This window comes from Lissotriton vulgaris, chromosome 1_2 (assembly GCF_964263255.1).
Source record: "Lissotriton vulgaris chromosome 1_2, aLisVul1.2, whole genome shotgun sequence".
Classification (NCBI taxonomy): domain Eukaryota; kingdom Metazoa; phylum Chordata; class Amphibia; order Caudata; family Salamandridae; genus Lissotriton; species Lissotriton vulgaris.
The window spans coordinates 290,615,390-290,903,747 of NC_141686.1; the positions used below are offsets into that span (position 1 = coordinate 290,615,390).

Genomic DNA, 288,358 nt, shown 5'->3' on the forward strand with positions numbered 1-288,358 from the left:
AACAGCAGATATCTTACAATTATGATGTCAACCTAAAGTGGCATTTATTGGGCACCGTTGCAGATGAAGCGTGGCAGGGTTTAGATTTGTTACCATTGCCCACACTTCTGGGAGCATTGTAGCCGATTTCACATACATATAGTCACTATATAGACATGCTAACAGCGATAGAATGATGGCGAGTCTCTTTTTGGTGTCCCTCACGCATGTAATTGCTCATACATCTGAGGGTATCATAGCCCTTTGTTTAAAATGTGCCATGGATATGTCATAAAGTGGATAGCACCCTTTAATTTAAATGTGTCATGCATATATCATTAAGTGAACACAAATTATTATCAGAAGGTGTTTCCAGCATTTACCACAATGTAAAAAGATTAAGGGTATCAGGTTCGTTTAATAAGGCTGGAGTGCCCGCTAAACTCAGATAAATGAATGAGCAGGTATAAAAGCGTCAGCTTTTTTGCAAGAGTTGAAATAGATGCAGCACAAACCCCAGTAACCTAGGAAACGCTTGGAAGCTCACGCGCACATGTGCGTCAACCATGTAACAGGCCACGCCCACACACAAGACGGGAAGGGCATGCATGATAAGGCAGCCTGACCGCGATCCCGCGGTACAAGCAAACAGCCTACGCGTTTCGTCCCTATTCACATGGGACTTCTTCAGGGCTGTCAGACAAAGAAAAAACATACATATGGACATAACATTAGAACACCAACCCAGTAGACTACATTTAACATTAACTAATATTCATTAATGAAAAAGTAGTAATTCCTTACATGACTAATATACTATAAGTTAATTTTGTTCATTCTTCATATTAAAATATCAATAGGCAGGAATTATGAGATTTTTAATATGAAGACTGAACAACAAAAATTTATGTTTTTTCTTTGTCTGACATCCATGAAGCAGTCCAATATGAATAGGGACGAAACGCGTAGGCTGTTTATTTGGACATGTCACTCTATTTTATACAATCACTTTGCAGACTTTTTTGAATAAAGAAAACAGAAAAACAATCAGAATGTGAAAAGAAATTCTCTGCTCTCTATCGACCTAGTTAGTGGGAAGCGTTCCTCTCTGGGTAGGTTGGCAATAATACCCAGCCCCGTTGCACAAGCCCCGAGTAGCAGTCTACATTTAGTTACAGCAGAGGTGGTTGTGCACCGCGAGGGGGAAGGGGAGGGCATCCCACCCTCCGTGGGGGAAACTGATTCGTATCTGAATGATACCCAAGATAGCAGGGGAAAAGAAAATGAAAACGAAAGTGTGCTCTTGGCCAGCAATTCTGAGTCGAACTCACCAGGTGACGAGGACCCATTGAGAATTGCACCTCGCAAAAGGAAAAGGCGCTTGGGCCACCAGGGGGGGGGGAGCTTACAAGATACCAAAGGCGATTGATCTGGCCCACACTAGTGCCCCAAACCCCGAGGCCCTTCCTACCCTTTGTCCTGCCCTGGTACCAATAGATCCATTACGCCCCTCTCATATCCCCTTTGGTTCCTCTGACCCATGACCAACCTGTTTTAGTAGCGATGAAAGCTTATTGGTAAAAATGGAGGCCATGATTAAAACTCTTTTACTTCCTGTACTTGAGAGAACAAGGCTGATGACCTCTAAATTGGATGTACTTGAGTCCATTGTAAATATTAATACTGGTTTACTACATAGGTTTACTAGCCCCAAAAATGTCATGGGGAATCCTTGTTCCTCTACGATCAACACAAAGGGCCAGAAAATTGCATTAACTGGTAAAACAGTAACTTCCGTGACCACTGGTTTAGCATTAAATTATCCTGACCCTAAAACAAATAAAGATTCAGTGGCGGGGGGGATCCTCTAGGGTTAAGGATTGTACTCCGGTTGTAGGCTCTTTGTTGCAGGTGCCAAAGAAGGCCACCTCCAAATCTAATCCCCAACGAACACCAGCGTTACGGCCGCAAGACCGTGCAAAGCGTGCTCCTAGTACATCGTCTCAGTCTACCCCAGAGCAGGCAGCTAAAGGGAGCATGAACTCTTCCACCCCCTTAGGGAAACCTAACAAGCGGGTTCACCCTCGCACAGACCTACCCCCTGAAGCAACCAGGCACACAATAGTTTTAACTGGTGTAGCACAACTTAGGGAGGGTGCCAACGAACCCTCCCTAAGGGACCTTCGTAACAAAGTGGTATTCTGGTTAAACAAAAATCGCCCCCTTCCCCCATCATCCTCGACTGAAATTCTGTTTGTGAGGAGAGTTGAATGGGTGGGTCACGGCAGTAAGGACTTAGAGGGGGATTGTATTATTATATCTTTTAAAGATCCCTGGGTGGTAGATTTCTTACGTAGGGAAGCAAGGTTTGCAAGATTGGGGGATGTGCAGGCCTTAGGTCTTGGCTATTTTTATCCAAGACGATTCTGTGAGTTTCCCCTGAGACATCTACCCTCAAGATTGCCAGTCAGGAGGTACCAAGTTGATAGAACACCCTACCTCCCGCAGTACCCATTATTGTTTAACCGCTTTAAGCCCCTCTCTGGCCTGGAGGCCATTGATTGACTCTACCCGGTTGCAGGGAACGAAAAGGTTATGAGGAATCGGATGAGCGAGACAGACGGAGCTAGTTTGGAGATGCCTCAGGGGGTTGTTGGGAAAGAGACAATGGAGGTGCTGGATTCAGGGGAGAGTTCTGAAATACCCACAGGGGATGTGATAGAAGGTGCTGGTGGGGTGGGGGTCGAGCAGGGGGACACAAGCAAGGTGGTAATGGCTCGAGATGCGACTAGGGTGGAGAGTCATCAAGTGAGCTTAGCTGCACCAATGGCAGTGGACCGGAGTGGCCCACGTAGCATAACAACAATACAGGAAACACTCAAATTAGCCTCTTGGAATGTGGCAGTGATTAAGGGGCGGATGGATTCTGAGGATTGGTTAAAATACATTGACACATTTGATGTTTTATTATTTCAAGAAACCTGGGCACCGGATCCAATTCATAGGGCCGGGTTTTTAAATTTTTACAAACCAGCTATAAGGGGCAGCAAGGGCCGGGCATCAGGAGGGCTAGTGACATGGGTTAAGCAGGCAATAGGATACCATCCAACTGAAATACTTGCGGATCACCCAGACCTCTTGGGTATTAAATTAAGCAAGGACGGCTACCAGGATCTCATAGTCATTAATATCTATGCACGAGGCCAACCGGGTGGCCGCTGCCCTAGCATTGTAGACTTTGTGGACACATATCTTGAAGGGATAGGGAGAGACAAGATACTTGTTCTAGCTGGGGATCTTAACTGTACCTTTGAGCCCCTCTATGCTATAGGGGATAATTGGGGGTTAGCAGAGGATGTGGTTTGGAAGATACCGGAACTGTCCGTTGATAAAATCACAAAAGGGACTGAGGCAGCTCTACATTGGATGGGCTTGTGCCTGAATTGGGGGCTAAGAGCTACAAATGGCCGTACTGCCTCTGATCAGGGAGGCAATTCCACCTTTGATAATGGGCTAAGGAAAAGCCGTATAGATTATATCTTGTTGAAGATGGAATATTGGCCACTTCTGTTAGACATGGAGGTAGTACCCCGCCCTGAAAGCGATCATAATCCTTTGTCACTTAGCCTGAGACTTCCGGGTGCATGTGGAAGGATTCCACCAGTTGTTCACTCGACAGGGGACACTATCCTGACCAACGATAGAAGAAGGCTTAAATGGACAAGGATTGTGGGGGATGAGACTATTCTGGATAGCATTACGAATGTGGTTTCCAAGACTGCTAACGACATTTCGACCCTTGTCACCACTAGGGGTGATATTGATAATATTTGTGAACTTCATGAACAATGCTTCGCCCAGCTCAAGGTCCTTCTAACGCTGCCGCCAACCAAAGGCATCCCAAAGGTGCATGCCCCCCGGCATAAATGGTATAACAAGCAATGTAGGGAGGCCCATAGCAGATTAGTGAAAGCAGTTAAGTCCAGGATTTTGAGTGACATAAAGGAAACCAGGGCACAGTATAAAAAAATCCAGTGGGAAGCAAAAAGAGAGTGGGAAGATAATTATTGGTCTGACCTTCTGGACGCCTGCACTTCCAATAACCAGATTAAGTTCTGGGAAATTGTAAAGTGGGGCAGAAACCCCGACTCCCAAACACCTACTAACCATGTATCCGCAGAAGCCTGGGTGGAGTTCTACTCCGGTCAATTCAAGGATTTTAATTTAGAATCCACTACAGGCCTACCCAGGTTACAAACTATGTTTGTCCATACAGAAGATCTGACTTTAACAGAACAGGAGACCGAGATTGCACTTGGCCTGACCCAGCGGGGGAAAGCACCGGGGATGGATCTAATCCCAGCTGATCTATATAAAAACAATCCCCAACTTTAGGTTCCCTACATAACCAGGATCGCAAATACTATTGCTAAGGGGGCCAGGATCCCGTGTCATGGAAAGGGGCTGAGATTCTCCCAATTTTTAAAAAAGGTGATCGCTCGAACCCAGGGAATTACCGCCCAATTAGCCTTATAGACTCATTCCAAAAGGTTATAGCAAGGATGGTCCTTGCAAGAGTTCAGGGCTGGATGGAGCTAGAGGGTATTTTGTCCCCAATGCAGGCCGGCTTCAGATCTGGTACAAGTACCATCGATCAGGTTTTCAGATTTTGTCTGATCTACTGGAAGGTGGTGCTGCTGGGCGGTGGAACTATCTATGCCGCGTTCATCGATCTGAAGTCGGCCTTCGACTTGGTGCCAAAGGCTAAACTTTGGTCCGTTCTTAGAGACCTGGGATTGCCAATAGAATTATTAGATCTGATTGTCAGATTACACGAGGGCAATTTTGCAAGGGTTAGGTGGAGAGGCCAAGGACAGGTGACGGACTGCTTCCCCGTAACACGGGGCGTCCGTCAGGGGTGCGTACTGGTGCCCACGCTCTTTCTATTGTTCATCGAGCAAGTGGTTACGTTTTTTGCTAGTACCCCCATTGATGCACCCACTCTGGGGGGGACCAGGTTTCTTATGCTCATCTTCGCTGATGACACATTACTCCTCTCTAAGACCCGTAGCGGTTTACAGTCAGCACTGGACCGCTTTGAGGAGTTCGGTCGCATCAATGATCTTAAGATTAATGTGAGCAAAACAAAATGTATGGTGCTCACTAAGATTCATCCCCGAAGGAGTGCAGTGACTATGAATGGAGAGAGTTTGGAACAAGTTGAGGTTATGACCTATTTGGGAGTAACCTTCGACTATCGTCTTCGTTGGAAAGCGCAGGTGGATACATTACATTTAAAATGTGCGCGTCTCACGGGTTGTCTCCTACAAGAGCAAAAAAGGTCCCTTACTAAACGAGTTAAACCTGCACTTCGGATCAATACCACCAAGGTTAACGCTGCAATTTTGTATGGGGCAGATCTTTGGGGACATATGGACCTCTCTACCCTGTTGAAAACGCAGTGCAAGTTCATGCGGAAACTTGTAGGTCTACCCCAATCCTCTCCATCTAAACCACTTTGTCTGGATATGGGTTGTAACCCAATAAACGAAATGGCAAGGTACAGACTGGTGGCTTTTTGGAGGCGTATTTGGACCTCTCCTGACCTTAGCCTTTTTTCTAATGAGCTTGCAGAAGTAAGATCAATTTGGGGGTCCGGTAGCATTCCATGACTGCGTGCAGTAAAATCGATCCTGGTTGAAATGGGCCTTGAACAGTTGTGGGTTTCCCCGGGATCTAATATTTTTCCATCAAAACAGGAGTACAAGGCACTTTATTGGGCCTCTGTTCGTCAAGCTTTGGTCACTGCTTCTGGCTCCGCTAGCTTAACAGGAAGGTTCCTGACTCACAAGTTGGATCCCTTCCTAGAGAACTATTGGGACATTATCACTAGGCCACTTGACAAGAAACTTTACCACCAGTTTCGTGTGGGATCCTTGCCCTTGAATTCGTTCACTAAAAACTGGTCTAATGGAGTGAGTGAATATTGCCCTTGGTGCCCGGGACACAAGGAGAGTATGGGTCATCTTCTATTTGCCCGTTCGATTTATCAAGCCCCTAGAAGTAAATGGATAAAACCCCTTTGCCAGCGACTTAAATACAAAGGGTGTGCTGAGGCTATTTGGGCACTTAGAACTAACACCTCTGATGTGATTGTTGTGAGCGTAGCCAAATTCTTGGGGTGGGCATGGGTGATCAGAACGAGAAGTAAGCAGAAATGATTAAGATCCTGTCTCTTTTTTAATTCCAACTTTTTCAATTTTCAATTCCAACCTTTTTAATCTTCTTTAATTTTTAGGTCAGGTCTGTCTTTGTATTGTCAGACTGTTAAATTGTAATTTAAAAAAAATTGTTATATTCTATATGTATGAATTTCATGAAGTTCGAATTTGTATACAGTAATTGAAACTATAATTGTGTTTGCTGTAATACCAACTCTTATAATAATCTGTATGTCCAAAACTTTACGTTTTAAAAATGTCTTTTATGATTTTATTATCGAAATAAAGACTTTAAAACCTGAACCTGAAAAGAAATTCTTCATTCTATTCTAAAGTATTGGTTTTTCTGTAACGTGCATGTTTTGAATATTATATACATTTCGGAAGTTAAATTCTCAAGTTTATGAATTTTGTGCTCCTCAACTTGTGTGATTATATATATTGGGAAAATCGAGTTTCTGAACGGTTGACCTGATGAGTGAGCACAATTTAGACACTTAGGACCAACAGTGTGCAGGTGAATCTTAAGCCACCAGAGAATGTTACAATGTCAAAATGCTAAAATTCAGTCCGCTCGTTCCATCAGGCACGAACACGCAGGGAAAGCAGCTTATCACATTAACTACGCATTAATTAGAGCTTAATTACACATATTGCATCGTAAATAAAACAACACTGAAGAGCACTTATCTCAGCCGTGAGCAGCAAAAAAAGAGGCTCCGAGAAAGGAAATGGTGAATCATATGATCTATGGAGACATGTGCAGTGGTTGGTGGTAAAGCATCATGGGAAATTTTGTTTTATGTAAAGTTAAAAAAATTTATTGGTTGCTGTATTATAGCAATAAAGAAAGAGAAGCAATAATTGGAGCCTCAGGTCCTGAAATAGAATCTAAAATTCTTGCCACAAATGCTAGAAAGCTTTCTGTAGCACTATGGCAGCTCAGTTTTTCCAGATTTTGAGACCCATCCCAAGCCCAAAGCCGCTCAAATATAAGCCCAAATCCATCCCAACGCAGACCAGTTTCAGCCCAAAAACCAGCCCAAAGTAGCAAGTCTCAAATTATGCAGGAATAGTCATCAGAACCAATTTTAAGGGCAAATATACATTCTATTCAATATACAGATTGTAGAACCGGGGGTCTTAGAAGCAGATCACCCAGCGGTGCAGGAAACACCCAAGTCCACAACTTCCTCCAAGTACGTTCAAAAATGGGAGACCACATCACTGGGAGTGAAGAAACACAGGTTTATTCATCTGACACAGAAATCTCTAGAGATTAAAAAGTGTCCGTGACCTACTGGAGGTAGGCAATGGGAGACTGTTCGAATAGCAATGAGCACACAGCATCCTTTATAGGACGTGGACACTGCCTTCGCAGAGAAAGAATACAGAAAGTTCATATAGCTTGTGGGATGGAGATACAGATCACCTGCCCTTTGTCACGGAGCTTGATGCTGGAATGGGGCAGTCTAAGACTTAGGCACATCACCTGCCTCTTGCCGTGTAGTTTGAACAGGAATGGAACCCTCGGGCGAGGTCATATGCAATCTCAACATTCCTGAAACATTTTTGCATGGGTGCAGGGAAAAGGTCAGCTTGAGTGCAGGTCGGCCTGTACGTGGTCAGTGGGACAGAGGTGAAATGGACGCTGTAGTCACAAAGATGGTGGGGCACATGGCAACTTAGCAGATTCAGGTTTCACAGTCCCTCCTTTTGCCATGGGCAACACCTCAGTCAATATCGATCTGCATATGCTCGTCTACAGCTTGTTGATACAGTATTTTACTATCTTTGGTCCGCTGAGGCCGCGTGGTAGGTTGTGTACATCCGATAGCACAGATAGAACAGAGTGCGGGCCACAGTGGATGCACAGAAAGCAGAAGAATAGGAGAGCTAGCGGAATCAGTAAGATTGTTATCATTTTCCAAACCCACCCGACGAGTAGTTGCCAGAATCCAGCGCTTCAAGACCAGGGAGTTTCAGTTTCTTGGTGGATTTCGGAGGCAATTTGGTGAAGTTTGGAGATAGCATCAGATCATATACTGACAGTGACAAATCAGGAATATACACACAACAGCTTGCGCCGATGATGCGGCAGGCTCCTCCCCTATCCGCTAAGATGATGTCTAGCACCATACGATTTTGGAGGGCAACCATGCGGGTGGCATCAAGTTCGGCAGAGTAGTTGGTCAGTATTCCTGCAGTCACATTAAGTGTTGCTTCATGTACTCTGGTTAGCCTTCTGATTTGGAGTCTTTTGGACATAGGAACCCAGAACAGCAACAGTCCTTTCATAGCATCATAGAACTGTTGACCTGTGGTGTCTGTCTGGTCCACATCTGGCAATTGTCTTCTTTGGCGGTGGTACATATTGTCTCTGTGGAAAGCGGGTGGTAAGAGGAAAGCTATGTAGCATGTACCACTCCAGTCGGGAGGTAACCACGTGTAAGCTTTGTTTCCACACACAAAATGCAATCCTGTAGGAAGGCAGAGATATGGGGTGAAATTGTCATAAGTCTTATAGTATTGCATAGGCTGACTCCTACCGGTGTTTTTCCACGGCCTTGCAGACATAATGTGCCAGGGCGTGGCGTGACAGAAATCGCAACTGTTTTAGCTTGAATGGTAATAAAAGTGTAACCCCACGTACCTCGCATAGGGGTAGACATGATGGTACGAATTGGTGCTGAGTCAGAGGTATTACAGATGGTATTGTTGTGGGCATGGAATGTCCAAAGAAAGGGCTGGAATGTGGTAAGGTTGCCACGTGAGGGAAAGACGTTGCCACGTGAGGGAAAGACGTTTGTCAGGTTGTCCATCAGAGTGCAAGTATAAGCAGACGAGGCAGGGAACAATAGGAACTGCACAGTATGGTGAGTTGCATTAGGTAGAGGTACACAAACATACTAGTCAGTTGCACCCACAACTTGATTAAACTCGTACAGCATTTGGATCGAAGTATTATTACTGAATTCAGAATGTCTGTTGAAGTGGGAATCAGGCCACGGAACATACGAATGTTCAGGAACTTCAGATGGTTGTGGGGTGTGAGACAGGACAGTGTGGTGGGCTGGAGCTGTTTCTTCAATAATCCAGAACACTAGACTGAACAGAACAGCTAACGCAGTCAGGACAATCAGTACTATTGTCCAGGTACTATAAACTCTCTAGCTTTCTTTAGCGTGGGGGTAGTACCACGGGTGTATGTGGCCTCTGGGTTCATACACTTCCCGTGTTGTTGACTGTTTTCTTCATCGGGGGGAACATTGGCAGACCTGGATGATGGCCCTGGTTGGTAATCATTGTTCAAGGGGGTGCATAGTCTTTGGTACTCATGAATAGGACGGATCGTGACATTTCAGGGTTTTGGGGACATTGGTCACACATTATCGTAACCTCCAGCCATGATAGCTCTACAAGTGTCCCGAGAGTACTGCAATGTCCCTAATAGCCGCCGATAGTTAATGCTTGACTGGCCAATATTTGTAATGGTAACCCACTGCTAGGGGTACCCAGGACCCTCAGTCAGGTTTTACTACCACCCTGCAGCAATGGACAATGGAGTACTAACGGCCCTTGGAGCTGGGTTGGTTCTTCAGCTTAGCCTTGGATTGGAGGTAGTATCCGTCTGTTCCCTCGTCACAAAATTCTAGTTCAGGTTCAGAATCTGAGTCACAGTCTATTGGTCTGTTGTGGGTCAGAACTTCTTTGTGTACTTTCAAGTTGTCTTCAGTTATGGGATCCACTTTTCTGCATTTGGAGGCATGCACCCAGGATTTCTTTCCCTCTACTCGTAAGGCCGTTCTGGTATCCAGCAGCACCTGCAAGGGACCTTTCAAGCGAGGCTGTAGAGACTGGGTGTGTGCAAAGTTCTTCACCAGGACGAAGTCTCCGGGTTTGATATAATGGCCAGGACCCTGAGATCTGTCTGTGACAGAGGCCCGGACCTGTTCATGGAGTAAAGACATTGTTTTAGTTGGTTCATACAGATAATCAGTCAATACTTCCTGGGGAAGGTCAGTCAGGGATTTCGGAGATGGGGCTTCCAAATATTCATAGGTCTACCAAAAACTGTCTCGAAGGGCGTAAGGTGTGACATAGAATGTGGGATGATCGTATAGACAGCAGAGCTAGATTTAGAGCATTTACCCAATTCAATCCTGTCTCAGTTGTTATCTTAGCTAATTTCTCCTTCAAGATTCCATTATAATGTTCCACTAATCCTTCTGCCTGGGGGTGATATGCAGCGTGGAATTTTTGTTTGACCCCCAGTCCCTCTAAGATATGCTTGACTGTCTGGCTGATAACATGTGATCCTCGATCACTTTGCATCAATCTACAAAGGCCATACCGGAGAAAGAATTCCTTCAGGAGTACTTTAGCTGTAGTAATGGCAGTATTATCCTTGGTGGGGTATGCTTCCACCCATTTACTGAATGCACAGACCACCAACAAGACATACTTGTAGCTGTTAACTCTGTTCATTTGGATATAATCCATCTGGAGAACTTCGAAAGGGGCAGAGGGCAGTGCAAATCCTGCTATCGGAACCTTTGTTCCCTTTCCCACATTGTATCTTAAACAGGTCAGACAGTGCTTGACAAATCGCTCGGCCAGGGGTCTCATAGTATACATGGGTTGGGACCCAATGTGTGCAGGTAAGTGTGTCATCGTAAGTAAGGGAATAACATATGCTGTTGGTAGTTTCCACCTAAGAGTATCCTGAGATTCCAACATCCCTCCTCATCTAACATACCATCTGTTTTCCACTGTTCTTTTTCTTCTATGGCAGCCGATTCTTGTATATCAATAAGCCGTTGTCTGGCATCATGCCATTTCTCAGCTTGTGATTTTAGGATGTACATTGGTGCAGGTATTATTCCTGAGGCTGTGTTCCTGGCTGTGCTGTCATCCAGAGCGTTCCCCTGCCTTACTTCGTGAATAACTTTCTTGTGTGCCGCACATTTGATCACTGCTAACTTAGCAGGGAGAGTGATGGCTTCCAAAAGGGCATTAACCAATTCACCATGTTGTATAGGCGTCCCATGAGAAGTGAAAAACGCTCTTTCTTTCCAAAGTAGTGCAAAATTGTGTACTACCCCAAAAGCATACTGACTGTCGGTGTAGATGTTTACAGTCATACCTGTACTGAGGATGCAGGCGCGCATAAGTGCTGTTATCTCTGCCACTTGGGCTGATTTCTGTAATATTCGGGCAGTCTCAATTACTGTAAGTGCTGTTGTGACAGAATAGGCTGCAGATGTGGTGCCATTCGGGAGTTTCAGGCAAGAACCGTCTACCCACAGGTGGCCTTCTGCATCTGGTAAGGCTGTGTCTTTAAGATCCACCCTTCCCTTGGTTTCTGCTTCTGTTCGGAATACGCAATCATGATGGGGTGGCTGAGTGAGGGGGTCGGTATCAGGTAGGGGTAAGAGTGTAGCGGGATTCAGAGTGGTACAGCTTTGAAAAGTTATGTGCGCATTTAACAGGGTGAGTTCGTATCCATACAGTCGGGCACTAGTAAGGTGTTGGGTTTTGGTTTTATTCAACAGAATATCAACGGCATGTGGTACCAGAAATGTTAATGGGGACCCTAGAACTATACCCTCTGTCTGGCGCACTGCCACAGCAGCTGCTGCTACAACGCGCAGACAGGTAGGCAAAGCTCGGGCAACTGAATCCAAAACAGCAGAAAAATAGGCACAGGGGCGTTTGTGTGTACCATGCATTTGACAGAGAAGTGAGAGGGCACAACCTGACCATTTGTGTAAAAAGAGAACAAATGGCTTTTGATAATCAGGTGTACCTAAGACTGGGGCTGAACACAGAGCCTGTCTTAGGGTCATGAATGCTTCTGCATGCTGTGATGTCCAGGGAATAGGATCAGAAACATCTTTAGTCATCAGGGAAAGAAGTGGCTTGATAATGAGTGAAGAATTTGGGACCCACTGTCTACAGAAGGAGGTGAGACCTATTAGTGCTCTCACGTCTCTTTGGGTGGTTGGAGTAGGGAAGTTCAAAATAGTCTGAATCCTGTCTGGTGTAAGAGTGCGTCCCTCCTTAGACAACAGGTGACCTAAGTAAGTCACCTGTTTTCTCCAATATTGCAATTTGTCTTTGGATACCTTGTGGCCATGTTCAGCAAGGAATTTGAGAGTCAGTAATGATGCCTGTCGAGCCAATTGGGTAGTATTTGCTGTTAACAAAATTTCATCTAAATATTGAATAAGAGCCACTCCCTATGGGAGATTGACCTGGTCAAGTTTTTTTTCTATCCTTGGCTGTAAATGCTTGGATTTTCTGTATAGCCCCGAGCGGCGCGACAGAATCTATACGATCTGTTCATTAGGGTGAAGCCAAAAAGAAAACGTGAGTCTTCATGAATGGGGATGGAAAAGAATGCGTTTTTCAAATCGATTACTGTAAAGGCTTTACCTGTAGGTGGGATCATGGTGAGGATAGTAGTTATGTCTGAAACTACCGGAAATTGTGGTATTACTATCTTATTATTGGCCCGCAAGTCAATCACAAATCTGTACACCTTTTGGTGTATAGCTGATCGTTTTAATACCGGCAAAATGGGAGTGTTGCAGATGTTGGAAGGAACCTGTTCTACCACGCCAGCCTGAATGAGGTCTGTTACAATTTTCTGTAGTGCGAGCTCTCCCTCTTTAGATATTTTATACTGTGGTAATCTAGGCAAGTGTGCACCTTCCCTGACCATGATGTGAACTGGTGGCATCTGGATAGTACCAACCTCAGTATCAGAAGTTGCCCATAAGGTGTTTGGTATGGTAGCTAAATCTTCCTGAATGTCGGAAAGTTGGAGTAGCTGTACAGACAGTTGGCACGGGAAAACATTGTCATACAGAATGACTCTAACATTATCTGAGGAACATCTGATAGTGGCACAGTAATGTTTTAACAGATCCAATCCCATGAGATTCTCAGGACAATCTGGTGATAGCAAGAATGTTGCAGAAGTGTCAGCACTGTTGATAGAGAATGACGTAGGTTTGGAAACGGGGTTCACAGAGGTCTTACCATCAAACCCAGTCGATGTAATTAGTTTGCCGGATGGAGGAGCCCTCAGAATCAGTGGGGTGGTCAAGGTGCTGCGGTATGCTTCTGTATCCACAAGAAAACATCCTTTAGCGCCAGCCACCGATGCTGTAACATAGGGTCCTTGTTGATCTACAGGTACCTCCATTGTTTCCTTTCCCCATCCTTGACCTCCCCAGGCTGACCAATAAACTGGGCTCATCTCAGCATCGTCTTCAGCATAATCCTGAAGGGTAGCCTGGTGTTCTGAATTATTATCAAACCGGTTGCCTCTATATTGATATTGGGGGCGGGAGGGGGTGTTGAACTGTCGCGGTTTGCGTTTTCCCAGCGGCAATGTTGGCTGCTAATATTGTACAATCTTTCTTCCAATGTCCTGGTTTTTTACAGTAAGAGCAAATATCAGAGGGTTGGGGGCCCGGCCTATAGAGTTGCTGGTTTGGTGCTGGAGGGCTCTTGGGTTGCTGGAAAAACCTGACAGTGTGCTGACGGGCATTGTTTTGATCATGGGGGTGGATGCGGGTGTCTAACTGACTGAGCAATACTTGCTCCTTCAACTTATTTGTCTTGATTTCCTTTTCTTCTTCTATGTTCTTGTATTGGCTCATAGTATTATGCCATAGTCAGTATTGTTGCTGGTGTTGCTGCTGGCCAGCTACTTTCACTGGCTAAAAGCCTGTTCCCCACTGCCTGTAAGAGCCCTTTAACAAAAGTTTGGATGAGCAGGTGGCGACCAGTTTCAGTCGCGACATCCTGACCACTGAAATCGGTATATGCCTTTCCAAGTCTAGCAAAATAATTAGAGACTGCTTCATCAGTATTCTGTTTGCAAGCATTGAGAATGGTCCAGTCTATCTGTCTCTCTGGGGCCAAAGTTTTTTGTTTAGCTAACAGCCTTTGAGGCAGTGCTAGGATATCGTCATGGGGTTTTTCTCCAGGTTTTCTGTCCATATCCCTTTTCTCCAGTTCTTCCCATGTACCCTGGAAGGCTGGCTGGTCGTCAACATATCTGAGTGGTTTCCAGAGCTTGGCTGGTAATATTAAGCCAAAGAACTCAGTGACAGCCATTAAATTTAAGGTATAAGTGTTCAGTAGTTGCTGGACATTCTCGTAGAACCCAGTAGGATTCTTTCTGATGTCTGGTATATCTTTCCGTAACTGCAACATTTCAGCTTTTGTCTAGGGAGTGTACACGAAATTGAACAGCAGTCTGGAACAAGCATTCGGGTCATTGGGGTTATTGAGGACTGACTCATCACCCCTTGGAGGGGCATAGATTGGGGCAAATTCTTTAACCGGCATCTGTTTTCTTCTTTCTGTCTGAATGTTCTTAACTAGCTCAGCCTTAATCATTGATAATAAATTATCCCTATCAGCCCACGTTGACTCTCCACTATGTACACTTTTATACAATTTTCGAAAGCCAGTGGTACTTCTGAACCTGTCCCCTCTCTGTTAACCATGAGGTGGTAGGCCATCCGTTCTAAAAGGTAGCGGTGTGTTGGCGAATGCATCTGATCTTTAGCCGCCGCATGAATATCGGAGGGGGCAGCGCAGTCAGCAATCAACTGATAAGCGGTACGATCTAACTTTCTTTTCTCTGTCTCACTGAGTCTTGGGGGGTGTGACCTCCTATACTCGCTTTGATCAGAAACATAATTGGTGTCTGAATCACTACCCTCCTTTCCAATCCTACTCCTTATCCTACCCCCTTGTCGTACTGGTCTTGGAACTACAACGGGGACTAGGGGTTTGATTTCGTCCTCCAGTATTGCTATCAAAATGGGCGGGGTTGAGCGTTGAACAGGGGGGCATCTGTGACAGGTGCAAGGTTGGACTGTGTCAGTTGTTGCATCTCGTGGTAAGCAGGTGGTCTAGACAATAGCATGGCATCTTCTTCGTCAAGTTTGGATAGTAATAAAGTATATTGTCCTGTAACGTTTAACCTGGCTTCTCGGTCGCATCGCTCTATATTTCTTTCTATCTCTCATCCTCTAAGGGCTGCACTTTCTTGCTGAGCAAGTTTTCTGTGTGTCTCATTTTCTCTAGCTTGAGCTCTTCTCTTTCTTTCATTAATTTCTTTCCGCCATAGACCAAAGGAATCAAACATACTCTTCGCACGTTCCGTCTATGCAACTGCTCTTCCAAATATGTAACTTTAGGTACCTCAAAAGAACTGAATTCTGGCCACTGTAACTCAGCATTATTTGTTGTGTATTTCCGCCATAATTTAGTATAAATTATACCGGAAATACCATATTTGATGTACATCTCTTTATTAGGGGTCCCCTCTGTTGGGGCTGGCTGACTTTCTTCTAACACATCCTGACTGTTCGAGCAACAACAACAGAGTTTACAAAACTTACTAAAAACAGGCATGTTCACTGTACTTAAATAATATTTCCCTCAGAAACCGACAGTTCCCATCAGGAACACATTACCTGTCCTTCGGTCTTTGCAAAGATCGAATCAGAAACCATAAAACAGAAAAACAGACACATGCGTAACTGAATCAGTATATAAGAATTCTTTTTATGTTGCTTGAAGCGACCCTACCAGAATACCCAATGTGTTTCTCCGCTCCGGGGTGGTTCTCCTCCTTATTCTCCAGACAGGCTAGACGGACTAGAAAGGATTCCAGTCAGGGACTGGGGCCACTGTAGTCATGGACACCGTCGAGGGAAGAAAATCCAAGCAACGTTGGCTGTGGAGACTCAAGTCTGCTTTCCGCAGGTGCACTCCTCAGTTACCGATCTTCGTTTCCTCTCCGGGTCGTCAAGCTGAGACCACTGAGTCTCTGATGGAGCCCCGCGTTGATTCGCCAATTGTAGAACCGGGGGGTCTTAAAAGCAGAACACCCAGCGGTGCAGGAAACACCCAAGTTCACAGCTTCTTCCAAGTATGTTCAAAAATGGGAGACCACACCACTTGGAGTGAAGAAACACAGGTTTATTAATCTGACACAGGAATCTCTAGAGATGGAAAAGTATCCGAGACCCACTGGAGGTAGGTAATAGGAGACTGTTCTAATTTCAAGGAGCACGCAGCATCCTTTATAGGACGTGGATACTCCCTTCGCAGAGAAGGAACGCAGAAGGTTCATATAGCTTGCGGGATGGAGAGACAGATCACCTACCCTTTGTCACGGAGCTGATGCTGGAATGGGGCAGTCTAAGCCTTAGGCACATCACCTGCCACTTGCCGTGTAGTTTGAACAGGAATGGAAACCCCGGACGCGGTCATCTGCCATCTCAACATTCCTGAAACATTTTAGCATGGGTGAGGGGAAAAGGTCAGCTCGAGTGCAGGTCGACCTGTACGTGGTTAGTGGGACAGAGGTGAAATGGAAGCTGTAGTCACAAAGATGACATGGCAACTCAGCAGATTCAGGTTTCACAAGATAGTGGGAGAGAGTTAACCGGGCACCTGCCTTAATGCTACTCATTTTTAAGACCAGTCCTCACTGTGACTTTGTCATGTGAACCTTAGACCCATCTTAGGTTCTACTAATTTGATTTTGTCATTTCATTAATTCAAATGTGCTCCATTTTGTAAATTGATTTGGAATTGGAATTGTGTTTCACTTTATTACTGCTGGAGTGCTGCATAACTATTTTACACATTGCTTTCAAGTTAAGCCTGATGGCTTTTGTGCCGATCTACCAGTGGCATAATCACAAATTTATTTGTGCCTTTTGTGGCTCACCCTGACAAGGATTGTGTTTATTATTTGAGTGGGGCTTTCACTGCTCTCAACTAATAACCCAATTTCTTACACTTTATAATATTATTTATGAAGTTTCTATGCCCCTCGAGATAGTAGTGTATGTTTACCAAAACATATAAATATACATACTCTGGATATGTAAGAAGAAACTGATAATCATTTTAAACATATTTTGACACTGGTCCAGAAAAATATGCATCTCTACCAAAATCTGGTGGTTAACTGACATTAAACAATATCATAGAGCTTAATGTGTTCAGTTTGTCCAACTGCTGGTGTGAGTGATTCGGACAACAGATTCTATTAGTACTGAACTTTTAAGTTGCCATTTTGATCTTGTAACATTACAAAAACTGTATACCTAAGAGCAAACAACACATAGATTGTCCACCACCATATTGCCCCTTGCAAGTGGACAGAAGCCGTAAAAACAAGAAAAATGAAAATAGCACACCTTGGCATACTGTAAGCACAGCAGTGCCAGACATAGGCATACATAAACCTGCCACTTATGTGTATGGAACAATAAATTAACAGTAAATCACAAGACTTTCAATATTTGCTAACTTAAAGGTGTGATGCTCATCCCAGGCTCACTCGAACCAAGCAAAACCTGGCTGAATTGCCCTAACTAGGCTGAGACTCCTCCTATGTTGCTTGGGTTACGGTTCAGTGAGGACCTGACCAGACAGTTTGGGCTGGACTGTTCCCATGAGGACCAGTGTGAAACATGAATTGCATATGGTCGGGTCAAAACTGAGGTGGCACGGTGAGCAAAAAAATGAGTGACTGGATTAATTCAAGCATTTCATTCATCACTATGTGGACCATTTCAAGCATGGATCAACACTAGAACTAACAAACAGGAGGAGACGTTGGCAGAGGATGAGGACTCTTGGAGAAAGGAATCTAGCAATGACAGAGTGCTAGGAAGAGAGACGCTTAAGTAAGGGTCTCTTTGGCAGGGATATGAGAGGCATCCAACAGGGTATCTATGGAAAGGGATGAGGACGTACCATGCACAGCACCGCCCGGCGTTGTGATGGTGAGCTCTTACCTGCATCAAACAATTGTGCTCTTCCAGACTGAAGCCTCGCTCCTCCGATACACGCTCCAACTGAACATCCACTGGTTCAGCATTGGGGTTGTTGATGACCAGCAGTGTGGTGCGTGAGGTGCCCAGATGCACAGTCAAAGGACACGAAAGGAGGCTGTGCGAAGAGTCCGAGCTCTAGCACGGGACACTGCTCATCTTGCCCGATCTGCCCCTCAGCCAGGCACTGCCCTATGTCCAGATGCACAGGTTGGGAAGCCTGGTTTTCCATGGCCATCTTGTGCCTCATTGCATTCGTCTAGCGTTGTTGTCTCGACACACGCCGAAACTCCAAAAGAGAGAGCGCGTGCATATCACCCCCAGCATTTTCAGGAACAGCGCAGGGCTGTCAATCATTGGTAGCGCTTTCGCGCGCTACAAGATTGACAGCCCTGGGGACTCACATCGGCCGGCACACACTACTACCAAGTTAGTTGGTGGTGGTGATCTGGTGCAGCGCTGCGCATGTGCAAGTGTAACAGGTGTGCTTAGCTGCACTTCACAATTTCACGTGCAGGCTGCACTCGTGTCAGGGGAGGGTGGGTGGGGTCATGTGAGCACAGGCAAACCCTGGTGGGTCCTTGTAATAAGTATAGATGTAGCCGAGGTATGATGATTAAGTAGGTATATTAGATCTTCGGTACAGGATTACAGAAGGATCAGGTCTTAAGTACTGGAATATAGAAAGCCCCACTAGGAGCAGCTCCCTTGCTGCTTAGCCCAATCTCTCAACTGTCATCCATCCACCAGGCATCCTCCACATTCTATCATTACATCACACATACCAACATTCCACCATTCATCCACACTGGCTGAGCAGCAAGACAGGTAAGCGGAGAAGATACATAGCACCTAAACCAAGTTACCACACACATTCCCCCTTAAAGGAAAGCAAACAAATGAATAATACAAGCATAGAGAATAGTCATGGTAAAAATTGAAAGTTACAATAAATACATAAATGAATCCAATACAAATAAACAAAGAATGAAATAATACATGACCACCTCTTCTCCCTTTACAAATCAAATAAAGAAATGCAATTGTCAAACTATTGTTTCAATACATAAATCTTGCACTAATTTTTTTTTTTTTTAACGAATACAAGAAATGTATTTCTTTTTCACCAACAGAACATACTAGTTGGCCAGACCAGCATGGTAATGGTAACAGAGAAAATGAAAAGCACAAGAAGGTACTCTCATTAAAATAAATCCATAGGTGTACGTAAACAGGTGAGAAGTCACTCACAAATACCATGTGAAAGTGAAAAAACACCTATAGAAAATTATAACTAACACACATACTTAACTTACTAACAATTTCTACGAGGAAACTAGAGAATCAAGTACTGTAAGTTAAATACATGTAGGAATCATGTAGGTGACTAATTCACGGACAGTAATTTAAGCAAAAGTGGAAAGTCACATGCAAAATACTAGAGAAAAATAACATGTACAAAACAAGAGTGTGACAAATCCACGGGCACTAAATTGAAGAAAGGTGGAAGGTCACATGCTCATATGCTAACGCATAGCACTGTAAATTAAATTAAATTAATATCATGCACTAAAGGTCAGAAAGCCAGTAGGCAATATCTTAATTTAAAAAAAAGTTCACCTACTGAGAACAGTGTGAACAAAGATATCACGCAGTTAAGTAATTTTCAGTAAAATGTAGTTGGGTTATTCATTCCGAAAATGGAAGAACACAGGCTAACAAACGTATACTTCAATTAATGAAATTCCCAAAATTAACCATATTGATAGAAATGGATTCAACCACTAAAACAGTAGAACTGTTACCTTTAGCATACTCAAATAACATAACATTTTAACTGTAGGTTTTAAATATGCAAAGAAGTAAAGACTCCCATACTACCGATAATTGATAAATTATTCTTAACCCCATGTACAATTAGGCATAAAAGCAATTAGGCTTCTTATAGAATGATGTACAATACATAGGAAAGTCTAACTACAGTCCCCCAGAAAACAATAAATTAAAATAAACAAAGTAGACACTGTTGTCAGGGAACAGATGAAGTCAGGAAGAGGAGGCTGACTTAACTCCTTGCAAAATAACGCAACTGTTTAATTGGAATGGAATTAATCCTTGAACTGCTGCAAAAAGTGCACAACCATGCGTAGAAGAACTTACATGGAAAGACTGCAGACTCCAACTGCTGGAAAATAAGCATATAAATATATTGTGCGCATCGCTGAAATTAGATGTGCTGTACTTAAATAAGTATCTGATTAGCGTGCATGTCTCTGAAATGATACGCACTGGTTGGTTGGTTGTTTACTTTATTCGGTTTCAATTTATAGAAAACCATAAAAGTACATACATAGCATATTAAAACATTTATCAATAAAAAGAAAATAATGAATTATGTCTTAAAATACAATTGAGTTAAAATGCACAGCAAGAGATTAAAAGCGCCAAACTTCCGTTATAGGTTCATTTTGTGGCGAATACAAAATTTTAAAAACCTTGCTATGTTTAGTGCTAGAAAATCAGACTCAAGAAGTTGAAGAACCAGGAAAGCGGGACGACATTGGCGTAGCCCGAAACTTTTTAAAATTGGAGCAAGATATCTCTTCCTCGGTTCTAAATAACATTTTCAAAAAAGGGTCAAAAGTAAAAGAGATTGGGGAGAGATGTGGTCACAAGGACATTGACAGAGCGACTGTGACCAGTCATTAACAATGGGGAATGTGACAAGCCGATGAAAGGTGTTGAGCCTAAACCGGGTCAGCAAATATCTATTGTAGCTACTTAGGTTCCAGGTTAAGTATGGCTGAATCAGCATGGAAGTTTGAATCAATAAAGAATGCTGTACCGAGGTTTTATTGGCTTCAACAGTCAGACGGAGTTCCGCTAGATGGGTTAAGCAATGATTTTTTAACGTTTTCCTAGAGATCAGTTCCAGTTCTAGCGGGTTAAGATAGAGTTTCTCTAGGTCCAAATCATAGAGGAACTTTTTAACGTATCAGAGCCAACCAATCTTGTTAACATTTTCAAGCAGAAGACAGTCCTTCAAGATGCTTTGTGCAAAAACCAGCTTATTTGTGGTCCAAAGATGGTGCCATAAGAGAATAGGCTGAATCTTTATGATGTCAGTGATGTAGGACAGGCCTAACTCTAAATGGCAGCTAAATGTTGATGTACCCTGGGGAAAAGCAAGAAGGAACCTCAGAAAGCTGTTTTCCACTTTTTGAAGGGCTTCTGCCTGAACGTAGCCCCACACCCCAGCCCCATAGATAGCAGTACTAATGCATTTGGCCTGGTAAATGCAAATCAACTCCTCGGGCGCTCTTCTTCCCAATCTCTCTGTGAATTTTACTAGGGCCATGGTTGATTTTATGAACTGCAGTTTTCTTGCCTCAATAGCTTTCCTCCAAGTGCCCTTTTCATCGATTAGGACTCCAAGACACGGGTAGGTAGGGGTGTACTCTACACTGGAATTATTTATATAAATTGCTCTCCCTTTTCTTTGTTTTAGGCCACTATTCATAATAATAGTTTTTTATTGTTTATTTTTAAATCTAGATTTGACATAAATAAGTTATATCGGGTCAGTGAACGCTGAAGTTCAAGGGGGGTGCGAGCAATAATCACTGCGTCATCCTTGTAGAGGAGAGTGGGGATCGGACGGTGTTGAATTAAGGGTAGGTCCTGGGCCCCCTCCAACATGGCTTCTTCTAGGCCATTTGTGTAAAGGGTAAAAAGGAAGGGGGCTAGGACACAGCCCTGTCTGACTCCCCGCTCAACCCTAAAAGGTGCTGTCAGCTCACCCCTCAAGCCAAATCTCACTCTAGCTGTGGCGTTGGAGTACATTTCGCGTAGAAAATTAACTAACAATGGGTCGACTCCCTTTTCTGTTAAGATAGCCCATAAGTTAGAATGACCCATGCAGTCGAACACTGCAGTAAGATCAACATAGGCCAAGTGAATACTCCCACCTTTCGCGTCCACATATTTACCCTGGAGTAAATACAGGTTTAAAACCTGCTCAATGGTGCCCAGCCTTTCCCTAAATCCATACTGAATGTCGGATATGATCTTGTTGTCTTCGGTCCAGGACTGTAGGCGTTCTAAGATGATGCGCCCCACGACTTTTCCGAAAGAGTCCAGTAGTAAAATAGGACAATAACAAGTTGGACTAAGTTGATCGCCCTTTTTAAAAACTGGAATCAAGATGGATTCTGACCATGAGTCCAACAGTCCAATTTTGCAGGTTGCGTCTAATACCCTGAGTAAAATTGGGGCCCAGAGGGCTGTTTTAAATTTATAGAAGTCAACCGGAACCCCATCGGGCCCGGAGCCTTTCCCCCTTTACTAGCACTTAGAGCTTGCTCGACTTCAACTAAAGTAAAATCCAGAGCAAGTGGAAAAGAAGAGGGGCTAGTACTATTGGTATTCGTCCCTGAGTGGCCCTGATCTGGAGGCGAGTTAGCTATTGCCCCAAATATTTTGGAAAAATGGACAATCCAGGATGGTTCGTCTATTGTAACTTCTATTTTATTAGAATCTCTGGGACCAGACAGGAATGGAGAGTTTATCACCTCCCAGAAAGCAGCACTGTCATTCAATCGACAGCTTTTATGTAGTTCTGCCCAAAGATCCTCTTTCAATTCTAATTTTCTTAATCGTATGGCTTTATTGTAGGTTTTCCTGAGTAGGGCAATCTCTTTCCTGTCTCTGAGGGGTGCGTTAAGGGCTTTTTTCAGGTTAGAGTACGCTTTGATGCAGGTGGAGTTAAACCAGCCGACCTTGTCATTTCTTGCCCCTTTAGATTTGGTGTTTAAAGCTTCTTGTACAGAATTGGTCACTAACAAAAAGTTGTCAATGATCTCCTGCGGGGACGAAAACTCTGCCAAACAGTTGCCGATTTTAATCATGGTGTTCTTGACAACTTTTTCAGTGACCTTTACCGGGTCGACCTTGGCCCACTTAAGGGTGTAGCCATTTAATATAACCATAAACAAGTTTTCCTCCCAATAAAGATTCATCTGCTTGTTCTGTCCTCCTGTCAACGGGAGGGAGGGAGTGACTGAGATGGGGAAGTTGTCACTAAATACAGAGTCGTGGGTGGTAAAGTTAGAGATGAAAGAAAAAGCCGTACTTGTTAAAAGAATAAAGTCGATACAACTAGAGGCACCTCTACTGTTAAAAGTTGGAGTCAAAGGAACTATGGGTGATACCAATTTGTTTGCCAAGATTGGTTGGAGGCTCAAGATCGTCTCATTCAAACAGGCCCTACTTTGGGAACGATTAAAGTGAGTAATGCTATTGTCATTCTCGTCTAAAAGGCCACATGTAATATTGTCATTATGTGGGCAAAGTGACAGATTAAAGTCGCCTCCCCAGATAATAATGGGGATTTTCCCTAGGTCTTTGGTGTTAAAATCTAACAGAAAAGTGCGGATTTCCTTCAAAGTGACAATCAACTGAAGCTGAGGTAAGTTATTATAGAAGTTAACTATCACAAGGAGATCCAATTTGTTTAAATCGATTAAGATTATCTGATAGTTAGCCTCGAGTTTTAGGGCAGTCATTTCCTGCACTTGAATTAAGTTGGTGATATACACCACTAAGCCTCCTTTTGCGCGTCTCGATGGAGATGGTGTTGCAGGGGATAAATAGGTTTTGTAACCATTTAAATGGATGGGTAAAACAGCCCATGGCTCTTGTAGAAAAATAATGCCATAGGTCCGGGTGAAGATAAGCCACTCACCTTGGTTAACCTTTGAGTAAAGGCCAGCAATGTTCCAAAAGATAAAGGTTCATTGGGAAGTATGGCTACCGGGGAAATCTGCTCCTGTTCAGATGGAACCCGTGTAGATTCGAAAATTATAGGCATGAAATTTACCGCCCTATCTACTACCACAAAAGATTTAGAAGTGGGGGTAAGGAGATGAACCCAGCTGTGTGCCTCGTTCAAACACAGAATGGACCAAAGAACGTCAGTCTATTTCCTCTAAGGGGTATAGCTGCTCGAACCTGTTAAAAGTTATAACAGAACCGTTCCCTTCTCCTCTGGGACTTACTGTGGGTTTATAAAAGAAACCCAAGGGGAGGGCCATGATACTTGGGTGAAGAGAGGGGGGGTACCTCTTTGTAATTTAGAAGAGAACAAACCATTTGTGGAGACCTAAAGTTTACAACAATACAATTGCCCTGAATAGATTTAGGTGAGGTACCAAGCCAGCCCACCCCACGAACCATAAGTATTTCATTTATATGGTCAGGGTTAAAGCGCTTATTTTTCGTCAGCCAGTCAACTTTATTACGGAGAGATGGCCAGGATTTGATCCGTCCCTGTTTTAATATTGGAACCCCGTTAGAATTAGGACATATGGACAGAATGTTGGTGGTAGTTCTAAGTTGACTGTATTAGGTTGGGTTGTGGAATTGAATTGATTTTTCCTGATAAACTGCCCTTATCTACTTTTGTGCTTCACCCTAGAGGTGGCTGTTAACTTGGGGTCCATTGATTTGTGTCTTGTTGGAATTTCTAATTGGGGTTCCCTTGAGGGACCTGGCATGATCTCCTGGGAAGTCTGCCTAGGGCCTTCTTTTTGCATGGAGACGCAATCCCTGCTGGAGTGAGTGGGGTTTGGATTCTCTAGAGAAGTTCTGAATGTCTCTAGTTCCTCTTTTAATAGGTCGATCTTCCTCTCTATGCTGCCAAATCTTTCCTTGATAAGTGTGCTCATTTGAGTCATCATGGCCTTGGTATGTTCTTCTAAGAGTCCTCTGATAAGGTCTTCAATAAGGACACTGGAAACATTGGGACATTGTTGGATGCCATTAGTATTTGAGGTGGGTACTTCTAGGTGCAGTTCATGGTGACTATGAGTTACCTCTGTTCGGGTTACTACTGATTGTGTTCCTATAGAGTTTGAACTATAGTGCTCCTTTTTCCTTCCATCCTTGACCCCCTTGGGTCCCATCTGTTTTGAACTTATTACACGCCCTTTCTTCAGTTTTGTTTGTTTCCAGGTTTGTGGCCCTAACCCTACTGGTAAAGGATGTTCAATCTCACTGTTATAAGTTGTAGGGGGTTGAAGTTGAGGGGACAAAGGGTCGTGGTTAATGATATTATAGTTTCTTCCTCTCTAGATAACAGGAACATTATGGGATCAAGTGAGAGCCTTCGCTCGGTTAGTTGGATCTCATGTGTGAGAAGAGATTCAGCTCTAACCAGGAAAGCATGTAAAGTACCCAAAGTGCTCTTTCGTTTCTCCATCGTTCTTTAAACTAATATCAGGGATCACACAATGTAAACACCTAGGGTAGCGCTAGAATGGTATTACCATTACCTGAGGGGACCGCGTGATACAAAGGAAGAATTCAATGTTCTTACCAAGCCACTCACAGCCAAGTCCTCAAAAAACTCAAACCAAGGGGGGTGGCCCTGCCCTGTCCCTTTCTGGCCCTGACGGGCACAGACGTGCCCGCCCTTGGCCCGTGCTTCGCCCGCGTGTGCCCCACAGGGCGAGATGTAGGAAGTGCTTAAATTCCCCCGATGCTGTTAAGGGAGGGGCTGCGGGTCGTCTTCCTGGCCCGTTGGTTCCTGGGCTTAGAAGTCCTTCTCAGAGTCCCCAGCTGTTGCGCGATGAGTCTCCCGCGAAGCGGGAGGCCCGAGAGGTGTTTGTAGCCCCGGTGCTGGCAAGGGAGGGGCTGCGGGTCGTCTTCCTGGCCCATTGGTTCCTGGGCTTAGAGGTCCTTCTCAGAGTCCCCAGCTGTTGCGGGAGGCGCGAGAGGTGTTTGTAGCCCCGGTGCTGGCAAGGGAGGGGCTGTGGGTCATCTTCCTGGCCCGTTGGTTCCTGGGCATAGAAGTCCTTCTCAGAGTCCCCAGCTATTTTGTGATGCGTCTCCCACGAAGCGGGAGGCGCGAGAGGTGTTTGTAGCCCCGGTGCTGGCAAGGGAGGGGCTGCGGGTTGCACTGGATTTAGCGTGAGCGCCTTTGAAATGAGGACTGGAAATAAATAAATAAATATCCGGTGCAATGCCCGCAAAATGGCGCTACGTTATTTACGGTGCGCCGGGAGGCTCCCGGCAGAGAGATGCTCCCAAGAATGCTGAAGCTAAGTGACGCTATGAAGCATGTCACAAAAGGAATGGAGAGGCATCGCAGGAGCGTGGACGAAAGGTAAAGCTGCACGCGCTGAGAGATGGGATTCAAATAAAAGTAGCGGATCAACTGCCGAAGCGTAGACACATCAGAGTGCCATTGAGCATGAAATAAAGTGTATAAGAAAAACTCACCGTCCCAGTCAATAAACTTAAATAGACGCATAAGTTCACCGGAAGATACATTTTCACAGTTGGTAGGTGCCGGTGAGCCATTGCAGTACAGGAGGGATGAAAAACATTATTATGCTCACACTGATGCCATGTTGATAAAATAACGATCGTATGTGTCGATGACTTCAATAACTCTGTGGTGCTCATAAAATAACATCTAGTATGTGGCAGCAAACAACCACTTGTTTCCGCTGGGTCTCTTCCTATTGTTTCGTCTCTCTGACGCAGATCAAGGATCAGGTAGGTATTTCTTCTTCCTGTTCTGATTTTCTTCCCTTCTTCTGGCTCTTTGAAGGCTGAAGGAAGGCAGCAAAGTATCAAGGCAGATCCAACAGAATTTTTCTGATATGAAAATCGTAAACTAAAAGAGTGCAGGTCGGGTAGGCAAGAGGATCTGCGAGCAGATAGAAATTGCAGTAGTCCCTGACGCTCATCTGCACTGAACAGGTAGTGCCCACAATGGCAAGAAAAGGCAGGCAGGAAGAAGCGTGACGCTGTGAACAGGCAGGGACTGGCATACTTAAGTTGTATGCAGGCAGTAACTGGCCCATCCAGAGTTGAGGGCGACTGGTGGCAGGTCACTGATGGGGCTTGGTCTGGGTGCCAGTAAGCTTGAGTTGCTTTTGAAAAATTATTTTACCTTGCTTGTAGATCTTAATCTTGAAGTTTCGTCAGGTTTCTTGAAGAGTAGGTTCAATCCAATCGTCGCCAAATGTAATAAGTATAGATGTAGCCGAGGTATGATGATTAAGTAGGTTTATTAGATCTTCAGTACAGGATTACAGAAGGATCAGGTCGTAAGTACTGGAATATAGAAAGCCCCACTAGGAGCAGCTCCCTTGCTGCTCAGCCCAATCTCTCAACTGACATCCATCCACCAGGCATCCTCCACATTCTATCATTACATCACACATACCAACATTCCACCATTCATCTACACTGGCTGAGCAGCAAGACAGGTAAGCGGGGAAGATACATAGCACCTAAACCAAGATACCACAGTCCTCCGCAAATGATTTGCACTGTGCTGCACTGATGTTAGCGCGCGCTGCACGCTCATTTGCCATGGACCTTCTGCGCCATTTTGATAGGCGCACGCCATGGACTCATCGTGGTCGGCGCCCGCCCCAGCCAGTAATTTCTGCTAAAGGCTTAATAGAAGCCCAAAAAGTAGGCCCCCTCCAGGCATGGGTTTTCCCCGCACAATTGGGAAAAATGTCACCCAGTTGTGCCGGAAATAGCCCAATCTGACAACACTGTGGCATCTACAGGCGGCTTGCACACGTGCTCTCCTGTGGCTGCAGTACCAGGTTTATAACATCAGCTGTGCAGCCAACAGCAGAGCATCTTCTTCCGTTGCCCACTGGCCTCAGCACCGCCACCTCGCCAGCAGAAGTCGCTGCGGCGCTCCTTTCCGTGTCCAGTGCCTGCAGTATTTCCTCCTCCAGGACGTCAGGTGGCGCTGCTGGTCACGCTGGTGGCGCTCCTCCTGCCGCTCGTTGTCCATCACGTGCAGCAGTGCTTCCTCTAGCACGTCAGGAGGCGCTGCCAGCCACGCTGGTGGCGCTCCTCATGCCGCTCGTTGTCCATCGCGTGCAGCAGTGCTTCCTCCAGGACGTCAGGTGGCGCTGCCTTCCGGTCTCGCGACGCTCCTTGTACTTCCTTTTCCGGATCCCAAGTGGGAGGAGGGAGATAAAGGGAGGGAGCGACCGCCCGCCCCCACCCCCCGCCTCCCTCCCAGACTTTGCAAACTCCCTCTTCCTGTCGCCGAAGCCCTGAGAGCCGCGGGAGGGAGGGCATCAGATACCCCCGCCCTACACCTCTGCCCCCTCATACCTACATCAGAGTGCCGGAAACTAGGCCGGTGGGGATCTGCTGCACAGAGCCCCTCGGAGAGGCTGCTCGTTCACTCCCGCCCCAGTGTTAAACTACCCCACCCACAGCGACCTACCCATCATGGGCGACGGCGAGAAACTCAACATCGACTCCATCATCAGCCGGCTGCTGGAAGGTAACCTGACCCCTGCCCTCTCGGAAGGGTGCCTCTGACCCTTCCACCCTCACCTCTCCTGGGAGGAACACTCATCCCCCCCTCCAACCAGAGGGTGGGCTGGAGAGAGCTGTGGTGCGGATGGGATGTTAAGGAAATGCGTACGGCCGGCCTCGGCGGTTTGGTGCTGCCGTCCCTTTTTATCTAGTTGCACCCCCAGTATACGTTCAGGGCCAAGATATGGGGGAGGGGGGTACGGAAAATGACAGGAAGATAGAAATGGCGTCATGGAGGCGGGAAAAGAGCACTTGGAGGGTGGGAGTGTAAGGGAACAGGAGAAGGAATGTTTAAGTCAAGAGCGACAGGAAGACGCAGAAGAGTGCCAGGGAAATGACAGTAGGAACTGGAAAGGGAACGAATAACTACAGAGATATAAGAGAAGGGTGATCCGACTTTTGAAATGGGCAGAGAGGGGGAATAGGGAAAGAATATCAGTGTTGCTTGGAATGGGGATGCCTCAGTCGGCAGAAAGAGGGACGAGGGTTGGAGAGGCCACGTGACATTGAAAGGACATGGTGGCGGAGTGACAGGAGCGAACTGGTGCAACAGCTGTAGGGCAAGGATAACAAGGGCTAATGGGATAGCGTGACCCACGAATGTGGTAGCAAGCGTTAAAAGGCCTCTTAGTTATAGGACAATAACGTGAGGGCTCTAATGGAAAGTTAGTCGGAAGCGAGGGGTACCTGGAATGAGAGGGGTCAGGTGCGAAGATAGGTGACACTAAAAGGCTATATTTAAAACTGACCGGAGCAGCAGTGCAGAGAATATTGGAATGAAATATTGAAGGGGTGCTAGGGTAACCGGACAAGCAATCGGTGATCTGGTTGGAAAACCTCCACTTGAAGAGCAGTGAAAGGAACTGCGCATTCTTGACAAAAGTACTCTGGGAAGTAAAGTTGGAATCCGACAGAGTGGTTGATGTTTAGATGGTAGATGTTTTATTCCCTATCAGAAGATGGGGCGGAGGAAGCCAATGCCTTATTCCTTTATTTGATGTATCAGCTACCATGCATCTAGTGTTGTGTGTCGCTCTAGCTGTCCCATTGAATATAGACTGACTTTTAAAGTGTTTCTCGTATGTTCTATGTGAGACGGGCTAGTCTGTGGGGTAAGTATAGAGGAAAACTGAAGAATAGTGCCCTCACGATTTGTCAACAAAAGTTCAGAAAGAAAATTCAAGCATTCTTTTAAAGTTTCACGTGCGTTGGTTTTATTTTTCGTCGCATCTGCGGAAAAGGGTACAGCAGACACGTGTTGTGCCCTATTGGCCGTGGGCTTCAAGGCAAAAATCAGTTTTGCAGGCTGGTTGCATTCATGATGCTCTCAATACCTGGTATCTAGTATCTGCGGTCCACCGCAGATACTAGATCAAGCATGATCAATGTATTTGCAGCAGATGTTGAAGTGACTCCCCTGCATGATGCTCTCAATACCTGGTATCTAGTATCTGCGGTCCACCGCAGATACTAGATCAAGCATGATCAATGTATTTGCAGCAGATGTTGAAGTGACTCCCCTGCAGGCTGTTTAATTTTATTGGAATTATGGTTTTAATTAACTTAAATAATAAAGATTCTTCGATCATTCTTCATTCCTCTTGTGCTACAGGCATCTCCTTTTTGCTGTCAAATGTATTTTTTTTCCTTTATAGATTTGGAGTAGTGTTCTGAAACGGTGGCAGCTCATAAAGGTGTGGTGGTTCTTTTTTTGTCGCCACTTTTTTCTAGCCCAGTGGGTTACGTCTGCCGTGGAGTTTCTGCTGGGGCTTGACATTTCACGCACACCGAAAGCTCCAAGACAGTGAGTCATGGGTCACCTTTGTTTGATGGTTTTGATTCGGTCTCCCAACACTTTTGTGTTGGGGTCAGGAAGGATGGGTAATTTTTGCCTTTTTAGTCCCTCCAACAAACTCTGTACATTCTTTTTTTTTTTTTGTGGAGGTAGTGAGACTCTAAAACACACTGACAGTTCGTTGCAGTCATGGTTTGCTTACGTCGCCTTTGTAGTTCAGGTGCACATACAGCCCTCCCAACCCAGTAATGCCTGTAGCTGATTGGTTGTACCACCTTAAGCAGTCCCTGACCATTTAGGCAACATAACTTGGCGTTCTGTTACAGGCAGAGTTTCATTCTTGGAATGAGAAGCACGGCCTAGCGTATCTCTCTTCACCCGATATCTGGTTGCACAGCGTGAATTTAACTCGTCCCATTTTCGTATTAAATACAATGAAACAACAATGCAATACTATGTTAATTCTGTTGTCAATTGCTCTTCGGTTTAATGTCCTGAAACATTTTTTTTCCACAATATCGATTAATTGGTTATTAAATTGCTAATCAATCTATTTGCTACAATATATACAACATCAACAGAACAATATTCCAGATTCCTAAGTAATTTAACATCCAAAAATCAATGTCGTCCAATGCATTATGAATCCCTCCTTCAGGGGCCTCTCTGGAAAAAAAAGTGAGGTATTTTTAATCAAACCTGTTATATTACGGTATTGATATACAGAGATGGCTGCCACATTACAAAAATTGCACACAAAGATGGCAAAGCTGAAACTGAGCCCATGAAAATTCATGATAGTGAAATCACTGCATTCTGTGTAGCATGATCTGAGCAAGCCAGACCAGAAGTAGTGCGTTGTACCATCCTAAGTCGACTTGACTATTGTAACGCACTACTTCTGGAGGCCCCGGTAACACTTCTGGGCAAGTTGCAAAGGGTGCAAAATATTGCTGCCAAACTCGCCCTCTCTCGCCCCTACCATAGCTCTTCTACGGCAGCGCTGCGAGAACTTCATTGGCTGCCGGTCCATCTGCGGGTGCGCTACAAAGCAGCGTGTATTGTGTTCAGGGCTATTCATGGCCTGGGCCCCATCCCTTTGCGGCGAATGTTTGCCTGGTATCGTCCATCTCGAGCTCTACGCTCCTCGTCGTCCAGGCTACTGGTAGTCCCGCGATTCCAGAGAGTGAGGATGGGCGGCCGCTCGTTCAGAGTAGCGGCAGCCAAACTCTGGAACTCTCTGCCAATATCCTTGAGAAGCCTTGAAGATCTCCTAGCTTTTAGAAAGGCTCTGAAAACTTACCTTTTTCCCAGGATAGGCTGAGCTACTGTTTTCGCTGGATTATGGGTCAAAGCGCCAGGATGCCCTTGGTGGTGACAGGTCGCGCTATACAAGTATGCCACAAAAAAAAAAAATATATAGCGCTGTGACCAAATTAAAAACAGACAAAAGCCCATAAACTCCCAACATGCAAAAGTTAATAGAGTGCAGAAAAAACTGATCAGTCATGTGCCCACAAATTTCCAAGCCCCTTTATTGTCGCCAAGACTCGATGTATGGAGAAATCACAAACTTACTGGATGTCTGTAAACCACTGACAATCACGATAAAGAAACGTTTATGATGTGTCTTGAAACACTGCAGAGAACAAGATAGCAAGCCAACATGAATACTAATCCATAATACCCACAGGAATAAGTAGGATTGCTATCTTGTTCTCTACAGTGTTTCAAGGCACATTACAAACGTTTCTTTATCATGATTGTCAGTGGTTTACAGGCATCCAGTAAGTTTGCGATTTCTCCAACCATTGAGTCTTGGCTTGGTGAAACAATAAAGGGGTTTGGAAATTTGTGGTCACGTGATTTTCTTTCTTCACTCGTTGATTCATTTTTGCTTTTGCATGGTGGGTGTTTATGGGCTTTGGTCTGTTTTCAACCTCTACCGTTCTCGTGACGGAACCACGCTGTCATGAGACACGGGCAGCGTGTGCTCATGATGGCATGGTTGTCATGCTGCGGCTGCTCCACCCACGCGGCACTGATGAGGACGAATTGATGTGCGGGCGTGGTTATAACGGAACCACGCCGCCATGAGCACACACACCACCTGTGGCTCATGATGGTGCGGTTCAGTAACGAGCACAGAAGCGCCTGCACACCAACTCTCTGCATCAGAATTCCTGCCACGTAGAAGGGGTTAATTTGATCACTGCGCTATATTTTGATCATAGTTTGCTACACAGCATGCAGTGATTTCACCATCATGAGTTTTCATGGGCTCCGTTTCAGCTTTGCAATGTTTGTGCGCTATTTTGGCGATGTGGTAGCTATCCCTATATCTTAGTACAGTAATATATTATGTTTGATTAAAAATATCTCACAATTCTTTTCAGAGGCCCCAGAAGAAGGGATTGATCCCGAAATGCATTGGGTCACATTTATTTTTGGATGTTGAATTCATTTGGAATCCAGAATATTGTTCTGTTGATGTTGTATATTGAAACAAACAGATTGAGTAGCAATTTCATAACTAATCACTATTGTGGATAGCAAAATAAATGTTTCAGGACATTAAACCAGTAATAGACAACAGTATTAACAGTGTTGCATTGTTTCGTTGTATAATAAAATGGGATGAGTTAAATTCACGCTGTTCAACCAGACTTCGGGTGAAGTCACTTGCTCATATTTTTCAATTGTGAAGGGGAAGGTAACCTCTTTCTGGAGTGCACGCATACAAGTTAAGTTTGTTATAAAGTTTGTAGTTTTCAATTTAAAGAAAAGGTGTGCGCAGCAACATTTATTTAGTCTAGCGTATCTCTGCCATGCAAGGAGACAAGGCTATTTGACAGCTGTGACTACACCAGCCCCAGTTCACCATGACACGTCCATTTGGAGAAAAGCATCACCTGCCACCTGTTGTACACCAGTTATACACTGGAAGCCTCCGAGTATTCTACTACACCACCCACTATAATTAGCTGTCACCCCTCATTCCGCCTCTTTCCAAATACAATTGCACGGGTCGTTTGTCAAAGTTTAAAACTCCGTCTAACTGAAAAACAATTTGGGTGTGACAATCATTTAATTTTACAGCATCATTGAAACCAACTACGATGAGGCTCACACTGAGTGAGGCTTGGTGTTGATTTTCTTTGTATACGTATGGTAGGCGCAAGTAGAGAGTGCAAACGAATTGAAAATGGTCTTGGCCTGGTTTCATGATTCCTTTCTGCTGCTCTGTTTGTATAGTGTCCTGTAATTAGTTTTATTTGTTTAATAGGTACAAAGACAGTTTTGTTTAAAGTACAGCATTTGTTTAATGTGAAACTTGGTAAACTTGTACGTCCCACACCTTTTTATAGAAACTAATTAGCGTGTTCAACTCCCAGACCTCTTCTGTTACTCTGTCTAGAACTCTCCTATGGTGTTCTAGCTAAAGGTTTCTTTTAGATAAATCTGAAGGCAGCGCGCGCGCACTTTCCTCTTTAAACCATTTTGAGATTTGACTTCAGCTTTGGTCCTTCGTTAATGGGGTATTACCAGTTTGGGCTATCTGAACACGCTGCGCGTCCGTGTTTTTTATTATTTTTTTAAGTGTACTTGCCATCCGTTAATTTTTTGGCTGAAGTCTGCCAGACAGCACAGCTGTTTGGTCTGCTAAAGACATCTAGAGAACATTTCGAAATCTTCCTGAGAGTGCATTCCGCCCGTTGCCTACCATTTGGATTTGTGGTTTGTAAACCAAATTTCTGGCTTTCTGTTTGCTGCCTTGATTTGTCTTAGGCTGTCCAGCGTGAGTTGGTCCCTCCCAAGGAGCAAAGCCTTTTCACTCCAACTCCCTTGGTATTCTTCAACTGGTGCTCCTTTCTGTAAAAAGGCCTGGGAATCTTGATCTGATCTAGTCACATTTTCTGTGCATTCAAAGACCAATGTCCGATGTCACCCTCTGTCTTCGAGGGAGCTTGACGTTACTTTGCTTTTTTACTTCAAAGTGAGAGGATTTATGTGACAATCTAGCCTGATGCTGGAGGAAGGAAAGGGTAATTTCTAGCACACCAACAGTTGAATGAACTGTGCAAGTATTTCTGAATATATTAGAATTGGGACCATAAATGAAACACATTTTATCAAATTCTCGAGTGTTGGAATTGAATACTTTAATGGCGATCAAAACAACTTATTACACTAGGTGATGCCACTTCCCCATGTTATCGTTTGTGCTCTGTATATTTTTGAGTAAAGCTTGGTCTGTGCAAATGTAATTGGTCATTTCAATTGACATTGTGTCGTCTGTAAAGGCATACTCCACTCTATGTAACTGCACTCTGACACTTCACTCTGTGCCAATACACTCTACTCCACATCACCGCACTCTTCTCCACTGCGCTCTAAACCACTCCAGACTAGGCCATTCAAACGTTCTCTGCACTACTCCACTCTATGTCACTCTGCGAATGTACACTTTACTCTGTAAAACTCAATTCTACGCCCCAGCACTACACCAATCCACTGTAAGCCTCAATAATATATTCTGCCACTGCTTGCACTCTATGAAATTACAATCTATGCCACTCTACCCTAAGCCACTTCACTCTACTCTGAAACAATCTACTCTACGCTACTGCACTCTATGCCCCTCTGCTCCTCTCTGCCACAGCACTCTACGCCACTCTCCTCTGTGCGAATGCACTCTACCCGGTGCCACTCTATGCCACTGTGCTCTGGCCTGCTGTGCTCTATTCTGACCTGATTCACCTCTACACCTATACCACTGTGCCTGTCTTTTCCACTCCACTCTACAACAGGGCTAGCTAAAACACATTGGCAAACCAAATAGCTCTTGCATAGGCAAGACCGTTTGCCTTTGCAAAGGCTTGTTCCACTTGGGAGATGTGGCACGTTGATTAAAAAAGCTCAGTGGATTAATGGTTCTATAGCTTTTTGTTTAGCCTTTAAGGCAGTTTCCAATCGTGACCTGTTGCCTTGGCCTCATGAGGTCAATCCATTTATTTTGACTTTAGTTTATTATAACAATATACCATGACCCTGCAGGGCAGGCAGTAAGATCCGTATCAACAGTGGTGTTGATTGACAGAACATCTTAACTAACAATCAGCCAGCCCAATGTGAAAGACTCAAAGTGATTGATAGTGTATAGATGTCATTATAATAGTGCTCCTTAATAAAGCATATGATCTGGAGACCTTTGCTTCCTGCATGTTTTGCGGACTTACATCGCCTTGTAAAGCCATCTTCAGTGGAAGCAATATATTTCTGAAAAGTGATTGATATATTGAGTTAGAAATGGATTGCTGGGGCCACTTCCCGAATTTGGAGATACCCATGTGAAAGATGAAGGGTTTTAACGTTGACTTCTGCTCTGCAGTGAAATAAAGTGCAGACAAGATATGCCTTTGGCATTCAGCGGATGTTTGGGTGGGCTCATGCAGGGCGTGCGACAGGCAAATGGATCGTGGTTGCTGATAACTGTATATTTTGGCGTAAATGTACTGAATTGGCTCTAGTTGCATGTTTTGACTCTGGGGAATCCAGAAGTGGAAAACCTAGCAACACTCGGAGGTAGCAGCCTTGTGGAAACCATGGAGCAGCCTTGTGGAAACCATGGAGCAGTCTCTTGAGGTATCCCACATCTGAGCTACCAATAGCGCTAAAAAAATCTGAATTGGAATAGCCTTTTGGAGATCAGTCCAACAGTAAATGCCCTGCTCCCTACATGTCCATGTCCTCCCTTTAATACCATGCACTTGGATTTATCGAAAAGCTGTAGCTATAACCTTGTAGGAAGCCTGCAGAGGATTTGTGGCAAATACTGTTGTATGGCTTTCCACTAAGAACGCAACACAGAAGGGTCGTCTTAAGCAGCGGGTGCTAGTTTCAAACCTTCTACATTGAGGAAAAATACTCCCTCTGGGGCATTGCCAAATGATCACAGAAGGGTACTTGTACAAAGAAAAGCTACTAGTTGCATGATTTCCTTCGATGCAAATATTCATGTATGGGTATAGTCTCATGAACGTAAAGCGGATGCTTCTTAGGAGGTGGATAGCTACTATTTATGATCCTCCATTGAGGAACATAATCATCAGTGGGAATAAAGTCTAATAAATGCTACACAGGCGTTTCTCTGCAGGAAGCATCATTCTCATTAGTTCTACTGCTGTTTGGGCTATAGAAATACCATGTACTTACATGCACTACTTGTTCCTGTAAGTTTATCCTCTTTTTTTAAATGCAACTGGTGGCCTTGTAGTAAGCAAAGTGCTAATATGACTGACTTCCACTGAGAGTATATCTTCCTGTGACAGTGTTAACTATTGAGTACCCCCGACGCTCCTCCACCTGGGAGGGAATGTGCTGGAATACACGACTGTCATGAAGAAGAATCATTGTCTTTCAAATTTGCTCAGATGCTTCATATTTGTTTTTTAAAATTCTAATAGTTGAACCTGTGAAACGTGTAAAATGAAGTCCCTCTACAGCCCCACACACTGCCCTAGAAGTGTGATTTGATGCTACTCGATTGTGTTACTAAAACCTGGCCGAATGTAGCTTCTTACATTGTCCTGCAAGGGGTGTCCAGAGTGGTTCCAGTAAAGCCAGCTCTCTACCTTTTTGATAATTCCTCCTGTCTGAGTTTAATTTATTTTAACTAAATGTAATTTAAGTGGGAATCTTGCCTGCAGTGATTCTGGCCCTCTTGGACCTTTAAACACACCTGGCTGAGGGGCGCCTTCTCCTCGTAGAGCAGAGGTCTACAATCTGTGGAGTCCTAGGAAGGTTGCTTAACATTCCACAGCCTCATCTGTGCCTGGAATCCAAAATGTTTGCTTTCGTTTTGGAAAAAGACAACCGTCCCGGGACGGCTAATTTTGATCTTTAAAATGCTTCAGCTGAAGTTTCAATGAGTCTCCTGTGCTGTGAAAAGCTTTTGCACCAGTGTGCCTGATGAAATACAAATGTGCACTACTAGTTACTCTGCAAATGTATAGGGTGCTTGGGAGCGATTCTGGCTTTAATTGATGGAATCACTCCAAGATTTGTGATACATTTTTAGGTCGAGCCTGTCAGTGCGCTTGCGCATTGAGCTTGCGAGATATTGGGGCTTAACCAGAGCTTAACCATCTGGCGATTTGATGCTGAGCCCGCGAAAAGCAAGCTCAATGCGCCAGGGCATTGACCTAAAAAGCGCGTGCACATCAAATCCACTAGCCTCCCTCCTACAGGCATGCCCCAGCGTGTGCTGTGCCTCAGGCATTTCTCCTCCCCAAATTTATTCACTGCCCACGGCTTTCACTTTGACGCCCGCCAGGCCGTCTCTCGCCTCACGCTTATCACGCTCCCCTTCTCTCTAGTTTTTTCTTTTGAGTTTTTTGCCATACAGCTTTCCTCAGTGTTGTCACCACCCACCCCTTGCTCCTTGTTTTAAAAAGTTGCATTATGGCTGTTGCTGCTTCCACCCTCCGACACGAACGCAGCCATTTTCACAAGCAGACTGTGAATGTGCATGTACTTTGCTCCTAGCCTCTCGTCTTACAATGTGGCATTTATGTAAGTGGAGCTTAATTTTGATTTTTTAAGTTTTATTTAGCGCAAACTCGACTTGCCTGAGAGAGCTTTACATGGGCACCTGTTGAAGTACAGACACATATTAATTGGACACGGTGAATTTGGGATTTGCCAAGGATCACAGTATGCTTGAGTATATCTGCCGTTAGGCTGGATGCAAACACTGGTAAGGGAGGAGGATTAAGCCATGAACGTCCCGGGGAGTGAGTGGGTTAAGCAATCATCCAAATCACTTTAGACAGGGGAAGCACACACCGAGGAGGTAATCCGTGCATATTGTCGCCCACTCCAGCTCTACCCCACATCCATATAACTTCACGGAAAGAGGGCTATGCTGTGCAGCAAGGTCACTGTGTCGAGCAGAGGCAGCCTCAGGTTCTTGTCAGCATTCTGGTTTTGCTGTACTTGTTTTTCTTGCAGTAAACCTTGCTGCATTAGCAGTGATTCATTTTGAGTGCAAATCGTCCCAAAGTCCTATTTTAGAGGGGCAACACCGGCTTTTGGAGATTAACTGGGGAGTCTGTATATATTAATGAACCTGGGAGATATACTAACGTTTTGGTTACTTAGTTATGTGTGTCTCAAAGTCTTTGTTATTTTCTGTTAGACCCCGCGGTTGTTATACATTGATTAAAAAAAAAAAGCGCATCCCAGGCATCATTTTTCCTGTTGTAGGGGCGACTAAACAGCATTTAATGTGAAAAACAAATGTTGACTTCTTTCTTGGAGGAGGGGTGCTTGCCTGCAACTCTTTCCAAGTTGCTGAAGGTCAGCCGTTTGCAGTATGAGGCATTTCTATAGGCATGCAAAACCATTTCTAACGCGAAACATGCAAAATGTTTACACTGGATTCATCATCATATGCAATTGCCGGTCCATTTTATCATAAGTAAACGCGATACCACAAATGTGTGAACTAGCTAATGCAAATCGCAAGCTTGACCTGCGCACTTTAGTCAAAGCTTTGAGCCACCTACCTTGTGTATAACCTCGAAGTCAGAAGCTTAGGAATGGGGCTAAGGTGCACTTGCTGTTGGTTTTCTCTGGGAGCCGGGCTAACTCATCCTTTCATCATTCTGAGGTCAGTAAATTGTAACGACCGAGTCTGACCACATCTTAAATTAAAACACCAGAGGGCACTGTGTGCGGTATATGAATGGTGACCGTTAAAAACTGCTGTTATCAGATATTCTTCACAATGGCATTGTGTGGGTAGCTTAAAACGGACCTTATGTACGTGAAGTATTTCACTTGACAAATTTGCAAAGACAGTCCCAGGACTATTCTGGTTACAGATGTAGATTTGTTTGTACTTTTCAAACTTGCATACACATTATTCAGAGTCAAAAGTAATATTGTGCTTGGAAAACAAATGTTTATGGCAGTTCGTTTGTGTTACTTTATGACATCAAAAAAGGAAAACTGTTAAAATGCAAGTTTAGTGCTCTTGACCAGACATCCGTTTGATAATGCTTATAATAAAAAAAACGTAAGACTCACTTGAGCGTGCAAGTGAGTGGATAAGAAATCTGGTTTAAAATGCAACTTTATCAGAAAATGCAGAGCACATTTTTGCAATCTGTTTAAAATCTTTTTTTGCTATTTACATTCAACACCTTGCATTGAATTTTCTAAAATGTTAAAATATTTTTTTTCTTTCCTTTACAAGACCTACTTTATAAGTCAATTTGTGTGTGGCTTATATTTAGGGTAAATTGAGTTATTTTCGAGTTCACTTACAAACTAGCTTCCAAAATATCAGGAAATCATAAAAACCTCTAATCTCGGCAGTGACAAGATGGCACATGAAGGGCCTGCAAAGGCTAATGGTGGTACAGAAGGAGACTGCATGTATGGCTGCAGAATACAGTTTGAGACTCTACACTTTTTATGCACAGAGCACAGACTGCATGTACTGCACATGGGGTGGTGTCCTGTGTTACTTGTACACATTAACGTCCCCGATTAAGACTTCCTGATGTTTTGCAAGGTCACAAGTGCAATGGGCTGAAGTTGTAGGTTCACTTGTTACCATACCAGCAGAATTTCAGCAGTCTTGAATTGCAAACTTAACTTCCATTGCACTAAAGTTTTTCAAGGAACATACATCCAACTACGGCTTCTCCAACAAGTAGCTTGTTTCAGTTTTGAGTTTCGTTTGTGTTCACACTAGGGCTTTAAAAGCACCACTTTCTATTAAGAGGTCAATAGAACAGTGTTGTACATTACTAGGTACAATGTCAGCGTCTTCCTAGAAGGCGCTCTCACATCAAGGCATCAGACCTCAAAAAGATAAGTCAAATGTTTGGCATCTTGCTGTACTCCGAGCACCCTCTTGAAGTACCGGATGAATTGTCTCCGGTGTAACATGACTTTGCACGTATAACGAAGTACATTTAACCAGTGAGGCTCCAAAGTATTATTTTCTTCCTGATTGATCATAAATGTACGAATTGGAGAGTCTTTACCAAAGACCATCTCCGTCGGTTTTAGCATTGATCATTCATTATTGCTATATGCAAACCCTCGAATAAAGCACTGATTGTAATCTAGTATCGGTAAGAGATAAGGAACAATATTTCATTAAATCGCATACAAACTGCAAAAATACCAAAACCAAGCCATATAAATACATTGCAATTTGTGCTCTTTGACCTGAATGTGAACATCTTTTCTCTGAGGTTTTCACTTGGCTCTCTGCTGGCGAGTGGGTCTATGAACCAAACGCTCTTGCTTTACTGAAAATCATTTCTATGTCCAGATTCACTCGGATGGACACGTAACCCCACACACACACACAACCCCACACACACACCCCCCCACACACACCCCCCCACACACACAACCCCCCACACACACAACCCCCCACACACACAACCCCCCACACACACACCCCCCCACACACCCCCCCCCCCACACCCCCCCCCCCACACACCCCCCCCCCCACACACACACCCCCCACACACACACCCCCCCCACACACACCCCCCCCACACACACACCCCCCCCACACACACACACCCCCCACACAGACACACCCCCCACACACCCCCCCACACACACAACCCCACACACACACAACCACCCCCCCCCCCCCACACACACAACCCCACACACACACAACCCCACACACACACAACCCCACACACACACACACCCACACACACACACCCCCCCACACCCCCCCCACACACACCCCCCCTACACACACCCCCCCTACACACACCCCCCCACACACACCCCCCCTACACACACACCCCCACACACACACCCCCCCACACACACACCCCCCCACACACCCCCCCACACACACCCCCACACACACACACCCCCACACACACAACCCCCCACACACAACCCCCACACACACAACCCCCACACACACAACCCCCACACACACAACCCCCACACACACAACCCCCCACACACACAACCCCCCCACACACACAACCCCCCACACACACAACCCCCCACACACACAACCCCCCACACACACAACCCCCCCACACACACAACCCCCCACACACACAACCCCCCCCACACACACAACCCCCCCCCACACACACAACCCCCCCCACACACACAACCCCCCCCACACACACAACCCCCCCACACACACAACCCCCCCACACACAACCCCCCCCACACACAACCCCCCCCACACACAACCCCCCCCACACACACCCCCCCCACACACAACCCCCCCCCACACACAACCCCCCCCACACACAACCCCCCCCACACACAACCCCCCCACACACAACCCCCCCCACACACTAACCCCCACACACAACCCCCCCCACACACGACCCCCCCCCACACACGACCCCCCCACACACACGACCCCCCCACACACACGACCCCCCCCACACACACGACCCCCCCCACACACACGACCCCCCCCACACACACGACCCCCCCCACACACACGACCCCCCCACACACTACCCCCCACACACACTACCCCCCACACACACTACCCCCCACACACAACCCCCCCACACACACGACCCCCCCACACACAACCCCCCACACTCCCAACCCCCCCCACACTTAACCACACACAACCCGAAACACAATACACACAACCCCACACACAACCCCACACACAACTATCTATCGCATCACCACAGCATCACTCAGCACCACCACCGCATCACTCGGGGGCACCACAACATCACTATGCGCTACCACAGCATCACTGAACGCCACAGTATCACTCGTCGCCGCCACAACATCACTCATCGCCACCACAGCATCAATCTGTGCAACCATTCAACAACTGGTTCAAATGTTATCTCAATGTTTCAAGCTTTATTACAAATGCCACAAAGATGTTAATATTTCACTTCTGTTCTTGGATTTTCGTCCCAATAAAATACACTGAACATAATCTTCACAAAAGTTATTTACAAATGTTTAAGCAATTGCCATTATAAATTACAATAACTTTTATTTAAGTATTAATTATTCTAAAAAATAATAAAAGCAATTATTTGCAATATCAATACATCTAAGTCACGTAAATACAACACGCTTTGCATTACAAATGCTATAGGTGTCACATTTGAGAAAGTTAGAACTATTGCAATTGTGAATGACGAAACTATTAATTTCGCTATTTTCAAAACCAACACATCAATAAAAAAATGGTCATTTACAATACCAATAGCTCAAACTTTCCTAATGCGAGACCTGTTGCATTGCAAAGGCTTGTTTTGTTTAGTGGTAATGCAAAGGGTTAACTGTGCTCTGAAGTGCATGCTTTTAATCGTAACTGTATTTACACTGCCGTTAGTACCCATAAGAAGGTGTTGAGGGACAGTTATGTAAAAAATAAAAATGCACTACATATGTAAATGTAAATGTGTAGGCATTTATATAGCGCACTGCTACCCGTAGGCGTCCTGGCGCTTAGACCGCTGCGAAACCCTTCCTGGCTTCCCTGAGAGATGGTCCCTTACTGGGTATCTCCAGGGTGAGACCAGGCATCCCCGGCGGTCTGGTGGGGCCGTTAGTGAAGATGAGGCAAGCTAATGCCCAGAGTTGCCGAGTGTGATCGCTGCTCAGAGTGGGCACCGAGGCGAGAGAATTATCGAGTCCGCTGACCCTGGTCCAAAAACCTGCCGCGCCGGGAATCGAACCCTGGTCCCGGGCCGTCCTCTGCTCTCGGGTCTGCCGCCTCTAACCAGTGAGCCACACTACTTCACTACTATATGCTTTGGTATTACTAAAATCTACACCTTGGAAGCTCCATTTTATAGTAAAACTATCTACACATTTTGTATCCTATCTTATACTGTTTAATGCACATATAAAATATTCAGTGCTTTCTGTCACAAGCGGACCTCGTAGCACTAGAAATACACATGTCACTATTCTCTACTGCACCAACCAAGATTTAATTCTGTGGCTCTCTGGTTACACACAGACCTCTGCAGTGCGTTAACTAATATAGGTTTCATAATGTGCTACAGTGCATTTCCCACGGAGTAATAATAATTTTTTTCTAAATTTGTTGCCCATTTTATATGTAGGTAACTGATTGTGAAAGACTTAAAAAACATACAGAATATTTTGGGGCTTATTTGAGTCGCTGCCAGAGCATCACTTTTTTTTTATATATATATTCTGGCATCAAAAGCATCTCAACCATACCTATGAGGCAGGTCAAAGTCTCTCTGCATGGCTTTGCATGGCCTCATAAGTATGGAATAAGACAAAGCAGCACAAGTCATTGCGTTGCCTTATTCTGCGTCAAGGAGGTGTTACATGGGCTTTGCATGAGAGTTCCATGCAGTACCTAAGATTTTGATGCTGCCCCAGATCTACCAAATCACAAACCTGGGCAGTGCCAACACATACACCTCTCCAGTGGAGGCTTAACCGGGGAGAAGGTTTTTAATTTCTCCTCGTTTCTTTCCTCTTTCAATTTGTGCTGCATTCTGCAGCTCACACAAAAAGAGGAACACTTCTCTGAATTGATTTTGTGAAGGAAGGTGCCCCTTCTTGCACAAAAACAATGTTGGTGCTAGGTAGCAATTTGTGCTCCAACACAAGGGGAAAGGACAGGAATGCACTGAATTTCATAAATATGGTGCATTCCTGCCTTTTCACAATGGCATGAGGCGACACAGCAAGAGGACTTGCGGCGCTGTCCTACACCAATTCCGCATAAATGAGTCCCTTTATTTTTAGCTACACCTCTGACCATGCTCACCACGCTCCTGGACCTTTAATATTTCCCAACCGTAAAAATGATTTGCTGTGGGAATTGGGGGCATTTATGGCTGTCAGTGAGGAGTACCAGGGTCTAGAAATTTGTCAGGAGGGGGTACTTATGCCTACAAACCTTTGAGAAGCGTATGGGCATGAAAATGTTTGAAGACCTATGTTGTAGAGCGATGGTCTTAATTTGGTTTCCGGAGTCAAAGTATTTCAGCTTTGCTAGCACTTTCACTAATTTGCACGACATCCCGCCAGTCCATTTACACTTTGATCCTTTAAAATGATTAACAGGAGGTTGGGTCTCATTTTTTCAACCCATGGCTGTGGGATTTGAGCTGTTTAAAATCTTTCAGTGAGCACTGATGTGTTCATAGGCTAATACTGTTTAGTCAGGAATGTCAAAGTTCATGCCGTTGACCTACATACAGTTCGTGCTTCCACTATGAATTACTGGTTATTTAATTGTTTTTAATCCCCAAGTAACACCTCGTTCAAGATGAGAATATGCACTGTTCAATTCAGAAGATACTATCCACTGAATAATTTCCTTTCAGCACAGCACATTCCGTTTTTAAACTTTAAAAAAGCAATTGAAATCTGCAGACTTTACCAGAGCCAACTTTAGTAGTCTCTCCTTGTATGTGTAATTCTAAAGACACTAATAGTTCACTTGAATAACCAAAGGATTGGTTTGAGCTAATCCTAAAAATGTGGCCTTGCTTGATGATAAACTATATTAAATACGGATGTTGGGATTGTGAAGCTTTCCTTTACAGCCAAACCAAAGCCAATCAAACAGTCTAAACCATGGGTACTCGCAAAAGGCAGTTTGGGATGTACCAGAAGGCCAAATCAATGCACTGACACTCCCCATCACAGTCCATCGTGTCCTTAAAAATAAAAAATAAAAATATATATATATATTTATATATATCACAAAAGAGTTGCCCCCTTAGAGAAGCCACACAAAGGTAGGTATTCTTATTCTGTTTATTCCAGGAAGTCACAGCATAGTATAGCACCTTGCATGAAAATAGTTCCCAAATCGCCGACGCGTTTCGTGCTTCCTAGCACTTTTTCATAGGCATGGATTGTCAAAACAACGCAAGGCAACGTTGTGCACTTTTATTTCAACCTGACTCCCGCCCCTGTGGGCGTTGGCTCCTCGCAGAGCTTTATGGTCCCAGTAGTGCACACAGGTATTCCTCTCGTGAGTTTGCTCATTGCGTTGTCAAATGAAGACTTGTTAAACCCCAGTGGGTATGCAAACTGTTCAACTCCTGCTGCGCTGTTCTTATGAACCTTCCAAAACGCAATGAGCAAACAGGTCCTAGTCCAATTCACCAATCGCCACGAACCTAACCCAACAAATGTGAGACATTGTCTTGCTGCCTTTCTTTGCGAAACGCTTCTTTAGTCCACATGAACATAAAACTCCCTAACTCAGCCCAGCGTTGTAGTCTTTAAAACAGTTCATAAACCAGAAACCAGGCAATTGAGGAACAGTTTGCAGGAACACTGACGGCTCTTTGCGGTGTGACCTCTGGGGTTCCTGCAAAGCCGCCTCCCTAATCATTCTTGTTTGTTATTTTCCTAAAATGGAAACCTCAGAAGTAACCACTGTCGCAGTCTAATTGAGCAACACTAATACATTCATGGTAAATATATGTATCTCGTACATGTATGACCTTAATCAATGGATGGGATAATTATCCTTTGTTTTGTATCCCTCCTGATTCTACTGTAAAGCGCTCTGATACCCTCACAGGTCTGGTTCGCGCTCTATAAAACTCTAAATAAATAAATCACCTTCGCTTTAATTGAATTGAAAAATTGAGGAGTGGTCATGATTTTTTTTTTTTCATTTCGCGGCCGGACTGGAGGCTCAGATTATGCTTGTTAAAAGCTTAAAACCACATAAGCAACATTCACAATAAGCCTGCAATAAATCACATAAGCAACATTCACAAGAAGCCTGCAATAAAATGTTTTAAGCATTTATTCAGAAGACCAGTTATCATCCCTCATGCTGTCTTACCTAAACCCCAATGAATCACCTTTTGAAGCTGAAGCGAGTCTCACTGAATGTGCTCTAAATTTGGAAACAGTCCCTTGACAGAACCAATTATACCTATCTGGACAGAGTTGAGGTCACTGTCCTTTAAGACCTTTGGAGACCAATAGGTAATTGCCCTGTAGAATCCAGTGTACATTTTCTTGGTGCAATCCTTGTATGCCCTTAAACACATTATTTAAGAATTGGAAATGCTGGCATGCTGCATTGCTCACAGATCAATACCGGCCTGGCTGAATTCCATTCAGAAAATTGCTTACAATTCCACTAAGAGGACACCTGATAAGTCACTGTCCTTTAAATGCTGATCACAATTTGCGAGAAACGGAGAGACTTGTTCGGGCACACGACACACGGCGATAGTTCTGTGGAGGGCAATTACCTTAGAAAACATTATTCAGTGTGCTTTTAGCTTGATAACTTTGTCCGCTTCCGAAACATTTTATATGTCATGTAATGCGAAAAAATAACGATAGAAAAAAATAATTTTCTCATCTACATAACGCGAACAACGTAACAATTCCACATCGGCATACATGGGTGCAAAGCAGGGAGGTAGGAAACCCAGGTGGTTTGAGGAAGAGACTGGTTGCAGGGGTGAAGGATATTAAGCACTTAGGTGATGGAGCTGGAGGGGGGGTATGTTCTCTCCTCCCACCCAGATTGTTTTCTGGCCTGCAGTGGCACTTTTCTCCACATCAGTGACTGCTTACCACAGAGCAGAGATTTAGTTGGATGAAGGGAGTAGCCCCGTCTGGCAGGACAAGCGCTGCCTGCCCCTGCTTCTTGGCGCTACATTTGCAGTTTTCTATAGCGCGACCTCGACCCGAACTTATCAGAGCACTTTACATGAGCACCAGCTGTGTTACAAATGGGCACATTCATTGTTGCTATGCAGGGGGAAGAGTAGGTGATTTGCCCAGAATATAAATCAACAAAGGAGAGAGAGTATTTCACCATGTAGGTGTGGAAGGAACTCCTGGTCCCCTGACCTGAATATAACACAACAAATAAGAGGTTCGTTACAACCTGTTTTATAAGGTGCATAGATTATACCCCAGATTTGGGACAACCTTTGTCCTTAGACACCTCACTCACCAACCTAGTTGGTGACATGCTTCATCATCGGGATCCCACCCAGACAGCAGAGTGCCATCTGGGTGTGCTGCGACACCTGACTACAGTGGAGCTGGTTTTTTGGAGATTAGATGACCATCTTTTGAGGTCTAACCTATCCTTCCAATTTTGTTCCTTACATGGACCGCAGACCCCGTTGACCAATTGGCATGAGGCTTACTGACCTCATCCAGCCAAAGTATCCGGCTCAATGGTTAAACTGGACTCTTAAGCTTCATACACTAATTCACGTTTTTTGTCTAGGGAACAAACATGTTTGCCTGAACCTTTCAATACCTTTGTTCAGGTCCCTGGATAACGTTTTCATAAAGAGAACCGTGTTTGCATCTACATCTGGTGTCTTGGCTGCCTTTCCTGGCAAGCCTGGCCTAGGGAATTCCACCTTAAGGTGGTTATACATCTTTCAAAACTTAGTGGGCATGAATATATTCTGCCATAGCTACAGTTGGGACCTAGTCTGTTGATCTTAGACGAATAATATCTGGGTCAAATTAAGCACGCTTGCCTGCCCTCTAGGTATGGCTAGATTTTCTTGGACACCCTTCTTACTCTTTTCTCCAGTGTATTCTGTTCAGACCAAATAAGACCACTAATGAGTTGGCTTTACTTCTGCTGTGACTAATTGCTTTCAAAGAGGCTAGAAATGGTATGAATCTAGGTACATATTTTGGATTAAGCAGCCATGTACTCAGTGCTTCAGTGCACAATTGCATATGAAACTGCCAGCATGACTTTTATTTTGGGTCTGCTGTGACTCTAACTATGTGTGGTCTAGAGGCCTGTCCCTCATAATGTGAGGTTCTGGATTGTTCCTTTGATGTGGAGTGGCATAACGGCTTGCCGCCTTAGTAGGCAGTGGGCTACTGTGCATGACCTGCATGTATCCCTTTGAGCAGTGGAAGCAGCACACTGTTGTATCAATTGGTATTGTAACCAGACATTTTAATGTCAAAGCTCGATTTACTGATCCCTTGTGTAAAGTTATGCTATTGCGTGAAACCCAGAACTTGTGCTAACATAACCTGTCAAGTGTTTGTGCAATGTGTCCTCCACATATGGTAGTAAGATACAGGGCTTTAGTACATGGGGCCAAATGCACTCTATTTTAGATGCCCCTGGTTAAGACTGGCACAATATGGATCGCTTCCCCAGAAAGTATAAGTGTTCTTGCTACATTCCTGTAGCCGGAGGGTGGTGAGCCAGGCAGAGTTGGGACAGAGACAGGACTATCTTAAGATATTCCATGAGCATTTTGTTTGCAAAGGACTGCTTTTTAATTCATCCTGAGCATTGCCATTTGATGGATGAGTGGTGGATAGGGGCCTGCTGGTTAGCTCGAAGTGAAGGAGTTTCTAGGCAGTGCTTGCCATTTTGTCTGTCCCCAATTAATAGAATGGCAGCCAGGTGCAGAGAACTCTCACTTCAATATGCATTTCTGGATACTCCTGATTGGAGCTTGCGCCATTGCTTTGTGCTGATGGCCATCAACTTGCACAAAGACTGTCTGCACTTCAGCCAGAAAATGAAATTTGACTGCAAAAAACTCAAACTGGTTCCAGAAAGCTAGGTAGTGGAACCACATCCACGGTCTGGAAAATAAGTATAACAGTGCGACTCAAACAACTAGTCTTGTTCCTGTTCCAAGCTTTTTATGACCAAAGGAGTGCTCTTCAAAGTGCTTGAAGCGCTCATGTGTACCTGCATGACCGCAGTTTTCCCAGTGGTGAGGGGAGATTTTACTTGGGCTACAGAACTTTCTTTGAGTCTGACTGGCATCAAGAACCAAGCCCACGTGATCAGAGGGGTGGATGCTGCTTGGCCCTGCAAGAGGAGTCTGTGCTGGGTAAGAAGCCCACTTTGTTTATGGTATGAGCCACTAAGTAGCAGACTCCTGTGAAGGCGCAAATCTAGTTTTGATTGGAAGTCTTCAGGGTTCCCTGGTTGCCATTGCTTGTCCTACTGTATGCACCAATCTCAGTGTGACTTGGTGTTCTGGCCCTTAAAGCCTCAAAGCCTAGTGCTGCCTCTGTCGTCTGAGGTGCCCCTTCCAGGACTGCAGCTGATGTATGTCTACCTGCAACTGATCAAGACAAACGCCCTCCTGTGTTGTCCTATAGGCTGTGATCACTGACCAGGTCTGAGCTTGTTGGTCAGCACCTATGATCCTGAAGTGGACTGTGCTATCTTCTGTGATCTTCCAGTGCTGAAGCTCCTGAGTGACTATGCTGGTTTCTCCTTCCTGAGCCTGGGGCTCACAGCATTACTGAGTGGGAACAAAGTACAGTGGGTATGAACAGAGGCTGTGTCTGAACAAGAGCAGAGGTGAACCGTTGCTGTGAACACTAACCTTCCCTGGCGTGTTGGGTGAAAAAAATGCAACGGACCTTTGAGCCAATCTTTTCGGTAATCAGCTTGTTTTTGGAATACAGGGTGTGATGCACCATAGTCTTATTATCCAGTTTGCTCTCCTAGGCAATGATTGTAGATGTCATTTATAGTGGGTCACCTAAACTGTTTCAGTAGTCTGCTGGATTGGATGGAAGATACTGGGCTGTGGGTATTGCTTTATTTTTCAGCTGTTGTGCAGGAGCCATGGGATGTTGGTTGGTCTTCACCAGTTGTGCCAGCCCTTCCTAAACATGCTGCTTTAGGGGTAGACATTTACAGTCCATGATGCCCGTAAGATGGGTTATTTGAGTGGCTGACATCTCTTCTGGCTTGTCTTGGCCTCAGGATGGAGAGTATTGGGACGCAGCCAGCTGCTTTTGTGCAGCGCCCACAAGTGTTTGGGCACCTACAAGTACTGTATCAGACACCAGGGTGGTGCATGCCTGGCTCACACCTATGAGTACGTCCTAGTCTAAATACATTTAATTAATGCTCTGAACAGTTGCGCTCAGGAACACAAATCTGTTTGTGCCTTTTGGCCATTTTTAGGTGGAGCCTGAGCAGCGCCTGCGCTGCTCTGCGTGGCATGCTGTATTAGAGTAGGGACTTGAAGCCCCGCCCACTCTCCACTCCTATTTGTCACTGGCTTGTCATTGTCCTTCCTAAATGCTGGCTTCTGATTTAATAGGCTTGTTAGTCCCTCCATAGTGCTGCCTTGTCTTCATTTATAACCTCCCATGAGGACTGGCCCCTTTACTTCTGTTAAACTGTATGTCTTATTCAGTCTCTAAGCACTATTTTCTTTAATGTTTCTCCTTCTGCAGGCACGACCTGTGTGCTTTCACTTTCCAAACTGCCTGGGACAATGGTGGCCACTTCTTTGAAATGCAATAGGTCTAGCATATACAAGAGTTTGAGCTATTGGCATTTGTAAATGACCATGCCTTTTATTTGAGTTTAATTTATCAAAACAGATAAATAAGACCTTTTCATTTACAATGCCAATAGTTAACTCTTGCAAATGTTAGACATATTGCATTGCAAATGCTTGTTCACAGAAAATGACAAGTATTTCTGTTGCCAGGTGAATTGTAGATTATGTTCTTCCCTAAGGCCTTAATGTCAATCCAATGGTGTATTCTACTAGAAAGAAAGCTGTAACTGGTTTTCTTTGGTAACCTATCTGTGCACGGTTTGTGTAAAGTGGCCACGTGGTGTCCAGTGCTTGATTTCACTTGCTTATTTTGTTATACAAATATTGACTGCACAGACATGGTCCAGATATATCCTATACACTGGCTCCACTCTGCAATGGCCGCTCCACCCGCATATGCCTTCATGTGACCTTCGGGTTTCCGGATGGGAACACCGCCACCCCCACTTTCCCTTTATCTCAATGGCTGTCTCACCGGTTCTTTACTATCCGGGCTCGGCGGTGAGGGGTAGGCTACTCGGTGCGGACACGGGTGGATGAAGTAAGTGCCACTGTACTGTTTGGCAGGGAATATGCTGTGCGCGCCCCTGGGCTCATTAAACTTTTTAATTTGCTAAACAACTACCGGCGCATACCAACGCGCCTTGGCTGAAGTGTGTTTGGCGGGGAATGTGCTCTGCGCGCCCCTAGGCTCACTAAACTTTTCAATTTGCTTAACAACCACCGGCGCATACCAACGCTCCTTGGCTATAATTATTTATTTCTGAATACTTTTATTGGTACTTCTTACACCCTATTGGCATTTTAACCCGGAGGGGCCACCACTGCCATCCTCCTCGTGATAGGGTTGATCCAAAACCACTGACCTGATCGGGAGACCGGCCATCTCACCCGGTGAAGCGCGCCGATAACTCTTAATTTTCAAATGGTACAGAGTGATTTAATACCGAATGCATACTGACTTTAACCCCTTCGATGCTCATGACGAGCTGAGCTCGTCATGTAACGCGGGTTTTTCAAAACGTCAGCGCACAGCGGGAAAAGCCGCAGCGCGCATGGCGTTAACCCATACCTATGAGCTCGGCAACACTTGTGCTTCTTCAGTGGCACCGACTGAACACATACTAAAAATGTACTGACAGTCTGACTTATTTCTTAGAGTACCTGATTCTGTGTACGATCTCTGGGGACAACCAGTGAGGTGTTTACAGTTTTCACAATGCTCAGTTACTCAGGTTACCGTCTCTGATGGCAGACGTAACCCTTGTCAGGAAACATAATTTGAGTTTTGCAATACTTTTCTACCTCTCCCTAGCCTAAGCTACATTGGCTTCAACCCTGATGTCTGACCCGCTGAGCACTGTTGACACATATAAACTCTTGACTGTTAGGCGAGTTTAATCGCACTTTGACCTCGCTGGATGGTTTATGATTTTGTCCTGTTCGAATGTTGCTGCGCATTAATGGTTTTAATACATTAATTTTAATGGTTCTCTAGATACTCATGCAAGGAGTATCCACCATTGGTTTTATTCACCTACTAGCTGCACATTCACTAGTATGTCACCTTGTCACTATGTATTCAGTCACTTTGAGTAATGCATTTTGTCACTTACCTGCAGTAACGGCCTCTTTTGTCTCCCATCTCAGGCATGAGCGGTTGTTCAACAGGTAGTACAATGTCTGTGCTTTTGGTAAACTGACACTTATATAGGTCATGTTTTGTAGACCGTAGTACTGCTTCCTTTTAGGTCCTGAAGAATCGCTTGCCAATGAGCGTTTAGCGAGAAACATGTTGACCATATCTTTCACATCTTAGTGCTGTCTCGTACGTGGAAACTTAAGTTCCAGCGAGAACAGACTATTCTTGTTTTTAATTGAGGCTAAGGACCACCTGAATAAAGTAGTTTTCTGGTACCTTTTGCTTCATTTTACCTTCATCTACACTGTCTACACTTTACTGGCCCCACACCCCCACTTCACCCATAGGCAGTTGGATTAAAAGATCTCTGCCAAAGAGCCCCTCTTTGAGATGTTGCCCGTTGGGAATTGCACCGCCTACCCAACGAGGAGCATTGCCCATGACACCCGCAAGGGTGTGTGAGGCCTCTATATCCAACAAAATGGATACCCTGGGGTAGTTCTCCAATGAGCACTCTTCCCCCCCGCACCCTAGTGACCAGTTGACCGTCTGGGAACAGCCTAGTCTTATTTTGTCTTGCCGATATACAAATATTACCAGAAGTAGTTGTGAAGACTGTAGTGCAAAAAGACTGTTACTGCTTCACTTACATCGCTCTGTCCATATTACAAAGGTTATTGCTGTGATGAAATGAAAGCTTCCTGATTCAAAAGAAAACCTTCCTGTAACTTTGGTTCAGAAGCGTTTAGCAATGAAAGTTTTGTGCGCTGCCCAACCGCCTCCCTAGCAACATCGAGGAGCATGAGAATTACTCTCGCGGAGTTCACCTAAAACACATGTAGCACTCCCTACTCTTCACTCTTGCATAAACAATGGTTGAAAAAATGCAATGGATTCTGGAGGCTTTTGGATCAGTTTACGCTCCGGGTGCACTGCCCGTTTATACGCACACAATACAGAAATGCTATTTATTAAGGTGCAAACCGGCGAGTGGAGAAACCCTTAACCACTCAATTAGAATAGAAAAAACTACCCCTTATTCAACAAACTTGGTTGCCGATGCACTCAATACGGTACACATATTGTTAAGTAACAATACACAAGCATTATAGTAACAAAATGACAGAAGTGTTTCAACAAAAACTCTCATGAAGGGTAAATCTTGGAGTCTTTAATGCAGTATACAGCCAGCCGACACGTTTTTCATCGCACTCGCGATTCCTCAGGGCTAGATGGCTGTGTCCAGGTCAAAAGGTCGCTCAGCTGGTGATAATTCCGACCCAGCCGGGCCCCTTGACCGAAGATACTCGGTATGAGTATATGCGATGAGAAGTAAGATTCTGTAAATGCACTGGTATTGAATTGGTAGTCTCGGGCTCGGAGGTCACAATCTATCGCAAATTCAAAGATGCTGCCCACGTCGAACAGGGTGTTCTATTTGGCGGTGAAAATCTCGTTATATGCCGGGTATGGCTCTGACTGTACGCCCCAAGCTGGATCAAGCTGAAGAGCGGCGTGTAGCGCGTCCGGACCCCCGAGCTGTGTTCACAGGAACACAGCTCGGGGGTCCGGACGCGCTACACGCCGCTCTTCAGCTTGATCCAGCTTGGGGCGTACAGTCAGAGCCATACCCGGCATATAACGAGATTTTCACCGCCAAATAGAACACCCTGTTCGTGGGCAGCATCTTTGAATTTGCGATAGATTGTGACCTCCGAGCCTGAGACTACCAATTCAATACCAGGGCATTTACAGAATCTTACTTCTCATCGCATATACTCATACCGAGTATCTTCGGTCAAGGGCCCGGCTGGGTCGGATTTATCACCAGCTGAGCGACCTTTTGACCTGGACACAGCCATCTAGACCTGAGGAATCGCGAGTGCGATGAAACACGTGTCGGCTGGCTGTACACTGCATTAAAGACTCCAAGATTTACCCTTCATGAGAGTTTTTGTTGAAACACTTCTGTCATTTTGTTACTATAGTGCTTGTGTATTGTTACTTAACAATATGTGTACCGTATTGAGTGCATCGGCAACCAAGTTTGTTGAAAAAATGCAACCTGGAAAATGTGCAGCGAAAAGTGACAATTTATTCAGGTCGTTGATGGTGGTCCTTCTGAAAACGCACTTCTGACCTGATTCTTCCTTTGAAAATAATATTGCAAGTAAGACCACTGAACGGTGAAGTTACGTTGACAGACAGTAGTTTTGGTCATTGTTTTTAGTTGTATTTCCTTGATTGTTTGAACCTGGCTGACTAGACATCCCAGGTCCTGAATGGAGATTAAACTGTCTTGACTTGATGACTTGACAAAGCTTGTCCTTTTTCAAAAAGAAGCTATTTCGTCTTGGGAGACTGGCAGTTTTAGGCGCAATGAATATATAGTATACCATGTTATTATTGTCTACTACCAGAAACCATCATTGGCAGAACCTATAGGTCTCGCCTATGCAAGAACTATTGGCTTTGACAGTAGGTTTTATCCATGTTGCACACCAGCTCAAATGTGGTGGGGTAAAGGATTGTCATGGTGTAGAAGAGTGGCATTTTATAGAGTGGCGTACAGGGTGTTGCGTAGAGTGGCACAGCTTAGATTGTCATGGAGTGCCATAAAGTGGAGTTGTGTAGGCGAGTGGAGAGGCGTAGAGTTCTCAAGTTGAGTGACATAGGAGTAGACTAGTGGAGTGGAATATGCATAGCACGGTACCACGCTGCCACTACAAACAGCACATCTTCAGGTGAAATTACCATTATATTTGCACATCGTTTTACTGCTAAAAGTATACAGAGCACAAACGACAAGTGTGAATGTCTTCACCCAGTGTATTGATTTGTGTTCTTGTTAAAATGTTTCCACCACACTTAAATTATCAAAACGTGCTTCATTTGTGCTTTCCTAATGCTGAGAGATTCTGAAATATCTGCAGTTTAGTCTCTCAAATTGTTTTGAGCTAAAAAAAAAATAGTACAGCACACCCTGACTAGCCTGCATGATTGTCGCATAAAAGTAAGCACCAAGCTTCCTTTGGAAGACGCAGCCTGGCATTTTACCTCCTGTCTTTGAATGCACAGCAAATGTGGAAAGATACGAACAAGATTTAAAGGTCGGTTTACAGAAATTCAGTACGGGTGGAAGAATACAGTGATGGGGTTAGGACATGGGTAAGGACTAACTCAAGCTGGACAGCCTAAAACAAAGCATACAAATAAAAAGCAAGGAGATGCGAGTTACAAACCACAGAGCCAATGGTATGCAATGGGTGGAATGCATTTCTAGGGAAGCTTTCTTGTATGCTATGACCTAAATAAAAAGACTGCTGAGATCCTTGACCGAAGTCTGTTAGTTTAAATGCTGTGCACATGTAGGTTATTTCACATTTGCCACCTAGTAGAGTACAGCAACCTTTCCAGTTAGGTGCACCGTGGTAAAGAGTACAATCCATGGCCTGTTGCAGGTGCAAGCACTTGTCTGTTGGTAAAATGATTTTTGGAAAAAACAACCTAGCGTTCCGGAGCACCGTGCTGCTCTGCGTAAAGCGCTTCTGTGCCTGTCAGAAGAAAGTGCCGTATGAAAGCATCTGAAATAAAATACAATATATTTCCGCCTGGCCCACTTACACTGTTGTGCAGTTGACTGTAATACATACATGCGAGTAATTCTTACACTGCTGCTCACTTGCATAAGAGAACACTGCTATGGGTCGAGTCCGTTATCCAGAACTGTGGCAGTCCACAGCAATTATCCACCCAGCACCAACTAAACAGGCATGGAATAACTGAAGAGAAACGGTCACATGCAACTGGAGAAAGGACTTTAGCTTAGTCTACCACTGCATTTGCATACAGACTACATACTACGACCGCTTAATGACCCTTCAGTGACCATCAGATATGGGATGGTCCTAAAGTCCATCCACACACCTCTTCCTCAACCCTCTCCCTGCTCAGAACCATAAACATTAAACAAAATATCTCCATGAACCCCAGTGACGTATTAAGTGGTCTATCCTATGAAATACCATATAGAGACCTGCAGATCGGTTTAGATTGATCGGCTTACTGGAAAAATATAAATTGCATGCTTCACACCTTCATTTGTCATGCGACTTGCTGCTTCCCATAACACTAACACACCTGACAATCATGGACGGCGTTGAAACACTTCTGTCATAGGATAGGATCAAAACAAATACCACACCCTTCCAGCCACATAGCAAGCTACCCATATCGGCAAGTGCTTCAGCTCCCCAAAGTGAGTCCTAGATCAATGTTTCAATGCCATACTCTTCCTTCTCGGCTGCCCCATCACTTGTTAAGTAACCTGAATGTACTCTTTCCCAAGAATGCGATCTGGGGGACCGCTGACCTAGGTTAGCCACATTGATGGGTTGTGCTGCTCCCACCTGGTGTCTAATTTCTTGGGGTGCTCCTCTGTGGCTCTGGAACATGAGTTTGTCAGTTCCTATAAGGTTTTACCAGCAGCTCTTGTGGACTCAGCAGATACTGTGGCTGGTTATTGCATGGCCTTTCCTAAAGATCACTTTGTTTCTGCCTGGTGGACTCTGCGCATTCAGCATGGGCTGGTTGAGTAATGCCTATTCCCGAGCCTTTGCCTGCAGCTCCTGTGTGGACGCCTTGGTGGATAGTATTTGGTTGGTTGCTTAACTCATTGTACATTCCCCTTAATAAAATTAATCTCTGAACAGGGGCGTGGCCAGCTAAGATGGCCATGTAGTCTCACCAGAGCAGAGATCTGTCTTGTGAAAAAGGGAATCCTGGAGGAATCGGCAGCGCGCACTCATAATTGCTGCAGCTCACCTGGAGCCAAAAGCTAAGAAAAACAGCGACTCCTCGCCAAGAGACAATTGAAATATACCTCCTGAGAGCTGATGGATTGCGGAGAGCCTGACCATGCAATGGCGGTGCCTGATCTTGGAGAAGAGTAGGGCGTCAGAAAAAGACAGTGCCCTGGCCAGACACTCTAGGGTGGTGGCAGGGGGGGGTTAGGGCAGTACATCCGATGGTCCCAAACCCTCCCACCCCCACCCCCTTCCAACCCATCCCCGAAGTAAAGTATTGTGGCCCAAAGCGGGCCTGGTGGAGGGCTCGTGCGTCACGCGCTGGAGGGCCAAAGACTAGGTAGGCCTGCCGGGAGTGGCTGGAAGCTGCTCCTAATGCCTGATTAGGCCCGCAGACCCTGGAGATGTCGCAGTGGCAGAGGAGTAGTTGCAGCAGTGCCGAGGAGCCTGGGTGTGCCGCAGAAGACTGACTGGCCTTCGTGGAGGTCTCAGGGCGGACAAGGCACAAGTAAGAGTGGGGGGAGCAGGATTGGTGGTGTGGGCCCCAGCCTCCCCATGGAGCAGAGACCTGTAAAGTGGAACCTACTGCAAGATGATTATCCGAGAAAACGATTGCTAGATGCAGGCCCAGACTGCACAGCACCCGAAGCAGGCAATCCTGTCGACTGTATAGAACATGGGCACATAGACTGCCACTCAGATGTGTGGCCCAGCAAACAGAGAAAAATACAGAGGTGGCCAACAGGGTACTTATCTGGGTGCAAGCAAAGCCAACAATAAATGGGGCCTTCACATCCAGGTAGCAACCGAAACAAGGTAGAAACCCTGAAGATTGCGAAGGGCCGGTGAGAGCTGGCGACATTAATTGTTAAGGGGGCTCACCCCTCTTCCCGCCCCCCTGACAGACACCTGGAGAGTGATCCGGCCATACGAGTGGGACAAGCCCAAAACAATATTGGGCAGCAGATAGATCCCTTCACCCTCTTACTAAGCCAACCCAAGGTGGGCAATCCAACAATATTGTACAGTACAGTTTCGGGCCCTGGCTCAACTGAACAGCCCAGACGGGATTCTGACTTCTCTACCAGAGAAGATGCAATGGCGCAGACATTTTGGACGCCATCCTAGATTTCCAGGTGGCATTAGAAGCAAAGATGAACACAATGGTGATAGACATTAATAATGCACGCCTAGATCTTCGGAAGGTGGCGGAAAGTCACGAACACAGAAGTAGTAACATTGCGGGAAGAGGTCAAGCAGCTCTATATGACAGTCTCCACACTACAAACTCAGTCCAATCGTATGGAAGACTGAGTGGAAGATGCGGATGGGCGTCCGAGGAGAAACAACCTTAAGTTCTTGGGTTTTTCCGAAAAGGCATAAGGACTGGCAGCAGATGTCTTCCTGGAGGGCTGGATCACCACAGTCCTTGATAATATCGGACTCCATTTTTTCCCCCATTAAAAGAGCACACCGTTCCCTCTGGCCCCCACCAAGCCTGGGATCTCTGGCTAGAGCTCTAATAGCGTGCCTGTTTAACTACAGAGACTAATATAATTTTGCGGTATATTCGTGCCCACGGCCCACCGAAATACGAAGATCAAGCCATCCGAACCTATCCCGATTAGTACCAGGAAAGTACAGGAGCTCCGGAACAGCTTTCTATGAATCAAACTGTTCCTACGGGGAAAAAAACATGAAATATAGCCTGCTCTTTCCTGAGACGGCATGTACAGTATAAGTCTAGGGTCCATATTTATTACACGCCTCAAGATGCAGTGGACTGGATGGCGTCTGTAGGACTGGCAGGACCAGAACCAGGATGACTAGAGCAGTTGACACAGACCGCTGCGAGGTCAGCGCCCAGATGCCATAGAACAAAGACACACCCCACAAGAGGCACCAGAGACTGGATGCATCTTGGTTGACGCGGATGGAACTTTACGGTCCGAATCAGTAGCCATACAGTTCCAGAATCTGTACTCCCCTCTCTGCCTAGTGCAAGAAACTCAATCGCATGCAGATGGAACCCCCAGTAGGACAAGGGGTGATCGGAGAGTGTACCCTGGCTGCAATTGGGGGTTCAAGAAGAGCAAAGACAATAAGTAACTGTGTAAATGATGCCGGGGTAGATGGTGCTCAGAAGTGAAAGGGTACTCTGCTAGTGCCTTGATCGATGGAGGGTACAGGGTGGGTACACATTGGGAAAGAATACATAAGAGGATGTTAAGCTGCATGGCTCCACTACAAGAATTTAATAGGACTACCCAGCTGCTGTCACGTGTGCTGCTTAGGAGGGCTGAATGGTCCTGCGGGGTATCATGGGGTCCGGAAATCTGACCACACAAGTTACCTAAGCAGACCATATTTATATAGTTTCTTGTTTTCTGTTCAAATTTAGTTAGATGTTTAATTGACATGGCTAGGGGTGGGTGAGGGGGGGGGAAGCTTGGGGCGGAGACCCCGGTCCTTAGGCCATTGTTGGAGATATGGGGATGTGTAGCTACTCCCTGTGGGTGGGGGGAGGAGGAGGAAGTTGGGGAAATTGTTATTGGGGGCGGGGGGGGTGTTATGTTAAAAACCAGCATTGGCATAGCCAATAGGTCTCACTTTTGGGACCTTTATAAGTATTTATTTATGCTGCACAATATCCTTGGTGCAACATCAACTGTTACATGGGTGAAACACTTATAATGTCCCAATGGCGAGACCAATTGGCTATGCCAGTGCTTGAATGCAAAGGAGCCAATGGCTCTTTTGTGTGTAACATTTTGCGGGATTATACCAGTGTTTATGAAAGGTGAGCGGTAGCTCTACTGTCCGAAACAGGCAGGAGGTAGGTTTGCTATCTGTGAGTGTGATCAGCCAGCAGAGCAAGACATCGATCTGCCAATAGGGAGGTGTTTTGGGCAAGTGAGGGGCAGCCCCGCTGAGTGCTGCAAGTGAGGAGTACATCTGTCTCAACACGCGAGATAGATGTGCGGTCTGCACTGAAGAATAAGTCTGGTGAGCAAGAGACAGCATTGCTCTTGGTGGCAGGTAAAAATGTGGGCTATTGCCCAAGTCTCCGACAAGTGCTGGTCTGTTCCTAAACCGGTGTTTGTCTGACCTCAAATCTCTGCTAGGACTGCAGGAACAGGCTCCCTTTCAATAATTAAGACATTTAGCTGCAGGTAAAGGCAGGCCTCCTTGCCCTCTTGCTGCTGGATCCATTTTTGTGTAGGAGAAATGGAAAGCTGGAGAGTTGCGGGGGGGTGAAGCTGGAAAAACAGGAGGCTCAACATCCTTCGATTCTGGGCAAATCCACTTAATCTCTCGTGCCCGCCCCCTCCAAAAAAAAACAGAATAAGTCTATCCTCCATGCAACTGGTGCTCATATACAGGGCCTGACACCTTTAAGTTGAGTTTGCGCTATATAAATCTGCAATAAAGACATGTGAGCAATGAGGTAGAATGTATTTGTTTCACTTGAGTTTAGACTTGTGAAAGGAGATCACTTTACCCCTTAAGTCAGAGGGATATAAGATGGCAGCTGGCATAGGAAGGGTGTAGAACAGATGGGAGGTGGGTACATGACAAAAGTGTGTAATTGCACAGTCCTTAAATGCCCCAAAGTTGTGTTAAAGCACTACAGAGGGGCAGAAAGGAAATGAGTGCTGAGTGAGGATGGGAGAAAGCCAAGGTGACATGTGAAAGTAGATCACAGTAAACCAGAGATTGAGATGCTTTGGTAATACTGTACCCTGGTCACCATTTGTCACTTGTTATCAACACTATGGAAAGGAGATTGCTGCACACTGAATGTTGTCGAAGGATGCCAGCTAAACCTCTTCTGCGATGTTCAGGCACACTGGGAAAATTCGGCAAGCGGCACCCGTGGAATGCACAGCTGTCACTGTTCATAAGCAAGGACCGAACCGCTCAGGTTTTCCAGGCAGAGAAGCACCAGGTTCGCTGAGGGGCCCGGGCCCGCACCTCCCTTTGAAGCAGGCCCTGGTACCTGCAGCAGACCGTAGAGGACCCCATCCAAATCTGATAAAAGCTGCAAAGGCATCTAGGGGCCCTAGGATTTTTGAAAGTGTAGGGTTTAAAAGCAGGGAAGGAGCGGGGAAGCTGAATGTACACGCGGTGTGATTCACCTGGGGAATGCCCAGCGCATGGCAAAGGATTACGTGTGAAAGCACGTACGAGAGGGTTGTGCTCGCTGCCATAAAGTTAATCTTTCCCGCAAGAAATTTCAAGGTTCCCCTCTGTGTTGTAAACACTTTTTACATGCAAACAAGGCAGCTCTTACAAATCACCCAGCAAATAAAACTTTACATTTACAACTGAACAGAAAATGTTTTCATTCGTACAAGGGGCTTCCGTGTTTCCCCCTCCTTCCCTTCCGCATGCCATGCAAACACCTGGGAGGCCAATCATTCCAGCTCCGCTTAAACTGTCTGGTGCAGCTACTGCTCAACCGAGATCCCGGGGCTCTGCGGCTCATTACCTTCCCTGACACGGCATGGCCTGCAGCCAAAGCCCAGCCTTCAGAGCACCGCCGGGCGGGGGAAACAGCAAGGCACTGGCGACGGAGAAGAAACATCCTGCGGCAGCCGTGTATCTCTGCAGCCAACGCAGGCGGACGGAGCACAGGCATGGAAATGGGTAGAGGACTGTGGGCTCTCAAGACGTCCGGACAATCATAAGCCGCCATTTTAGGAAGACTCCACGCAAGGTAGAATAGAACGAGTGGTGCGCGCGCCGCACCTAGACATGTGTTTTGAATTATCGTGCGCACAACAGTGCACGATAATTCAACACATGGCGCCTGTGGGGGGGAACCGCAACCAATAGGCCATGGGCGGAGCAATGCGTCCGCCTTTGCCCAATTGCGTGCTGTCTTTGTTCAAAAGATGCACGCAAAGGCCAATAGCCTGGGACAAAACAAAAAGCACACGCATGAGCGTGTGAGAGCGTGAGGTGAGATTTCAAAAGCCCTTACATAAAGTCTTTGCCAGAACAGCGCAAGTGCTGTTACAGGCTCGACCTAACAAGCAGACAAAGCAGGTGCCTCTGGCAAGCAGAGGAAGAAATGTAGGGATGTATCATTCATGTGGTGCTAGGCAAGAACCCTATTTGGGAGTCAGATAACTCAGGACAATGCAGTGACCTGATGGATAAGAGGTAAATACAAGCTTATAACCTGGAATGTCCGGGGGACTGAATAACTTTAAGCGCAACCGTATAAAAGCCCATCTTAAACTATACAGGAGTCTCAATAGCATTTCTGCAAGAAACACACCTATACGGTGACAGTCTTAAATATGTTGAAAGACATTGGAGGGGTCAGATATATGCAACGTCCTATTCAGTGTTTTCTAGGGGTACACTGGTGTATGGGTGGCTCCTGGGGTCCGTTTTAAAATGAGGATCAAACTGGACACAAATTGGAGATAAGTACTGATAGAAGGTACTTTGGATGGATATATGCCTGATCAACACATATGCTTTTAACAGTGATGATGGGGATTTCCTAGGGTCGACACTTACAGCCCCTGCTTAACCCTGACATGGAACTGTTGCTATCCGGGACTATAACTGTGCTTTCGATGGCACACTAATTAGGCTCCTGCCGAGGCCAGACCTTAAACCCAAGGTGAGGGAGGCCATGAGGAAAATGCCAACTAACTATGACCTCATAGATGTGTCGTCCACACCAAAAAGCCTATTCCTGTCCTACACCGGCGGCGAAAACAGTCTGTTGGATTACTACTTCATGCAGGCAGAGACCATACATAGAGTAGTCGAAGCGCAATACATGGCCCGATACTTTTCCGATCATTTCTCCTTGCTGATAGAATACACATTGTGCAGACCCCGCTCCAAAATATCATTATGGAGGATAAATGTCGAAGCACTCTTATCTGGTTTCTAAGACTGCAATAGACACGGAATTGAGAGTAGAATTTGTTACAAATTGAAGACCACCAGTAGCAGGGCGACAGAATTGGACACGATGAAGGTGGTACTTAAAGGGGCATGTATGGCAACAGAGGCAGGAGTCAAGATCTTGCTAGAACAAGACCTACAAGAACGCAACTTGGACTCCCTAGATGCAGCATTTCCCACTGATGTAGAGGGTCCCAAAGATGAACAGAGCCACGACAAAGGGTAGGAGAACTGTGGGACGGTCTGGACAAATGGGACCGAAATAAAGGCAGAAAGCGCTGGTATACAGAAGGGGACAAATCTGAACGTTTGCTAGCGCACCTTATTAAAATGGAAACACAACCTAAACCAATATTAGCAATAAGACGGTGAAAACATAAAATGGTACAGGAAGCCCTAGACGCCCAAGTGACTATAAAATAGAGCTAGTAAACGCGATTCAACCTATGAAAACATCAGTCACCGGGCACGGATGGCCTTACGGCTGAATTCTATAAGCAGCTTTCCTGATGCACTAGTAGATAGACTGCTCGAGATTCTAGCTGAGGTGCAAGAGAAGAAAACTACGGAGTTTTGTGCGGGAAGCCCTTATGGTGCTGGTCCCTAAGGCGGAAAAGACCCTGTGCTACCGAATCCCTATAGGCCCAGATCTATATTGAATGTGGATCTGAAACTAATCAGCCACATTCCAGCCTCTAGATTACTCCTGTATCTCTCAGCTTACACATGAGGACCAATCTGGATTTATTCCCCGTGGGAATACTCTACGGCAGGCAGGTGTCTCCAATCTTTTCTGTACTGAGAGCTACTAATGTTCAATCATACACATTAGCAGCTACCAATATTAGTGCAGTGTAATTTCAATGTCTTTATATGTATATTGATTCAACCAAGCAAAATCTTTCTAATTTAATAAGCTGGGCTGCACACTGGTGAGCTACTCCGTTAGCTCAAGAGCTACAGTAGTTCACGAGCTACTGGTTGGAGACCCCTGCTCTATAGAATATGCACCGCCTCACGCATGTTATGCAGACCTTGAAGGGGAAATCTGAGAATAGTTCTCTGGCCTGTTTAGACATAATGCAAGTGTTCTACTGTTAGATGGGACTATAATTGGGTATTGGAAAAATGGGTTTAGGTCAGCAGTACATCGAATGGGTAAAGTTGCTACACAAGAAGCCAACTGCTTTGGTCTGTTCAGTAACGGTCTGAAAATATATGGCTCCAGAGGGAGACGCGGCATGGGTGCGATTTAATGGCCAAACTATGGGATGGGATGGTAAAACCAGTAATTAAGAGGGGGCCCTTCGCACTGGAGGAAGATGTCTGGGGTGTTCCACAGCTCGCCCAGATAGAACTGGCAGTGACAGTTGCAAAATGGAAGGACAGAGGCTGCCTGATGGCTGATCTATACCCAGAAGATAGGTTTATAACCTAGCCAGATGCGGTAGAAACATTTGAGTGACGAGCAATTGCAATATGCAAAAATAGCAGCCACAGCTAGAGAGCTTAATTCACTGTCTGAATCCACAGGGGCCCATCCATAGACAAATGGAAGACAGACCTTAAGGAATGTGCGACTGCAGAGGAGGACCACATGAGGAAAACTAGATGAGAAGCTCCCAGAGGTGCTACTAGCCTGGGGATGATCCATGAGATCGCTGTGATGCCCCTGTCCACACAACTAGACCCAAGTGAAGGAGAGCAACATGATAGAGGAAACCAGAAAATCAAATACCCGTGAGCACCATGACTGAGTTTTACCTGTTGAAGACCCCTCCAATATGGATGGACAGTCTCCCAGTCCTGTGCCATGCCGAGGATGTCGTCCAGATAAATGACCAACCCAACTCCTAGCTCCCGAAGGTACCGTACGGCCGGAAAAGAGCTTGGTGAAACACCAAGGGGTTGGCTTGGTGAAACACCAAGGGGTTGAAGAGGGACATAATGGCATGGCTGTGAACTTGTACCACCGATGGCGCCTTTGGAACTGTAAATCTTCGGTGAGGGGCGAAGATGGGCACTACCAAGTACTCATCTTTAAGATCCTAGCGAACCAGCCAGTCTCTTTGTAGAAGGTCCTGTAATAAGTGTATGCCCTTCATCTTGAAGTGGTGATAAACAATCCAGGAATTGAACTCCTTTAGATTGAGAACCAGTCAAACCCTGGTCTTTCTTGGGAACCAAAAAGTCTGTACTGTCAAAGCCCCTGGGGGTATAGTTGTCTGAGTCACCGCCCCTTTGGTTAAGAGGGACTGAACCCATTTGCCTATGAAAGACATCTGTGTGGGGAAAAATGGATAGGGAACCGCTGACTCGCCTGACAAGGAGTGGAATTAAACTCCAGATGAAACCCTATTATGGCCAATAGTAACAAAGGATAACAAAGGGTCCTGTGAAATCATCTACCAATTGTGATAAAATAACTGAATCCGCCCCACCATTACTTCTGACTGAGGAAGTAAGCTCACCTGCTTAGGGGTTATCCACAGAGTAACGTTGAGGGGCATCCCCCTCTGGGTGCGTATCAGTGTGCGGCCTATTGAAAGCCACAGTCTGGTGCTTAGCCATGATGGTGTCCGGCCCCAACAAAAAGGCATGTGTTAAAGACCTTCAGTGATGTCTGAGCTTTTTCTACAGCTTAAAATGTCGATGCATATTTTCCCAAATCTTTGACGAACTTGTTGCCAAGCAATAAACTGTTGGCCAATGTGCTAGCCTCAGTGGAGGGCAAATATGCAAGTCGATACGCATAAGAACTGACTTGAGCCTTTCGTTGGACAATGCGCAATTGCCGTTCCCTAGGAGACAGAGCTTTCTGTGCCTTTTTCAGGACCTTGCTGGGATCCAACTGGGATTGATGGTCTTTGGCATGCACCGTCTGGTCAAGAATTTGTGTGATGAAGACGTAAATATCTAATACTTTGTCCTGGTATTCCCTACAGGCTCTGTCTAGACACTTCTTGGGGACTTAGGAGATCTTCTTTAGGAACATGGCCTTGTTGGCCTCAAGTTCTGGCGTATTCGTCACTTCCCCCGTAGGGATGGGCGTGGGCACTCTGAAAGGGAAAGCCTTGATGCAAATTAGCTTGCACATAGTGTGACATCTCCCTACAGGGGACCTATTCCATAGACCGAGGGTGGATAATCTGAGGCTAAACAATAGGTTCTTGTTGGGTGGTACATCCGGGCTTGCATGTCACACCTTGAGTTTACATTAGGCAGCTGGTTCAGAATCTTCTGTAAGCGTCTCCTTATCTGAAGGGGAATCTGAGGACCTTGAGGGGTCCGCCATTACTATGGAGCTCCTGGAGAAACCGGATGGTTCATAATCATCAGTACTTCCATATTCATGGTCCCGTAGGACTGATTGCACCAACTGTTAGTACCTCCGCTGAGGACCCTTTGAAAGAGGTACTGCAGGCAGAGCCCTCTTCAGGCCAAGCCAGATCACGTTTAGCCGTGCCCCTTGCTGTGCCAATTTGTTCACAGCAACCATAACAAGTCAGGGGTTGGGCAAATGGTTGGAAGGCTTTAAGGCTCGGTTCACCTAGCTCTGCACTGGAGTATAAAGTGCTTCAACTAGACGCTCCTCCATATCGTGTTCAAAATGGACTTCTGCTTATTCTAGATCGTCCTCACCCTCGTGATAGGCCATTGTCCACATTCTTGAGGGTCAGGAGGAGGTTCAAGGGGAGAGATGGCCCTAATCCGGTGCAATCCCAGTTCAAAGAACTAGTTGTCTGGTCAGGCAGTCCTAAAAGTTACCACAAGTCAATGTGGAGGGAGGCACCTGGCTCTCCTTTGTTTCTCGCTTATTGTGCCCAGTTGGGCGTTCATCGGGACTTAACTGGCCAAGCAGCTCTGTGGCTGCGCGGTGAATAGATTGGTAACTTTCCCCGATTTCAGTCTCAAGGTGTATGCGCGAACAACCGCAGTGATTGGAAAGTATTTACCTGCTCCACAGCAACCAGAACGGGCATCCCCCTCCCCCCCCCCCCCCCCCCCCCCCCCCCCACCCCTTATGAATATGCATTCCATTGGACTCCAGTCCTCCCAGCCTCTTCTGTTTAGGTGGCGAGCCCCCTCCCTCCCGAGCTCCACAGATTTCTGACATCTTCGGATGCGTTCTCCCTGCCTTCCAGTATGCGAGACGTGCTTCCTCGACTCGTTCCCAGGGAGGATACAAATAAACTTAGCAAAACTTTCCAGGATAGAGGGGGCGGATGTGGCCGGGGCTCTTGTCCCCGCTCCGGGCTCTGCAGGCCCCCGGGGTCTCCCAACACGGCCCTTCCTTACTCACGAGGTACTGTCGGGCAAAGATGTCGGGCCTCTTGCTCTGCTCCGGGGATTCACAGCTTGCAGCACATCTGTGAGTGTGCTCATTAACAGCATGACGTCACATAACCAGGTGCTCACTGGCAACAGCACGACATCTGACTGTATACACTGGTAACAGCATGCCATCTCTGACCGTGTGTTAATTCCAACAGCATGCCATCTCTGACCGTGTGCTCACTCTGTCCGTGTGGTTACTCCAACAGCATGACCTCTCTGACCAGGTGTTCCCAGCAACAGCATGCCATCTCTGACCGTATGCTCACTCTGTCCGTGTGCTCACTCCAACAGCATGACCTCTCTGACCAGCAGTTCCCAGCAACAGCATGCCATCTCTGACCAGGTGTTCACTGCAACAGCATGACCTCTCAGACCAGGTGTTCACTGCAGCAGCATGCGATCTCTGACCGTGTGCTCACTCCAACAGCATGCCATCTGACTGCGTTCGCTGGCAACAGCATGACCTCTCGGACCAGATGTTCACTGCAACAGCACGACCTCTCGGGACCGTGTGTTCACTGCAACAGCACGACCTCTCGGGACCGTGTGTTCACTGCAACAGCACGACCTCTCGGGACCGTGTGTTCACTGCAACAGCACGACCTCTCGGGACCGTGTGTTCACTGCAACAGCACGACCTCTCGGGACCGTGTGTTCACTGCAACAGCAGGACCTCTCTGGACCGTGTGTTCACTGCAACAGCAGGATCTCTCAGACCAGGTGTTCACTCCAACAGCATGCCATTTCTGACCAGGTGCTCACTCCAACAGCATGCCATCTGACTGCGTTCGCTGGTAACAGCACGACCTCTCTGACCGTGTGTTCACTGCAACAGCACGACCTCTGACCGTGTGTTCACTGCAACATGCCCTCTTTAACCGTGTTCACTGCAACATGCCCTCTTTAACCGTGTTCACTGCAACAGCACGACCTCTCTGACCGTGTGTTCACTGCAACAGCACGACCTCTCTGACCGTGTGTTCACTGCAACAGCACGACCTCTCTGACCGTGTGTTCACTGCAACAGCATGCCCTCTCTGACCGTGTGTTCACAGCAACAGCATGCCCTCTCTGACCGTGTGTTCACTCCAACAGCATTCAGGTAACAACAAAAGAGTGATGTGAACAGAGTGTGAACAACTTCCCTCTCTTACAATGCCAAATGGGGAATCATTAGAAAAAGGACAGCAAGCCACTAAGCCAAGTGAAAGTTACATCACAAGTTAGTCATAAAAAGAAACCTCTCACCACCTGGTGGTGACATGCTTCATCATGGGGTTCCCACTGGAAGGACCGAATGCCCTCCCAGTGTGCTACTACGCCTGTTTACAGCGGAGCTGGTTCTTTTGTGTGTCGAGATAGTGAAAAACCAAAAAGTGTTAAATGTGTGCAAAATTTAAAAAATGCATAGTTGTGACTATCAACCACTTTATTAAGAGTCCAACTTGCATTGGTTAAAAACAAGTGAAAATTGGTACTTTAGAGAAGGTTTTGTAACTGAAAACCCCTAGTCCTCTGAAAAGTCGGTCAACATGTTTCTGCTTATGAGCCAAAGTTGCTCGGCATTAGTCAGGACCTTGATGTTAATCTTCCGGCGGTGTGCACGCGCTAAGGTGCACCCAACCGTGAAGATATTAGTGTGAAAATTTTATAAAAATCATTGGGTAATTACTCACGGCTTTACACGTGGGGGCACACAGTATTTACTGGGGCCCATTATCTGTAAAGGAAAAGAGAACAAGGTGGTAATTTGAAGAACTTGTTTGCATTATATTTATCCATATACCTGAGAATTATCACAAAGTGGTACTATCCTTCACCAGATTTCACCTGTTTAGTGACAAATGACTCTTCTAATCATATATTTTCAATTATAAGTAAAAAGATTTACTCATATTTTCACCAATTCTCGGTGTCGGTTCATAATAAACTCAACTGTTAAGGAGTGGAATGTTAACGACTATCATTGTCGTATCTATTCAGACGACGGCTGAGTGGAAATCCAACCTCCGCCTACAGATAAGCGAAAACGCTTATTGTCAGCAGTGCGGGCTATTTAAACAAAGTAATTTAACCCAAGGTTACGGTTACTTAATAAAAACCATGGAAGAGAATTAGGACCTCTTAAAAACTCACGTCATTATTATTTCTGCATTTCATGGGCGAACACGGCAGGGCTTTACTTCACGCTGTGCAACCTGCAAATGGAATGGAGACTATCAGCAAAGCCCGAAGGTGTCAAACTCTTGCAAACTACCCCTCTTTGATACCAGACTTAATTTCTAGCCGGCGGCTCCCTGTGGGCAACCTATCTTGTTGCACTTCCGTGGCCCAAATGCGCAGCAGTCAATGGTGCCGCAATACAAAATAACGTAACCCGAGAGGTCACGTGATTAAAGAATCATGACGTTTTTTTCTCTTATCTTTAAAGGGCCAGAAGATAAATTGTATTTGTAAAAGAGTATCAAGCCAAAAGCTTTATTGTTCACACAGGAATGGTGCAAACAACAATGTTTGAGGCTAGTAGCCTTGTTTTCTTTTCAAAAATACACCATTACGAAGTGTAACTGTCAAACTTTGTAACGGAATCTACGTATCCTTCAATGAGATCCTATTAGTGTTAGGTATACATAAGCCTGAGAGTGTTCATAAATATCTGTTTTCTTATTTGGCTTGTATATATTCATCTATACAAGAGGGACACTCGGTGATCTCTGTATTCTGAAATGTGAGATGGAAGATAAATAGACTCAGCCGTCATTATAGAGAAAAAAGCAAGTGTATTTACTGATTGATCTGTTATCGTCGTAACACTGATCCCCATGGGATCTCATCGTTAAATCCTGACCGATGACTCGACAGACGGTATATTCATCTGTTTCTTGTACAGACTCCTTTCATTACCACCACTGATGTGTTCAATAATGGTCCATCGCATGTCATGTGGTGTATGATTTCTCTCAATGAAGTGGTTTAGTGACTTGGTTGTATTTCTCTTACATCGGATATTACTCCGATGTTCACAAATCCTCAGTTTGACACGTCTAGTTGTCATTCCCACGTATTTGTGGGCACAGGGGAAAGTTATTAAATACACAACGTTGCAATTTGTATGACTGCATTGTTCCCACTGCTTTCCATGTTCAATACTTAGCAACTTGGTATGTGAGGTTAAATGACAAACACTACAGTTCCCACATGGGAAATGGCCCGTCACAGTTGGGAGCCCCCGGGCATTAAGTACAGTTGTTTCTTGTCTTTTTGGATGTTGTACTGGGCGAGTGTGCACTAGTGAATCTTTTAGACTTGTGGCTCTTTTGTACGAAAAAAGGGTTTGACCCAGTCACGTTGGTTACTCGTTATGATCTTCCAATGTTTTTGGATGCAGCGACTTACAGCATTTGATATTGGATTATAAGTGGTTACACAAGTCAATGGTATCTCCGTTGTTACTTCTTTTGAGTAAGTCTAGCAAGGCATCTCTATACTGATTGGTAGCTCTCTTCCTACTTTTGTACAAGATCTTCTTTGGGTATTCATGTAATTCCAACTTTTTTCAGTTCATCTGTTTGAGTTTTGAAATCCGTTTTCTCGCTGCAGTTTCTCCTGATGCGGAGATATTGTCCATAGGGGAGGTCCTCCCTCAAAGGACATGGGTGGAAGCTGGAAAAATGCAACAAACTGTTTTTAGATGTCGGCTTATAAAAGTTTTTGTTTGAATCAGATTTTCTCGTTTCATGATTGACACATCCAGGAAAGTAATACTCTTTAGTGTATTCATGAGTATACTTCAGATGAGGATCGCAGGTGTTGATCCAATCCAAAAAAAGGGAGAAGCGTAGCCTCTTCACCTTTCCATATCATGAGAACGTCATCTATATATCATTGCCATAAAACGATATTAAATGCAAAAGGGTTTTGAGGAACCAAAATGAGTTTCTTCTCAAAGCTGTACACATACAAACCAGCCACTGTAGGGGCAAAAGTACTGCCCATCGATGTTCCCGTTACTTGAAGATAGATTTTGTCTTCATATTGGAAAAAACCAACAGCATGCCCTCTCTGACCGCGTGTTCACTCCAACAGCATGCCATCTTTGACTGCGTTCGCTGGTAACAAGCATGCCATATTTGACTGCGTTCGCTGATAACATGACCTCTCTGACCAGGTGTTCACTGCAACAGCATGACCTCTCGGACCAGGTGTTCACTGCAACAGCATGCCATCTCTGACCGTGTGCTCACTGACTACAGCTGGACATCTGAATGTGTTCACTGCAACAGCATGCCATCTCTGACCAGGTGTTCATTCCAACAGCATGCCATCTGACCGTGTTCTCACTCCAACAGGATGATCTCTGACCAGGTGTTCACTGCAACAGAATGACCTCTCTCTGCCCGTGTGCTCCCTGACCACAGCATGACATCTGTGCCCGTGTGCTCACTGACCACAGCATGGCATCTGTGCCCGTGTGCTCACTGACATCAGCATGTTATGTTATAGGGAAGTTCTAACGAGCACGTTCACCAAAATGTTCACATCGCTAGGAGCACCAGCTGCGGGCCTGAGATGTGCCTTCATCATAGGCTGGCTCGTCTGCTCTATCCTTTTGGGTCCTATCTTTTCTGTTCCTCCTCTGTTAATGTTTTAGTCGGTGTGTCTCAGTACTTGATTTTGAATGTACTTGTGTGTTTCCGGGTGTTTTTGTGTGTGACTGTGCGTGTCTGTGTGCTTTTAAGTTTAACCGTATTTGTGTGCGTGTCTGTCTGCGCTTCTATGTGATGAAAGTAAGTATACATCAGTTTTTTGGGATGGGATTCCGTAAGGTCGCCTCGTTGTAATAAGCAACGAACACAACAAACAGTTCCATGTGCATCGTAAACCGTAGACTCTACAAACCCCGAAGTTCAGGACTACCTGCGGGTTTTTCACACACTTGTGTGTTGATGTCGGTGTGAAAGTTCCCGCCTGTTTGAAACTGCTCCTTCAATGTGCAAGTGAGGTGCAAAGTTATAACGCACACAGAAACACGCGCTCTTTACCAGCAGCAAATATTATTTAAATTCACCAACCAGTCCAAGCAGGGCAGCATTTGCATTCCTCTTTTGGCTCGCCCCTTTTACTCCCACTCAGTTCTCACATCTCCACAGTCCCCGATTCATCTTTCCTTTGCCATTTACGGTCCCCTCTCGCCTCCCATTCGCCGCCTTTCCATGTCTCCTTTTCACTTCACTGCCTGAGCACCGATCCTCGAGCCGTCCTGTACCGTCACTTTCTCCCCATCTTCCGCTCCCTAATTTGTCTCGCCCCACCCCGACCTTCGCTCTCTTCCATTCACCATCTGTCCCCCGTCCTTTCCCCTCCTTCTTTCACCCCAGTCATTCCATTCTTACCCCTCTTCTTTCACCACTGCCTCTCACCCTTCTGTTATTTTCTTTCCTACTCTCGCCTCTATCAGTTCTCTTCTCCAGACATTTCCCTCTTTGATATCTCACCCCTCGCTACTCTCCTGTCCTCTCCTCCATTCTCTTTATCCGTTCTTCCTCCAATGTCCCCTCTCAGTGCCAGTAGTTGGTATTTGCCCACGTCATTGGTCTGCATATGTACCTGGGTGCTTTGTGAGCAAGATGTACACTTCACAGCCTCTTACAAAATTACTTTTCTGTTCCTCCACATATGTAGTTAGGGTTTCAGTGCCATTCGTCCGATAGTGAAATGTATAAAATAATTTAAGAACAGTAGATGTTGTAGCACCCAGGATAACGTACGTGCTTCATGGCTAAATACTTATAAGGTCCCAAAGTCCAATGCTTGTTTTAGTTTATCATGTGGAAGTGCCCTCATTCACTGCTCTTTCATTGCAATTCTTCAGAACGTTCACTTCCTCTCCTTGCCATATCATTGCGATTCTCCAACATGCTCTGTTGCCACCCAGACACGGCGAGTCTTCGGCGCAGCCCTCTGTCGCTGTGAATCTCCGACGCACCCTTCATCCTCTCCATGGTCCTCTTGGACACGCACTCAGTTGCTGCCCTCTGCATTTCAGAACTCCCTAAGCCACTACCTCTTAATCACATGTTTCAGAACCTGCTTCAGTCTGTTCCGGTCATTGCAAATCTTCTGCACACCACCCTGAACACTTAGAGCTGCAGGACTTATGGTGTTCTTGAATCGTATTTAGTTTTTAGTTGAGCCAAAATGCTACTCCATGTCCCTGGTCGTAGAGTGAGAACAAAGGTCTCGGGTCCTAAAAACTCCTGGACTGGTCCACTCATACAAGAGAAAAGTGTGTCCAGAAGGACTAGTTTGCACCCTTTAAAGTGAATACCCCAGACAATCAATTCTAGGATTCTTATTGCTTTATTTCGCTTATTTTAAATTATTTAGATTAGCAAAGCAAATAAATATTTTTTCATGTATTAGAAAAGAAACCTTCCATTTACAGAACGCATTTACAAAAACACATTTATACACAATGTTATATTCCGCTTAAAATCGAAAAAATTGAAAGACAAAAATGACAAGTGAAGCAAACTTAGACAATCGTGTGAAATAACATTAACATTGAAAGTACAACACCAGTCCTAGTTTTTTTTTTTTACTTAAGGCACCAAGCAGACATTAGATTCTTAACTAGATATTATTAATTGTCCAGCCTAGGCCAAGAGACTAGGGGTTATGTCTTCAAACCAATGTTGCCTAGACAAGAGCAAACCCTTATTACCAAGTTAAGGCACAATATATACACAATCCCCCGAGCCAACGCATTTCAAATCCACTCAATTCACGGATTCTCCTCAGGACTTGAACATGGTTGATATCTATAAAAAACAACAAAACCATAAGTGAATATTTTGTTTCCTAAACCGCGACCCAAAGAATATTTACAACATATACTGCATTTAATTGAGTACCTTAAAAGAGGTGCGATGTGCGTCCGCACTGTGTGTAGAGGAATAGTTGAAACTTCTATTAAGTGCCTGATGGTTCAATTTGCCATGAGATGTGACGAAAAATTTAGGGAGCAAAGTAATTACCAAAACATTACGTGACGTGCACATATGGCTGTATTTATACAATGCGCTGGTTTAAACAAGCTATAGGGATTAGTAAAGAGTGACCTTTACCTTTAGTTAGAAATCCCATTTGCCACAGAGTCTTTACAAAGTTGTACTGACTGCTTGACTGTAGTCAGTAATTGGCACCTCACTGTTGGAAAACAATGCTCCATTAGTGGTGTTTTTGTCTAAAGCCTCTCAAAATCGACATAAGTACTCTAAATTTGTTTACCTGCTAGGGAAATCAATTTCACTCAATGAGCCGGCTCAGGCGACGCCCATCCCGATTCCACACTTCTTTAATCTTAGTCTGAAGTGGAAATGGTAAAAGTTACTAAAACACTTGACCTAAATGTACTTTCCGATTTATAAAGGCGGTGCCTCATGCCGCTTACCTGGATTAAATTGTTTTAGAGCATTCGCTACACACCCGATGTCTGCTACAATTCAGCAAACATTTGAGTAAAGCAAGGCAGTTCCTTTTAACCCAGCAGAGATTCCCCAGGAAGTTAGAGTCCCCGAGAATTCTGGTACTTGTAGTTCTCAAATGAGTAAAGCACTCACTCAGATAAACTTTATTCGACAATTAAGTCATAAAAGTAAGACATAAAATCACATTTTCCATTAATTTAGAAGACCATTAAAAGGATTATACAATAAATAGATTTAAAAAAGAATTAAACTCCAAGAGACAGTTGTCGAATATCACATAACTAAAAACACATCCTTAAAATGTATAAAACTCATCAGTTGTATGGGTCATGCTATATAGCAAAGCTCATGTCCCAACTACATCCCAACATTTACAATGAAAATAAACAGTTCAGGTGGTATTCTCAGTCTAATTTAGTAGAGCTCTTACCCGGATTATCCATGCCCATTTTAAAAATTTTGCCACTGCTATGGCAATTGGGGGATTGGGGTCTGTACACAAGATTCGTAGCGCCTCATGTCGGCGGATTCCTATTAATTTACAAATTGGTTTGATCCACAACTTTCTAGGGGCCACATAGAGAGGACAGAGAAAGAGGAGATGACTTATCGTCTCTAGTTCTTCTATACACCTCGGGCATTTGCCATGATGATTTTCACCTGCCCAATTGGCTGTGAATGACCTTGTTGGAAGGGAGCCTACTCTAGTTTGAAAATATAATTTACGGTCCAGCTGCTTTTCAATGGCATCCCAATACAATTCCAGCTTGGGGTATCCCTTGAAATCAAGGAAGCGACCTGTAAGATGCAGGGAAAGGCCCTTCGTTCTTGCATTTGCTGTAGTCATCTCCCAATATTTTGACTTTAAATCTTTTTTAGAGGGGAAAACCGCATTAGACGGGTCATCCCAAAGTTCCCTCATCCCTAAACTAATTAGCAGTGACTTTATGGCTTTTAGCCAACTAATTTTTTGGGAGTAGTCTTTAGCTATTATTTCTTTTAGGCCCTCTGCATAGTGCTGAAGCTCTTCTGTGGTCCATATCCTGCGCCCGCTCCTGTATCGGCGCAGGAAAGCAAGATCTTGGACAGATTTTTTCCCTAGATCCCACATTAAAGGTAGCAACGGGGTACTTATCGGGACGCTAATCGCTTTTCTTATAAATTTGTTTTCTACTTGGGTCAGGCTCCCTAGTTTTTTAAAGCCCCATAGTTCAGCTCCATAAAGAGCCGAACTAAGTACCTTCATCCCATATATTTCTAACAGTGGACTAATGGGTTTTGTTACAGAAGATTTAAATCTTTTGAGAAGGATACCTGCCTGTTGGCGATGCTTAAGGACTGTTAGTTCTAATTGGCTAGTCCAACCCAGATCTTTCTGAAGGGTAACCCCCAGGTAGGTGAATGCTTCGACCTGTTCAAGCGGGGAATTGTTCATGTATATCCTCCCTCTATAAGGTTTAGTGCGGCCAGTAGATTTACGGTTAGTAAGGACCATATACTTGGTTTTGGCTATATTTATTTCCAAACCCCTTTCTAGACAGAAGTCCTCAAAGTCCTCAAAGCGCTTAAGAGCACGCTGCAGGCCACTAGGAGTTTTCGAAATTAATAAGGTGTCGTCCGCGAACATAAGGATCGGGACTCGCTCACCACACATCACAGGGGCATCGGTCGGGACCAGGGAGAGAACTCGCTACCCCGTTCACAAAGAGCGAGAACAGAGTAGGTGCCAAGACGCAACCCTGCCTCACCCCTCGCCCAACGGGGAAGGGTTCCGTAACATCTCCCTGGCCTCCCCACTGTACCCGAGCAAACGTACCCTCATGTAACCGGACGACCAAACTCAGCAGCTCAGGGGGCATCCCTAGTTCCTCTAGCACTTGCCACAATTTATTGCGGGGCACCAAGTCAAAAGCCGCCCTTAAGTCTACAAAGACGGCGTAAAGAGTACCTTTGTCCAAAACCACAGTGCGCCAAAATAAAATAATGAATCGAAAGACCTGATCTATAGTGCTGGTCTTGGGTCTAAACCCAGCCTGGAGGTGACTCCAGATGTTATTGTCATCCATCCACGTCTGGATTTTTCCCAAAACCAGCCGTCCCATGATTTTTTGGACAGTCGATCAGGCTGATGGGCCTGTAATTACCTGCTAGCGACTTGTCCCCTTTCTTAAACACCGGAACGATTTCCGCGCATTTCCATGAAAATGGGACTTCCATCCCCTGGGCGATGGCATTTGCCAAATGCAAGATATACAGTCGCCATCTTCCCTTATTATATAAAAACAAATCGGCGGAGACGCAATCCATTCCAGGTGCGCGGCCCGTGGTCACCAGATCTAACGCTCTGTCCACATCTCTTACTGTAAATACTACTTCAGTATAGAAAATGTGGACCCGTGCTCCCTCTATGCCTCCCGATTCATTAGCGGCGTATTGCGGTTTAAAGTACTCAACCGAGGCGCTTTGGGCTACATTATTTTGGGGTGACTCAAGTTGCCCTTCCCTACCCCATTTAAAAAAGTCCCAAAAAGCTTTTGTGTTTTTGGCTTTACAAGCTTTTTTAAGGTCCTGCCAACTAGACTCTTCCCATGCTTTTTTAGCAACAAACTGTTTGTTCCTATAGTTGGCTCTAGCCGCCCTTACTTCACTTGGGTCCTTTGATTTTAGAGCTTTAGATAGCTCCCCCCTGGCTTTACGACAGGAGCCGTCATACCAACTCTCAGATCTTCGAATTTGCACACTTTTTCCTTTACGGGTCTTACAGAAATAGCTTTTCAGACTAGTAAAATAAATATTGAGCCTCCATGAAAGCTCTATACGAGAGCCCATCATTAGGTTCAGCCTCCATAGTTGCCAGGGCACCTTCCAAACCCTCCTCAATTTCTATAATGATATCCTGGTGTTCAACCACCTGACACCACTTTAAGCGGCGCTCCTCATTAGCTAAAACTAGGTTCGACTTAAAGGGGCCCCTAGTCGTTTTATCCACCATCTTCCAAATTAAACACGGCGGAAATGGGATTGTGGTCACTCTCGATGCGGTCCACTACCTCCATATCAAGAAGGGTGTACCACAGCTTGAGTGGAACAAGTAGATAGTCTATACGGCTTGCTCTAATGCCATTATCAAACGTTACTTTACTCGTTCTATCCGAGGGTGTGCGGCCATTGGCTGCCCTCAACTGATGCCCCAAACAAAGGCCTTTCTGTTGAATTGCAGCCTCGGTCCACTTATTTATAGGGTTGGTGTCTAGCTGGGGGACTCCCCATCTGCTATCCTCTTCATCCGTCGGGTGCGTATCCTCGGGCCCAATGGCTCAAAAGTAGTATTAAAATCACCTGCTATTATTGGTAGTACATTTCCAGGGGTTTCCTGAAGCATTATATCCAGGGCAACTACTACCACCTGATTTTTTTTTCCCTCCTGGGAGACCCCTAGCATAGACATTATAAATATCAATTTTCAAATTCAGAGGGAAGGTAAGCCTTACAGTCAGTATATCGCAATTTGACCCGGGGAGTAAGTGACTATGGCAGTTAAGACTTTGTCTAACCCAAATAATTAGCCCCCCCTTAGGGCGACCGGGGTGGCTTTTAACCGCAGGGACATAACAATTTAAGTAACCCTGTTTACACACAGGATCAATCGCCCAAGTCTCCTGGAGCAGACAAATGTCAAAGTTATCGATAAATTCCATCCAGGCAGGTGAGTTTATTTTGGACCCCACACCCGCCACATTCCATGAGATGAATGATGTCCGACATAACACCCCAGCATGATCAGACTAAATTTCCGGATACAGGAGAACTCACGGTTACTTGGAATTCCCTATTCTGCATAGACAATCCATCCACTCCTAAAGTCTCGACTATATTTCCAGTACCTGTCATGACAAAGCTGCAGGTACCTTTCTCTATACATCTACCTTCATTGGCAGTCACTTCAGCTGCCCGCTTTCCACGCCCATCCTCACCTATACCTGGGGACACATCACTTAAAGCAATATTTTGAGGCACATAGCGTCAGTCACACTCACTCAACCCCGACAAAGCCTCAAACCTATTAAACAGCCTTAAGTTGCCCAATGGGTGTATATTAATTTGCTCTACTGATCTAACATTCCTTCCAGTGGGTACCCTGGGGCCATAGAAATATGATAAGGGGAAAGTTTGTATCTCAAGTGACTGATCAGATCGTGGCCAGCTACAAATGTAGTTTACACTTCTCCAGTTTTTAAAATTAATAATGACACAGTCCCCTTCACAAGACTTAGGGCTCCTTCCCAGCCAGTTCACTCTCCTTGCAAACAGAATTTCCGAAAAAATGTTCGGTGGTAATGGGCGATGCTTATTGAGCCAAAAGAGACACTTATTTTTCAACTCCCAATAAGATTCGCGTTTGCCCTGAGCTACTGGAGGTACTCCCACTAATATTACCACATACGGTGCTGATTCAGGTGGGAAATCAATAGTCGGTAGGGTAGCCACAGATCTTGGTACAGGCCCCACGGTACTTGCTGTGGGACCCAGAGATGGATTTGACAGAGGTGCTGTTGGTCTAATCTCTGTAGCATGAGGCCCTTGCACCGTCCTCACTATGCTCCCAGTATCAGGCAGTGTAGGTGGCAATGGAGTCAACACGTTAGCTGCCTCAGGGGCTCTGGCTCCCTCAGTGGTTTCCCCAGATTTGGGAGGAGCTGGAGGGTTTTGGGCTATTGGGGATTTCCCTTGCAGGTTTGGAACACTACGCCGTGATCCAACCTGTTTCTGGACTGTTGATAGTGAAAGTTCCAGACACACCAGTCTATTTTCGATAGACTCCAACCGATCGTATATTGGGTTGCATAGCTTTTTTATGGTTCCCTCCAGTTTTTTCCAGAATGGTTGGCCTAGATCAAAAAGTGGCTCATTCCTTACAGGTACCTGTGGCCCTCCATGGCCTTCAATAATAGGTGGTACAGTCTGAGTTAGGCTACCAGATAACATTACTACTGGCGTTACTACTTCCACCTCCTTTAGGGTAGACTTCTTCTGGCACTTTGCTTTCCTACCCTCAGCTTGTGTGGATGGACCAGGACGTTTTCTTTTAGCTGACAAAGCCCCCTCTATCCGTGCTGGACCTGATTTTACATTACAAGCTGAGCGGGTTTTGATGTTGGGTGAGGGGACTCTTCGAGCACCAGGATGGGGGAGTAATGACATAGATGAAGATGTGCTTAGCTCTTCCATAAGATCTGGGTGGGGTGAAGAATTAACATTCACCACCCCCGAGGGAGGAAGTGTGGCCTGGGTATCTTCCTGCCGAGGTAACGGTGATCTAGCTGTTGCCAAATTCCCCAAAGAAGAACGTTTATCAAGCAGGGTGTCCAAGGATAGCCTTTTTTCCGTGAGTTCTATGTCCTTGGCAAGGGCTGTCGAGACCCTAATCAGGAAATTGTCCAGTGTTCCCAATAGGGAGCCTCCTGTAGACCTTCTACCATTAAGGGCTGCCTCTGGTGGCGTTACCATGATCACTGATGTACGATTACTAGACCTCCCAACCATATGGGCCACACAAAAAAGTCTGAATTGACACTAACCTTATATCTGTACTGGAGATGTTAGTGGTCTGGCCCGTCCCGTCCTTGAACGGGCATAAACGGGCCCACCCTTGGCCCAGGCTTCACCCAGCGTCCCGCTCGCGTCCCGCGGAGCGGACCTCAGCGCCGATTTAAAGCGCCTCCGGGCGCTGGCGCGAGGTCAGAGGTGCGCGCCGCCGCTGAGGCTTCCGGGAGTTGTGGTCCCGGGGCGGCGGTGCGATGTAATGCAGGGAATGACTCGGGCGGTGGCGGCGTTCGTGGACCCTTGTATGGCTCACTCCAGGTAAGTTTCTCTGTCTCCCCCAGGCTCCGCCGACCTCCGCGCCGATTTAAAGCGCCTCCGGGCGCTGGCGCGAGGTCAGAGGTGCGCGCCGCCGCTGAGGCTTCCGGGAGTTGTGGTCCCGGGGCGGCGGCGCGATGTAATGCAGGGAATGACTCTCGGGCGGTGGCGGCGTTCGTGGACCCTTGTATGGCTCACTCCAGGTAAGTTTCTCTGTCTCACTTTGGCTGCTGTAAAATCCTAAATGGATCATTAACTGATGAGCTCAAATATCGACGTTGGTAAAATAGCCTGATTTAAGTGTAATGTATGTGCCCAGGATATAAATTTATCTTGAAACATGAAATGTTTCGAGCCCTAAACAAAGCAAATCGCCCAGCAAAAATACTGAAATTAGGGGTAATGTCTAAAGTTGTAATTACAGTTTTGATCTCAGACAATTCATTAAGCCCATGCAGGGCTGAGTCAAATTTCATAATGAGAAAAGCTTCCCTCTGTGCCAACCGGACTTCAGGGTCACCTCCAATCTGGTTGTTTTTTCTTTATTTGGGACCAAACCATCCAGGTAACATCAGTGTATGTGTTTTGAGAACAGTTTTCCACCATGGGGGCAGTGAGTATCTTATTTTTCAGGCGAGACTGATGTTGGACAACGTGGTGACGTACCTCCTGAGTTGTTTTGCCAATGTAAATCAGTTTACATGTAATGTAGTATACCACGTTTTTAGATTTACAATTCGTAAATTCATTATGGCGCCAAAATGTGCAAACTAGCTCTTCTGGGCACCCTTTTCTCTTGTATCGGTCGTAGAGTAGCAGGCCTCTCCAAACTTTATCACACATAGATAAGACTCCTCGTTTCCAGACCATCCTTCCCAGTCGAATGATTACTGCTGGTCCCTGGTCTGTACTCCTGATTGCTGCTGGTACCTGGTCTGTACTCCTGAAGAAACCTACCTGACCGTCTGCATTGAGCACCTCGTTGCCTACAGTGGAATGAGTGGTACCATGCATTCAGAGCCACAGCAGCCATCCATATAACATCCAAACCAGTGGATCACTAGCTCACCCCAGCACATAGATTATGCCCTTACTGTCTCCTGTTGTCCCGCTTGGGTCAAGGGCACTGCTACTTCTAGTAGGGTCTCGCACCGTGTTTTTTGTTTGTGTTTTTTAGGAGCTGCCTCAATCCAAGCAAAAAATAAAGATGACTCCAAATTCATTATTTCTGGCCTCTGCTTCAGAGACATATGGCAAATGTCAGGCTATGTCATCTGTCATACTTCTGCTAATTTTTATGGCATTTGGATTGCGTTAACCAACTCCTCTCACTTTGCAGTCAGAGGAAGTAAAGTGAATCTTGTCCCAATCTTGCTGTGATGCATGGAGTGTGAAAGGTACTGGATTTCATTTTTCTCTGCAAACTTAGTGGTAATTTCAATGGAAAATTGGAGGTTTTGAAATGGCAGTGAGCTACCTCAAAAACTTAGCTAGGTCACAAAAGTTTGTTGTGGAAAGTTTAAGAAGCACTCTTTGGGCGTTGTCTCGCTCTTATTGCAACAGGACCTTTACCCAAAGTACGAAGGGTCCACTATTCCATGTCCTGTTATGGTACACCAGTGATGTGGCAGTACTCATCCCTACCCCCTCTCGCTGGGATGTATAGACTAATCTGTTCTAAGCAAGGGTCCGTTCCTGTACAAGGAGGAGGGAAGCTTCCACTAGTAGAAGTTTCAAGTGGCTGTGAAAAGTGTGATCTTAAGCATAGTATGACCTGCCCCCCTTGCGTTTTGGGATTTTTTTTTGGGGTACAATATGTTTAGTCTGTAGGGTTGCTTACAGCAGTATTGCCCGTACAAGTGTTCGTATTTTTGCACAGATCACTGCCAGGACATTTCCCTCTGTCGAGTATTTGATTTGCTACAGAGTGATTTTGTCTCAATTTCCCTGTGCTTTTCCTAGTTGGATGAATGTGCATCTCTGAACTGAGGCCCTTTAATCCCTACGCTACGCTGTCCCAGCTCAATTTTAAAGCTGTGCGTCGTTTTGGCTGTTTATAAATGGGCCAACTCCTTGTAAAAGTATGGCGTTGTGGACGTCATTTTGGGATTGGACTTTAAAACCTGATCAGGTTTATTCCAACTCTGTGCTAGTTTACCCAGTTGAGTAGGATTTGTTTAAACACCCTTTTAAACTTCAGAAGCAAAACTTCTTTTGAACAGCCGCCTTAATCTTATGTGACAACGAACACACCTTTTAAAGCCTGCAGAGACTTGTCAGCGCTGTTTAACACATGCTTACGCGGAATAATGTATGGAGACCAAACGCGTGTTTTGCTTTGTGCAGTATGGAATGCTTCCAGAAGCCCTGGAGGACAGGACATGTTGCACGTGTAGGTCAGTGGCTATTGTACTGTATTGCAACATTTCTATAGCGCTTACTACCCCTGTGTGGGCTTCTGATGCTCTTGCTGACCAGGGTAGCATGCGACACCTTGTAGGTTGTGTGGTCGAAAATGTTTTTATTTAGATCCTGTATTTGAAGTGTTTCAATGTTGTGCATGATGACAATCTAGTTGAAGTTACGTTCTAGGACACAGCACTTAGCAGTGTGATGAATTAAGTGTGAGGCGCACAGTTTATGGTTTCAGTAAGCTGGCAGCTTGTAGCAATTTTAAAGCAACAAATTACCCTTTCCCTCCTAAAAAAAAAAATATATATATATACACACACATTTTATAATAAAAGGGGCAGAAAAAACGAACAAATCACCAATCCTTTTATCTGTTCGAAAACAAGTGAACCTAAATATGCAGCAATGTAAATCAAGAATTTTGAACATGAAACCAAATTATGTGTATGTATTTGTGTGTATGTATGTGTATATATGTAGTTTTTATGTCCATAAAAAATATAATTTAAAACACAATGTTAATTCTATTGGTCACAATATCACAGCTCAGAAAAATACACAAGTGCATAAAAATTGTTAATATCATACACCTAAATAAATTATAACGTGCATATTTATATTGTAAATATTCATTGATTATAACTTTGACCATCAGATCTAGTTATCAGTTTATATAGAAAATCCACATTTCAACATTTAAAACTTCATTCAAAACTGACAGTTGAATATATTTTTCTGAGTTGTGATATTGTGACCAATAGGAATTAACTGACATAAAAATTTAATATAAATATCGATATATAATTTGGCTTCATGTTCAGTTTTCTTGATTTACATTGCTGCATATTTATGTTCACTTGTTTTTGAACAGATAACGGGATTGGTTATTCTGTTTTCTGCATATTGGAATTTTTTTTTTATAAATTATATTTTTAGGAGGGTAAAGGGAATTTCTGTTAGATTTGGTACTACCCTGCCCCTTTTCTCTTGATAAGGGTGACTCTTGTGCTTTTAGCAATTCTGCATGTTCCTTCGTGGCCTTTCTTATAGTCCACTTTGCTAGAGTGGTCTTTTTTGAGATGCTTTGTTTAAAGTGTATAATCCTGAGCAGGCAGAGCCTGAAGAGATGGAGAGATCTGCTCAGATAGACTGGTAATATCCTCCCATCATTCTAAGGTGTTGAGACTTAGACCTAGTATGTTGCTAGTTGGCGTTTCCAGTGGTGGATTAATTTAAAGCCCTCCGTTGGCCAGCGTAATTTGACATATCTCTTCAGTTATTCCACGCCTGTTCAGCTGGCGATGGGTGGTTTAATGCTGTGGACTGGTACAGTACTGGGCGATGGATGGGACCGTAGCAACTTAGTCTTCTGTCAGTGTAAATATCAAGTAGAAGGGAGTTATTATGCAGCTTGTATGAATTACAATCGACTGCCCAATCGCTGAGTTTCATGGTATTAGTGTGGGCATGGAGGTTTCTATATTTTGTAATGGCATTTAAATAGGACCTACTCTGAGACATTAAAGCGCTCTATACTGGGCAACCTGCTGCTGCAAAACCCAAGTGTTGCGCTTTTTTTCACCTCAAATCATTGTTAGTAGCACTTAATGTGTGAGGTTAGTATTGTGAAAGGAATATGGAAGCGGTTAGAATAGTCCATTGAGGATGGTTGGAAATGTGATATCTTTCATGGACAGCCAAGCCCAAGCTGGATTTCTTGTGCATAGGGTTAACGCACTTTTGAAATGTTTTTGTCTGATGTAAAGGATTTTGGGAGAGACTTAAATGTGTATCATTTTCACCAGCAGAGGTTGAAATCTGAGATGTGCCCACACAAAGAAAGCGGTTGATCTATTTAGTTGAATTTTTTATCGAGATACTTTTTATCGCCAGGTAGGTGATATTTGCTGCTTAACCTCAGCTTTTTTGTGGTGTGTATTTCCACCATGAGGCGATAGTTAATTAGTTAAATGAGCTAGTGTTGCATTTGAGTTCATTTGATTGAATGGATGACTTTCTGTGGCTTGGCGAACGTTGAGCTGGCCATTGCATCCTCTGTTCTGATTGAGTTGTTTTCAGTAGCTGTGAGGCTTTCCCTCCATCTTCACGTAGTGTGGTGAAGATTTCGAAGATGACAATCGGGAGTCTCCTATTGCCCTTCCTAGTCTTGGTTACCACGTTTAGTCCATAACCATCTGCAGGGATCTTGGTATCCTCTGAAGCTCTCGAGGAAAAGACTCTACTTAGTGGTGGTGACTCTGTTTCCATGGTGTTGCTGGGTGTGAAACTGGGGCACTTATTCATTGCAGCGTCTGGGCGAGTAGTCGAGGTCCTTAAGTATGCGAGGGCATTTTGTGTAAGATCCGTGAGGATGAAGAGGACGTGGATACCTACATTATGGGCTGCGGTCTGGTAAAGTCTTTGAGATCTGATGACCGTGGCTCATGTCTGGAAACTTGTTAGGAGAGCAGAATATCAAGGTGACATTCTAATTTTGTGAGGGAGTTTACCATTTCACAACATTATACCGTTCTGTTTTCTAAGCAGCTCTGTGCCCATTCACTCCTTGGCTTGAGTGCCGTGATGACGTGCTGCACACCTCCTAGACCTGGGTCTGTGCTCAATCCTTGGCCTTAGTGCGGTGGCTCCTTCTCTGTGGCACGTCATGCTGCGCACACCTAGACTTGGGTCTGTGCTCCCTCCTCGGCGCCTGAGTGCTGTGATGTGCCTTGTCTGCTGCACGTCATGCTGCGCACACCTAGACCTTGGTCTGTTCTCCCTCCTTGCCCTGAGTGTGGTGGCTCCTTCTCTGCTGCACGTCGTGCTGCGCACACCTAGACTTGGGTATGTGCTCCCTCCTTGCCCCGAGTGCTGTGGCTCCTTCTCTGTTGCGCACACCTAGACTTGGGTCTGTGCTCCCTCCTTGCCCTGAGTGCGGTGGCTCCTTCTCTGCTGCGCACACCTAGACTTGGGTCTATGATCCCTCCTTGCCCCGAGTGCTGTGGCCCCTTCTCTGCTGCACGTTGTGCTGCACACGCCTAGACTTGGGGTCTGTGCTCCCTCCTTGGCTGAGTGCGGTGGCTCCTTCTGCACGTCGTGCTGCGCACACCTAGACTTGGGTCTGTGCTCCCTCCTTGCCCTGAGTGCTGTGGCCCCTTCTCTGCTGCAAGTCTTGCTGCACACACCTAGACTTGGGTCTTTGCTCCCTCCTCGGCGCCTGAGTGCTGTGATGTGCCTTCTCTGCTGCACATCGTGCTGCACACAGACCTGGGTCTGTGCTCCCCCCTCAGCGCCAGAGTGCGGTGGCTCCTTCTCTGCTGCACGTCTTGCTGCAAACACCTATACTTGGGTCTGTGCTCACTCCTTGCCCTGAGTGCTGTGGCTCCTTCTCTGCTGCACGTTGTGCTGCACACACCTAGACTTGGGTCTGTGCTCCCTCCGTGGCCTGAGTGCGGTGGCTCCTTCTCCGCTGCATGTCATGCTGCACGTCATGCTGCAAACACCTATACTTGGGTCTGTGCTCACTCCTTGCTGCAAACACCTATACTTGGGTCTGTGCTCACTCCTTGCCCTGAGTGTTGTGGCTCCTTCTCTACTGCATGTCATGCTGCACACACCTAGACTTGGGTTTGTGCTCCCTCCTTGGCCCGAGTGCTGTGGCTCCTTCTCTGCCGCATGTCGTGCTGCACACACCTAGACTTGGGGCTGTGCTCCCTCCGTGGCCTGAGTGCGGTGGCTCCTTCTCTGCTGCACGTCATGCTGCACACACCTAGACTTGGGTCTGTGCTCCCTCCTTGCCCTGAGTGCTGTTGCTCTTTCTCTGCTGCACACACCTAGACTTGGGTCTGTGATCCCTCCTTAGCCTGAGTGCTGTGGCTCTTTCTCTGCTGCACATCGTGCTGCACACACCTAGACTTGGGTCTGTGATCCCTCCTTAGCCTGAGTGCTGTGGCTCTTTCTCTGCTGCACATCGTGCTGCACACACCTAGACTTGGGGTCTGTGCTCCCTCGGCCTGAGTTCAGTGGCTCCTTCTGCATGTCGTGCTGCACACACCTAGACTTGGGTCTGTGATCCCTCCTTGCCCTGAGTGCTGTTGCTCCTTCTCTGCTGCACGTCATGCTGCACACACCTAGACTTGGGTCTGTGATCCCTCCTTGGCCCGAGTGCTGTGGCTCCTTCTCTGCTGCATGTCGTGCTGCACACACCTAGACATGGGGTCTGTGCTCCCTCCTTGCCCTGAGTGCTGTGGCTTCTCCGCTGCACGTCGTGCTGCACACACCTAGACTTAGGTCTGTGCTCCCTCCTTGCCCTGAGTGTGATGGCTCCTTCTCTGCTGCATGTCATGCTGCACACACAGACCTAGGTCTGTGATCCCTCCTTGCCCCGAGTGCTGTGGCTCCTCCTCTGCTGCACGTCGTGCTGCACACACCTAGACTTAGGTCTGTGCTCCCTCCTTGCCCTGAGTGTGATGGCTCCTTCTCTGCTGCATGTCATGCTGCACACACAGACCTAGGTCTGTGCTCCCTTCTTGCCCTGAGTGCTGTTGCTCCTTCTCTGCTGCACACACCTAGACTTGGGTCTGTGATCCCTCCTTAGCCTGAGTGCTGTGGCTCCTTCTCTGCTGCACGTCATGCTGCACACACCTAGACTTGGGTCTGTGATCCCTCCTTGCCCCGAGTGCTGTGGCTCCTCTGCTGCACGTCATGCTGCACACACCTAGACTTGGGTCTGTGATCCCTCCTTGCCCCGAGTGCTGTGGCTCCTCCTCTGCTGCACGTCATGCTGCACACACCTAGACTTGGGTCTGTGATCCCTCCTTGCCCCGAGTGCTGTGGCTCCTTCTCTGCTGCACGTCGTGCTGCACACACCTAGACTTGGGTCTGTGATCCCTCCTTGCCCCGAGTGCTGTGGCTCCTCCTCTGCTGCACGTCATGCTGCACACACCTAGACTTGGGTCTGTGATCCCTCCTTGCCCCGAGTGCTGTGGCTCCTCCTCTGCTGCACGTCATGCTGCACACACCTAGACTTGGGTCTGTGATCCCTCCTTGCCCCGAGTGCTGTGGCTCCTTCTCTGCTGCACGTCGTGCTGCAGCTGCACACATCCGAGCTCTGGGTCTGTGCTCCCTTCCTCTTGGCGCATAGGATGTTTCTTCGTGTCAATCCTGGGCTGTGCACCCTTCCCTGTGGCATTGGGATATGAATGTCCTTTCTGCGTTTCACGTGGTTAAGGAGCGGCTGGAAGGGGCAGTGCGCGCCGCCTGGGCTGGACACGCCGAGGGGAGGGCGCTCCTTTCCAGGGCAGGTGCTGCGCCCTGGGCCCGGGCAGATCCTGGCACGTCTGGTATCGACGAGGCGAGTCTGGCTGACACAGGAAGCCTCCGGTCCCTGCAGCAGGACTCGCTTCCTTCTGTCTGGAGGCGTCTCCTCCCTTCGGGGGGCGGCTATCAGGTCCCTATTTGTTGCATGCACTCTTCACTGGTGCCTTGCGCGCCCCCAGCAGTGTAGCACATCAGACACTAATCCTCGGAGGGAGAGGATTTCGCAGGTGGCTAAATGGCTCACTTGGTTTGGGGTCCTCGTTCCCAGATGTTCTGCTGCGGCACTGGATTTTCCATGCAGAAATGGATCGGTTTTGCCTCCAGTGCGGGCAGTTTCTGATCATTCTGGGGTTTCTAGTGACTCGACCATCACGTGAAAGTTCAATGCTGGTTAATGATTTCCTAGATTCAAACTGGTGCTTTCGAGTTTCTTCTTCAGCCCTTCGACTTGGGCCCCGACATTCAAGCCCCAGTGCGGCTCCCAGACCCCTGCCACAGGCGATCAGACAGACGTCCGTGATGGAGACTTTTACAAACGGTAACCATCTGCTCTGGAGATCTCGAGGCCCAGCATTGGTGGCTGTGCTATCCAGAAACCTCGCCAGGTCCTTACGGATGCACGTCAGTGCACGCTCCGGATGTGACGCACAAGGCAGCAGCCTGCTGCGGAGCACGCTTCAGTAAGGCTTGCCAGATGGGACAATGCATTTTAATTTTCCTGAAAGTACAGCGGTTTGGGGAGTGTCTGTTTAGCCCAACCTATTGACAGTTGTGCTGGCAATGCAGACATTGCAGAAAGCGTACTTTTGTGTAGTGCGTGCATAGCACCGCGGTTCACGAAGTCAAACCTTTAGGTATAAGGTTGTAAGAGCCGTGGGTGTTCAGGCAGGTGCAGCCTTGCCGTGCTCACCGCTGGGTTCATGCTGAGCTCCAGTCTGCTGCACAAACTCGGGCCCCTTTACCACAAATAACTGCAAAGACTGTTTATTGCCAATGGAACTCGGGGTGGGCGCGGAGCACAACACACCGACGTGCCACGTAATGCTTCTCGTAGCCCTACAGAAGATGCCCATCTCACTTCTGAATAATCGACAGCACAACACGTGGGCACACAGTACCTCAGTCAGGGGACTTTGCGGAGTGCATGGGTTTTAAGCATCCGAACTGATGTATTCCATGGATTCTACTGTAGTCTGTTTTGCTCTTTTTTTCTCATTGAAAATCGAATCTTTTAAACTAATAGGGTTATAAACCTTGTCGTTTGACCGGGCTTGTGTTTTATTAAGTTATGTTCAAAGTGAAATGTTTCTTTTTACAAATCTGTCGGTGTCCGCTTCTCTGGCCCCAGCCAGGGCCCATCCAAGCAGCTTGAGTGGGGGGACGTGTTCTGACCTCCTGCCCATTCATTGCTTGGCCTTTAAGTGCCAGCTTTCAGACCGCTTTAGTTGGCTTCCTCTTTGAAAGGAGGGCACTCGGACTTAGTGAGCGGTGTCCTAGCGACCCCAGGCCTGCCGATGACTCCAGAACCTTCATGGGCTGGAAGAGTAGAGTTCATGATCCATTTCATGGTCTTGGATGACACAAAGTTGACACTGGGTAGTCTGGGATGGACTCCTACACATGTAGGATGAAAGGGGAGCCAGCCTTACGTCCAGTATCTGGAGAAAACTGGGATGGGTTATTGTAGGGTCCTGTTGAAAGTGCAACCCTGTAGGCAGAGGTATATGATCTTGTGGTAGCCTGTCCATGTCAAGAGCGGTCTTCCAACTGCTTCCAGCGCTACATGCGACAGGTCAAGCTTGCTTACTCCGATATGGGCTGCTGTGGGAATAGGCCAGTGTTTATGCTGGCCAATCCAAATTAGTTTCTACGAAGTGCAAATGTGATCCAACTGAAACATAATTTGTTGCTCTTCCAGAGCAGGATGTGGCTTTGCTTCCTACTGTCCAAGAAACTCTTGTCCATTTCCAGTACACGGTGAGTGACCTTTAACCTCCCAACCAGGATAGCTGGACTGTGCTTCAGTTTATTTAAGCCGAATTAGACTTGTTTTGTAATCGCGGTTCACCTGCCATCTGGGCCCCTTTGACTGTAGCAGGTAAATGCATCTGCTGGAGGATTGTAGTGTAACCTTTGGCAATAGGTCTGAAACCCCGGCAGAGAACTCTGCAGTAAAACTGTAGCAGCCTGCAGCTTGCTGAATATCCTTGGACATTTATTTTTTTATTTTAGCTGTTTTATAACGCGCTCTGTTACTACCAGAGTATCCTGGCGCGAAAAAGAAAAACAAGCAGGTGGCGTCAGAAACAAAAGAGAAACTAATAGGCAATTCTAAAAAGATAAGTTTTTAATGCTTTCTTGAAAGACTAAGTTTTCAATTGATCTCAAAGGAAGGGGTAAAGTGTTCCATGTCCGAGCTGCGACAACCATAAGCGAGTGGCCTCCCAGGCGTACTCGCTGAAAGCGGGGCACCCTCAGTAAATTGCAATCCGATGAGCGCAATGTCCGAGTGGGTACATAGCGGCTAAATCTTTTTCTCAGATAAGAAGGCCCCATGTCATTGACTGCTTTGAAGGTTAATGTAAGGATTTTAAAAGTTATTCGTTGCGCAATCGGCAACCAATGAAGTTCCTTCAAATGTGCTTGCACGCTTTCTCTACTTGGAATTTTGCACAGCAAGCGTGCCGTCGCATTTTGGATAATCTGCAGTCGGGCCACTAGGAAAGCTGGAGTACCGCTAAAAAGAGTTGGCGTAGTCGAGCCGTGATAAAATAAAAGCCCTCGCAACCGACTCTCTTGCAGAAGATGGCAAATAAGGAAAAAGCTTTCTCATGGCTTTAAGGGATCTGAAGCACACCCCTGTGTTTTTTTTTTTGTGTGCCTCGAATCTCAGATCCTTTCCAAACCAGACTCCCAAATTCTTTGCCGAGATAGTAACTGAGCCTGGCTGGGGAAAATCAGGTGGCCACAGGAGTTCTCTAAAATTGGGCGGGAATTGGCCATACAGCAAAATTTCAGTCTTGTCTTCGTTGCACTTCAGCTGTGCCATTGCTAACCAGTTAAACACAGCAGAAAGGCACGAACGGACAATCTCTGTATTAGTTGCTGAATCCTGCCAGGTAAATAGAAGCTGCGTATCATCTGCATACGCTATGATTTTTGCTCCCATTCGTTCGGCCAACACAATAAGAGGGGTAAGGTATATATTAAAAAGCAGGGGGCTCAATGTAGAACCTTGAGGAACTCCAGTGGAGAGTGGCCTAATTGAGGATGAAAAAGGAGGGATGCAGACCTGCTGAGATCTGACATGTTCTGTCCTGTGTTTAACCCCCACACCCTCTCCATACCGCAGTCCATGTTCTTAACCAATCAATCTGTTGGACTGGTTTATCTGTCAAGGCTGAATGGAGCCAGTGTCTTGCTGCGTTAATATGCTTTAGAGGTCCTATATGGCTTCCTGAATTGTAACCTAATCAGTGTGACAGTAGGAGCACCGTCCTGTTTACCATCTCATGTGGGCTGGACATTGTTGTTTATGCACTGCTAATATTGGATGTCCTGTCAGTCTCTTTGAGACAGGGCAACCAATCCCTGCACACCAGCGTTGGTATTGGATACCTGGCGACTCGGAAGGCTCTTCTAGTAGATTGTGCTGCCTCACACCACAGGCGCCGCCTTAATCTTCATAAGCCACTAAATGTTGGGAATCCGTCAGAGTGGGGAGTCTAACTTCAATGCATGATTAAAAACCTAAACAGTAGGACCTAAAACGAGCTACTATATGCATACATGGCAAACATTACTTCAAAATACTCCAAGTAAAACGAGGAGCAGCAAACAAAATGAAGTAGCTTTGCTGTGCTCGGGTAAGCCACATTTCCTAGAAGTGTTGGGATAAACTGCTTGGAACCAGTGAGATGGCTGGTTCGAATTTGGAAAAACAGACCTGTACTTTGAGAATACCAGGGTCGCAAAACATTGTGAAGGTTCAACAGTCCAATGTTTTTCACATTGGAGTTTGAACTCCGCCAGTGTGATTTAACAGGGTCGTCAACTGGACTGGGTCAAAGACCTTCATTATTGCAACCGTCCTGAGGATTGTACAAAACAAGAGGCTACTCCTGGAAAAAAGTGTGGGTAATTTTCCACAAATCCCTCGAAGTTGTCTTTTTTTCTTTAAGTGTATTTAGCTGTAATTAGCAAGCTGGGGTGTAAAATGTCTACCGATTTGTGAAGTGGGGAAGTCCAGCCTTTGGGCCAATAACAGTTTCTGCAGGCGCTTCGTGAATTAGGCTGTATTTAGAGAGAGCATCTGTTTACACTAGAGACATTACAACAGATTTCTATTGTGACGCTAAGGCAACATGACCTTTGAGTCACATTGAATGTTTGGTAATGAGTGCTCAGATTACGTAAGACCCTACCCTGGGGGTGCTCTGAAACCAAGACGCTGCCATGGCTCTAGGAATAGTTTAGAGGTGCCACTAGTAGATCTCAGTTGCAAAAAAACTGCCTCGAACTTCTGTTTAAATAGGAACCTAGCTTCAAATATCAGACATGGGATCATACTTCCCAAGTGGGATGCATGCACATTGGGTATGCTCCAGGCCAGCCCCAAAGCTTGAATATCGCTAGCAGCATGTGCAGTTAACTGGTCATCCTAGACCCCTCTTCAAACATTTACTTTTGACGACCACCTGGTGCAGACTATTTTCCTGTTCAGTTGCTTTACCCTTTTGTTTGCTTTTCCTTACAAATTGTATTCCATTCCCTGTTAGCCAATATTACATTATAGAATTTTAGTACTGAACGGTTTTCTGTTTTTGCCTCTTCCTGTTCCTTTTACATTCTTGTATATGATTTGTGGGTTTTCCATATACATGTATATTTCATCAAATGTCTTAGTTTACACAAGGCACACGTCAAGTACCTAAAATATAGGACGATCCGACATGCTTGTTTTTCCGGGTGTTTACGTAGAGCTTCCTGACTGGGTTAGTTTTGTTTACAGTAGTCTTCTGAAATATTAATTTCCTCTACTGTCTGCTAACATTTCCTTAGTTTAGCTAAGCGCCCGTCATTTGACCATTTCAAAGCTGGTTTGCATCTTCTGTCCAAAGGTCCTGTTTGTTTCTAGGACCTGTTGCAGGTTGGTTTGTAGCTGGGTGGGCTTCTGGTTGTGCAGTTTTCCAAAGGCCATGCAAGTGTAGTCTGGGGTAACTGCTCTGTTCCTTGATTCCTGGCTGACTGCCCACATCACAGTCCAGCAGACCACTTTAGTAGGTAGATTGCGTATAGCCCTGCATTCTGCCTCATTGGATTAAAGCAGGTCTGCCCAACATTTGTCCTCCAACTTCATTCTGCACCCTCCTCCCAGCTTGAAGTTTGGGTGCGGATGGGGAAGTGGGAAGACTAGCATAGACCTGTTCTTCTGGATGAACTGTATATTTGAGAAATCCAGTCCCATGACCCTTTGTTAATTACTGGGTTCAACAGCACCACTCCTAAGACTTGTGGGACATCTGGGCTTTTTGGCTCATTCCCAGATATGGATTAGGTTGGTTGACCATTTTGGTTGTCCATTACATAAACGTTCTGCATCTGTGGAGTTGTCAGGCCTCGCCGATCGCAGCATAGTAGACTAGATAGATTGTTCTACGCCTCACAATTTTAGATGGTGACTCCTGAACCTATTCCCCTGGACCATCCTTTCACGCTACAGCCCCATTCACCCCCAGCATTTAACTTACCCATTGGGCTCCACATTAACAGATTATCCCCTCCAGACACCATGGTCTGGATCTTTGTAGCTCATCGCAGTACAACAGCTAGAAGCAACAGCCATCCAAACATCCTAACAAATGTTTGGTTGTAAGATTACGACTAGTCCAATTGTTCAGGACCCCAGCGCCGTTCATGGTGGTTTATCCTGCAGGTCTTGATCCTCATTGGTATAACCTCTTGCCTAGCCTGCAATTCTCAATCCCTTACTATTGGCGTGCACCTCTTGCCTGTTCCTCCGTTCTGAATCCCCCTGTATCCACAGCTCCCTTGTCTATTCCTTAGTCTGCCCACAACTCTTGCTTATCCATCTGTATTGGCCTGCACCTCTTGCCTATACCTCAGTTGTGGATCCCCCAGCATTGGTTTGCACATCTTGTCCGCACCTTTTGCTTATCCCTTAGTATTATCCTGCACATCTTGCCCATCCCACAGTTGTGGACCCACAACTCCCTTGTCGATTTCTTAGTCTATCCGCACCACTTGCCTGTCCCTCAGTTGTGGATCTCTCAGCATTGGTGTGCACATCCTGCCAGCCCTCCCTTGTTGATTCCATAGTCTGTCCACACCTCTTGCTTATCCCTCGGTATTGACAGGCACCTCTCGCCTATCCCTCAGTTGTGGATCCCCCGCATTGGTCTGCACATCCTGTCCACACCTCTTGCTTATCCATCAGTATTGGACTGCACCTCTTGCCTATCCCACACTTCTCAATTCTCCAGTTTTGATCTGCCTATCCTGCTGTTAATCCCTCCGTATTGGTCTGCGCCTCCTGCATATCCTGGAGTTCTCGATTTTCCCTTAATATTTTTCTACCTCCTTCCTAATCCCACAGTTGTCAACTCTCTCAATATTTATCTGCACATCCTGGTTGTCCTGCAGCTCCCAGTCTCCTAGTATCGGTCTGCATTCCTTCAAGAGTCTCAGCTTTTCTGAGCCAGAGATACGTCAAGCCTGCCAACCTTTGCTTTACTGGTAGTTTATAATACCACAACCTTTGTGGGATACTTCAAGTGGCCCAGGCAAACCACTTGAAGTACAGAGTCTCTAGCGTTGAGAGATGCTTGCCCCATCTTTAAATTGCCTTGCGACCTCATGATGGCTGTTTCATCACCCACCCTCATTCTGCCTTTCCCTTAATCTTGTTGCCCTCCCATCCATTAGGCAGAAGTAGATAGGGCTAAGGCAAATGGGGGGGGCAAGTTGGCAGATCGCTGTACATTGTAAGAGGAAAACCTAGCCAATAAGTACTTGGAGAGGAAGCTGGTTTGTGGAAGGCTAGTGCATTGTGAGGTAGTTTTTAAAAGGTGGGTTGTCAACTCTTCCGTAATTTAGAGCAGCATTGGCTTCATCTTGTTCCAGATTCTGGATGCATAGACTGAAAAGGCTTGCTGTTTTGTGGGTTTTTTCAATTTTTAGTCCGCAGTCTGATTTCCTGGCTGCGGATGTGCTGAGAACCACCACATATGGTGAGTTTGTGTTCTAGATAACAGTGGGTGCTGGTTGTGAGGGCTTTGTAAATAATGCAGCTTATTACAAAGATGGTGTGCGGCCAGCAAGGGGAACCGTTTGAATACCATCCAGAATGGGAGGGAGGGGGAGCAGAAGGCATCCCAGATGAGACATGCAGCAGTGTGTAGGGTGCTACGAAGGGGGTGCCAGTGTGTAATCTGGTAGGCAGTGGAGAAAGCACTGCCACCATTCAGAGGCAAGAGTATGGGGCCTTGACCAGCAGGCCTGAAGTAACTTTCTAAAAAAGTATCTCTTGAGTAGAGCTGGTACCTGGCACTCTGTCTTTTGGCAGTGCATTCCTTGAGGGTAAGGTTGGTGTGCAGGATTTATCCTTTACTTTGTAATTGGTGCAAGTCTGGGTTCAAAGCAGTCAAGGCTCATGTCATTGAGCCAGGTTTGTACTGCATCTTTGTTCTTGGCAAATAACAGTATTTCTGTCTTAGTTTGGTTGAGCTTTAGGTAGGAACTAGACATCCATGTTGGTTGATGGGCCTTTGAGGTGTTTGGTGCCTGAAGTGGAGGAGACTTTAAAGTAGGAGGTTCTAGCCTGTTTTGAGAGCCTCTATGACTGTACCTTGTGAGGCATTAGAAATGGTAAGTAGGGTGTAGAAGCTTCCTAGAGAGCTTTGAATGACTATGCGAAGACCTCTTCATAGATTGGCTCTGAAGGAATTTAGGTCCACCAGATCGAATTGAGTGCTTTGAAGGCTATTGCAGGGTTATTTGGATAGTGGTGGGTCTAAGATGAAGTAGGTTCTGTGGTGTAGATGTGCTTTTGGATCGTCAGTATTTTTTACTGAAGAACTGAGTCTTCTGATTAGCTCTGAAATCCCCACCCCCTTCTCCAGGTTGTTTACTAACCAACACCTGCAAAGAATGCATATAAACCTTGAACTGAACCTGAAATGAAATGAAATTAAATGAAGATGGTTCTTAATAAAGCGCACTGCGACCAAGCGGCTTCCTGGCGCTGAAGTAGAAGGCTAAGGCAGAGAAGTAATTCAGCCGGAGTACGCTACGGAGAACAGATGTGTCTTGAGGGCTTTACGGAATTGGGGGTAGGTTGGGATAGACCTGATTGACAGAGGGAGGCTATTCCAGAAATGGGGAGCCAGTACCGAGAATCTGGTGCCTCCTGTTTTAGATTTGCGAAACCGCGGGACATTGAGGAATTGGTTGGAGGAGCGGAGAGCACGGGTGTGAGTGTAAGGGATGATGAGTGAATTGATGAAGGCTGGGGCCATATGAATGCGGGCCATGAAAGCCAGGCAGCCCATCTTAAAAAGAGAACTTTGGCAGATGGGAAGCCAGTGAAGGGATTTCAGGACAGGCGTGATGTGAGATTTAGGCAGGCGATGAATGATTTGAGCAGCTTGGTTCCGGATGGCCTGCAATCGGCGCAGTTCGTAAGCCGGGATGCCCGCGTAGAGACTATTCCCGTAATCAAGACGGGAAAGAATCATTGCTAGCATAAGTTTGAGGGTATCGGTGGAGAAGAAGCGGGACACTTTCCGGATAATACAGAGGGAGAGAAAATAAGAAGAAACAACGGAGCTAATCTGGGCATGCATGGAGAGGTCCCCACCGACTTTAATGCCCAGGGTCTTTGCAGAGGCTGATGGTATGGGCAAATGGCCAAAGATGGGGGGCCAAAAAGCAGACGACCAAGGGGAGATGGAATGGCCAGTCAGGACTAACTGTCTTGTCCAGATTGAGCTTAAGTTGGTTACAATTCATCCACTCCGAGATGAAGACAAGAGTGGAGTGAAATTTAGGTAGGGAGTGCAAAGGAGAGGTCAAAAACAAGCTGGAGGTCATCCGCATAGTTATATACGGAGACCCCCATGTCAAGGAGAGAAAGAATAAGGGGACGAATGTAAAGATAGAAGAGGGGACAGGGAGGAACCTTGGGGGACTCTGCAGGGGACCAAGCGGGTAGGGGCAATGTGGCCAGACAGATGGACTGCCTGAGTCCGTCCATTAAGAAAGGAGGCGAGCCAAGAGCGTGGTACCCTGAACGCCCGCTGTGCTGACCCGGTCGAGAAGGATGGAATGGTCGACCGTGTCAAACGCAGCGGACAGATCAAGCAGCACCAAAGCTTGAGGCAAGTTGGAATCCGCCTTGCTCTTGAGCTCGTCTAGGACGGAGAGGACCACTGACTCAGAGTGAACTGGGCGAAAGCCCGCTTGGTGGGAGGCCAAGATGGTGATCCTCAATGAAGGAGAGACAGGAGGTAATGTGGCTCCAATATCTTCCCATGGTAGGGAAGAAGGGAAATAGGTCTAAAATTGGAAAGAAGGGAGGGGTCTGCACTAGGCTTTTTTAAAATGGGGCGAACTATTGCGGATTTGAGAAATTTCGGAACTAGGCCTGAAGAAATAGTTAGGAAGCGAAAGAAGGGGATCAGGACAGTGAGTGAAGAGCTCTCAGAATGTGAGCAGGAGCACAGTCAGCTGGGGAACCTGACTTCACTTTCTGAAGTAGTGCCAAAAAGGGGTTTAGAGCGATGAGTGGAAACTGGTCAAGGGGCGAAGAGGGCGGGGGAAGTGAGAGGGAGAGGAAACAAGCGGTGAGTTAGTTGAGGGAATGTTGGTAGGGGACAGGGTTGCAGTTAGCTCTGTCCGAGGCGACTAAGTTGCGGACGATGGAAAAGATTTCCTTCGGTTTGTTAGCCGATTGCGATATCTTTTCCGAAAAATACCGGGTATTGGCCCAGCAGTGTGGAACACCACACACTATACCCTAGGAGGCCAGAAATGTCTGCTTTTAACTTGAGGTACAAAAGGGGGTGGTGATGGACGGAGCATCTGAATCAATCAAACACTCACACCCAGTCAAAAGATCTGGGTTTAATCCATCACCGTTCATTAGCCCACTCTGTCACCCCAGTTCAGACATGGATTCAGATGCTCCGTCCATCACCACCCCTTTTGTACCGCTTTTGGCCGCCATAAGTGTGGCAGGGTATGCTCAGACGTGAGTCCCTTGCTCACTTTGCCACTGGATTCAAGCAAGCCGGGCTGAAGACTGCTGGAATGCCAGAAAAAGGTCCTCGGAAGCTTGTTTCCGGTCCAGGGAAGACGTGGCTTGGCAGTTCGGGCTGGACTGTTCCCATGAGGCACAGGGTCAGACTGATTTGCATATAGCCATGTCTGAACTGGGGTGGCAGAGGGGGCTAAAGAACAGTGATGGATTAAACCCAGATCTTTTGACTGGGTGTGAGTGTTCGATTCAGATGCTCCGTCCATCACCACCTCCTTTTGTACCGCTTTTAACTTGATGGCACTGCTTTTGATGTCACAAGCGCTCTGCATGTTGTACGGAGGGACTTCAGTACCATGAGGTACTCAGGAGTTCTGTTTTTCTTCCATTTTCTTTACAGTCTGCTGATGAATTGTCCGCATAGTCTTTAGAATACCAGGTTACTGACTGCTTTGGCATACACTTGTGTTGTAATTGCGATGTGGGTGTTACCATAGCTTTCCCCCAAAAATATATTTAAGTTGTTTAGGAGATTGATGGTGGCTAATGTGGCGCTGGTAGCATGAGGTAAGTTTAAGCGTTAGGTTGTCTATTGAAAAGTCTTTGAAGGATGTGAAGGTTGTTATGTTATGGTCTTCTGTTTGTGTTTACCTTGGTTTGTTGGTAGGATACGGAGTAGGTAGATGGGGATGGCAGTGTTCGGTCCAGTCTAGGGGAATGGTTTTTTAATTGGTTTGTTGGTGATTAGAAAACATGGTTGAGGATGTGGCCTTTGGAGTGTGTATGCGACATGCTGCACCACGTTGAGAGTATTGATGAGATTGTAGCTTTTTTTTTTTTAAGCTTGTGTTGAAGTTTAGTCACCCAAGTAGTGCAGGACCAGGAGGACGAATGGATGAAAGCCCAGCTTCCTCCCTTATCTACAAGGTTCACACAATGAAGTCTGTAGTCTGTGAGAAGGACATGTAGGAAATGAGAGGAATGTGAACCATGTTTCTGTGATGAAGAGCACATCAAGCCTGTGATGGATGACTAGGGCTGTGATGTTTGGTACATGAAGCAGTACTGCAGAGCGTGGGTTAATTAGTAGTACGTTGGAATGTGTGATCTGTAGCTGGAGTCTGTTGTAGGTAGTTTTGTCCAATGTTGGTCTGTGTTGAGAGTACTAGAAGTGTCTGAGTTATCTGCATGTGCATGATTGTGGGGTTGGCAGTCCGGGATGCTGGGTAATGCATGTCATTTTATCTTGTATTGTACATTTCACTGAAACTGTGGTTCTGGTCGTAGGTCTGTCCCGGCCCAAACGGGTGATGCCCTTGTCTGCCTACCCTTTGCATGAGGGACACAGACAATGGATTCTGCTCTGATGAATTAATTGAAGTAGTCGACAATGCACAAGTGATGATACTTCCTCTGCAGATGGAAGATGGGTCATCCAGTGACCATGTCCTGTACAAATGGATTAGAAATGGTCTTCTTGCTTGGCTTCTTTTAATGTCTGTTTTTGTGGGGACCGGTGATCATCTGCAGAAGGATGATGGGAAACTCCTTGCTCATGCCATCAAGTCAAATATATTTCTGACTAGATTGGTCTATTCACAGCTTTGGTATCCTCTAGGCAGTGTATCTCCTAACTAAAAAGAAAGGTTTAGATCTTTAGCAGAAGGAAAGACACAGCCTCCTGCTTTCCATGTCCTCCAGTCAGCCAACGGAATGTAAATGGAATCCCAGTGATGCAATAAAATCTGAAATCAGTCTGATCCATTTTAAATATCCTGCTTATAGGGCTGCTGAAGAAATTTTCATGTGGGAGTGAATTTGAAATCTTGTGCCTAACAGCAAGTTTTCAGCGTCAAACGGACAGCGCCACTAGCAGGCCGGTTTGGTGCGTACCTTGGTTTAAAACCAAAGACTAATGTTGATTTGGAGATTGTATGGTGCCTCCTTTCAAGTAAGTATCTTAACTAGACCAGACTTTAAATCTGTGATCCTGCACCAGAAGAAACCACTTCGAGACTCCAAGAAATAACTGGACGTGATGAACAGTCCCTCTCAGACACCCATCCATGGACTAACTCCCTATTCATCCATTCACCAAGATACTCTTAGTCTTGTTCTGCTAACCTCTCACCAGCCCATTTACTTAAATGCGCAGTGAACTACTTCACATTCATGCTTGTAGACAACCCACCCATATATACTCCCATTCATGCACATTCAGTGGTGAACATGTGTAGACCGACTTAGTCAGACACCCAGATTCACATAACTAACCTATCAGCAGACCCTTCTCCACAGGGACCCTTGTGGCTGGCCCAATCACTGAGGTGGCCCCAGAATCTGGTCACTATGTGTTACATTGAAGAAAGTACTTTGGGAGGTAAGCAAATCCAGTAGTCGTAGGTGTACTTAAGTAGGTTTATTAGTCATAGGTTAGATAGTAAAGAAGGCCCCACCGGGGGCAGCACCCAGCTGCTCAGCCCCACTCACTCAAACTGACCACACATTCAAACCATGCATACACGAACATTCTGATGACATCACACACAGTCTGAGCAGCAGGGAAGGAGAAGACCAGAATATAAAACAATGCTTCCGATGAGGACTCTGGAACTAGAATGGGCTCCAGACCTGGAAGGAGAACACCAAGGCATCTAAAATGAGTGTTCATACTCCTGTGAGGCATCGGACTGCATGTATGTTTTCAGATTGTGCTTTCGGCGCTTGAGACTGGATACTATGCTGCGTTAATCACTTGTGCTGCCCAGTCTGTGGTATGAAAACGACCTTCCTCTCCGATCACACTATGCGAACTGAATGCAGTGCACCAGATTTGGGCCGGCAGTGAACACATAGTCCCTTTCGCTCTGTGCCCTGACATGCCTCCTGCTCCAAGATCTTGCCATGGTGCACCATCTCGGACTGCATTTTATGCAACGTTAGCACATGTGATAGTCCTGCTATGCTCCTGCCTGTTTGGGGGTATGTAGTCCTTCATACCAATTGCTATAGCCTCCACTCTCCAATCTGTCTGTTTTGCGAGTGAGAATAGTTTGTTCAGGATCACACTGATCTGCGAGCTACCCAGTTAACTAATTAGCTGCCGTGGGGGGATGGGAGGGTTTGTTGGCTTTTATCCTTTGGCACAAAAGGGAAAATGTGGCTGAGCAAGAAGGATTTGTAGAAGCAAGCAGCAAGACCTTTGCTCCAACTGGCACAACATGGGTATAGCCAAGACAGTAATTCAGTGTAACGCGGGCGATCAGTGCTTGGTGTAGGCTGGCAGAACCCAGACCTTCCTTCTCGTTCAATTCTTCATGTGCAGGTTCAATTTTGATTTGTTCTCTGGCTCTGATTAATGGAAAATCAATCCAAAGATGATGGACGTAATGCTAAATATTGTCAAATGTTCACCCCCAGTACAGCGATGCCATCCCCAGTTTGGACCCTGCTCCCCATGGGAGCAGTCTAGCTCAATCTGCAAGGCCAAGTCCTCCATGGAGTGGAAACAATCATCCTGGGACGGGTTTGGGGTATTTCCCCAGATCAGCCAGGATAGCTTGAATCCAGTGAAATGTCTTTTTGCTGATAAAGGCAAGCCAGTTTATGGGGCCTATTTTCAGACTTCACAGTCCGGCTCTTCCGAGACCGGTTTTTATGGTGGTGGGAGTGTGGGTTGAGGGCTTGCTGGATTGAATTCCAATACTTGAGTGGCTTTGAAGAATGCCTAATGGATTATTTGTAATCCAGTATTGGGACCAGTCAGTCAGTCCCCACAAACCGAAGCACATCCAGTTAGTTTCTGTAACAAAATATTTAAATCTATAACCATACAGGGCATTGTTCTGCGACTGTGGTCCTCCAGCTACTTAGCTCTTGTAACAGAAGTGGTTGACTTAACCGAATTTCATTCAGATGTTGTCCTACTGACTGCTTTTGGAGAGGGAGGGTTTCTGAAGGAAAAAATCTGTCTTTTCTTTCATTCACCAAGTTCTCATTTGGGCTAGCCTTGGAATGTATTAGTTTACTTTATATCTTAGTATCATGTTTGATTTATTTTTTGCTGGCTTCCTGTGCTCCAAAAACATACCCATGGCTTTCAAGCTTTAAGGTCTCTGAAGTAACCTTGAGATCTTCAGTGACTGCCACTCTTCCCATATGAATTCCTGTGGCCCTTGGAATCTATTCCTTCCCAAACAAATTTACTCCAAACTACGTCTCCCGTGGTGCAACCTAAGTTGCCTAATGTCCTCTGCACTGGACTGGTGGAACTGGTTCTCCATGTTTAGTTGTGTTTGTGGATGCACAATTGCGCCAGAGGTTGTTATGGCCTAAGGCGCACCCTGGGGTTTGGGGTGTTTGAAGCCTTTGCCGTAACAAACCTGTGTGACATCGGGCTTGTTCTGCTGGCCCCACCTCACACCCTGTCAAGAGAACTTCAGTTAGTGTGCACCCAGACAACTGTCTGGTTTATAGACTGTGCCTGCCTTCTGAGACACCCAATTACACTTAGTAGTCTGGCCCGCGCTGGGAAAGCATGCATGTGTGGTTAAAGAGGGGGTGTTCTTCGTAGATACCCTGTTCTCGTAGTATGGGACGACTTCATAAGGGAGCACCATGGACTGATTAGTCTTAATGCTGGGGGTAATTCCACCACAGAGGGTCAGTCACTTGGAAGAATCTTCCGCGTCAGATGCTCTTGAGGGGTCTAGAACTTGTCCATCCAAACCAGACTGACGTTGACCTTTAGAAACCAGGCTGGGCCAATGCTCAAGACCGACCTGAAGAATGTCCTTAAGCATGTGTACCAGACCCTGACCATCTGATTTAATGAGGGCTAGTAGAGCGAACACAAGGACAGGAGAATATTGTGTAACTGGCAATACCAGCTACTGCGGACTATTGTATCTTGTCTGATTTCTGACCATATGTGCGGTGGTCTACGTGAACTAGCTCCTGGAAAAAACTGAGCCAATAATGGCTGATGCAGTTTTCCCCCTGTCTGTTCTTTGAGACACTAGTGGAGTTTCCTGTGTTGATGAGTCAAATAGGTATTGGTTCAAACACTAACTTGATCCTCGAATAGGACCGGTCAAACAAAACTCAATATCTTGACTTCATCCGCCAATGGAATAAGTGCACCCAGCTAACTGGCTGCGTGCAGCGTTCATCTTTATGCCCTAGCTTGATTTCATGAGCAGAAGTTTATTTTTGGAGTTATTAAAGGTTCATCAATTCCCCTGGGTCTACAGTGTCTACTAAGCGATTGAGCTGCTCTTCACAACAGTCTGTAATGTGGACGAGCGGGTATCCTCTGTGTATCTCCGAAAGCACCCACCCCCTCCCAGGCTGCTCAGTGTGTAACACACAAAGAATGCATATAAACCTTGACGGGGACTAGGGAGAACTTGTGGAACACAGCACAAGCCAGCAGATCACTGCATTGAACTTGACACCCGTCAGCCAAAAAGACCTGAGCCACCAGCCTCCTGCTCCTCCAACCAGTCTGTCAAAGATGCTGCTGGAATCCACCATGTCATGGAAGATATCTAAAGGCACCAGATGTCGCTAAGGTCCCATCTGCCTACACGAGTAGCTGCTCCCTGGCCCCCGGGGCACAGATTCTGTACCGCTGTCGGGCATGAAGCCTAACTGTCAAGCTTCCTGTAAATGATGTAGGCTATTGAGCTGTGAGTTCGCAACTTTATCATTAATTTGGGCAGTATATGTTCCCTAGGGATAGGTGTGGTGCAGCGGTCCGAGTGGCTGACTCCGGAGCACGGGGCTCATGGTACGCTCGCTGGTCGCAGCTTGGCACTCCGACTCTGGGCAATAGCTCACTTAATCTCCCCATTGGCCCCCAGCTCCTTGCTACCCCTAAAAGTGATTAGCGCGCACTCTACAAATACTTGATACATACAGCAATGGAGGCTCTTACTAGCTGGTCTAACAAAGGCTGTTTTAAGTGGGGTGTTTCAGTCATGCGAATCTTAAAGCTTTGGTTGACGGTGCATAGGGTGTGTATCACCTACGCATGGAATTATCTTAATACTTCTAAAGTGCCTTAGTTGAAAAGGAGATGTTGATGTGGATAACTAGGGGCCTAGACCAGCTGGGAGGGGGGTGCTACTTCTCAAGGTGAGCTCAGATCCGTTGACTCAAAGTGGCAGTCTGGTTGTCGCAGCAATTTAAATCTTAATCCAGATAAGTTTCTTAACCCCTTCCATACTGATGACAGTGCTCGTGTGCTGATGACAGCTCCCGGCCGTCATGACCACCCACGATCGGAATGTGCTGCTCAGGCGCAGAATCACGGCCGCGCCCAACAGGTTAAGGTACAATGTTTTGGGACAGCGAGTTTAGTTTTTTCCTAGTTTTTCTGTCCTCTATTTGAAAGCACTGTTGCTTCGATTACCTGCTTCAGGGGATATCACCCTCTATTGCAGGTGCCTAATAAAACTGCATGTATGAAGGTTTGGGGCCCACCTGGTAGGCATAGTGGGCCGTTGGCTTGCTACTGTACCACCACTTCCGATGCTATAAAAAGTAGTAAAAGTCTAGCAAAAAAACTTTATTTAGTTAAGTTTTAAATCCGATTTAGCAAGACTCGCTTGTTCATGTTGGTTTTTAGTACATCCATGTTAAATTATATCTTTTTGTTTTTCATATGCATACTTAAGACCTTTATCAGTGTAAATGCCCTGGAAGATGCAGGTAACAGTAGCAAGCAACAAAAACACCAACCTAAATTAGCAGGAAATTAAAAGGCAGTTTTACTACCCAGATGCATGTTTGTCTCAGACCACGTGAAACCTTGCTATGCTAGATGTTCACTTGTTAGTGGTGCAGAGCAAGGTGTTTTGGAAAGGGATCCTGGAATGTAATGGTCTGGGATGCGAACGGTGTGGGTGAGACTCAAAGTACTCCTGTGCTAAACTTGGGAGGCTAGCCGGGATTGTCATCCTAAGGAAAGACTAGGGTACACACCGCAATACATTTTAGCAGTGTCTTCTGCACTCCAGGCCACAGACGGAACTTGTGGCGTCTGATGTGTAATGGTGCCTTAAACTCAGTTGTTGACATAGTAAATATAAGAGGCAGAGTTTGGTCAATCTCTATTTGTGACCTGCATGTTTCACTTCGATCCCTGCAGTAATTCTCTCTACCTACGGAGCCATGCTACCTGCTTAGCATGGAGAGCCTGCTCCAGTAGGATGCCTGTGGAACAGTCCTGTATGCATGGATTTGCTTATCCAGATCCGATTCCAGATGGGAGTATCTGGTCTATATTGGCCCCCTTGCTACTGTCACAACCCTGGTTTGTTCATGTACTGAATCCTCTCTCCTATAGCTTTAATGGCAGGCCTAGACCTTTGGTCGAGAGATCAGATATAGCAGTCACCTTTCCTAATTCTTATTTTAGTGTTAAAGGACAAGGTAAAGCGGCAGTGAGGCATTAGATCCTTGTAGTAGAAATGATACAGGAGTAGTGTAGCTTAGAGTGTTGTAAAACCGCAGGTATCTGCTGGATTTTGAGACATGTAGACCAGAGGAGCCTAATACCAAATATGGGTGTGTAAAGGTTATACTTTGACGACACAACTTAAGTGTGGAGGCAACTCTATAGGCCCGTCTCAGAGTGCTGTCTATAAAGATTTGACAAATGTGTACCTCCTATGGAGATGTTTCTGCTGGCTCTGGTGCATCTGTCGGAGTGGGGGACAGCCTTCTTGAATGTTCTCTTCTCTTTACAGTACAAGGTTCCCGGCCAGGGAAGAACGTCCAGCTGTCCGAGAATGAAATCCGAGGCCTGTGCTTGAAGTCCAGAGAGATCTTCCTGAGCCAACCCATTCTGCTGGAACTGGAGGCGCCACTCAAGATCTGTGGTGAGTTCAAGAGTGATGAAGGATTTGATTTGCTGGTGCCTGAGAGGACGGGTGGTCGAGTGACCAAGATTTTGACTGTAAAGGCTGTTCTCCTAATTACTTAAGCATGTTTAAATTGAATCTGTGCAGTGGCTGGTCCTTCTCGGCTCTAAGACTACTCTTTTGCTGCTGAGGCATTTCTGAATTCCCCTGACGTCCACCAAAGCAGTGTTATTTTCGTGGTCTGAATGGTTCTGGTCTAGAGGCGAATGTTAGTAGTGCACAAGCTTCAAGGGGCGCAGTACTGGCAGTCTTGAGCTATGCTAGGAAATCCCTGGTGAGGTAGGAACACGCTGAGAACTAGAGATCTCGAGGGGCTGATTGAACAAATGTGGTGGCCCTGGCAGGTGTAAGCTTGCCGTCGGTGTGCAGCCTCCTCAGCAGGCAGAACTCCGACAATGGCCAATAAACATTGTTAAGAGCTGAATAACAGCTGTTCTTGGATCTTGACTGAATATACTGGTCCAGTTTTTTTTGTGTCCAACTACCACTGATAACACCTCATAGTATGCGCTACAGAAGTGGTGAGCATGTCCAGGTAATGATGAAGGCAGGATTTTTTTTTGGGCATCTGCAGGGGACCTCATGCAGAAGCAAAAGCAGTTTGAGGTGGGAAACATCCTGAACGACTCCAGAACAAGTTCCGGAGTCACGCAAGCCGAACGACTTGCATGAACAACGACTAAGCCTGAACCATGCTCATGCATGTTTCAGGGTAAGACCGTCTAGTGTCCGTACAGGGTTGAGTTCAGAGAAGCGTTGGACAGGATCAGGTAAAAGGTTTTGGGGCTCGTTGTAAGGGTTGGGGGATTCGGTTTTTAGGGGCTTGGAGGGATTGTGTAAAATTTTTGGGGGGTGGTAGTGTATTGAGTTAGTTTTTAGGGGGTTGGGGAGAATAGTTAGTTTTAGGGAGTAAGAGGGGTTCGTGTTAGTATTTGGGGGCTTGGAGGGATTGTGTAAGGTTTTAGGGGGTGGGAGGGGCTCAAGTTAGTATTTAGGGGTGGGGATTCAGTTTTTTTATGGCGCTTAGAGGGATCATGTTAGTTTTTAGGGGGTGGGAGGAGATCGTGATTGTTTTTATGGGGTGGGAGTGGGGAGTCGTGTTCGTTTTCAGGGGGTGAGAGGGGATAGTTAATTTTAGTGGGTTAGGGAGAATAGTTCGTTTTAGAGGGGTAGGAGAGGATAGAGTTAGTACTTGGAGGTGGGAGGAATTTGTGGTTCAGTATGTCGTGGTTCTTTACATAGTGGTTAAGATTGGGTGGTTGTTTAGAATTCTTGGGTCAGGCACTTGTGATTAAGGAGGCTGTGGTTTAAACATACAACTGTTTTAGCTGGCAACTGAGCTCATCGCTGTCGGGTCTTCAAGACCTACAACCTTACCACTCTCTCACTGCTAAGACTTTGATCTTTGAGACTTAATTCCTCAATGGCAAAATGCAGGCCTTGGAACAAGAGCTGGGGAAAGTGGCATTGACTGAAGGGTCAATCAGCGAAGGTCAATACGACTGCAAGAGCAGGTGTCCTTTAAAGGCAATGCATGGATGGGAGCCTATTGCTGGACTCAGACTGTACTGTTGCATTATATGCAGGTGGGCAGGGCAGAAGGGGAAGTGGGATCGTCCCTCTTGTGGATACTGGATTGTGAAGAGGACTCTTGAAATTGAGTTAAGATTGGTGTGTTGAGTTCCCTCCAGGAGAAGAGAATAATTCAGAGGGGGGTGATCTTCGTCTTGGAAGCACCAGGCAAGCATACGGTGGTGTAGATGAGGGACAACAGTCTCCTATCTCTTCCTGGCATCTCTTTGGGCACTCTAAAAGAGCTTGGTAGACACACAGAACTATTGATGGCCCTGATAGCCTCGGTGGATCATGCTACATGTTTGAGTTAAGACTGAGGGAAGCATTTCACCGGCTCCTATGCGGACTGTATTGCAACTAACCCTGGGCGTAGTTTGCGTAGTAGCACTACACGTAACTGCACGTAGTATACTCTGAACTTTGCGTAGTACACAAAGTGCATAGCTGATGGCACTGTGTACTTGTCTGTACTGTACAATAATTGCAAACGGCATCTTGCACAGTGCCAGTTATGATGAATTAAGTATCTCTATCTGTAGGAACTGGAATCACCATTTCCCCGGGGTAGCCTGGCACGAGCAGGTAGGCACCCGAAAGCTCAGGTGTTAAGTGACTACGCAGCACACGCATCCACTTAGTTGTGGCAGTGTGGCTGGCTGTTCCTGGGCCTTCGATAACTCCCACGGCCCAGGACCCAATAAGGGGCTTAAGAGGAGGGCCTGGCCACAGCGGCCAATCGCGGGGCCTGACTTGGGGGCGGGTCAACCCCGACCAATGGCTGTGAAGCAGAGGGGCAGGGGTGCTGCCAATGACGTGGCCAGGCACCCCCGTCACGTGAGGCGAATTGGCAGCCTCCGGGCCTAGCGCGGCCTTCTGGTGCAATAGGCGGCCTACCTCACACTCCGGGGGCCGCCGTGGGGATTCTCCACTCACTGGCCGAGCGCGGCCCTCAGCACACGGCTGCGGCCCTCTCCTGACACCAGGGGCCGCCGAGGGGACTCTTCACTCTTGGGGCCGGGCGGCGGTGAGTACCCCAATCCGGGCTCTGGGGTCGTTGCGCTTCGGTGAGGCAGCGCTCTGGGGCACTCAAGTCTCTGATGGGCCAGCGCTGTAGGGGATCTTAGGCGAGAGCGCTCTGTGGGATGACAGCACCTTGGCTATCGCCTCGTGGCAACGACAAGCTCGGGAATCACAGCGCTTCTCAAGGGGGCTCAGTAGTGAGTGCTGGAAAGGTAGGGAAGGCAGTATAGCTGTCTAAGCAAGCAGGCAGGTCAGTGGACTAGCGCTAAATAGGGGAAGTGCTTAGCAGGCAGTCCAGGCAGTTAGGCATGGGGGCAAGGCAGGACAGTGCAGGCCCAGATGAAGACAGAGGGGCGCAGAAGTGGCACAGCACAGTACCTGGCTGATCCCCAGTAGTCCTGGTAGCACAAGAAAGTAGTCTTCTCGGTGCTTGGTTGTTCTTGCGGCCCTAGGAGGTGGTTCTTGGTTGCTGGAAGGGGGGGGTTGAGTTTAAGGCTGGTTAAGTTCCCTCAGAGGGTCACTTAAGATGGTCCCTGGGTTCCCCTACCGCCGGGCCAGATCAGTGGGCTAGCTCAGGGTTCCTCATTCTACTTGGAAGGCAGCACCTAAGCCCTGTCACTCCCAGTGGCATAGGTCCCTGACTAGGCCCCACCACCTAGATCTCCTGCGTGGGTCCCCCAGGTCAGTGATGCCCCAACTGACTAAAGTTTCCCTCCCTTTCTTAAATATGCCCAGGTCAGGTGACCACTCTGAGGCGGCAAAAATATGCTCCGCCTCTGTTCTGGAAGGTTCCAGGAGCTTCCCCACTCTAAGGGGGCAGGCGATAGAAGGCTGGCATTGCAACAATGTTTGGGGTTCCAGCCAACTCCTGGTAACTAGGGTGCTACTAGAAAGACCACGCTGCAGTAGCAGGGTCCAGTGGCAGCCAAGTTTGAAGTAGAGAGCACCTGCACCTTAGCATTGATTGGCAATGGGAAGGTGCCCGGAGACCGAAGGCCAACAAAAAAAGTGGGAAAAATAAGGCACGGGCAAAAAAAAAATGGAGAAAGACCACCCTAGGGCTGACCGGTCTAAGACTATATTTATATGCTAAAGAGCATATAGCACTTTCACAAAAGTGTAACTGTAAATTTAGAAAGCAGTGAGAGGTGATGATTTTGGGATCCTTCCTAACCTAGGGAGAGAACCAAGCAGATGCCTTGAAAACAAAAAGCACATCTTATTGAATGATTCGGTGGTGGTCCCATCCTCTTAGGACCACAACCGTAGCAGTTATTGGCAAAAAACAATCCCAACCAAAGGCCCTGCAAAGCATTATGGGACCAGATTAGCTGTGGGCAGTGAATATTTTAGTATCCAATATCAAAATAATTCTACAAAGAGCTGCAATTCAACTAGTGGTTACTAGATGTCCCTCACGAGTCAAATGCAAATGCATTGAAATTCTTACATCAAGCTGCAGTTCCACTAGTCGTTACTAAATGTCCCTTGCGAGTCCAATGGAAAACGCTTCATGAAAGGGTCTTTCAAAGGTTTTGTATTTGACTCGTGAGGGACATCTAGAACAAATAGTTGAACTGCAGCTCTTTGTAGAATTATTTTGATATTGGATACGATAATATTCACTGCCCACTGCTAATCTCGTCCCATAATGCTTTGCAGGGCCTTTGGTTGGGATTGTTTTTTTGCCAATAACTTTGCTTGGGGTGGTCCGAAGAGGATGGGACCACCACCGAAGATAAACAAGATGTGCACCGAAGATCAACAAGATGTGCTTTTTGTTTATGCTCCGTGTGTTCAAGGCATCTGCTTGGTCCTCCCCCTAGGTTAGGGGAGACTCCAAAATCACCCCTCTCATTGCCTAATATTTTCATTCAAAAAGTTCACTTTTGTGAAATGGTTATATGCTTTTTAGCCTGTAAAATTGCTTTATCAAAGCATCTGAGGATGTTGTTGATTTAGCTGAAACGCTATGTGATTAAGCACAGTTTTTGTACTGCGCTATGTGCAATTTGCAGAGTGAGAAAATTTGCAGAGTGCGAATTAGTACAAAATACGTATGCTCCGTTATCATAGTACTATGCCCAGGGTTAGTCTCAACCTTCTGCACATAGCTTACCTGGACCCCCAGAGCATGGATGAGAAGCTGGAAAATAGTGCATCTTTTGGGTCTTTGGTGGAGGGCCTGAATCTAACTGGCTCAGGAACGTGGCCTTTCACAGCAAGGGGGTGGCAGTCTTTGGGAATGGTTTAATTGCTTGCTTTTCTCTCGTGCCATCATTCCTTCCTTTCTGGACCTGCTGCTATTTTAGCTGGATTTCTGGAACGATGGCTCATTTCATATCCTCTAAATTGATCTACTCAAGGAAGTAGTGATTATCTGATAGTTTTTTGTGTGGATGTCTGTGATTAACAAATCTAATCTATAAATTATGTGCCAGAATGTTTGCCTTTTATTGCAGTATTATACTCCTACTTGTATTTTGTACATTCCTGTAACCTATACTCAGTTCACTTTACTGCACAGATTGCTACCTCATATATTTTGGGCTGCTCACTAATGTCACTTTTTGATTGTTGAGTCATGTAACCGATGGTTTGCATTTGTATTCAACAAACCAGGAACAGGGCCGGCTCAAATAGAAACTGAACTGTACTTCCCTGTTCTCAAACCACCACAACAGACAGAGGACTACCGTCTCCATCTTCCCTATTGGACGGCCATTTTAGACTGGTTCCTCTCTCTTTGGCGCCCATCATGGACTAGTCATTCCCACTATCTGGGCATTCCCTAAGACCTGGCCTTTCTAGACAGCGCACTTTACATAGCTCTGTTTTCAAACCGGCGTGTGATTAAATGCCTGCCCCTCCCCCTTCCCACCATCCATATATGACAGTAGCTTTAACGCGCAGCGTCCACGCGCAGCGACCGCGCCCCATTCGCGCCGAAGGTGCGCCAAAGGTGAGCATGTCTACGCCTGGACCGCGCCTAGCGCCATACCCCCTGGCCCTCGCAGTGCCCAGTCCTCCCGCATTACCTACGATGCCACCACCCTCCTAACCCTTAACCCCGGCCGCTCCCCCAACTGCGTCCAAGCCGCTCCTGGACACACCCATGGACCCTTCTCTTGCTACTCCTGCAAGTTCGACGGCACCAAGAACTCCTCATCTACGAACACACAACAGATATCCGACCCCAACCACCTAAAATGCATCCTGCTCAACACCCGCTCAGTCCACAGGCACGCCATCGACCTCTGAAATCTACTATCCACCATCTCTCCAGACGTCGCCTTCCTAACAGAAACATGGATGAACGCCACATCAGCCCCAGACATCACCATTGCCATCCCAGAAGACTATAAGATCATACGAAAGGACTGTACCGGCCACACAGGAGGAGGAATCGCTATCGTCCACAAGAAATCCATCCACATCTCAACCAGCTCTGACGTCAATCTCGCCAACTCTGAACACCTTCACTTCCAGATCCACACCGACCCCAAAACCACACTCAGAGGCACCCTCCTTTACAGACCTCCAGGACCCCGCGCACAATTCAGTGAGGACATCACGGATTTCATCACTCCACACGCCCTCCCATCCAAAGATTACATCCTTCTGGGAGACCTCAATTTTCACCTTGAAAAGAGCAACGACCATAACTCCACCACCCTTTTGGACAACCTCGCCAACCTCGGGCTCAAACAACTGGTCACTTCCCCCACCCACATCGCAGGTCACACACTCGACCCTATCTTCACTTCCAGCAACCATGTATCCTTCAGCCACACTACGGCTCTCCTCTGGACTGACCACAGCTGCGTCCACTTTACCTACAACAAGCCCAAACCCAACAACCACCCCAACCAACTCTGCAAAGAAACTGGAACAAAATCACCATCGACCAGATCTCCTCATCGCTTCTTCTAAACCCCCCAGCCCACTCCTCAAACCCCGACCAAGCCGCCGCCAACCTCACCCTATGGTTATCCAACAGCGCCGACATCCTAGCACCACTGAAAAAACGACACATCAAACTTGGCAGCAAGAAAGCCTCCTGGTTCAACGATCTCAAGAAATCCAAGAAACTCTGCCGCTCCCTGGAGAAGGCCTGGAAAAAAGACCCAACCACCAGCACCAAGGAAGCCTTCAAAAACGCCACTCGCACACACCACCAACTGATCCGAAAAGCCAAGAAAACGGCCTTCAAGGACCGACTAGATAGCAACGCTCACAACAGCAAGGAACTTTTCAACATCGTCAAGGAATTCACCAATCCCTCGGCCAACTCCAACTACATCACCCCCTCTCAAGCCCTCTGCGACTCCCTAGCCTCATTCTTCCACAACAAAATTGCAGACATCCACAACAGCTTCGACAACCAACCCGGAGACAAACCCACCCAACCATCTGCTGGACCTTCACCACTCTCGAACATCCTTAATGACTGGAATCCAATCTCCACTGAGGACACTATCCGCCTGATGAACTCCATCCACTCAGGATCCCCAACTGACCCTTGCCCTCACCACATCTTCAACAAAGCATACTCCATCATAGCACCGCACCTCAGAGACGTCATCAACTGCTCCCTCAACTCCGCCACCTTCCCGGAAAGCTGGAAACACGCAGAACTCAGCGCCCTTCTGAAAAAACCCACAGCGGACCCCACCGAACTCAAAAACTACCGTCCCATTTCGCTCCTTCCATTCCCGGCCAAAGTCATCGAGAAAGCTGTCAACAACCAGCTCGCCGCCTTCCTCGAAGCCAACAACTCCCTCGACTCCTCACAGTCCGGCTTCCGAGCCAAACACGGCACTGAAACCGCCCTCATCGCAGCAACAGACGACATTCGAACCCTACTGGACAATGGAGACACAGTCGCCCTCATCCTCCTCGACCTCTCCGCAGCCTTCGACAGTCTGCCACAACACCCTTCTACAGCGCATCAGAAACATTGGAATCCAAGGAAAAGCACTAGAATGGATCACCTCGTTCCTCACCGGAAGAACCCAGAGAGTCCGCCTCCCACCATTCAAGTCAGAGGCCACTGAAGTCATCTGCGGCGTACCACAAGGATCCTCACTCAGCCCCACCCTCTTAAAGGTATACATGAGCCCCCTCGCGACCATCGCACGCCAACACAACCTCAACATCATCTCCTACGCGGACGACACTCAACTGATCCTATCACTCACCAACGACCCTCGCACCGCCAAAACTAACCTACACGAAGGAATGAAAGAAGTCGCCGAATGGATGAAACATAGCCGTCTGAAACTGAACTCTGATAAAACAGAAGTCCTTATATTAGGTACCTCCCCCTCCGCATGGGACGATTCTTGGTGGCCAGAAGCCCTTGGAAAAGCACCCATCCCGACAGACCATGCACGGAACCTGGGCGTCATCCTGGATTCCTCACTTTCAATGTACAAACAAGTCAACGCCGTCTCTTCATCCTGCTTCAACATTCTTCGCATGCTCAAAAAAACATTTCGTTGGATCCCCACCGAAACTAGGAAAACGGTCACCCACGCCCTGGTCACGAGCCGACTGGACTACGGAAACACCCTCTACGCCGGTACTACCGCTAAACTCCAGAAAAAACTCCAACGAATTCAAAACGCCTCTGCCAGGCTCATATTAGACATCCCGCGTAAAGAACATATCTCTGGTCACCTGAAAAGCCTCCACTGGCTTCCCGTCAACAAGAGGATCACCTTCCGGCTACTAACCCACGCACACAAAGCACTCTACGAAATCGGACCAGAATGCCTCAACACACGACTGTCCTTCTACTCCCCCTCCCGCCAGCTACGATCATCCAACCAAGCCCTTGCTGCTGTACCTCGCATCAACAAAACCACCATGGGAGGTAGATCCTTCTCCTACCTGGCAGCTAAAACCTGGAACTCCCTTCCCACTCACCTTCGCCTTACCCAGAATCACCTAGCATTCAGAAAGCAACTTAAAACGTGGATATTTGACAAGTAATTCCCCTCCCCTCCTCAAGCGCCTTGAGACCCTCTGGGTATGTAGAGCGCTATATAAATTCTTTGACTTGACTTGACTATTCTGTACAGTTTTACTTACATTGAGTATTTAAACACTCGTGTGATTAAGTGCTTGCCGTTATTGCAGTATTATACCTCTTACTTATTTTGTACATTTTTTGTAACCTGCACACATCTCATCTCACTTTTCTTCACTGGTAATGTACCGAGCGCTACCTCAAATTTTTATTGCAGTATTATACCTCGTTTATTGCCTTGATTGCAGTATTATTCCTCTACCTGTATTTTGTACATGTTTTTGTAACCTACACACCTCACTTTTCTTCACTGATAATGTACCGAGCGATACCTCAAATTTTTCGGGCGTATCACTACTATCGATACTGCTTCATGCAGCTTTTTTGGTGACACCGGTATTTTGTTTGATCATTATTATTTACTTGTATTTGGGTACTGTACATCTATGTAAGCTGCACTTATCTCACTTTTATTCTAGATATGCACCGTTCGATACCACTTATATTTTTGTATTTCTGTATATTTCGGTACATTGTGTGAGCGGTACCGTATGCTACCTCATATCTTTGTCCATTTGTGTGCATTTTGTAAGCTGCACCCATTCTCCCTGCCTACTTTTGGTTTGCACAGAATGCTACCTCTATATTTTGGTTATCTTGTCACTCACTAGTGTCACACGGGTACCACGCAACCTACTGCCTGCATTTTGCATTGCACAGATTGCTAGCTCTATATGTTGGCTATTTTTGCTACTCATTATTCTCAAGTGTGTACCATGTAACTTACTGATTGCATTGTCCCTTGCACATGTGTATCACTATCGTCCACCCTCCCACTCACTTTTAGCCCCACACCCACCTATACCGCCATCCCAACATGGAGCCCATCGGCAAGCACACATATAAAATCAACTACCCACCCGCACTCACCAAAAAAGCCGCTAAACGCTTTAAACACAACTTCCTGAGGTCTCACCCTGAAACCCCCTTTGTTGACACCTACTTCTCACCGGTCAATGGATCCCTAAACATCGATGTCATCTTCCACACCTCTCGCAGAGCTCAATGGAGAAAAACGTTCCTCACCCTACTCACTGTCTCCACCACCAGGAAATTCGCTCCTGGCTTAACTCTCTCCATCACACCATCCCAACTCTATCTAGGCAGAACCACCATTACGATCTACAATAACGGGATTGTCCTAATTCAATCCACAGACAGGAACTTGGACTACTACTAGACAACCTGTTCCCCACTTTCAAAGAGAACCTCTCCAACCATCGGTCTTCCACTCACATCCCCTCCAGTAACATCACCCCGGACTTCACAGCCCCCACCGACAACGCTTCTAACCTAGTTCAGCACCAGAACGACATGCACATCACCACTTTCCCCACCACACCAGTCGATCACCCTCCGGCTGTAACCACCCCAAACTCCGCGATCATAGACACAATTAGCTCCCCATCTTACACCAGCCGCCCCCACACCTCCGTCCCGGGGACCCTCACCCATAACACTCCCACTCCTCCTCTCCCCCCTGATATCACAGACCCCGCCCACAACCCCCCTAACCTAGCTCAGCGCCAGAACGACACACATAGCGACAATTCCCACACTCTGTCCCCCCTCTCTCAGCCCCCACTCCCACACGCTAACTAACCAGGCAGACCACATCACCTCTACTATCTTAACTCTCCCTCCCCATGACAGGACCATCTCCAACCCTAGCTCCCCCCCCCCCCCCCCCCCCCCCCCCCACTCTCAGCCCTCACTACCCTTCAGGCTCCCCCATCACCACCATCATACACTCCACTTCCACCCCGCTCTCTCCGCCTACCACGAACTCCCTCCTCTACGCCACCAACCTCCTCCGTACTCCATCCACTCTCATTGCCCCCTTACCCCTCCTCCTCCTTAACACCAATCCGTACGATGACATCACGGAGCCCTGCATGAACACCAACCCTCCACCCCACCCGCACGATAAGTCCCAGGTCAGCCACTCACCCATGACTTCCACCCCCAGCACTAACATTTATCCCACGCTGGACAAGATCATGGCCTCCCTCCTACAACTCAAAGAAGAAATTCACACCATCAAAGAAGACATGAGCACCATAAAAGAGCTACTCACCACACCCCCTAGACCCACCTCACTCACCACCACCCCCCCTCTCAACTTGCTCTCCTCCCGTCCTGACGACGAGCCTAAGCTACGTCCCTCACACAGGACCGCGATCCCTGCCCACAATCGCAACAACCGCCCCGTCGCACATGCAACCCTCTTTCAGATCTCGCCACTCTCTACCTCCTCCGCTCCTACGACCCTGCACCCCTAAACCTCACAACCACCTCGACCTCGCACCACCCCATTCCCACATTACTCTCAAATCCCCATAGACCCTCCACTCTAAACAGAATATCCGTCCCGCATAACCTCAGTAAAGTCCCCCTCTCTAGTTCCCTCCTCCCCTGACACACCCCGTCTCAAATGCACTCTCCTAAACTGTAGGTCGGCTTCTAGACACTCCTCCGCCATCGCTGATCTCATCCTATCATTGGACCTTGACCTAATCTTCCTGACTGAAACCTGGCTAACCGAATCTTCTACACCTATAATGGACATTCTGGTTCCCCCCAACTACCACATTATTAGGCTTGACCGGTCTGGCAAGATAGGCGGCGGAATCGCATGCATATACAGGAACAGCCTTTCTGTTCTGAAAGTCTCCGCGCCTTCCCTACCCTCTCCAACCTGCTACGAATACATCTGCCTCGATATCAGTGATGGCAAACCGATATGCTCTCTTCATGACATTTACTACCCACCTAGAGATAACCTCCTCTTTGCCCAACAAATGATGGACTTGATTTCAACAAACGCCGGATGACAGCTCACCCAAATATACCTTGGTGACTTCAACCTCCATTGGAACGATCTCAATGATGCGGTGGTTAATAGTCTCAAAAGCTTCCTCAGCGCCCTGGATCTCACACAATTATCTAACAGCCCGACCCACGAGAAAGGTTCTATCCTCGACCTTATCATCGCCAGAGAGGACTCTACTCAACTTGAGTCTATCCAACCTTGTGACTGGTCAGACCATCATATTGTCACATTCCACATCAATGAAAGTCACTCAACCCGGTTCAACCCTCCAGACCTAAAGTCTGGAAAAGAGACCTGAAAAAATTCAACCCAGTCTCCCTACCCCGAACAGACGCGACATCCTACTCCCGCCCACGGGCGCTACAGATGTTCAATCCCTGACTGACCACTATCTCAACGCCATGACCTCAATAATCAATGAGGCTGCTCCTATGCAGCTAAAAAGAGTCTCCGCTAAAATCTCCAATCCATGGTACGACGGGAGTCTCAATGAAGATAGACGAGCCATGCAAATGGCAGAGCGCACCTGGAGGGCAGCTCCCTCTGCACTGCACCTGAAAACCCTGAAGAAAAAGAGAAACGCCTACTTCAGGAAAATGAAGCGCTCAAAAGCAAACTTCTTCAGCCTCCAGCTCGACCAAGCAAAAAAACACCCAAGAAAACTGTTTGAGTTAATCAGAACACAAGCCAAGGAACAACCCCAACCTCTGCACGAAGCACCCTCCTGTGAAGACTTTGCTGCCTTCTTTACCCAAAAAACTGACAACATAAAGAATGATCTCCGCGCTGACGCAAAACTCCACACCACGCTCAACTGCATAACACCCACCGGACCTAAAAACAATGCTACATGGTCAACCTTTGAAACCTACTCCGAAGAAGAAATAGGCAAACTACTCAGCACCCTGAAACCTTCCAATCACCTCACGGATCCCCTCACAGCTAACGCTGTCAAAGACTTCACCCCACTACTCCTTCCACTGTGGACTAAGATTATCAACAGCTCGCTCCAAGAAGGAACCATCCCTGACTCCCTTAAAGTTGGACAAGTCACACCTCTGCTAAAGAAACCTACTGCCGACCCATCCGACCTAAACAACTACCGTCCCATTACCAATATTCCCACTCTCGCCAAATTATTGGAAAAATGCGCTGAACTACAACTGACTAAACACATTGATGAGGGTTGAGGAGATCAAACAGATCAATCAGGCTTCAGAGCAGGTCACAGCACCGAAACTGCTATGACTCACATAATTGACGACGCCCTTCAAATCCTAGATCAAGGGGATACCTGCCTCCTCATCCTTCTTGATCTCTCTTCAGCATTCGACAGTGTTAAACATGAGAAACTGCTCGATCTGTTGAACACAAGAATGGGTCTTTCCGGGACTGTTCTCAAGTGGTTCACCTCCTTTCTACACAACAGGTCACAGAAATTCAAGAGTAACAACCTGGTGTCCCCAAGGATCCTCCCTTTCACCAACATTGTTCAACTTAGTTATGGAACCTCTCACCACCTTGCTTCAAGCATCCAATGTACCTTTTCACATGTACGCAGATGACTCTACTATATCTCAAATTACAATCCCCCAATGACATCTTACTCCTGAACTCTACGATCAGAAGCACCCAATCCTGGCTTGCTGATAATCATCTCAAACTCAATGCTCTGAAAACAGAATTCCTGCTGATCTCACCTCCAGCGAAGATCTCTACCACTCAAACCTGGCTTAAACAGCTAACTGCACTCGATGTCCAACCCACCATAGTGGATTCAGCGAAATCCCTAGGCATAACTCTCGACTCCAATCTCAACATGCAGCATCATATCAGCAAGGCTACTAAGGGAGCGAACCTCCAAATCAATACCCTAAGGAAACTTAAACCCTTCCTACCAGCCAAAGACTTCCAAACTGCAGTACAAGCACTAGTCATCCCGCGAATTGAATACGGCAGCACCGCCCTCTGCGATCTCCCGTTAACCACTACTGCACCCCTAAGAGCCTCTCTAAACGCTGCAGCGAGACTCATCAATGGATCAAAAAAGCACTCATATCTCCCCTGACCTGAAATCACTAGACTGGCTGCCTTTTGAAGCCAGAATACATCTGAAAATCGCCTGCATGACACACAATGCTCTACACCTGAGCTCTCCTGGATACCTCACTCAGAAGCTGTCAATCTCTGGCGGCTCTAGAAACACCAGAGGCACAAACCATCTTCTGCTAAAACCTGATTCCGGAAGGAAAAAACTTATAAACGCTCTTTCTCAGGAATGGCACCCAGGATCTGGAACTCACTCCCTCCTGAAACCTAGGCTCATCTCCTCCACTTCACTTTTTAAGAAAGAAGTGAAAGCTATTTTTATGGCCAAATACACTAGACCTATGAGCATGGATCTAGAAAGACTCTACACAGACCTGTATTATGTTCGAACTCTATTACTATGTATTTCACCTGTATTATTGACGCTACTGACTAAGCACACTTTGAACTGTAATTTTATTATTGATTTGCTGTACTAATTTGCTCCCTCACGTACCTACCCTTCCCACTTATTATGTTTAAATTCACTCTCTTGTTGGTATTTAAGGCTTTGTAAAGCGCTCATATATCTGCAAAGATCTTGTTCGCGCTAAATAAAACTTTCAAAATAAATAAAAATAAATCTCTAAGCGCACCCTCTCCCCACTGCCAAGCATGGTGTGTCTCAGGACTCTATTATCACTGCTGGATCTGGCCATGACTAAAGTAGGCTCTTCCCGTAGGGGTGCAGAGAAGGTAATGGTGGGAACTCTTCCCCACCCGCCCCCTCCTCCCAGCCCCCATTGGGCAAATCATATCTGCTGAAGGATGACACTGGATACTTTTCCCCATTAGTGAGTCCCAGCTACCCACACGAGATTTTCAGTTCTGGTTTTAATTTTATTTAAATCAGTCACCAGTTGTACAGATTTGCAGTCTGGCACCAGTTGCACACTTTCACTTAACCTACAGTCCGTTCCCAGTTGTACAGACCTGCGCGCCTCCCAGTTGTACAGACCTGCGCGCCTCCCAGTTGTACATACTCGTTTTCATCTACGTCTGTAATTCTTGCTGCACAGAAGTAAATTCTTGACTCAGTTTTCTCCTCTGAAATGTAAAATTCATTGTATGTCCTTTGTAGTTCAGATCTCTCCTCCCTTGTTCTGATCACTTTTGCAGTAATTGTTTAAAAAATGCCCCTCACCTACCAAGCGCCCTTTAGTATGATGAACGAATGGAAAATCACTCTCCGCTTGTATTCCACACCTCATTTCTGCTCTATCTAGCAGGCGCTCCGACTGCAAGTCTTCCTGTACGTCTCCTGAAACTTCTTGGCATCCTGGAGCCCTACACAGATTCCTTGTTGTAGTGACACTGGCTGAAGATTGGGAACCCTAGGTTAACTCGATTGTAAGGTCACATGTAGGCAGAAGAGCTCTAACCTGGGCAGTCCTTGGAGTTGAGGGTTTGACTTGCACCGTCGTCGCTGAGCCCCCTCTGCTATTAACTGTTCTCAGGCCTTGTCCTCACTCAATGGCTTATAGTGAGGACCAGATTCTATAGTCTGCCCTCTGACAATTGCAACACGTACACGTGCCCCTGTGTGTTCAGTCCAACTTGCCAAGTGTCTGCCATGCATCCGTTCTGCCTTCATAGGTCACTTTACGTAGGTGACCCAGACCCTGCTCTGCGGGGTGATGCCCCGAAACAAGTCACCAGATACCAGGCCAGCGAGGACCTGTCCTGGCAGTTCGAGCTGCACTGTTTCCATGGGGATCCGAGTCAAAACTGATTTGCATATGGCTGGGTCCAAATTGGAGTGGCATGGTGAGCAAAAAAATATGGTTTTAGGCCCAAATCTCCGAACTAGGGGTGAATGCTTGACATTGTTCAGCATTCCGACCAGTTCTTTTTGCACCCGGCTCATCACAACACTTGAAATAAGTCTTGATTGTAACTGGGGCTGTGATGGTGTATCGTATGGCTTGGTGTCATGCTAATTGTTACTGATGTTTGCATTGTATTTGACTTTGAAACAAGTTTTCATTTTCCTATAAATACATTTAGTACATTTGAGAAATTAGTTCCTGATGGATAGGCCTTGCATTACTAGAACAATCAAATTGACATTATGTAACTGGACAGATCACTATTGTTACGCCAATCTCTCCCAAGCATTCCAGCTGGTGGCTTGTTTTGAATTGTGTTGACGCTCTGCCTGCTCTCCCGTCACACGGCCCCATCAGACTGGACTTTGATCTGAGTGTACACAGCTCTATCAGATGTTTGCCACTGAAGCATTCTGCACTTTGTAGGTGGGTTGCGCACTCCCTTTACACTCACCAGGTTTGTGCAGGTTCTTTCTTTGTAAACTTTCAGAGTGTAAGCCTACTCTTGAGTGGAGCAATGGCTTGAGCTTTGCAGCAGAGGTGCAGTTTTCTGCCTCCAAGTCGCCATCCTATGCTGCTTGACCTCCTGTAAATACCATGTTTCTAGTGCCGAACCTTCACTCGGAAGCTGATTCATTGAGGGGTGTGTACTGTTTCACTTTAATCCAACTAGTTGGACTGAAGTACCGGGGTGCTCTGCTTTGGAAAGGTTCTCAGAGATGACACTGGTCTCCATGCAAGGTCAGGCTTTTGGATCCCTTAGAGTACACTGCGGTCACTTCATTCAAGGTCAGCCTTTGACATCTGACTGTACACTGTGGTCTCTCCATGCCAGGTCAGCCTTTGGCACCTGACAGTACACTGTGGTTTCTCCATGCAAGGTCAGACTTTGGAATCGGACAGTACACTGCGGTCGCTCCATGCAGGGCCAGCCTTTGAGATCTGACAGTATACTGCGGTTTCTCTATGCAAGGCCTATATTTTTAGTCTATCTTTGCAATATTTGTATTTTGATTACTGTATGTTGGATTTTTATCGTTTTGGTCCTGTTTTACACCAATAAATGTTGGCTATTTTTCTACAATTGGTATGGTGTCCTTTTGTAGTGTTTTCACTGTTACTGATATATGCTAATGCTTTACACATTGCCTCTGAGATAAGTTTGACTGCCTGTGTCAAGTTACCAAGGAGTTGAGCAGGGGTTATTTTACAAGTGTTATCCCCTTCCCCTGACTAGAAGGAAGGGTCCCTACTTAGACTGGGCACAAACCTGCCAGCCAGACCCCAATTTCTACCAAATGCTATGAAATGTATATTGATTTGAATTAAAGTAATATAAACACAAGTTTGCGGCATGTGAGCTGTAGAGCACATGCTTTGCATAAGTCTGCCATCTAGTGTTGGGTCTGGATGTTTTCACTTTGTTTATGTTTGAAGTCTTTTCCAGTCACCAGGTAGGTGACTCCTCCTTTTGGTGATAAAGCACATGGGCATCGACTCCATTGTTGGATTGTTTTTTTCTGACATCTGGTTCGGACCTGAATTGTTGCGGTCCTGTTCGACAACGTTACTCTGGTTCCCTTCGGTGGGCAATCCACTACCTTGGACAGCATTTTTTCTCCATCTCGTTTCCCATTCTCTGAGTAGCGTATCAAATCTTTGATCAGAAGACTCGTGGAGGGCCGTTAGGCCGAAAAGCGTCTGGTCAGCTCGCAGTTGATGGAATGGACTCAATTCAAATTATGTCCCGGTGTGGCGTTAAGTTTCCGCGCACCGACTTGCACGACGTGTGCAACTTGTGTCTATCCATGGAACACAACGAACAAGACTGCGAAGCGTTCCCATATCTCCTATCTAAGAAGACTCTCTGTGAAAGACAGGCTAACCGTCACGAAATGCATCAACAAAGCGTCTCCGCACCAGATATAGTCTGAAGATTCTGGCCATGAAGATTTTCACACACAAGGAACAAAGGATGAGTAGGAATACATCTGTGTCCAAAGGTGACTCCGACATGGGAGAGTAAGTTCCACTTGGTCAACATACAGTGAGTACTGATACTCCCCTGCCACATGATATGTCGAACATAAAGGCTCCGGTACTTGTGCTGCCTTTGTTTCAAGGTCCGCCCTGAGAAGATTTTGAGCTTCCCTCCTTCAAGCTCTGCACCGAAACATACACCAAAGCCTTCCATCTAGGGATAGTCTGCCCCATTCCAGCACCGAGCCGCAAACTACAGCACACAAATCCAAACATGTCAGTGACCATCCCTTCGGGTCCGAAACCCTCGATGCCGAAACCTTCGACACTAAAAATGGGAATACTACAATACAGATCCTAACACAGATAATGACCCAGAACTATACCCTTCTAAATCCTCTCCACCTGACGACAATATAGGGTACATAGAATTACTCAACAGGTGATGAATATCATGGAGTCAAACTTCACAAAGAGGCCCTTGAAGAGTATTTTCTCTTTGAGAGGAACTTAAAGAACAACACATACACTGACTATGTTCAAAGGTATGCTCAAACATGCAGATGAAATTTCCAAAGACCCTGTGAGTGCCAGAATGGTCACACCAGAGTAAACAAAAAATATAAGCCAGCACTTGCAGACACAATCTACATCAAAGGTCAACTCCCCTTAGACTGCCTAGTGGTTTCTAACGCTCGCAAAAGAGCGAATTCTCAAAGCACACCTCTGCCTCCTGATAAGGAATCCAAAGTTCCAGATGCCTCAGGTAAAAGAGCCACGCAAACAGGCTATTAGCACTATGATGGCTCATTACGACGAGCTGGAAAAATGGATCCAATTCTTATTTTACTTTATTTTTTTTATTTTATTCAAAGTTTTATATAGCGCTAACAAGATCTTTGCAGATATCAGAGCGCTTTACAGAAACAAAGGGTGGGGGCAACAAGAGGGTGATTAAACAAACTATTGGACGCAATATAATAGTCGGTAGTAAGTGAGTAGCAAAATAGGATAGCAATCATGTAGAAAATATAATACCAATAAACAATCAGGTAACCAATAGTACAAAAAGCGTGCAATGTCTTTGATCCAGCAACATTAGAGTTCAGGTGAACTTAGCCATAAGGATGGCTTTTACCTCTTTCTTAAAAAATGCAGTGGAGGAGATAAGCCTGGTTTCAGGGGGGAGTGCATTCCAGATCCTGGGTGCCATTCCTGAGAAGGAGCCTTTGTATGTTTTTTCCTTCCGGAATCTTCGAGGTTTCAGGAGGAGATTTTTTGTGCTTCTATTGGATCTCAAGCCTCCTGATATAGTCAGCTTTTGAGTGAGGTAGTTCGGTGACTTGTGGTGAACGGCCAGGTGTGTCATACAGGCAATTTTCAGCTGTATTCTGGCTTCAAAAGGCAGCCAGTTCAGGGATTTAAAGTCAGGGGATATATATGAATGCTTTCTTGAGCCAATGATAAGTCTTGCGGCAGCGTTCAAGGAGGCTCTTAGGGGTGCCGTTGTTGATAGGGGGAGTCCGCTGAGAGCCACAATTCCGTAGTCTATGCGAGGGATGACTAGGGTTTGTACAGCAGTTTGGAAGTCCTTAGCTGGGAGGAAGGGTTTAAGTTACCTCAAGGTGTTGATTTGGAAATTAGCTCCTTTAGCAAAGCAACTAATGTGCTGCTGCATGTTGAGATTGGCGTCCAGTGTGATGCCTAAGGATCTCGCGGAGTCCACGATGGTGGGTTGGACATTGAGTGCAGTTAGGTGATTGAGCCAGGTTTAGGTGGTGGCGATTTTCGCAGGAGGTGAGATCAGAAGGAACTCAGTTTTTAGAGCATTTAATTTGAGGTGATTGTCGGCCAACCATGATTGGGTGTTTCTTAGTGTGGAGTTCAGAAGTTTAATGTCTTCCGGGGATTGTAGCTTGAGGTAAAGTTGAGGGTCATCGGCTTACATATGGAAGTGTACATTCGATGCTTGAAGCAAGGTGGTGAGTGGTTCCATTACGAGGTTGAACAATGTGGGGGATAGGGAAGATCCTTGTGGGACGCCTAAGGTTACAGGCACAGATGAGGACAACACGTTGTTGATCTTGAACATCTGAGACCGGTTATGTAGGAAGGAAGTGAACCATTTGAGAACAGTCCCGGATAAACCCATTCTGGTGTTTAACAACTCCAGTAGATTCTCATGTTTGACAGTGTCAAATGCTGAGGAGAGATCAAGGAGGATGAGGAGGCAGGAATCGTTGCGATCAAGGATTTGGAGGGCATCATCGATCATGTGCGTCACAGCCGTTTCCGTACTGTGTTTTGCTCGGAAGCCTGATTGAGGGTTGAGGAGGTCAAACTGATCAATGTGGTTTGTCAGTTGGAGTTGTACGCATTTTTCCAGCAGTTTGGCCAAGGTGGGGATATTGGTGATAGAGCGGTAATTGTTTAGATCGGCCGGGTCAGCTGTAGGTTTCTAGAGTATAGGAGTGACTTGCCCTACCTTGAGGGAGTCTGGGATGAGACCTTGTTGAAGGGAACTGTTGATGATTTTAGTCCAGAGTGGGAGGAGCAGGGGGTGAAGTCTTTTACAGCATTAGCAGGTAGGGGGTCTGTGAGGTGATTAGAGGGCTTCAAGGTGCCAAGCAGTTTGTGAATTGTTTCTTCAGAGTAGGTGTTGAAGGCTGTCCATGACGTGTTTTTAGGTTGAGTGGTGGTCATGTTGAAGGGGCTGGAGTATTGGCTTACATCATTGAGGAGATCACTTCTTATATTGTCGGTTTTTAGCTTAAAGAAAGCAGAGAAGTCTTCACAGTGTGGTGTATCACTTGTGCTGTTTGATTGTGGAGGTTGCATCTTGGATTGAGTTTTGACTAGTTCGAACAGTTTTCTTGGTCGGTTTTTAGCTTGGTCCAGCTGGTGGCTAAAGAAGTCAGATTTCGAACGCTTCATTTTCTTAAAGTAGGCATTTCTCTTATTCTTAAGCGTTTTAAGGTGCAGGGCTGAGGGGTCAGATCTCCAGGTGCGCTCTGCCATTCGCATAGCATGCCTGTCCTCATTGAGACTACCATCGTACCATGGGTTCTAGATCTTGGTGGAGACTCTTCAGTTGCAGGGGGGGTGGCTTAGTTGATTGAGGTCATAGTCGCGGTAGAGGTCGGTCAGAGATTAAACATCCGAAGCGCCCGAAGGGGGAAGGAGGAGACTGCAGGTGTGGGAAGGCAAGGAGTTGGGGTTAAGATTCTTAATGTCCCTTTTCCAGATCTTGGTTTTGGTGGGTTGAGCCGGGTTAAGTTTAACTTTTTCGTTGATGAAGAATGTGATAATGTGGTGGTCTGACCAGTCACAGGATTGGATTGCCCCCAGTTGGATAGAGTCCTCTTTGGCGATGATGAGGTCGAGGATAGAGCCTTTGTCGTGAGTCTGGCTATTGCAGATTTGGGTGAGGTCAAGCGCATTAAGGAAAGTTTTGAGACTATTCACCACTGCGTCTTTCTGGTCGTTCCAGTGGAGGTTGAAGTCACCCAGGTAGATTTGATTGATCGGCTGACCGGCGTTGGATGATATCGTGTCCATGAGTTGTTGGGTGAAGGTGAGCTTGTCCCCGGGTGGGTGGTAGATGACATGTAAAGAGCATGCAGGTTTGCCCTCGCTGGTGATATCGAGGCAGATGAGTTCACAGGAGGTGAGGGAGGGGGAGGTGACTTTAGTAACAGCGAGGTTGCTCCTAAAGATGCATGCGATTCCCCCGCCTGTCTTGCCGGTCCTGTCTAGTCTAATGATGTGATAGTTGGGGGGGACTAATGTCCATTATAAGTGTTGAGGCTTCAGTTAGCCAAGTTTCAGTCAGACTGGCTAGGTCAAGACCCATTGATATGAGATCCGCGATGTCGGAGGAGTGTCTCGGGGCCAATCTGCAGTTGAGTAGGATGCATTTGAGTCTGGGGGTTAGTAGGGTGGTCGAGTGTTCTAGAGAGAGGGGGACTTATCTGAGATTATTGGGGATGGAACTTCTGTTTAGTGTGGGGGGCCTAAGGGGATTTGAGAGAATCGTGGGTATGGGGAGGTGTGTGGCGGTTGTGTGGTTTAATGGGCCTGCGCCATATGAGTGGAGGAGGGTGAATAAGTCTGTCAGAAAGGGGGTTGAGGGCGCGACGGGGACGGCAAGTGTGATTGCGGGCGGGGATAGAGGGCCAACGCGGGGAGTATTGGGTGACAGGGTCTGTGTGGAGGGTAGGGGACTTGTTGTGCGAGGCAGTGGTGGTGGGTAGGGGGTGTCTGGGGTGTGTGAAAAGAAGTTCTTTGATAATGTGGAGATCTTCTTTGACTTGTAGGAGGGTGGATATAATCCTGTCCAGAGTTGGGTTGGGGATGGTGTTGGGGATGGTGTTGGGAATGGGAGCCGTTAAGCGAATGGTTGAGTAGAGAACTGGAGTGGGAACTGGAGTGGGGGGGTGGGGGGTGGGTGTATGTGCTAGCGTCATTGCAGGGCTCTGCGGTAATAGTAAGTGGGGTGGCATTCGATGGGTGAGAGTTTGTGGGTAAGGGGTGTGGATGAGGTAGGGGGGAGGTTGGTAGCATAGGTGAGGATGATAGGGGGGAGGAGGCGCAGGTGAGTTGAGGGATGAGTGGAGGCTGGAGATGGGGGGGTGCCAGTAGGATAGTGGGAACTGAGAACGGGGGGGAGAGGAGGGGTTGAGGTAAGGGAGGTGATGTGTTCTGTGGGTCTAGTTGGGAGAGTGGGGTAGTGGGGAGTGAGAGTGAGGGGGGGAGATAGGGTGGGAGATGGTCCTGCCTCGCGGCGGGGAAGATAGGTTCAGGGCGGTGTGAAGTGGGGGGTGAGGAGGGTGGGGGTATGGAGGATGTATGAAGGAGAGTGATCTTCGCCGGTGGATGAGGGGTGTGGAGAAGTAGCATCGGGTGGGTGACTAACTACCGCACTGGGGGAGGGGAGCGGTGTGAGTCGTTCAGATATTGTGATAGGTTAGGCGCCGGGAAACCCATTGCGGGTAGCTGTGCGCCCTATAAGTTTAAATAAATAAGTTAGATTGACGATTGGAAGTTGAGGGTGTTGTGTAGTCTGAGATGTTAGGAGTGGAGGTCCGCCGGTTGGAGATATGTTCTATGAAGGTGGGGAACAGGTTGTCGAATAGGTCAAGGTTCCTATCTTTGGCTTGGAATAGGATGATCCCGTTGTTGTAGATGGTGATAGTGGCTCTGCCAGGGAAAAGTTGGGAAGGTGTAATGGAAAGTGTTAGCCCATGAGCAGATTTTCTAGTGGTGGAGATAGTGAGAATGGAGAGGAACGCCTTCCTCCACTGTGCTCTACGTAGAGTGTAAAGGATGAAATCGGTGCTCGTGGCGCCATTAATCAGTGAGAAGTAGGTGTCCACAAACGGTGTTTCAGGGTGGGCCTTCAGGAAGTTGTGTTTGAAGCGTTTGGCGTTTATTTTGGTGAGCTCGGTTGGGTAGTTAATTTTGTGTGTGCTTGCCCATGCGTTCCATGGTGGAAGAGGTGTAGGTCGAAGAGAGGGGGTGTGTGTGTGTGGGTGGGTGAAGTTACAGGGCTGTAAAAATATAGCCTTAGGTATGGACAGTTAGTGAGGATGACTAGTCTAAGATGGCCGTCGAAGTAGAATATAGTGAGACCAGAGTAGTAGTCCTTTGTCTGTTGGGATTTAGCAAGTTTAGTTTCCCTTTCTACTCTGGGGCAAGTCGGGTTAGTCCAGCTTCTATTTTGCTTGGTGGGGAGGAGAGAGACTTATCTCCGTTTTGGAGACCCCTGACTGAGTTGGTATGCAGCCTCGTGGTCATATGGGGGCAGAGGGGCGATTTATTGCACCAGTTTATGGCCCCTGTCATTTTAGACCATGGGAAGACCACCAAGTCGACCAACACAAAATGAATGCAGACAAAAATTTAGGATTCCAGGCGGAGAGTGTAAAAAGCGGCATGAGTGTTCAAGTTCGTAGTTTGCGTGCAGGTACTTTATTAAAGTTCAGGACATCGTGGTCTTCAGCGGCTGCGCGTATCACCCCCTGCACAGTCTGCAGTTCAGCTCACGCTAGATCCCGGTGGCAGCAGAGGGGGTGCAGGGAATGGGAAACCGAGGTGAAGCGCCGAACTGTGTGTCTGGGCAGCAGGAGTTCAGCGCTGGAATTCAGGCACTCAGAGGACAGGCTGCACTGAGGCTGTTCGATAACAGCATGCTGCTCTGATATTGCTCGTCAAACATGCCAGGCACATCAGAGGCGCTTCGATTGCCAGATTAACCTGGGACCTGGTATCACTGACTCGAACTCATTTGATGTCAAGCGCCTCCCAGGCGAACCCGGGCCACAGATCAGGATTAACCAGAGCGGCAGCGCGCCTCTGTGGTTGTCGCAGTAGCGCACAGTCAAGCTCCGTTATCCGAATCCGCCTCTGATCCGGTGCAAGCGTGGGAGCCCTCAGACCTCCCGTGGGCAGCACAGCACTCATAACTCACAACATAAAAATAAAGCCAGTGACTTAATAAAAGAAGAAAAGCTTATGTTCGAGGCATGTGGGCTGCTGAATTCATATCTTAGCATAGATCGCCGCCTAGTGTTGGGTCCGGATGTTTACACTTTGTTGTCTTGGAAGAGTCACAAGATAGGTGACTCCTCCCCTGGACTACAGTGCGCATGGGCATCTTCTCCATCCTCAGTTTTTTTCAGCCATTGGGTTCGGATGCTACTCCTCATCTCCAACTTCGGAACCGAAAGTTTTCAACTCTCTAAGGCCAAAAGGCCTTCTACCTCGACTGTATTATTCTCGTTCAGTACCCCTTCACTCGATAATACTTTCCATCTTGTTCCGGTCGTCGACGCGGGCTGTTGGGCCTTTTAGACGCCACGTGGGCCTCCTGCTGATGGAAAGGCCCCTTATCAAAAGATGTCCACAAGGTCACTCCAAATTCCCACATACTGATAAACATACAGTATGCAACAGTTGCCTATCTCCAGAGCACAACGAGGAAAACTGTCCAGCTTGTGCTCAGTTCCGGTCGAAGAAAACTATCTGGAACCGAAGGGCCGCTAGACAAGAGTTGCAGCAGCGGGCACCAGAACTGGGGAACATTTTCGACGACTAACATTAACTCCCAGAAGCGGCGGAATCTGACCTAGAAATAGTCACCGTAGAGGACCAGTCGGACCCCAATGACCAGATCACACCGGGGCAGTACCAAAGCCCCTACCCCGCTTCCATCTCAAGACAAGGCTCTGGTCGAAGTATCGCCAAAAGGCCTTAGCCGAGACCGACAGACTCCTTCAGAAGCCCCGCCTTCTGGCTCTGCTCCGAAGACAATACCCAAGCCTTCTGATACCCCAGGAACGAGCAACACTTCCCAAAAGGGCGGTCTAACAATAAAGGTTGTTGAACCAAAGAGGGTCGTTGATCTGAAAAAATCCTGTTGACCCGAAAAAGGCAGTCGAGCCGAAAAAAGGGGTCGCTCTAAAGAATGCAGATCAGCAAAAAAATCTGTTGACCCGAAGAAGGCAGTCAAGCTGAAAAAGGTAGTAGAGCCCAAGAAACAAGTCTAACCGAAAAAGGCTATCAAACCGAATAAATCTGTCGATCTGAAAAAGGTCTAACCAAAGGTCGCCGAGCCAAAAAAAGCCAGTACAGACAACAAAGGACGTCGAACCAAAAAAAGGTTCCCAACCCTAAAACAGCAGTCAAGCCGACAAATCCAGTTGAGCCGAAAAAGCTCCACAGCCTAAGGCCCTCAAGCCAAAGACTCACCACAAATAAGCGACCAAGCCAAAAACATCGGCGCCAAAGTCATGGACAGTTGAGGAAGAACTTTTCCATCCTGATCCAGTGAGCGAAAAACAAACTAAACTGTATATAGACCCTGAAACGGAACATGTAACAGTTTACAAAAGGAAGAAAAGATCATTGGACACTGACACTTCTTCTCCTGTTCCTCCAAAGAAAAAAGACTTTGGAACTTCAAGGCCTTTTACTCCTCCTTTCTTTCCTGACATGCCTTATGTGCCTTACTCTCCTACACCTTCAGGTTATGATGAAACCGGCAACATGGGGGGAAGATCCTCAGGATGCTTTTGTAGAACCTGAAGATCAGGGGATCCAAGATAACACATGGAGTGACCATAATGGTCCTTACGATGCATATGATCCACAACCCATCCCCGATACCTCTTCATACCCTACAAAACCGTCTCTTACTGACAACACTATCGTTTTTAACCAGCTAGTTGATAGGGCAACTAAGTATCATGGTGTAGACCTGCACACTGACCCAATAGAAGATTTCTTATTTGACACCTTTCCAACTCCTGAGAAGTGTACGTACACGTCCTATGGTAAAAGGGGTACTAAAGCACGCCCCAGACATATTTAAAGACCCAGTTACCATTAGACTCACTAGTTTTTATCGAATGCCAGAAATAGAGCTAATTCGCAAACTGGAGATCCCCTCACCCCCCCACCCCCCCCCCCCGCCCTTCCTCCTTACAAAGTCAAAGATATTAGAAGCCTCGGGTAAGAGTAGCCTCCCAGGCAGCAAATACCTGGAGAATTGCCAACACACAAGCTCTTGGCACGTTACGATAGAGCACACTGAACAACTGGAGGGTTTACTACAACACCTACCAGAACCTTTTAAAACTAAAGCAAACAACCTAATACAGGAAGGCAAATTTATCACGAACGCTTCCATCAAATGCGCCCTTGACACAGCTGACACAGCCGCAAGGTCTATCAACACTAGCGTATTACTACGACTGCGTGCATGGCTACGCATGTCCAGCTTTTTTAAGAATGAAGTGCAATCAACCATCCTCAACCAGCCCATTAACCAAGATGTCTTGTTTGGCCCTGCAGTAGATACCATCTTAGAAAAGATGAAAAAAGAATCGGATACCGCTAAGTCCATGAGTGCACGTCAGTTTCAACAATTTAGGAGTTCCTTTTGTCGCTCCTCCTTTCGAGGCTCAGGTAGAGGCAACACATCCCAAACTTCCTCCTCATTCAAAAGTAATACCCAAAGCACCTTTAATAAAAGTGCCAACAGAGGAGGTTCTAGAGGCAATAGCAACAAGGGCAGAGGCCGGGGGGGGTGGTGGTAACACCCGAGCCTCCGCCACCAACAAACAGTGACTCGCTCACACTCCCTCCAGACCATTTAACACCAGTCGGAGGGAGGTTAACACCATTCCTACCAGTCTGGAACGCTATCACTACAGACAAGTGGGTGAGACAAATTATCCAGTATGGTTACTCCCTGGAACTCACTACTACACCACCCAACATACCGCCCAGACACTGTCCGATGTCCAAAGAACACATTACGCTATTACAACAAGAGGTGCTCTCCATGCTCCAAATACGTGCCATAGAGCCAGTCCCATTGCAACATCAAGGGACAGGAGTATACGCTCTATACTTCCTCATTCCCAAAAAAGATGGCTCTCTCAGACCAATACTAGACCTCAGACCGTTATGAGAATACATAATCTCAGATCATTTCCATATGATCACTCTACAACAAGTACTCCCACTACTCCAGCAAGGCGACTTCCTCGCCACACTAGGTCTCAAGGACGCATACTTTCACATTCCTGTACATCCAGCTCACAGGAAATACGTCGGGTTCACAATAGGTCAGCACTTTCAATTCAAAGTCCTCCCCTTTGGAGTAACTACGGCACCAAGAGTGTTAACAAAATGCCTAGCAGTAGTAGCAGCACACCTACGGAGGCAACACATTCACGTGTTCCCCTACCTCGACGATTGGCTCATAAAAGCAAACTCATACGCACAGTGTGCCAGCCACATTTCTCACACAATACAGCTACTACACGATCTAGGATTTTCCATAAACTACCCAAAGTCACATCTACAACCCTCCCATATACAGCAATATCTGGGAGCAACAATAAACACCTCAGTAGCAAGGGCATATCCAGATGAAAAAAGGATAGCCAACCTACAATCTCTCATTCGCAAATTTCAGCCACAACACTCCCTGCCAGCTCGAGTGTTCATGCAGCTCATAGGCATGATGGCCTCCTGCGTATTCATCGTCCCTCACGCTCGGCTGCACATGCGCCCCTTGCAACAATGCCTAGCACGCCAGTGGAACCAAGCTCAAGGACAATTACAAGACCTAGTGTTGGTAGACAGTCGCACTTACCGCTCTCTGCAGTGGTGAACCCACAAAACCTTTCCAGGGGGCGACTGTTCCAAGAGCCAGTTCCACAGGTGGTATTAACAGCGGACGCATCACTGACAGGTTGGGGAGCCAATCTCCTTCAATATACAGTCTAAGGTCTCTAGACTGTAAAACAGAAGACACTACATATAAACTACTTATTAATAGCAGTATTCCTAGCAATGAGGGCTTTTCAGAAATACTTGAGCAACAAGGCTGTGTTAATCCGGACGGACAACCGGACAGCCATGTACTACATCCAAAAACAGGGAGGGACACACGCTCTCTACAACTGTCCCACCTAGCACAGAGCATATGGAAGTGGGCAATTCCTCAAAACATTCATCTCCTGGCGGAACACCTCCCAGGAATAGACAACCAGACTGCAGTCCTACTGAGCTGACACGATCAGCAAATACACAAATGGGAGATTCATCCTCAAGTTCTCCACCCATTCTTCCAAAAGTGGGGACATCCAGACATAGATCTGTTTGCCACAAAAGAAAACTAAAAAATGCCAGTACTTTGCCGCCAGGTTCCCACACCTGTTGTCACAGGGCAATGCAATATGGATGAACTGGTCGGGCAGATTTGCGTACGCTTTTCCACCAACCCCACTGATTCCATTAGTGGCATGCAAACTAAGGCAACAGTCACTCTCAATGATCCTGGTTGCTCCCACATGGGCAAGACAGCCATTGTACACAACACTCCTGAAACTCTCTGTAATCTCCCACCAAAGGCTCTGCCTTTCGCCACAATTGCTAACACAAACACAGAGAAATCAGGCAACCAGATCCCAATCGGATGAACCTAGCGATCTGGCTCCTGAGGTCTTACAGTTGGGATATCTTAACTTGCCTCCCGACTGCATGAACATTATCAAGGAAGCAAGGCGTCCCACTACCAGAGTATGCTACGCAGCTAAATGGGAAAGATTTGTAAATAATTGTAATAATCAAATCAATCCATTAGATGCCTCCATCCAAAACCTAATTTGTTACCTGCTACATCTTCAGAGATGTAACCTTGCAAACTCATCCATAAGGCTACACCTTGCAGCATATCTTCAAAACAGACAACATGTCTCTCTGTTTAGAATACCTCCTATTAATGCTTTTATGGAGGGACTTAAAAGAATTGTCCCTCCAAAGCATCCACCTTCTCCAGTCTGGAACTTAAACATAGTACTTCCAAGACTTATGGGACCCCCCTTAGAACCACTTCATTCATGTGAACTACAACTCTTAACATGGAAGGTGGCTTTTTTAATTGCCATTACCTCCCTCAGGCGAGTGAGTGTGCTACAGGCACTAATCATTCTGGAACCTTTCATGCAAATACACCATAATAAGGTAGTACTCCGTACAAACCCTTAATTTATGCCAAGTTATCTTCAATCAATCCATAGAATTGCCAGTTTTCTTTCAAAACCCGAAATCGGTAGCTGAAAGAGCTCTACACACACTAGATGTTTAAAGGGCTCTGCTATATTACGTTGACAGAACAAAATCATTCCATGGGGTGGGCACAGCCCCTATTATGCCACCCTCTAGTGGGAGAGGGGCATGAGCCTGTCCCTTGTTGGCTGAGTCCTCCCATCTTCAAGATGACATGGAATAAGTTGTTCACCTCGCTTTCCCCACCTGAGGGGTGGTGTGAACAGAGGTGGGCACACCGCTCTTCCTCGCAGGTTATCCCACCTACGGTAGGGGTCCGAACCAGTCAGGACCAGTTGCTGAAAGCAGCTTTTTAAGCTTCCCCTTCGTGAACCCTGCCATCCTAGGGGTAGTAGGCTTGGCACCTCATCCCAGGATGTGCATTGTTTCAGACCCCAGAGTGCAGCAGGCTCTTGACCCAGGGGTTAAGAAACATGTCTGGTGGTGGCAGCTGAAAGCAGCCACTCGGCCTGGACACTAATGGTGGGCTAGTTTTCAGGGGGCATCTCTAAGATGCCTGTGTGCATTTTTCATTAAATCCCACACTGGCATCACTGTGGTTTTAATGTGCTGAGAAGTTTGATACCAAACTTCTCAGTTTTCAGTGCAGCCATAATGGAGCTGTGGAGTTCGTAATAAACTCGCAGTACCATACTCTTAATGGCATTACTGCACTTACAATATAGAATTGGCTTAGACACTGTAGGGGTACAGTGTTAATGCACCTGTACCCTCACCACCGGTATAGTGCAGCCTGCTAGAGGGGTGACTGACCTATGCCAGGGCAGTGGGTTGTAGGCAGGGCACACAGGGATGTGTCATGTCAACTCTTCAATTTGTTTTGCACCAAAAAATGCAGCCTGCAAAGGCAGTGTGAGTGTAGTGGTACAGGACCTCTCTAGGCTGGAACAAGAAGTGCTGCAGCCCTTAAAGGCCTTCTCTGGCCAGTTCCCTGGGTACCTGTGGTATCATTTACCAGGGACTGACCTGTGGCCAGAGATGCCAATTGGGTTAGTTTTGCGGGAAAGAACAGCGGCCCTGGGAACCTGATTGGCAGGTACTCGGGGCACACAAAGTGAAAGGGCATCAGTAGTCTGGCAAAAAGTGAGGGGGTTATTGCAACAAACACTATCCTACACATTCAGAATAGACAAATCTTTCTTGCAAGAGTGCCTGTTAAGGCCATTATGGAAGGACTAAAGTTATTCCTCCAAGACTTCCACCTGCCCCAGTGTGGAATCTTCATATTCTTACCAGACAAATGGGTCCACCCTTTGAGCCATTGCATAAATGAGAACTGCAATTTCTCACTTGGTAAGTTGCTTTCCTCATTGCCATCACATCACTTAGGAGAGTGGGTGAGCTTCAGGCACTAACCATACAAGAACCATTTTACAAGTACACCACAGCAAAGTAGTTCTTCGTACTAACCCTAAATTTCTGCCTTCCACATCAACCAATCTGAGTTGCCGGTGTTCTTTCCACAACCGGATTCTGTGGCAGAACGTGCTCTACACACCTTGGATGTTAAACGAGCATTACTTTATTACATAGAAAGGACGAAACCTTCTTGTAAAACTCAACTAATCACAAGCACCCAAACCAAAAAATAACCTACAGTGCACAGAAATTTGTATAACACCCCTGGACCACCTGTTGCTTAACCATTTAAGTCGTACAAATTTCAATTGTTTTAAGAAAGATGATTAATGGACATGCAGGAAAAATAAGTAAATTACATCACTTATGGCGCGACCAAAGGAAGTTCTATTCTCCCATATATCGGCTGAAGGAGAGGTTAAATCTATTTTCTCAAATCCATGGTGTTTTCATCCGATATGTACGAAGGGTTCCCCATCCAGATTCAGGCCACCGGGTGTCTTACTATTGACTTGGAGTCTTAATTTCTTTTCTCTGCCTCATCGTGACATCAAGGTGTCTGCTTCTGATCATGTTCTTTGGCCCAATGTCTGGCCACAGTGGCCAAGTGAGCAAGGGACTCGCGTCTGAGCATACCCTGCCAACTTAGGGCGACCAAAGCGATACAAAAGGGGATGATGGACAATTGGCAGGGTATGCTCAGACGTGAGTCCCTTGCTCACTTGGCCACTGGATTCAAGATAGTTTGGCTGATGAGGATTATGAATCCGAAACCAGTCCCAGAATGCTTGTTTCCGGTCCAGGGAAGACCTGGCTTGGCAATTCGGGCTGGACTGTTCCCATGAGGCCCAGGGTCAAACTGATTTGCATATGAACTGGGGTGGCTGAGTGAGCTAAAGAATGGTGATGGATTAAACCCAGATCATTTGACTGGGGGTGAGTGTTTGATTTGCTCAAACGCTCCGTCCATCATCCCCTTTTGTATCGCTGTCTTCGGTTGAAAGGCAGCTACTTTGGACAGCGGCTTTGAGGTCTTTGTCATGCCACAGGAGGGTAGTGAATGGGAGGGACTCTTCAGTCTTGTGGTGGCCCCTCTGTTCTCTATTGTGAGTGAAGGGGAGGGACTCTTCACTCTTGTGGTGCCAGTCTGTTCTCCATTGTGAGTGAAGGGGAGGGGTGCTTCACTCTTGGTGGCCAGTCTGTTCTCCATTGTGAGTGAAGGACTACTCTTCACTCTTGTGGTGGCCAGTCTGTTCTCGGGTGCAAGTGAAGGGGACGACTCTTCACTCTTGTGGTGCCAGTCTGTTCTCGGGTGTGAGTGAAGGGGAGGGACTCTTCACTCTTGTGGCGGCCAGTCAGTTCTCAGGTGTGAGTGAAGGGGAGGGACTCCACTCTTGTGGTGGCCAGTCTGTTCTCCATTGTGAGTGAAGGGGAGGGACTCTTCACTCTTGGTGGCCAGTCTGTTCTCCATTGTGAGTGAAGGGGAGGGACTCTTTACTCTTGTGGTGCCCAGTCTGTTCTTGGGTGCAAGTGAAGGGGACGACTCTTCACTCTTGTGGTGGCCAGTCTGTTCATTGTGAGTGAAGGGGAGGGACTCTTTACTCTTGTGGTGGCCAGTTGGTTCTCAGGTGTGAGTGAAGGGGAGGGACTCTTCACTCTTGTGGTGGCCAGTCTGTTCTCTATTGTGAGCGAAGGGGAGGACTCTTCACTCTTGTGGTGGCCAGTCTGTATTCTGGTGTGAGTGAAGGGGGCGACTCTTCACTCTTGTGGTGGCCAGTCTGTTCTCAAGTGTGAGTGAAGGGGACGACTCTTCACTCTTTTGGTGGCCAGTCTGTATTCTGGTGTGAGTGAAGGGGACGATTCTTCACTCTTGTGGTGGCCAGTCTGTATTCTGGTGTGAGTGAAGGGGACGATTCTTCACTCTTGTGGTGGCCAGTCTGTTCTCCATTGTGAGTGAAGGGACTCTTCACTCTTGTGGTGGCCAGTCGGTTCTCAGGTGTGAGTGAAGGGGAGGGCCTCTTCACTCTTGTGGTGGCCAGTCTCTTCCTGGGTGCGAGTGAAGGGGTCGACTCTTCACTCCTGTGACCTCTTCACTCTTGTGGTGGCCAGTCTGTTCTCCATTGTGAGTGAAGGGGACGACTCTTCACTTTTGTGGTGGCCAGTCTGTTCTCGGGTGTGAGTGAAGGGGAGGGACTATTCACTCTAGTGGTGGCCAGTCTGTTATCCATTGTGAGTGAAGGGGACGACTCTTCACTCTTGTGGTGGCCAGTCTGTTCTCCATTGTGAGTGAAGGGGACGACTCTTCACTCTTGTGGTGGCCAGTCTGTTCTCCATTGTGAGTTAAGGGGAGGGACTCTTCACTCTTGGTGGCCAGTCAGTTCTCATGTGTGAGTGAAGGGGAGGGACTCTTCACTCTTGTGGTGGCCAGTTTGTTCTCGGGTGTGAGTGTAGGGGGACGGACTCTTCACTCTTGTGGTGGCCAGTGAGTTCTCAAGTGAGTTGCACCCAGTCTGCAACAGCAGCTCCCGATGAACTTGTTGCAAAGGTTAAATTGGAAAATCTGGGTAGCAGTGGCTGCACACAGGCTGTTGGCTTCAGATGTTAGTTTAACGTAGTGCTTTGGAGCACCATAAGTGACTTGTTCATTTTATTCAGTTTACCTGCCTTGACCGGTAGGTACTGGGTTTGGCGTGCTGAAATCCAAACTCCTGCTCTGTAGAAAGTTTCTCAGCGGCGAGCTTTTCAGTCGTTGATTTTAAGCGCAACATGCACGGAAAATGTCCCACTTGGGCCGTCGGTGAATGTCAACACAAGGGCCATCTTCCCAACTGACTACTATGGAACAGTACTTACTACACAACACTTTTTACCTGTAGCTCTAAATTTGTTTCTCTTCACAGGTCATTTTTTGATGTATTGCCTGCTGTAACTTTTTTAGATACTACTTGTGTTCTGTTTTGTACTGACCCTGTTTTAAAACTCTAGCCATGTTCCCTCCTTTGTACAGCGCTCTGATACCCTTTTTTGGGTCATGTTCATGCTTTTATAAAACTTTTCAAATAAACACTACACTGTGCAGAGCACTGACCTCTTACTGCATCCTAGATGCAGACAGAAGACAGATTCAGACATCACATAAATCGAATGTGGCAGAACAGCTTGCATACCTTTTGCACAGGGGTTGGCTGGATTGGTGGGCCGAGAGTCCTTGGACTGGTCATACGTTCTTGGAGCTGAACAGACTTTGTATGAGGGGGGGCAGAATTCTCCAGACTAGAAGGACCTAGTCTGCTGCGGTCATTTGTACTGGAAGTATCCTTTATCCACTGCATAATCCTTCAGACCAAGACCACATCTACTGCACAATCCTTCAGTCGATGTGCCCTCCATCTGCTGGCCAGATCCGGGGTTGGACCCTCGAAGACCTGCACAATCCTTTGGATTAGGACTCTGCCAGCCAAATCCAGGTTAGGACCCTCGAAGGCCTGCACAATCCTTTGGATTAGGACTCTGCCAGCCAGATCCAGGTTAGGACCCTTGAAGGCCTGCACATTCCTTTGGATTAGGACTCTGCCAGCCAGATCCAGGTTAGGGCCCTTGAAGACCTGCACAATCCTTTGGAATAGGATTCTGCCAGCCAGATCCAGGTTAGGACCCTTGAAGGCCTGCACAATCCTTTGGATTAGGACTAGAAGGTCCAAGTCCCTTCTAACTAGGACTGCATCCTCTGTACAACCCTTAAGACTATTGTACAATTGCTCTTTGTGTAAGGAGCCACTTGGTCTGCTTACTCCTATCTCTGCTTTATTGCAATGATATTTGGGCTCTTGGTTGCTGCTGGGAGTTGAGCCTTATCCCTACTGTGGATTCACTTGAGATCTTTGAAGTCTTGGTTCTTAATATAAACCTCTTGGAGCTCTCTCGCCTCAAGTACTTTCTGGTTGCCAAAGCAAGGCTCATTCATACTTAATGCAGCCAAGGTGATTCAGACGCCATAGTGTTCAACAATCCCTGCCTCGGAATGGCCACACCGTTAAATTATGTGCATCTCATTGGTATCTGCACTACTCTGAGCGACCAATCAGTTAAGCCTTTGTTTGTGAATGTTAAAGTATGGCTTATTTAATCTGTTGTAAAATAAATTGTTTTTGGGCTACCTATGTGTAAAAAAAAAAGCTATACAAAATTGGTAGAAATGTTGTATTTCCACTGAGCACATCTTTGGTGCCACTCACCCGCTGAATATCTGGGTGCACGATATAAGTTAGTAGGACATGGTGCAGTGTTGGGGGGTTGGGGGGGGATTTATAATCCATGTTCCTCAGTGCAGTAATTTCAGGTTTGAATATTCATAGGGTTTGTGGTATAGAATGGGCTTTAAGGGATGCTATTCTATCTGGTGTACTAAATTGATGATTTAGCTGTGCTCGCTCGCCCTGTGGATGCATCATGGAGTGCTACTGGGATTTATCCAAGAAGAACCTTCGTTCTTGGGGTGAATTATTAGTGACCCAGTGGGTGAGATGGATCCTCTGCCAGAATCTGGACTGTGTAAACTCTTGGCATGGATGAAGCTCTGGCTTAGTTCTTTTTCCACCAGATTATGCAGAGTATCTCCAGTTTCTCTTTTAAGGGCTCTCTGGGGGAAGAGGGTCTAATGATCCTAGCAATCCATACTTGCAAAGCGTGAACATATCACCCTTTTAGGGTTCAAGGTGCTGGGGGGCGTTGCGGAGATTAAGTGCCAAGAGTTATAGGATGCTGAACTGGCACCAGGGATCGAACCATGATCCTTCGTGCTCCGGAGTCTAGGCGTGGGTGATGGAAGGACTGAGTTCTCGTAACATTGACTAGCACAGACTGGGCAGTGTTCCGTCCAGTTTGGAGATAATCGATCACAAAAGAACCAGACCTCCTGCTTCGGTGGAGTGGGAGGGATCGCTTGTTTAGTTTGTAGCACGTGCTTTGTGTGTATTCTGCCCTGTAATTTGGGAGTTAGAAATAAGCCCAGAGGGGAGAAAACTGACCAAACCAGTATGAATTACGTTATGAGTGACAACTTATTGTCAGCCACTACCCCTCCTAGATGAGTGTCTAGGAGCACGGGCAGGCCACCAGTTGCTATTATTTAAGAAGAATTGGTTAAACTTCAGGATATGGGAGTTGCCGCACACTAGATGGGTTGTAAAGCATACAAAGAATATAAAACAACAAAAGGCCAAACAAAACGAGTAGTCGTGGGAAGAACTGGCATTTCAATTTGTTTTAATCATAAAACAAATGTGCTTAAGACATTGTACATTTTGGAGGATGACCGTGGTATAGAAATTGCTGTCTGTACTGAGAGATCGGAGAGGTATAAGTCCAGGCACCCTCCTGATGAAGAGAAGCTCAATGGAATCAAATCCACCAGCATTGCCCTGGGGATCCCAATTAAATGTCCACGGCTGCCCTATCTGATCTGTGTGGACATGGGTATGGGGTAGGCTTCAGAGGGATCAGGACTAAGCAGCTGGTGTCCACTCAAGCAGAAAGTGGATGAAAGGACCAGTCTCAACTGTCCCAGAATTAGTCTGTTTTCTTTGCCCCACTCCAAGAGTCCTAATTAGACTTGGTCTAATAACTGCAAAATCAAGCCACTGTTACCATCCGCATTTTTAGGTCTCGCCTAGACGAAAGCAAAGCTAAGCTTTGCTGTCTAGGGCGAGACAACTTATGTTACTTTTGGGGGAATGTGGACAGCAGAGTTCCACGCGCTTTTCTGGCCGAGATTTCACCTCGGGAGCGCGCACGTCACCGTGCCTCATATTCCCATTCGCAAACAAAGGCACACTCACGCATGCGCACATACACAGGCACACACACTGCATACACACACCCCCCCTAAAACAGACACATGCGCACGCAGACAGACGCACGCACAGACACACGCACGTACAACCCCCCTCACCCTCACCCCCACTCACTGTTTGAAATCACCGCCGCCTGGGATAGGGCTGCGCTGAGGAGGGCTGGACTGTGACTAAAGCGCGGTTGCAGCGGAGCGATGTGTGCCCGTCATCTGCCCATTGTTCGAAGCGGCGCACCGCCGCTGGCCAAGAACTTCGGGAGCCTCAGAAATCCCGAGCGCAGCTCCTCTGACGTCAGACGAGGAGCCGCGCTGGGATTGGTTCCCGGTGGGGCCGTTGCCTGGAAACGGAAGACTCGTCGACGCCGGGCGGGAGGAGCCGGGAACTTCGTGAGCCTCAGAAATCCCGAGCGCAGCTCCTCTGACGTCAGACGAGGAGCTGCTCTGGGATTGGTTCCCGGTGGGGCCGTTGCCTGGAAACGGAAGACTCGTCGACGCCGGGCGGGAGGGGCTGCTTCGCTCCTCACCCGGGCAGCGCCTGCAAGGATCTAACACCCCGGAGACCCCCGGAGCCTCGCACAAGTGCCTACAATCCCTGCCGCAGGTAACCATTCTGGTGCTGGGCAGAGAAGATGTCTGGAAGGACTCCCTGGGAGTGTGTGAGCAGTGGGTACAAAGACTGTGCTGGGAGGGACGCCAGAGCAAATAACTTTAATACCAGTAGGAGAGATTGCTCAGCGGGTTAAGCGCTCACTACTGCCTTCACGGAATAGCATGCAGAAGGCAGGTTTGAAAGAATCCAAGCAGGCACAACTGAGTCCTCCATCCTGACAAGCTTGATAACATTTGTTTGAGTTGGCCAGTTGTAAGATCTGCAAAACTGTGGGTGGTGAGTAAAAACGTAAAATATGAGCAGATGGTAAGCTTTTAGGTTTTGATAGCAAGAAGGGGGGTTTCGACCTGCACGCCTGCCTTAAGATGATACCTAAAATGTAGTAGTGTACTGAGTTCAACTGTGCGTGCAGCTGTGAATTGAGGGTCTGCCAATCACCGTTTTGAGTAAACTATGAAATGAAGAATAGGGAGAAACTCCACTCCTGGTTACAGCGAAACGTTCCTAAGGATTCTAAGTGTCTTTTTTGGAAGTTCAAATCAGTTTACCAAAAATCAAACATAGGACTCATATGGTACATGGAACAATGTTTTCATTGTAAATCATTTCACGACAGTCATTTTTACGACAAATTTTAATCAAAAACATGTAAAAAAAATTCATTCAAAATGATACAGTATTGATTTATATTTCAATCACCAACATATATAGTATGGACTGTTAGTATGAAAAACCCCAGTGCATTTTGGTTAAGCAACCCTCCAAGAATTTATTTACACAATTCAAAGGTTCAAATATGCATCATTCTTCTGTGGCCTCCTGCCGGAAAAAACAAAAACATCAAACTGTCAGTGCCTGATATATTGTCCGATGAAATACCTACATTAATAAGACTGTATCTGTGTTGAAACTAATTGTGACTATCAATGTGTGTAAAGCTCTGAACAGAACAACATGATTGTGACCAAGTTGTGTAATAGTGACTCAAACAATATCTATGGCTGTGAGGAAAGATTACATTCTGTGACCCGAAGTGCTTGGTGTAACGTGGAAAAATTATCAGACCGGTGCTGGGTGCACGTTTAGTTGAGTGTCACAACAATAATTAAAAGATAATGTGCTTCCCCTCTCTACAAAACTAACCACATAGGTACCTCCAAGATATTACATGAATCTGCTGATACTTTCTGTGATAAAGGTTACAAGACTGAAGTGTCTGAAAAAAATGTATACACACTGCTTAAACAAAACTTCACGTAAACGCGGTCGAAGCCGCAATCCATGCATCAATTTACCAAGAGTCTATCAAGCGGCTTACCTCCAGCATATGCCGAAACCATGTACAGCGTGAGATCTGCAACATTATGCATATAATAATTACTCAATCTGTTTGAAATTAGAGAACCTCAAACCTACTGCGTGTGAACCGCCAAACATTCGGAACTCACCAGCGTCTAACATAAACTCGTCCATAAGCATGTGACTCCGTCTTTCCGAGAGCGCATTTCAAGATACTATAGATTACAAACTTAATGAGGTCTACTCATGGGCTGAGGCATATACTCAGAAAAGAATTTTCAAATAAGCAGGAACAACATCTTCTGCGAGTAAGCCAACTGGTACTCGCGTAAAGCGCTCCGATACTATGGGCTTGAGTTGGCGCTGTATAAAAATGCAACAAAAAAACAGAACAATTCATTTTGAAACTGCTCCCCTGAAATGTCGTGTTCGCCCCAGAACACAAAGATAATCACCTCCATCCTGCTTTATTGCAAACATGACGCTGCAAACAATCATCCGAGGAGCTTCATGTTTATTTAAACCCATGCCACCTGGAATCCGCATGATTGCTGATCATCGGGCAATAGGTTCAGCTTAGCCCTCCCCCTCCCCCTCCCAAACGCTTGGCGGCCCGAGTCCACTGCAGCTAGAGGCAAGCCCAGGGCACGCTCGGTTGTTTTGTGCCTGTCTGTTCCCGAGCCCTCCTTTGAGGACCCCACCCCCCAGTCTGCAGAGTCCGCGCAGCATAAGCCGGGCTCCAGTGGGGGTCGCTCATATCTGCCCCTGGTTTGTGGACGCACATACACGACATTTCAGTCGCCACTTTCGAGATCCCCCTCATTAATGGCCCCACAGCAGAGGTCAGAAGGGTCACACCTCGCTTGCCCGGTGGAGGGATTTCCCGCCCACCTGACACTAGAGACCTAGTCCGACCTCTTCCGGACGAGGACGCCCGCTGTGGCCAGGCTGTGGAAGCATAGCTCCATTCAAGCCGCAAGGCAGTCTGGGATCTGTAGTCCGGAACAGCAATAAAAGCGTGCACAGTGGATAAGGTGCTGCATTTATAATGGATGCACACTGACGAAGGCATGACTAGTACACGGGCAGGTCTGCAGAAGAAGAGCTGCTTTTAACAGAGGTAAGTGCTCGAGCTTAGATGTGTCGAGAGTGTAAGTTGACTTCGAGAGTGTAAAGTGAATTAGGTCTCTAGTACAATTCACGAGTATTTTTCTGAATAAGGTCTATGTACAGTTTCCACTCCTTCAGGAAATCCTCAGGTTTTATGTTGTAAATATGCCAGACTGATGTGGCGTAACGGCTAGAGTGGCCGACCTTCAAGCGAGGGACCTAGGATCGAGCATGGCGGGCGGCTCAAGCATCCTGTGATTCAAGGGAAATCTCTCCCTGTGCATTGTTAAGTGCAGGTACTTGTCACACTTCTTGCTTCGTGTACTAGGTCCATCTCAGCTGACAAGACAGTATAATGCATCTTAAGCACAAGAAAAGGAGTAACTTTAGTGTCACATTCCATATGTGTAAAACCAACTTCCAACCATCTCATCATTTTTCTGTTTCCATTACCACTGGCATGTTATGATTTTTTATTATTATTATTATTATTTAGAAACCTATAAAGTGCATGGCTACCCCTAGCATTTGCAATGCAATAGGTCTCACCTTTGAAAGGCATTGTCATTTACAATGACAATAGCCGAAACTCTCACAAAGGCGAGACCTATTGCATTGCAAATGCTTGTTTTAACCTAACTGGACCTGCAAGGCTGTCCCAATTTTTTTCATGAGGCCTAATGAGTGAGCGTCTAAATTTGTGTTGTACTCTGTGATAAGTTTCACTGAGACTGCACCCATTTCCAATGAGTTTGTTTACAAATATTTCCAAACATGCAGGTGTGCTGTCCTTATCTTGTGGCTGTAAAGTTGTTTGGAGAAACTGCACAAGAGGCCTGGTCTCTTTCCCTTGAAATGTATCCCATGCATCCGATGTCTGGTGGATGTCGTACGTTTAGTGTTCATACTGATGCTCCACAGCAGAATAGCTCATTCCACCTCAAACTGCTTCGACACCAAGCGAGTCAGCATGTAAACTCCCCAAAGGAAGCCAGTCCTGTCTTGCTGTCCTTTAAATACTTCTGTAATGAACCCAAATGTACCCCAATCTAGGCCGAGGTAGCTACACAACCTTTTACCTACATTTGTACTACCTTGTTCTGCATAACTTTTCTAGCACTGACCTTTTACCCCGTTATGTGATAAAAAAATGTTTATCAGTTTCTTGGAAGTTAGCCTCCTTTATTATGCATGAGGATGCTTAGAAAAGTCCCTTGCACATGACGTACATCACAGCATAAACATACTCTGCGTGGTAGTCATGGTTATCTTCATCCTAGGGCGAAGGAACTACTTTGTCTAATTGCATGATTGTACTCACAACATATCAATTGTGTAAGGAACCCGAGGCTATCTTTTTGGTATAAAAGAGCCATACCAAACACTAGATGGGTAGGAGAGAAGCTTCCATACTGACAAGATGCTGGGGTCATGGCCTGCAGAAGCTGCAACACGCAGTGGTCTTACATCTCTTGCGGGGTGTCCAACTCAAGACCAAGATGGGTTTCTTTCATTCTCTTATCAGGTAATGGGGTTGGCTCTTTCCTAGGGGATTTTCGGCTCTATACCCACATACATGCTGGGTACACATTGGTACACTTGGAGGGTTCGCATGAGTACACTTGATTACTACCATGTAACTATATACTTGCATATATTCATTATTTTAGCGCCATGGTAGAATTATGACTTTTATTTACTCTGTTAGTGCTTGTAATCTGTTTCTGTCTAATTGTTGCAGTAAACTGGTTTTACATTAGAATGTTGCTGGTTCAATAAATGCTTATTGAAAACTTCCCCAATGTTTATCCTGAGTCTCTGCCGGAGTGAAGTGCTGTACAGTTTCCACAATCCCTGAAGGATCCAGTGTTCATGTTCGATAGTTGCTAGAAACTATTCGCTCCTTTTGTAAGGTTAGGGGAGCTTGCTGGTCCAAAGGCTAATATATCCTTTGGGGGTCTCTGGAATCAGTCTGGACACTAATTCCTTAGTTTGTTGTCTAAACATGCAGATCCTATATAGATTTGTGGTAACTACAAAACACTTCAGGTACTGGAAATAGTTACACTACTGCAACAAATTGATAAGCAATGTCTTCAGTGCTACTCCTTTTAGCCTTGGAAAAACCTAGTTTACGCCAGCAGTGGTTTGCCACGGTTCTGCTTTCTTAATCCATGCCTTGAGGTGTCCAAGGACCCTAGTGCTGCTGCTCCTCTGCGTGACTCTAGTAGCCAAACTGCACCTCCACACAGCTCCACACCAATGTGGACGCTGGGGATGGAACCAGTTGACTTTCCTTTCAGAGGTAGGATTGGATGTTTTTGAACCCTTGCAGCAAGTTCCTGGCATCTGTTAAGCAGCTAGAATTCTTCGAGGACCCAGAAGCTAATGAACTTATGTAAAGTGGTGCTAACAGACTTCTGTGGCATATGCTGCCATTCTAAAGCTTCACAGCTCTGCCGGAGCATACTACATTATGTTTAGACAGATGCACTTTTCCTTTGTACACAACGTATAGGAGACCTGTCAAAGGAGTCCCACGATAATGTGTGCAGGCTCTCTGAATCTTGCAATTGGCATGGTGGCATCCATTCTTATGTTTGTGCCCACCTTGTGAGTTAAGATTGTGTTACACATCTTACACGCAAGTTAGGTTTTTTGGCTGGGATGTTGGGGTGTTAATCTGTTTTAAATTGCTGGTTGGTAAATTACAGTTCATCCCTTCCCTATACATTGTGTGTGGGGTTTATAAATCTTGTTAAGTTTACAAATTACACCGTATGAAACTCATGTAAACCATTTGCATGGATGATGCCCAGGGAAAATTGCGATTCCAAGATAAAAGTAATTTTATTATTTGCACAATTTTAGAAACTCATCAAAATGCCCTAATTTCTCCCCACCCACTTCTAAGCTGAACGTTTTAAGAGTATTGGTATCTTGAAGCATGAGTGAAAACATCAGATTGCCTTGCTACAAACGCTCCTGTGCGAAGATGTTTTGGTCCATAAGAAGCAGAAGGGCTGCAAATGGATGTGGCTGTCCTTCTCCCATCCATGTACACCATCAGCTTTGTGAATGCTTCCGGTCACCCGTGAGGGTATCCAGTGAATGAATGTACTTGTCAGTGAGATCATGCTGTTCAATGTTCAATAAACATGTCAGTTATCAAACCAATCACTAAATGCATGTGCCAATAAGATCGCTCCCAAGTTAGACTATTGCATACATTTATGGATTGTGTACTCAATCTCTGTAGACCTATATATTTAGTTCTAGTCAAACCCATTGGTTTCTTGCAGGACATGGTAGGGATTTGGTGGTAACAATTGTATCAATAGTCCACAACACTGCAAAACAAAGCTTGGCTAATGGACAAGGCTGGATGGTTTTATCCACATACGAGATCCGAGCACCACAGCTGTACTCGTCCAACACAACTCCATCAGTCCAGCATTTGCTTCTTATGATTCGGCTGGGTGCTTTTAGCGAAAAGACCAGGTCCCAACTTGGAAATAAACATTGTCAACCATGCAGTGCAGAGACTGCGACCAGGCGGAAGAAACAATTTTACATTTCTTGTGTATTTGCCCAGCTGTGAATATTCTGAGACTGCAATAGTTACTCCACGCCTTCCACTTTCTCCAAGTTCGATCATGTCGACTGGCCTTGATGTCATTGCTAAACAGCCAGTCACTCCAGATTTCATTCAGGGCTGCCAGATTTTTGCATAAAGTTAGCACATTGTTACCAAAATCACGCAAATAGTACTCACAGCGTATGACCGCAATATCGCACTTACATACGTTGTACACTTTGAATTCTGGTGGCGGATTCCAAAGGCCTAGTATGGAATCGTAGTGCATGATTGACCAGACTCTGATTAATTTACATATCAACAATCATATTACAAGTCTTAAGGCCATTAGTGCAAGAACTTTCGACACTAACATTGTCTTAGTGAATAGCACATCTGTAATCTTGCATAAGACTACGTCCATGAAATCGAGGATCATTAATTTCTCCAGTATTAGGGGTGTCTTTCATAGATTCACATGCTTGAATATTCCCCGTCGTCGAAGTGGGAGTCCCACGGTAAATAAAATAGCAATAATGCTAATAATATATATATATAAAATATATAAAGTATCATATAAGTAGTAAAACTGAAAAATATGTACTGAAAAACCTTTACAAAGGTTACTACATAGGAATGCATTAGAGAGAAAAAACTCATTTGCAACATATCAGTGTCATTATGTTAGTCCAAACTGCAGCCAATCCGGCTCAAGCACCCTCTAGAACCTTCTCCTCAGAAGCTCAAGCCCTCAGATTTTCTACCGCACGTCGTGTGAAGGGAGTCTCCCTGAGCTCTGCTCAGTTCTTTCAACTTATCTACTCTTCTCAGGTTTTTTCACAAAGATGTCAAGTAAGAAGTCTTTATTTAGACCTTGTTCCTCCTGTGGGAAATTACGTTTATTTGAGAAAGACCCTCATGACAAGTGCATTTATTGCTTGTATCCTGATCACAAAGTGGTTGATTGTAGGTTATGTAGAACTTTCAATCCTAAAACCCTTAAGGACAGGGAGGGTCGTCTCCTATTATGGCTTAAGCGCCTTCAAGATAAGGACGCTGTTGTTTCTGACGCAGAGAGCCTTCAGTCAGCACCTTCTTCTGTGGCTTCTAAGCGTGGCAGTGTTAAGGAGTTGCCATCTCCTTTCCTGAAGAAAAGAAAGCTGGCTTTGACTGTGGCTACAGTTCCACCTACTGCTTCTGTGCCTGTTGTAACTACGCCCACGAGATCTGACTCTCAGGCGTCGTTTCCAGCTTCTATTAAAGTGGTTACACTTCTCACAGCGCGGTCGTCGACGGGCCCGTCGACGACCACTCCGACGACGAGATTGGCTGCTGTGGCCTCGTCTACGACTACAGTCACGACGACATCGGCGTCGTCATCGTCGACGAGAACCTCGACGACGGCTCTCTCGTCGACGAGAACCTCTGTTTCTTCTATCTCGTCGACGATCCCAATCATATCGTTGACGAAGAAGCCATCGTCGATGAAGATCCCATCGTCGTCAATCCCATCGTCGACTAAGGCCTCGTCGACGAGGCTCCCGTCGACGGCAACGACGAAGCTTCCGTCGACGGCAACGACGAAGCTTCCGTCGACGAAGGTACCGTCGACGAAGGTACCGTCGACGAAGGTACCGTCGACGAAGGTACCGTCGACGAAGGTACCGTCGACGAAGGTACCGTCGACGAAGGTACCGTCGACGAAGACACCGTCGACGAAGACACCGTCGACGAAGGCACCTTCGATTTCTAGGATGCCGCCTGCAATACAGGCACCGTCGACGGCCCAGACGACGTTTACTGCATCGTCGACGACAGCGTCATCGACGGGCTCGTCGATGAGCAAACCAGCGACAGTAGGGCATAAGCCTTCTACGTCCACTGAGGCGCCTAGAGATTTACCGTCTACGGCGACAGCAATTTCCAGTTCTTCTTCCTATGCCAACATGCCTTTGGTGGCCATGGACACTTCAGTTTCTACTGTACAGTCCTCATTCAATAAAGAGGAAGATTCCGCATTCCACCTTCAATCCCCTGCTCCACAACCACCACTGCAGTTGTTCGTGTCTGACCATGAGACTGAGTCAGTTCCAGATGACACTGTTTATGGGGATGCACGGAGTCCATCAGATTTAATCATTAAATGCCAGGACACTTCTTCTGAAGAAGAAGAGGAAGAAGAAGTTGAGCAGGTAGATGAGCACGAAGACCAATGCGTGCAAATCCCTATGACGTCTATTCCTATGACACTTTTCTCTAACCTCCAACATATGTTAGACGATTATAACAGACGTTTTCCACCTACCCCTCAGGGTACTCCGGTACATGATGTAACACTTTCGCATCAACCGCTACATACTCCTCCAAGACAGTCGGCTCCGTCAGTACATTTGAGTGCTCCCCTGTCTACTAATCCACTTACTGACACTGACTCAGAGCCAGAGAGAGAGGAAGGAGAGGTGTGTCAAGACTCTGAGGGTGAGCAGGATCCTTATTTGGCGGAGTTTGATGATTATCGAGTGCAAACACCTTCGCCGCAACAGGGCCCTTCAAGTGATTCACCTCCTGTGGATATTGCTAGTTTTCATAAACTTATGGACAAGGCGGCGGACCGCTTCAAGTTGACAAGGGTCCAACGTGATGAAGACTGTTTTCTGTATGATTTCAAAAATCAGCCGTATAAACAGGTGCATACAATACCAATTATTGAATTTATTTGGAAGGAAGGGCAGAAGATTATGAAGGCTCCTAACTCCTTGCCGGCCCAGATACCTAGATTGGAGAAGAAGTACAAGGCTCCAACTGGCTCACCTGCTTGTCTGCTATCTCACCCAAAGCCAGATTCAGTTGTGACTCAGGCAGCACAACGTCGTGCACGTAATCCTACAGCGCCTGTCACTTCCCCTCCCGATAGAGAGGGACGCCGATTGGATTCAATCGGAAAGAAATTTTCATCCATGGCTTCAACTTCAGCCCGTGCTGCGAATGCTCTTGCAATTTTGGGTCGTTTCGACCGACAAATGTGGTCAGACATGTCCATCTTTCTTGCGCAACTTCCTGAGTCATCGAAAGTGGAAGCGCTCCAGGTCCTTCAAGATGGTCAAAGGGCTTCGGAGGAGATTATAGACTGTGCTGTAGATGTGGCGAATACTGCATTCCGTATCCTTGCCAGTGCGGCGGCGCTCCGCCGCCAGGGATGGTTAAAGTCTACTTCTTTCAGGCAAGAGGTCCAGTCAATGATTATTGACATGCCGTATGATGGCGAATCTTTGTTCGGTTCCCAAATCGATGCTTCTTTGGAAACCATAAAGAAGGATACCGACACAGCGAAGTCGCTTGGGTCATTACAATTTAAGAAACAGCCCTTTCGTGCTGCACGAGGGCGGGGCACCTCGTCCAATTTTAACAGAGGAGGACAGTCTCAGTACCGCCAGTACAATCAAGGAAACCAACGGTACTCGAATCCTCAATCTGCTCGCCAACAACAATCCAGACCCTATAGAGGGAAGTCCAACTATAGAGGTGCCAACAACACCAACAAACGACAATGACTTGCCAGTGCAGCAGGATGTTGGAGGTCGAATCTCGCAGTTCTACTCCCAGTGGTCTCAAATAACATCGGACCAATGGGTGTTGGGCATTGTGCGCAAGGGTCACGTCTTGGAATTCACAGAGTTTCCTCCTCCATCTCCGCCTTCGGGCCCGCCACCTCCCCATCTCGAAGAACTACAACATCAAGTTCAACTATTACTAACAAAGGGTGCAGTCGAAGTGGTTCCTCTATCACAGCGGGAGAAGGGCTTCTATTCGAGGTTCTTCCTCATTCTAAAGAAGACGGGGGAGTGGCGTCCCATTATGGATTTGAGGTATCTCAACCTCTTCCTGAAACAACAGTCCTTCCGCATGCTAACATTGTCAGAAGTCTTGCGGTTTCTCTGCAGCGGCGATTTTTTGACTACAATAGACCTACAAGACGCCTATTTTCATGTACCAATCATTCCTCAACATCGAAAGTACTTGAGATTCAAAGTAGGACGCAATCACTATCAATTCAAGGTCCTACCGTTTGGCCTCAGATCAGCTCCCCGTGTGTTCACGAAGGTTCTGGCTCCGGTTATGCTTATCTGCGTCTTCAAGGAGTCCAGATATTTCCTTACTTGGACGATTGTCTGTTGAAATCCCAATCCGCAAGTCAGCTACATCACGACACACGCTTGTGTCTCAACCTCTTCAATTCCCTAGGGTTGACCATCAATGTAAAGAAGTCACATTTCACTCCTCTACGAAGCAGGACATTCCTCGGAGCTGTTATAGACACGGACGTGTCAAAAGCGTTCATCTCCCCCGAGCGGAGACTAAAGATAGTTCATTTGGTCTCCACCATCAGATCAAGAAAGTCAGTTTCAGTGCGAATGTTAAAGTCATTTCTGGGGATGGCATCATCTTGTATCGCACTGATCCCGAATTGCAGGTTACGTACCCGTCCTATTCAGGAGGAATTGGACCTACAATGGCGACAGGTGTCGGGGTCGTTCAACGACCAGGTGGCAGTCACAGCTGGCATGAAGAACAGTCTACTCTGGTGGGAGCGACGGACCAATCTGAGCCAAGGGGTCTCTTTCCTTATTCAGACTCCAGATCTGACATTGACCACGGATGCGTCCATGGACGGATGGGGAGTCCATATCCTGGATCTTTCCATCAAAGGAAAGTGGACGGCGACTCAGAAAACCTGGCATATCAACAGGCTGGAATTGCTGGCGATCTTCCTAGCGCTGAAGGCCTTCTTACCGGTGGTGCACGGAGAATCGGTGCTGGTTCAAACGGACAACACCACCAGCATGCACTACATGAACAAGCAGGGAGGTACAAAATCTCAACCCCTGTCTTGTCTTGCCCAAAGGATTTGGGAATGGGCACTTCGTCACCACATTTCTTTGACAGCAGTCCATTTGCCGGGAGCGTCAAACATACTAGCAGATTCCCTAAGCAGGTCTGCGTCATCCACTCACGAATGGGAGTTACACCAGTCGACTCTGGACCTCATGTTCCACCAATGGGGTCATCCCAAGATCGACCTATTTGCAACGCCAGTGAATCGAAAATGCCAAGCTTTTGCCAGTTGGCATCCACATCCGGAATCCAGCGGCAATGCCCTACTCATGGATTGGACCGGCCTATTTGCATATGCGTTTCCACCACTCCCACTGGTACCAAGGACGTTATGGAAGATGCGCAGGCAACCCTGCCGCTTGATCTTAGTCGCTCCACGTTGGCCCAGACAGGCGTGGTTTTCAGAACTCCTTCTGATGTCCCAAAGCAAACCAATTCGCCTCCATCCACGTCCGGATCTTCTGACTATGGACGGCGGACAAGTGTCACCCAGATCCGTCAACACTTCAATTATGGGCTTGGAACCTGAATTCATGGAATTTGCCTCTTTAAGTATACCTCAGGACTGTAGAGACATTCTAGCGTCAGCTAAAGCTCCATCAACAATCAAGACATATAAGCTAAAGTGGAAGCGCTTCTGTCATTGGTGCGCAGCATCCAACGTACATCCTATCAGTTCCACTCCAGAACAACTGTTACCGTTCTTCTTGAGTCTTGCTCAGTCTGGTCTTTCACATGCCACATTGAGGGTCTTTTTGGCGGCCATCTCACGCTACCGTCATGACGGCTCTACGTCTCTCTGTTCATCCAGAATCATCAGGCAGTTCTTTAAAGGACTTTTCAGGAAGTTCCCTCCGTTAAGGCGCCCTCCTCCAGCTTGGCACCTCAACGTGGTGTTATCACAACTTATGAAACCTCCATTTGAGCCAATTCATCGTTCAAACCTCAAGTTTCTGACCTGGAAAGTGGCTTTGCTTTTAGCTTTGACTTCGTCTCGTCGTGTAAGTGACTTACACGCTTTCACCATCAAACCTCCATATTTGCAGTTCAAACCTGATGGTGTCTCTTCGTACCAATCCTTCTTTTCTTCCAAAAGTACCTTCTGACTTCCATTTGAACGAGCCAGTTTTCTTAAAGACTTTTTTCCCGGATCCTAAATCCCCTGCGGAACAGCGACTACATTCTTTAGACATCAAACGGTGTCTGAAATTCTACATTTCTAGGACAGCCCCTTTTCGTAAATCCAATCAGCTATTCTTAGCATATGGACTACTACGCAAAGGACACTCAGTGACTAAACAGACAATAACACGATGGCTCTCTTCAGCCATATCGTTTTGCCATCAGCAGGCTGGCAGGCCTTTACCTACTCCAGTGAGAGCACATTCTACGAGAGCGATGGCGTCGTCCATCGCATTGTTTGCCGGAGTGCCTCTACACCAGATTTGTCGTGCAGCGACATGGTCCAGCAGGCACACCTTTACCAGACATTATTGTTTGGATGCTGTCAACGAGGCGGACACCGCAGTGGGGCAAGCAGTGCTTCGTCATCTTTTCAAATAAGGTGAGCCTCTTTCCCTCCTCCATTCTTGAGATTGCATTGCTTTTATGCTATACATTGTTCTTCTATTGTTTGGAAATATTGCAATCTCTGCTCTAGGAGGTTACTGCTATCTATTCTATTCAAGCATGTGAATCTATGAAAGACACCCCTAATACTGGAGAAGAACAATTGTTACTTACCTGTAAACAGGTGGTTCTCCAGTATTGGTGTCTTTCATAGATTCACATGCGACCCACCCATCCTCCCCTCAGAGGCTCTTTTCTCCTCAGGCGCTATTATTACTAGTGCTACGAAAATCTGAGGGCTTGAGCTTCTGAGGAGAAGGTTCTAGAGGGTGCTTGAGCCTGATTGGCTGCAGTTTGGACTAACATAATGACACTGATATGTTGCAAATGAGTTTTTTCTCTCTAATGCATTCCTATGTAGTAACCTTTGTAAAGGTTTTTCAGTACATATTTTTCAGTTTTACTACTTATATGATACTTTATATATTTTATATATATATATATTATTAGCATTATTGCTATTTTATTTACCGTGGGACTCCCACTTAGACGACGGGGAATATTCAAGCATGTGAATCTATGAAAGACACCAATACTGGAGAACCACCTGTTTACAGGTAAGTAACAATTGTTCATATGGTCTTATCTTGTATAATTGGCTTTACACGACGCAGACCAAAACTAAATTAGTCTCACGTTTGTACTCTGCCTCACAGCTAGATGAAGGTGCGGGTGCAAAGAGTTCAAGGATAAATGGAACTATATTCTTCCGCAGCCACTTACGGATGACTAGTGGGAAGAATGTTGTTAGATGACTGGTCATTTTGCGATTAATGGAAATCTCTAACTTATTCATTATAAATACATTCATCAGATGTATTATACACCAGCGCAACTTTATAAATATGGTTTGAGAGAATCAAATTGTTGTAGGTGTCGTGTTGACGATACCGATTTTTATTAATATTTTTTTACATCTAGCATGGACGTGTCCTAAGGTGGCTGCTTTTTGGGGAGAAGTGGTGACAGCCCTAACTGAAATGGTGGACAATACAATCGTAGGTGATATGCAGCTATGTCTTTTGGGTGATGTCATGAAACTTCCGACTAGTGCTCGGAAACTGGTGGCTATGACTTTACAACTGGCCAAACGTAGTTACATTGAACTCGAATGGTAGACCAAAGCCCAAACTGTTAGACCGGCGCCAGTGGCACAGTGTTTGCATGATGTTGCCTATTGCTGTGATCAGCTCACTTGTTAAGCAGAGGAGCTACCAACTGCCTCTAGACCACGTGATGTTGCCTATTGCTGTGATCAGCTCACTTGTTAAGCAGAGGAGCTACCAACTGCCTCTAGACCACGTGATATTTGAGGTCCATTTTCTGCCTTTATGTTAAATCATTCTGGTGACTGTTGATTTTCCTTATTTGGACAAAGTGGATATTGTTGGATTGATCTGATTCTTTGATCTCATGGTATAATCGGTCTATGTACTGTTTCTAATTACAGTCCTGTATGAGGTACGAAATGCATTCATAATGAACAGCTGCACTTTTGTTTGTTTGAATCTTTATAAATGAATCTTAAATATCAATTTTAAAAAACTTGCGTAATTGGCGTGAAGTCGACCGTGGACATTACTACCATCTTGACGGTTAGCATATTTGCATTTTGCACATGAATCCAGTCATGAAATTGAGGATCATTAATATATGGTATCATTCTGTATATAGTTTGTACTTGCATTTTCGGAATATATGACTTTACCACGAATACAAATACTCCGCATTTTCGCTCACGTTTTTAGTCAAGAAATCGAGGAGCCATAACATCTAATTTGCACTTGTAGTGTTGCACTTAAATTCGGACATGAAATTGAGGAGGATTAATGCGGAGCATTAACCTGTATATAAATTTTCTTTTTTTGACTGTTCGGCCGACCTGTCACAACACGTATCTTTGCATTTGTGTACTAGTTCTTGAATTAGAAAATCGAGGATGAATAACACCCAGTAGTAATCCATCAGTTTATATTTTTCATGGACTACAGAGATTTCGCTGCATTTGAATTTTGGTGCAAGAACTGAACAAGAACAAGTTTTTGCATACAAGCCATGAAACGGCTAGCTAACTCGCACACAATTAGCAGCTAAATCGTGCCGTACTGGGAGTCAATACACTAGGTAAAAGTGTCTTGTGTATTAAGAATAAATGACTTTTGCTTGTAAATAGGAAAGTTCTGACAATTGATTATTTTCTTAATGCAAAATTGTAATGGTTTTACTATACACAATTACATCTCATCATTTTCAGTAAAACTGTCCTCTCTAATGTTTGTTTACCTTTGTCTCTCTTGCCTTCTGTTTCTCCTAGGTGACATTCATGGTCAGTACTACGACCTCCTCCGTCTGTTTGAGTATGGTGGCTTCCCACCAGAGAGCAACTACCTCTTCCTGGGCGACTACGTGGACCGTGGGAAGCAGTCGCTAGAGACAATCTGCCTTCTTCTGGCCTACAAGATAAAGTACCCCGAGAACTTCTTCCTGCTGCGTGGAAACCATGAGTGTGCCAGCATCAACCGCATTTACGGCTTCTATGATGAATGTAAGGGTGCTCTTTAGAAGAGTAGCGGTGAAAGGCAGCATGGGGGGTTATGTGGAGAGCACCAGGCTAGTGCTCTACACTGGAGCGGCCACACGGAAACCAATACAGTCACATTCATGATTCCTGTGCTTCTGAACTGCCTGCACACTCCTGGCAGCTGTTGGTGAATGATATCCTGATTTCAAGGATCCTGTCAACAGTTTTGTCACTATCATCATACGGTAGCAACAGGTGGCAAGATTTTGTGTGGTGGTGTCGCCATCTGTATCCTAGGCTCAACAAGTGCCTGACTAGTCACTGGTGCAATACCTCCCTTCCCTACGTGGCCTGCCTGTGCCTCCCTTCCATACGTGGCCTGCGCCTCCCTTCCATACGTGGCCTGCCTGTGCCTCCCTTCCCTACGTGGCCTGCCTGTGCCTCCCTTCCCTACGTGGCCTGCCTGTGCCTCCCTTCCCTACGTGGCCTGCCTGTGCCTCCCTTCCCTACGTGGCCTGCCTGAGCCTCCCTTCCCTACGTGGCCTGCCTGTGCCTCCCTTCCCTACTCGGCCTGCCTGCGCCTCCCTTCCCTACCCGGCCTGCCTGCGCCTCCCTTCCCTACTCGGCCTGCCTGCGCCTCCCTTCCCTACTCGGTCTGCCTGCGCCTCCGCCTCCCTTCCCTACTCGGCCTGCCTGCGCCTCCCTTCCCTACTCTGCCTGCCTGCGCCTCCCTTCCCTACTCTGCCTGCCTGCGCCTCCCTTCCCTACTCGGCTTGCCTGCGCCTCCCTTCCCTTCCCGGCCTGCCTGCGCCTCCCTTCCCTTCCCGGCCTGCCTGCGCCTCCCTTCCCTTCCCGGCCTGCCTGCGCCTCCCTTCCCTTCCCGCCTGCGCCTCCCTTTCCTTCCCGGCCTGCCTGCACCTCCTTCATAAACTTCCCGAATGAGCGAGGTAATAGACTGGTCCATATTAAAAAGACCAAGTGGTGCCTTGCTTTTCTTCCCATGAATATCCTGTTGCAAACATGAGCTAAAGCTTTTATTAGAGCTGTGGGTAGGTTAAGGGAATCCCACGTTTTCTAAATCCTCTTACCATTGCCTGCTTGTGTGGGTCCTACTATCTGAATTGGTGTACCCCCACACCATCTAGCAAATCATGTGCCTCCCCTTATCTCCTACCAAGATTCCCCCCACACACCCTCCCCCTCCCCCTCCCCCCCCCCCCAATTCCAGACTGATTCCTGCCACTTGCTTCTTAACCTTCTCTCACCTCACCATAGACTAGATTATTTGATATTGTATGTTGGCATCCCACTACCTCTGTCTTGTGTCCCTCTGTCTACAGATTGTTACTGAATACTGACATGAACCTGTTGACAGTTCGTCCGGGCACAGAGGTTTTTTGTTTAAATTCTGTGCGCAGGACCAACTCTAGCAACCCTTGCAGGAGTATTTGAACACCCACCACTAAAGCCGTATTCCTCTGCACAGCCCCTATAGTAACGAGCATTGGCAAAGCCAATCTCTGTTTGTGATCTCTTGATAGCATATGATAACGCTTTTTTAACTGATTGGAATTGAATTGGTTGAAGTGTGAATTTTTTTAAGTGGGTGAGGGAATGTAACACTGGTGTGGCAGGAGACCACTGGGACAGAAGCAACATAGCAGGGCTGGTGGAAGCAACATAATTACAGGTACGGAAGGAACATAGTAGGTAGGGCGGGCGGGGGGTGTTGTAAAGCAAACGGGTGACCGAGCAGTGAGGGGTGGAATAAAGCAAACTGACGAGTGAAACATGAAGCAGGCAAGGAATACCACTGGCAAGAAAGCAACCTGGAGGAGGTGAGACACAGGAGTTCCAGCAGCGCATTACTGAGGCACATAAGGGTGAAGCACATGTTAGGCAGTGCATTACTGAGGCAGATAAGGGCGAAGCGCATGTCAGGCAGCACATTACTGAGGCAGGTGAGGAACGGGAGCAGGCAAAGCCCAGGTCAAGCAGCGCATCACTGAGGCCGGTGAGGGAGAAGCACATGGGTGAGCAACATGTCGCATGGCAGAGGGGGAAGAGAAGTACATGCGGGAGAGCAACACAGAGCATGGTGGAGGGGGAGGAGAAGTGCAGGAAGAAGAGCAACACAGCTTGACGTGGGGGAGGAAGAAGTACATGCGGGAGAGCAACACAGAGCATGGCGGAGGGGGAAGAGAAGTGAATGTAGCAGAGCAACACAGCATGGTGGAGAGGGAGGAAAAGTGCAGGAAGGAGAGCAACACAGCTTGACGTGGGGGAGGAAGTACATGCGGGAGAGCAACACAGAGCATGGCGGAGAGGGAGGAGAAGTGCAGGAAGGAGAGCAACAGCATGGCGGAGGGGGAAGAGATGTACATGCAGGAGAGCAACACAGAGAATGGTGGAGGGGGAAGAGAAGTACATGAGGGAGAGCAACACAGAGCATGGCGGACGGGGAAGAGAAGTACATGAGGGAGAGCAACACAGAGCATGGCGGAGCTGGGAAGAGAAGTACATGAGGGAGAGCAACACAGCATGGCGGAGGGGGGAGGAGAAGTGCAGGAAGGAGAGCAACACAGCTTGACTTGGGGGAGGAAGTACATGCGGGAGAGCAACACAGAGCATGGCGGAGGGGGAAGAGAAGTACATGAGGGAGAGCAACACAGAGCATGGCTGGGGGGGAAGAGAAGTACATGAGGGGGAGCAACACAGAGCATGGCGGAGGGGGAAGAGAAGTACATGAGGGAGAGCAACACAGAGCATGGCAGAGGGGGAAGAGAAGTACATGAGGGAGAGCAACACAGAGCATGGCGGAGGGGGAAGAGAAGTACATGAGGGAGAGCAACACAGAGCATGGCGGAGGGGGAAGAGAAGTACAGGAGGGAGAGCAACACAGAGCATGGCGGAGGGGGAAGAGAAGTACATGAGGGAGACCACTGCAAAACACTTGCTCACTCTGACTGCATAACAAAAATGGTGCATGAAAAGGGATTTGTGGACGGATGCAAGTAAATGCAGCCATGCTCCAGGGGAGGGGACAAATGCAAGAGGAAGTAAAGCCTACAAGTGAACCAATAAGAATGGAGCAAATGTAAATGACCAAGCCAGTCAATGATATGCGATGGGCAGGTTGGAGTCCACTTTAAGCTGACAATGGTTCTTTTTGCGCACTATACATCTTGCACTGTCTGGTATGCAAGACCAAAAATGGAGTTCTCCCACCCTGAGTGGCCTCTACCCTGCTATCTGGTTCATAGGGTACACAGTCAAAATATCGAGTTTTAAATTTCGAAGGTGCAGAATATCGTTGGACAGAATATCGACCCTAAGGTAAGTAATATCGAAATTCTTTATCGATGTAAGTAATATCGAAGTTATTAATATTGATGGGATATATATTGATGTAACTAATTTCGATGACACTAATATCGATAATTGTATTTTTTTGTTTTTTATGTATGTTATGTTTTACTTAAGTATTTAAAATAATTTATATTATGTGTATTATATATATATATATATATGTATGTGTGTGTAAATTATGTTTTAGTACTTGAGCGGGTTGTGGGTTTATAGGGGAATAGGGTGGGAAGTAATTTAATTGTAATTAATAAAATATTTATTTATGTATAATTTATTTTGTAATTTTTTTTTTGTTTGACGTTTATTAAATATTCCAGTTGTACACAGCGTCTTGCACACAACCCTGAGGCTGGCCGCTATTCATCATATGCAAGTATCACAATAGTACCACAGTATTTACGACCATCCTCGCCAAGTTGCTGATTATGAGTACATCACCTGGATACATTCGGATAGGATTATTCACTGAACTAGTCTGTCTTGTTTTGTATTTTAAACAACCATAACTTGTCTCCATCAAAAGTAGGATTAAAGCATTCAAAGTCAACATCCTACAGGGTTATAAATCACAAGCATTGGCAAATGGGTCCCAAGTATACTTATCATACTATGGAACATTTCCTATCACAAGCCATACCACCCGCCTTGATTAGCACTCTGTGTCTCCTCCCATCCAGCACGACATACCTCAGAATTCCAACCACGAACCCTCCCTAGGCGAAGTATAAGCCACACACGCTAAATCGCATTTCCCTTGACCACTGCTCAGCATACGGAGTCCCAGAGAATTCCCCTCCGAGTCCCACAACACATTGAAGGCCATGATAGAGCAAAGTCATTGTATCATCCCCTAGTCATCATCAGGTTCTAGCAGTTCCTCTGGGGGGTCACATAAGTTCCCTCGATATTCGTTCCAATTTTTCCATATTCTCGACCATTTCTTAGGGCACCCTCTATGCACATACACTGCCTTTTCCGCCACCATTGCAGAATCCATATCGTTACACCACCGAGTACATGAGGGTTTAACACCAGATCCCCATCGCCTAGCAATGTTACGCTTTGCAATGGCCATACCCAGTGTCGCCCAGATTTGAAGTCCCTTGTTCATATCAGTTGGTGACCAGATATTCAGTAGACAACATTTAGGTTCATTCTGCAGCACCACCCCCGTCGCCTCCGATATCTCAAACAAAACCTCCTCCCAATATGATTGTATGTTGGGGCAATCCCATAGGGTATGAAAGAAGGTCCCCGGGGATCCACAGCCTTTGAGGCAAGTAGGTTCCAAGGTGCGCCCTAGCTTGTGTAGTAGAGTACGTGAATAATACACTCTATGTAGTATTTTTAATTGTACCAGTTTCAGTCGCGAAGGTATGGTGGTCTCTCTGGGTGATGCCAATGCATGTAACCAGTCCTCATCCGCTATGTCCCCCAGATCCACCTCCCACCGACTGCGCAGGACCACCGTGGGGTCAGGGAGATTATTGACGAGCTTTCGATACGTAAGGGAGATCGCCTTCTTATCCAGGTGGTCAGTGAGGAGTCTATCCTCCAGGGGGGAGGATGCAGGAAGTATTGCACCAGATGGGATGGCTCCCTGCAAGGCATGTTTGATTTGTGCATAACGAAAGCGTTCATTTACTCCCATCCCATACTTCTCTTGTAGGGCCGGGAATTTATTTTGTAATTAATTATTAAATGGCATATATTTATTTTAATTGATAAATTAATTATTGAATTGGTAATTAATGTTAATTTTAATTGAATGTTCTGTTTTAGTACCTGAACGTGTTGTGGGTTTATAGGGGTATTGGGTGGAAAGTAATTTTATAGTAAATATTTAGTTATTTATACATTTTTAGTTATGGATAATTAATGTATTGGTAAATAATTATTTTTTAAATTGTCAATTAATATTTGTCATTTGTAAATATTTTTTAATTAGAAAAATTATTTAATTGAACATTTTTTTAAAAATTATTTTGTATAATGTGTTTTAATTTTTAATATTGATTTAAATGTACATATTTTATTATGATAAAAAATTTATTCTTTAATATGTATTTGGTGAGTAATTATTATTTTTTGGTTGTTAATTTGTTAATTATTCAAATGTTATTGGTTTTATTGTTTTTTATTGTATTTGAAAAATTAATTCTACATTTTAAATATAAACATTATTTAGAAGTATATTTAAATAAAAATCTGTTATTAAACGCTTTCCCTACTGTTGCACCCTTTGGAGTTGGAATAGTAATTTTTCCCCCTACGCTATCCAAAGCTTTCCCTACTGTTGCACTCTCTGGAGTGGGTGTAGTAATTTTACCCCCTACACTATTCAACACTTTTCCTACTGTTGCACCCACTGGAAATGGGAATAGTAATTTTTACCTGTACGCTATCCAACGCTTTCCCTACTGTTGCACTCTCTGCAGTGGGAATAGTAATTTTACTCCCTACACTATCCAACGCTTTCCCTACTGTTGCATCCTTTGGAGTGGGAATAGTAATTTTTACCCACCCGCTATCCAACGCTTTCCCTACTGTTGCACTCTTTGGAGTTGGAATAGTAATTTATACTCTTACGCTATCCAACACTTTCTCTACTGTTCCACCCTTTGGAGTTGTAAAAGGTAATTTTTACCCTTACGCTATCGCTTTCCCTACTGTTGCACTCATTGGAGTGGGAATAGTAATTTTTACCCCTACGCTATCCAACGCTTTCCCTACTGTTGCACTCACTGGAGTTGGATTAGTAATTTTTACCCTTACACTATCCAACGCTTTCCCTACTGTTGCACTCACTGGAGTGGGAATAGTAATTTTTACCTATCCGCTATCCAAAACTTTCCCTACTGTTGCACCCTATGGAGTTTCAATAGTAATTTTTGGCCTTGCTCTATCCAATATAATTTATATTTATTTATGTATGTTATAATAATTTTATTATGTTACATAATGTTGTTTAATGTTTTAAATATTGAAAGTATATTTCATTGTTTTTATGTATTAATTATAAATATTTGTTATTTTATGAGTGTTGTATTTGTAATATAGTGTTAATAATTTTGAATTAATTAAAAAAAATATTATAATTAAATATATATTACATATTGTATGTTTAATTTTAATTAAATGTTTAACATGTATTCATTTTAAACATTCTAAAATATTTTTACATAAATTTAAATTATATAAAAGTATTATTTACTTTATTTCTTTTTTAATAACAAAAAAACTATATTTTTAATTACAATATTTTTGTACTTACAATGTTGTAGATAGGGTGTCGATATACTTGCCTTCGATATTCCAGCGTTGATATTTTGCCTGTCGATATCCTGTCTCTCGATATTCTGTCAGAGATTCGGTTCATAGATCGTCTGCAGGTCCACTGGATCTATAGGATTCTGCACACAGTTCACAAGCCCATAGCTTAGCATACATGCATTCTCTAATTTCAGCAAAACACAGCCTCCCTCTGGCACTTTCCCAGAAGCTCTGAAGATGGGTCAGATCCTCCCACAGCTAAAGAAATCTACACTAGACAGAGTACCTTGCCAACTACCAGCCCATCACTCACCTATCCTTCATCTGCATGAACACTGAAAGGCCCATGGCCCACTCCAAGACCATCATTGCTAACCATTTCCTGCACGACTAAGAGTCTGGCTTCAGATCACCTGCAGCATGGAAGCCGATACTTTATACATCATAGACTATCCTTTTGTACCCAGTTAATTGATCACATCACCTCCATCCTGATGAAACTCTATTGGCTCTCCTTGCCTGTCTGCACGATCTTCAAAACCAGCTGCATTATTTACAAAGTTTTCCCAACCAGCACCCCTGGTTATCTTGCAGACCAGCCCTAGTGCTCTTTGGCACATGTGCAGCTAGAGCACCATCAGACTGCAGACTAAAGTGGAAAGAGACTGCAGGCATTTCCAATTTATGCATCCAGCCTCTGGAACTCCCCACCCCCCTCATATCCATCAGGACCTAGGCCTATGTGGCTACAATTTAGAAAAGAATTGCTTAATCTCTTTAACCCCTTCCCTGCTGATGACGGAACCACGCCGTCATCAGCCATGGGCGCTGTGCTCATGACGGCGTGGTTCTGTCATGCTGCGGCCGCTCCGCCCACGCGGCACTGATTCCCCGCCTGTGCCGGCGAATTAGTGAGTGGGCGGAGTCGTGACGGAACCACGCAGTCATGAGCACTGCGTGGGTCTGTCACGAGCACGGCGGTGCCGCGCTGAACGCCCCCAGTGACGCGGCGGAATTACCGCCGCGGCCATGGTGTTAAAGAGCACTGCATCAGTGCATCAACTGGCCACGCAGAGCAGTGTCAGTGTATTAACTGCCCCCACACCAGCCAGGCGCTTACTTTACGGGCATCTTTACGATGTAGAGCTGCACTGTCTTGTGGCTTAAACACCTAACTAGGAACAGACCAGTGTATCGCCAGCTGCTCATCTGGAGTCACGTGCCCTGCTGCTGCCGGTGCACATCTGTATTCAGATATTCACGTAGGGCCTGAGGCAGCCACGGCACAGCAGAGGCCTTACTCCTGGGTTCCCAGCCCAGGTATGGGCGAACGAACTCCATGAGGGTGGAAGAGTGACTGGCTGTGGCTGAGGGGTGTAGAAAGACAACCACAGGAAGCGTGAGCAGCGCGGACCCGTGGGTGTCCAGGGGTCTGCACTCCTCGCTGGAGTAACCTCGGGGGCCCATCTTAAGCTAGTTTGACAGGTTCTGACAAGGCACAAGTCCTAAAGAAAAGTGGGGAACTAAATCAGAATGGAAGTGGCACCCCAGCGTGTGACACTGCGGCGTGACATCACAGCATGTGACATCAGACCTTAAGCCATCACAGCTTGACATGTCAATTGTGAGTACATTGGAGCATATTTCGCAAACTAGGGAAACCCTCCTGATTTTGGCAGAAGATACACACTTTTGTAAACTACACATAACGTTGCCTTTTGTCAGCGTAATTCTTACCCATAGTGTTTTAAAAGAAAAAATGGTGTTAAATTATTTCATCGCCTCCTCGGGGGTAGTAAGCACTGTTATTTTGTGTAAATATAGGGAAAGACCAACACATCTGACATTTTTCCACTGAATGCAGATCTTATAAACGGACCCTGAACAAAGTACAAAGCTGCCTCTCAAGAATGTGTTAAGTTCTAACAAGGTGTGAGCCTTTGTTTCCCCCCTGCTGCATTTTCTTCTAGGTGTCTGGCTCCTGAGTGCTGCAAGCCAGGAGACTAACAAAAGTAGGCCAATAACCTCTCCGATTGGGCCTTTGTTATGGGACCAGCAGGAGTCCGAAATAAGAGTGCCATCCCGACCCCCTGCATATTGCTGCGGATCGAAGGCAGGCGCTGCTGAAAGTGTCCTGGTGTTTGGAAATTTCACTGGGACGAATTCAGCATATTTTTTAGTGGGGCCCAACTTCTTAGCAGGGTGGACCGGGTCCATTCTGTGAAAATAGTGGGTGGACCCCCGACTCGTGTCCTGGGTTCGGACTGTTCCTATGGTGCAGGCAGTTCATGTAGCTGTTCCTTTTGAAAATGAATAAGCTTGTCGGAAATGCAATTCATGTTACTGGATGTCGAGTAATGTATGTTCGTTTGAGATGGGATGCATTTTCCTTGCCACTTTAAAGGCCCCGAGGGAGTCACTCCTAGTTAGCAGCCTTTGCGCCTGGGTGCCTGTTTCTTGGGACGAAAGAAAGTTCTGGCATCAACTGAACCCTTAAACTGCAAACCCCACTGCGCCCTCCAGTGGCATTTTACAACAGCGGCCGTTGATGGAATAAAAAGCGCATTTTTTATTGGCCTTCGACTGCGAGGCTGCATGTGTGACGCAGTGGTTTGCTTGGAGTCTGTACGCTACGAAAAAAGTTTTCAAAGGCTATACAGAGCAGGCATTACGACGCATTTTTAAACATTAAAGCTGTATTTTCCTGGGAACTGGGTTCTGTTTTTGCACCAACACAGGCGTTCCATCATAACGGAGCAATATCTGTTCAGGGACTTGGAAGTGCTTTGTGAGCAGCCAGCGCCCAATCACGTACGCATTGACAAAGGCCTGCTGTGTCTGGAAGTCTTCCGCCCATCATTTCGGGTGCCATGCCCCGGCAGTGCAGTGCTGGCCTGCTTCGGTGCGTGAAGGAGCTGCTTTCAGCACTGATAGGAGGCTAAGTGATAACAAAAGAAGTGTCTTAACTGTGTAAACTCGCAATACATTTTGCATGTTTACAGGGCCACCAGAGACCTTCACATGCACTCTTGAGCCTTACTCGGCACCTATGTTTATTTAATTTATACAGTGCAAGGCTACTCTTAAGTGTCCCGGCAGTTTTTAGTTTTTTCTTAAAAAGCAGTGGGTCTTGGATGCCCCGGAGGGCCAGCGGTAGCATATTCCAAGCCAAGCCAGGTTTACAAACAAAAGAGCTCCCACCAAGCCTATGGCGATTAAACCGAGGGGTCTGTATTAGTAGTTGGTCGGACGAACGAAGTTGTCTAGTGGGTTTATAAAAGGCAAATCTCTTCTGAAGATAGATAGGGCCTTGCCCATAAAGGGACCGATGAGCAATAGACACCATTTTGAATTTATCCGAGATTCAACTGGGAGCCAGTGCAGGTTAACCAAATGGTTGCGAACACTGTCTGGATGAAAGTCCCACTAGCAATCTGGCTGCTGAATTTTGAACTACTTGCAATTTCCTAGCCAGGTAAGCTTGACTGTCAACCCAGAGCTTTGGCATAGTCCAATCAGGACAAGATCAAGGCCCTGACCATGGTCTCTTTGGCACAAGCTGGCAGAAGAGGGAGAAATGTCCTCAATTTTCAAAGTGCCAAAGCAGGTCTCCGTCAGCTTCTTCACCTGTGTGAAGAAGTTTACGTTTTCATCGAACCAGATCCCAAGGTTTTTGGCAGTGCCCTTTCCCACGATGGGGCAGGGGAAATCAGGAGGCCACAGCCTTTCTCTGAAATCCATTGGGAACGAGCCGTATAGGCTAGACCTTCAACGACAAGGCATCGAATGGGCAGAATCCATACATTAGCAGTGCACACAGCAGAGTAAAAATGACCAAATAAAGGTACAAACATTGACAAAGCCAATCTCTCGCCTATGTGAGCGATTTGCTTTCTCTATGGGACAAGCAACACGGTGTATGTTAGGTCGGGCACGCTATGACAACTAAGCAACAATGCTGGAAGGGGAGGGTGGTAGCAATGCAGGACGTGGGGGTGGGTAGTTGGGGAGGAGACAAGACCACCTGCAAACACATGCACACTTAAAGTGCAAGTGGGTGCCGCGGAAGGAAACTGGGCATGAAAGGTATGTGAGCCATGCTCCATGGGAGGGACAAGTGCATGAACAAAGTCAAGTTTGCGCTTGCGGACTACACAACATGGAAATGAGTGACAATCCAAACCAGTGTTCAGCAGTGGCTGGGCTACAAGCCCCCTGCAAGTAAACAATGTCTCAAAGCACCAGGCAAGTCCCAAATAGGTGGTCATTACAGGATTACTCCTAAGCACCGGTCCAGGTCCGTGCCTTCATGTAGCTGTGCCTTGTACGGCACAAGAGCAAACACCACAGGCTTTGTTCTTCCAGAGCTGTTCAGGTTTTCTCTTAGTAGCCGAATGAACTAGGCAGATGGTCATTTATCTAGCATCTGTGTTGAGTGACAAAACTGAGATTGCAGCTCTGGTCTCGCAGACCCATGACCCGGTTGCTGCTTTGTTGCAGCTGAAAATACGAGGTGCTGAGCACTTAATTGAATAGAAGATTTGTAGAGCGCTAACTTTGCCCAAGGGCGTCAAGGCGCTAACAGCAGAGCTATATGCAGGAAGAAAAGACACTCGGACAGACATCAAAGGAAACAACCAGGTCTTCAACGTCTTTCGAAAGAATGTGAACATTGCCCCGAAATTTCCTTGGGGAGAAAGTTCCACAATTTGGCTGCAGCCATTGAAAAGGATTTCCCGCCCCAGCTCATCCTTTTAATCCTGGGAACTGTAAGAAGATGGATGCTTGCTTACCTGAGGTTCCTAATGGGAACATAATGATGAAATAAGGCTTTAATGCCATCAGGGCCCAGGCCGTAGTAGGAATCAAGTGAGGCAGAGGGTTTTGAACATGATCCTACGGTCAATCAGGAGCCAGTGCAGAGAAAGGATAGAAGCTGAGACTGAATGGTGTTTGGGCAAGTCCATCCGCAGCCTAACAGCAGCATTCTGCACCATCTGCAGGTGGCGCAGTTGTCCCTTGTTAATGCCCAGATAAAGGGCATTACAATAATCCTATCTGGACAATATTGGAGCAATGACAACTTGTTTGCGTGACGCAAGCGAAAGAAACTGCGAGATCTTCCTTATTGGCCTGAAACGGGTAGCCACCATCCTGCCTATCTGCAGATTCAAGGACCAGGAATTGACCACCAGGACTCCCACATTTTTACCATGGGAGACGGGACTTGGGCAAATGCCAAGAGTCTGGCCACCACTCCACCGGGGACAAGGTTGACATTTGGTCCAAAGATAAGAACCTCCGTCTTCTCGCCATTCAATTTCAGATAGTTTTGCACCATCCAAGACGAGACTGCTTGCGTGCAGTTTTTTAAACTGCACGCAGCGTCACTGATGTGAGTGATGGACACCAGGATCTGCTTGTCATCCGCATAAGACAACCCATCCAGACCAAAAGATTTTACTACCTTTGCCAGCGGGGCAACCTAGATATTAAACAACGGAGCCCTGAGGCACACCGCATGAAAGAGTTGGATCCGACTAGAAATTGCCCAATTTCACTGTTTGGGTGCGGTCATTAAGAAAAGAGGTGAAGCCCTAAGGCTGAGCCCCCAATGCCTATCTCCCTGAGACGCTCCACCAATATCAGTGGGGATAAGGTATCAAAAGCTGCGGTGAGATCAAGTAAAATTAGTATGGAGGTATGACCTGCATCCACCTGTGTTCGGATGTTATCAAACACTGCAATGAGCGCAGTTTCAGTGCTATGACCGCTTCTGAAACAGTGTTGAGAACCATCGAGGATTTGGTGGTCCCTCAAGTAGGCACTAAGGTGGAGATTCAAATAAGATTCTAAAGTCTTTTCTGGGACCAGCAAAAGGAAAATGGAACGATCATTTTTCAGTTCCATCGGGTCCAGAGAGGGCTTTTTTTTTAGAAGTGGTCGAACTAATGCCGCCTTCCATGCCTGGGGCTATTCCTCCAAAATGGCTAAATTTAGGACGGATGTAAGATGCAGCAGAATAACCCCTCTGGCACTTTTTAGGACCTTCAGGGGACAGGGATCCATTGGAGATCCAGGCTGAATTCCTTATAGAAGGTGGTCTGTAGTCTCTAGAGACAAACTCTGAAAGGAAAGGAAACTAAAGGTCGCATTATTCCAGGGTCTGTTCATTGGATGGAGTACCAACTGGGCATCTAGGCCCTTTTTAAGTTTAAGGCTTCCAGCTGGGCATATGTCTGAAATCTTACTGCAAAAGAAGGCTGAAAGCTTATCACAGAGCTCTTGTGAAGACTCCACTTGATCAATAGTCGAGGGAGAGAACGAAATGAAGTATTAAAGAGCTCTATAGAGGATTTAATATACTCCAATCTTTACGTAGAACTTACCCTTTTCCTCCAAGATTGCTGCTTCGTATACTTGCAGGCATTGTTTATGCAGTACTCTGCCTGTTAGGTCAATGTGCCATAATCTTTCCTGCCTCCTACACTCCTGTCTAAGCTTGCGTAATCTGTCAGAGAACCAAGGTGCAGAAGGCCTTTTCCTTGCTGAGTAATGACTTTTTATGGGAGCTAAGATGCCCATACCTGCTAATAACTTTTTAGATAGCTCGTCTGCAGCTAGGTTTGTGCTTGGGTGACCTGGGAGTTGGAAATTTGTCAGAGCTTTAGCAACGTGCTCATTATTATTCAAATTAAGATTCCGTTTGTCAGCCACTTTCCTATTTTCAGATCGCATATTACCAGATGCCAAGACTCTGAAACTATATGGAATGGCAAAGTGGCCTGACCAAGCTAGTGGAAGAGGCTCTCCCACCCTAATACGGTGATCATTAGAACAATCCCATCTAGGGTGTGGCCCGCCGCATGAGGTGGATGTGACCAGTTGTGAAAAGCCACAGCACTTCATACTTTCTTGAAGGGTTTGTGTATCGTGACTAATGCTATTCTCTAGATGAAAATTAGTCACCAAGAAGTGTAAAATTTGTTCTGTCTAGGTAGGGCTCCAGAAGATTACAAATATCCTGACTAAAGGATGCCCTGGATCCAGGTTGACGATAGCAATATAACCAGTTCCCTTACAGCAAATGAACACCTATTCCTTGATGTTGTATTTCCTAATACCCAAAAAGGACGGGACCCTAACGCCAATACTCTATCTCAGATCCTCAATCTCCATATATAGTTGGATCATTTTCATATGATCACTCCAACAGGTCCTCCCACTACTGCAACAAGGAGACTTTCTTGAGACACTGGATCTCAAGGATGCCACATACCCATACACCTGCTCACAGAAAGAATCTAAGGTTCATAGTGGACGGACAACACTATCAATTCAACATCCTTCCATTCGGGTTGACCACTGCACCCAGAGTGCTCACAAAGTGCCTTGCTGTGGAAGCAGCACTCTTGAAGACTACAAATTCATGTCTCTCCATATCTCGACGACTGGCTAATAAAAGCATCTGTATCTAGGGGCCACAATAGACACCTGCAGAACTCTAGCATAGCCCAATCCAGCCACGATAGCCAGTATTCAAGTCCTGATCAACAAATTTCAAGAGCACTCCCTCCCAGCAAGGATATTCATGCAACTCATAGGAAGGATGTACTCTTGCATCTTTATCGTACCTCAAGCAAGACTTCAAATGTGCCCCTTACAGGAATGCCTAGCACGTCAGTGGAACCAAGCTCAAGGACCACTTACAGACCTGGTATTGGTGGACAGCGCACACATCGCTCTCTGCAGTGGTGGAACACACAACCTGTCCAAAGGGCAGCCATTCTTCGAGCCAGCTCCACAGATAGCGTAACAGCAGACGCATCACTCACCGGTTGTGGAGCCCATCTCCTAAACCATACATTTCAAGGCTAATGGACCACTCAAAGTGCTCCATATCAATCACCTAGAATTACTGGCAATATTTCTAGCATTAAAATCATTCCAAGTACATAACCGCACAAGACCTAGTCCGGACGGACAACATGACAGCTATGTATTATATACTGAAAGGAGGCACACATTCTTTGCAGCTGTCTCAGCTCGCACAAAACATTCGGAGATGGGGCATTCCACAAAACATATACCTCATGGCAGAACATCTTCCAGGAGTTCACAATCAGATTGCGGATCTTTTAAGTCGGCAGAAGCAGCAGATGCACGAATGGGAACTTCATCCTCAAGTTCTTCAACCATTTTTCCAAATGTGGGGTCAACCAGACATCGATCTGGTCGCCACACACTCCAATGCAAAATGCCCTAACTTTGCCGCCAGGTTTCCACACCTGTTGTCCAAAGGCAATGCAATATGGATGAACTGGTCAGGCAAACTTGCGTACGCTTTTCTGCCACTCCCACTGATTCCCCTAGTCATACACAAGCTCAACAGTCTCTCAAAACGATCCTGGTGGCTCCCACATGGGCACGCCAACCGTGGTTTACAACACTACTGGAACGCTCTAGTTTCACGCCAAAAACTAGGCCTCTCCCCAACATTACTAACGCAGAACCATGGAGAGATAAGGCACCCCGATCCAGGTCAACTGAATCTAGCGATTTCGCTCCTGAAGTCCTAGAGTTCGGTTATCTTAACCTTCCACCGGACTGTGTTTACATTATTAAAGAAGCCAGACGCCCTACTACTAGAGCTTGCTATGCAGCAAAATGGAAAAGATTTGTCATCTATTGCAATAACAATCCTATTCCGCTCGATGCTTCCATCCAGGACATCATTTGCTACTTGCTACACTTGCAAAGATGTAATCTAGCATATTCATCCATACGATTAAATTTAGCAGTACTTGCTGCTTATTTACAAAACAAACAACAATTGTCACCATTTAGAGTACCTGCAATTAAAGCCTTTATGGAGGGCCTTAAAAGAATAATTCCTCCCAGACTACCACCCTCTCCGGAGTGGAATTTGGAATTTAAACATTGTTCTTACCAGGCTCATGGGTCCCCCATGTGAACCTCTACATAAATGTGAACTTCAGTTACTCACAAAAAAGTAGCATTCCTTGTCGCAATTACCTCTCTCAGAAGGGTAAGTGAGATCCAGGCTTTAACCATACAAGAACCTTCTTACAAATACATCTTAACAAAGTGGTTCTCAGAACAAATCTAAAATTCCTTCCCAAAGTAATCTCTGCTTTTCATATTAATCAATCAGTTGAGTTACCAGTGTTTTTCCAAAACAAAGATTTTGTGGCAGAGAGCTCTTCACACACTAGACGCCAAAGAGCACTAGATTACATTGACAGGACTAAACCCTTTCACAAAACAACTGTTTGTAACGTTCTCCCCACCCCATAAAGGTAACTCCATCTCCAAAGCTGGGATCGCCAGGTGGATAGTAAAATGCATTCAAATATGCTACCAAAAGGCTAAACGCACATTAACAATTCGCCCTAGAGCGCATTCAACACGCAAACTAGGGGCTTCCATGGCATTCTCAATTAACATTCCCTTTGACCTATGTAAAGCAGCAACATGGTATACACCACACACCTTCACCAAACACTATTGTGTTGACGTGCAGGCTAAACAACAAGCTTCTGTAGGCCAGGCTGTTCTTAAAATCGTTTCAAACCACTAACAGATACAGGTGACCACCGCTAGGGGAGACATATCTGTACAGTCTATGCATAGTGTACAATCTGCAGTTCATATGCCTCAAACGGAAAATGCTACTTAACAGTTTGCATCTGTTCCTAGCATGTAGAGCTGCAGAGTTGTACACGCCCACCCGCCTCCCCGGAACCTGTATCTGTTCCAGTATTCTCTTAATTAGATACATTCACATGGACATCTTACTACTTACTGACTCAATTTCCCATCACGGCGAAAAACAATCTAAAGGTTGAGTCGATGCCCATGCGCACTATCGTCCAAAGGAGGAGTCCCCTATCTCGTGACTACAAAAGACACTTCCAAGACCACAAGAAAGAGCAAGCATCCGAGCCCAACACCAGATGGCGATCTAAGCGTAGTGTACAACTCTGCAGCTCTACATGCCAAGAACAGATCCATACTGGTAAGTAGCATTTCCCTTCAATCCTTCACTGGGTTTCACAGTGCTTCTATACATAAACCCTAATTGTGTACAGTGCTGTGACCTTCCCTATTTGACCACACTGTTATTCCTCTGAAAATAACTTCTTCTCACTGTGCCTCAGTTCCCTTGTTTTTCTCAAGCGCTAGATCAGTGGCTGGTTTTTATTTTACAACCAGATTAACTCAAGCACCTTGTCCTAGTTGAAATGTTATGGAAGAGTCTCAAATCTATTTCCGCATAGAAGGGTGGTTTGGACACGCAAAACTTGCTTTTGTACTCAAAAGACTTTAGTCCCATTTAAGATTAAAGTAGCCCTCACAAAACTGTTGCAGGAAGAAAGCTGTGAGTGGAATACCCTGTTTCTGCATTGTCGTGAACCTATCTTTTAAGGTTAGTCTAACACCTCCCCAGTCTTAAGCTGGGACAAGAGAAAGTGATTTTGTTTTGTAGAGTGGAGCCCACACCAAATAGTTGGATTCTAAGGAAATTGTTTTTTCTATAGGAGAAAATAATTCAAACCACCTCCCCATAAAAAATAATTTTAATAAGAGGGTTTGTAGGTGCTCTGTAGATTTACACAAACCTAATTGTGCATGTATACACGTGTGCAAACGAGTTTGGTTCCCAGTCAGTCAACTGTAAACTCTTTGAATTCCTGAAAGTCGAATCTGCACCATTGCAAGGTCATGAAACCGTAGGTGCACTTTTGTGGCTTCCTTTATGAATGTGGGCGGAAATGATATTTTGTAATTTTTTTTACTTTGGTTCTCCCTTTTTATTTAACTAATATGAAACACGTTTTCTTAAATGTCTTATAGAAATGGTATTTAAAGTTGGCCTTAAAAATGTGCACTAAAATATAGCAAACCTATTGCAAACTCTTTTCAGAGGTTTGGTACATTTCATTTTGAAACAATCAGCAATGTTGATTCCATTCTTTTGCATGTATTTGCCTAAAAATAGAGCATTTTGAAAGCGTTAGCCACACTTGTCTTCCACCGGAAACTCCTCAATAGTCCTAAGCACTGAATAATCCCCGCCCATGTGCCGGACCCTGGAGCATATACAAAAATACATATATATGTGTCTGTGTGTATGTATATTTAAGCAAAAAAGTACGGAGTACCTCCAAAAACATACATATATTTCTAATATATACATGCAGCCTATTATACCTCAAATAGCCAATATGCCAAAATTACATGGGTTTCTCATTAAGGAAAATCATTTTGCATATAAATACTGTAATTGAGAACACACTCCAATAATGATCCAAGACAGCACTTTATTTTCAGGACAACAAGAAAGTAATAGCAGGCAATTAGCCCATAGGCTGCATATATGAAAAATATCAGTTAAAAAACTTGGCACCTTGCCTTTAAGACTTCCCAGCACTTGGACACCATGCCTTTAAGACCTCCAGGAGCCCCCTCCTCCCATCATGCACCACAGGTGACTGTTGGGTCATTTAATTTTTTCTGGCTCATTCTGTGAGGGTCCTAGAGCATTGAGCTCATCAATTTTTGATTATTCTAGTCCGAAATTGGTTTATTTCATCTTTACTCAACATTTGTGACTGGTGTTAACTTTTTCAGTTTTCTGACAATTTTGAGAACTATCTTTTGTCAAATGATAGCTTTATTTAACACATGTCCTTCCTGGACCCAGGCCCACACTGTTTGCATTGTGTTTGCCATCACACAATCCAGAGAAATGTTGTTACTGCCAACAATTCTCCAGAAGAACTCTGCGTGACAGGGAAAACATAAGACTACATGCCTTACTGGAGAGAGGAAAAGGACCTTCTAAAAGTGGCCTTGGGAGCAATCCTGCCTTCAAAGAGCCCTCCTCTCCAGAAAGACACAGTAAACGGCATCTATCTGCTTCTCCAGCATCCAAAAGGAAGCAAATTCCTGATTGTTCTCAGTCTGCGTCAAGATCTGTCGGAAAAGCAAGCAAGGCATGCAAGGATGACTAGGGACAGATTGCCATTGACGCGAGCCTGTCACCGAAAAGTAAGTCGCCGTTGAAGCAGACTAATTCTGGCTCTAAGTATGTTGATCCAGAGAGACCGAAGTCGATGTCCAAGTCTGGGTAGATGTCGAGAAAACATCGGTCTACGCCGAGACACTGGTCGGCGCCTAGATCGCCGCCGTCACGACAGTCTGCGTCGAGAGGATAGATGTCCAGGACACCGCCGCAAGCCTACAGGCGGTTGAGGACTCTACCACAGTTCCATACAGTCAATGTCAAGGAGACCAGCGTTGAAGACACCGCCGCAAGTCTACAGGCAGTCAACATCGAGGACTCCATTAGTCCCATAGGCTGTCTACGTCGAGGACACAGTTTAGGACATCTTCAGACAGAAGTCCCCAAATGCCTCTCTGCAGAATAGGTCGAAGTCTAAGGTGGCACAATCCGTGTCATCGGCAAGAGGGCATAGTTAGATGTTGAGGGAGGAAAATCCACTGGTTCCATCAGGGGAAGCGCCAGAAAGGCAGAGGTATACGTCAAAGACCATACGGTCGATGTTGAGTGAAGTGTTCTCTTTGCCTGGCATTAATATTTGCAGATCACACCGGTCGGGATCTCAGGTTACGGGAGAGAAGACTCCTTGTCAGTCTTTTCCCAAGATGGCTAGAGTGTTCGACACTGGAAGGTTCCAGACAGAGGTCCAGGCTTGGATTCCTCCCGAACGTACTCTCCCTCAAGGGTTTCTGCTGGGCCTCCTACTTCATCCACGAGGGCTTCTCCATGCAGGTCCCTGAGGAGACCTAGGTCTCAATCGGCTCAGTGCTCACGATCCAGGACACTGGGACAATCTAGATATCATCCTTCCCTAAAAAGGAGATGGAGGTCCCAGTCATGGTCCATGTCCTCAAGATCTTCTATAAGACTATTCACCAACATTGTCTGCGACACCTCCAGCCAGAGTGTCCCCAATTGATGGTAAAGGGACTTTTAATGAGGTTCTATGCTGGGGTGGCAGCAAACTGAACACTGATATGTCTGCACCGATTGTTTCTTAGTCAGTCCTATTTGAAACCCTGCACCACACCTCGGCGAGGCCTCTGCTTCCTTTGGTCCCAGGTCTGCTAGAACCAGCGATGCAGACTTTTCTGACTCTGGCTACAGTGGGCTCCGTTCCCCCAAGAAGTACAAGGCCCCTAATCAGGATCCACTTTCTTCGAGCGGATCCTTCTCCAGACTGTCATAGTGGCGGCAGCCAGGAAAAATACTGCAGCGGGAAGATAGTCTGGAGAAGGACAGTAAACATGGACTTGCTGGGCAAAAGGATGTGCAACACATCTGCATCAGTAATGAAGGTGGCTAATGCCTTGCCTCTCCTGGGGAGGTAGGACCGGTCTCTAGGCAGATTCTCCGTGAATCGGGCCAAAGAGTCCCAAAGATCAGATTCCCAAGAAATCCTGCAGGAAGGTGGCAATCCAGGTCATTAGTGCATTTGCTGACACATCAGTTCTGGCTGCTCATGGCTACTCCTGGGGTGGCATGGTGAGCAAAAGGATGGATTTAACCCAGATCTCTTGACTGGGGGTGAATGTTATGATTTGTTCTGCATTCCATCCATCAATTGTCTTTTGCATGGCTACCACCATGGCATTTGCTCTAGACGCTCAGCCTGGTTGCATCTCACGGGGCTGAAACCTGATGCACAGCGAGAATTGTGAATCTCCCCTTCAATGGCACGCCTCTTTATATCTCATGTGGAAGATGAGATTTCCAAAATGAAAACTGAGTTGGACACTCTGAAAGCCATTGGACTGGAGAAAGTATAGGAGTTCTGACCTTACGACCGGTGCTCTTTCCAGCAGAGGGTTCAACATCAACCCAGGTCTCACTGTCAGCAAAGGCCTAGTCGAGGATGGGGAGCTGCGAGACTAGCATCTCCTGCAACAAGACAATCTGCAAAAATGAGCTACAGCTTCCCCCTGTCCCATTAACCACACGGGGAGGTAAGGGGGGTGTATTTTGTTTCACTTAGACGAGTGGAAGAAAATAACAGACCAGTGGGTACTGAACTTTGTGCAGAATGGCTATTTGCTAAGATTCAAATGCCCACCTCCATCAGGGCCTCCTTGAGAAAAAGGTCTCTAAACACCACTTTTTGCAAGCGGAGGTGAACAGCATTCTGCAGAAAGATGCCTTAGAAGCAGTCCCTGTTCCGCAACGATAGCAAGGCATTTATTCTAGTTTTCTGGTACAGTAAAGGGGCTCCAGCAGACAGTACAGACCAATACTCCACCTGAGACTTTTAAACCAATTCATCCGCATAGAATGTCGGATGTTAGCACTGCACCAAATCTTTCCTCAAGGGGACTATACATGCTCCATAGACCTGCAGGACGCCTTTTTTCATGTACTGGTTTTCAAGAAACATTGGAAATTTCTACGGTTTCAAGTAGCGCTCCAGCACTTTCAGTTCAAAATTCTCCAGCATGTTTTCGAAATGCATGGCAGTAGTGGCAGATTTTCTTCGCAAACAAGGGATAATCATATATCAGTACCTGGATGACTGCCTTCTGAAGAGCTCATCGGCCACTCTGCTTGAGACATCTCTCATACAGCCTTTAAATGCTGAGCAATCTGGGTCTACAAGTCCACTACAAAAATTTGATCTTCAACCCAACCCAAAAGATTCACTACCGGAGTGCTTCTCTGGACACCACAAGGACAAGCGTGTGTCCGGAAGAGGTTATCCTCAATCCGCGAGAAATGCCCCTATCTTCTACTTTCTCAGCATCCCACAGTCAGACAAGTGTCATCTCTGCTAGGTTTGATGGCATCATACATCTTCATCATGCCAAATGCCAGATTAGATATGCATCCTCTGCAGCAATCTCTGGAGGACCAGTGGACACAGATACCAGGTCACTGGGAGGACTGTTTCTCCTCCAATCGGCCAGGGATTCCCTCAGATGAGGGATGAAGCGATCCCATCTACTGTATGGAGTTCCTTTTCACCAGAACCCACCTATTTAGACAATCGTGGAGAAGTGTGGCTCACAGGTTAGAGCAGGCAGACCCTGAAGCAGAGGTCAGACCCGGGACCAGGGTTCAATTCCCGACGTGGCAGGGTCTTGAGCTCAAATGTCCATGGACTCGATAATTCTCGCTTTGGTGCCTGACCTAATCATGGGTTCACACTCTGCAACTCTGGGCATTAAGCTTGCTTAATCTCCACAACTGCCCCCCGCGGCGGGATGCCTGGCTTTCACCTTGGGGATGCCCTGTAGGGGCTATCTCACAGGGAAAAGCCAGGACTGGTCCCCAAGGCAAGCGCGGAGATACCCCTTCGGGGGTCGATTCTGGCGCTATATAAGAAACATAATAATAATGTCACAGATGCTTCTCTCCAAGGTTGGGCTGCTCATGTGGGTTCTCTCCAGGTGCAAGGGCTTGGGTCAGACAGAACAAGGGTATCACATCAACCCCTTAGAACTGAGCTGTACACCTAGCACTCAAATTACTGTTCCTTTCTTTCCAGTCACGGTCCCTGTTAATGCATTATTGTGGTATTGTATGTTTGAACTATCTGAACAAATGGGGAGAACCCGGTCGAGACCTCTCTGAAGTCTTAGACCATCTGGAAATTGCTTCTCAAGAAATCTGACCATTGTGACTATGCTCACAACTGGGTTCTAAGCTAGGTCGCGAAGGACATTTTCCACCATTGGGGAGTGCCAGACATCGACTTGTTTGCAGATGGGGCAAACGCAAAATGTCTCTGCTTCGCATCCAGGTTTCACCAACAAGGTAGATTTGTAAATCAGCCACATGGCGATCAGTTCACACTTTCACTCGCCATTACTGTTTGTACTCTGACACACCGGCGGATGCTCAATTGGGACAAGCCTCACTAAGACATTTGTTTGGATAATTCATCCTTGAGGTGCTCGTCCGCGGGAAAGTGGGTATGGGCTTGATATTCTATTCAATGCATATGACATTCAGTATCCCCTGGAAGAGAAGGATAAGTTACCTGTAATCCTAGTTCTCTTCCAGGGGTATGCTCAAAGTCCTAAGCAACCCTCCCGCTTCCCTAGACGAGTATTGACAGCATAGTAGCGTTTCGCACCTTTGTCGCGGTTCCTACAGGTTAGTACAATGTAAAAAAGAACTGACCTAACTGTCACATGTGGTGCATGATGGGAGCAGGGGGCTCCTGGAGGTCTTCAAGGCAGTGTCCAGGTGCTGGGAAGTCTTGAAGGCAAGGTGCCATGTTTTTAGTACTGTTTTCATTTATGCAGCCTATGGGCTAATTGCTTTCTCTAGAAAATAAAGGGCTGTCTTGGAACATTATTGGAGTGTATGTTCTCTATTACATTATTATATGCAACATTATGTTCCTTAATGAGAAACCCATGTAATGTGGGCAAAGTAGCCTATTTGAGGTATAATTGGTTGCATTTTTGTGTGTGTGTATATAATATATATAATTATGATTTTTGGAGTGCTCTCTGTACTTTTTTTGTTTAAACATGCACATATATATTTTCTCGCCTACGCAGCGTGCATGCGCTGCATAGGAGGGGACCTTTTGGAATCAATAAGGTTTTTTAGCAAAAACGTACACGTTTTGTATTGCAACACGTGCACGTTTGGCGTTTCCCTTGCAGGAGCGAGCTTTGGTGACATCTGTTTGTAATTATCTTGCAAACAGATGCCCCTGCTCGCTCCCGCAAGGGAAAACGCTTTGTTTTTTTCCTGCTTTTGCTTTCTCTGCATCCCCTCTTAACTTCGTAGACGCTCGTTGTTTCCCTGCTCTAACCCTTGCTTTATTAAGGACTATCTGCTCTCGTCTAGCCCTCTTTCCTACATCTGAGTCTTGTTGCGTGGTCTCTCCTTATTTTTGCTATGTCTCTTGTTGGCTACCAGTTGTTGGCTTCATTAACGCATCTGCTGAGATCTTGGAGCAAAAAGCAGGCGCCATGTAAAAATTCCAGCGTCATCCACTCTGCTTCTGGTCATCCATTAAAACCCATTAAAACCCAAAACATGACCATGGCTGCGATTTACCCAGCAGCTGCAAGGCTGTCAACTAGCACAACATGAAACCAGTGCCGTATTTTTGTGACTATCTGTTCTGCTACCTTGCATTTGCCTTCCAAGTGACACCTCCCATTTTAATCCCTTCAACATGTATGATCATATTCCGAATGCGTTTCACGCGAAAGGACGGCCCTCGCAATACTATTTATTCGCTAGCATAAAACATCTAAAACACAAATGTTTTCCCCCGACATATATGAAATAGTCCACTGCATCCTTATGGTCAGTTGTTGGCAGTTCACTCAGTGGGTTACTTTTTCTTTCTCCATTTACCTTTTTTCCACGGTCTATTTTTTTCTCAATTCAGAGATTAAAATATTTCCAGACTTTTTGAACGTTCGATTACAAGGTCCCAAAGGCGAGACCTATTGGCTATGTCAATGCTTGTTGTATATGCTTCTGGGTCCCGCACGTGGGTGGGGGATTATTCAGTGCTTATGATTTGAGTATACACCTGGAAGAGAACTAGGATTACAGGTAAGTAATTTATCCTTAGGAAGCATCCATACTGTTTCATTAGAACAATTGTCTGCAAGCTGGACAGTTCACTGCATTTCCTTAAGGTCCTCACACTTATTGTAAAGGCTTTGCGTTGAGCCACATAGTTTTGAACATCTTGTAATCCTGAAACTCATGAATGCAAAGTCATGCTTTGGCAGCAGACAGTCTGCTTACCCATAAACCTACAGTGATGCTGTGAGATGAAGGGTTTTTCCTGCAGCGAGCGGGGCCTTAACTGTCTAGTGGACACTAACCTGAGAACTTACTGTCCTTGGCCCCAAACGATCATGGCATCATGCATGTCAGGCGATAGGAATTCCTCACCCCTACTTTTAATGTTCTTGTTCACTTCCTTTGGAGGCCTGCGGTGTACTGGCAGCTGTGGTGGCAAGAGCCTGCAGATTGCACAATGAAGGCATTTTGCATGGGGCCAGCCTTACTTCTGAATGAGATTATTTAAGCAATCAGATTAGCCTATGCCGTTTAGCATTTATGGTTGGGGCAGGCCATGTCCTAGGGCTGTATTGGCCTGAGCAGGTCTTTCATTATGCTCTGTACTGACTAGAGTAGGTGACTTGTGATTAGTATTAGCTGGAGCGGCCCAACTGATGAATCCAGTAAAGTTTCTAGGAGTCTCCTCAATTCCCCCATGCCCCACATTCTGTCAAGGCATACTGTTAAGACTCTGCTACCAACAAATAACCAGTTAATTTGCGCAGTGCTTGCTGGAAATGGCCCTCTTGCTTATTGCACAGTTTTGCCTGGAGAAGGCTCCCTCAATCATAGCAAGTATCCTCCCACCCCAATTGTGCTTTGTTAGTGGGAGACTGGAGCAGTAATCACAACCTCTTGGTTTGCCCATTGCTTTACTCAACCAGGCATATTGCGTAGTCATTGCTCTAGTCAGTATGCATTGTGCCCAACCCTGGTTGACAAGCCGCTTCATTCTTCATTGTAGCCAGTGCTGGTTATTCAGCACATGTAGAGCCCAGACCTCCCTCAATCGCATTGTTGGCCGGAGCAGGTCGCCCACTGCAGGTCACTGTTGGAGTTTATTTATGAATGTTTGGGTTTCTGTTTGGTGTCTTGCTGATCTTGGTTCTCATTAAGGCCCTAACTTATGTTGACAAAGAGGGAACTCCATCGTTACTGTTTCCTGCCTGATTCTGATGTGGGCAGACCTTACATTTGGCCGCTGCATTGATTACTCCGTTACCACTATGGTCAAACTTCTTCGATGGAGGTAGGGTTATCGGAATTGGCTAAATGCCCGCCCATTTAGGATGGGTGGACATGTAGCTTGGCTTTTACTGTCGTCACCTCCAGGCAAACCCTGGCTGTGAGGAACAATAAATGATGGCCCGCTTGCCATGAACAATGACTCCCATGGTGAGAAGGGCATTATCTTTTTTTATTTTAAAAATAAAATCCAGCAAATCGGCCCCATTTCTCTTTTGCTTGACTGTTCAACTGTTCTGCATGACTGGCTTGGCTTCCAAGATCTGATGCTTACTTGATGTAAATGTAAATTTGCTTTTCCAGGTAAAAGGCGGTATAACATCAAGCTGTGGAAAACATTTACGGACTGCTTCAACTGCCTCCCAATCGCTGCTATTGTAGACGAGAAGATCTTCTGCTGCCACGGAGGTGAGCAGCCAGTTTGTCTGGATAAGAGTGAGGAATTAACCAGGCAGAGAAGCAGCTTTCACTGCTCGATGAGCCACGTACTTTTTGAGAATTGTGGAGGAATCCATCCTGGTGTAGAGCTGTATTAATGAGCAACTCCTTGATTCAATGTCTGAGATGATAGATGTGGGGTTCTGCAACAGCCTTGGGTAAAGCAGGCAGGAGGAACTCTGAACTTGGCTCAGTCTTTGCTATTCCTAGCCATCCAGTTTGCTAGCCGGAGGTGGTGGCGTGAGGGACCATGGAGCATGTTAATCTACAAATGATTCTGTAACTAGCAGTGGTCCATTTCTATACTGGCTTTTTCTTAACCCTGTTGTAAGTCTGCCTGAAAGCTGAAACTGATGATGCACTCTAAAAGAGCAATTGAGCACCTGCTAAGACCGTAAATGGATCATTATTGAATGTTATTTTATGGTCCACGGACCAAAAAAGATTGGTTTGGATTGCAAACTTTTATAATCTCCAGGGCTTCTTTTTCAAGATAGGTGGCCTCTATAAAAACCTATAACAGAAGCAGCTGAGCTGCTTTTGCATGCCCTGCCTCCACACCATCTGATTAAGACTGCCCTGCAGACATTATTCATGTCACGCTCTACTTTATCCCTGTTCATCTCTTCTGTATGGCAAAAGGCATGTATGAAATGTCGAAGTCTGTTCTAAGGTTCACCCTCCCCATCCATCCAGAGTTCCTGTTTTTCTGTCTGCATTGATCAAAATATTCTCATCCTTTCCTTCATATGCTCCCCAAAGTAAATAGTTTAAATTTATAATGGAGATGGAATTCAGGACTGTAGAAAGTGTGGCTATAAGTAATGGAGCATTGTCCCAGGAACTGTTCTGCATAACCCCCCAGTACCAGTGTGAAGGTCTTGCTGTCTGTTCGGTAACTGCAGTCCTAGTTTTAGCCAAATGTTGCCGGTGCACACATTCATGAGCCCCTTCTGATGAGAAAGCAGTGAGTTGTGAAAACCCTTTTCGTAACTGTTTACTAAAGTACTTCATGATGGGAGAGAATATCCAGGGTTAAGAGGGGGACTGCAGGCCTATCAAGTCCACACTAACTAAACTTATAATTCACCCTTTCTATGACAGATCTGTTAGTGCTCATGTAAAAAGCCAGGAACACAGCCTAGCGATAAGACTATTCTTGGGGTTTTTTTGTGTTTTTTATTTCTTTATAATTAGTCAGTCTGCTTAGCTGACCCTGAGGTGGCAGGCTCTAAAAATGAAGCTCTGGCAGATCTGACCCTTTAGACGGTCTCAAAGCTAGATGGTAAATAAGTGATTGGGTGTACTTGTAAGGCCCATAGCAGGTGTGGGTCTAGAAGTGTGAAGAGGACTGGTTTTCAAATGTTAGGACTTTGCCCCTTTGTAACTAAAACATCCAAATTTAAACAAGCTCCTATTTTGGTGTTGGCCAATGCAAAGCTTTGTAGCTGGCTTGGTAAGGTCCCTTTCCTGTAGGCCACGGAACAGACTAACAACTGCATTTCTGCACGAACTACTAACAAATTGACAAGAGCAGGATGGTCTGCTGAATGCATTGGAAAATACTGAGGTTTAGGTTTTTCTGTTGCATCAAAATCGGGGACGAGTAAGAAGCTAGCCTCCAGCAGTCTACAAGAAAATCCTGAATAAGATGAAGCACATTGGAAAAAGGCACTGGACTCTGGGATTCGGGTCCCTACCTTGGAGAAGAGGGCACACGTGGAAGACTGGGCCTGTGCTTCTGATGGATTCTTCAAATTGCAAATTCCTCAATATTGAGGGTCGGGCACCAAACTGAATCAGAAAATGTTTTCATAGCTCTTCCACGTAAGTAGGGGACGTTGGCTCTGTACCTATGCCAACAGTGCTTGAAGTCCTGCTAAAGAAAGGAGCAGTGGAGTTTTTCAGAGTATTAGCGTGGGCGGTGGTGCTACGGTCTGTACCTCTGGTTGTATGGAAGGATGGCTGTTTTCTCTTGAATCTTTCTCTGCAAAGAGATCAAAGAGGTTGAAGCAGAAGACTGAATACTGATAGGACTTGCAGGAGGAGCATTTCTATATACCATTCCTGCAGTCTGACAGGAGCGGTTTAGTGGTGGGGTCCACCCGCTACCAGTTTGTGGTCCTTTTGGTCTAGAATAAGCACATCCAGCCTTTATGAAGGTTATGACAATGGTATCAGAAATTCGGACATTTCCATGCCTAGACAACGGCTGCTTCAGAAATCTCTGGAGATGTCACTTGCAGGCATCCATGCTTGCTGTTCAACCTGGGGGAGGGTGTTCAACTGTATACCCAAATCTTAACTTTGAGCCCTTTCGGATCTCCGGTACATATTGGGCAATACTGGATACAACATTCCTTCGAGCATACCCACTAACACAAATAATTCAACACGGTCAATCCACGATTGCTTTGTTTCAGAGTGGCTCAGGTTCCAGCCCATAAGTACTTACACCTGATAGGTCTGCTGGCTTCTCGCATCTTCTTGGCCATTCATGTATACTGGCACATCTCCAGTGATGCCTCAATAGGCAGCGGTTCCAGCATGTGGGAGATTGTCTGACCTCACAATTCCCCTGGGACACTTGTGGCAGAGCTGTCCTTCCAAGGTGACTGATGCTTCCACCCTAGGGTGGGGTGCTGATCTGGAGAAGAGGCCTGGTCGCTGGAGAACAGCACCTGCATATCAACCTGCTTGAACTGAGGGCTATTCGATTGTGCTTTCCTTCCCTTCCTCGGCAATCCCACCTTCCTCCCTGTTTTGAAGGATGGGCATTTGGCATTGACAAGGTTCCAAGTACTTAGTTGCACTGCATCTCCGCTTATATAAGGTTTTACTTGTCACCCGCTTCATGTGTGCAGACAAATAGGTCAAACTGATATCTGCATGCTGGGGTGGGTGAGGTGATGTCAAGGGAGACGGGCGGGCTAGAGGTCTCAGTAATAGATGTTCTATTTATAGGTTCCTTCAGTAGGCACCATGGAGCCCAGTTTGGTAGTTAGACTATTCAGATCTAGTTTAGCCCGCTCTTTCAAACAAGGTATGCTTAACCACATGGTTTGAAAGGATGATTACAATAGTTCTTTAAACTTGGTCAACTTCCTCCACCACACCTGATGGGGCCGCAAGCCATGACTCCCAGGATCAGCCGGAGAGGAGATTTTGTAGTATAAAACGATTCAAAATTTACCTGCTTTGCATTATTCTGCAGTCTAGGTGTTGAGTCTGGAACAACGTTTTACTAAACCTTTTACTGCGAAGTGTTAAGTCTGCTTCCCATTTTGTAGACCAGCGGCGCCAACGTTTTCTCCAATAAGATACTTGGGCTCAATGAAAATCATCCTGAGCTACTAATAGTGTTGTAATAGTGTGGCTCACTGGTTAGAGGCGGCAGACCCGAGAGCAGAGGACGGCCCGGGACCAGGGTTCGAATCCCGGCGCGGCAGGTTTCTGGACCAGGGTCAGCAGACTCGATAATTCTCTCGCCTCGGTGCCCACTCTGATCAGCGATCACACTCGGCAACTCTGGGCATTAGCTTGCCTCATCTTCACTAACGGCCCCACCAGACCGCCGGGGATGCCTGGTCTCACCCTGGAGATACCCATTAAGGGACCATCTCTCAGGGAAGCCAGGAAGGGTTTCGCAGCGGTCGAAGCGCCTTGGGACCCTCCGGGTAAGTAGTGCGCTATATAAATGCCTATACATTTACATACATACATTTACACATCAGACAAGATGGAGTTAGTAGCCGCCTTATGCACCATTACCCGCAGTAAAGATGTTGGTGCATTAGGCAGTATTGCCAGCAGTAATGTAAACAAGCATTTGCAATGCAATGGGTCTCATTACTGTAGGTCTGAGCCTTGAGCTCTGTTTACCACTCAAAAGGTAACCGTAGCTATGTATCACTGATCAAGAGTACTCCACATTGAAAGCCAGTTTCTGCTCCAGAAAATAATTTATCATGGTGTCTCCTCCACCGTGACTCCATCCTAGCAACAAAAGTCTGACCTGCCTGCCTCCGTGGAGGTAAACTCAAACAAGCACTGGCGTTGTCACTGAGGTATCCACCCCTGCTAGAAAATGAGGGCGAGCTGCATGATGCAAGGCAAAAGGAAACCTATAGACCCAACCAGTCGGCACATTGTAGCTCACCCACCACAGGCTACACTATCTGGCCACGAAGGTCTTGCACTTAAAGTGGCAGTCTTGGAGGAGCTAGAATGTTCTGTGTACATTCCCCATCTAAGTCTCACTCTGCCAAAACCGATTCAGACATTGCACCTGCTCCAGACCTTCCAATCCCTATGTTAGAGCCCATCTCAGAATGAGAATCCTTTGTGACTGCTTAGTATGACCACAAGACCCCAGCTTATAACCTTACCCAGTCAAGCCCTCAGCTCCTGCTGACACCACCTGTTTGGTAGCTTGCTGCAGACTAGGACAAGTACCAACATGTTATCATCAGAAAATGAAATTCCTGATGGTCACGCTCTGACATTGCTTGGAAATGTTGAAGCATACCAAAATGCTCAACTGAACTTTAAGGACTTGTAGGGTGGTCAGTGTCGAATAAAATCAGCATTTCTAGCAAACCCCACTTGCTTCAGGGGTCACATGCCACCCAAGTCACTAGATATGAATGCAGCTCAAACGTACTTTCCCCTCCGTCCTCTACCGGCTGGCAACAGGTTAGGTGTGTCTGCTTAGTGGAGAATAGACTTCGGTGGGCTACTATCATACAATATCACTGGGAGGAGATGGAACAGGTGGTAAAATACCTTTCAGAGGCTTAGAAAAAATGTAGAAAGGAGTAAATGGAGTGGAGTAAATATATCAAAGCCAACACACCGGTAACGTTGCCTCCCTCAAAAGTAATTAGTGTTTTTCGACAGGATGCTCTGTTTTTGAATTCCAACCAGAAGTCCAGCAAACCCTTGTAAGTGTACCATTTGGCAGAGCGCCCTTTCAGCCCTCAGGTGGACACAATGGAAAAAATGAGACCTCAGCAAAGCAATGGGGCACTCTAAATACAGCATCCTAAGTCAGACTTCAGAAGGCAGGAATCACAAGCTGGAACCATGTCAGTGGCCATCTCAACATCGTTGGCACCAACCACAGCCGACCTTTTAGGAGAATGGAAATCAAATGCAGAGGTCCCCAAAGTAAAGGACCTGAGCCTCAAAGTAATAAACATCCATACATCACCTTTCACGTCTGTTGGTATGCATACGAGTATAGCTTCTGCCTAGAGTTTAGCACGTTTCTACCAGTATTCCACCATGCCACTATAGCATTAGTCAAGACCATAATAGACGTTCCGGCATTGCTTAAAAGCCACTAGAACCAGTCTCGACCCCCTCCTCCACCCAATCTCAACTGTCATAAGGAGACCATGTTGTGGCCAATTATGCTCCATCACTACAACACATCGTAGCGCTTCAAAATAAACTCAATAAAGACCTCCAGGGTCGCCATTTGAGACTTCATGGCGATTCTCTATATTAAAGACTCTTACTTACAAATCCTCATCCAGCTGGCACATCCCAGTACCCCAGGTGTGGGGAAAGCATTATCAGTTCAAAGTCCTACCATTTGAGGCCACAGCAGCACCACAGTTCAATGGGTGCGTGCTTGGTTGAGGAAGTAGTCATGGAGGTGGAAATGAGGTCTCCAGTGAAGAGCCAGCTCCATATCAACCATGTGGAGCTTCTGGCAATCAACCATCCCTGAAAACCTTCCTACTGACTATCCAGGGGAGGCGGAGACTGGTCCTTGCAGACCATGCAGCCCCCTGTGGTTCTGCAACGGGTAGGGGTGGGTTCCTGGGTTCTGTACCAGGATGCTCGGTCTCCAAAGGTGGCCAGACCCGCTGGAGATTTATTTAGTAGTCAACCACTCAGTTCCATGGCCACCAGAGCAGGCTAGCTGAGCATATCTTCTGGCAGACCATGAGTGGAATCTGTCCCAAAATGGCACAGGGCATCTTCGTTCAGTGGGACATCCTGTGGCTAGATATGTTTGCCACCATTAGACACGCAGTGTCAAAGCATCCTACCTTCTGAAATTTTCTCCACAAATGTAATTGGGAAACTCTGCAGTGTGATACTGGTCTGTATGCTTTGTCCACCACTCCCTCTCCTGTCTAGAGTTCCTGGAAAAGTCGGGACAGGCCAGTCCCAAGTAATCCTAATCGGCCCAACCTGTGCCAGGAAAGGGTGATACTGAGCACTTGAGCATCTGATACTTCTACTTCAGTAGGACCTACTGTCTAAGCACCAGATGAGGGTTCTGCATCCACATCCTAAATATTTTCTTTAGTGATCTTGTGGATGAGTAAGCTACGTTTGTCACTTGATAAGTTTCTATGCTCCAGGAAGTACAGAGCAAATGGAGCCAGAGATTGCATGCTGATGGTCCTTGGAGGTGTTAAGCTCTGGATCTGACGTTGCTTTGAGTTACTTTCACATAGTGTTTCTTGGATGGCGTGAAGGTGTTTGTGCATTGTGGTACCTGCTGATCTAAAACCTGATTGATGGTTTATTGGGAGTGACTAAATGGAGTGGTTCTAAACCACTCCATTTAGTCACTCCCAATAAACTCCACAAAGCCACCTCTTCTGACATGGTGAAGGTTGCTACAGAATGACCAGGAGAATTCCCAAAGCTAATGGAAATTGACCTAAAATAGCCATTGTCCTCAATCGTAAAGTCTCCAATGGAGAATACAGTTTTCGGTGTTGCTAAAACTACCAATTTCATTTACCCAAGAGGTTGCAAATGCTTGATGTGTAGGTTGCAGCTAGTATTATAATCCGTTATGATACTTGTGCAGTTTCGGCTTCCGCTACGTGAGTATTTCAGATGGACCACTAATAGAGTATGCTGCCTTAATCACATGTTGATCCTGGTAGCTTTATACATGACCCCAGGCCTTGAGGGACCCCCAACAATTATTAAACCATTGTTATATTTAGGGTCTGGGTACTTGCTGAGCGTCCTGCCAATAGATTAAGTCCCCCAGCGGATCTTCGCAGTCACATCCATGAGTTGTAGACTTGCTGGTTGGGCTTCTGAATTTCTTCCTAATCTGTAATCTTGTGTCGTTGGGTAAGAGCGGTGTCCCAGCAGTATTTGGCCTTTGGTGTTAGGGGTTTAGTCTGCTGTTACTGTATATACCTGTGACTCACTCTGACCAGTGTTTATTTAAATCCCTTGCCTTGTTCATGTTTTGTACCCAAATTCACCTCACGTGTTCTTTTGAATCTGGTAGGTTTATCTCCAGATCTACAGTCCATGGAGCAGATCCGAAGGATTATGCGTCCCACAGATGTGCCGGACCAGGGACTCCTCTGTGACTTGCTGTGGTCAGATCCCGACAAGGACGTGCAGGGATGGGGCGAGAATGACCGAGGCGTTTCCTTCACCTTTGGCTCCGAAGTTGTGGCTAAATTCCTGCACAAGCATGATTTGGATCTCATCTGCAGAGCGCATCAGGTAGGGAGAAGGGCCTGGGTGATGTAGGTGGGAAGGGATGGCCACCTGGTTTGAGGAAAGTTCATTGTAGTATCGGATATGGTCCAGACTGGGTTTGTAGTGTTAACACTTCTGCACAGTTTTACACCCATGACTCTACCCTTCAGTGATAGCCCTGGGCACAAATGTTTCTCACTCGCTTCCTGTTTCGATAAGTTCTGTGTAACAGTTGAATGTGATCCATGGAGAGCTCAATTTGACCCAGTGGTTGCAGGTGGGGCCTGTGGCTGTGTGGCACATTGTTGAGGGCAGCACTTATATTTTTTCCTCGCCAAATCCAGAACAAGGGGGAGAGAAATGGGAAGAAAAACTCAAAGGGAGACACCAATTACAAAAACCCTGCAAGCGTGTGATAAAGGGGCAGAGGGTCTGGCAGTGAGTTAAATTTGCATGCGGTTGAAAGGTGAGGAACCTGTGGTTAAAATAGCCCCCAGGAAAGCATAACGAAGGTAAGTAACTTTTTTTGTTCTGTTTTTTTGGAACACAAAGTTCTTCTAGATTAACATTCTATTCATATTTCACCATCTAGTTATTGGAGCTGGAAAGTCCTACTTATGTTCAACTGTTGGACTTGGCCCTTCTGGCAGGTTCAACCCTAACGTTTTTGCTTTCAATGGTGAATTGGTGATGGAGTTTTTTGGGTTCTGCGCACTTTCACTGTGTCCCAGTGGAAAGTGCGTGCACACTCTGAGTGCGTGGAGTAAGGTTGGCCTGCCCTCCCATAGGAATGCATGGGGAATGTCTGTGTCCCTGGTAGTTCCTTATGCGTGAGGTGTGCATGCTCGAGTTTTATATGTATTTAACTCGTGAGAGTGAATGTTGCGCAATGGTATGTGCGGCGTGTATGTGTCTAATGGGGAAGTGCCACTTCTAGACATTGATGTGTGTGTGCAGTGAAGGTGCTGGCTTGTGATTGGCTGGACCCGGTTGGGATGCCAGGCTCCATGAGTCATGATGGGTCTGCCCGGTGGTGAGTGTGGAGATTAGCATGCTGATAGCTGGGGAAGAGTGCATCTGTGTCCTGAATGGGGCTGGGCTTTCCCCACACAATGCTGGCTCCGCCCCCTGTGGTGCGTCTAACGACCCTAGCCTCCCTAGTGAATGAAAGGGGTGGTTGAGCCATCAAGGGTGCTCCAAAACCAGCTGCGACTGGTTTCTCCCCCACCATGCACCTACAGACAAAGGAATTTACAGTATAAGAAGGGGATGTGTCCCCTAACAAAATGTTCTCTTCCAGGATCCTGAAAGGGCTGCTGCTGTTGCTGGGCAGGTGGACCGCCACTTGGACTGTCTCCCTGCCTGGAGGCCCAGTGAGCTGGCTCTGGACCCAGCCTTGCCCCCCCTGCCTGCATTCCAAGGACTTGTTGCTGGATTTCCCTATAGCGCCTGGAAGCGCTTGATTTTCACCTCTGGCGCCTGGGAGCGCTTCCTTTTTGCTCTAGCGCCTGGGAGCGCTGTTTGTCCTAAAGCGTTTGGGAGCGCTTTATTTGCTTTATCTTTGCCTAAGCGCCTGGAAGCGCTTCATTTGCCACTTACAGTGCTTGGAAGCGCGTTGTTTGTAAAAGCCGGTGCCCACCCTGCATTTGCCTGCATATTGCGAGGTGGAGCAGAGCGGCGCGGGTGCCACCCCGCTCATTGCCACACTTTCCCAGCCGGTGCCCACCCTGCATTGCCCCACTGGTTTGCTGCCCCAAGCGAGGGAGCCCACCCCTCGAAAATCACCGCCGCAGCCCAGGGGTATTGAATCTGTTGCCGGGCCGCTGCCTAGTGCGACCCGGAAGTGCCGCCTCCACACCCCCAGGGCCGCGCTGCTATTGGCTGCCCTCAGCAGCGCGACCCAGAAGTGCCCGCTGCCTGCCTGGTTGTAGGGGGGGCCTCGGGACAGAAGGAGAGGAGTGCGAGGGAGCCTTGGAAGCTCCAGAAAGAAGTTACTGCCCCGTCGGAAGAGCCCAGAGTTCCATTGGCAAGCCGGAGACAGGACCAGACCCAGCGGGACGTCGGAGCCTCCGCCTTAGAGCCCAGTGAGTGTGGACAGGCGGGTGGAGAGCTCCGGGCCTGGCTGTTGAGCCAGAGAGGCTCCCCATGTTCTGTGATCACTAAGGGCAGCCCCGTTTTGGCAGAGGGCCGCTCCCCCCAAAAGTGCCGCAGCTTGAGTTCGAGCCCTGAGAGGGCTCCGGGGGCCATTGTCGGTTTTGAGTCCCCAGGAGGGGGACTCCAGCAAAGCAGGCGGCATCTTGGTTAGAGAGCCCCGAGGCTCTAGGGAGCATCTTGTTCAGAGGCCCACGAGGGCTCTGCAGCATTGCTGGTTTTTGAGCCCAGCAAGGCTCCAACAATGCCGCATTTCTCTTTAGAGCCCGCGGAGGCTCAGGGGGCCACAGTTGTTAGAGCCCCGAGAGGCCCAGGGGCGCTATTGTGTATTAGAGCCCACGAGGCTCCAACGTTATTTGGGGGCACAGCTGTTCTGGGGGCATCCCTTGTTGTAGAGCCCCGAGGCTCCCAGCCCCCATTTTGTTCTTGAGCCCTGAGAGGCTCAGCAGCGCCACTTTTGTTTTAAGAGCCCAGAGAGGCTCTAGGTGGCATGTCCTTATGGCCAGAGCCTGCGAGGCTTCCCGTGTTGGCCACATCCTCCTCACAGCTGCCAGCACTTCGTGGGCAGCTGCCACGTTTAGGCCTCCTGACTGGGACACAGGGCATCCTAGCCCTAGAGAGGCCAGTTGGCCTATGGCTAGTCACAGGTGGGGACTTATGTGAGTTTGGCGCAATTGTTCTTTTGCTACACCTCTGAATGTTTTTAGGCATCATGTGTTTTCCTTACCTGCACCTCTGAATGTGTTTATGCATCATGTGCCTTGTTCCTTACACCTCTGAATGTATGTTATGCATCATGTGTTATGTGCTTATACCCCTACAGGTATTGTGATCCTTAGGTGGTTGTTCTTGCTAGTACAGGTGGTGCTAGGGAGGTCCTGGTTCCCTGCGTGACCTGTTCCTAAGGTGGTTAGGATTGCGTAGGTGGTACTTAACCTTTACCAGTAGTTACTGGTTGTGTGTTTTATGTTCTATTTTGTGCTACAGTGATTTATATTCTATGTTCTAAGTGCTAATTCTACCTAGTGCTAAGTTCTAAAAGTGCTGATTCCTGACAGTGGTCCATGTGGCCCTGTCTTGTACATATCCCCTGTAAATTCTGCCCGTGCCTGTTGGCACATTGTAAAGTGTGTTTTATCTAATGTGTTTTGGTATAATACAAAGGCCATTTTTATATCTAACCTTGTGTGGAGTTTCCTTTGTGGTGGGCCTTGGGTGTTATGGCTGGGGTGCGTGCGCAAATACTAACTCACATCGCCTCCAAGTTTAGCCTTGCTGCTCGCGCCACGTTACCTAGAGGGTGAGCAGGGGGTTATCTTGGCGTGTAACTCCCTTGCCCTGACTTAGGAGTGGTGGTCTCTGACTTTGGCGCAAGCCCTGGCCAGCCAGGGATCCCATTTCTAACATCAACATATTTTCCCTCTTCCTTCATGGAGGTGTTACGCCTCCACTGAGGTGCTTTTAATGTTAAAACCTAAAACAATCTACTTAAACTTCAGCCAAACTAGCTAAAAATGTGAACAGAACGCTAAATAACAGACCTGTAGTCTGCGCCGAAGAGCTGTGACATTTACCCTTCAATGTCTAGCGAGCCTTTCTCGTAGGCTGCCTCTCGAGCTAGGCATTGTGACACTGTAGTCCTTTGAATACAAAGACTGTTATACCAAAGGTTTACAATACCTTTCCTGAAACTTTTTTATTTCCTTTTTAAATGGTGTTGCTAAAGGGGAACCTCCTTTACCACGACCTGCCTTTACAATGCAGTCCCTGCCCCAACTGACATGACTTTCTTTAGGGGACGTGTTGGACTTCTGTTGGATTTTAAGTCCAACACCTTCCCTATTGTGTAGACTGGAGTTGGAATAGTAAATTATACTATTACAAAGTCCAGCGTCACCTCCTGATTTTCCTCCGCTACCCCTCCACCTCCCTCAAGGCAAGTGGTAACGTCGCAGTCAGAGTAGAGACGGCGTTGTAAAGGCATGGGTGGTAAATCCATTCAGGGTTCCATCCATCCTACTACCTGCTGGAGTGTTGGGTGTTCCCTCTCCTTACAGTCAGAGGTAAATTTCATCCATTCAGGCCGATCAAAGGAACCTATTGGGAACTCTTCAATAGTATAACATCTTGAAGTGGTTTGAGGCATTAATGGAAGGTAGTTTTCCAAGGAAGTTTCATTCTCTCCCACAAAGTCCTTTTGAATGAGCAGAGTCTTGGAAGCACTTAATTTTCCTTGCCTTAATCTAACTCCAGCTTCAGTTGGGATGCATTAGTAGGACGTGGCTGCTGGCTCTTCTGGTGCAGGCAGATTGCTGAGTGTTTGGTGGCTTGGTGGACTAATGCATTTACTGTAGAAGCCTGTGTTTGACCTAATGTTCACAGGTTCAAATCCCGGTGTGTCCACTCGGCCTTTCATCCTTTTGAGGTCGATAATAGTACCATTAACCCCTCCCATGCTCCTGACGAGCCCAGCTAGCTCATCATGAGTCAGTGGAGCTGTGCTCGTCATAACGGCTGCAGCCCGCCCACGCATGATTGATTCCCTGCATGTGCGGGAGAATTTAGTGGGCGGGGTTGTGACGAGCCCAGCTAGTCATGGGCCCAGTTCCACTGCGGCTCCGCACCCCTAATCCCCGCCCTCCATTCCCCCTGCACCATGGTGGAATTACTTCCACGGCGAAGGGGTTAAGTTGGGTAACAAACATCTGTTAAGCGCCAAGAGGCCCATCTGGGTGAACGTGTGCTTTACAAATACACATCTGCTTCATATACCACTGGTCTCTTTGGTTGCCGCATACCCTCCTGTTTCCAGAGTTCTTGGAGGGGGACTGTTGCCGCCACATCGCCGCTGCTACCCGCACCACCCACGCGGGTTAAACATTGGGGATTACAAGTCCCAGAGGCTCCCAGTGTCGCCAGGGAAGCGCGTCATCTTGGAAGCGCCAGGAGGCGCTTAAGAAGATCTGCGGACTCCCGCAGCGCGGGACGCGTGCGGGCGTTGGCCGGGCCGGGCCTGTCATAACCTGACATAGACTGGACTGGGCCACCTCTCTGACACTTGGCTAAATGATAGATAATGGACATATGGGCATTGGTAAGACTTAACTCTCAGGCGCAGGTCTAATTTGCCTTATTGATCACTATAACTCCTGTTTCTCAAAAATTTTCTAGTTTAATTGTGTGTTTCATACATAACCAGCAAAACAGGGAAGAATCATGAGTAAACTGAAGGGAGCTGGGGGCACATTAGATGCATTTTTCCTTAGATCAGAAACACTTATTAACCAAGAGATTGAAAGTGTTGAAAGAAGATTATCCCTAGACCCTGCTAATATGTAAAATAATTCAACACGCCTGTCAGCGTCCCTGCTCCTTTCATCTCAGATAGATTTAGAAGCTGAGAAAGAGGATGACCCTTCCCGTGAGAGTAATGATCTATCAAACCCCATTGAAGTAACCGATAGAACAAGCTCACCAATGGAAGCTAGGTTGAGAAATAAGAATCAGAAATCGGGGGGGAAAAAACTGATGCAAAAACTGCAAAGAAGAAAACACCAATACCCAGAAAACCGAGGACTAGAGGTGCGGGGGTTAAAATGTCAAGAGGGAAATCAGCAAATGGAACAGAAGCAAGCCACGCTTCTGGGAAAAATGTCGACTCAGACTGAGCCCTTCGATAGCAAATACCATTCCGTACATGTTTATAAAAGGGATTTGGAGACTATTCTAAAAAGATCTATAGAATCTGTGAGAGGGGTTTTTAACTGATTTAGTAGCACATGTTGGTGAGGTCCTAAAGCCACTGGAGGAGAAGTTGGCCCTTTTTGAAAATACCATAGGGCGTTGGAGTCCATGCAGTATTGCTAAGGAAGATAGATTAAGAGAGCAAGGAATCCATCATAAAAGTAACATATGCCCAGAATATAGGCCCATTCCTCTAGAACCATAGATAAGGCAAGATAGCAGTCCCAAGCCTAGAAATAAACCCTTGCCTACAACTATAAAAGCACTAACAGGACCCAAGCCTAGTGACAGCATAGAAGCTTGCCACACACTAGAGGGTAGTCCACGCACCAATGCAGGAATTGGTAGGGGGAATAAGGATATCATATACAGTCCAAAATGTACAGATTTAACTCCGAATGAAGAAGTACTTAGCCTCCCGCCAGAATCATGCCCATATACGTTGATTCTTGCAGAGGTACCAGTGCTTAGGAGAGACCAGAAGGAGAACTGGTCAAGCCTGAAAAATAAAGTGTTTAATTGGTTGGTAAAATTCAAGCAATTCAAACCGATGAGAGAAGATGACATCCTGATGGTACGTAGGGTAGGTTCGGTGGGTGAATCTAGGAAGAACATTAGTGGGGACTGTGTAGTGGTAAATTTTAGCCGGCCATATACAATCAGAGAAATCCTACAAATCAAAGATATGACTGATCGGGGATACACAAGTATAAGTGCCTTATCTCTGGGACACTTTTATAGACCTATGGAGAGTGGTTTCGCAAAAAATCCTCTTCGAAGAGTGGAGTTGAATAATAGTTTTGAGATTCTATCCACTCTAGCAGGATTGACATTTAAAGCTCCCCTATCCAAAATTAATGACTATAACAAGTAGTAGCAGGGAGAAACGTAGCTATGGGAGCACTACACGGAGGCAAAAGACAGAGACAAAAGATGGGGATGGATGGTCAATCAACTAACCAAACAAATCTTCTGATTAAGGAAGCTCTTGTGATAACAGGGGAGAATTGTGATTGCTGAGGGGTTAACACCCAACCGATCACCTTACATTCACCAAATGACCCGGACTAAAGTCTGAGTAATATAATGGTGGGAAATGAACTACTCCGCCTTATAGAGCATAGCAATACATCAGACTTGTATATTATCTCCTGGAACATCGCAGGGATAAATAGGAATCTGTTGGATCCCACTTGGCACGAATTTATCGAGACTTATGACCTCATACTCTTACAAGAGACCTGGTTGATAGATAATCCCCCACAGGGTTGGTTACAAGACATACAGGGCCTGGGCGATACCCGCAGTAAAAGGAAGACCCTCTGGAGGACTGGTGATCTGGAGCCTAGGTTCTCTCAAAATTAATATTGCCCGTTTGGATATTTCCTCTAAAGATATACTGAGCATGAAACTAACAGCTAAGGATGGTAGAGACACATCTCTTTAATATATACAATAGATCCTAGGATTAACAATCTCAGAGCATGTAATGGGAGACTTCCATCAGATAGACCTAAAGCCCATACGTTCTATAGAGGCAACTCACGAAGCTATATAGATTACATGCTGGTGACATTAGGTTGCTGGTGTCACTTGAGTGACCTTAAAATAGACTCCAGGACAGAGAGCGAACACTTACCCCTTAGCTTGAGGGTATCACCAGAAATTTCTTCCATAGTACTTGCTGGTGATGTTAACACTGGTAGTCTCGATGATGAAATTATCCTGAAGAGAAATAATCGGGTAGTGAAGTGGCCAAATATCCTAGGGGATATAAAAGCAATGTCCAGTATTTATTCAATCTTTGCAGACACTTTATCCCCTTACACTGAGAACAACCGAGTCCCGATAAGGATGACTGATCTCCATGGTAGGCTGGTAGATGCTTTAGGCCCTATATTAAGTAAAATACCTAAAGAAAAAGCCAGGAACATCTGAAAGGGCCAGCCATGGTAAACCATGGTACAGTAAGGACTGTCGAACTGCAAAGTCTGAGTTAATTAAAGCTATAAAGGGCAATGATATAGCAAAAACAAGGGGAGAAAGACACATCTACAACCAGACACTAGCTGTTACAAAGAGCGTGGGATGAGGAGATATGGGCAGACCTAATACGGGCAGGCAAGATGAAGGACCAGGCTGGATTCTAGAATTTGATATCCAAAGGTAATAGGTCAGGCAGATCCCAGAGAGACCTTTTCTTAGATGAGGATACCTGGGTTAACCATTTCTCCGCACTCTACACTGAATCAGATGGAGACAGATTTGTAATGACAGAGGAAATGCTTGTGATAGCAAAAGCAGCCAACCTACATTTTTCATTAAAGGAAACTAATTTAGTTCTAGAAACAGTAAAATCTGGTAAAGCCCCAGGACCATATAAAATCCCCAGAGACCTCCTAAAACATGATTTGACTATTTGGGCTCCTTACATAAACGCACTCTGTAATGCAATAGCAAACTTTGACCCGATACTAAATGCATGGAGGGGGGCTGAGATAGTCAGTTTTTAAAAAAAGGGAACAGACTTGATCCGGCGATTTATCGCCCAATCAGTCTGATAGATATTCCACAAAGTATTTGCCAGGCATATATTGTCACGCTTGCTGTCCTGGATTGAAGAGGTTGATCTGCTAACAAAGTTTCATGCGGGGTTTAGAAAAAAGATTAGTACCACGGATCAAGTCTTTAGATTTTTATGCCTCTGTTGGAAGTACATTACCATAAGGCAAGGTACTTTATACGTTTCATTTGTCGACTGTAGAGCTGCGTTCGATTTGGTTCCCCGGACCAGCCTTTGGGGCTATTTGAAGGATCTGGGGACACAAACCGAACTGTTAGTTCAGATAATTAGATTGCATGAAGGTAATTATGCAAAAGTAAGATGGGGACCATGGGGAGAACTTTAGGGAGAAATACCTGTAAAGCTGGGAGTGCGACAAGGTTGTGTGCTGGAACCAACCTTTTCTTTATATGTAAATGATATCCCCTCTTTCTTGGAGGGATGTAAGAACGACTCACCCAAGTTAGGGGGGATGTGATGCCTGCACTACTCTTCAGACACTATTTTAATTTCACAAACCCCCAGCGGCCTCCAAAATTTGCTAAATTACTTTCATTTGAACTGTAACAAAAAGTGACTTGAGATCAACCCTACTAAGACAAAATATATGTTCATCAATTCAAATAAAGCTTTTAAAAAGAAGCTGGAGTTGCAAGGCGAAAGACTAGAGTATGTGAGCAGTTTTAACTATTTAGGAATCACACTGAACTCCAAATTGTCATGGAAACCGCAACTAGAAAAAATAGACTAGTCTTGCTCAAACTGTACGCCCATTATAAATAAACACAGTGGGAGCATATCTAAGGCTGCTTCTCCCGCTATAGAGGTCTTTAAATTTAAGGCCCAGTCAGCAGCTTGTACGGTGCTGAACTTTGGGGTCCGTATTGTAGGCGTAGCTTTGAAGTTGGAGAAAAATTTGTTTGTAAGCTACTGGCACTACCCAATAGAACCCCAATGCTCCCGGTTTTCCTTGACATCAACTTAAAACGCACTGACAACATTGCTGCACTACGCCCACTTTTATTTTGGATAGTCAAAGATGGCTTTATTCGATTCCATTTAAAATGTCATAAAAGCAGATACAAAAATTACATACTTACAATAAAAATCAGTAGTAAATTGATCAATCAACAAAGCAATCCTCCATGCTGTTCAGTTAAATTCAATTTCAAGAAAAGATTTTAAAGCATTGAAGATCTACATCTAATAATACTTCTTAAGAACATGGAGACCGCAATTATAGACATTTCATCTTGTAGTAATTGGATCTTAAAAAAAGCATGTCTACATTGTCTCAAACCCCAAACTTTTAGCAAGGGTAGTAAGTATCTCTTCCTACTATGCAAATAAAATTTACAAAATAGGATACAGTGTATGGATGATTGCAAAGAGGATTCATCACAAGGGCATGGTACTAGGTTTTTTGACCAATCATTAGTGACTGGAAATGTAGCCAACCTAAAGAAAGTACCAGTTCTCAAGCGTGTTAGCAGCATTCTACTATAGCTGGACTGATTGGGTGACAAATAGATCTGCATACCTGGGCCCTGCAATAAATATTGGTGTTGAATGACAGACACCTTCTTCCCCTCTACCTGCCAACGTTGATCCTCCATGTGCTCAAGACAGGCCTCCTTCAGTGCTTTTCTGGAGATAGAGGATAAAGTAGATGGAACATTGTAGAGCTCAGGATGGCCTATGTCTGTTAAAGTCTTTACATATCTAAGCCAATGTATGTTTTGCCCCGTGATGTTTAACACAGTCCTGAATAATGGCCCTATTAAACTCTGTTTCAGTAGAAGACCACACTTTATGCCATAGCAAAACTGGAGAAACCTTGACTAAATTTGATATGTAGGCCAAGGCATGCTCCTTGTGCCATACGTAAGTGGAGGTGGATTTTGGGACGGCTAACGGGTATCTCAGGAAGGCGTTTTCGCATGTTTGTATTTCTGAGCAAGCTGCAACCCCCCAAATACCCGCCCCGTATATAGCAGTCGACACGCATTTAGCCTTATATATATATATATATATCCAGCCGAACGCGTACCGGCCTGCCCCCCAGTTTGTTTGCAAACTGTTTTACAGCTCCAATCGCATGAGAAAAAGCTAGCTTCCTTGTAGTTACAGCTGTGGTCTGTGTGCCTTTTTTTTATTAAAAACGATCCCTAAATATGAGAAAATATTAATAAGTCCTATCTTTGACTGTTTTAAGAGTTTTACAAGGTAGGTTCATTTTAGATGTGCAGCACATGGTAAAGGTTTTCCCAGTATTAATCTTTAAACCTCTTGCGCCCAGGTATTCCGCAGAACTGGTTAACGCCTTCTGGAGGCTTACTTGGGTCCTCGCCATTATAACAGCATCATCTGCGTACAGGAGTATGGGTACCGCAACACCTTCAATTCGAGGGTAATCCAAATCTTGATCAATTAAAAAGGCTGCCACACTATTTATATACAAATTAAATAAAAAGGGTGCTAAGATGCAACCCTGCCGTACACCTTTCATTATTGGAAATTTGGCTGTACATTCACCATTTTTACCAAAACGCACTTTTGCCCCTGCCCCTCTATACAATTCTTTTATAAAATTAAGAATATTCAAATCAATGACGATGGTTTTTAGTGTCCCACATCACTTCATGGCTCAAACAGTCGAACGCTGAACTATGGTCAACAAAGGTCATAAATAAGTTTCCCTTTTTGGCCACTACATACTTTCCCGTAATCATGGCCAAATTAAGTCCTTGTTCGACAGTGCCCAAGCCTGACGTAAAACCATACTGAAATTTGGTGAGGGCGTTAACTTCTTTGGCCCATATGTTTAATCTATTCAGTACGATTCTACCGGCCACTTTCATAAGGGAGTCTAATAGTGATATTGGCCTATAGCACTTAGGATCGCTTCGATCTCCCTTTTTAAATATTGGCACTACAATCGCCTCCTGCCAAGTCGATGGAAATCCGTTTTTATTGCAACTGTTTAACACATTGGTCAGGAGGGGTGCCCAAAGGGAGATGTTGGCCTTGTAGATATCTATCGGAACTCCGTCTGGTCCTGGAGCTTTATTTGAGGAGCTTTCTGCATTGGCTAATTTTACCTCCACTAGGGAGACTATTTCTAGAGGGAATAGTTCCTGGGTATCAGGCCCCTCAGTTGTCTGGTAGCATAGGCAATCCGAGCTAACTAATTCATCTTTCTAATATAGCTCGGAAAAGTGGTTTACCCATACAGCCTCCTCTATGGCTATCTCAATTGTATCCGTTTTCCTTTCTGCAAAAAAGGGGGCATTTACAGCCCTCCAGAAGGCAGCGTTCTCAGTGCACACGCCTTGGTTAGGGCTTCCCAGGCAGCCTTCTTTAAATCTAATTTCCTCTTTTTTTTTTTTACTGCAGCTTTATAAAGTAGTCTGGCTGACCTTATATCTAATATGTTTTTGGGTACTTTTTTAAGAGTTGACTTTTAAAGAGCGTGAGCTTTGGTACACGCTGAGTCGAACCAACTTTCGGACTTAAGTCTCTCGCCTTCCCTAGTCCTGCGTGTTAATTGATTACAGATTTGACCTGTAATCTTTTGAAAAGCAGGTACAACTAAAAATGGACTAGATTTTTCCACGAGGCAAGTGATAGTCATTTAATTGACCTGATATTAAAGTATGCAGAAAGGATAGCGGGTCCACCTTGTTCCATTTTATAGAGTATCCGTCAGTTCTAGACAGTGCTATCCCGTGGCGATATATATTTTCAGCCGCGTCTATGTTCTGGGGATTGCCCATACCAAAGCTGAAAGATGAGTTAATCGGAAAGTGATCGCTCATTGCATTATCCTCAGTTCTGAAACTCAGGACACAGCGATAGTAACTTGTTACTAGTGTGAAGTCGATCACTGACCTGAGGCCCCGTCCGTTAAAGGTAGGTTGAAAGGCAACCTGAAGGCTACAGAGCTCATTGATGAATCCTAAGTCCCATTTATTTATTTAGTAGGTTCCCAATCTTGGAATGCTCGATGTGGGTACAGGGGTCTTCTTTGAGATTAACCAGCCCACACGTGCCAAACTCACTTTGAGCACATAGGTGGCAGTTAAAGTCACCCATCATAATGACACATGTCTCAGTTCGCCCAGACTCCTGTTGAATATGGAGGATATTGTTTAAGTCCTCCATGATCCTATCCACGTCATCCTTTGGGATGTTGTTGTAGAAGTTAATTAGGAGGACCTGTTGTCCTCCCACCTTCAGTAGGAGTAGCTGGTAGTAGACTCCCCCTGGGCTTAGTGTCTTTACCGCTATATTCCGCATGTTTGATATAAAAATAAAGACCACCTGAACTCCTGCCCCTACTAGTCTGTTTGGCTGCTGTAAAGAATGTACGATAACCATTTGTGTATCTCCCACTGTTCCCAACATTCCTGTAAACAGACAAAGTTATCTACAAATGTCAGGAATGAAGGGTCCTTAACTTTACTTGATGATCCCGCTATATTCCAAGACAGGAGGGTTAAATTTCCCCCTGATTCAGCCCGTAAGGGACTGCCATTGTCCCGCATTTTAGGTTCTAAAGGCTCTCCAGGGTCCCCCAACAGGTCACTCGAGATCGTTGGATGATAGACCTTACTGCCCAAGTCTCCATGGGCAAAAATAGTTCCAATACTATCGCTGTGGACCTTCCCCTTTACTAATGGGCATCTGGTGGTGAGGTTATCTACCCCTTCATCCGACCTTTGCTCAGTTAATAAATTAGTTGTGAGATGGGCAGTCCCACTCTCGCTTGTGTGGCTTATTTAGCCCCCTCCTGCACTCAACCAAGCTCCCTGACGTAGTTTCCAGTCACTCCACCATCTCAAGGCAGCTGTACCTATTAGCAGTGGGGATCCCCCTCCATTTTCCCATATGTAGTTTGTTCCTATTTGGGTATCCTCCCCACTCTTGGTGTCCTACATTGACCCAATTCCCTCCATAATCAAAGTCTTGATGATTCCTAGGTTGGTAGAAATATGCAAGCCGTCTAGTTTCTATCCCTTCACCACTTGTTTGTGTTCTCCATGTACAAATATAATCAACCGTATGCCGGTCCTCAAAATTGACCAGCACAGTCTCCTTTTATCATCCTATCGTGCCCTACCCATGGCACCCTACGTACCATTAAAGTCTTACTGGAGATGTGTGATGGTAGAGGACGATTAGTGTTGAGCCAATAGGAAACTTTATTCCTTAAAGACCAAGTTGGTTCCTCTACAAACTCTTCCAATTCCGGCACCCCTGTCAGTACTACTACATAAGGACTCGCCTCTGGGGGCAAGTTCACAACAAATCTGCCCTCTACAGCTCCCCTTGCCCAATGTTTTTCAAGATGAACAGCAGGGGTATTGGATAAATTCTCCTCCCTCCTAGGTTGCTGAGTCGGGCCAGGGGGTCTATCAACTGATTTCTTCTCTGTAACGACTACAGGGTTGGAGATTACTTTTTGCGCTGGTACTATAGGTTTCTACTTGACCAGCATTGGAGGGTTTATTAGCTATCTTTTTTGCCACAGGGTTCAGTCTGTTCCCAGTAAGGTTATGCAATTCATTGAGCTGCTTTTCAATGTGCACTAATCTAGTTTCAAGTGGTGCGAGAAGGGTTTTAAATTTCCCCATTTTTGCTAAAAGTTGGCCATCGGAATCATCCTTCTTTTCCGCACCCGTGCTTACTAAAGCCTCAACACCACTAGGAGCCAAGACCACATTTGCATCTTCTGTTTGTAGTCGTTCGCTCCTATTCTTACTATTCTGTTCTTGGCCCATCCCCTGCTTGTTAGGTAGATTACAAGTGCCCTTAACTTTAACTGCTTTAGATTTCTTGGCCCCTGGGATAGTCTTGTTGATGCTTTTCTTTTTAGGTATTGCACCCTCCCTCCTTTCCCTAGATAGGCTTGTACTCATTTCCTCTTGTGAGCGGTCCAAAATGAGTACCTGGGTCTTTTCCAAATCTGATTATGACAATAAGTCTAATAGGGAAACGGAGGTTGACTGATCTCCCCCAGGCGGCAAACTATGCACATTTGCATGTACCTCTAAAAGGTCTGTTTCCTTTACAGGTTCAGGGGTACGAGCCGACGCAAAGTGCCCCATTGATCTTTTTGCAAGCACTAAATCTTGGGACACCCTGCGTTCCATTAGGCTGAGCCCTGATCAATTACATAATTTGCCCGTATTATAAAATTATCTAATGTGCCCGTTAGTTGCCCCCCCCCCCTGCAGCAGTTACTACCACGAGTAGTCATGATTGTGAGCAAGCACAATATGTATCCACAGTTCAGATATATTTAAATATTTTAGAACACAAGCATGCGTTCAATTTACTCTATTACAAACGAAAGAGAGCGGGCCTGGTCCGGTCTTTAACGGGATTGAACGGGCTCGCCCTTGGCCCTGGCTTCGCGCGCGTCCCGCGTGCGCTGGGTTGGTCAAGTAAGTAAATTGATACTTGTATAGCGCACTACTCACCCGCAAGGGTCTCAAGGCGCTTGTACGAATACCGCTGTGGAACCCATCCTGGCTTTCCCTGTGGCGTCCACTCCTGGGCACCCCCAAGGTGGAGGCCAGGCATCCTTAGCGTTGTGGGGGCCTTTGTGGAGATTAAGCAAGCTATTGCCCAGAGTTGCAGAGTGAGACTCCATGATTGGAATAGGAACAGAGGAAAGAATGATCAGGTCCTTGGAATTTTGAGCCCAAGACCCGCCGAGGCGGGGAATTTAACCCTAGTCCTGGGCTAGACCTCTGCATCAGGGTCTGCCGCTCTAATCATTGAGCCACAATTCTCCACTTGCATCTAAATGGTTAGGCGAGGCAGGAAGAGACCCAGGTGCGGCCAGTGACTTTGCCGCAAAGCAGCCTGGTCCTCGCAGTCCTGCAGTCCTTCCAGCAAGTGCCCCAAGTCGGCGTGCAGGTCCGCGTCAGCAGATCAGTAGGTGAGCAAGGAAATGGTGACAGCAAAGTTTCCAGCCTTTGCAGGGGCCGTGAGGCGCTATGTAGTACAAGGAGGCGGGGCAAGAAGAGGACCCAGGTGCGGCCGGTGACTTTGCCGCAAAGCAGCCTAGTCCTCGCAGTCGGTCCTTCCAGCAAATGCCCCAAGTCGACGTTCAGGTCAGTGTCAGCAGATCAGTAGGTGAGCAAGGAAATGGTGACTGCAAAGTTCTCCAGTATTAGGGGTGTCTTTCATAGATTCACATGCTTGAATATTCCCCGTCGTCGAAGTGGGCGTCCCACGGTAAATAAAATAGCAATAATGCTAATATATATATATACATATAGTATCATAAGTAGTAAAAACAGATAAAATATATACTGAAAACCTTTACAAAGGTTGCTACATAGGAATGCATTAGAGAGAAAAAACTCATTTGCAACATATCAGTGTCATTATGTTAGTCCAAACTGCAGCCAATCAGGCTCAAGCACCCTCTAGAACCTTCTCAGAAGCTCAAGCCCTCATTTTCTACCGCACGTCGTGTGAAGGGAGTCTCCCTGAGCTCTGCTCAGTTTTTTCTTCATATCTACTCTTCTCAGTTTCACAAGATGTCAAGTAAGAAGTCTTTATTTAGACCTTGTTCCTCCTGTGGGAAATTGCGTTTATTTGAGAAGGACCCTCATGACAAGTGTATTTACTGCCTGTATCCTGAACACAAGGTGGTTGATTGTAGGTTCTGTAGAACTTTCAATACAAAAACCCTCAAGGACAGGGAGGGTCGTCTTCTTTTATGGCTTAAGCGCCTTCAAGATAAGGACTCAGCTGTTTCTGACGCAGAAAGCCTTCAGTCCGCTCCTTCTTCTGTGGCTTCAAAGCGTGGCAGTGTTAAGGAGTTACCATCTCCTTTCCTGAAGAAAAGAAAGCTGGCTTTTACTGTGGCTGCAGTGCCACCTACTACTACTGTGCCTGCTATGACTACGCCCACGAGACCTGGCTCTCAGGCGTCTTTTCCAGCTTCTATAAGTGTGGTTACACTTATGACAGCGCGGTCGTCGACCATTCCGTCGTCGACCATTCCGACGACGAGATTGGCTACTGTGGCTTCGTGTACGACTACAGTCACGACGTCGTCGGCGAGATCCTCGTCGACGGCTTTCACGTCTACGAAAGCCTCTATTTCTCCAGTCCCGTCGACTATCCCTATCATATCGTCGACGAAAAAGCCACCGTCGACTAAGAAGCCATCGTCTTCAATTCAGTCGACGTCGAAGATCTCTTCGACGGCCAAGCTCCCGTCGACGACGAGGATTCCGTCGACGCCGAAGATTCCGTCGACGAAGGCACCGTCGACGAAGGCACCGTCGACGAAGGCACCGTCGACGTCCATGATGCCGCCTACAACACAATCGACGTCAAAAACACCGTCGACGACCCAGTCGACGTCGAATACACCGTCTACGTCGAACCACGTCGACCAGCTCGTCGACGAGCACATCAGCGACGATAGTGTCGAAGCCTTCTAGGTCTACGGAGACGCCTACAGCATCGCCGTCTACGGCGACTGTTTCCAAGTCTTCATCGTCTACGCAGGGATCTGCATTGACAACAACTTCCAGTTCTCTATCCTTCGCCAACGTGCCTTTAGTGCCCTTGGACACTTCCGTTTCGGCAATGAAGTCTTCATTCAGCAGTGTGGAAGATTCCACTTTCCACCTACAATCACCTACTCTACAACCACCATCTCAGTTGTTCGTGTCAGACCATGAGACTGAATCAGTTCCGGATGAAACTGTTTATGGTGACGCCCAGAGTCCATCGGATTTAATAATTAAATGCCAGGACACTACTTCTGAAGAAGATGAAGATGAGTAGGTAGACCAGCACGAAGACCAATGCGTGCAGGTTACCATGACGTCTATTCCAATGACGCTATTTTCAAACCTCCAACATATGTTGGACGATTACAATAGACGATTTCCGCCTACCCCCCAGGGTACTCCGGTACATGGATCCTCTGACGTAGCAGTTTCGTTTCAGCTTCAGCAAACACCTCCTAGGCAGTCTGCCCCTACAGAACATTTGAGTGCACCTCTCTCCTCTAATCCACAATCACATATGGACGATGACTCCGAGCCAGAGAGAGAGGAAGGAGAGGTTAATCAAGATACGGAGGATGAGCAGGATCCTTATATGGCGGAATTCGGTGACTATCGGGTTCAAACACCCTCGCCACAACAGGGCGCTTCAAGTGATTCACCTCCGGTGGACATCGCTAGTTTTCATAAACTAATGGACAAAGCGGCGGACCGCTTTAAGTTGACAAGGGTCCAGCGAGATGAAGACTGTTTCCTTTATGATTTTAAGAGTCAGCCTTATAAGCAGGTGCATACCGTACCAATTCTAGAGTTTATTTGGAAAGAAGGGCAAAAGATTATGCAGGCTCCTAATTCCTTGCCTGCCCAAATACCTAGATTGGAGAAAAAGTATAAGGCCCCAACGGGCTCGCCTGCATGTCTGCTCTCTCATCCGAAGCCAGACTCAGTGGTGACTCAGGCAGCACAACGTCGTGCGCGCAATCCTGCAGCGCCTGTCACTTCCCCTCCCGATAGAGAGGGTCGACGATTGGATGCAATTGGAAAGAAATTTTCGTCCATGGCATCAACTTTAGCCCGTGCCGCAAATGCTCTCGCTATTTTGGGTCGTTTTGACCGACAAATGTGGTCAGACATTTCCGTCTTGCTTGCACAGCTTCCGGAGTCATCCAAAGCGGAAGCGCTCCAGGTCCTTCAGGATGGACAAAGCTTCAGAGGAAATAATAGACTGTGCTGTGGATGTGGCGAATACTGCATTCCGTATCCTTGCCAGTGCTGCGGCGCTCCGACGCCAGGGATGGTTAAAATCTACGCCATTCAGGCAAGAGGTCCAAGCAAAAATAATTGACATGCCGTATGATGGCGAATCTTTGTTTGGTTCCCAGATCGATGCTTCTTTGGAGACCATAAAGAAGGATACAGACACGGCAAAGTCGCTTGGATCCTTACAATTCAAGAAACAGCCCTTTTGTGGAGCACGGGGACGGGGCACCTCGTCCAATTTTTCACGAGGAGGACAGTCACAGTACCGCCAATACAATCAGGGAAACCAACGGTACTCAAGTCAGCAGTCTTCTCGTCAACAACACTCCAGGTCTTATAGAGGAAAGTCCAATTATAGAGGTGCCAACAACGCCAACAAACGACAATGACTTGCCAGTTCAGCAGGATGTTGGAGGTCGAATCTCGCAGTTTTACTCTCAGTGGTCTCAAATAACATCAGACCAATGGGTTTTGGACATTGTGCGCAAGGGTCACGCCTTGGAGTTCAGAGTTTCCTCCTCCTTCTCCGCCTTCGGGTCCGCCACCTCCCCATCTAGAAGAACTACAACATCAAGTTCTACTTTTGTTAACAAAGGGTGCAGTCGAAGTGGTTCCTGTATCTCAGCGAGGGAAGGGCTTCTATTCGAGGTTTTTCCTCATTCTAAAGAAGACAGGGGAGTGGCGTCCCATTATGGATTTGAGGTCCCTCAATTTATTCCTGAAACGACAATCCTTCCGCATGTTAACGTTGTCGGAAGTCTTGCGGCTTCTCTGCAGCAGCGATTTTTTTAACGACAATAGACCTGCAAGACGCCTATTTTCATGTACCAATTATCCCTCAACATCGGAAGTACTTGAGATTCAAAGTGGGACACAATCACTATCAGTTCAAAGTCCTACCTTTTGGCCTCAGATCAGCTCCTCGTGTATTCACGAAGGTCCTGGCCCCGGTCATGGCTTATCTGCGTCTTCAGGGAGTCCAGATATTTCCTTACCTGGACGATTGTCTTCTAAAATCCCAATCCGCAATCAAGCTGGATCACGACACACGTTTGTGCCAAACCCTGTTCAAGTCTCTAGGGTTGACCATCAATGTGGAGAAGTCACATTTCACACCTCTGCGAAACAGGACATTCCTCGGAGCTGTCATCGACACGGACGTGTCAAAAGCGTTCATCTCCGCCGAGCGGAGACAGAAGATAGTCCATCTGGTCTCCACCATCAGATCAAAAAAGTCAGTTTCAGTGCGAATGTTAAAATCATTTCTGGGGATGGCATCTTGTATCGCACTGATCCCGAATTGCAGGTTACGTACCCGTCCTATACAGGAGGAATTGGACCTACAATGGCGACAGGTATCGGGGTCGTTCAACGATCAGGTGACAGTCACATCCTGCATGAAGACCAGTCTGCTCTGGTGGGAGCGGCGAACCAATCTGATCGAAGGGGTCTCCTTCCTTGCCCAGCCTCCAGATCTGACATTGACCACGGATGCGTCCATGGACGGATGGGGAGCCCATCTCCTGGACCTTTCCATCAAGGGAAAATGGACGGCGAGTCAGAGAACCTGGCATATCAACAGGCTAGAATTGCTGGCAATCTTCCTAGCGCTCAAGGCTTTCTTACCTGTGGTGCACGGAGAATCTGTGCTGGTTCAAACAGACAACACCACCAGCATGCACTACATGAACAAACAGGGCGGCACAATCTCAGCCCCTGTCTCGTCTTGCCCAAAGAATTTGGGAATGGGCACTTCGTCACCACATTTCTTTGACAGCAGTCCATCTGCCGGGAGCATCAAACATACTGGCAGATTCCCCGAGCAGGTCTGCGTCGTCCACTCACGAATGGGAGTTACACCAGCCGACTCTGGACCTAGTGTTTCATCAATGGGGTCATCCCAAGATAGACCTCTTTGCAACTCCAGGGAATCGGAAGTGCCAGACTTTCGCCAGTTGGCATCCACATCCAGAATCCAGCGGCAATGCCCTACTCATGGATTGGAGCGGCCTGTTTGCTTATGCGTTTCCCCCCGATCCCATTGGTGCCAAGAACGTTGTGGAAGATGCGCAGGCAACCCTGCCGCTTGATTCTAATCGCCCCACGTTGGCCCAGGCAGGCTTGGTTTTCAGAACTCCTAATGTCACAATGCAAGCCCATTCGTCTACATCCACGTCCGGACCTCCTGACAATGGACGGCGGACAAATTTGCCATCCAGACCCGTTGACGCTTCAATTGTCGGCATGGAACCTGAATACGTTGAATTTGCCTCTTTAAGTATACCCCAAGACTGTAGGGACATCCTAGCGTCTGCTAGAGCTCCATCAACCATCAAAACATATAGGTTGAAGTGGAAACGTTTCTGTCTTTGGTGCGCAGCATCCAACGTACACCCAATCAATTCCACTCCAGACCAACTTTTACTGCTCTTTTTAAGTCTTGCTCAGGCTGGTCTTTCACATGCCACATTGAGTCTTTTTGGCGGCCATTTCACGCTACCGCCACAATGGTTCTACGTCTCTCTGTTCATCCAGAATCATCCGACAGTTCTTTAAAGGACTTTTCAGGAAGTTCCCTCCGTTAAGGCGCCCTCCTCTAGCGTGGCACCTCAACGTGGTATTGTCACAACTTATGAAACCTCCATTTGAGCCAATTCATCGATCACACCTCAAGTTTCTTACCTGGAAAGTTGCTTTGCTTTTGGCTTTGACATCGTCTCGTCGTGTAAGTGACTTGCACGCTTTTACCATCAAACCTCCGTATTTACAGTTCAAGCCCGATGGAGTGTCACTTCGTACCAATCCTTCTTTTCTACCAAAAGTACCTACTGACTTCCATTTGAACGAGCCTGTCTTCTTAAAGACTTTTTTCCCGGATCCTAAATCTCCTGCAGAACAACGACTACATTCTTTAGACATAAAACGTTGTCTAAAATTCTACATTTCAAGAACAGCCCCTTTCCGTAAATCCGATCAGCTATTTATAGCATATGGACTACTGCGCAAAGGGCATTCAGTGACTAAACAAACAGTAGCACGATGGCTCTCTTCAGCCATATCATTTTGCCATCAGCAGGCTGGCAAGCCTTTACCTACTCCAGTGAAGGCACATTCTACAAGAGCGATGGCATCGTCCACTGCGTTGTTTGCCGGAGTGCCTCTACACCAGATTTGTCGAGCAGCGACATGGTCCAGCAGGCACACCTTTACCAGACATTATTGTTTGGAAGCTGTTAACGAAGCGGATACCGCAGTGGGACAAGCAGTGCTTCGTCATCTTTTCAAATAAGGTGAGCCTCTGTTCCCTCCTCCATTCTTGAGATTGCCTTGCTTTTATGCTATATGTTGTTCTTCAATTGTTTGGAAATGTTGCAATCTCAGCTCTAGGAGGTTACTGCTATCTATTCTATTCAAGCATGTGAATCTATGAAAGACACCCCTAATACTGGAGAAGAACAATTGTTACTTACCTGTAAACAGGTGGTTCTCCAGTATTGGTGTCTTTCATAGATTCACATGCAACCCACCCATCCTCCCCTCAGAGGCTCTTCTCCTCATGCGCTATTGTTACTAGTGCTACGAAAATCTGAGGGCTTGAGCTTCTGAGGAGAAGGTTCTAGAGGGTGCTTGAGCCTGATTGGCTGCAGTTTGGACTAACATAATGACACTGATATGTTGCAAATGAGTTTTTTCTCTCTAATGCATTTCTGTGTAGCAACCTTTGTAAAGGCTTTCAGTATATATTTTATCTGTTTTTACTACTTATTATGATACTATATGTATATATATATATATTAGCATTATTGCTATTTTATTTACCGTGGGACTCCCACTTCGACGACGGGGAATATTCAAGCATGTGAATCTATGAAAGACACCAATACTGGAGAACCACCTGTTTACAGGTAAGTAACAATTGTTCTTTCCAGCCTCGAGCGGCCCCTGCGAAGCGGGGGCCGCGAGGCGCTATGTAGTACAAGGAGGCGGGGGCAGGAAGAGGACCCAGGTGCGGCCGGTGACTTTGCCGCAAAGCAGCCTGGTCCTCGCAGTCCCGCGGTCCTTCCAGCAAATGATCAGTAGGTGAGCAAGGAAATGGTGACAGCAAAGTTTCCAGCCTCGAGCGGCACCCCGGATGAGCTTGTCCACTATAGAATGGGGGCTACAAGAGATAATCAGATAGATTCATGAAGCCAAATTGCGATCGCAATAGCTGCGAATTAGCAATTGCGATCACAATTTGAAGAAAAGGAATACATGAACGTGAAAACTCTAAAATTGCGAATTTGCTAAAGAAAAATTGCGAGTTCGCAAAGTAAATCGCAGAATCCAGGAAGAAGCCAATTAGCGAATCGGAAATTGCGAGAAACCATGGATTCTGCGAATTAATTTGCGAAATAATCGCAATCGCTATTAAAGTAAAATCGCAAAATGCGAAAAAATCGCTATTTGCGACGCGCAATTTAAGAACCCAAACCAGGTGGTAACCAGTAAGGAAAAATAAATAAATAAATAACTTTAACAAACTACCAACAGGTGCAGGCCTGACCAAACACACTTAAGGACATGCAGTTGGAGCATGAGGACTCTCACAATGCCAGGACTCTACACGGTGGTCAGGCGGCGAAGGCTACAGCGAGCAGCACGGAACAGACGCAGGATCCAAGAGCGAATATACCGCCAGCGGATCACCCTTCTGGGCCAAACTGATGAGCAAATTTACTCTAAGTACTGCCTGAATGGGGCAATGATAATCAAGCTGATCCGGGACCTAGACCCCCTGATGCAGCACCCAACAAGGAGGACCAATGCCGTGCCCACACATGTCCAGGTCTTGTGCAGCCTGCACCTACTGTCCTCCGGAAGCTTCCAGGGGATAGTCGCTGATGCAGGGGGTATATCCCAGCCCACCATGTCCCGCTGCCTAAGGAGTTTCCTGGAGGCAATGCTGCCCCGGCTACACCACTACATCTCATTCCCGACCACCCAACAGGGCTTGAATGACACCAAGCTTCATTTCTACAACATCGCGCAATTCCCACATGTAATAGGATGCATTGACTGTACCCACATCCAGATCTGTCCACCAGCACAAACGGAATACATGTACCGCCCCCGAAGTCCTACCAATCCCTCAATATTCAGATGGTGTGCAACGCCAAGACTATCATCACGGACATAGTGGCACAATATCCGGGGAGCACACATGACTCCTTCATATTCCGGCACAGCGGCATGCACACATGACTGGCCAGGGGAGACTTTGGCGAAGGACACCTACTAGGTAAGTACACATGCCCCCAAATAGTACACTGTGATCATGTATCTGCGCAGAACAGGCACTCACCCTGTGCTTCTTTCCTTCAGGTGACGGCGCCTATGGTCTCCGTGAGTACCTCCTCACCCCATACCTCAACCCTGCCACACCACAGCAACGGCGTTACAATGCTGCCCACATACGCACAAGAAATTGCATTGAGGGCATTTGGGCTTTTGAAGAGCCGTTTCCGCATACTTCACAAGACTGGTGGGGCCATCAAATACACGCCTGAGGTCTGCTGCTGCATCGTGGCAGTGTGTGCAATACTCCACAACATTGCTACCAAGCGCAGGATACCAGTGGCAATATCTGGCAGTGAGTCTGAAGGGGACAACCGCCCACCTCCACATGTACGTCATGCACACAGGGAAAATCCTGCAGAAGGATACAGGCGCCGCAACCACATCACTATTAACTGATTCTAGTGCTCCCATTCCCCTCACACAACACTGCACTCATGCATGACAAATGTAATAATGACATGAGTTGGAGTTAAGTGCGACCATAAAATTTTATTGTTAATTCACAATATTGTGGCCTTTGATTTCCTTGGTGTCACATGAGGACAGTATTGCTTCATACCTTCCCATGCAGGGGTAGAGGGCTTGCTTAGGTGTCCAGCATGGCCCTACAGACAGTGTTCAAGGTGTCCCTGGCGCCTACGTCCAGATGCAGTCTTCTTCCAGGGTCCTGAGGGACGGTGTTGGCCCGTGATCCTGCTGTTGGCCTGCTGCTGCGGCAGCGTTCAAGCACCGGCGGCAAGGACATGCTGCTGTTGGTCGACGCAACCTCGCTGACATCGTTCCCCCCCCCCCCCGGTTCACCATGGGCAGTGGGCCGCATGCTGAGCACTGCTGCTGTCAGCAGTTCAAGTGACCTGGCCACATTTTGGCAACACTACCATTTGCCCCTGTATGGCAAGTGATCTGCGTGAAGGTTGCGATGTAGCATTGCCTACTATATGGTTGGACCTGGTGTAGGCCGACAGGCGGGCCAGTAGTTGGCGGTGGCAGCGGCGGGTCATGTCCTGCTGGGCTACCAGCAGCTGGCTATTTTCACGGACAGCTGCGGTCATCTGTCCGACATTTTGGACAGTCTTCTGCAGCTCAAGATGTATCGCTGCCAGGTGACGCGCCTGTCTTTGGTGTACTGCCAGCATGCGACGTTCAATGGCCAGGCCAGGATTAGGTAGATGGAGTGCCCTGCCCGTGCCTGTTGAGGCTTGTCACTGCTGGCGCCTCAGTCCGCTGGACTGGGATCTTGCTCTGGCTGTGCGCCTCGTCTGCCTCCTAGCTGCTGGTGGTGTGGCCTGTAGAACTGATGTGGGTGTCTGTTTGGGTGGTGGCTGGACACCTGTGGCAGCAGGGGTGGCCCTGTCCACACGGGGTGGTGGTGGTGGAATCACTGCAGGTGGCTGGGATGGACCTGGTTGTTGGTCAGATTGGCCCTCTCCCTCGGTGTCCTCCGGTACCTCCTCGATATGTAGGGCCTCTGTCAGTGCTGGGTTGGTCAGCAGCACCTGTGATTTAGAAGGGTGCATGATTAATGATATGAATCCTGCACATGAGATGATGCTACATGCATGCAGGCTTGCTTTCCCTGACTGGCTTTTGGAATTACTATGATTTGACCGATCTGGCTGTTTTGGGCTATATGGGGAATTATGATTACGCTACAACTACCACAATGCATTGGGGCATTTCAGGTGTTCATGGCCTGCATTACTGGGGATGTCATATTGCTAGCTCAGGAGGCATGGGCTTTGTTAGGGGACGGGGTCGCAGTCGCATGGCACTTACCTTGTGATTGTTGGCTGGGTCGGGACGAGTCCAGCTGAATAACACCCACGCAGGCTTCTGGTGTGAGGGTGTCCTCGACAAGGTCCTCCAATGGAGTGTTGGGTGTGGCAATTGGATCCCCCTCCACCGGTGGCAAGTCGCTCCCCAAGCCTCTCCGCAATGCGCTCCTTTGCACGACCTCTCAGGTGGTACCAACGCTTCAAGTAGTCGATTGACCGCTGGCTCACCCAGACTGAATTTACTTTTGCACGGATGCGCAGCCAGATCCGGCGCTTGTCTGCCTCTGGCACCCTCCGGGAGTCCTTGCCGAAGAGGCGTCCATGGTCCTTACAAGCCGCCTCAATGAGGTACTCAAGTTCTTGTTCAGAGAACTTTATTTTTTTCTTCCTTCCTTGGCCACTGCTCCCTGCTGCTTCCTGGGACATGTTGGTGGCATGTGTCCTGCTGGGGTGCTGCAAAATCACTGTTGTGGAGCTCTTCACAATGCTGCTTCCACTGTCTGGCTCAGTGATTTGTTTGTGGGAGGGAAAAGCCTGCGTTCGAGGCATGTGGGCTGCTAAATTCATATCTTTGCATATCTTTGCATTAGATCGCCACCTAGTGTTGGGTCCGGATGATCGCACATTGTTGTCCTGGAAGAGTCTTCGAAGTATCCTGAGATGGGTGGCTCCTCCCCTGGACTACAGTGCGCATGGGCATCGGCTCCATCCCCAGATTGTTTTTTTCCGCCATTGGGTTCGGATGCGGTCTCGACGTCTCTCCGTCGGAACCGAATAAACATCATTTTTTACGGCCAAAAGGCTTTGGGTTCTTCACGTCGGTATTGTTTGCGTACGGTCTCGAGTTTCTTCCGTCTCTCGGAGCCGGAATCACCGGAGTTTCTTACAACTCTTCGGACATCGAGGCCTTCTCATCGCGACTCGACACTAAGTTCCCAACATGGAGCGGAGTCCGTTTAAACTCTGTCCGCTCTGTGGGTCCAAATACCCACATATAGATGTACACCCGGTATGTAATAAGTGCCTTTCGCCAGACCATGACGAAGGAAGTTGCCGGGCCTGTGCGAAGTTCAGGTCGAAGAAAACTCTCACGATTCGGCGCGCGGTGCGCCTTGTGGCCAAGCAGGCGGCCCCGGATCCAGATAACATCTTCGGCGACCAAGAAGAAGAGGACCAGAGCCATCATCTTCAAATCTCCCCGCCTGAGACGGAGGTCGAGGCCGATCCGGAATATGACGACGACGGAGTCGTGGGTCAGGGCCTTGAATACGTCGACGAGGTAGGGGACGACGCGATGGTTTATGGGGCCGAGGAAGATAGCTCAGGGGACGAGCTATGCCCCGAAGTTGAAGAACATCAGGAGGGGGTCGCGGGATCGCCTGTCGGCCTTACCCAAGACCCTGTAGCGCAAGCCACGGCCCCGCCTGTCGGCCCGGCCACGGACATACTTGCTGCGCCTAGGGTTTCGAAACCGAAACTGAAAGCAACGGTCTCGACTGCACCTAAAATGGCCGACCCGAAACCGAAAGTGAAGGACTCGAACGTCCCTAAGATGGCGGTCGCAACGGCAAAAACAAGTAAACCGGCGGCCTCATCGACTCCGTCGACCTCCGGTCCGCAGAAGTCGAAGAAACACGGCGATTCCACAGGGTCGAAATCGGCGCCAGAGGAGAGATCCTCTAAGAAGGGTGGCACGCACAAGACAAGCGCGCCGGCGCCGGCGAAGCCTGCTAAAGCAACCGACACAGCACCGGCTCCAACGGGGACATCTGCGCATCGCTCCAGGGACTCGGGGTCGGCGCCGTCCATCCCTCTAAAAGACCTACGGAACGTCGCATCCGAAGGCAAGGCCACCCCGTCGGTGCCAAAGACATCGGTCACCGACGCATCTCTCGTGGCTGCTTCACTACAAAGAATTAAGGACAAGGTTTTTTCCTCGTCGACGCCAACGCCATCGACGCAGAAGGCGGCAGATGTCCCGGTCAAGCCGGCAAGCAAGCTCCTCTTCCTTCTACCGCCAAAAGTGGTGCCAAAGGCCTTTTCCTCGAAATCGACGCCAAAGAAGTCGGATTCTTCTGCGGCGGGGACATCTTCAGGTCAAGTGCTCGACCCCGAAGAGGATTCGGAGTGTTTTATAGACGCGGACACGGGGAAGTTAACCCTTTATAAAAGAAAGATCACTTCGCAGCCGGTGGAATCCTACGTCATTCCTCTAAAAAAGAAGAAGTTTCCACAGGACGCCTCTGTCCTCATGGAACCTATTCTGCCTCCTCTGGGAAGGAGCCCAACACCGTCTCCAGACCACTCTGACAGTGGGGACTATGGTGAAGATGAACAATACACGTTCCCAGTAAATGAACCTGATGCACAGCCAGATTCTTATTATGGCATTGGGGACCAAGGCCAAGATGTGGGGCAAGACCCACAGTCCTTCAGTACACGTGCATCCCCTACGGAGGATTCTGCAGGTTTTCATGCACTAATTGAGAGGGCAGCTGCTAATCATGATGTGGACATGCATGCTGACCCAGTTGAGGAAGACTTTCTATCCGACACGTTTTCAGTTTCGGAAAGAAATGTAAAGACACTGCCTATGCTCAAAGGGGTCCTCAAGCATGCTGCGGACATCTTTAAAGAGCCTACCAGGGCGAGGGTGGTCAACCCACGTATTGAGAAAAAGTACAGACCAGCGCCTGCAGACCCTGCATACATTCGAGGACAGTTGCCGCTTGACTCCTTGGTGGTAGCAAACGCACGCAAGAGGGCCAACTCCCAAACAACGGGTGAAGCTCCTCCCCCGGATAAGGAGTCCAAAGTGCTAGAGGCAGGAGGCAAAAGAGTGGCTGCACAGGCTGCCAATTTCTGGCGTATTGCAAATACACAGGCACTACTGGCACGTTATGATCGATCACATTACGACACACTAGAGCAGATTGTAGAACACCTGCCTCCGCAGTTTCAAGAAGGCACCAAAATGATTATACAAGAGGGACAACTGATCTCCAACGCGGCCATAAAGTGCGCACTTGATGTCGCGGACACAGCCGCTAGGGCCGTTAACACCAGTGTCATGCTTAGAAGACAGGCTTGGCTCCGCATATCGGGGTTCAAACCTGACATTCAAACAACCATACTTAATCAACCAGTCAATCCGGATAGACTGTTTGGTCCAGATGTTGACACCACCCTGGAAAAGATTAAAAAGGACACTGAAACTGCTAAATCGATGGGGGCCCTACAATCTCAGCAGTTTCGGGGCAATAATTTTCGTCGCTCAGGTGCCCGTGGAGTCACCAGAGGACAGATGGGTCAACAGTCACAGTTCCCTAGAGGTGGAGCACAGTCCTCGTACCCCAAACAAAACAAGAGGGGCTACAGGGGAAACAGCAACAAAGGACGTGGCAAAGGAGGCAACAATTCACGCTCCTCTGCCCCAAGCAACCAGTGACTCTCTGTCACTGCCCCCCGACCATTTAACACCTGTCGGGGGGAGAATACAACAGTTCCTGCCCGTCTGGACCAACATCACCACAGACAGGTGGGTGCGACAGCTTATCCAGTACGGTTATTGTCTAGAGTTAAAGTCCACTCCACCCAACATTCCACCAAGGCAAAGGCCTATGTCCGCAGAGCACTTGCACTTATTGCAGCAGGAAGTGTTGGTGATGCTGCAAAAAGGGGCAATCGAGCTCGTGCCAGTGGGGGAGGAAGGCACAGGGGTTTATTCTCTGTACTTCCTCATTCCAAAAAAGGATGGATCCCTACGGCCAATTCTGGATCTCCGTCCCCTCAATCTGTACATACTGTCAGAGCATTTCCACATGCTCACACTGCAACAGATTCTTCCTATGTTAAACAAAGGAGACTTCTTAGCAACCTTGGATCTCAAGGATGCTTATTTCCACATTCCGTTACATCCGTCCCACAGAAAGTACCTCAGGTTCACTATCCAGGGCACGCATTATCAGTTCAAAGTCCTACCCTTCGGAGTCACAACTGCCCCAAGGGTCTTTACCAAGTGTCTGGCGACTGTAGCAGCGCACCTCAGGAGGCAGAACATCCATGTCTACCCCTACCTCGACGACTGGCTCGTTCAAGCCAGATCGGAACGGCAGTGCGCCGCGGACATGTCGACTACCATTCACCTCCTTCACGACCTGGGTTTCTCGTTGAATTACCCGAAGTCACACCTTCAGCCGGCACACGTCCGGCAGTTTCTGGGTGCGACAATCAACACCCTGACGGCCTCGGCACAACCAAACCAGGTCAGGATAGACGGCATGCAGTCCTTAATACAGAAGTTCAGACCGGGACACTCGCTTCCAGCAAGAGTGTTCATGCAGTTGATAGGCATGATGGCCTCCTGCATCTTCATAGTCCCTCACGCACGGTTGCATATGCGCCCGCTCCAGGAGTGCTTAGCAAATCAGTGGACACAGGCTCAGGGACAATTAACAGACCTAGTGTTGGTTACCAGTCGGGCATACAACTCTCTGCATTGGTGGACTCCACACAACCTTTGCAAGGGCCGACTGTTCCAGGAGCCAGTGCCACAGGTTATCCTGACAACGGACGCATCTCTCCAGGGATGGGGAGCACACCTGCTCACTTACACAGTGCAGGGACTATGGACGACGCAGCAACAGAAGATGCACATCAACTATCTAGAACTGATGGCGATCTTCATGGCACTCAAGTCCTTCATTGTACATCTGTGCAACAAAGTGGTGTTAGTCCGGACGGACAACATGACCGCGATGTACTACATCCAAAAACAGGGGGGCACCCACTCACCACAGCTGTCTCACCTGGCTCAGAGCATGTGGAAGTGGGCCATTCAGAGGAACATCTTCCTCATGGCAGAACACCTCCCGGGGAAGGACAATCAGATGGCGGATCTGCTCAGCAGACACAGTCATCAAATGCACGAGTGGGAGATACATCCATCGGTACTCCAGCCGTACTTCCAAAGGTGGGGGCGTCCAGACATAGACCTGTTCGCCACAAGGGAGAACGCAAAATGCCAAAGCTTCGCCGCCAGGTTCCCACACCCCCAATCGCAGGGCAATGCGATATGGATGAACTGGTCAGGCAAATTTGCTTACGCTTTTCCCCCGACACCCCTGATACCACTGGTGGCGAGGAAACTACGGCAACACTCCATGACACTCATCCTAGTTGCTCCAACGTGGGCGCGCCAAGCATGGTACACCACGTTCCTCGAGCTCTCAGTGGTCCCGCATCAAAGACTGCGCCTCACGCCCAGACTTCTGACGCAGAACCATGGAGAAATTCAGCATCCAGATCCGCAACAGCTCAACCTAGCGATCTGGCTCCTGAAGTCTTAGAGTTTGGATACCTGAACCTACCTCCTGAATGCATGAACATCATCAAGGAGGCGAGGAAGCCGTCAACCAGAGCATGCTATGCCGCGAAATGGAAGCGTTTTGTCATTTACTGTGCAAACAATGACATAAACCCGCTAGATGCGTCTATCCCTAACATCATTTGCTATCTGTTACACCTTTACAAGTGCAAACTAGCGTACACTTCTATTCGGATACATCTATCCGCCATCGCAGCTTACCTTCAGAATAGGCAGCATCTCTCAGTCTTCAGGGTGCCTGCCATTAAAGCGTTTCTTGAAGGCCTGAAACGAGTCATTCCCCCAAGAACACCGCCAGCTCCCGTGTGGAACCTCAATGTGGTCCTCACCAGGCTGATGGGACCACCGTTTGAGCCAATGCACTCGTGCGAACTGCAATTCCTAACGTGGAAAGTTGCTTTCCTAATTGCCATTACGTCACTAAGACGCGTAAGTGAGTTGCAAGCACTCACGATACAAGAGCCTTTCATCCAGATTCATCCAAATAGGGTGGTACTACGTACTAACCCCAAATTCCTTCCAAAGGTGGTGTCACACTTTCATCTCAACCAAACTATCGATTTGCCCGCATTCTTCCAAAATCCACAAACAGTGGCGGAGAGGATGCTCCATACCTTAGACGTACGGAGGGCATTGATGTACTACATAGACAGGACACAACACTTTAGGAAGACAAAACAACTCTTTGTTGCCTTCTCACCACAACGCAAAGGCAACCCAATTTCCAAAGCAGGAATAGCCAGATGGATTGTTAAGTGCATCCAAATCTGTTATCATAAAGCCAAGCGCACTTTAACAATACCCCCAAAGGCACACTCCACACGCAAGTTGGGGGCATCCATGGCTTTCCTCGGAAACATTCCTCTAGAGGATATTTGCAGAGCAGCCACGTGGGTTACACCACATACCTTTACAAAACACTACTGTGTTGATGTACATTCCAAACAGCAAGCGGCTGTAGGACAGGCTGTTCTCAAGACACTTTTTCAGGTTTCTGCAGCTGGCACGGGCAACCGCCGCTGATGGAGGGACTGCTATGTATTCTATGCAAAGATATGAATTTAGCAGCCCACATGCCTCGAACTGAATATGCTACTTACCAGTATGCATCTGTTCTTGGCATGTAGGGCTGCTAACATTCATATCGCCCACCCTCCTCCCCGGTGCCTGTCGCAGCTGCAGATATACTATTGTATTCAATCATTAGCATGGACATCCTTTACACTTGCCACTCCATCCTCTGCCACAATGGCGAAAAACAATCTGGGGATGGAGCCGATGCCCATGCGCACTGTAGTCCAGGGGAGGAGCCACCCATCTCAGGATACTTCGAAGACTCTTCCAGGACAACAATGTGCGATCATCCGGACCCAACACTAGGTGGCGATCTAATGCAAAGATATGCAAAGATATGAATGTTAGCAGCCCTACATGCCAAGAACAGATGCATACTGGTAAGTAGCATATTCATTCCTGGTTGTGATGTCATCAATGAGCTCGAAATGCGACTTCCCGTTTTTGCGATCTCGCAGTTAGCGAGATCGCAAATTGCGAGATCGCAATTTCAACATGGAAAACGGCCGATTCTGCGAAATTTAAGCGATTGTGGTAAGATCGCAATCGGAAATTGCGGCCGATGGCGATTCGCATTTTTCAATCTCATTTCTTCATGAATGCCAAGCTGCGATTTTCAAATTGTCATTCGCTATTTTTTGCAATTAGAAATTCGCAGAATGGCACTGATGAATCTATGTGAATGCCCTTTGGTCTTCGAAAATGCATCCCATGGTTTGAACACATCGCTACCTGGTTCGCAAAAATAGGACTATTAACTATTGGGAAAAACCCCTAGAATTAACTAGGGCAAGTAGCAAGATTGCTAAATCTTTATTTTGTAACTATCCAAGTACAACCTTGCAACAGGATGCCAGTTTAGGTCCCCTAACTATATAGTTTCTCCAGTTTAAAAATACTTTTCAATTTTAATCTCTCCCATCGGCAGCGAAATCATTATACTTGAAGTTCAGATATGGGGTTTTGCAGACCAATGACAAGAAATCCAAATGGGGCAACAATGTAAATGATTAAGACTCCAACAAGTGCATTTTCTGTAAAAATATTTCCTTAGTAAAGGAAGACGTTATGCATATTTTATTTTTTCGTCCTGCATACCAATATTTGAGAGAAAGATGGATTAAACCTTTATGTAATACCCTTAAATTAAGACCTTGTATTCAGGCAGAACGGATCCTGTGATCTGACACCTCACGATTGGTGGTCTTTTGTGTGTCAAGATTCCTCTGTAATGTACTTAAAAGCAAAAAGTGGTTTGAAACTTTAACTGTGGAAGTATGAGACTCTACTTTTTAATGGACTTAACCAGTCTATCCAATTTTAAGCGATGCTTTGCTTTTTACACTGGAAAATTTGTGGACAATTAATTACTAGAGATCTGACCTAATATCAATGTTGCATTCTGATGAAATGTCTGTCCTTTTCAAGAGAGTTTTATACTTATACTTATATTTTATCGGATTTAAAATCAAATGTTTTATATTGTAAATTGAAGAACTACTGTGGAAACTCTGACCCCATTTCCGTTCTTGGCTTATTATTGTCACGGTTGTATAATTGCTGTGATTTTATCAATATGATGCACTTTTATGGTCTAAAGACTGAAATAAAGTATTGAATTGAAATACACATGTTGTATGTTATATGTTCCGTTCCTATAGGGGGCTGAATAGTCATTTGGAAGTAGAGTTAAGGAAAGTGGATGGAGGAATGGGTTGAGGAGACATGAACCTGAATAATGCTTGGGTATGCTGAAAGGCTTGAATGTCTGAGTTGTGCAGGATTTCTTGAAAGTCTGTGGAACACTAAACCAGGAGAGTGACAGGAGTGTCAGGAGTAACTTAAAGCCATTGGTGTGTTGCTTTGGACAAGGCATTTCTGCAGTTCGAGACTGACTGAACTTCTCGTTTTCAGGTGGTGGAAGACGGCTACGAGTTCTTTGCTAAACGGCAGCTGGTGACACTCTTCTCTGCGCCAAACTACTGCGGGGAGTTTGATAATGCTGGGGCCATGATGAGTGTCGATGAGACCCTCATGTGCTCTTTTCAAGTGAGTTGGCACAGTTCCACTGTTCTGCCATCCACATGGCTTCATTATTACTCTAGCATTTTTATGTCCTAGCGGTTGGTTTGTTTCTGCTATAACTAATTTCCCATGCCTCTCCGAAAAGTGCTTGCTTCTCCTCCTCTACAAACTGTGGAATGAGTTAATTCATCTTATTTAGAAGCTTGGGCTTCCAAAGCCGGGCAATATGCATATACCCTTTATTCATGATGTTTAAAAACCTTTTGCTTCTTCCCTTAGATTCTGAAACCTGCTGACAAGAACAAAGGAAAGTATGGGCAATTCAGTGGCCTGAACCCTGGAGGCCGCCCCATCACCCCACCCCGCAACTCCAAGCCGAAGAAATGAGGAGTAGCACCAGCCAAGAAGCAAGCACAGAGGGCAGCTAGGACTGTCCTGCCAAACAACCTCTTTCAGAGCCATCTTTCTAGAATACTGTAAAATTCACTCTAGCACAGCTTGCACACCCCCTTTCCTTTATAACTTTTGAGGTAGAAGGGTCACCCCCACAAATATGAAGATTTAATACCTTTGCCCCCTATTTTTTTTAGCTTTCTCCCAACAGCGAGTCAAAAGTGAACATTTGTAGATCCACCTTTTCAGTCAGACCAGGGAACCTGCCATTCCATGCCATCTCGAGTAGCTGTGGAAGCAAGTAAATGATGCAGTGACCCAGACAGAGCAAAGCCTGCCTTTGCACCGTGAACACTCATGTACACCATTTCTCTCCACCCAGCTATATTGTGCCTGTTTACACCTATCTCTTCCCACAGATGGACTTCATTTGCCGTTGTGATGTGGGACTTGGTGCCATAGTAAAGGCCTTTTATCTGCCTCTGAGCCTTTTTATTTGCTTTCTCCTTTCAGGAGTGGCATGGAGGTCTTTTAGACAAATGTTGCACCTTTCCTGCACCCTTCATTTGCAAAAGGTTTGTACTTTGGCCCAAAAACATATTTTTCTAAATGCATAACATTGTGAACAGTTGTCAAGGATAGAACATTCTCTTCGCCTTCTTCCCTCCACCCCACTTGATATAGGTCCTGCTGTTTCGTTTTGTCTTTGTGGTCAGAGGTATTCCCTTGCCAGTAAACTGCTTCTTCCCCACCCCAGTGAATGGTTCTCACATTGCCCTCATTGAGGCGCTGAACGAATGCTCCTGCAGTTGGATAGGTGGCAGTGGGTAAACTGGGAAGTGCACTCTGGTAGGTGATGGGTGCCTTGTACCACTTTTGTTAGTCAAGGGCTGCCAGGTGATGAAATCTAAAGGAGGGTTTTACTTTTTTTGTACATCTTGCCCTACCTCTTTAGTGGGATAGAGATGGGACTGTAGAACTGAACCATGTCTTGCCTCAGAAGGCGCTTGCTATAAGTGTTATTGCATGACTTGTCTGCCAGGCACACAGTGCCCACAAAACAGACCTATGCGATGACCTTGCTGTCTGCTGGAAATACTGCTGTATCCACACACCTGTTCAGGTTTTCAGACACCCTTTCCTGTTTGACTCAAGTGTCCTATTAAACCTTTTTCTCTTATCTTTCCCTTCTGCCAATAGAGGCAGCACCCATGCACCAAGCGGCCTTGGACTTTGATGTTTTTATGATTCACTGAGTCGCATTTGCTGGACGTTAAGCGACTGGCATTTTCTTGTTTTTTGGAGATAGGTTGTTTTTATAAATAAAACACATGGAAAAAATGATTGCCTTGTTAATTGACTGTTGGTTTTGCAGCAAAAGGTGTAATTTAAAATTGTTTTAGGAGAAAACAGATGGGGTGGTGGGAAGGGCATTGATGCTTTTAGTATGCCCAGTGGCTGGGCGAAGTGATCTGGTGGGAGCACTAAATGTATGCATGCACCAGTGCAATGATACACCTTTATAGCGATCAAGTGTGCATTATTCAGTTGTATGAACTTTCAGAGTATTGAACTGTGACTGATGCTAGAATAATTGATTGTAGGAAGCTGGCTCTTTACACCGTGTATCAGATTGATCTAGCAGAGTCCAGAGGTTCCCTTAGGAGTGCACAGGAGCTTGCTATGCAATCCCAAGGTGCTTTATTTGGGATAGTGCGGTTGAGCATCCTTATGCTTAATCGAAAGGAGTACCAAACATCTACAAATACACACAATGATCAATAAATGACCCACGAGTTAAGGAGATCCACACCAATTTATAAAAATAGCATGTCTGTTTTAAGGCATCAAATCTTTCAGGTATGTATGTTTATAAATATTTTAATTATTTTTATAATCTTGTATAGAGCCTTAATCATCCCCTAAAGGGTATCTCTGCGCTGCAGGAGTGCTAAAGAGGAGCAGGAAGAGTTCAGAATAGCTGTTTTCAAGAGCTTGCATAATCTGAGATAGTCTGTACATTGCCGAAGGTGGCTAGGAAGGAGAATCTAATAGGAGGAAGCCAGAAGGTAGAAAGCTTTCCCGCATGTGCAGGATTTCTTAACACTGGGCATCACGAGAAGTGATTTGGAGCTTGACCGAAGTGTTCTAGAAGGCTGATATTGGATGAGTCTGTCTGCTAATTAGCTTGGGCCATTGCCATAAATTGCCTTTAGCACTATGCTGTGGAGATTGAAACTGATCCGCTTACGGATAGGTAGCCAGTGTAGTTCATGGACAAGCGGGAATGGAGCAGACCTGGCAGGCGAGTTGGAAACTAAAAGGGTTTTGAACCACCTGAAGTCTGTTAAGGGAGGATTCATTGGCTGAGATCAGGAGTTACAGTAGTCTAATCTACTTATTACTAAAGCCTGTAGGAGAGTTTTGAGAACTGTCATGGGAAGAAAAGGGAAAACCCTTAAGAGGATTAATGGGCGGAAGCAGGAACCCACGGTGGACATAGCTTGCTCCTTCATCTTAAGTTTCTGATCCAGGTATACGCCTAGATTTTTCACAACTGTTTTCAGGACCGGGGCCGCACCCAAGTCAGTCGGTGGGCCATCAAAGTAGGGGAGCCTCACCAAATAGCATTATCTGTTTTGCTGATATTCAGCATTTCTTTTCAGTTTCAAAGTGGATCCATCATGCCATTTTTGAGTTCGGCAACATTAATCTATTGCAGGAATAACCAGTATTGCAAATGGGTGTAGTGCAGTAACTTACACGACCAATCCTCTGAAGTTAAGGTGATTAGTGGGCAAGGTCTAAAGCAGCACCAACAATACACCAGCGAAACAAGGGCGGCCGGATGCTGGGTATAAAACCGCATCAGGAGCCCAATGGTCTATGGAGATCGGTCACTGCAAAAAAGTCTGCATGTTCTGGCTGGAAGGCCTGTCTGACTGAACCACCAGGGGTGGGCTTGCGATTGTCAGATGTAGGGAAACCTTTCGTCCTCCACGTCCAGGGGGTGACAGATGCAGGGGTGACATTAGTCAGGGCAAGGAAGTCACACGCCAAGATAACCCCTGCTCACCCTCTAGGTAGCTTGGCACGAGCAGTCTAGGCTAAACTCTGAGGCGATGTGTAAAGCATTTGCGCCATCGCACAACAGCAACATCATACTAGGCACACCACAAAAGAGACTCCACACAAGGTTATATTAAAATAACTTTTGTATTGTCAAAACATATCAGATAGAAATCACACATGTACATTGTGCCAACTGGCACTGCAATATTCACAAGGGATTATTTACAAGACGGGGCCACATGGGCAACTGTCACAATCAGCACTTTTAGAAATAGTATTTATAGAACTTAGAATAAAAGTGTATAAAATCACTAACACAAAGTAACAGTTATGAATCACTCCCAGTAACTACTGGGAACAGGTAAGTACACACTACGCAACCCTAAACCCCTTAGGAGCATGTCACGCAGGGAACCAGGACCTCACTAGGACCACCCACCTGTACTAAATAGAACAACCACCTAAGTATCACACAGCATTTAGGGGTCTAGGAAAGAACACATTACCCATAATGCATAAATATACATTCAGAGGAGTAGTAACGGGAAACACATGACGCATAAACCTACACATTCAGCGGTGTTTAAGAACAGAGCACATGATGCAATAAAATACATTCAGGGGTGTAGCGCAAGAAGTCACATGATGCCTAAAACATTCAGAGGTGCAGCGCAGGAAAAGAAAGACACATAATGCATAAAAACATTCAGAGGTGCCATACAATAGCGCAAGAATCACATGATGTCTAAAAACATTCAGAGGTGCAGGAATAACACATGATGCAAGAGAACACATTCAGAGGTGCAATAGCCATATAATTGCGCAAAGACTCGCATAAGCCACTACCTGTGGCAGTCCCCGGGCCAACTGGCCTTGTTGGGCAAAGATGTTTTGAGTCCAAAGTCAGGGTGCGCTGCCATGCAGCGCCAGTCTCAAAATACAAAAAGCCTAAACGTTGCAGCTGCCCACAAAGTGCTGGGCAGCTGGGGAACAACAGAACTGCGCCGGGGCCCTCACTGGCCCTTAGGCGCCAACTGCGCCACTGTTGGAGCCACACAGGGTCTGGGCATATCGCACATGCCCCAGACGTTGGAGCTCTCAGGCTCTAAAAACAATGGTGCCCCCATGAGCCTCACCGGACTCTAACCCTCACACTCTGAGGCAGGAGGGGACGGGCACCGACAATGTGCCCCGAAGCCCCCTCTATCGAATATGGCCTTCTCTGGGGCCTAACAGGCTCGTAAACATAATATGGCCCCTCTGAGCCTCTCTAGGCTCACACACGTTGGGGCGACCCACTGCCAACTGGGGCCGCCCTTAAAGCCCTCATGACTTCATACTACCAGAAGCGCGAGCTCTCGCTACTGGGTAGGGGCGGACACCGACCATGTGTCCCGGCGCCCCTCCCTTCTCTTCTGCCCCCTCGTTGGAGCCTTGCAGGGCTCAACACAAACACTGGTCCCTCGAGCCTTCCCAGGCTCTACACACCGTTGGAGCGGCCCGCTGCCATACGGGCCGCTCTGACTAAGGGAACCGCCCAGGCAAAGCCCCACTCACGAGGCGGCTCCTCTGTCTCCCTGGGGCAGGCGCCGACAATGCGCCTCGGGCCCCCTGGCTCTCACCTTCTCGCTGTGAGGCGGCCGCTCGCTTACTCGCTCGGGGCTTCACCGGCGGCGGGGGGCGGGCACCGGCAATGTGCCCCGCGCCCCCCCTCCGCTCTCTTTCCGGCCGGCAGCGCTGGGATTGGCCGCCAGCCGCTTCCGGGTCGCTGCGGGCAGCGCAGCGGCCCTTCTCCTTAGGCAGGCAGGCGGGGCTGATTTCTCTTACGACCAACAATTAAACAGCGCTCTCAGCGCTGGGGGGGAAACAAAGCGCGCCAAAGCGCTTTGAACACAGCTAGAGCGCTCCCCGGCGTCGAAGGAGATTTAAAGCGCTCCATGCGCTAAAGGGCAAAACCACGCGCCCAAAGTACAAATAAAGCGCTATCAGCGCTCAGAATCCACATACAGCGCTAGAACCAGAATAAAGCGCCCTTTAGCGCTAGAGCACAATCCACAGCGCTAGAACAGCAGGCAGAGCGCTCCCAGGCTCTCAGGGGGAAGCACAGCGCCTCCAGGCGCTAGAAATACCACTTTAGCGCTCTTCACAGGAAAATGCAGCTTCTCCATGCTGCAACGGTCCCAGAGCTTCCCAGGGGCAAAGCCAAGTCTCCCCTTCAGCCCAGGCAGGGCAGAGGGGTCCCCCAGGCACCCAGGGGCTGGGCAGCGCCCACCCCTGGTAGATTCAAGTCGGCCACAAGAACATTTTGGAAGGGTACACAGCCCCTTCTTATACACAGAAGAGGCTTTGAAGTCTTTGTGCTAGCAGGCCCTGAGCCCTGGGTGTATCTGGTTTCCCTCTCCTGTCAGCCTCAGGTCAGAGGTGACAGTGGGCCGTCAGGAGGGAGAGCCAGCATGGTGGGCAGGCAGGCACGGCCCGGCACCACCAGACGCTCTTTCCTCCCTTCCCTGACAGCAGATGGGGCCTTTTCATCTACGGCTGACTCAGACCCCCTCCTCCGGGGCCCTGCAGACCCTGTCCTACTCAAACCAGAAAGTCCATCCACCAGCAGGCCCAGGCACTCCTGGGCCATGCTCACCAGCCAATCACGTGCCAGCAGACTCACTACACAAATATGCCAACTTCTAAAAGTGGCACTTCTAGACTAGACACAATCATGCCGCATATACCATTTTGAAGCATTCAGTCTCAAGAGTTCGTACATACCAAACTCGGCCCTGTACTCCCCACACATCAGGAACTACCATGGGCATACATATTCCCCATTCATTCCTATGGGAGGGCAGGTCACTCACTACTCATTCAGAGAGCTCAACCAATTTACACTGTACCACAGTGAAAAAGTGCGCAGAGGCCTCAAATCACCAACACCAGGTTTCATAAACAGGCTAGGAAAAAGCAAAAAGTCTAGGGGTGAACCTGGCGAAGTGTTCTAGAAGGCTGATATTGGATAAGTCTGTCTGCTAATTAGCTTGGGCCATTGCCATAAATTGCCTTGTGCACTATGCTGTGTAGATTGAAACTGATCCGCTTACGGATAGGTAGCCAGTGTAGTTCATGGACAAGCGGGAATGGAGCAGACCTGGCAGGCGAGTTGGAAACTAAAAGGGTTTTGAACCACCTGAAGTCTGTTAAGGGAGGATTCATTGGCTGAGATCAGGAGAGTTACAGTAGTCTAATCTACTTATTACTAATGCCTGTAGGAGAGTTTTGAGAACTGTCATGGGAAGAAAAGGTAAAACCCTTAAGAGGCTTAATGGGCGGAAGCAGGAACCCACAGTGATCATAGCTTGCTCCTTCATCGTAAGTTTCTGATCCAGGTTTTCGCCTAGATTTTTCACAACTGTTTTCAGGACCGGAGCCGCACCCAAGTCAGTCGGTGGGCCATCAAACTAGGGGAGCCTCACCAAATAGCATTATCTGTTTTGCTGATATTCAACATTTCTTTTCAGTTTCAAAGTGGATCCATCATGCCATTTTTGAGTTCGGCAACATTAATCTATTGCAGGAATAACCAGTATTGCAAATGGGTGTAGTGCAGTAACTTACACGACCAATCCTCTGAAGTTAAGGTGATTGGTGGGCAAGGTCTAAAGCAGCACCAACAATACACCAGCGAAACAAGGGCGGCCGGATGCTGGGTATAAAACCGCATCAGGGGCCCAATGGTTTATGGAGATCGGTTACTGCAAAAAAGTCTGCATGTTCTGGCTGGAAGGCCTGTCTGACTGAACCACCAGGGGTGTGCTTGCGATTGTCAGATGTAGGGAAACCTTTCGTCCGCCACGTCCAGGGGGTGACAGATGCAGGGGTGACATTAGTCTGGTTTTCTTACCGGAGCAATTGCAGTAGAGGGGCGGGCCTGCGTACAGAGGCTCTGGAAGACTATGGTGGGTCCACAAACGGTGAAACATGAACTCTAACTCTGGAGGGCTGAGGGACCTTGATGGCATGGTTGGCCCACTTCATATCTCGGGTTAATAGATATTGGTGTAGTGGTGGCTTCAGGTGTCATGTTTTGGAGGTTCCGGAGTTGTCAGTCTTTCGGTTAGAGTTTAGGCAAGGAACCATTCCGCTGTTCTTCAGGAGGTCTTGGTCTTGAAAGCAGGCAGTCCTCCCAGGATTTTAGAGTCGCACAGCAGCAGGACGTGAGACCTTTGGCACAATTTAGACAGTTAGCTGCAGGTCAGCTGGGCTGGGGCCAAGTCATGTGCCCTCTTCAGTAATCTGCTTTTGCAGCTTAATGGGGTCCTTCTACGTAGGTTGCTCATTCTCTGGTGCCAGGAGCGCCCCTATTGCTCGTTCTCTGGTGCCAGGAGCGCCGATAAATACCAAATCGGGGGAAGTGTAGGGTAATAGCCAATGGATCACTATTCCCCCAATATGACCTCTTCCTGTTGAAAGTGGGCATTACCCTGTCCTAGAATTCCTGATTATGCCATCACAAAGATGGCTACTTATATAAAATCATGTCCACCTCCATGTAACTGCCTTAGGGGTTGGTACTAACAAGGAGTTCACACGCCTAACTGACTAGCTAATTTTCCCACCTGTCCAGCTGCCAAGGAGGTCCTAAACAAAGAAGGGGGTATTCCTTTCGTGTGAGGGGAGCCATACCCTCATTCCAAAAGCAGCAACTCTTTAAAGCTTGCTTGACTGGGTCCTCCTGTGGGAGGGACTATTACACCCTCTTTACGGACAAGCTTTTGTTCTGAGCCTCTGGAAAGCAGAGGCTCTCACCCTAGGAGGTGAGAACAGTTTCTCTTGCGGTGGCAGAAACTGGTCAGGGAGCACACCAGAGGCTGGTAGGGTTTCAGTGGGCACTTCTAAGGTGCCCTCTGGGTGCATGTATTGGTAAATCCATCACAGGAATTGGTGTGGGTTTATCAACACAAGATGTTTGATGCCAAACATCCCTATTTTGATAGAAGCGATCATGTAGCTGGGGAACTAGTTTAAATCTGTCAGCAAATGGCTTCCATGTCCACTTGCACTGGCAGTAATGGGACTGACAGCATAGGGGCATGTCTACTCATGCAGGTGTTCCCTCTCATGTAATCAGCTCGCTGCCTTAGGGCTTTCAGATCTGCAGTAGTGGTGACTTACTAATATCACATGCAGTGTTAGGGGACATGGAACACAGGAATGTGTTAACTGTCTTGATTTCCCTTTTGTCTGCACCACGGCACGCAGCCTGCAATAGCAGCCTTGCATGTGCGCTTGGTGAGAATGTCCCTTAGGGATCACCTCAGGCCCAGGGGTACCATTTACTAGGGACTTGCAGAGGGTGCTTAAGATTTTACAATTGGGGAAACTAAACCGTTTTGGGTAAGAGCTCTGGCCCTGGTGACTTGATTAGCAGGAACCCAGTGTACTTCCAGTAGATCATATCAATTACCAGGCAAACAAGTATTTGTAATGCAATGGGTCTCGCATTAGGAAAGTGTGAGCTATTGGTATTGTAAATGACATTTTTTTAATGTTAGCTTTGAAAACACATAAATTAATAGCATTGTTATTCACAAAGCCAATAGCTTACACTTTCCTAATGCGAGTCCTATTGCTATGGCAATGCTTATTGGTAGCAAGCAAGGACAGTGCTGTTGTCGTGCTGAGTGATGCTGTGGTTGGGCTGAGTGATGTGGTGGTGTCCCAGACTGGTGTGGTGGTGTCCCAGACTGGTGTGGTGCAGCAGTGTGGCGTGCAGCAGTAGGGAGGGAGGGGTAGCAACAGGGAGGGTTAAGGAGGGAGAGGTTGGAATGCAGATGTTCACCCTGGTTATAAATCTTTGAAGTGTTTTGGGAATTTTTTGTAAGTTTTTTTTTTTACACATGATTGTGAACACATTCATGCCTGCCGCCCTGACGACTTTGCCACGAGTGCACTAAGTCGATGTGGGTAAGACAAAGAATGGCAGCTCAGCTTTTCACATCTTTCCAATGACAAACTGAGCACAGGTGAATTTTAACAAAGCAATCAAGTTACTTACTCGTTAGCGCTGAGAAAAAGCACACTCCGGCATTTGGTGCTATCTTAAAAGAAAGTTCTAATCAACCGCCAATGTATCGAAGAACAAGCATTGGCGTTAGTCAAACAAAGACGCGAGCACAGGGTGAGGGCGGCTGGATTACAAATGCCACGCGAGAGGGGAGCAATTGGAGTGCGGCGGAAGCATCAAAGGGCTGGGAATGCGTGAGGGTAAGGGGCGCAACACAGTGACATGGAGCAAGCTGGCGTTGTGCGCATTCAAACTTGCGGGCAGGGAATACAGGCGTAGCGATTTGAAAAGCCCCTGTACAAAATATCAAGCCAGCTCGACCTAACAAAAAATGGAAACTAGCTTGGGTTATGTGATCGCAGAAGTACAAAGTGTATTCCTTAGGAATCACGTGTGACAGAAAATAGTGAGATGAACACCCATGGGGCAACTACAGACCAGACAGTCTCTCTGATAAGCAACTCTGAGGTAAAGGAGATAGCAGGGGAATGGGGGTTTCTCTGGCCACATAGCGGGTAGTGGTTGGTAGAAAACAGGGCAATGGTTCAATGAAAAAGACCTGTGGGAGAACTGAAGGGGGAAGTGCCAGCTGTTGAAATCTGCAGAGTAATTACTACATAGCCAGGAAGAAAGGGCATTGGGGGAAATAGAGGGCTGGAAAGAGAAGATAAATTTACTTGTTGGTAGATGTGCCTGTAAGAGGTGACCAGGGGACACAGTCAGACGGCAATCGCCAGAAGAGAAAAATATTTCAAAGTTGTAATTCCTTGTAATTTAACGACACACATTTGTTCGCGTTTATCACGAAAAAGACACATCACTCACTAAGAATGAATTTTGTTTTCGATTCAAGACCGAAAAGCCCTATTAAATGGCCTTTAACTTGTGTGACAAATTGCCATAAATTCATGGCAATGCAATAATAGTGTTACATCGATTGTTAAAAGGAGGTGTGCCTTCTTCCACAAAGCCCCTGAGCTGTGTTAAAGCACGTTTTTTTAAGGGTAAGTAAGATGGACACACAAAGGCTTCAAGAGTGGCTCTTTATTGCCAATGAAATGCAGTTAAGACAATTCGCTAGTAGGACTGCAAAGAGATCTGATGTACAGAAAGGAAACCAGTCCTTATATACATTTTTCAGAACCTGGACACAATCATTAACATCCTGGTTTGAGCATTTCACAAATATATCCATGTGTACATTTGCTTTATACATGATGCACATGACCATGCTAATATTAGCCAATCTCTTGCGCTACTGCCTCCTGACCTAGAGCTTAGGTCTGTTATCTTGTTTTTGTCAAACATGCACTGTTTGATCTAGTCATCAGCTGCTTGTGTATTCGGCTTTCTCCGCACAATCTCCACACACTATTTGTTCTGAGCAAACTTTACCCAAGCAGGAGCAGAGCAGATTGACATGTCCCAGTTCAAAGAGCCATTTCTAGGAATTAACTTGCTGAACCAGCTTCTGTACACAGTTGAAGTCTAGTGAACCATTACACATGTTTGTGTTGCAACAGAAGGGACACTTACTCTTTCATTTGCAATCCATTTGGTTTTAGCTGAATTTCAGACAATTTAGTTTAACCATTTGTGCATCATGGAGCCGTCTTCCATTATGATGAGTGGGCTCATATTGGCAAGCAGGTGAAAGACCGAAATTAATGTAAAACTACGGTTCACTTTAATGTATCCCTTCTACAAAGGGCTAATTAATTTTTCATCTTTTACAAATGACCCTTTGAACCTTAGTTTAAAATAATTTCACCATGAAGCATATCCATATTCAATTATATTGTCCACCCTTATTGTCAGAAATGTCTTGTGTGCATCAATTCAGTAGTGACTGTTGGCATCAGTATTCAATCCTTTTCCTTTATCACTGGGCATTTTGTCAGCTGTCCTAATAATTGACAGCACATTGGCAGGCAAATAATTAATAGACAACAGCCTATTAATAGGAAAATTGTTATGAACACCATTCCTATCTTCCAACCCCATGCACTCAACCAACTCCAAAGTGAACATCCTATATCCCATGAACCAGAATCCCTATGTGCTTCTATACCTATATTACGCAGTTTTTTTATTGCTTCCCTGACAGTAACAGAGGAATCAGGGATATAGGTGCAACACGATGCCCCTATTATTGTAGACTCCTCCCTTTTCTGCCAGCATGTCAAGAACCATTCTATTTTGTAGGGAAACTAATCTTACCACCTGAAGTTCTACCGTAATATTTTCTAATATACTTGTGGTTTCATTTATTGTTGCTTCTAGTAGTCTGGACAATCTACGTATATATCCCTGGAGTTGATTGATGGGCCAATCCATGCTATCACCCCTTTAAATATATCACCTGCTATCTCTGATGCTGTATCTCTTTGAACCACACTTTTTCTGCCTCTTCGGGCGCATGTCTTTGTAAGTCCCTTTGTACATCTTTTGTCTTTTATTGCTATAGCAGGTAGTACAAAACCTAGGTGACCGCAACCACTCCAATTTGTTGGAAGCCATGTTTAAGCCTTTTCCCCACAAATAAAATAAATTGAGTCGCCTACATAAAGCGGAATGCTATTTTCGTCCGTCATTTCGAATGTCATGTTACTATTTGTACTATGGCCCACCTGATATATCCCATTACGTTTAATACAAATACTCCATATTGAGTTTTCTTATTTTTATCTTCAAAAATGGTATATTCTGGTTTGCCTCTTTTGATGGGCCTTTTATCCCAGCGCTTGTATTCTGGAATGGAAAGAGTGGGGTGAAGATGTAAGGCAGGGGGAATGTTGCATTCTGTTCTACTACTTCTGTGCAGTTCCCCAGTGTCAGAATATCTGCCATATGTAGAGAGGTGTGGCTCACTGGTTAGAGGCGGCAGACCCGAGTGCAGAGAACGGCCCGGGACCAGGGTTCGATTCCCGACGCGGCAGGGTCTTGGACCAGGATCAGCGGACTGATAATTCTCGCATCGGTGCCCACTCCGACCAGGGAGCACACTCGGCAACTCTGGGCATTAGCTTGCCTCATCTCTACAACGGCCCCCACAGACGCCAGGGATGCCTGGTTTCACCCTGGAGATACCCAAAAGGGACCATCTCACAGGGAAAACCAGGACGGGTTCCCCAGCAGTCTACAGCGCCGGGACACTCGGGTAGAGTAACTGTGCGCTATACAAGTATCCCACATTTACATTTACATATATTTGTTATATAATGCTCCTGTAGGCGGAGATATCGTTGTCCCTGCACCAGAATTACTTTTCTTTAAATTCTGCAAAACAGCTATTATCTCTATTTTTACTATTGTTATGTAAATGGCATAACCGGATGCTGCAAAAGGCAGTGGAACTTGAACCAGGGGCAAACTTTGGTCTACAGATGCTGGGAATTGCAAACATATCCAGCAATTTCCCCTTGTTAATACCTTATTGGTATGATGCAACAAAGTCACAAAGGAATTGTGATGCATGTCCTCTCTGTGGACTATTTCTTCAGGTGACAAAGTGTATGCCGTTATGGTAACAGGGGGGGTTGGTGTTGGGTTAACTGTTCCATGGGATAGAACACATCCAATAGATACACAGTAATTAATGCTAGCAATAAAACAGAATATTACCCCAGGTATGCACATTTTAGACTTGTACCATTTTTTTCTCCATTTTTAGAGCTGTATATTCCCTATCCGTACCTATGTATTCCTATACTTTCTTCAATTAGATGTAGTGCTATTAATGAAACTAGGTTGTGAATTATCACTGTAAATCTTAACAATAATATAGGATAAACATACTAAAAGCATGAACACCTATAAGGTGAGGCTGTAGTACACATTATACTGAGAACAATTATCAGTTCATATTTCTGAGGGCCTTTAAGAACTCCTTGGTACTTCCCGCCTCCCAAAGATAGGCATGCACTTTTGTAATGTACGACCCTTTGGTCATGTATATCAACAGTCGGGCAGCCACATTTAATTTTTACAGGAGTGTCCACTGTACCTCACCCCAAAGGTAGCCCTTTAAAGCTGGCTGTCTTGACCTGGAAAAAGTTCTTTGCTGGTTGCTGCAGCAGCACGGGTGCTCGCAGCGACAGGACTCTCAAATACCTCCTGGATCAGTTCATCTACTAATTGCTGCAGTCGCACGGGCACTTTGCAGTGGCAGGAGGACTCGCAAATACCTCCTGGATCAGTCTATGCAATGCTGCAATGGCACACTCTTTGCTACACAACTTTCTTTCTAGGCTAATCATTCTCTGATGACTTTTCTTGTTATGCAAACAAGCTATTACCCCTGGTGGTAGTGTGCAATATACGTTAGTTGAATTTTTCGAAGTCTGAAAGCACTCTACGCAAAGCTTCTTGTAATGCTATACTATTTAAATTTGGCATTAATTGATATTCTAGCTGATCAAATACTTCCTGAAGATAAATGAGTGCGTCTTCGTTGTTTTCTTCACAGCTATTCTCAGTCCAAGATTGTTGTCAAAATATCTGTTAGGATAATATCTAGTAGTAGTACGTCTATTTCCTGTAGATCATCAGTTACTGGAATTACTGACATTTCATCTTATTTGTGGACCTCAAATTGTACCTTTTTGATCAGTTCTGGTGTTGGCATGTGCTGCTGACCTCGGTCTTGGCTGGATGCAGTCTCAAGGGGTGCCCTCTTGATATGGCTGGCGTGGATCCAGGATTTGTTCTTGGTGCACTTTACTGCAGTCTTTGTGGCAAGCAGGACTTGTTGTGGACCCTTCCAGCGAGCTTGGAGACAGTTAGACCTGGAATGATTTGATGAGTACCCAGTCTCTGGGCTTAAATTTGTGCCCTTCAACTTGCAGTGGCTCTGGAAGGGTCCCCTTCACCTGCTGGTTGATAGAAGCAAGAGTATGTGTAAGTGATAGCAGTAATCATTCAACAATTCATTAGTCATCATCAGATCTTCTCCATTATGAACGAACTGTCCAACGCAGCCAGAGTCCTCCTCAAGGTCATCCCCACTCAAGCTCTGTGCGACTCACTTAATAGCTACTTTATCGATAACATTTTGACCATCAAAGATAGCATCCCTAAACACCCTATTACTATTTCCCACATTACATACAAAAACAAACAGCTTTCCAACAATAAGCTCTGAAACTTTTCTGGAGCTCTTAGTTAAAGTCAAGTCAGGACCCCCCACTGACTGCTGCCCTCGCCATATACTAAAAAAACTGCTTTTCTACCCTCCTAAAGCCGGCCCTTACCCTCCTCAATGACTCTCTTGCATCTGGCCAACTCCCCACGGCCTTCAAAGAGTCCACAGTGGTGCCTCTACTCATCAAAACCTTGAGCCAATCCCTCTTCTATGTCTAACTACCGTCCTATCTCCCTACTACCCTTTTTAGGTCTCGCCCTGCGACGCATCGATAGCCGTCAGCTCTGCTTACGACTAACAAGAGGGAGACAAGAGATGTGCACGGGCAGCATGCCGGAATCTGATCAGGTCGCGCACGTGAACACTCGCTCCGATTAAGGCATGCTGTTTAGGCACAATGCATCAGGAGGCGCACACACACACACACCCGCCCCCCTCTCTCACCGGGCTCTTTCTGTTAGTCCCTCTCCCTCCGCAGCAGGTCGGTCTCGGCAGCAGGCTCCAATTCAGACTCTTGAGCTCTGCGGGTCTTCGCCGGCGATCCTCAGTTTGCGTGCACGCTTACGGTGACGTTGTCTCGTGCGCTCCCACTGCGCTTTCAGTTTCACGCCCGACAATCCTCGGCTTGTTGGTATCGGTTTTCATTTCAAGATGTTTCAGAGTTTATGTACCTGTGTCTGTGCTTTGTTGTCTTCTCCATTATGAACGCAGTGTGCCCTCGGTCCGCCTCGGCAGCCTCACTCGCCCCTCCCCTGCCCGGCCGGCTGCCGAGCGGTGCCGGAGTCCTCAGGCTCAAACTTCAGTCAGTGCTCATCCACATGTAAGCACCGGCTGCGGGGGAAGCAGGCCTGCACTACGGTGAATGGACGGCGGCCCTCTCTCTCACTGGACATCCTCTTCCGCCCGCTGCAGTCCTTTCCTGGAGAGGCTCGGATCGCCTGTGCCGAGCAGGGAGCTCAGACCGCGGGAAGATCACTGTACACAGACCACCAGCACAGGCACCTTCTCCCTGGAGCTCAGGATGAACACTGTATTGTTGACTGGTGTTCACTGTAGCTGTCGTAACCCTCCATTGTATACCCCCAACCCGTGCATATCCAGATTGTGCCCGTTCCGCATACACTTCTGTCAGTTCTGCACACCCCTTCCGCGTTCACTAAATAGACTACTTCTGTTCCCACTCTGCTTTCCTCTCCTGTGCCAACTATACATGCCCTTCCAGTGCCCACCTGTGCATACCCTTCCCATGTCTGTTCTGCACATCCTGCCCCCCCCTCCCCCTCCCCTGCCGGGTGCCGGAGTCCTCAGGCTCAAACTTCAGTCAGTGCTCATCCACATGTTAGCACCGGCTGCGGGGGAAGCAGGCCTGCACTACGGTGAATGGACGGCGGCCCTCTCTCTCACTGGACATCCTCTTCCGCCCGCTGCAGTCCTTTCCTGGAGAGGCTCGGATCGCCTGTGCCGAGCAGGGAGCTCAGGCTGCGGGAGGATCACTGTACACAGACCACCAGCACAGGCACCTTCTCCCTGGAGCTCAGGATGAACACTGTATTGTTGACTGGTGTTCACTGTAGCTGTCGTAACCCTCCATTGTATACCCCCAACCCGTGCATATCCAGATTGTGCCCGTTCCGCATACACTTCTGTCAGTTCTGCACACCCCTTCCGCGTTCACTAAATAGACTACTTCTGTTCCCACTCTGCTTTCCTCTCCTGTGCCAACTATACATGCCCTTCCAGTGCCCACCTGTGCATACCCTTCCCAGGTCTGTTCTGCACATCCTGCCGTTTCCTCTATATGGCTCCCTTGTACCTACCATTCATACCCTCAGTCATTTGCATAGCCCCTCTTTGCCCATCCTCCAAACACCTCGCATGGCCTGAAAGTTAGAAGCCCTTGTTAGAAGGTGCGACATGCGTCTCTCCGTGACTGTCTTGGTTGTTTCATGCCGCTCAGCAGCCCTTCAGCTCAGACTCTTGTTCTTTTGAGATTTGTGAATGCAGGTCATTGTATTTGGTAACACTAGCGCTGCGAAGCAATAAGATTCACCGTAGGAGGTTCTTGTTACTGCCTGGCCGATCGTGCATCTTTACTGGGGCCACATGAAGGTAGCAGACTTTTAGAGATATGGGGAGACGTCTGTTGGTGGCAGTTCCTACCCAGAGGATGAGGGCGGGGTAGCCAGGTATTTGTTTGCCCTCTGTGCCCTGCCTGGACATGGCGTGTGCAGTGGAATAATGTAGGTGTAGTGCATTGACGCATAGCTGGGCAGGGCACTCTGTGAAAGGCTGTGCGTCATCATTGTAAGTGGGGTGACGTCATGCTGGAGATAGGTGGGTAGAGGCACTTTGGAGGTCAGAGAGGGTGTCACTGTTTGAATATTGTTCCTGCAGTGCATTGACACATACCTTAGCACACTGCCATCACCGTACGAAAGGCTCGGGGTTGTAATGAGTCAGGAGTGAGGTGATTGTGCAGAAGGGTGGGTAGAGGTCACAGAGGGTGTCTTTGGTGACTGCTTTCCAACCTGCACCCTTATGCGCCTCGCACTGTTAACCTGGACCCCTCCGTTGTCATATAGTTAATGCTTTTCTATATATTGTGTTAAGTTAGCATGAGCTTATTAAATGTTTAAACGACATATTTTCCTTCGGCTTCTGTTTGCCCACGGCACTTAATTATTTTTGTAGCTTTCAACCTAGACGAAAGATGTGATTTATTGAGAATAATGTTATTGCTCTGATATCAGTCGTGCCTGGTACACTTGGTACACTGTCTGCACACTGAGATCTATAGCCTCTAAGAATAACCTAACACAAGGTTGCTGGGAGGCCTGATCCTCGCACCACATTCGACAAAACACAAATAATGTTGCTGCCAACCTTGGGCGCTATGCGGGTTTAAGATAGTTACTGAGAATGCAAAAACACACTTGATGCTTCGCATGCAGAGAGCTGGTAGCTGTTGATGTGATCTTCTCCTTCTGACCAATAGAGGTATGGGCCCGCCCTGCTAAACACCCAAAGGAGACCCTCTTAGATATAATATAGTATGCTAAATAGGGTGCGCGAAATATAGGTGTTACAAATTTCTATAGATTTTGCATTATAATATGCTATCACCGTTCGCTTACTATGGACTAGTGACTATGCTGATAACTCTGATTTTTATAATATGTATGTTGATATTATATAAGATACTGCGTTTGAGAACCTTGCATTGAAAAATAAATATTTCAAACTTGCACGTGTGTTCTTTGACTCCCAGTTTTTGTTTGAAATGATTATATAGCGAAAGAGTGTTCATGTGTTCCACGATACCTGAGGTACCCTAAGTTCATGTTCTGGATTGTCTAAGTCATTGGGAAGTTGTTAGTACCAATGAGACACTGTAGCTAGCTTGGTAAGGGGATTTCTGATACTAAGGTGAGATTTGGGTCACCCTAACTCACCCAGGTTCTAGATCTCTGTGCACAATTCTGTGGGAGAACGGAAACCCTGCTACATGGCGCCCATACGTTGTTGGCCTTATATCATGACACTCGAGTAGTATATCATTCAAACCTTAACCCCTTCATTCCCGTTTCCGGAAAACGGTGGTGTCGGACAACCTACCTATTTTTGACATAGGTCTTTTTCAAGCTTGAATTCATCTAAAACGGTTTCCTTGAATTACTACCCAGTTGTGCTACAAAGTATTCTTTGTTTTTTCGTTTTCCTGTGCTGACATGGCACAAGCCGTGGACATCCCGCAGCATAGTCGCATTGCGGTGCGTGACCACTTGCGGGCTTTTAATGTCCCTGTGGAAGGCTTGGCTGTGGTTCTAGTGGTGAGTGCGGAACATGCTTACCCGTACAAACTATTTTATTCGTGGGTGACATTTCCGGCGGTGGACGCTAATTCTGGAGTGTTCCATTCATACACTGCTTCAGCTATACCGGTTGCGTATGCTCCGTACAGGGCACTGGAGCTTCCTATTGATGCTTGGCAGCATGGAGTTTGGTTTGGTGGCGCCTTCCACACGCTTTAACCGTTCAGAGGTTGGGTCCTTTGTCCATTCCGGGCACTAATTGGCCCGCTTTGGCTGGATTCACTCCTCACCCTAATCGCGCCACTTGTAACGTGGCTGATCAGCGGCTTCATGAAGTCACAGTATCAGTGATTAGAGCGCTTGTTCATTACACAAGCCGTAATGTTCAGGACGCGGCCCCTAGGGGTGCGCAGCTTCGAGCAGAACAGGCTGGTTTGAAAATCAGTCCTGTCATGGTGAATTCCGTTATGGGCAAAAAGCCTCAGGATAAGGATGATTTTCCTTTCTGGCTTGCCGAGAAATTCGACCAGCTGGAGGCTGTGTTTCCTAATACGAATCCTGGAGAAAAACACCGGATTCTTACACTTAGTTTACCGAAAGATTTGGCACCTGAACTTGTTGACTGTGAGACCTTGGGTAAGACTTTTGCAGCGGTCTATTCGAGGTGCTATGGCACCCCGTCTGTGACAAACCTGTCTGCGGTCCTTAAACGTGTTCAAGATGATCACGGACCGGAGTCGGCGGTTGAGTTGGGTATGAGCCTGTGTGGCACCTTTGATATAGTTTGCGATCTGATCCTTGCGAATGTCAAGGGGGATGCAGTGAACTTTCAGGTGGCTAATGCTTTGGCGTTAATTCCCGAGGCCGAGAAACCCTGTCAGTTAGCAAGGATAATTGTGGCGGCTTATAAAACGGTCGGCCGCAATGCAAAGGGTCTTAAGACTTTTTCTGATAAAGAGAAAAAGCAGCCCCAGGTTCAGTCTTCGGAAACTGGTGGTCAACCTAAATCCAAGAAACAGAATTGGCCAAAAAAGCAGAATCAGGGTAAGCAACAACAACAACAAACACAGGTTTCTACTCCTGCGTCTCCGTTGCCTGCGCAGTCGGATCGTGTTTATGATTTGCGCGATGATTAAATCACCTGAAAGGTTTCAGGCTTCTGACCAACGCTCTCCTCGTTCCTTTCAGGACTCATCGGCTCCGTCAACCGGTGGTGGAGGGGGCGGCAGGGGCCGGGGTGGCCAGCAAGGACGTGGTCAGCCCCGCCCGCGTAACAGTGGAGATCAGCAGGAAGGCGCTATGCCCAAGAGACCACAGTTTGCCACGAAGAAAGTCGCCGCCCTGACAGCGCATCGATATGCCCCAGATAGTGAGAACGCGGCTTCGGAATCTGACTTGGGCTCTGACCTTGCTGGACAGCGCGGTGGAGATTACCATAGTGAGAGAGGCCCTCCGTCCACTGTTGAAGGTGACAGCGACTGACACTTATGTTGTAATTGAACTGCTGATACGCATGTTGCTCCCCCTGAACGTCTTTTTGAAATTGTCCTGTTAATCGAAGGTGACATGCAGCGAACTGTAAAAGGGGTATTTTGGGGAAATCTTTCGTCTACGTATGACATTTTGCTTTCGGAGGCTGACTGGGCCCCGCCTTTTGTTCTCACAGCTCCGCGAGGGGAGGAGGTGATCCTCCCCAGTTTCGCGCACACTGTATCGAGAGTGGAGGCGCTGCATTTTGCAGAAGAGTGGGCTCTGGCGCTTGCGCCGGCTGTGTACCGCAATCAGTGTGGCTGGGATAAATTGTCTCCAAGCCACGAGATTCCTTTACGGTCTCAGCCGCAGCCTCAACATCCCATACGGCGTGAAGCCAAAGCTTCAGTCGCGGCTATCCTTTAACAATTGGAATATCAAGGTGTAATTGAAACGTGTGTCACCGATGAATAACCCCCTTTTTACTGTAAACAAGCCGGACGGCTCATATCGTTTGGTTTTGGATTATAGGCATTTAAACTCGCATTGCCGTAACTGCGCAGTACAGAATACTCATGGCTCTGATTTAGTGAATAGTCTTGAGCGTAAACGGTTCAAAACCACGCTTGACATTTCCAATGGTTTTTATGCCCATAGATTAGACGGTCTAAGTTATGTTATGTTATGTTAATATGGGTCTTCTATAGCGCGCGGCTACTCCAAAGGAATGTCCCGGCGCTTTGTGCTCCAGAGCCAAGAAAAGGAGACAGGTAGATAACAAAACAGAAAAAAGGCAGAGCCTAAGGATTGAACTAAAAAAACTCTAGCCAGTAAAAAGCCAGGTCTTTAAACCCTTCCTGAAAGCGAATAAGTTGGATATGGACTGCAAAGGAGTTCCACAACTGAGGGGCCAGCAGCCTGAAAGACCGTCCTCCGATACGGGCTTTCTTTATACGGGGGACTACTGCAAGTGCCAGCGACTCTGATCTTAAAGATCGTGTCGGCAGGTAGAAAGCCAGCCTCTTTTGTAGGTATTGGGCACCTGTAGCATGTAAGGCTTTGTGAGCTAATGTCATGGCCTTGAATATTATCCGCTTCCGGATGGGGAGCCAATGTAAGATTTGCAGCAGATTCGAGGCACTGGCTCGTCGATGCAGGCCGAAGATGGCTCGTGCAGCTGCATTCCGAGCCACCTGCATGCGCTGTAGGAGGTATTCCGGAAGACCCAGATACAGGATATTGCGCCATTGTGGTCGGTGCCATGGTGAACGATGAGTTCAAGTCCAGTGTCGTGCACACGCAGATGCTTGGGGACTGCACCGCACAATTAGCAGAGCTTCGTGCTCTGATGCTTGCATTGGAGTACGCTGATCCTAGTGTGACGACTTTGATCGTAAGTGACTCTTACTACTGTGTCCAGTCTTACAATGAGAACTTGTTCTTTTGGATTCAGAATGAATTTCGTGATTCCAAAGTTAGCACAATAAAACATAAAATGATCTGGGTCCGAGTGGCTGAGCTTAAAGAGCAGTTGCCACTCGTGTTTGTGATTCATACTCTCGGCCATCAGCGCGTGGGGGTCCACGCTGTTGGTAATTCGCTTGCTCATGAAGCAGCGAAGTCAGCGGTATCAAAATACTTAGTTGCAGCAGTCACGAGGTCCAAAAGCAAGATAGATGATGACATCTTGGAAGCTGTTGCTACCACCGAGAAGGGAGGTAAATATCCTACGGGGTTCCCTTCGAAGTACACATACCACTTAAGTCCCGATAAGGTTCCTTATGTGAAAATTCCTGATGTTGGCGAACGTCTAGTTCCCAACTCGGATCGCAGGGCAGCTTTGATTACAGCGGCTCATGAAGGTGTGGCGTCTGCGCATGCGGGCGTCTCAGCCACTGTAACTCGGCTACAACAAAGGTTCTGGTGGCGGGGACTGTACAAACAGACGCGCGATTATGTCCTTCAATGTGACATTTGCCAGCAGATTAAACTTTCTACTGCTGCACGTCCGCCTCAGACAGTTGTATATCTCTAATAAACTACTTAGTTGCGTTTATTTGGATCACTGCGGTCCATTTTCTTCTGATACTGCATACAAGTACATCTTGGTAGCAGTTGATTAAGTTCCCAATGGACCAGCTTTACATGCGGCGGTGTGCAAAAAATGTTTCGGCGTCTCCCAATGGGCTATAAGAATAGTCCTGGAGTATTCTCCGCCCGCATAGTGTCTCTTTTGGAGGGATTCGACCCAGTTGCTTGTTCGTATGTGGATGACATTTATCTCACAGACGACGATCTTTGGGAGCATCGGTGTCGAGTTAATAGCATAATTTGTAACTTTGCAGACATAGGTTATATGTTTAACTTTGCAAAGTTGCACATTGCAGAGTACACAGTGTTTCTCGGCTACGAGCTTAACAACGAGGGAAAGGGGTTGGCACCTCACTTACTGGAGAAATGCGCACAGTTGCGCTCTCCGACAACACTGAAAAAATTACAATCTTTACTGGGCTTTTTGAATTTCGGGAGGACTTACATTCCGGAATATGCCCAGCGTATCAAGCCTTTGTATGCTTTGATACAACCATCTTTTTCCAAATCATGCTGGCTGCCTGAGGATTCAGCCATTCTGCAGTCTTTGCAGGCTGATTTGCTTGCTTCTGAATATTTACAGACTCGTGATAACCAGACCAACCTGGTGATAAGAATTATCCCTGGGGCGGTGGGTTTCACGTACCTGACTTTTAATGAAGGGGATACAGTACCTATTGCTTACAAGTCACACTTGTACACTTCGGCTGAACTGCGTTTTCCCACTGTGGAGAAAGTTTTAACGGCTGTGCAGATGGCAATTCTTAAAGACCGTGCCCTGTCACAAGGAAAACGCATGTTGGTTGTTACACCGTGTCCTGCCTTGGAGGCAGTTACGAAAGCCAGTGTACCAAATTCCAAAGCTTTGCACCCTAGGTGGATTCAGTGGGCTGCATCCTTGACATCCCAGGATGTCACGTTTATTTTTGACGCCACTTTACGGTCGCAGGAGTACTTACAGTATGAATTTGTTCATACTGCTCCTCTAGCAATGCGGCTGTTGGAGGATTTCCATTGCATCATTTACACTGATGGCTCGGCGCAGGTTGCGCATGGCTCTAAACATGCCTACGTTTCCACTTGCGCCATTGTGGTCGGTGCCATGGTGAACGATGAGTTCAAGTCCAGTGTCGTGCACACGCAGACGCTTGGGGACTGCACCGCACAATTAGCAGAGCTTCGTGCTCTGATGCTTGCATTGGAGTACGCTGATCCTAGTGTGACGACTTTGATCGTAAGTGACTCTTACTACTGTGTCCAGTCTTACAAGGAGAACTTGTTCTTTTGGATTCAGAATTTCGTGATTCCAAAGGTAGCACAATAAAACATAAAATGATCTGGGTCCGAGTGGCTGAGCTTAAAGAGCAGTTGCCACTCGTGTTTGTGATTCATACTCTCGGCCATCAGCGCGTGGGGGTCCACGCTGTTGGTAATTCGCTTGCTGATGAAGCAGTGAAGTCAGCGGTATCAAAATACTTAGTTGCAGCAGTCACGAGGTCCAAAAGCAAGATAGATGATGACATCTTGGCAGCTGTTGCTACCACCGAGAAGGGAGGTAAATATCCTACGGGGTTCCCTTCGAAGTACACATACCACTTAAGTCCCGATAAGGTTCCTTATGTGAAAATTCCTGATGTTGGTGAACGTCTAGTTCCCAACTCGGATCACAGGGCAGCTTTGATTACAGCGGCTCATGAAGGTGTGGCGTCTGCGCATGCGGGCGTCTCAGCCACTGTAACTCAGCTACAACAAAGGTTCTGGTGGCGGGGACTGTACAAACAGACGCGCGATTATGTCCTTCAATGTGACATTTGCCAGCAGATTAAACCTTCAACTGCTGCGCGTCCGCCTCAGACACAGTTGTATATCTCTAATAAACCGCTTGGTTGCGTTTATTTGGATCACTGCGGTCCATTTTCTTGATACTGCATACAAGTACATCTTGGTAGCAGTTGATTCATGCACACGCTTTGTGTGGGTATGGCCACATCGGAGAGCTGATTCACGGACTGTCATCAAGGATTTGCGAGTCTTTATAGGGATTTTTGCCTGTGGTACCTTCCATTCGGATCAGGGTCCGGCTTTCGCCTCTAAGGCGTATAAGGATGCAATGGTTTCGTTGGGGGTCCAAGTCAAGTTTTCGAGTCCGTACAGACCCGAGGGTAATAGTGTAGTGGTACGAATGAACCGTGACTTAAAGCAATCTTTGACAGCTCGAGTTATAGGCACTGGCAGAAACTGGTTAGCCCACCTCAATGGCGTGCAGCGTGCGCTTAATAATCTGCCTAGAAGGTCTCTGGGTGGGCGGACCCCGTACGAAATGCTCTTTGGTATCAAGATGTATGTACCTGACCTCGACGGTCTAGACTGCAAGGCCCAGGCCACGGCCTTTGACTTAGATGAACATTGCAATGTTTTACAGGATCTACAAAAGACCAGAGACAGTCTAGCAAAGGAACATTTGCCCTCCACATCGGATGATGCGTTGCAGATCCCGGTAGTTGGCTGGCTACCCCAAGTTGGAGAACTGGTTCGAGAGAAGATCGATAACAAGAAAGAGTTTGGTCTCTCATATCGTGCACCAGTTCGAGTTCTTGGAGTGAAGGGCACAAGAACAGTCATTATACCACCACTTCCAGGTCGTAAGGAAAACAGATTTATTTCTATTGACAATGTCAAGACACACAGGGTGGCCGATTCTTCATAGCATGACACTGGCTGTTTCCTGTCCTACCATGGTGAGGCATTCTGTGCTGGCAATAACTTCTGGTGCAGAACATTTTTTTTCTTTTTTTTTGCAAATTTGAGGTGTCTCTCGAGATGCCTGCCATATCCAGTCCTTTATTAAATACTATTCCTGTTACTAACATTGTTGAGCTGAACTACACCTATCCTGCAGACTTATCTATGCCGGATTTGCAGACTCGTTTGGCCGACCAGTCCAGATTCTCTTTTGACTCTGTTTCGGAACTTTCGAAGAAACCCTCAACTATTGCAAAATATGCCACCTTATTTAAAAAACATTTTTCATTCCCCCTTGGACATTTGGTTGATTCTATTTTCATTTTACCTTTTTATGTCAATTGGTTTTGTTTTATTTTTTCCGCCTGATCGATGGTCACTATGTTAAAGAAAGAACAGGAATTCGGTACCTTAATGGAACATTGGCCCCTCTTTCCTCTTCACATTCAGCACACAGACTGAAACGAAACTTGAATACAGTCAACATTACTGCTTGGCCTGTCCTTGATGGGATTGTGTGGGATGCGGTTAGATTTCAAATACATGGGCCCACTGAAGTGATTAATGTTCCGAATGTGCTTAGAGTAAACATGGGGGATGTGATTAAACAAAATATACGTTCTGATGATTGGGATATTCAGGCCGTAGAAGCATTATTCTCTGATTTGAAATACTATGCTGCCTTTGATGCTGAGGATCTGTATTTAGATTCTATTAATTATGGTGATTTGTTTTGTTTTCAACATTATGGTAATCATTTTTTACATAAGACAAATTCCAGGAGGGTTGCTGTAAATTACACACAGTGGGAACATTGCCCTGCTCCATTGGGAGGCAGCTCCAATACGTTTCTGAAAAATACACTTATTTCACAGATTTTAATCACTCAAATCCTGAGTCATTTTATTTCAAAATGACACAAAAGTCCATGTCCAAAGTTAGACTTACCGATACAAAATTGCTGTATTCGAAGTCCTTTCTAGACAGATTAGCTGTAGAAGGCTACGAGTTTTGGAAAGGAACAATTGACCTTAAATCGGTTTGGGGTACCAAAGATTGGCAGGTACAAGGCACTGAGGCTTTGCATCGTGCAGGTCCCATCCTGAATCACATGTTTCTAAATTCATCCATTTTCCAAACAACATGCTTTGGATTGGCTACTTCTAAAAAATGTAATACACCAATTATCCCTGATTTGGAAGAATATTCAGGATGGGGTAATTATACTGAATTGTCCATTCATGAGTTGCAAGCTCTATTGCACAATTCATCCTTTAATGTATCCAGTTTGGATTCCAAGGGTTGGCTGATGTGGCATAGGAGTGCTGATTCTTGCCAGCGTCGTTTTCTAGGTTTGGCTGAAGGGTTCAGACGTCAGACCTGATCCCCGTTTTGAAAATGATTATACTGTCACCTCTTATTCTGTGGGGGAAACTGTGTCAGAATTAGTTACAACATTCCACTTTAGCTGCAGTTAAACTACATTTGTCTCAGTTAACTGAAAACGTGGATTTGAATGATTTTATAAAAGGCCCAGCTAAGGGTAGATCTAAGCAGTGGATTTATGCGGTTTACAATGAAATTTGGAAATTCTCGCAAATTGAGGCTGCTAAACGCCTAAGAGCGATTGACCAAGCAAATTTGGAAAAGGTGCTTGCAGTAGTCGATAACAGTATTAACACGCTTTCTTCCCGAATTTACACGTTGAATAATATTGTCTCTTCTGTAGTCGACATTGTAAATGATGAAGTATCTGTATTGTACCACGGACAAATTCAATTGCGTTCTGTAATGCAGTTTGCATGGACACTACAGACTCTGAAATCTGGTCACGTTCCTTGGAGTTACATGAACGTGTCGTCCCTATTTGCCCCATTTAATTTGACTGACAAACAACGCATGCTTTCCATGCGAGATGCATCATTTTCTATGTTACACATTGAAAAATTGGAATCTTTGCCCTTTTCTGTGGCTGAAGCAGCTGCTGCTACATGGCTTATCCATGGTGTTATTACTTTACCATTTGCTTTGTATAAATTTACCAATTGTATGAGGTACATTGCTATAGGGCGTTATGAACCACTAGGCAGTGCTTTCCTACATGAGGCATGGTCTTTACCGTACACGTACAGGTGCCTGAAGGATGGAAAGGAAGTGAATCTGAATGGTGAAGAATGCACACAGTCGCCTGACCGTTCACTGATATGCAGACACATCCAGTTGCATGGTTCTTGTAATCAGGACCGGCCTAATTTGGCCTGTGTTTTAAAAGGCACACTGGTTCCTGCTATTGTTCCCACATTCACATTATTGACAAACGGTAGTTATTTGCTTTTGAATAACGAGGAGTGTTGTGGGTTAATGGTTGGTATCGCCTATGTGGTTACTGTATCAGAACGTGTGGTGTGTTGCAAGAATGTGTTATATCCACCCACGCATTGGAATTCAGCTGTTTCCACCTGGCCGCGCATCCCAACCTTGAAAGCGGAGTTCAATGGTATGAGCCGCATAAGGGCTCTTTTGTCTCAAAAAGAAGTGGCCCTGAGCTCGGCCCGTGAAACTTATGTCCTTCACATAGCTAACACACGCACAGAGGTGCAGGCACTTTTAAATACTGACTTGCCGTTTCATTTCTGCGAATTAGTACATCAGATCTTTAATGCCTCTTCCACATCTGGCTTAGCTCATTTTTTTAAATTGGTTAGCAGTGGTCTCGTGACTACGTTTGAAAAGATTTTTGGTGTTATCCCAGCTTTTTTCGATTCAATATTTTCGAGCTTGTTTGGCGGATTTCCTGTTTTACTGGCCTTAGCTGCAGGCGTTTTGGTGTTATTCTGCTTCCTAAAACATGGATGCCCATCCTGCGCAAGAAGCCGCTCAGCCCCTTCTGGCACTGTTTCGCAACCGGGTGCTTGATTACTATGGCACCTTGCCGCTTGCGACCTTAAGCACGGCATTTGGATTATCGTTTCGATTTTCCTATTTCACATGTGTCCAGCCTGTGTTTCATTGCCTGAGCTGCGAATTTGACTGGGCCATTGATTTGTGTCTCTGCTTGCCGTTATCTCCTGACGTCGATTTTGATCAGCTGATGGGCCCCGTAGTTGCTCACGAGTTGATTTGTTCTGGCGAAAGGATTATGGCCTTGGCAGCGATGCATGGACTAATGGGTCAGTGGGACATGCCCGCAGCGGCGCATGAGTTTCTGGCACATAGCGTTCTTGAGAACCCACTGAGTTGTCCTCTGATGTTGCAAGAGGGTTCGGTGTTGGAGGAGCACGTATGTTCTTTCCCATTGCTTAATTGGATGGCTGAACTGTTTTCGGATGATGACAGTGATTTCATGTTGGAAGCTGTGGCTACCTATTTTGCATATTCTATCCACCCATGAGTGGCTTTGGAGACTTTCACTATACGGGCACGTGACTTTTTAGTAATTCTTAATGGTGCCATTTTCCTAACGAACAATTGACTTCATATGTTCTAGGCCTGTGATTTTATATTAGGCCTCGAGTTCGAGTATTTTTTTACATTTTTGTTTGGTCACTATAGGCATTCATACATATTTTTATTAATTTTTCTATACAAATACATACATTTAGCTTGGCTCAATATTATTGAACTCTGCTTTCATGTTATGCCTTTATTATATTATTGGCTTGTTTCTTGACCGTCCTCGGATCATTGGGGGGGTGTCATATAGTTAATGCTTTTATATATATTTTGTTAAGTTAGCATGAGCTTATCAAATGTTTAAACGACATATTTTCCTTCGGCTTCTGTTTGCACACAGCACATAATTATTATTGTAGCTTTCAACCTAGACGAAAGATGTGATTTATTGAGAATAATGTTATTGCTCTGAAATCAGTCGTGCCTGGTACACTTGGTACACTGTCTGCACACTGAGATCTATAGCCTCTAAGAATAACCTAACACAAGGTTGCTGGGAGGCCTGATCCTCGCACCACATTAGACATAACACAAATAATGTTGCTGCCAACATTGGGCGCTACGCGGGTTTAAGATCGAGTTACTGAGAATGCAAAAACACACTTGATGCTTCGCATGCAGAGAGCTGGTAGCTGTTGATGTGATCTTCTCCTACTGACCAATAGAGGTATGGGCCCGCCCTGCTAAAAACCCAAATGAAACCTTCTTAGATATAATATAATATGCTAAATAGGGTGCGCGAAATATAGGTGATACAAATTTCTATAGATTTTGCATTATAATATGCTATCACCGTTCGCTTACTATGGACTAGTGACTATGCTGATGACTCTGATTTTTATAATATGTATGTTGATATTATATAAGATACTGCGTTTGAGAACCTTGCATTGAAAAATAAATATTTTAAACTTGCACGTGTGTTCTTTGACTCCCAGTTTTTGTTTGAAGTGATTATATAGCGAAAGAGTGTTCATGTGTTCCACGATACCTGAGGTACCCTAAGTTCATGTTCTGGATTGTCTAAGTCATTGGGAAGTTGTTAGTACCAATGAGACACTGTAGCTAGCTTGGTAAGGGGATTTCTGATACTAAGGTGAGTTTTGGGTCACCCTAACTCACCCAGGTTCTAGATCTCTGTGCACAGTTCTGTGGGAGAACGGAAACCCTGCTACACCGTATAGCAGGAGATGGTTAATGGTCCTGGCTGAAGTCCTTTCAAAAGGTGGGGCACCAGGTGGTGCTGTAAGGCTGGCCCAGCCCCCCAAAACACTTGCAAGGAACAGAGCCGTGGCACCTCGGGTCCCTTAAACCTAACCCATGCCAAAGTTAGGGTACCAGTGCCCTAGGACTTCACCGAACCCTTGGGTTCTGCAAGGTTGCTGTTAGCGCTATGTTGCATGAAGAAAGCCCATCGTGTTGGGCGCACATTGTTGAGAGGATACATTTTTTATGGAAGCCTTTCATATAGACTTGGAGGATGGAGAGAATCGTGTGCAATAGTAGTGCACCCAAAGTGCGTCTTATGCGACTCCCTCAATTCTTTTTTTTTTTTAGATAAAATCTCCAATATTAAAGCGAACATCCCCCCCCTTCGTCTTTTATCGACCCCCAGTGTCCCTCAGTCGTAGCATGCCTTAACTCTATTCCACCCCTCACCAAATAATCCTTCCTCGCCCTCCTGCCCATGGTGAAATCCGGTTCCCCCCTAGACCCTTGTCCGGCACACACCCTTAAACAGATCTACTCAGCCGGCGTGCTGCCCCCTCTCACTTGCCTCAATAGCTCACTGTCACAGGGCATCATCATTCCTCCCCTTAAATCGGCTACCATCTTACCCATTCTTAAAAAACCTGGCGCTGACCCCTCAGTTCTTGTCAACTATCGTCCCATCTCACTTTTGCCTTTTTTGGCAAAGGTATTGGAGCGCCATGTGACCAGAACTCTTAGCACCTATGTGGAGGAGATTAGGGTACTGGCTCCCCGTCAGGCTGGGTTCTGTCCTGCACACTCCACGATGTCAGTCTTATCGGTCCTCGACAATCTTAGAGAGGGCATGGACACCAACCATCCCCAGGCCCTCTTAGATCCCTCCGCCGCCTTTGACACGGTTGACCACGCCATCTTACTTTCCCGTGTCAAGGCGGCAGGGATTGGAGGTTCGGCCTTGGTCTGGCTGTCCTCCTTCCTGCGAGAACGCACACAAGCTGTGCGCTTGGATGACTTTTCGGCGGACTTCCGCGCAGTCCAATGCGGGGTCCCCCAGGGCTCTTCCCTTTCCCCTCTTTTATTTAATTTGTATATTGCCCCCCTCATTTTTGCTCTCCAACAGTTGAAGGTCTCTGTATATAACTATGCGGATGACCTCCAGCTTATTTTTTCTTTATCCTCATCCCCTGAGTCCATGGCCAATTTTCAGTCCGTTATGATTTTCATCCGGGACTGGATGAACTACAACCACCTGAAGTTAAACCCCGATAAAACGGAGCTGTTACGGACGGGTGGTTGCTCCAGTCCCTGGTCCCCTTTATTTTGGCCCCCATCTTTAGGTTCACCTCCCTCCCCTTCGTCCTCTGTAAAAACTCTTGGTTTCAAATTGAATGACCAACTCACCCTTCACTCCCAAGTCAGTTCTGCCGTGTCCTCTTCCTTTCTCTCACTCCGCACCATTCGAAAAGTCTCTTGTTTTTTCTCCTTTTCTGCCCTCAAGCTTATTGTCCTGGCGATGGTTATCTCTCGCCTGGACTATGGCAATTCCCCCTATTGCGGCATGCCTGCATATAGCATGCGTCGACTTCAGCTGGTCCAAAACCAGGCAGCTCGCCTGGTTTTTAACCTGGCCAAATCACATCACATCATGTCACTCCCCTCCTCAAGTCCCTACACTGGCTCCCCATCCGAGAACGAGCCCAGATCAAGCTGGGCTGCATCACCTTTCAAGTCCGGCTCGGCACAGCCCCTGTTTTCATCTCTTCAGAAATTAAGCCTTACGTCCCTGCCAGGGAGCTACGCTCTTCTGCCCAACAACTGCTCATAGTCCCTCGTTTCAAACGCAAAAAGTGGGGAGGCACTAAATTTTCCACACTCGCCCCAGTGCTTTGGAACTCTCTTCCGGCCCACCTCAGATCTTGCTCTCACTACACACTCTTCCGCAAGGCTCTAAACTTTTCTCTTCACGCAAGCCTTCTCTTCATAACTGCTTCTCTCTATTTTTCCCGGCCTTCCTGCCCATCTGGGTCCAGTACTTTATAGCGCCATGAAACCGCCTGGTGTACGCGCGCTCTAGAAATGCTTTTAAACTCAAACTCAAACAGGATGGTGCAGACGGCGAGTCCTCCGTTTACCTGGTGACAGCGTGCAGTCTGATGTGCACTTACTGTCGGTGTGATCCTGGCGCGGGCAGCAGGGGGCGCCGCAGGGTTGCAGCTGGCCACTGATGAGTGGGCAGAGCGCCTCATGTATCCGGAGCGTATTCCAGGCGCTCCTGCTCTGACTCCAAGGCATCGCTCACTCCCAGAGACCCTCCCCGGTGCCAGCAGGACCACTCGAGTGCGCAGCTCCCCCTTCCTACCTGACAGCTGCACACCATGCTCCCCAGCAGTGTAACGAGCAAGACCACTCCCTCTAACGCCCACCTGCTAGTCAGTTCCCAAGGCGCTCTGCACAAATGCACATTATCCATCTCTGCTGCAGCTGTTTCGAGCCCGCCATAGATAGCGTGCAGTGTGTGTTTGTATTACACTAACCTCCCCCACTCCGCATTTAACCCATAATGCTGGATTTGAAGGTAGCAAAAGTGCACTTACAACATACAGCTCCTTCTAAGCTGCTGCCGATATCTCTGCTTCAGCTACTCTGTTCATGCAGCAGTCCAGCCACTTTTCTGCCAACCAATAGAGCATTCGGAAAAAACCCACAGTTGTAAAATGTACCCACTTATAGCATTAGAAAGTGGCCAAGGAGTATTACTGTGGTGAAGTGCTCTAAAATGACTCAGGCTAACCCCTGTAAAAATAATTTCTGTGCACTTTGCTGCATTTTAATAAGGGATTTAGCACAGCAGCAAAGCTCTCCAAAGTCTTTGGTTAATATCTGCAATATATAGCATTGTAAAAAAAAAAAAATTATGCATAATTAGTGCAACCCTCAACAATTCTGCAGCACCGCCATGTCCGAAATCTTTCGGTACAATCAAAAACTACTAACCTGGATAGGCTGGAGAACCATTTAGTAGAACACTACAGGGCTGGCAGTGCTTTGTTTTCCAACTTGCCTCTCGACGGTGGTCTCCTCTTCCCCTCCTTTACAGTGACACCTTTAACAAGCATTTGCCATGCAATAGATATCGCATTTACGTGAGTTTAAGCTATTGGCATTGTAAATGAGAATGCTGTATATTTATTTTTCAAAAATAAAAGGCATGGTCGTTTGCAATATCAATAGCTCAAACTTGTGCAAATGCAAGACCTCTTGCATTGCAAATGCTTGTTAGCGAACGTTTTAGAGGCACACCTCACCAGATGTCTTGCTAACTTTCTGGAAGAGTCTAAATATAACTATCTAGAGCCACATCAGGCGGGCCCACTCAACGGAATCAGTTATCCTGGCTGTACTGGATACCTTCCGTGAGGGTGCAGACCATGGCTCCCCTCAGGCTTTGACACTCTTGGACCTTTGCTGCGTTCGACATGGTCGACCACACCATTTTGGTCGACCGTGTCGGACAAGCTGGGATTCAGGTCACAGCCGCCAGCTGGATAAGCTCCTTCTTGAAGGACAGGTCGCAGGCTGTCCGTTTAAACAATATGCTGGCCCCCATGCAGAGAATCACCTGCGGTGTCCCGCAGGGCTCCTCCCTGTCCCCTCACCTGTTCAACCTTTACATCGTCCCTTTGATTCAAGCCCTCCGAGACAGGAAGGTGACTGTCTATAACTATGCAGACTACCTCCAACTTGTCTACACGGTTGACAACTCTGCCAGATCAATCACCGATTTTCAGGCTACAATGAGGTTCATTCAACTCTGGATGGACCAAAACCATCTTAAGCTGAATCCTGGAAAAACAGATCTTGTCCTACAGTAGACAGTCACAAGTTCTGGGGCCCACACTACTGGCCCCCAGAAATGAGTTGTCCGCCTTAACCTTCAGCAAAAACACTCTGAGTAACGCTCAACGGTGATCTCTCACTGAAAACTCAAGTGGGTCTTGTAGTTTCCAAGTTCTTTTTCCATCTACGAAAAATCAGGAAGATCTGCCGCCTCCTTACACAGGTAGCCCTTATCCAGGTTGCGATAGCCACAGTCCCATCTCACCTGGACTACGCCAATGCCTCTCTACCTGCAAAAGTGGCTCCAAATGGTTCAGAATCATGCGGCCAGATTGATACTGCAACAACCCAAATGGTTACTGAAGTAGCTACACTGGCTCCCTATCCCCCAACGCTGCATCTTCAAAACTGGCTGTCTGATTTTTAAATCCCTGCACAATAAAAGCCCTAAATTTATCAACAATCTGATACTTCAGGACATCCCTTCCCGCAATTTACGTTCAGCACACCTCACTCCTCCACATCCCCACCTTCAGGCGGAAGCACCTTGGAGGTTGCAGATTCACTGTCCTTGCCCCCAGGATCTGGAACTTCCTACCCTTGGAGATCCGAGCCTGCTCTGACCTCCTGAAATTCCGAAAAAACCCCAAACCCTGGCTGTTTGAGCAAGCCTACATCTGAAGATCTCCTAGGAAACGGTTTATGCTTTTGTTTGTTGTTTTTCCGACAGCGCCATGAAACTGCCTGGTGTATGTGCGCTTTACAAGACAAGGCAAAAAGGAGTGGGATTGGAATCATTGGCAGGATCTCTCCGCTGCATTAGAAACCAGAGACTCAAAAAGATTCTGGTCTTTGGTGAATAATGGCACTGGAGAGGTTAAAGCTGCTGTGGAGCCAAATATTGCACCATCTGTTTGGGAGGCCCACTTTGGCAAACTGTACCAGGACACCGTATTGCCCGCCTTTGAAGTGGCTCCCGATGATATAACCACTCCTGTAGCTGGGTTGGAATTTACTCTTGGTGAGGTAGTGGGTTCAGTAGAGACTGGCAATGGGGAAGGCTCCGGGTTTGGATAGGTTGCCCGGTGATCTTTTCAGACAATACCCTGAAATCTGGGGCCCCCTACCTCCTCATTCTTTTCAATGCCATCCTGGGGGGTATGGAAATCCCCTGTACTTGGCTGGGAGCAGAGATAGTGCCAATTTATAAAAAGGGCTCTCCTCTCCTCCCAGCCAACTACAGGCCGATTATCCTCATAGACGTTCCCCAAAAACTCTTCTCTCGTCTCCTCTTGGACCAGCTCCTTGATTGGATGGAGGCAAATGAAATTCTTAGCCCTCTCCAGGCTGGCTTCAGAAAAAACACGTCCACCATGGACCAGATCTTCCGCCTCATCCTCCTGTATTGGAAAACGGTGAGGATTGAGGGGGGGGGAGGCTATACATGGTGTTCGTGGATCTGAGGTCAGCCTTTGACCTGGTCCCACGGAAAAAACTATGGGAGGTCCTAAAGGAGCTGGGCGTACCAACCGAGCTGCTGCATGCCATAATCAGGCTGCACAATGGCAACTATGCGCAGGTTAGGTGTGGGAGGGATGGAGCGCTCTCCTCAAGGTTTCCTGTTCTCAGGGGGGTAAGGCAGGGTTGCGTCCTGGCGCCGACCCTGTTTTGCTCTTTGTGAACAGTGTTATATCTCACCTTGATGACGTTAAAGACAATGACGCTCCTTCTCTGGCAGGCAGGAGGGTGCCAGCTATCATGTTTGCTGACGACACCCTCCTGCTTTCCAAAAGCCCAATGGGGATCCAGAGGATTCTGGATGGATTTGGTCTTTTCTGTAGACAACATGGTCTAGAGATCAATACAGAGAAGACCAAATTCATGATTTTTAACCCCTCACCAAAGAGAAGACCAAATCCCATCCTGGGTACAGCTAGCTTAGAAAGGGTCACAACCTTCCAATATCTGGGGGTGACTCTGCATGAGAATCTATCTTGGGAACCCCAGATAGTAAAATCTTGGCTAAAGCTGACACAATTATCTGGTGCAATCCTGAAGGTTGCAAATACTTCAACCTTCAAACCTATAAGTCCGGCACTGGAGCTGTACAAAACGCAAGCCAAGTCTGGATCTCGCCAGAGTAGAAAACATCTTTCTCAGACGCCTACTGGCTCTCCCCCGTGGCACACCCATGATTCCCCTGAGATTGGACGTGAGTTTACATTCTATCGCTGCTGAGCTGGAGTCTAAGCCAGTAAGATTCTGGCACAGGCTCTGGTCCACCAGCAAACTTGAACATTATAGGAGTGATCTCACCCACGTACTGGCCCTGAATCAACGAGACAGAATTCCCTGGCTGGCCTTTGTCAAGAAGGAACTGTACCGTTTAAATCGGTCTGAACTCTGGGAAGCCCCAGTAGTAGTCTGCCAAAGGCTATCCTGGAAACGACTTGTCCAAATCTATAAGGAAAAAAGCCTCGATTTACTTATGACCTCGACCAATAACGGCACCCTAACTGAACGTTTCCTGCAATCCAAAAATTCTTATGAGTTTGAGGATTTTATGGATATTATTTTCCCAATCCTTGCCAGGAAGCTGCTTATACAGGGGAGGTTTGGCACTTTACCGATCAAAACTTTTACCTCTAATTGGCTATAGAGGGATGATAAATCCTGTCCGGGTTGTAATTCCCATGATGAGGTAGAAACCCATCTCTTTTTCTTCTGTCCTGCATATTACAGACCTAGGAAATACTGGTTGGTCCCTCTTTTCAGGAATTTGGGTTTCAGGAGCTACATAGATGCCTACAGAGTTTTAATAACCAGTACACTGCCTCATGTAGTTTTTGCTGTGGCGAAATTTATTATGGCTATGTGGCTCATCAGGAAAAAACTGTTAATTGCACAAAACCCTTAACTATGAACTTGTTGTCATATTCATGGACTGTGCTTTTTTATCAATTTATGTTTATTTTATTCCTGATTAAGAAATGTTCACTTTTTCCCTCATCGTCCCTGGAATGATGCGTTACCCATTTAATGTGTTTTTATACTTGTAATTCTTTTTTTAAATGTGCTAGATTGTATATATCATGTATCTTTTATGGTCTTATAGACCGAAATAAAGAATTTTTGGATTGAATTGGATTGGTTACTGAAGTAGCTACACTGGCTCCCTATCCCTCAACGCTGCATCTTCAAAGCTGGCTGTCTGATTTTTAAATCCCTGCACAATAAAAGCCCTAAATTTATCAACCATCTGATACTTCAGGACATCCCTTCCCGCAATTTACGTTCGGCACACCTCACTCCTCCACATCCCCACCTTCTGGCGGAAGCACCTTGGAGGTTGCAGATTCACTGTCCTTGCCCCCAGGATCTGGAACTTCCTACCCTTGGAGATCCGAGCCTGCTCTGATCTCCTGAAATTCCGAAAAACCCTCAAACCCTGGCTGTTTGAGCAAGCCTACATCTGAAGATCTTCTAGGAAACGGTTTAGGCTTTTGTTTGTTGTTTTTCCGACAGCGCCATGAAACTGCCCGGTGTATGTGCACTTTACAAGACATTTTTAATATTAACATCATAGGCAGAGCATTTTTGTCTGGAACTCCCGAAGCTACCATTGACAACCCAGTTACTATTTCATGTGCACTGTTTTGTCTTGGCATCTCGTGTGCTCCTCATGCTCCTTAGGGCAATTGGTAAGGCATCCATCCAGGAAAATTTTGTGCCAGCACATACTTTTGCTATTTTGTTCTTTAATACGCAATTTTTCCTCTCCACTGCACCAGCGGCCTCTGGATGATGGGCACAGTGCAGTTTCTGCTGTATTCCCAGAGCCTTGTATGTCAATTTTATTATTTCATTACAGAAGTGGCTGCTATTGTCTGAAAATATTATTTTTGGGACCTGAAACGTGGGATCAACTCTTAACAAGCACTTGGTTGTTGAGATGGCATCCTTGTGTTTTACAGGGTATACCACTATCCATTTTGAGTACATACACACACCACCAGGATATACTGGTACTTATTTGTAGGTAGCATCTCTACATAGTCAATTTGCAGGGCTTCAAATGGCATTGTTGGTTTTTCAAAGTGGCCCTTAGGTACTGCAGCAGTTTTACCCACATCGTACTGTGCACATACCATACATGTTTGACATATCTCCTGTGCGGTTTTTCTTATGTTCATGTTCACCCAGAATTTGTCCATACAATTTACTATGCTATCCCTGCATATGTGGGCTGGGCCATGCATGGCCAAACACCTGGAGTAGACCATTCTATCTGGCAACATGTGTTTCTCCTTGGTCTCATACATCTAGCATCCTTGAACAAATGACCCATTCTTTGACCATTTCATCTGTTCTTCTGCTGTTGCTCCTTGTTGCATTAGTCTTGCACCTTCAGTTGTTAGATCTAGTGACTTCACTTCTTGAGGTAATTTCTGGGCTGTTAGTACTAGTCCTGAATGACTTTCTGCTGTCTGTTTTGCTGTCGTATCAGCAAATGCATTTCCCTGGCCTACTTTGTCTGTAACCTTTTTGTGAGCACTGCATTTAACTATGGCCAATTTCTTTGGAAGTGCCAAGGAGTCAAGTAATTTGGTGATAAGTACTCCATGCTGTATCTTTGTGCCTTGTGAGATTATAAAACCTCTTACCTTCCAGATTCTTCCAAAAGAATGTGCCACATTAAAGGCGTATTGACTGTCTGTGAATGTTAACACACCTTCCTATAGATAACTCACAAGCTTGTGTGAGTGCCACAAGCTCCGCTGCTTGTGCGGACAACTCGTATCTTACAGGACTCCACTACAGTTTTATTTGTTACAACTGCATAGGCTGCTGATGTATTGCCATCCTCTGTTCTAAGGCAGGACCCAACCACACATAGCTCTCCTTCAGCATTTGCATAAGGTCTCAGTCATATTATTCTACCCTTTGTTTGTTCCTCAGTTAGCAGAATACAATCATGGTCTGAGTCCACTAAATCATCAGTGGGAACAGGTAACAGAGTGGCAGGGTTTAGAACAGTACAATTGTGAAGTGTTACATGTGCTGCAAACAAACGGATCTCATACTGCGTGAGCCTGGAATTTGTAAGGTGTTGATTACGTGTCTTATTCAGTATCCGCTCCACAGCATGTGGAACATAGACTTCAACTTCATGTCCCATTATTATGCTTTCTGCATGTTGTAGTGATAGAGCAGTTGCTGCAACTGAACATATGCAGGAAGGTAAAGCCTTGGCTACAGTATCCAAGGTGGCAGAGAAATATGCGCATGGTCTTTTGTGGTCACTGAACTGCTGGCAGAGAACCCCAAGAGCACACCCATCAGACTCATGAACATAGATTTCGAAAGACTTAGAATAGTCCGGTAGGCCTAAAACAGAGCAGAGCAAAGAGCTTGCCGAATGGCAAGGAAGCTTTGTTCATGTTCTGGTAACCACTGAAGGGGTTCGGGCGTGTCCTTGTGGGTCAGGGGCAATAAAGGTTTTGAAAGCAAGGAAAAGTTAGCAATCCAATGTCGACAATAACTGGCCATGCCTAGGAAGACTCGCACCTGTTTTTGGGTGCGTGGCACTGGTGTCTGTGGAATCAATTTAATGCGCTTATCATCCAATCTTCTCTGCCCTTTCAACAGGATGTGTACTAAATAGGACACCTCCTGTTGAACAAATTGTATTTTCTCTGAGGAAACCTTGTGACCACGTTCAGCTAGGAAATTCAACAAATTTACGGTGTCAGTTGTACATTGTCTCAGAGGTGCTGCCAATCAGCAGGTCATCTATGTGCTGTATTAGCACAGAATTGGGTGATAAATTGAATAGATCTAGTTCTCTTTTCAAGTCCTGATTGTAAATACTTGGGCTCTCTGTGAACCTTTGGGATACGTTGGAAACAGTACGTTCTTCTATTTACAGAGAATGGAAAGAGATGCATGCCACCCTCGTCTACTGGAATTGAGACTAAGGCATTTTTTAAATCGACTACTGAAAAATATGCCATTTCTGGTGACCATGTTGACAATATTGATACATTTGGGACAACCGGGAACTGTGGCCCCTCAATCTTATTTAATTCTCTGAGATCAACTATAAATATGTAACTTTTTTATCAGTATTTCCATCCCCTTTTTTCAGGACTGGTAGAATTGGGCTGTTGCAAGGACTGCCTGTTATTGTTATCTCTTTTACAATCCCTTCTTTTAGTAAGTAAGCTACTATATCCTGCAACCCCTTCAGACCTTCTGGAGCTATTTTGTACTGTGGTATCCTTCGTAGTTTCATGTTCTGTATGACTGTAATTGTTACAGGTGTGATGTTCATTCTCCCAGTGTCATTCTTATGTTTTGCCCATATTCTCAAATCTATTTGGTCCATTATTTGTGCTGTAATCTTTATTCCTATTGACAGAAAACAGTTGCCCATTTCCTTTGTCATTGGTCCATCCACTTCCAAGAAAATTCCATCTGCACTACACTTAATTGTAGCATTCATCTTTTTTAGCAAGTCCAATCCCAACAAATTAAATGAATATTTGTCTGATATAAGAAATGAATGGGTGTCCTGTATTGGGCCTCTACTGTATTTCAAGGGTGCCGAAATAGGGCTTGTTACAGGTATGTTGGTGAATCCCAATGACTTATTTATTTTTCCCGAGAGAGGAACATCTGGAAACCTTTTCTTTGTCAAGGAGGAATTGGTGGCCCCTGTATCTATTAATAATTCCACAGGTGTACCTTCAACATTGCCCATTACATATGGTCCAGTGGGATCTACAGGGATTACCATTCTCTGTATTAACTCTCTTGGGCTCCCTATTGAACATAATAGTCCCATTCTCCTAGGGGCCCTTCTTGATAGATCCCATCATACGGGTGATGTACCTGCATTTTTAGTATTTCTGCATTATCAAAGAAGTTTGTCTGGGGGGAATATTGTGTTGGGCCAGGTAGTGAGTCACGTCCTTGTTGTTGATATCCAGCTCTTCCCATACTCCTTCCCCGGCCTCTAGACTTCCCCTTCCCGCCCCCTATTTGTGACTGTTTGACGGGGTGTGGGCATTGGGCTCTCCAATGATCTTGTTCCCCACAATGAAAGCATCCCTGTGTGCGTTTGCTCATTTGTGGTGGTATGCTGTGCTGGGGGAGCCGAAAATGACCTTTGTGGGCCACTGCGGCCTCTTCCTCTTCCCCCTGCCTCTTTGTCCACGGCCACTTTACTGGTTTGCCTGCTGAATCAAAACTTTTGTTTTTAACGTCTTTATTTTGTTATTTTCAAATTCCAAGTCCTTTTTCTCTAGCATCTCGTAATACTGTGCTAATAGCAACATTTCTGTCAGTGGTTTGCATGACCAAGTAGGGTTGTACTCTAGAGTCCCTTTCTTAATTGCAGGTTTTAAATTATTTACAAAGCATGAGAAGTGCGCTTTGTGTTCACTGTCTAGTCCACTTGAGGCTGTGAACACTTTCTGTATTCTAGCGAAAATTGCAGACACTGTTTCTTCAGTATCCTGGATACATCCATTTAATTGTGATCAGTCAATTTGTTTTCTTGGTACCAGAATATTTACTTTAGCCATTATTTTGGAAGGTAATTCTTAAAATGTCTTCTTGTTCCCTGTTTTCTTTAATGATGTTTTCCCATTTTATTTTTAAGCATTCATCATCCTCTCCTTATTTTTCCCCAAATGTCTGGTGGCAATATAATAGAAAACATTTGTTCTATGTCCAGGGTGATAGTGCCGACTCTTAGTATTATTTCTGTCTGTATATACCAATATTCTCTGTCTTGTCTAATATCTGGGAACTGAAGGGCTAATCTGTCAGAAGAGGGCCAAAACCTCTCCCAACTCTTAAATCTGTAAAACACCTTGTCTAAATCTATCAAAGCCAAATGTTGAAATGGTGGTGTGTAATGTGCTGGGAATTTGCACCTTTCATTCAACCACGAGGACCCCTTCTTCATAACATAATCTATCCATCCCTGAACCGCATTCTGTTCTGTCTGTGAAAGTGCTAGTTGTGATTGCAGACTTTTTCCTTATAGAGTTAGCAGATATATCTTTCTGTTGTATAGTAGTTTTGTATTTTTGTTCTTGTGATATGTCTAATACTGTTGTGGGCTATATGGTGGTGGGGTAGTTAATAATGCTTCTATTACAGGATCCTCTGTATCTTCCTGTTCCAAAGGAGTATTAGGTAGAGTGCGGTAAACATCTGGTATAGGTTTGTGAACTGTGAAGCATTTGTCTACTTCCATTTCCTTGGCCCTGCACTCGGCTAGACATCTTTCTTGTGCCTTTGTGATATCATGTTCCCCTGACTATCTCCCAGCTGCATATTATCTCCATGCATGAAATGCATCCCATTGTAATAAACATACTTTCTTCCCTTTCACGTTCCCTCAAACATTCTCCTAGATAAAGCATCTTAGCTTTATCAAACGTGCCACTGTAAATCATGATTTTTCCTGGCATAATGAGTCCATTGATCTAGATCAGTGGTCCTCAAAACATTTGACTCCTGAGGACCCCCATTGAGTCACCACTGGAAGCCGGGGACCCCCAAGCAATTTGTATGAGTTAAATTTCAAACATTAAAAGAGTAATTCGAGAAAAAATACACACGTGTGCACACAAAACAAATACTCAAAGTACGAAGGATTTTGGCGCCAGATGTACGACCATTTCTTTTAGTGCCTTGCAATTGGCGACACATTGCGAGTGGCAAATTGTGAGTTGCTAAATGAAATGTACAACAGTGTGTTTAACACTGTTTGGGATTCCCAATGGGGTTGCAAATTGCGAGGTTCATTAATATTAATGAGCCTCTCGCAATTTGCGAGCCCATTGGGAATGCCAGCCCTCCCAGCGATGGTAGCGTGCTGGGCTCTGCAGGCCACCATATCTCGGACTGCTTTTAAATAAAGCAGTTAAAAAAAATGCAGCCTCTTTACCATGCATGGAAAATTAAACGTTTTCGTTTCATTTTGTAAGGGCAGGCAGAGGTCCCTGGGACCAATGCCTGCCCTTAAAAAAAATGTTTTGCCTGCATTTGCAAAGGGGAAGGGGTCCTCAGGGGACCCCTTCCCATTTGCGAATGCATTACAATCTACTTGAAGTAGGTGGTAATTGTGACTGTTTTTCGACCGCAAAACATTTGTACATGGTTTTGAGACTCTCTATTTGGAAGGGAATGCCCCTTCCAAATAGCAAGTTGCAAAACATATTTAGAGAGTCGCAAACAAATTGCGACTCGCGAAATAGGCTATGTACATGGCCCAATAGGTTTTTGCATGCACAAATGGGTTCGCGCATATAAAAACAGATCGTACATCTGACCCTTGGTATTTTATATTGAAGTAATAGCCCCTGTCACATGTATTTTATTTGTTTTATAGCATCTCTCATACCATTGTAGGATGTCAGCACTTTACATCACACACATATAGAGACTTTGAATCATACATGTAAATCAGTGTGTATATGAAATGTTTAAAGAGTGCTTGGTCTGGAAAAGCACAAACTCAGGATTCAGAACATAACACAGTGGCTAGCATTGTCTTTAACATTAAAAATGTATTTCCACCCAAATATATCTTTTTAGCAGCATCAGGATAATGAATTACTGGGACAAAATATAAGTTACTAACTGGTACCATGCAGTTTGCAAGCAGCTCTTTGACAGTTTATAGGTCCCTCTGCTAGATTACGATTGTCACTTATGAAGTGCACAGTAACAAAATAATCTGACAAAATCAGTAACCACGAACCTAGGCACATAAAATACTGCTTTTTAAGATGCATATTACACGTTCTTTGCAGTAGGCACATTAACCCTCTGTGCTAAATTAGTTAAATCAAAGCTGCCACTGAACAAAACTCTCCTTGCTCTCCAGCAGGTACATTAATCACTGGCATTCTCTTGACACTTTTATTGTTGCTGGAAAGCTGCTAATTATACAAGAAACGTTTCTGTGCTTTTAAAACTGTTGCCTACGGACCCCCTGGGAATGTGTCACGGACCCCTGGGGGTCCGCGAACCACAGTTTGGGAAACACTGATCTGGATGAACCGCTCTAGAGTATCCTCTTTCAAGTGCCACGTACCATGCTGTTGTACCGCGAGGAGGCATACTTTGAGTAACATCTAAGGCTGCTCTACGCCCTTTGGCTGTATTTAGAAATAGTTTACTGAGCATTTAAAATTTTTATTATTATTAGAAAAACACTGTTGTACAACCTATTTTAAGCATATGCATGTTTTTTAGACTTCATTCAGAGCTAATCGCATAGTCATGCTCTGGCTTGAGGCAACCACCCACGGCTCCTTTTCTGTCCTTGGGATCCTAGCGATCTTTCACAGACTGGACAGCCATCCTCAGGCACCTATCTTAAAGGTGCCCTCAGACCTCCCCTAGGGATCCCTAATGAATCCCAGTGTGTACCTTGTGAAATATCATAAAAGCAACATACGATTTATACAATTGAGTTCAGTGCATTAGGCACTGCCTACCTGATCATCTGATCAGTAACGCCGTTGTATGTATCCTTCTTTTTGTGGCAAAATGACCTGATGGCTCAAAGGGAGCTGTCGGTGTCTGATGTCACAGGCTTGTCAACGGGAGCCTAGTTGTCTGGGCCTTGCAGGAAACTAAGTCCAATCAGCAGCTGCACAGCATACACCAAGACTGGAAGGCCCCGGAAGAGTCCTGGGACTGCAGTACATCAAACCCCTGCAGAGACCAACAGTCCCCAGCGAGTCACGGCACTATCTGCTCAAGCATGTTAACAGTCCTTATGTACATTTTTCAGAACCTGGACACATTAATTATCAACATCATGGTGTGAGCATTTCACAAATATATCCACGTGTACATTTGCTTTATACATGATGATGCTAATATTAGCCAATCTCTTACGCTACTGCCACCTGACCTAGAGCTTAGGTCTGTTCTCTTGTTTTTGTCAAACATGCACGGTTTGATCTAGTCAGCAGATGCTCGTGTTTTCGGCTTTCTCCGCACAATTACCACACACGATATTTGTTCTGAGCAAACACTTTGCCCAAGCAGGAGCAGAGCAGATTGACATGCCCCAGTTCAAAGAGCCATTTCTAGGAAATAACTCTCTGAACCGGCTTCTGGACGCAGGTGAAGGCTAGTGAACCATTACACATGTTTGAGTTACAACAGAAGGGACACTTACTCTTTCATTTGCAATCCATTTGGTTTTAGCTGAATTTCAGTCAATTTAGTTTAACCATTTGTGCATCATGGAGCTGTCTTCCATTATGATGAGTGGGCTCCTATTATTTGCAAGCGGGGGAAAGACAGAAATTAATGTGAAACTACGGTTCACTTTAATGTATCCCTTTAACAAAGGGCTAAATAATTTTTCATCTTTTACACTGCAGGCACGCGTTAAAAAATGGCTCCTCACTTAATGTGAGATGCTAAAGGAATCTGGTTTGAATTCAAAGATCTCACGTTATCCCACGCCAGGCTGGTATTTTTGTGTGTTTGACCCTGCTGTACACAGAGAGAGGCTGGACTACAATTAACAGAGTGAAAGATTGCAGACATAGGGCCAAGCAAGCATGGGGCACCGTGAAGTCTCCGCATTTCCAAGGTGCTGTGCATTAATAAAATAAATACAATACGCAGGAGCCTCGAGCCCAAACAAGCTCTCAGCATTGCGTGGCGGCGGCAGGGGAGCGGCGTTCCTTTGAAGCCGGAAGGGTGGGAGGGAACGAGCATATGAGGTGTGAGCGATAACGATAGGGCTGGTGGTATCCAGAAAAAAACAAGGTATAAGACTTTAACTTGTACCAAGCATACTGATCAATACCTGGAGGTTAAGACCAGGACAGTAGTGCAGAATCTAAAACATGGGGAATCATCAAATCCAAATAGGTTGCAGACGGAATTAGTGAAAAGTCGTCATCAGGTCACACAGTGCCACTTCATGAAAATGAGGCCAAGTCAGATGGAGAGGAACCTACAAGAACGACAGAATAACATATGTGGAAACAGACAATATGCGCAGATGAAAACAAAACAGTGAGGAGTAGGAAAAAATAAAGGAACCGGAAAATACTCCAAGTTCTATACCAGACCTTCAGAAAAAAGGGATCTAATAAGGACTGGAGTTGCTTGGAGTAGAAATCTGACACCGATGTAGGAGATAGGTAATTTAAGATATTCAAGCCTTATGTTAGACTGTCTGTCTGACCTGTTGCCTCGGGGTGAACCTCCAGCAAAAATCAGCAAGGGGGGGAACCGACCTAACACTGAATAGAAGTGCCTGCATAAAGCATACTTAGGACAGACACGAAGTACCGAATGTAAATAATATAATAGATATAGAGCATGGCTGAGTTAAACGTGGGAGACCTCGCTAAACAAGCTCTCGGTATTGCGGGGGAAGGGGGAGCAGGGGAGTGGCGTTCCTTTGAAGTCGGGGAGGCAACGAGCATATGGGGTGTGAGCGATAACGAAAGTAAGAGGGGGAGCAGGAAGTGAGGCCAAGCGTGCGCTTGAATGGCTCACATGCACTGGGCATAATCTGCACTCCAAAACTTCTTGGTAGGTATTAGACCTGTCAGCCTTAGGGTGGTCTCCCCTACATTTTTGCCCTTTTTGCCTCCCATTTTTACCTTACATTTTGTTGGACTTAGGACTCTGGGCGCCTCACCACTGCTAAACAGTGCGGAGGTGCGGGTGCTCACCCCTAAATTCTTGTGAGGCTGGCATATCTGCCACAAGCCACTGCTACCGCAGTAAGGCTAATCCTCCATAGGCTAATATTGTGAACCACTCCTTATGGGATAACTTCTGACAGGGACCTAATAAGTTGGTCATGTTTGGTCTTGTTGGACTCGGGGCGGGGAACCCTTTCCAATGATATATAGGGTTTGGACATTACTACGCTAGGGATCCCACTTTTATAAAGTGGACATTTTCCTGCCTACACTTAAATTAGGCTCTGCAGACTCCCCCTCCCCTCTGCATACTGATAGCCTGCCTGGGTTGGGAGGTGGGAGTGGTGATTCACACCTTCCCTGGGTTGAGCTAAAATGGGCTGCCCACTGTAGCCTTAACGGCCTGTCTCATCAATGTGACAGGTTGGTCAGGGAAGGCAGGGAACATGCCAGAACTCCCTGGACTCTTCCAGAAGCCCCTGTCCCAGACCCTTCCAGAGACTTCCACCACTTTCTAGCCCCTGGACTGTAGAAAATATAAGGGAGGGTCCTCCCACAACCTGCTGAGCTGCCCTACTGTTTGCTGATCCTGCCCTGCATGGGAGACTGCAACATCACCAGAGTGTCTCCACAACATCCCAAAGGAACTACTTTTCTTTGAACCACATTTTAAAGAGTCTTTAACCTTTTAAAGATTGCCTTTTTGGGACTGCACCCTTTTTAAGCTAAATGAAACTACCTTTCCTTGGACCACAGCGTTTTAAAGACTGCCCTTTGGAACAGCAACAACACTCTCAAGATTTGACCTGCAACGCTGTGCCTGCCCTCAGCACTGCTTGCCCCGTGATCCTCCCGAGGGCTCTGTGATTGCCTCTGCTTCTGGCGCAAGTCGACTGAAACTGGCCCTGAGGTCACCGCCACTGGGACTGGAGCGCGCTGTGTAGCGCTGAGAAGCGAAGCGCTGTGTGGCAGGAGGCTCAGTCGTTGCGTGGCAGGAGGCTCAGTCGTTGCCCCGGACTTGGAGGCACTGCTAAGCGCTGGGCTAAAGGAGCGCTGTGTGGCTGTGACCCCCACCCGTGCAGCGCCTGCTGAGCCCGAGGCCCAGGGGGGCATAATTACTTGGTAATTGACACTGGGGCATTTTTTAGCATTACCAGCAGCGCCTGGGCAGCCCCATTTCCTACCCTGGGAACATCATTTCTAAGAGAGGTACACTTATTACGCTACAAGGGAACTTTGGCCTAAGAACCTTCCCCCAGTGAATTTTGACCATAGGAACCTACTTCAAGTGAACTTTTGCCATCCAAGGACACTGTGAGAAAGACATTACCAGCAGGAGCCCTTGGCACACCTGAGCTTTTGGTGATTTGATCAGGCCTGGGAACTGGATTCATTCTTATTGGTTATTGATCTTGCTTGGAAACTGGAATCCTTTTTATTGATCAGGCCTGGGAGCTGGATTCATTCCTATTGATTATTGATCTTGCTTGGAAACTGGAATCCTTTTTATTACTTATCTTGCCTGGGGCTGGATTTACCTGCTTTTGGTTCTCGCATATCTTTTAGATAAAGAAATTCTTATACAAAACTGGTGTGATGTTCCTTTTGTGATTGTTTTTACTGTGTCATCGCCGTTGTGTGTTGCACAAATACTTTACACCTTGCCTCTGGAGTTATGCCTTTGCTGCTCTGTGCCAAGCTACCAGGTCGGAAGCGGTGGTCCCTACTCGAACTGGGGTGCATACCCCTGCTAACTAGAGACCCCGGTTCTAACAGTAGGATTTGCTGGTGGCCCTCTATATGTCTCGCCAGCAATGCGCAAGCGCATTGGCAGGCAAGACTGAAAAAGTGGGGATAACCATGTCAAAAAGGGCTACTTTCCTTCATTGATGTTTTCAATGTTATGCATAATTGCTACTGAGTATCCAGCTTTAAGCTGGAAGTTTAATAGCATCTCTGCAGCCAACCGTTCAATAGGGAGCATCTCTTTGGCCCTGCAAACCTCTGCTGCTAGATGCTCCTTTTTGAAGCTACAATATAGAGCAGAAACCAAGGCCACCTTTCCTGACCATACCTATATCCGAGAAAACAGCAGGTCTACCACTAGCAAGGGGTTCGAGGGTGCATGTGGGTCAATAATTCCAACCCAACAAAAGCAGGGCCAAAATGACCCTTTCCCCCGTAAGCCTCTACAGGAGGAATCCTTTTCTGGATTCACATGCTATGCATGATTCCGCTATCTAGTGGTTGGGTCTGGAATTGTTCTTGTTTTGTTTTTTTTCCCCCTCTTGTTTTGGGTGTTGTCAACCATTTTGTGCCAGGTCCCTTGTGTGACAGACTGTGCCCTGGAGGTTGCTGTGCGTGGTAGCCATATTCAGATTCTTTTTTTCAGCTGTTGGATCTGGAAGAATGGAAAGCTCAGAATATTTTACGGGATACCCCGAAAAAGAGGAAAAAACAAAGTTTCAGTGAACTTCAACGATCGTAGACACCGTGACCGGAGAGAAGAACAGTACTCCAGTATCGACGATAGACTATCTCTAAGGTCAACAAATAGCGAGGTAGGGGCAATGGAAAATACCACTTTCAAATTCTGCCCGTGTGCCACTGCAAGTTCGCAACACGATCAACACAACGTGACAACCTCTGCCTGCCCAAGGACCATAAGGACAAGGACTGTGAGGCCTGCGGGCGTTCCAGCCGAAGACACACTGGACCTGCCGGAAAAAGAGGCCCACTACACCACAATGTCTCAACCTTGAAGACTTTCCTTAGGACCTTGTTTTCTCGAGTGATGATGACAAGAGAGTACCAGCAGAATCAATGCAAGAACAGTAGAACTTCAAAATTCTGGAGGGGGGGGCTCTGAAAAAACACATGCCCACAAGAAGGCGAGCAACACAGGGAAAAAGAAAGAGGGTAAGACACCATACACATCTGTCTGTACTGAAGGGCCACAAAAACAAAGTGCAACCTAAAGCAGCCCCGACGCTGAAGAAAAAGGCGATCAAGGGCCAGCTGCGATCTAAGGAACCCTGTCAAGTGTCACCGAGGAGGGAAAATAGCAGAAGACTTCAGAACTGAGGGTCGAGCACGAAACCCCGAAAGTAGGCGCAATGCTGTCGAAACAAGAGATGAGTACACCCAAAAAGGAAATCACTGGTCACTGAAGCCGAGCAAACCCTAAGTCGAAAAGAAGGAAACTGCTCGAGTCTGAGATGGCAGCACTCTTCCAGAAAGTTTGGCGCATCACATATTTCCAGATTCCAAAAACACCAGTCACTGAATCTGAAACTTTGAAGACGCCAAAGGGGAAGAGGGTATCCTCTAAGCACCCCCAACTCCCGAACCTCACGAAGAGGACCTCAAATATATAGACGCCCCTGAAGAGGAAGAAGCCTCTGAATGTAGAGTACAACTGGAATGACCTCGACACCAAATGTCCAGAATAAGAGATGCTGCTATCTTCGGAAAGGAATCGCCACCAGATGTCACCTTCTACAGTGGACTAGTTAAAAGGGCAGTAGACTCTTTTGGGGTCCCCCTCGAGGAGGAAAATGGACTCATGTTTCCTCCTAGAAACACTAGCACCAGCCACCAAGGGAACACCATATTTACCAATGCTACCAAGCATTTTAGAACAGGGCAAGGAAGCCTTTAAAGAACCAGCCTCAAGTCAAAGGGTGACACAAATGGTTGAGCATACAAAGCCTCCAAGTTCCCGAAATATATTCAAGGGAACACAGGGCCTGACTCAATTGTCACAACAGCCAGGAGAAGACCTAATGCACCCTAAAACACTGGACCACCAACAGAAAAGAAGAGCAAGAGAATGTATGTGGTAGGAAAAATGCTGGAGAAGGAAGCTGTGACAGTGACTTATCGCAAATTCAAAAGCCCTATTGAACAGATGGTCACCATCAGTGGGATGACATAGAGGAACTCATACAAACTCCCTGAAGGACCAGAATGGAGAAAAATCTATTGTCCAAGAGGGCAGAAACATAGCAAATACATGCCTTAAATCTGCACTAGATGCAGCAGACACCGCCAGCAGACAGATGTCCTGAGGCACCACCCTAAGAAGACATGCCTGGTTAAAAATATCAGGCTTCAAAGAGGTTCACACATCCATCATCAACAGGCTTGCACAGGAGAGGCACTGTTTGGAAAGGAGGTGGATAAATCCTGCCAGCAAATCAAAAAAGATAATGAGAACACTAGAGCAATGGGAACCAAGCAGCAAATGGGTGCCTTTAAAAGAGGTGAGTTCAACAGGAGACTCGCAGGAAAAGGTACATTTGGCCAAGGACAACAAATGTCCCAGCTGCAACAAGGCCAAGGAAACCTGCAACAGACCAGCCAACAAACAAACTGAATACCAAAGCTGGCAGCAACAACCAAAACAGCCCATTTGTGGTAGGGGCAGAGGCCAACCCTCTAGAGCAAGAGGAAAAGGCACAAATTGACTCCCGCACAAAGAAAGACCTACACAACCTGTGGGAGGAAGAATGTCTCAATTCTTACAACAATGGAAAAACATCACAACAGACCTTTGGATTTTAAATACAGTAAAATACGGGTATTGCATCGAGCTCACAAGTACACCAGCAAACCCGCCAAAAATAAACAGATTTCAAAAATCAGAACTTGCACAGTTCAATTCGGAGATCAAGGCCCTACTCCAAAAACAATTTACAAAAGGGGGGTGGTGATGAACAGAGTGTCTGAATTTAGCAGACCACTCTTACCCAGTCCAAAGATCAGGGCTTGATCCATCACCGTTATTTATCTCACTGCCCCATCCCAGCTCAGAACCTGGCTATATGCAAATCAGGCTGTCCCTGGCCCAGTGCATCATGGGAACAGGGCAGACTAAACTACCAAGCCAATTCTTTACCAGAAAGGAGACAAGCTACCGGGGACCGGTTTCTGGCATTTCAGCCTCTTCGGCCCGGCTTGCTTGAATCCTGATGGAGCAGTGAGAAAGGGACTCATGTCTGAGTATACCCTGCCACACCTATAGTGGCCAAAATCGATTTACAAAAGGGGGTGGTGATGAACAGAGTGTCTGAATTTAGCAGACCACTCTTACCCAGTCCAAAGATCAGGGCTTGATCCATCACCGTTATTTATCTCACTGCCCCATCCCAGCTCAGAACCTGGCTATATGCAAATCAGTCTGTCCCTGGCCCAGTGCATCATGGGAACAGGGCAGACTAAACTACCAAGCCAATTCTTTACCAGAAAGGAGACAAGCTACCGGGGACCGGTTTCTGGCATTTCAGCCTCTTCGGCCCGGCTTGCTTGAATCCTGATGGAGCAGTGAGAAAGGGACTCATGTCTGAGTATACCCTGCCACACCTATAGTGGCCAAAATCGATTTACAAAAGGGGGTGGTGATGAACAGAGTGTCTGAATTTAGCAGACCACTCTTACCCAGTCCAAAGATCAGGGCTTGATCCATCACCGTTATTTATCTCACTGCCCCATCCCAGCTCAGAACCTGGCTATATGCAAATCAGTCTGTCCCTGGCCCAGTGCATCATGGGAACAGGGCAGACTAAACTACCAAGCCAATTCTTTACCAGAAAGGAGACAAGCTACCGGGGACCGGTTTCTGGCATTTCAGCCTCTTCGGCCCGGCTTGCTTGAATCCTGATGGAGCAGTGAGAAAGGGACTCATGTCGGAGTATACCCTGCCACACCTATAGTGGCCAAAATCGATTTACAAAAGGGGGTGGTGATGAACAGAGTGTCTGAATTTAGCAGACCACTCTTACCCAGTCCAAAGATCAGGGCTTGATCCATCACCGTTATTTATCTCACTGCCCCATCCCAGCTCAGAACCTGGCTATATGCAAATCAGTCTGTCCCTGGCCCAGTGCATCATGGGAACAGGGCAGACTAAACTACCAAGCCAATTCTTTACCAGAAAGGAGACAAGCTACCGGGGACCGGTTTCTGGCATTTCAGCCTCTTCGGCCCGGCTTGCTTGAATCCTGATGGAGCAGTGAGAAAGGGACTCATGTCTGAGTATACCCTGCCACACCTATAGTGGCCAAAATCGATTTACAAAAGGGGGTGGTGATGAACAGAGTGTCTGAATTTAGCAGACCACTCTTACCCAGTCCAAAGATCAGGGCTTGATCCATCACCGTTATTTATCTCACTGCCCCATCCCAGCTCAGAACCTGGCTATATGCAAATCAGTCTGTCCCTGGCCCAGTGCATCATGGGAACAGGGCAGACTAAACTACCAAGCCAATTCTTTACCAGAAAGGAGACAAGCTACCGGGGACCGGTTTCTGGCATTTCAGCCTCTTCGGCCCGGCTTGCTTGAATCCTGATGGAGCAGTGAGAAAGGGACTCATGTCTGAGTATACCCTGCCACACCTATAGTGGCCAAAATCGATTTACAAAAGGGGGTGGTGATGAACAGAGTGTCTGAATTTAGCAGACCACTCTTACCCAGTCCAAAGATCAGGGCTTGATCCATCACCGTTATTTATCTCACTGCCCCATCCCAGCTCAGAACCTGGCTATATGCAAATCAGTCTGTCCCTGGCCCAGTGCATCATGGGAACAGGGCAGACTAAACTACCAAGCCAATTCCTTACCAGAAAGGAGACAAGCTACCGGGGACCGGTTTCTGGCATTTCAGCCTCTTCGGCCCGGCTTGCTTGAATCCTGATGGAGCAGTGAGAAAGGGACTCATGTCTGAGTATACCCTGCCACACCTATAGTGGCCAAAATCGATTTACAAAAGGGGGTGGTGATGAACAGAGTGTCTGAATTTAGCAGACCACTCTTACCCAGTCCAAAGATCAGGGCTTGATCCATCACCGTTATTTATCTCACTGCCCCATCCCAGCTCAGAACCTGGCTATATGCAAATCAGTCTGTCCCTGGCCCAGTGCATCATGGGAACAGGGCAGACTAAACTACCAAGCCAATTCTTTACCAGAAAGGAGACAAGCTACCGGGGACCGGTTTCTGGCATTTCAGCCTCTTCGGCCCGGCTTGCTTGAATCCTGATGGAGCAGTGAGAAAGGGACTCATGTCTGAGTATACCCTGCCACACCTATAGTGGCCAAAATCGATTTACAAAAGGGGGTGGTGATGAACAGAGTGTCTGAATTTAGCAGACCACTCTTACCCAGTCCAAAGATCAGGGCTTGATCCATCACCGTTATTTATCTCACTGCCCCATCCCAGCTCAGAACCTGGCTATATGCAAATCAGTCTGTCCCTGGCCCAGTGCATCATGGGAACAGGGCAGACTAAACTACCAAGCCAATTCTTTACCAGAAAGGAGACAAGCTACCGGGGACCGGTTTCTGGCATTTCAGCCTCTTCGGCCCGGCTTGCTTGAATCCTGATGGAGCAGTGAGAAAGGGACTCATGTCTGAGTATACCCTGCCACACCTATAGTGGCCAAAATCGATTTACAAAAGGTGAGTGAGCTAAAAAACGGTGTTGGATCTAGCCCTGATCTTTTGACTGGGTGAGAGCTTTCTGCTTAATTCAGAGACTCTGTCCCTCACCACCCCTTTTTGTAAATATTTTTGTCCACCCTAAGCGTGGAAGGGCATTCTCAGATGTGAGACCCTTGCTCATTGCACCATCAGGATTCAAGCAAACCGGGCCGAAGACGGCTGTAATGCCAGAAACCTGTCCCCGGGAGCTTGTTTCCTTCCCAGTGTAAGAATTGGCTTCTGTAGTTTGGTTTGTCCTGTTCCCATCATGCACTGGGACAGGAACAGACTAATTTGCATACAGCCGGGTTCTGAAACTGGGATGGTGCAGTGAGCTAAAAAACGGTGTTGGATCTAGCCCTGATCTTTTGACTGGGTGAGAGCTTTCTGCTTAATTCAGAGACTCTGTCCCTCACCACCCCTTTTTGTAAATATTTTTGTCCACCCTAAGCGTGGAAGGGCATTCTCAGATGTGAGACCCTTGCTCATTGCACCATCAGGATTCAAGCAAACCGGGCCGAAGACGGCTGTAATGCCAGAAACCGGTCCCCGGGAGCTTGTTTCCTTCCCAGTGTAAGAATTGGCTTCTGTAGTTTGGTTTGTCCTGTTCCCATCATGCACTGGGACAGGAACAGACTAATTTGCATACAGCCGGGTTCTGAAACTGGGATGGTGCAGTGAGCTAAAAAACGGTGTTGGATCTAGCCCTGATCTTTTGACTGGGTGAGAGCTTTCTGCTTAATTCAGAGACTCTGTCCCTCACCACCCCTTTTTGTAAATATTTTTGTCCACCCTAAGCGTGGAAGGGCATTCTCAGATGTGAGACCCTTGCTCATTGCACCATCAGGATTCAAGCAAACCGGGCCGAAGACGGCTGTAATGCCAGAAACCGGTCCCCGGGAGCTTGTTTCCTTCCCAGTGTAAGAATTGGCTTCTGTAGTTTGGTTTGTCCTGTTCCCATCATGCACTGGGACAGGAACAGACTAATTTGCATACAGCCGGGTTCTGAAACTGGGATGGTGCAGTGAGCTAAAAAACGGTGTTGGATCTAGCCCTGATCTTTTGACTGGGTGAGAGCTTTCTGCTTAATTCAGAGACTCTGTCCCTCACCACCCCTTTTTGTAAATATTTTTGTCCACCCTAAGCGTGGAAGGGCATTCTCAGATGTGAGACCCTTGCTCATTGCACCATCAGGATTCAAGCAAACCGGGCCGAAGACGGCTGTAATGCCAGAAACCGGTCCCCGGGAGCTTGTTTCCTTCCCAGTGTAAGAATTGGCTTCTGTAGTTTGGTTTGTCCTGTTCCCATCATGCACTGGGACAGGAACAGACTAATTTGCATACAGCCGGGTTCTGAAACTGGGATGGTGCAGTGAGCTAAAAAACGGTGTTGGATCTAGCCCTGATCTTTTGACTGGGTGAGAGCTTTCTGCTTAATTCAGAGACTCTGTCCCTCACCACCCCTTTTTGTAAATATTTTTGTCCACCCTAAGCGTGGAAGGGCATTCTCAGATGTGAGACCCTTGCTCATTGCACCATCAGGATTCAAGCAAACCGGGCCGAAGACGGCTGTAATGCCAGAAACCGGTCCCCGGGAGCTTGTTTCCTTCCCAGTGTAAGAATTGGCTTCTGTAGTTTGGTTTGTCCTGTTCCCATCATGCACTGGGACAGGAACAGACTAATTTGTATACAGCCGGGTTCTGAAACTGGGATGGTGCAGTGAGCTAAAAAACGGTGTTGGATCTAGCCCTGATCTTTTGACTGGGTGAGAGCTTTCTGCTTAATTCAGAGACTCTGTCCCTCACCACCCCTTTTTGTAAATATTTTTGTCCACCCTAAGCGTGGAAGGGCATTCTCAGATGTGAGACCCTTGCTCATTGCACCATCAGGATTCAAGCAAACCGGGCCGAAGACGGCTGTAATGCCAGAAACCGGTCCCCGGGAGCTTGTTTCCTTCCCAGTGTAAGAATTGGCTTCTGTAGTTTGGTTTGTCCTGTTCCCATCATGCACTGGGACAGGAACAGACTAATTTGCATACAGCCGGGTTCTGAAACTGGGATGGTGCAGTGAGCTAAAAAACGGTGTTGGATCTAGCCCTGATCTTTTGACTGGGTGAGAGCTTTCTGCTTAATTCAGAGACTCTGTCCCTCACCACCCCTTTTTGTAAATATTTTTGTCCACCCTAAGCGTGGAAGGGCATTCTCAGATGTGAGACCCTTGCTCATTGCACCATCAGGATTCAAGCAAACCGGGCCGAAGACGGCTGTAATGCCAGAAACCGGTCCCCGGGAGCTTGTTTCCTTCCCAGTGTAAGAATTGGCTTCTGTAGTTTGGTTTGTCCTGTTCCCATCATGCACTGGGACAGGAACAGACTAATTTGCATACAGCCGGGTTCTGAAACTGGGATGGTGCAGTGAGCTAAAAAACGGTGTTGGATCTAGCCCTGATCTTTTGACTGGGTGAGAGCTTTCTGCTTAATTCAGAGACTCTGTCCCTCACCACCCCTTTTTGTAAATATTTTTGTCCACCCTAAGCGTGGAAGGGCATTCTCAGATGTGAGACCCTTGCTCATTGCACCATCAGGATTCAAGCAAACCGGGCCGAAGACGGCTGTAATGCCAGAAACCGGTCCCCGGGAGCTTGTTTCCTTCCCAGTGTAAGAATTGGCTTCTGTAGTTTGGTTTGTCCTGTTCCCATCATGCACTGGGACAGGAACAGACTAATTTGCATACAGCCGGGTTCTGAAACTGGGATGGTGCAGTGAGCTAAAAAACGGTGTTGGATCTAGCCCTGATCTTTTGACTGGGTGAGAGCTTTCTGCTTAATTCAGAGACTCTGTCCCTCACCACCCCTTTTTGTAACTACTCCAAAAACAAGCAATAGAATTGGTCCCAAGACAAGAGTATTTTAAGGGCAATTACTCCCCAAATGTCCTAGTCCCCAAACGGGACCGGACCCTAAGGCCAATCCTGGACCTAAGGTTCATAAACTAGTTCATTCTAACACATTTCATAATGTCTACACTCCAAGAAATAAGCCCTCAAATTCAAAAAGGAGACTACATGGCAACAATAAACCTCAAGGAAGCCTACTTACACATACTTATGAACAAGAAACACAGGAAGTACCTACAGTTCCCACACTATCTGTTCAAAGTACTGCCTTTCTGTTCGAATTGGGGGTCTCTGGTTGGCGCAAGTATGCACTTGTGACAAGCAGGGACCCTCTCCTCTAAGTCAGGGCGAAAGATGACCCCTTAGAATTACCCTTGCTCACCCTCTAGGTGCGTGGCGTGAGCAGCCAAGGCTATTCTTCAGGCGTTATTCAGTTAAGCATTTGTAATCACACACACAGTAAAATGTACCAATCCCCCCACAAATGGACACCAGGCTGTGAATATATAAAAAATACGCTTCTTTATGTAAATATATATATATGTATCTCAGCAGACTTATCACAAGATCAAATAACGTTTTTGTAGCACCACAGATTGTAAATAGGCAAGCTTCTAATGTTACAGTTCAAATGTGGATCTTCCGGTATTTTATTCACTTGAAACTGCTTTTCTCTCCAGTTCAATAGTTCTCTTAGTCCAATGTATTTTATCAGACAGGAAAATGCCCCAGTTCTTGGTTGACAAGGTTGCCAGTCCGTTGAAAATGCTTCTTGGGCAGTTCCTAGGACTTCAGACCAGTCTTAGGCCTTCTGGGCGCTTAGAACGGGTGGAATCGGCTGCCCCTACCAAGTCTCACGCATCTCGCGTGAGAAGCGTACCCCGGACCCTACCAACACTCACGCATCTCGCGTGAGATGGGGTACGCGACGTACAGCTTCATCAAGGAAAAGAAAGCGTCCAGGCTAGCGCAGGCAATCCGATGCGCACAGATATCCAGCGTACAGTTTAAATGAAATGGATGAAGCGCACAGTTCCCTCAGGCACTACAACGCGCACAGATCACTCAGGCACTACAATGCGCATAGATCACTCAGCGTATAGTTCACAATGAAAGGGACGAAGCGCACAGGTCAACGCGCACTGTCTAATTTGATGTGAACAAAGGGGGACAGCTGTCTCGGGTACGTGTTGCACTCCATCAGCTTTCCAGGTGGCAGATAGGCGTACCGCGCACGATGAAGGCGCACAATGAAATAACGGGGAAAGAAGGCGTTGCGGGCCCCGAGCCCGTTGTGAGGGAGACGTACCTTCTCTTAATGTCCCAGGGAAGCTGGGACGGCCCGCATTCTTCTAGTGCGCGGCGGGGGCACCTTCGGACTCTTAGGTGGCGGTGGCTTCAGGAGGCAGGTGCGGCCCGGCTCTGGCAGTACCACACGTACTGGGAGCACTTTAGGGGGCGGCACAGCCTCTCCTCAGGGCAAAGGGCGAAGCGAGGGGGCCGGGTACGCTGTAGACATACAGCGGCTGCCCGAGGCGTAAATCACCCTCAGATGAGGAATTCCGGCGGGAGGGGCGAGAGGGAGCACACAACGCGCTCCAGTAGCAGGCGGCAACAGGGGAGCAGGCGGCCCGGTCCACGGAGCAGAGAGCAACTCAAGGAAGAGCGAGGCTCTCACAGGACACGGGCTGCCAGGCTCCTGGGTGTCACGGCCCTAGGAGGGGGGCGAAGGGGCACAAGGTCTCAGCTCCAGCAGGGAAGCACACGGCCAAATAAAAGCGAGCGAAGGCACCTTGAACCCACTAGTCCTGGGGTTCAGTTCAGGGGGCAAGCTCAATCAAGCCCTTGGAGAATGTTTAGAGCACAAAGCAGCAAAGTCTTTCTTCAGCAAGTCCTCTCCTCTCCCAGCAAGGCAAGCAGCAGGCCAGTCCTTCCAGCGTCTCTTCTCCTTCCGGTCGGGCAGAGGTCCTTTGTGGTAAAACAGGATTCTGATTTCTTAGGAGCAGAGCTCCTACCGTTATACTGCATTTCTTTTGTTCTTACAGGCCAGGGGGGCCTTTGCATAGCCACTTTCAGTCTCTGAGCACTGTGTTGGGGGTACTCTGACTTCCTCTTTCAGTGTGAGGGGCAGGCACATCAGACGCTCCACAGGAGGTGGAGCCAGCATTGTGTGGACAGGGGCAGCCAGGAGTACCTTGTTGATGGGGCTTCGCCCTTCCTGGGCCAGGTGCCGGCTGAGTCATCAGTCGCTCCCCAGGGGGGCGGAGCCAGCATTGTGGTGGCAGAGCACAGCCTGATTAAGAGCCCAGGGCCACTCCTACCTCCCACAAAGGTGTAATCCTTGCATTCACCACCTGTCATCCCCCAGCCCTGTCACTCACACAACCCAGACAGTCAGATACACATACTGCAGAGTCAGGCTGAAATGGTTAGGCAAGCAAATGCTAGCTTTTTAAAAGTAGCATTTGCAAACACAGGATATTAAAATAAACTTTCCTAAAAGAAGTATTTTATTATTCTGAGTTCAGGCATACTAAACATTAATTTCTACCATGTTCCCTGGGCCTGCTGGGATTATAGAGTGTAATAATTCCAGCAGCCCATCTGGCCTAAAGGGGACAGGTAGCCTTACAATAGTGAAAAACGAATTTGGCTGTAATTCACTTTTAGGACATGCCACACACATCAGGGCTTGTCCTACCTTACACTTACAATGCACCCTGTCCTAGGGCCTACCATAGGGGTGACTAATATGAAGTTATTGGAAAGTTTAGAGGCTGGCAAGTGTGTGCACTTGCCCAGCCAGCATGACAGTACCAGACTGCACACAGGTTCTGCAATGGCAGACCCTAGACACATTTTAAAAAGGCTGCTTCTGTGGGTGGCGCAACCAGCGCTGCAGGCCCACTAGCAGTATTGGCATTTACAAGCCCTGGCACTCCTGGTGCACTTTACTGGGGACTGACCGTAAATCCAATGAATCAATCAGGAGTATCAATCACAGTTACACTTTATATAGGGAGAGCATATGCACTTTAGCACTGGTCAGCAGTGGTAAAGTGCCCAGAGTCATTAAACCAGGCAAAAAGTTCAGGGATGACCCTGCCAAGGGGGCTAAGTCCAACACTTTCGGAATAAAGTCAGCACCACGCGTCTTCACAAAGTGGCACACCTGAGAAAAGAATACATGTCTACCCTTACCTGGACGACTGGCTCAAAATCGGGTTTTCAGTAAACCGTAATAAATCATCCACAACACCAGAAAGAACTTTCCTAAGTGCAATACTAAACTCCAAGGAGGTGCGCGCATACCTGATCCAAGCTGTTGGACCCGGCCTCGTGGCGTGGTCACCCCTGACCCAGGCAGCTCCCCAAGACCCTGAACCACCCGACCCTTCCCGCCATGACATACATCCCGACACTGGGCTTCCCTTCCTCTTCCCCCATTTTCCTGGTAACCAAAGCCGAGACCCATGTCCCTGCACCTAAGATGGCCGCCCCGGCCCCAGCCCGACCTCGGCCGACGGCGCCATCCCCAGCCAGGGGGAAGAGCGCTCCCTGTGAGCGAGAGAGGGAGGAGTAGATTGGTCACACCTTCCACCTCCCCTCGAGAGATGAGTTTCGATCACCCATCCAGCCTCCCTGAGGGCTGGCTCCAGGCCTGCTGAGTGTCTGGGATCCCTCCAGACCCAACTTGAAAGGATGAAAGGACCCGCCGAGGCAGAACCTCCAACAACCAGCCCCCAGGTGCGAAGACCTCCGCCTGCGAGGACTCCGGACATCAAAGTAAGGAAGTCCTATATCAAGGGTGGCTCTGGAACGATCAGGCAGTTGTATCCTGGACTACGAGAGCCCTTCTGACCTAGTCGCGGCTCCTTTTGCAACCGAACAGACTACCGAGCCCTGCTGACTTCGTCGCAGCTCTCCTACAATCTGGAACTATCTGAGCCCTGCTGTCGCGGTTCCACTGCTGAAGATCACCGAGCCCTGCTGACGCTGTCGCGGCTCCCCTGCTACCTTGTTAACTCTTGAGCCCTGCTGATCTGATCGCGGCTCTCCGAAACCGTAAGACGACGACCTTCTTGCTCGAGCCCTGCTGATTTGATCGCAGCTCGGAGACTATTCTGGTCCGGCTGGACCCAAGACCACCCCGTATCCCCCAGATCGAGGATTGAGAGCTGTGTGCCGGATACTTTTGCCTTTGAGACTGTCCCGCTACCCTACCCCTACCAAGACTCTTTGAGCCCTTGCTCGCCTGTACTTGAGAAACTGCGGATCATAAAGATCCATTTTTACTTGAAGAGATAAAGCATACGTTCTCTTAACCTACGGTGTGGTGCTAGTGCAGCGCGTACGATTCTAGATTCGGGATCCTCACCCTGAGGGTCTCCCGCCAGTGCTCGGCTGTGTTCCTAGGAGAGGTGGGTCCCAGGGTGGTCAGGTGCGAAATCTGCCCTCCCCTGAGATTACCCTTCTAACATTGGTGGCAAGCGACGGGATCCGAGTCCATAATCTAGACATCGTACAGTAAGCGGCTAACGCACTACCGAACAAAGATGGCGGTAAAAAATACCAAGAATTCCACTGAAACTGATGCCAGTACCACGTTCCTCCCAGAATGGTTAGAAGATTACACGCACAGAGAACTGAAAGAATTTTGCAAGGAACGAGGAATCGCTACCACAGGCCTGAATACGAAGGAAGATATGCAGAAAGCCCTACAAACTTGGGTCGAGTCCGAAGAGAACCCTCCCCATCAGGAGGAGGAACCGAACAGCTGACCGGACCCGAACTCAATCCGAGAGGGGGCAGCAGCACTCCGGTAAGGGGCAGCAATCCAGATAGGGAACTCTCCCCCGGAGAACTAGCGGACAGAGAAAGAAACTGCAACCATGAACTTGAATTGGCCAAGCTCAAAATTGAGTGTGAACTGAAGCTAGCAGAAAAAAAACTAGCGGTAGAGCAACTACGAGTACAAGGAGAGTTGGAGGAAAAAAAGCTCCAACGGGAACATGAAGACAAGAGACTCCAGCTGGAGCACGAGCGCAGCCTGAAGGGGATCGAGCTCAAGGCCTGGAGTGAAGAAAACCGAACCATGGGGAGCTGAGAAACGGTCCCCCCGATGGAACCCAAGGTGCACATCCCCAAGGATGTGGTGAAGGAATACTATAAGAACGATGATATCCAGCAATGGTTTAAGACCTACGAAGTCGCAATGACCTCCCACCGGGTTCCGCAGAAGGATTGGGGAGCTGGGTTGTGGGGCCGATTCCTGAGCGAGGGGAGAGACACCCTGCTCGACCTACCATCCTCTATGCAGACTTCCTACAGCCACATGAAGGAGGCCCTCCTGACGAGATATGGCCTCACTCCAGAAATGTACCACCAGCGGTTCCGGGACTGCAAAAAGATTCCTGGTACTACCTGGGTGGAGTACGTAAACTTTTTTAGCAGAGCATTCGACGGGTGGGTCAAGGGCAGCAAAGTGACCACCATGGAAGAGCTAACTGACCTCATGCTATGGGAACATTTGTCCGTGAATTGTTTTGTGGAACTCCGCCAGCATCTGCTCGACAGCAAGCTTGCCGACCCGAGGAAGCTGGCCGTGGAGGCTGATCGCTCGGTGAACACCCGGGTCCCCCGAGGCCCCGTAGGAGACTCCCCCAGGAACAATCAGGGATCTCCCCACCAGAGGGGTGGGGGGAACCAAGGTAGACAGAGGGATACCCAGTCAGGACCCCAGCGTAGTCCCCCGAAAGGAAAAACCAAGACCGTACCAGCCTCCTCACCAGCCAACCTCGCTCCCCCGGGCAACCGTGGGCACTGGGTCACTATTTACTGTTACCGCTGCCAACAAACCGGGCATTACGCCAGTGACCCCCTGTGTCCCATGGCCCCACGACCCTCCACAACAGCTCCCCCAACCAGACAGGTAGCCAACGTAGCTCTAGGGGAGGAAATGGAGTACACCGAAGAGTGGGAACCCGCCGCCATGGCCCTAGTCTCCCTAGGAGACCGAGAGATGATCCCCGGGGCCCCCCTACCGGATAATACCAAGAAATACCGACAACTGGTTTCGGTGAATGGCCACCGGGTGGAGGCTCTTCGCGACACCGGAGCAAGTATAACCGGTATCCTCAGTCACCTAGTCAGGGAGGACCAGATCATTCCAAATGTCCTATGCCCCGTATTG

General features: G+C 46.7%; 1 protein-coding gene across 1 annotated transcript; it reads left to right on the forward strand.

Moving 5' to 3' along the window:
- The first annotated feature begins 27,958 nt into the window (after positions 1-27,958).
- Positions 27,959-227,538, forward strand: PPP1CA (protein phosphatase 1 catalytic subunit alpha). The gene is made up of 7 exons (XM_086953258.1): positions 27,959-28,415; positions 106,429-106,560; positions 158,307-158,537; positions 184,330-184,434; positions 191,741-191,964; positions 225,691-225,825; positions 226,081-227,538. Exons 1-7 carry the CDS (start codon positions 28,361-28,363, stop codon positions 226,186-226,188), a joined length of 990 nt encoding a protein of 329 aa, XP_086809384.1. The 5' UTR covers positions 27,959-28,360; the 3' UTR covers positions 226,189-227,538.
- Positions 227,539-288,358: the final 60,820 nt, after the last annotated feature.

Excerpts from the sequence above, each read along its gene's own strand:
- PPP1CA (XM_086953258.1), top strand. The coding sequence starts at position 28,361 with ATGGGCGACGGCGAGAAACTCAACATCGACTCCATCATCAGCCGGCTG. Across the intron at positions 28,416-106,428 it reads CATCAGCCGGCTGCTGGAAG|TACAAGGTTCCCGGCCAGGG; the intron begins GTAACCTGACCC and ends TTCTCTTTACAG. Across the intron at positions 184,435-191,740 it reads GATCTTCTGCTGCCACGGAG|GTTTATCTCCAGATCTACAG; the intron begins GTGAGCAGCCAG and ends TGAATCTGGTAG.